Raw genomic sequence first — 285,932 nt, forward strand, 5'->3', positions numbered from 1 at the left:
GAGGGTGAGATGCCTTATAGCTTTCAGGTTGCTCTTTGGGCATCAGCTGCCTGGGAACTCTGGTCCTGCAGCAACGCCAAGCATCTGAAAGCCAGGCTGGGGGAGACACACTGGTGGCTTTCAGGGGTGCTGTTGCTCATTGTCCAGGAATAATCTCTAATGAGGAGGGTGTTGGGGTGCTGTTACCTTCCCCCTTGCAGAGGAGGAGTCATCTGGGCCTGTAGAGGTTGCTCCTGTTGTCAGTGAGGCAATTTCATTACAACTGAGGCTAGCAGAGGATTTAGTCATAGCCAAATTCATAAAGCCATGAGTAATCATTTAAGGGCTTTTTGAGCTCCCATGGATCCAAAGCTGTATTTTAGCTTGATGATCGGTTCATTTGGAGTGGCAGGTTTTGACTGGGACTCCAGCACATCATTTTCTGACAGCAAATCAGGAATTTATACCCAGGTGAGAAGTGGCAGCACAGATAATACAAAGAGGGTTGTGACTAAAAATCCCAGTGGTGCAACGGTATTAGGCAAATTCCTACTTTCTCTTGTAGGAAGGCAGGAAACATGCATGTTGTTTCACATCAATGTCATCTTTCCCATGGATGCCATACCAGTGTAATTGCAAGAGCTAAGTTGCATTTACTGCCTGGACCAAGCAAGGTCGGCAAGTTGCTGTCAGGAAAGGACCTAGGAAGTGGCAGTGCTTTTTAGTGGTGATCATGTTGACAATGCAGAATGGAAAAATTGTCCTTTGTTCTCTAGGCCTCAAAGTCTGCTTTTTGTTTACGTATTTTTGTATTGCAGCATAATCTAGTTTTCTCCCACCTGAGCTGAAAACACTGAGGGAGGAATGACTGGATGGAAGATAGGTATGTGTGAGCAGTGTATGTGAAGATGTCCGCATGGAAAACCTGGGATGTTGGGGAAATGGTTGTTTACACTTGGTCTTTCCTCTCTTCCTTACCTGTGTTTTGGATTTGGGTTTTGGGTTTTTTTCTGGTGATATCTTTACTGCTTATATAGACTGTGAGTGTATCCACAGGCTCTGAAGATTTCTGTCAGCTGACATAGGGCTTTTTCCAGATGACCATAGCAGCCTCTGTGCATTTATTTTTAAGATCCTGTAACATCTATGACATGTCTTATAGGCATAGTTTAAACCTCTTTTCAGTTTGGCCATTTGACCTTATTTCTGTAGTATAGATATATCACCAAAGTGGAGCATGGCAGAGAAGAGGGTTACAATCAAGCAAAATCTTCTTTTATTAAAGAAAACCAAGAAAAACAATTCAAGAAGAGCCAACTTGACATTTTAAGGTTCTCTTGGTTCTGAAGCAGAAATAGCCTGTAGATGCTTTAGATTTTCTTTGAAGAAAGTCTTTGAGACTCAAGACTAGCAGTTGGTTTCTAGTACTTGTTTCTGTACTGCCTAAGAGCATGTAGCATGAACAAAACCCCACTGTGTGAGGTAATGTACAAATATAGAAAAGAAAAAAAGATAGTTACCCATGCTACAGAAATTACAGATCTATGTCACACAAGGTCTCTTCACAGCTCCTCTGCCTCTCAACTGGAGTTCACCTTGCCAGGTGGTGCATTGATACCATGTGCTAAAGCAAAAGGCAGTGACAGGCATGTTTAACTTTCAGAGGAAAAATGTCCCAAAAATATTTCAGTGGAGGCAAAAAGTGTGCATTTTAGATTTAAATTGAAAGCTGGTTATAGTGTAAAGACAGAATTAGGTGGTTTCATATCTCTGTGTGTTCAGGTGGTTAGCATCCTGTGGCCTCAGTTCTGCTATGAGGGTGCATTTTTTTTATCACTGTTGGGTTTCGGATGACAGAGAGGCTAAACCGAAATGTGCAGACTGACCACTCATTACAAGTAACAGACTGCACCAACCCAATCCACCCAAGCACAGACTGCTGCAGGGTGTGCTTAGAAGCATTTTGCCTTATCTAATAGCAGTATCATTTCATCTCCCATGGATTCAGCTTAAGCAGACACTGTTCCTGATACCTCTGTCCCTGTCATTTGTCAGATCCTCCTGTAGCTCTACAAGCAATCTCCATTCATCAGCATAACTGCAGGTGCCTCATACAGGATGAAGAGTCTTTGCTCAGTAAGAAGGAGGAGGTCTGAATGTGGTCCTGGCTGCCACGTTTCATGGAGGCTTTGGCTGGAGGCATACAAAGATTTTGGGGTGTATACAGTCATGTGCACCCCTGAAGGGTTGTCCCTTCTGCTTTGCCAGGCCCTCTGTCTGGATGCATCGCAGACAACATCCAGCTGAGCACTGGCCTGTTCCCTCTGCAGTGGATTTTAACTCCTCTGAAGTCTGTTACCATACAAACAGGGAGATGAGCCAGGCACCTGATCCTGCCTCACTGTAGACCTACTAAGATTATAATTTAATTCCTGAGGCACAATTCACCTGCAAGTTCCACCAGCTCTAAGCCACTGTAACAGTTGGTTTTAGTGAGCTATGGGTGTATATATATATGGTAATGTATAATGGCAGCAAAGCCTAAGCATCTGTGCAACTCCATTATCCGTTACATTTCAACTGGTATTGTATATATGTAGACCTCTGAAAGGATTTTTGCTGCTATAAGTGAAGCTAGATAGATGATGTCCCTTTAGGTTCTGGCTTTTCAGATTTGATTGGTGTTTTTCTCCAGATCCATCCCCTTAGTGCCTTCTAAATGAAAGAGATGAGTTTGTTCATGAAACGGGCTGTAGGATTTTCATTCCATGAAAACTAATTGGCATCCAAAAATGACGATAATCCCATCTAATTAGAGGAGAGCAATCCTCATATTCCCCAAGCAGTCTCCTCTCAATTTAGGAGCTCAGACACAGAAACTTGCTTGTCATCCTTTGAAGTTCTAGCTTCTAGGATGAGCCAAACGTGTATTTTTTAGTGTTTGTATTTGAGAGAATCCAGCAGGATAAATACTGTTTATTCATAGAGCGATAGATTGTCACAACATTATGAGGCATGTATATCACTGCAATCAAAGTTCTGACGCATCTGAGAAGGGAGGTTGTGGTCTGCCACTCAAATCCGATTGAGTGAAATATGCCACTGCCTGCTGTAATCCTGACTTAATGCAGTCACATCTCTTTCCTAATCTGAGGGCAAGGTCATGCCAGCTGATGCCTGCCTGTAAAAGTCCATATGAAGTGACATTGTTTTGAAAATACAGGCTGACTTTAATTAACCGTAGGCAAGGTGCTTGGATTCTCTCAGTTGGGTTTTCCAGCACTGGCAGAAAAGTCTGTAGGATCATGTTTTGAAACCCTACCATTGGGTACTGAAGATGGAATTAGATATATTCCATCCAGTTTGGTCCCTACTCCTGTCATGGACTTCTTGCAGGTGACTTCCTGCAAAACTTGAAATCTTTGTAATCTCGATTCAGATCAAGTCTGAAGGCATTAACATGTGCTCCCACGTAAACCCTATGGAACCGATGGCAAAACATGCCCTGGCAGTGCTCTTAACATCTCTTATCAACAGCAAATACAGGACTTCTTGATTCTTCAGGATCAGCCCACACAATGCTGAGGTGAGGGAGCATTTCAGAGAAATCCTACAAGACAAATATAAATAAACCAACTGGCATGGAGAAAAAGTCATGAAGCCCCAGTGATTGCTGCTACGGTGCAAGGGATGGATTAGAAGCCACGTGAGGCAGTGGTGAAGGTCTGCTTAATCTCAGCTGTCTGTTCTTGCAGCAAGAAGGCTTCTGTAGTGGTGGTTGTGCTGACTATCAACAGGACTTGTGCAATACAGGTACTTAGTACAAATACCTCATAGATACTAAAATAACTGGCTATTTTTATTCAGCATCTTTGTATCACTTGCCCCTTTTGACTGTCATGTCCAAGATAAGTATAGCCAAGCAAATGCTGGAGTAGAGCAGTTACACAAGGATAACCAGAGGGTGCTGTTTATACACCCAGGGATGCAGAGAATGTTTAAATGGCAATGTTTCACCTGAAATTCTTTCTCGTGAGCAGCTGAGGGAGTTGATGCCAGGCTGAATCCTCACACAGACCGAGGAGGACATGGGGGTCTTGGAGCCAGTGAAATTCTTTATAGTCTTTTGAGTCAGGCTCTTGACTTCCCACAGTCAAGGCTAGTGATGTCCAAAGAAGCATCTGCCTGTGGAGATGGGGCTTGTATAGGCAGTACAGGAACATCATGCAGGAGGGGTAGGTTGAGGAAGCAGAGAAGATGTTGCAGTGTTGATTTGCTTTTTGTGGTGGCCAGTTAACTGGGTTCTGTTATTTTGCAGAAACTGTAATCTGAATGCGAGGTGAACCAGGTATCTGGCCTTGCCTCCTGGAGTTAAAGGCTGTCTTCTGAAACAAGCTTCCAACAGAGCTGAAGTTCCTGACTTCCTTTACGCACAGAGGAAGCTGCATGTGAGTTTTACTGGAGTGTCATGTCCATATGTCCTGTTTTATATGTTTAAAGGCTATATGGTTATAGCAGCCTGGCATTGTTGATATACCAATATAATAGTACACAGAATAATAGAGATAACTGCCATTTTGATGTATAGATCCATCGTTCTCCATGAACACTAGCAATTAGAGGACCACCTGCTTAGCACTGAGAACAAACAGAAAAGAACAACTGAAAAATACACATAATTTGGAGATGACCCTGTAAGAGTTAATGAAAGGAAAAGCAAAACAAGTCCTAGTCTTATAATGTCTTTGTCTCTGAAGAGAACTGGGGGGAGTGTTCAGACTTGCTCAGTGGAGAGCTCATCATGGCTTGTCATTTCTGCTTTCCTGTCCATCAAGGACTAATCAGGACAGTGGGGGCTGTTTAAGAGAAATATGTAAAGCTTGATCTCTGTAGGTTTGCTCTGGCTTCCCAGAACATCATCATAGTAAATAAGAGGTTTGCCTGTGGAGATGGATGCTGAGCCATGATTTCCCCAGTAAAACTCTTGAGGAACAGCGTGTGTCATTCACTCACCACATGATGTAAGTACAGCAATCACTTTCCAGTCATTCTCTGGTTCTGGGTTTGCTGTGCACAGGGGAGGGCAATGATTTGAGTGGAAGGGACAGAAACCTTGCATTAAAAAAAGGCTGCTGCAGCACCTGAAAAGACTTTGATCAGAAATGGATGTGGAAGCACAGTGGTGATTTCTTGTGAAAGCTGTTCCAGAGGGATGGATTACTGCACCTCCTCCCTGTAGGTAGAGGCTCAGCATCCTCTGACGGTGGGAAAGACCCAAGGATGATACCGCATCCTCTGAGCTGGAGGAATGGGCAGGCAAACCCTGCTTTTCTCCGTTTCTGAGGGGATGGCAGGGCGGTATGTGTGTGTGTGTAAAAGGGCATTAGGAGTACTGGGCGAGGGGCAGGAGGAAGAGATGTGGTAGTTGCAAAGGAAGTGAAAATGAGCTCGGTTTTCCCAACCTGGGAGAAACTTCCCCCGCGCTGGCGAGCCGCGGGGGCGAGGATGGAGGGGGGCGGACAGGGTCGCGCCAGGGCGAGGGCGGCGGGATGGGGAGGGGACGGCCTGCGGCGGGGAAGCGCGGGGTGGCGCGGATCGAGGGGGTCCCGCGGCTGCGGGTGGCGCCACTGTGGGGTAGAAGACAAGGCGGGGGGGGGGGGGACGGACGACGGGCGGCGGCGGCGCCGCCCCCGGGGGCTCGGAGTGACGCAGGCTCCCGGCGGGGTCCCCCGCCCGTCTCCTCCGCCCCCGCTCCCCCACTTAAATAGCGGCGAGCCGCCGAGCTGACCTGAGCGGAGCCGAGCCGAGCTGAGTGGAGCATGGGGCTGCTGGCGCTGCTCGGCCTCCTGGGGGCCGCCGCCCTGGCAGGTGAGCGGGAGCGAGGGCGCGGCCCTGCCTGAGAGGAGGGCGGCCGTTAGGCTCCCTCAGCGGTGGGTCCGGCGAAGCCCGCCCTCGCCGTGAGGGAGAGGCGAGTGAAAAGCCCCACCGGGCGTGAGGTGGTTTGAGGGAGGGTGGAAGGATTTGTCTCTGAAGAGCGGTGGAGGGCCCCCCTTGCCGGAGGGGTGACGCCATCGGTGGGTGTATGACGTCATGCCCTGCTCGCCCTGCGTCACCCCGAGGTCGACCTTCCGGCCGGCCCGGTGCGAGGGAGGGTGAGGTAGGGCCGGGTCATGAAGAAATCGCCAGCGCCACAGCGGGGGGGCCCGCTGGGCTGCCCGGAGCTGTGCCCTGGTTGTCGCCACCCCTCTGCTCGCTGCCGCTGGTCAGATGGCAGCTGGCCTTTTCCCTCACCCTGTGCGAAGGCTAGTCGGCTACTTGTAATTTATTTTTCTCCCCCAGTACAGCTCATTTCCACAAAGACTTCTCGGTATAATTTTATTCAAGCAGTGCTGCTAGATTTTTGCCAGTTCGTTCTTAATATACTGGGACATGGTTGTAAAGTAGCAGGTCTGCAGCTCTAACTAACAGTAATTTTTTTGGTAAGTGACATTAAATATTAAAACCAAAATGTGAAATGAAGATTAAACACAATAGGATGAGGTGATTGCTTGGTTTTATAGCTTTTTATGCATGCTACATCGTTTCGTGAAAGAATTGGTGTCATTCTGGGTTGAGTAGTTCAGCGTTTGGTATATTAGACGTGTCTGCTTCAAAATGCTGGGATTTGTACAGAAACATTATAATGAAGTCAACTACCTTCAAGTGCCATTATTGCAGTCAAAGGGGACGGTGGAAGATGAGGGGAGAGGTCCCGTCCCAAAGCAGCTCACCAGATTTGTTCCACAGACACCATGGGGATATCTTACCAAATATTTTTTCCCGTTTATGCCATCTAACGGGTCAGGTACATCTTTACGTCCTTTTTGGTTATCTTGCTTTCAAATGTCAGCCAGAATCAATGAACTAAGGAGTTTGTTTGGGGCAGGGAATCAGTGAAACATTAACTTCAAGAACTTTTCTAGTGGTCCTTCCACAAATCAATATGCCAAAGTTTCTGTGAGCTTTCCTAGGAAAGGTTTTTGCTGACATTTTGATGAGCAAAGGCACTGCACTAAGCCATTGGCATTAATGAAACAAAGCCATCTGGGGGTTTCATCAGGGATGCACCAAAAAATCTGTTGCAATTTTGGAGATGCAAGCAAAAGCTGCAGAATTTGCTGTGCATTTTTCATACTATTTTTGTGATCTTCATCATCTCTCAGCGCTTCTGCAAAATCAAATAATCTAATCATAACTGCCTGGGCAGATCTGATTCAGGAGGGGGAAGCAGGCCCAGGACTTTGCTTTACTTTATGGGTCTGTGGTCTCATTTCCTGCATGGGCAGGGGAAGGATTTCCATCCTGGTGTGTGCTCTGACTTTGTTTCTGTGGTGAAACCCTGCAGTTGTACTGTCTGCTGTGTCCCTGCAAGCCTGATGGGTGTGGGTGCCCTCCCACCTGATGCTGTCGGTGGTGCCAGGGCGATGGCTTCACCCCTCCTGAGCACGTGTGGAGAGGAAGGCAGAGATGTTGGCCAGCCATCTCCAGCTGTCAGGTGACCCCGAGGGAGCTCTTGCCAGCTGGTGCGAGCTGGCACTGCCAGCATCAGTGTAAAGTGGGGCATGCTGGCTCCCCATGGGCTTCCCATCTCAGCTCTGGCAGAGCAGCTGCCTCAATAGATTATTTCAGGCTCTGGGATGGATTGGATACTTGCTTTGTTTCTCCAGGCAGGTTAATATGACACGTCCAATACCATTTGCTTTGTCTGACATTGTTGTGATAGCCTAATGCTTACTCTTTGTGCATGTCAGCTTTCATCATTTACCAAGCATTTGCTTAATGGTCATTAATCTATCTGTAAATCTCCTTGGAGAGATGGGAGCTTTGAAATGACAGGGCAAAGGTAGTGAGTACAACCAGACTTTATATTCGTAGTGCTTGAGAGGCAGTCTGCAGTTGGCATCTCTAATAGCAAAAGATGTTCAGAAGTTTGTCTGTTCTGTGCTTTATCCCATCAAATGGGTGTAACTCACAGGAGATGTGCTGTGGCAGCATCATTAAAGGACAAAATCAGATGTTTGCCCTTGTGTGTGTCATGATTTCTCATGGGCTGGAGGACCAGAGGAGCCTCATCAGGAAGAGGCAATGAAGTGGGTCATCCCCTCTGTTTACATGTAGGTGGTGACTGTGAGCAGCTGTAACCATAAGAGCAGTGTCTCCAACCCCTGTGGGATCAGGAGAATGTCCTTTTAGTGGATAACACTTTTTTTAGTAGAAGGGACTTTGCTGCCAGTCTCCTGCCCCTGCGGGTACATACATCCTTATCCTCCATGCTCTGATGGAGGATGCAGGCAGGTTAGACTGCAGTGGCGTCAGCACTGTGCACTGTGGTAGTTATTTGCATACTAGGTTAGTAAATAAAGTAACTTAAAATTTGTCTTAGCACTGAACGCAAAAGATGGGGGAGAGGGTTGGCTCTGTATAGCACCATCTCCCCCGTACACCACCTGGCGTTCTGGGGAAATGATGGGGTAGGGATGTAGTGCTATTTTAGGGGAATCCCTTCTGTGCTACCCTTATGTGGGTTTCCTTCTCTGATCGCAGTTGTATACGCAGAGAAGAGACAGGGGCTGGAGAAGCACATTCCTATGTATGTGTTTGGGGGAGCAAAAATAGAGGACAGTAGAAACATTAAGAGAGTTATTACTGTATTGTGTTCAGTTATTAGAGAAGCAGTGCACAAGGGGATGTCTACTTCCTCTGCAGACACAGAAAAGAAGAAAGGTTTTGCTGCTTTGAATAGTGCAAGGCTACACATTCCTGTCTGCTTTGCAGGAAACTTCCTTGGGGCAGTGCTCGTTTTCCTGATGCTGTAAGGTAAACTGCTTTGTGTTCATCTGTTACAGAAGATCTCTCACTGTCCCAACCAAGCAATATTGCAAAGAGGGTGATAGATGTATTTAAGACTATCCTGAGTTGTGTAAGAACTTCAGAACTGCACCCAAGCTGTATGTTTGTGTACTGTGATTATATACCATGCAGTAAGTCTGTGAAACCCTGACACACTAATCCTTACTTCAATGTACTTGTGTGTGGCTGGCAGACTTGCTTAACTTCTGCAAATCTCAAGGTGGATGAGAATTGACACAGCTTATTAATAATGCACAGCAGGCAAGCTCGTTAACCAGCTGGAGACATATTGCAGCAGTGATGGCAAAATAAAGCAGGATGGAGGTTTCATTTGTGACAGCTCCTTTCCAAAAGCAAACACCTTGGACCAAGTACAGTAGAACTGGTGCAAGTAGATGTTAATTACCCTATGTGTCCTCAGGACAGAGAGAGAGAGAGGGGTTGTGCTGCTTCCTTCTGGAGTAGTGTTTTCCATTGGGATTTGATTTTTTTTTTGCTCATTTCTTGGGGTGATAATGGACCACTCAGTGAATGGAAATTTTCCTGTCTCTTCTGGCTCTGTCCTTCCCTCCAGGAGCTGCCTCCTATCCAAGCGAGACAGGATTTCTCCAGTAGGATTGAGACAGTAGTTGCTTTAAAGCCTTAAAGAATGGTGTCCTGCTGAGGAGGTGGTGGTAGGGCATCCAGAGCCCCTTGCAGAATCCAGAAGGTTCTTGGGGTGCAAACAGGCCTTACTTGTTCCCCCTTTTTTTTTTTTTAACTACCAAAGATGTACAACTGCATAAAGACCTGACTTGCAGTAAAGTCTTTGGTCTGGGAATTTAAGTGTTACTTTCTATTTTTTGAAGTATTTTCTTTTTGTGCTAGAAATGTCAATGTGCCTCTTGTCTCATGCTAGGCTGCACCTTTACGTTGCTTTTCCATCCTGAGTAAGAAAAGATGTCAGGAAAATGTGTCAGGTTTACTGGCCTGCCAAAACTCAAGTCATCTCATCAGACAAATTTGACTTGAGGACTCCTGTCAGTGATGCTTATTGCTAGGATTAATGAGTCTGTAATAATTTGTTTTTCTTCTAGGTGTCAGCACAGTTCCAGTGGAAAAAGACCATATTGAAGAAATGGTGAGTAGCTGTATGTCAAAGCAAATTTCACAAAATATCAGTCACATGCTCTCCATGTTTTGTCTTTAAACTCTCAGGGTAATGCTTTTTTTTCCTAAGGGTAAATTCTGAAGAGAGTCATGTGGAACTCAGAGTCCCTTTAGCTGTCAGAAGATACCTGCATACACTCTGGTGCATTTGATGAAAATGGAAGCTGGCTTCTTGTGTCAGTGTGGTACTTTTGACACTCTGTGTTTTACAGCTGTCTGAAAAATGATCTGAAATAATATTTGATAGTACATGTTATTGGAGTGTAAAAAGTGAGATGGCAAATTTGAAGAAAGATGAAATATTTGCAGTTACTAACTATGTAATAGACTTTCTAATGCAACCCTTGCATCTCCTGCTTTGGAAAGAAATTCTTAACCTGTTTGATTAAATGGATGCCATTTAGATGGCATCTAAATGGCAAATAGATGTCAGCACCTGTAACCTGACATCAGACCCTCTCCACTGGTTGATAGTGTGATCATTTAGATTAGTAAACACCCGGTAATAACTAAAAACAGTTAAAAGACAAATGGCCATATAAATGTTTGTCTCCTCCCATCCAGCCACCCAGATTGTCAGCCTGAGACTCTCATACTCCTGATGATCTGAGTGCTCGCCCACAACCAACACCTTGAACACTCAAAAATCATTTTGTGTGAATTTGTACAGAAAAGCTACTTTGGGCAGTTAGAGGAGATTGTGCGAATTTCCTAAATCAATCAATTTCCTATGCTTCCAGAAGACTATCCAGCTGAATGTTAAGTGCTAAAAGAGACAGGGCTTTCAGCACACACATACCAAAAAGTGTGGAGCATGTCACTTATAGAGGCTATAAAGGCGTTTTCGGTTTATTTGCAATCCAAGCAATACTTCTGCTAGCACCTTTGCAGCATCCTCATTTGGACAGATCCTACAGGATGATCCTTATCTTTTGAACATGTGTTATGTTGGTTATTTTTTTGTAGGGTGCTGTTATCACATCATGTTTGACCCTCCTTTGTACTGGATAGGGTATTTAATATTTAAAAATGTACAAAAGGAGCCTGTTACCTGTGCAAACAAAAGGAGAAATAAAAAGAGCTAATGACTATTGTCTTCTTACTGGTATGGGAGTGAGGAGCAAAGCACTTGTTGCCCAAATGCACAGGAAGTTGTGGTAGAGCTGGGGATTACTCAAAACTCATAAATATTAGCCTGAACTCTAATCCTAAGCTAGCTTTCCTCACTAACTGGGTCAGAAGTATGATTTTCATTTTTGCCATGTGAATTTTTTCTATTTTGTTTCTTCTAGGTAACACAATGCATAGTGGAAGTTCTGTCCAATGCTCTGTCTAAGCCAAATGCACCACTGATTAATCCTGAATGCAAAGAAATCCTGAAGAAGAGTAAGTACAACATTATCTGAACTTGTGAAAGGAATTTGGTAGATGGATTCTCTCTTGTGTTGGAGCTGGTGAAGTGTTATTTCAGCCCATGTGAATCTGGTACAGTGTCAAAATTCAGATTTCCTTCTGTTTAGTCCATCTTGCTCCAAGAGCAAACAGCCTGACCTGGTAACTGTCAGGGATTCTTGGCTGACATGCATGGCTCTCTACTTAAGCCACCTGGAGAGTCTGAGAGAACGTAGACAAGCTCTTTAGATAGCCTGAGAGGTCAACAAATGTGACTAAATGGTTTGGACCACATGCTGAATGCACCCCAGAGGGTAGGAACTGGCTTCAGGTAACCGCCACTTAAATCAACAAACCTCTCATCTGCCTGTTGGCAACTGAATCCACACCCGGCTCAGGAGAGGGGAATCTTTTGCTCAGCCCAGAAACAATTAAATTTGTGGTACTGATTCTGGAGGTCTGGAGACATGTGCTGAAAGCTCCCTTTGGGAGTGCTCATTTCAGATGAGCTCGTTCCTACAACATGGTGCTTAGCTGCCTCGATGTCAAAGTGTAAGCCTGTTTGCATGCTTGATTACTGTCTGTAGTGAAGTGTGGTTAATTTTCACACCGTGCCAAACTGCAGAATGCACATCTTTTCTGCTCAGTTATATTTATTTGATTACAGAACAATAAAAAGGCTCTTGAACTTACCTGCCAGCAAGAAGCAATAATGAAACCCATCTGTCTCCTCCTCATTTATAGAGGGAATGATGCATGGCCCTAATACAGTCATCAGAAGAGAGTGGATTTTGGGCTTTGGGAATATATGTATTTGTATCTAACTCGGCCCTAAATTTCTAGGAGATGCTGAATGCCACCAGGCATCAAGCTTTGTTTCTGACACTGTTAGTTTCAGAAAAAAAACCCTGTATATTTTCCATGGTTTTGAAAATTAAAAGCCACTTGTTGGAAAGAGAGGGTAAGGACTATATTTCTGCCATTAGATGGATCTCCTCCAAGAATAACAGATAATGAGCAGCTTTTCAGATATAATGAGCTATTTTTAAATCTGTGCAGCTATTGTCTGAAAACTTTTAGGATTTGCAATCTGATGTTACTCAGACACAAATGAAGCAGACATACCTTCATAGAAGTATACTGTTACCATTGCAGTCAGACTTTCATTTAGTGTTTTAGAAATAGTGGAAGGAACATGATTTGATTAAATGTGACTATTGCAAAGTAACAGATTTCTTTTTTTTTTTTTTGTTTTCCCATTCAGTTTAGAACTTTTAAAATTTGCTAAAAGCTGCAGATATTTTTGAGAAGCTTGAAATAGATGGTTGTCCTTTTTGTGAATAAGCATGGCTGATGGATAAGGCCTAACATTCAAAGAACTGAACACAACTCCAGATCTTATTGATTTTTAATGGGAATGAGAGTTAATTTAATTCAATACTAAAAATGCGATCACAAAGAAAAAAAGCAGAGGCAAACTTATTCTAGAAATTTCAATGGAACTTTTAAAGTGCCTAATTAAAAAAAAAATAGTTAATGCTTTTCCAGGAAAACATGCAAAACATTAGAAAATGACAAATTTTAAAAGCAGGATTAAAAAATTAATTCTGTCCAAATCTTATTGCTACTTTGGGAAGCCAGTTATCTATTTAAACTGAAATAACACTTCAGTGGAGAGTTGGATTGCTTCATTACACTGCTTTTGTTATTGTAGGTGGTAGAAAAGGCAGAGAGAGAACTGAAAACAAACAACTTGAAGTGAGGCATTTGAAAGACCCAGCAGAGATTGAAAAACATCATACTGGGAGTGTGGAGAAACAACAGAGTCAGGCAGAAGAGGAATCTAAAAAGTACATGAAAGGAAGTGATAAGAATAAACTTGCTCAAGAGGAAGGTAAAAGCAAGGAAGAGGAGAATGGACACCACACACCTATTCAAGAAGAGAGACTTCATACAGAAGAAAAGAAACACTATCAGGAAATCAGAAAAGACGAGGAGAAAAGCTTCCACAGTGAAGAAGAAAGCAAAGAGAGCAAGCATCATGATGAAGACGGAGAGCATGCTATCCTCAACAAGAAGTCTCACTCTGGAGGCATGAGCACAGAGGAGTTCCCTGATGGGAATGATCAGCGCCCCATGGACCACTGGCATTTGGCGGAGGGAATGCAGAGCCCTTACAAAAGAACTCATGAAGGTGAAGAGGGAGAGGCAGAGCAAAAAGGAAGTGAAAAATACCACGAGTCTAAGGAACGTGATTTCTCCCATCAGCAAGAGCATGAAGAATCTGATGAGAGTGAAGAAACAGAGGATGAAAAGCAACCCTACAAACCCAAACGTTATCATGGGAAGCATAGAATAGGTGACTCCTCTGAAGAGAAGAGGGGCCATGGTGGCAAGAAAATGGAACTAGCTGTGGAATCAAACACAGAGGAGGCCCATCTCTGGGACAAAAGGAACCACCATCAGAAACATCATGAAGAGTCTGAGCAGCAGCGTGAGGAGAAGAGTGGTAATCATGGGAGACATGGGTCTGAAGAGGTAGAGGAGAAGAGGCGTGCAGACCAGGGAAGTGAGGAGTACAGAGAAAGGTGGCAGCAGAGTGAAGAGAGCAGCGAAGAAGAAAACAAGAGGCATCGTCACAGTGAAGAAAGTAACAAAAAATGGCGTGAGGAGAGGAGACACCATTCTGAGGGAAGTACATACCGCGGAGATGGAAGTGAGGAAGAGCTGGGCAGGTATCTCAGTGGCGGCAGCAAGGAGAAGCAGCATCGTGCTAGAGGGAGATACCGCTTGTGGGATAATGAAGGGTCAGAGAAAGCATATGCTCAAGAACGCAAAGAGCAGGCCAGAAGACACTTCAGCACTGAGGACAGTGTAGAGCAGCAGCGCTACCCTGGCAACAGTGAAGAGGAGAAAGTAGAAAAGAAGCATCACAGCAGTGATCAGATGGAAAATGAAGAGGAGAATATGGAGGAGGGAAGATATGCTGAGAGGGAAGAGTACAGAAGCCATCTCCCTGCAGACAATGAGAAGAGAACCACGGCATCCTACAGCCCTTTCTACCCACTGCTGCAGTGGAAAAGCCAGCACTTTGAGAAGAGGGACAGTGCAGGAGAGCAGCTTCTGGAGAGCAAAGAGGAAAGCAGGCCCACTCTGAATGAGAAGAGTCTTTTCCCTGAATATAGTGACTATGACTGGTGGGAGAAAAAGCAAATCCTAAGTACTCTGAACCACGGACACACCGAGAAGAGGAATCTTGACAAAATGAACAGATATGATATGAAAAGGCAATACAAGATGGATCAACTCGCACAACTCCTGAATTACAGGAAGAAATCAGCTGAATTCCCCGAGTTGTACAATTCTGGAGAAGAGGTGAAAAAACGTCACATAATCAGGAATGACAGAGGACGTCTGAGACAGAGGCCTCTGACGGAAGAGGAGGTATGTGTACAGGTGTTTCTCTGAAAAGCTAGGGGAAGCTGACTTTACACGTACATTTCTAAATCCATTCCCAAGGCAGCTAGTAAACTGTGCATGGAAAAACACAAGATTAAGTCACATTGAGAGCCAGATCTTCAGTGATTTAAAAATCTGCTTTCTTTGAATGAATTCAGTGGAACTACCCCAGGGCAGTTTGTAAAATAAAGACAATGTGCATCCTCATTAGTTTCTGTCTGCTGCAAGACAGGAAGAGAAGGGAGATTTTGTTCCTCTTTGGGCCTTATCTCTCCCTCTAGGGTCTTACTGACTAAAACCAAAGGTGCCCGTTGCAGTAGGAGCAGAGAGGTAATTAGTAAGCACCACTGGGTCTGTCGGGTTGTTTAAACTGTACAGCTGAAAAGTAAGTTGGATGTTTAGAGTGAAAATCAGCTGCCCGTTGACTTCCCGGCTGTAATTGCAGAGCAGAACCTGACTTGCGGTTGTAAGCATGATTCATGCAGGTGGTTCTCATATATGTGAATCTTTTTTTTGTGTTGGACTTCTTCCTGTTCTGCTTTGGTGTCCAGGAAGACTGAGTCTATGCGCATCAGCTAGGTGCTCCTCATGTATGTCACTGTATCTATTGCACACAGCTGGGCTGGGAGCAGTGGAGTAAATATAAATTTATAAAGAGGTTAAATGGTGTTAGCACATCATCATAATAAACAAGAATTGGCTGCATAAATCTTCTTCCCCTAGCATCTGGTAATGTGGAGGTGTTGCACGCTGTGCTTGTGGTGTGTCATACGCCTGAACCACTGTAATTAAAAGGTTGTAGCCTCCTGAGGGACCTTCATCTGGGCAGAAGTGGCTGCTTGCAGCTAGGGGCAGTAGGTGTGAAATAGCAGGAGTTCACTACTAGATAATGGTGCTTTAACACTAAAAAGATCAATCTGTAATTAAGGCCAACTCTCAGAATAAGTATTTTGATACTTTCCCCAGCCCTAATTCAGGTAAAAGCAGGAAACTGTGCAAATCTCCAAAGTATGTGCTGCACTGCTGTTCACGCCCCAGGGACCAGTAAGTAGCAGAATAAGTCTGCCTCAGGAACAGTCTTTGTCTCATTTTCATGGAAGAAAACATTTGCCAATGTTATTTGATGTGTAAAACATTCTTTATGTTTTCACAGGAAAAAGAACTGGAAAACCTGGCCACTATGGATTTGGAGCTGCAGAAAATAGCTGAGAAGTTTAATGATAACAGGAGGGGCTAAAGATAATCTGCTTTGTGTTTCAAAGCTCGGTGTAGCTGTGCTCACAATACCTGTATTTTGTGGTAAATTCATTGCCACTGAATTGTTTGCCCTAAACCCAAGAAATACTATTTACTGTCCACTATAGTGTAGTGATTTGTACAGCTGAAAATGTCTTTAATGTGCTGTATGCTATTGAGATCTGAATAGCATGAATTTTAGTATTGCAACCTTTCATGCAAGGCAGATATTTTTTAATATGCTTGTGAAAATAATTGTGTTTGTTAGTATTCTTCAGAAATATATTTGTCTGAGTTTGAAATAATAAAAACCATTGATCTTGGACCAAACTTTCCCCCTGCTTATTTGGCTGATTGGGTAAGTGGTATCAGATGGATAGATCATGTACAAAATGTTGATTTGTGGTTCACCTTTTTTTTTTTTTTTTTAAATTTAGAAGGAGTCTATCTGTGCCTTTTATTTGTCAGTTAGCAAGAGCCTGAGAGGTAAGAAGGAACACGGATTCATTTGCTCTCGTAAGTCAGAAATGTCCTGTGAATAATTTATTTCTGGAAATTAGTCATTAAAGAAGCAAAGAGGTTACAACAAGAAATGGATGCTTGTTAACTTGGAAGGCATGCAGTTCTTAAGAATCGAGGCATTAAGTAGTGGATTAGATTTGCCACTTTCAAAGTGGTCCCGTTAATCACCTACTGAACACACTTTGCTAATGTGTCCTTTCTGCCAACTGCAGGCACACAAGTCCTGGTGAGAAGTGCTACAGAGGCCACACACTGCATTGGAGCAGGGCTGATCTTTCACAAGGCGAACTTCTCAGTAGTCAGCGAGCTGGGGGCAGGGATGGGCTCTGCATAATAAACTGTACAATGTTTTACAGTGAATGAGTGGCATGTGGAAGGAGCCATTTGGTAATCTTAATGACACGATAAAGCAGTAAAAGAAATGATCCAATCATTAGTTTCAATTACTCCAAATATCTGGAGTTCAATTTAACTTATCCAAATGTGTTTTTTACAGACTTTCTGCTGTGACAATGTCTTCAGTTGCCTGTATAACACCATACAGAGGAGAGAGGTGCTATACAGAGAATTCAGCTGAGGCATATTATCAGTAAATGTGCAGTATATCATCCCAGCTGAACCTATTTAATCCACCTGCTCATTAAAACACAAACATACTCTCCAATTAATTGTAAGGCAACATGAAGTGAAAATACTCAGTGAGATGCTGATCCTCAAACTGTGTGAGCATGTCTATGCCTAGGAGTTCTGGTAAGACCACTCAAATGTTTCATCTTGTTTGGTTAAGGTACATGAAGATAGAATCCTGGCACAGAGAGGTTGACAGAATTTTGACTTGAGTAGGACCATGGTTTCACCAGACTTTCCCAGCAACAGTAAGGAAAGTTAGAAAGTGTCCCAGCTGCAGAAATACTTTGTTTGCTATCTTCAAATTCTGAGACTCTCCCTTTTAAAATTTACAATACCGTACAATAACTATTGCAGCATGGTACTTTTTTTTCCACACACCCCCCCCCCGTGCTGACACAAGAAAGTGTCCGAGTACGTGAACACCTAGAAGCAAATAGCTTATTGTAGCACAGAAAAATTTCTAAATTGTTCAAGTATGTAATGTTAGCAATTCCCCCCAGCACACTTATGCAAATATACATTCATGTATCATCAGCAATGTTTTGCTAAAACATATCCCTTGAAAAACTTTAAAACCAAGTATCATTCAGTGCCTTCCAAAAGCTTTGTGACAGTCCTTTTATTCATCATCTTTCTTGGTTCTGCTTGCGTTGCTTTGTGGGGCTGAGGCCATGAGCACTGAGAGCCGAGTAGCTGTTTTGCCTGCTCCTGCCTGGTCCAGTTTTATCTACACATCTGCACTGCCTGTTCAAGATATTTTTTTTTTTCTGTGTAACACTAGAGCTTTTTTTTTAACCAGCTCATACAATTTACATTAATTTGCATTATTTAAAGGCAAAATGCCTGCTTTTGGCATTGAAGCTATGTGGTACAAGGAAAGCAAATGAAGCAGAAATGGTGGGTTTTGGCTTCTGGGAAAAAAACAAAAACAAAGTTTGGCTTCTGGCTCATGCATCCTTGGTTAATGGTAAATTTGATGAGTAGTTTTAGTAAAATACAGGAATGGAAAGCTTGGTAACTACTTATTTCTTCTAATATGATATATTCAGCAAATTTGCATAGTGAAGGTAGTTGTATGCACTGCTCTGTGATTAAAGATAGGAATAAAACTGGGTACCAAGTCACTTTAAGTGCAGGGATACCTTTGCCAGGCCAGGCCCCGACCCTGCCAAACATCACAGAAGTAGAGGCTTGAGCATTTCACTTGGCTGTTGAGACTGGATGCTGCCAACTGCTGGAGGAAGTCCCTCTGAGGTGGGAATGAGCACTTGCACTGTAGTGTCATGTGCTATCCCAGTGACAGCTCTTTGTAAAGCAAATAGCCTGCATGGTGGATGCTGGCTTTTCAGACTGCCCATCCGAACCACATTCTCTGCTTCTTCGAAAAGGCGGCTTCCCTCCCCCCCTTTTGTTTTCTCTTAGAAATGCTTTTCATTACATCATTTATTCTCAACTTGTCAAGATCTTACACAAGATGCTTCTTCTTTGCTCTGTGTTTTCCCTCATTTGTTACTTGTAAAAAAAAAAAAATAAAAGCTCCCTGGAGCATCAATCATAACATGCATTTCAACAATACTTCTCGCATTCTAGTCTTTAGAGTTTCATTTATTCATGTGTTTCACTTAAAATAGGAACATTATATTGAGATGTGCTCTTCCACTATTACATATAGAATACGTTCCATCAATTTGAAACATCAGTAATTTTAAATATTTTACATGAATTATTTCTTGGTTTCTTACTATGCCATTGGTACAAGTGTTGCGGCACATTTTAAAATGGGGGACAGGATTCAGGTGTTAGTGTTAATCCTGGTGAAATGAAGCCACTTTGGCTTTGCTCTAAAGCCGTTTTTCAGGTATTCCAATATTGTTTATTTCTTAAAACTGATCTTTTTATTACACAAATAAACCAGACTTTTTCCTCAGGTTATTAACTTTTAGTGCATTATGTACAATAAGAAGTAGGATTTAAAGTGTGTTGGTTGCTTAACCTAACTCTTCCTGTGTAAGTTTTTACACCTTTGTAGTGCTATAAATATGACAGGGCAATGGAAGTGGCAGAGAAGTACCTATGCCTGCTTTACAGGTGAGAAAACTGAGACAAAAGATAATTTTTCAGTATTAATCTCCTGGCTTACAATGATTTAATCATGTTCTTGCCTTTCCCTAACTTCCAGGCTCCTATCCATTGCTTTAACCTAGGTTGTCTCAGAATTTCATCAAATACTGGGTGTCGACTGCTTTGAAAGTTCCAGTTTACCTTAAGTATGCACGCACAGACATACAGTAAAGGAAAACCTATCTTCCCTTGCTCCTGTTTCCCCACTAATTTTTGAAAAAAAGTTGAGAAATCCAGAGTTTTAAAAAAACTTAGTAAAAGGCACACATCATATTTCTATTCCCTACATTTGATTTGCAACACTTACACTGCATGAAAAGGTGAGGGGGGCAAAGCACATTTTTCACATCCACATGGTTGGTGGAATGCAGAGGAGATGGTGAAACCTACAATCTCTCCATTTATGGGTTCTTCACATAAGTAAGAGAAGAAAAGCTTTCTATAAAAATAGGGAAAAAAAGGAAGTTTACCAAAAAACAGAACAGAGGTAGACAAAAGCCTGAAGATAAGCTGTACCTGTTCATCTAAGAGAAATCTTTACCTGCTTCTTTACACAAAATATATAACCCCTGTTTTGCTTTGTTTTGAGCTAATGGTGTCCTAAAAGAGCACTACTCCTATCAATACACAGAATTTTACAGTTTTATGATTACTTGATCCCAAAGCTCCAGGTTCCAACTGACGAGTAAGTTCAAGAACAGAAGCCAAGTCCTGCTGGGTCTATGAGCTCCCATATGGGCCTAAATCTCCCCACTGGGGGTTCAGTGGGGTGCAGCTAGCAAGGGTATTCTCCTCCTAAAGCCTCTGCTAGATCTTTTTCTTTCCAAAAAGAGGGAAAGGTAAGAAAAAGAAAATAAATCTCATTAGGAAAAATATCCTGCAGTTTAATTGAAGTGGCAAATGCAAAGTTAAAAAAAAAAAAAGCTACACATCATGAAAAATAAAACAGCAGAATAAATATATATACATGTAGAGGTTTTCAAAATAGCCGTATCTTAAAACAAAACCATATAACAACTCTTGGGAAAATGACAGGCAATACTAATAGAGACATTCTGTTTAAATATTTGGTATTTCAATTTATGAACACGCACTTTCTCTTCTGTATTTATTTCAGGAAAATATGGGGTCATGCTGTAAAGTTCTAGTATTAATATTCTCTTTTTACTGTTCCTTTGGAAAGAAAAGTGTATGCTTTTTGCTGTTCATTCTACTCCCTTAAATTACTGAACACAGCCGGGTTCGGTGTCCAAAGAGGGAGCAGATCACTATGTAGAATGTTTTACTCTGCTGCTGTTCTGTGAAAATGGGAAGCTGTTAGATGTGTTGAATCAGATTCAACCTTTTAAAAAACTTCATCATATCCACTTCTGGCAACAAACAAACAGAACACCTTCATCACTGATGCTTTATCTTCTCTTGATCTTTTTGAAGTTACCGTGTTTTCAGTGTGATGTTTGCTTCCAAGGGTTATTCTTCTCATTCTGATCATGTAAACTGGCAAAGAGCAAGACAACACTCCCTACCACACAGTTCTGCTGCTTTTTGCTGATAGGTGTGTGACAGGTACAATTTCTGTGCTGTCAAGAGCACAGAAAGTATACTTGTTATTTTACTAACAGTAAGACTCCTGAGATCTAAAAATCAAATCAGTTTTTCAAATGTTAACAATGAAGGTCTTGAACTTTGCATCTTTTACATGATGGCTCTTCCATCTTCAGTGCTTGCGAGTGACTGGAATCAGATTTGCCCTTATCCAAGACAACAGTTATACCAGATAGAAGGTACCCTCCACCTCCACTCATTGTCAGTTTTGGATGGCTTCGATCTGGTAAGACCTTTAAAAAAAACAGACCCCAAAACAAACAAAAAGCCAAGCATCTCTAAAAACTCACTCTATACGTGCACTTCAAATTGTGTAATTTAAGTTTACAATAGAAGATGTAATTTTTTTTTCCAGCCACCACAACAAACAGCTAATACAAACCTTTAAAGGGAAAGTATCTGCATACCGAAAACCAGTTACAGAAATACATAAGAATACAGGCTGCTGCCTTACTGATGACTTCTTCAGGGAATTTCCAGCAAAATTATAAATATGTCAAGGTTTGGGATACATGAAAGTCTTATTAATGTGTTCAGGACTGGTGTACTTTGGAAGAAACCACAGCTGGTCTAACAAAATAGCATTAAGTAATACAGTTCTGTCACTATAATCTTTAGGTAGCTACTCTTAAGGTAAGATAGAGCAACGAACCATCGCTTTCAGCTACATTATACTTTTCTGTAAACACTTTCTCTTCAGTTATGCTTCCTCCTTGCTTTTGACTGCCACACAGGTCTAAGCTGATTTACCCGTGTCCAGGAGATGGTGCAGTATTGTTCCTAACTGCACCTGGTTACTGTGGTAACCCTTGCCAAGCCTAACTTGTGTAACGCCTTCATCTATGAATCTCCTAACTGTTCCCAATCTGGTTACCTGATCGGTAGTCAGTAATCTTGGCCACCCTTGAATTAAGTCATCCCCTAAATAATAATTCCTTATGGACTCCAGAAGCCTATGGGCAAGGAGAAAATCAGTAAAATCCAAGAACCTCTTCAGAGGTGGTGAGCTGCTTACAAATCAGACACTTCTTCCTCCTCACACTTCATAGGGTACTCCACATCTGCAAACAAAGTTCCTTGAACTAACATTTTTCACCGTGGAGATGTTTTCGCCTCTCATCTTGTTTTCATTGTTCAGTTCCTAGACTGGAAACTTGTTACTTTAGTTCCAAGAAACGTGTTATTTGAAAACACTGACTTTCTAAGTCACCACCATTCTTAAAATTACAATTTTTTCCAGCTATCAAACCAACTGGAAATTAATAAACGCTTGTAATATTTTGCTACGTCTCTCTTACATGACATTAGATTGTCCCTTGCTTTAGGCTACACACTAAAGCAGCACAACTATTAAATCTGTCAGTGTGCTGCAAATATTTCAGCAAATGTTTAAATGAAATGCTTTGTAAGAAGAAAATAAAGTATGTCCATTTGAAATTGTTGCAATGAAGCATTAAAACTCTTCAGAACATTTTCTCACTGTTCTCAGGTAAAACAAATGCATGAGCTTATACATAGTTTCAGTCAGTCCAAAATCTACACATTTTCAGAGAGTCTTTTGCCCCCCAGCGTTCATGCAGTTTTGACAGGCACTTACTGTAATCCTTACCTGGTAGTTTCGTAGCCAGGTTTCAGACAGCTTTAGGTTAATAACACCACCTCTTTCCCTCAGCTTTGTGTAACATTCTAATAATGGCTTAAAAAAAACGAATAGGTTATACAGCATAATAGTCTCAAACTGGAACTATAACAGCTAAAGTAACATACTTGATTTACCTCTTTATACTGGCAGTAGACAACAAAAGGCCTTGAAGGAGCAACAAATTCCAGTAAAGTAAGTAATAAAGGACTGGGATGAAACTTGCTGGCTACAATTAAGCTGCAAAATAAATTTCACGCACATTAGTTTTCTGCTTCTAAAACCCATTCACCAAGTGACATTTTCTCCTACTTAGCACAGTGATCAATTATAGCTTGAATGTTGCTAATCAGCATGTTTTTGTGGCTCTAACAACTCCCCAAATAGAAAAACAAATCATAATTTCCTACTTGCATAATTAAGAGAATAAAACACTTGTTCCCTAAAGCGCAGTATATTAAACGCATTGCAGAAGCGCTCATTTTAGCTGTATTGAGCTCCACAGTAATTCTTACAACCAAAGAACCTGCATGCCACTTTCTCTACCCTAAAACCATTGTCCAAATATAATTTAAATTTTGTGACTGCTAATTGTTGCTTAGAATGCAACCTCAGTTGTGATTCTTTAGACTGGGTAATCTTCACTGAATACAATTTTATATAAAAAAGTTATTAATTAAAAGAGAAAACAATCCCTTAATGGGCATGACTAAAAATATTTTTAAAAGAAATTATGTCCTTGCCAACTTAAAGGCTTCATATTTTATTCTTCATCCTCATTTTAATATCACATTATAACTCATTTACAGATGCTTAGAATTCTCTATTTTTATATTAAAAAATTCTCTATTTTTATATTAAAAAAATCACTGCTAAACTATACTGCAAGAAATGGTTAAAATTCAATGAGTTAATAAGTGTTACTTGGGCAGAAAGAATGGGCTAATTAAACTACTTCTCTAGTATACAGTTACTGTATGAAAATACCCATCAATTAATTAACAGTTGTTCTCCAAGGGAATGTACAGCACTGGAGATACCATCAAACTTATCTAACAAAAGGGAGATAAAAATTGATGTTCAATTTTCTAAACACAATGGAGATAAAGAGAGACAATTCTTTTACAGCTGTTTCCATGTTGATTTTCTGCTAGCCATGGCCTTGCAGACTACAGATTTAGCCCCAATTCCAAACTTCAAAAAATTAGTACTCAGTAATTAACCAAGTGAACCGTAAAGAAAAGACTCCAGACTGTGCCTCAGAAGGCTTGGAGTGCTGCCCTGACACTGCCAGGCAACAGGAAGGTAAGCGAGAGGTAAGAGAGACTGTGAAAAATTGAATTCTGTTCTCTCATATGGCAGCACATATTGTGTCAGCAGGTACTCAGGCCAGTCCCAAACGGGCGAGAGGGGACAGGAGGAGGTAGAGGAAGGGCAGGGAAGGGTAGAAAGAGGGGGTGTGGTCTAATTCTGAGCACATGGAGTGTCTATAAACTAATTTCTGCTTTCATCGTATCTGAAAAATTTAATAGTCCATATTAAAAAAGTCGTCTTTAGAAGAATACCAAATCCCTAACGAGTGTCTTCCTTTTTTCCCCTCAAAGACCTATGACAGACTTCAACTCTCATAAATGGAATGGAACAAAGTGGTCCAGTAGAAGGGCTGTTTTACCACGTAACAGCACAGAAGACATAAATGTTATTAAAATTGTACCTAATGACCAGTTTTTCTTTACCCTGACAGTAAGTCCTTATCTTTACCCCCACCTCCAATGTTAACCAGCTTTTTCCTATCGTTTCCGTTTCTCTCTTGCAAAACAAAACAAAATCCTAACTTCCCTGCCTGCTTCTACTCCCGTGCCAAGTCATGAGTTCAAAGCATTTCTTTATGCCATGCCAATTTTTCCTGGCTTAGCAGTATATGTACCCTGTGGTTCTTGATCTAAACAAATGGTGGGCTATAAAAGGCAGTTGACAAAAGAAAGGTGATCCGGACTGAGCCATCTGGGACACTGCCTTCAGGCAACCATAAACTGCTCTTCCCTGCCATTATGCTGAAGACTTTCTAGAGCAGAAATCACTCCTCCCTTCAAGTACATAATTTGTTATAGCTTTCATGCTTTACAAAGGACAAAAGTATACAAGAGACTGAAAACAAATGAAAAAGAGACAAATACTAAATAGGCTTCCTTGAACTCAATCAACAACCAAATATACTGGTTTATAGTACAGGAAGAATCAAGTAAAAATCAAATATTAATTTTTGCTTTACCAGATGATGCACAGACATTAATTATAATGATGGGTGCAGGAAACAGTGGTAAAACCATAACAAAACACTACCACTGTTTAGGCAGCTTAATGGTCATCCACAGGCATCACCAGTGGTGCTGCTGCTGCCAAACAGATGTGCAGTACTTTTTACAAACCTGCTTTACCGTTTTATTGCTTCAGAGAACGCGGAATGACCTATCTCTGCATCTCTATAGAAAAGAATTCTACTACTTAAACATGCTAGATGAGATATACTAAAATATGAGTAAGCACGAGTTAAAACATTTCATAATAATAAAACCGAAAATTATACACAAGGATTTAAACATAACCAATAAATGTCTATTAAATTTTATCCAAGCAGAACAGCTTTACTCCCAGTGAGCCAATATTATTAGGAGGAAAAAATTTAATATGAATGTTATTAAATTAACTGAATTAATGTTACCTGATTAACTCAGGTCACTTCAGTATTTGCTAAAAACATCATGAGAAAATCACAACCACCAAATGCTCTTACACTGTTGTGGGGCTGAATTTCTAGGAACATATTTATCATATTTGTTTTAAACTTCTGATATTAAATCTTCATGTTAAATTGTTCCTTGGGAACAACTGATCCTGACTAAAGCAGGTAAAATGATGTGTTTTTCCTGTTTCTAAAAACAAACCAACCAACCAACCCAACCCAAAACAACAAACTTAATTCCAATTTAATAAACTTAAAACCTTGGGTTCTACTTTCCCAGTTAAAATTCTGTGATTTTTATTGGCAGTCATTTTGTATTCAATTCTACCTGGATTCTATTTCTTTTTGGATAGATTTTTTTTTTAACGTTTACTCATAGCTAGTCATGAAACTATGACTTTAAGATCATGAACTTTCAAATCATTTAAATAACAGAAAAAAAATCTCAACCAGGTAAGAATAAAACAAGACCCAAGACACACCTGGGTAGACTGCTTGCTTGTAAATATTAAGAAAAAAAGAGGGTGTGTTTAAAACAAAGCTTTTATTTATTTCAAATTAAATTATTTTCTGTAGCTGTGTTTTCAAACAGAAGACCTTCCTGACTACGAAAAACTCACCCATCAGCATTCTTCTCTCTCAACAAAGCAGCAGTTTCTATTAGCTTCTTCCTTCTCTCCCATTGTTTTCTTTGCTTTTCCCGAACCTTCGAACAACAAAACAGTTTGCACTTTAACTGATAATTATATATTGGATCACTATGGCAGGGACTGAATTTTCATTTTTTGCATCTTAGATGGCTTAATGTAAGACAAAAGACAACTTCCAAAGTTCTATTTTAACACCGGAATAAGCTGTATTTCAGCATGTCTGATTCAGACGGCAGAATTTTAAGTATCCAAATGCTGTAAAACTTGAATAGCCACAATAAATATTCTTACATTTTCTTTTTCTTTGTTCTCTTTAAATTCTACATCTTCCGCATTAATGTCCGTTGTTTCTTGTTCTTCTATTTGGTTGATCTCCATAGCTGCTTCAGTAGTAGATTCCTCTTCTCCTTCCTGTAGGGCAGTCTGCTTCTCATCAGTCAATCCATTGCTCTCTTCTTCCACTAGCACGTTATCCTCAGGTTCTGAAGGCAGAGTCTCTGTAGAGAATGTCCCAGAGAGGAGACTATCCACTTTGCTGAGAGGAAATTCATGAAGATTATCAAAAAAAAGCTTTGGAAATCCAAAACAACTGGTAGCAGCTCTAACAGGTCCCCCTCCTGGATACATCTGAATAATGGATCCATAGCCTATGAGAGCAAAAGAATCAAAAACACATTGGAAAGCCAGAATTTCTTAAATTGCTTAAGTTTTCTGAATTTCTAAAATACTTAAATTAAGCATTCATTTAAGAACAGGTAAATAAGATGCCTGCTCTTAATCTAACCTTCATCAAATGTAACATTCTGTTGAAGTATGCCTCAAGGTGGAAAAATCTCTATTGGAAAGAAAACAGTTACTGCAACTTGGGAGGGCAAAGTAACTCAAAGACTATGTGTGCATTAAAAATGTATTTAGGAGTAGCACAGAACATATAAGCAGTGATAAATCGTTAGAAAAGCTAACTTAATTAAAAATTAAGACAAATTTTCTACAATATTTGTTACTTATGATTATGGACTGGTTTTGATAAAAAATAAAAGCTAATTTAAATAGCATTAATAGACAAAGAATTTCTTCAACATCCAGACTGCCTCTCTAAAGGAAGAGATGTCAGATGTTTAACATACTAAAAAACCTTTTCAATAGTTATATTGAAATTCCATTTTATTTAATTTACTTCTGAAAGTATCCCTATGGCCAAAAGTTGCTGAAAGAAAACCAATTTATAGTATAACTGCCTGTGTGCTTCGCAGCCAACAGACAGCACATCTGGGTGCACAACATTACATCACACTTCCTACCTTTCTGGAATATAACTGTCACCTCTGTCTAGTGTCTTTGAATGACTTACCATGAAACTAATTCACAGAGCTTGAGAAATAAAAAACCAAGTCAAACTACTTCTATAATATGCTCAAGAAAATGTCATATGTTACTTTTAAAATACATGTTTTGCTGATGTTAAATCTCTGACACAGCAAACAAGATGAATGACATTTTCAGTGCTGCAGGCTGTCTGAATTCCAGTGTTAATATTCCTGCTTTCTGCTATTCTCCAACAGAAATACAAGTATCTCTGAATACTGGAGACAGTAAAAGTAGATTTTAAAAACTGAGAAAGTATTTCAAAGTACTGCCTTTTCAAAGTATTGCAGAGATGTGTATTTCTTAAGTTTCAAGTCAGCCCTCAAGCCTGTACATCACTAAAGCTACCGTGTTACTTACCTCCCATCCGTTCCATCACTGCACCCAGCACAAGGCCTGCGCATGTTTCCATTACAATCATCTTGTTGCCAGCACGGATGTTTCCTAAAGTCAACATCTGAGCTAGGGTGTCGTATCGCAAGTGGCTAGAAGACAGAGGGTTTTAAAGAAATACCAAATTAGTTTTCTTAGTTAGTAATACTGCATATTAGCTCAGGAGACTGTCAAAGAAAGTTGGATTACAGGTAGATTTTCAGGAACAGCATCAGTGGCCTTCAGAGTGACCATGCAGAAACTTATAACCAACCATCTGGTAATAAAGAAGCACTAGAAACAGAGCCAACAAGAAAATTAGCAAGAAATGGGTGTTTAGGTTTATAAAATAAATAGGAAAAGTAGAGCGCACATAATAAAGTGCTGTGCCAGTCAGACAAAATATTTTTTAAACTTCTTTTCAATGTTTTGTTGTTCTCTAACATTTCAGTTTTGTAAATAGTAAGTGGTATTTAAATGCATTTCGTAATCCAGTAGTGAATCCTTAGTGATTTTCATCTGTTTCGCAGTAGCATGCACCACCTGCAATTCAGAATCAAAACCTAACTCTATTGACTGCAGTGCCTGCATTGTCAAGACTCAGTGATGGCCAAGGAATTACAACTAATCTTAACAGATAAATAAAGCCAAGTGAAGGAGATGGGGGAAGGAGAAGGAAAAAGGTTTGAGAAGCCTTAAATAACATAAATTTGAGGTTTTTAAGTCTCAGCATCTTAGATCTATTTTTTTCTACTTTAAAAACAATAAATCAGTCCATCTTAAACAATGTCTGTACCTAAACTGAATGATACATTGTAAGTAAAAAATCAAACATGGCTAGATCTGTCGTCGTCGCTCCCCCACTCCCGCCCCACAATGTTAGCCACATCTTTTTAAATTCTGGAGACTTCTGATTGAAGAAGATTTTGAATCCCTAGCACATTAAAGACAAAAATTCCTGTTTCTGGTAGGTGGCTTATTTTGATTACTGAGCCAGAAAACAGAGACAATATGCCACTGACCAAAACCAAGTAAGAGATACCTCTGAAAATGCAAAGAGCCTCTGTCTACATAGGTAATTAGCATGATGGCGGTGGTAAAAGCTAATGTCCCATGCAAAAGTTTTCCTCTTTGCAGCAATAGCTTACTGATTAATTTTCTATATCACATTATTTTTAATTAATTTACAAGCTTTCCATTAACAGGAAAAAAAAAGAAGAAATGTGATGAGTATTCTGGTATTTTGTAGAGGTATTTTGAAAGATATTAAAATACCTGTTACAATGTGAAAAAAGCAACAAAATGAAAACTTACTTAATTTTTCCAGGTTCCCTTGCATAATACATTGTTGAAAGAATGCGAGTGGAAGGTTTCACAATTGTAATAACTGCCTCGTATCTGTATGAAATACATAATAATAGTCTTATTTTAAGCTCAACAAATTAGAGAACTACTAAGTATTTTTCAGATTTAAAAGTTCACTTACTTTTTTTTCTTCTTCTTTATGTATTTATCTTGAGCAAATTCTGTTTTGTCTCTGAATGTTGTACTGTTCTCTATTAACTGCTGAACTATTTCCTTGGAAAAGACAATTTATTTTTATTATAGCTAGTATTTATTTCCCATTAATTTCATATATAGTATTTTTTTTAAACAAACACTGAAAATACTTTCTTCCAGCAGAGGTATGTATACCATTAACTTCTACTGACATTAATGGCAAAGTAACTTTCTACTAATCAACATGAAAAACGAGGCACTACCCTGACTATATGCAGGAATTTAATCAGGAATTTAATCATATACTTCTGTCTCTAAGTGTACTTCAACTAAATAATGCCAGTGAAAAACGATAAAACTGAAAATGCTTACCCTGAAAACAGGGTATTTTGTGGGGAAGGAGTCTGGTAGGTGCCAGAACTAACTCATAAGAGAGGGCAGACTCATATGGCCAGAAACAAAGAAAAGGCAGGATCGTTCCTTTCAGCATCAGCAAGTCATTACTTCAGCCCTTACTACGAAGCCTCAGTACCTACGTATTCTTCTCCTATGCTGAATGTGAAGATTATCCTGCTTTCTCTAAGCGATTAGCTATTTTTAATTTAATTTCATTTATTTAGAATGAGGCAGAGTTATATTTATTGGCAGTTATTATGGAACAACTGACATATATTCTGTCAGTCTAACATTCCCCATAGTAACTGGATTGCATGACAGTACCCTAAGTCCCGTGTGAAGCTATACAGGCAAAAATATTTTACAAAACCAAAACAAAACAAGGAATCTGATGTCGTATGTAATATTTACTTTAATCCAATTCCCTCTTTGGGTCTCTTGCCTCACTTTAGCATGTCTGTCTCTGAGGGTATCTTTTTTTTCCATCTTGTGCTGGTTTTTCCCCTATACTCTGGATATTTACCAGACATGTCCCTTACCCTACTTAGTTTTTTCTGCCTCACAAATTGTGCTAGACTCCTGTACCAGCTCCCTGCACAATGTCAAACTCATTTACTATTTCCTACAATACTCCCTCTGACTTGTTCCTTCTCTAGCTCCCAGGTTTTCCCAGAATTCCAGGTTTTGTTTCCTGGTCTCCGTGTTCTAATCTCCTCCCTTTGCCAATCCAACCCTTCTTCCTTATATTTTCAGGTTCCAGCTTAAGGGATCATTAAGACCCCCAACAGAAAAAAGGTTTTATTGCTCAGGGTTTGTCTCCATGCCTGTTACGCAAGAACAAATGCTGCAGAGTGCTATTTTGGTTGTTGTAGTTGGTAGTTTGGCTGGTAGTTTAATGGCTAAAATTGTTAAGTTTCTATTAAACATGTAGGAAGAGCAGCAGTATAACCTGGCCTCACAGGAATCTGGAGAGGGTGATGGTGAGGAATGACAAAAGGAGTACTTTCAATGTGGACACTGCATCTCTCATTGTGCTATAAGAACCTGCTCCAAAATTCAGTGGTGCAAGTACTTCTCACTTACAATTGCTACTTTTCAAGCCATTACTTCTTAAAGTCCTTCAAACACTTAAGACATTATTAATGGTGTGAAGCAGCATATCTTTCTTTTTTTGCCTTATTCTTGGAAAAAGTTAAATGCAGTGTCTGCGTTGTTTTGTTGAGTTTTTTGTTCCAGTAAAATTTACAGCAAGGAAACTTGGGAATATTTCTCTAGGGTAAGCAAAAGCCAAAGGGAAGCTGCAGCACTATGCAACGCTCTGGGAGTACATGCCACTCCATGTCTTCATCCCAACACCTATCCCTCAGGCCCTGGGAAGGATCTGGATAGGTGATGGGAAATCAAAACCCATTAACACCAATGTTGCTTTATTTCAAAGAACAATCACTTCTAAACTGAGCCTGCATCACAAAGACATGCCATTCACAAACATGAGTTCAAATTTTACCAGATATTTATGGAAGAATACCATCTGTTGCTGCTAATATCACACAGTCTAAAATGAATATTCAGCTACAGTTCAGAAGCCAGAATGAACAAAGTAGGATATTTTAATAACCTAAAATAACAGTATGGTAGACATATTGGCACAGACATGCTGAGGACATACAGAAAAGCCAGAGTGATCTGCCACGGATAATGAGAACAAATAGAAAACATCAAAGCTATCAGACTGATTAGCACATTCTTCTCAAAGAGGTAACACCAGGAGCAGCACAACCATGTAAACAAACGAAATACCATTCTAAATTACTTAGACCTATCCGTTATTAAGCAGGCAAAAGCAGAACAGTCGCTCCTAAGAGCAGCAGCAAACAGCAATATGCAAAGAGATGAACTTGATGTAAGCATGAGCAATTTCTTGTTTTTATTAGAAAGGGTTAACCAAAGATGAGAGAATTTTGACTGGTAACGTGCAGAACAGAACTGGCTGCAATGGTTTATTAACATTTAAGATGGCCTCGCTTCTTTTTGACAAAGTGCAGGGTAAAATCCAATCACTTTTCTAACAGAAAAGAACTGATCTCTTGAGAATATTCTTAGCTTTTGAGGTGCAGATAAAATACAGGCATCACGTGTTTCCTAGATACAGCCTAGAAGCCCACTGACAGTACATTTGTTACATAGCATTATTTGTTAATACTTTTGTGTTTATCCATAATCCTTTCCTACTCCTTTGATAGTTTAATTATTGCATGATTTTAATACATCTGTAATACAGAAATAATATTTTGAATCTTATAAACAAACAAAACTAAAAGGTGATTATGCAAGCTGTATTTCTTTAATGATTTTAATATTTTTTTTTTGTCTGACTTCTGATGCTGTAAAAATTCGTCACTTTACTCTCTATTGACAAAGTTGCCAACCTTACATGAAGTTTTCTCTGAAAACAGCCTTTGCATTTTTGTAAAAACAAATCTTTAGGTAAAACATTACTTGGGCAGAAGAACAAAGAAAAAGCACTGAAGTCTATACACCGATAAAAAGATTAGCCTATTTCATAAACTAAAATATAACCATCAAGGTAGCACAGAAATGACACCAAAACCTTATTTTTACCTGTCCTTTAATACCCTTGTCCTTCAAAGCCTTTATGTCATCATGAGTCAGTTTTTGAGACTTTCCATCGTCAACTATGTTACGATTATCTGTACCTGCTTCTTTTGTTTCTAAAGGAAAAGGATATAGATTTGTAAAATCTAGCTCTAAATATCTTTAAGTTGGAGAAACATACGATTTTAGTTTCACAGAAAGCAGACTTCTTAGGATTAAACCCACATGCTTCATGGCCTTGCAAAGTATTGCCTAAGCAATCAATGAAATATAGTACGTAAAATACACCTTACTTTATATATTTACCCAAACTAAGGTTCAAATTTTCTCCCATATTAAAAAGCTTATTTGTTACAGGACTAGTGAAACAGCAGATCAAGACAAAACCATGCACTTTTATGACAGAAAGAATATAAGTAACGTTAACAGATAATTAATAGAAAGCTTTTCCATCATCTTTGGTATTATCAAAGAAACAAATTAATTTGAACTAATTTTTTTAAACACCAGTCAATCCTCTGTAATACCTGTGGCAGTCTCTTCCACTTCTTGCTTTGGCTGGAGGTTCCCACCACTGGTTACTTCAAATGTAGTTCCATAAATATGCCCAATGGCATTATCCAGATAGAACCACTGCTTCTCAAAAATAATTTTTCTGAAATAATAAAAAAGTTAATGATATTAAAAGCATTATTGTTACTATGTCTGAAACCCACAATAGTTGAAAGTAAACTGTAGTTTCATATATGCCATTTTATATATGCCATTTTTATCTACATCCTTGAAGAAAACCAGGACAAGCATAAAAAGTGAAATGCTAACTACTATTAACCACAAAAGGACATTAAACTGAAACTGGTTAAGAAAAAAAGAGAACTTAAATCGAGCACACAGCAAGAAATTTTTTCTTTTCAGTTCAAAAGAATTCTAAAATGGCAGATAAAACAAGGATATAACACTTGAATTTATATAGTACTATTTTTGTCAGAGAAAGTCAGAACAAGACAAGGAATGAAATTAATCTAAAGTATAAGCAAGGTTGGATGGGGCTTTGAGTAACCTGGTCTAGTGGAGAGTGTCCCTGCCTGTGGCAGGGGAGTTGGAACTAGATGATCTTTAAGGTCCCTTCCAGCCCAAACCATTCAGTGATTCTATATTAAATCTCAGCTAGGTCATGCAGATCAGTGCAAAAAAGGATGAGCATGAACGTGTATTTTGCAGAGCTCCGTTGAAATAACACTTGCCAAAATAAAAGACTATGAAGAAAATGGACATCAGAGAGTGTCACGTAATCCCAGAAATGTTTAATACAAAAAAAAAAAAATTATAATCCCTTTCATTTTGATTGCACTAAGGGCAGTTTGCTTTTTTCCTTCTTCACATAAAAAAGGACCCTCAAAGCCTTTAACTTTCAGGCTGACCTACAAAGGTTTCCTGACCAGAGAAATACTGATCTTGTCAAATGAAACTGGTACCAGTGTACATGCCACACTCATATTTAAATCAAAACTTACCCATTGGAGCTCTTATTATTCTGTTTATACTCATCTCTAATTCTGAAGTTAAGCAAAAAGGTTGAGTTCTTTGTTATTTCCAGTTTTCTACTGACTGAACTATGCAATTCATGCATATATTTCACATATATTATTTGTATCCCCAAATATAATCTAGATTTAAATAAAGCACAAGAAGTTTTGTCAGAGACATTACCAAACCCTCTTAATAAAAAGATAACGACATTATACTTGCTCACATAAAGTTTATTAATCCCTGCCAACCCAGATTTTAAAAGACTAATAAATGATTATAAAAGACTTGGAATGACTGAAAAGAATTTAAATAGATAAAAAAAATGTGTGCATGTGCTCAAATTTCATTTTGATGATCACTCTAAACAGAATATCCAACCACAGCTATTGTCATGTGTTCTTGAAGTTTCCCTACCCTCATCAGGTTATAGAAAAGGAAAAATTAATGCTGAAATTACTTAATTACCTGTGGCAATATTTACTCTTTGACTTTTTTATTCCTTCTTTTATGAAAGGGGCTTTAAACAAAAACCTGAAACAGGGCCTAACAAACAGATCTTGGCAGTACTCTGCAAGCTAACAGAGTAACTACCTGATTTTGGTGCCAGATTCTACTGGTGAACATCAAGCCTGTCAATAACCAGTACTCCCAAACTGGAGCTGAGCCATGCCATTTTTAAATCAGTCTCATTCAAGCATAGTACCTTTAAATCTCCATGCTACTGAATCAGATGTCTGGCCACATTACCCAATACTGACTTCTACACACTAGTCTATAAAGTTGTCTGCTGTAAGGGGAAGAGCCCAGGCTGTGTCCACTGATTATAGTATTTCCTGCTGGGGTGCAGGTGCTTCTTGCTATGACAGCTGGCCTAGGAAAAACAAATAGGAGACCCTTCACAGCATCCTCTCCAAAACAGAACTGTCCAGAACTGACAGCTAGCATCTTCCTATAGTCTAACACCGATGTGAACCTGAAGCCAATCCCTACTATTAACAAGGCAATATAAATAACATAAATAAATAAAATAACATAAAACCATATTAAATATCTTTCAAATTCTTGCAAGAAATTTGAGAACCAACCAGGAGGACGGGATTTCTTTGGTCACAGAAACTGAGGCAACATTAAAATGTTTCATGCTGTCTGTCACATCAGCCTAACGAGGCCGTTTCTGACTGGCGCGGCAGGAAAGCTGTGGGTCACATCGGCCACACCGAGAACGCCCCTTCTTGCCTCAGGCGTGACGACCGTTGGAGCCGCCTCACAGGCGGGACAGGGGATGGCGCAAACCTCAGCTGAGGGAGAGATGATAAGCAGGATCGAAAGCCGCAAACCAGCTCCTCACCTCCGCCGTAGCACGGGTACCGCTTTGAAGACATCGTCCCGCTTCAGGACGGCGCAATCGCCCTCACAAATGCGCGGGCCCAGCCTCGAGCCGTCCTCCATCCCCACCACCGCTCGTGCGCCTTCCGTCGCGGGGGTGGCGAGCACGCAGGCGCCGCCGGCCCACCGCCGGCCCTGCCATTGGCGGGAGGGCGGCGCCTGCGCCAATGGCAGGGCCAATGGCAGGACCAGCGGCCGGCCGGCAGCGCCTGCGCACTGAAGCAGGACAACCTGAGGCGGAGGACGAGTGGGAGTGAGACCCCCTCGGAAGCGAAAGAGCCGGCCAATGACGGCTGATGAGCCACGCCTCTTGCTCCATGGCGACGCCGCATGCTCCCTCGGGATTGGTTGCAGAGCCGGAAGTAAAGAATCGGCGCCAAAATAGAATGCTGAGTGGGGGTGAAGGTTTCCTTGTCTCCTCAAGTGATCTGCGGTGGTACGGTGCTTTCTGTGGGACAAAAGCCCTCGCTTGTTGAGGGAGGTCGGCGTCGTTGTTGTTGTGTTCCCTCATCGCCAGGGTTGTGTGGTGAGGCCCTTTAGCGGGGCTCCTCTTTGCCTCCGCGGGCGCTGTGGTGGGGAGAAGGAGGCCGAGTCTTCCGCGAGGTCTTCAAGGTACCTCAGGGTCTTTGCTCCCAGCCCTGCAGGTGTAATCCTCCTGGCAAATAACTCTAATATAAATTAAATCTTTTCCTGGTAAAAATTTCTCTCTTTAGCTCAGTTTGTTATCGTGTTCCCAAACTGACGCCTGCGGAGCGAGATGAGTAGGGACCCCAGAGGCAGGGGGTGCCCTCGGGCAAGAGGCTTTCAGGGATGGCGAGGAGGGTGGCGAGGTGGATGGCGAGACAGAGGACAGAAGGGAGGTAGGAGAAGAATGTCTGAACCTGGTGAGTTACCTCCTGTGCTTCTCCCTGTTTTCTGAAGCCATAATGTTTTATCGCTGAGGCAATTATAACTGCCTCCCAGTGGTCAAAAGAATCACTGAGAATAAAACTTTAAAGGTATTAGTACCCACATTGTTTTAATACTTGTTTTAATTTTTTTTTTTTTTTTTTAGTAAGATCTCAACTAGTTCAATTAACATTGGACCAGTTTATTCCCTATAAGGGCTGGAAACTTTATTTCTCTGAAGGTATTTTTATACCAAAATTATATGTAGTGAGTGTTTTATTCCATTTTTTTAGAGCTGGTTATAAGTAGAGGGAAGAAGTTCAATGGAAAGTAACTGATATTCATATTTATTATATAAAAATGTGAATACAGTAGAGATTTTGGACTTGTAGCATACTATAATCTCTGTGGGGTCCAAACCTTGGAAAATATGATCTTTCTTAAACCTGTTTAATTAGCTACATAAAACTTGCAAGCTATCAAAAACTGGAATATACATACCTCAGCTGTACTTTTCTTGATCCTACATGCTTGTCCTATGTCATCTTAGACAAAGTTCTGTTTTTTAATAGGTCTTATAACAGAACGTTACTGTGATACTATAGAGATTATAATTTTCCTTAGTTTTGGAATGCAGAAAAATGTTGGGAGAGAAATTGCCACTTTATGTTATTTTGTGAAATGAAATTAATTACTTATGTCAATTACTAATGCAACATGTTTCTAATTAGCTTATGCTGACAAGTCTCCTTTTGTCCAGAAGACTCAAGCCTTTGAGAAGTTTTTCATGCGACGCATTGAACTTTATGATAAGGTAAAAGCAAAACAAAACACTTCCCCCCACGATAACCTATTGTTAATGCAATAACATTACAAATATAGTGTATTGTCTCCATCAAAAATAATCTCCATCACAGATATGAAATGTTTATGACGTGATTTGGATGTGTTGTGTTTATAACTTGAAGTGTATTTTGTAACCTAAAATATTTCACAGGATGAAATAGAAAGAAAAGGAAGTATTCTAGTGGACTATAAGGAACTAATACAGGACAGAGAATTGACTAAATCAATACCAAATATATCTACTGAATTAAGGGATATGCCTCAGAAAATACTGCACTGTATGGGTCTCGCAATTCATCAGGTAAATGTGATATTCTAGTACATAGAAGCATAATCCTTACAACGAAAAAGAATCAGTGGGATTTAGAAGCAATCATGTTGTAAACCCCAAATTTCTGTTTTTCTGCCTTATAGTAAATTACTGCTTATTTAAAACTCAAATTCTTCCATTTCTCCACCATTTCTGTATGGCCCACAAAATCACATTTTGAAAATGCTTTGGACTTGGCGCATTTTGCTTATTCATCATCAAAGCAGTTAATTAAAAACTAAGTGTAGTTCTAACACTTATGTTACTCCTTACTGGGACTTTTAATTCCTGGTTGTGTTGGGGTTTTGTTGTTGGGGTTTTTTTTTTTAATACACTGTGAGTTACCTGTGCTGTGTGTCCTGCCTCACCCAGCAGAACTGTGGCTGGTGGATCAATGGTGAGCACATTCAGGAATTCTTGGCTCTGTTCAATGTCTCTTAAGGTAGCATTTCATAGCTGGTTGACAGGCAAGTTCTCAGATGTTTGTGCTTTAGTCAAACAAAACAGCAGCATTAAAGATTACAGTCTACATTTTTAATTAAAGAAACAAACACAGCAAATATGTTGATTTTAAAATTCCATTTAAAATAAATCTTAAAACTGCTTAGAAGCAGAAAACCACTGTTTAGTGAGAGACAGCAGAGAGGTCTTTAGGCTTCAGTAGAAGGATCTGATTTTAAGGGATAGTAATCAAACTTAATAGCCAATTGAATCCATGTTGCATGGCACACTGGTGTGTCTTTGTGTCTGCCTCTCTGTTCTGTCTAGGTGCTAACAAAGGACCTTGAAAGACATGCTGCAGAGCTGCAGGTGCAGGAAGGGTTACCGCTTGATGGAGAACCTATAATAAATGTGCCTCTCATTCATGCCAGGTAATGGATGTTGAGTATTTGGGTTTTTTCCCAGGAAGATCTATTTGCTTGTTGTTTAATAGTTGTCAGTGTCCATGCATGGTACTGAAGGCTTACGTATTTTATTGAGAGACTTGACTCTCTGAAGCTGTTTCCCAAAGAACAGTCTGTATTTTGCTTTTTCACCATGACAAAGTCTAAGCTGTCCTTGTGAAGAAAAAAGTGAAATGAAACCTGCTTATAAGCTGCACAAACAGCTTGTAACTAGAAAAGCTTATAAGTAGAGATGTAACTTGTAAGTAGGACAACTATTCTATGAAACATGTATTGATTAAAACCAGAACTATTTAAATTTCTGCTATTTACGGGAGAGGTTAGGAAATTACTATGATTTAACTTTTTGTAAGTCTGTCTTTGTAAGGAGGCTGATTTGGAGGGTGTGGACATAAACTACAGCTTGTAATATTTATTATTCCTTGTATGGATGTTTTGACAGTGGTGTATGAGGGTGTGTTATTTCATATTAGCTTAAATCTATTAAATTATTACTGGTAGACAGTCTCAAGAATATTAATTCTAATTAATCAAACTTTAATCTGAAATTAAGAAGAGATAGTGGTGTTCAAGGCTCCAAGCAGAGGGAGCATGGAAAACCCTGGATTTCAGGGGCTAGACTCTTCTCAGTGGTGCCCAGAGACAGGAGAAAGGAAAGCGGGTACAAAGTAAAACACGTAATATCCCATGTGAACACAAGAAAATGCTGGTTTACTGTGAGGATGGTCAAACAGTGGCACAGGTTGCCCAGGGAGGCTGTGGAGTCTCCATCCTTGGAAATACTCAAAACCCACCTGGACACAGACCTGGGCAACTGGCTCTAAAGTGGCCCTACTTGAGCAGGGGAGTGAGACTAGACTATCTCATGAGGTCCATCCCAACATTAACAATTCTGTTTGAAGTTTGTTATTCTAAATGATTTGGCTGGGTATTCTTTGTCATCCTTAACAAGGTGCAATGTGTTGTACCTGATGACACGTTCTTATATCCTTGAAACATGAAAATCCACCCTTCCTTTTGGAGCACAGGCATAATAAATCTTACATCCGTTTGTGTTGCAAGTCTAAGCTCTGGTCTTAATCCAAAATAATACAAAGAAAAGGCTATAGATGACTATAAAGTAATTTCTGTTGTATCTCTAGTCTCTGTTGCTTACGGGAGAGAGGTTTCACTATATAAACAAACTGTACAGCTGTTGTATATAAACTTAGGAATGTTAAATGTTATGCTGCTTTCTAGACCAGGATTAAAGACTATGCCATGGGTCCACAGACAAAATATTTCTAATCATTGCTCTGGATTACTGTTGTTAATTGGTGTGTAAACATTTTTTTTTCCCTCTTCTTTTTTGGTTGGGTGTGGGTTTTTTATTGTTTCTTTGTTTTGAGGTTTTTTTTGTTCTGCATTTAAGTACGGTAAGCTTTCAAAATGTTAATGCTTAACTTTTGTGTAGGGTATACAATTATGATCCACTAACTCAGCTGAAAAATGTTCGGGCCAACTGCTATGGAAAATATATTGCCTTGCGTGGTACTGTTGTGCGTGTCAGTAACATTAAGCCTCTGTGCACTAAGCTAGCTTTTGTATGTGGCACATGTGGAGATGTTCAGAGTGTTCCTCTACCTGATGGAAAGTATACTCTTCCCACTAAGGTAAGTTAAAACCATTTAACTTCATACTTTTCCCTTATCTGTAGTGATTTGAAAAAAAAAAAAAGCAACATCACTGGTATTTAAAAGAAAAAAATAAAATCTGATATTTAAAGTTAGACTAAACAACAGACACATTAGAAAAAGAATTAAACTTACCATGCAACACTGTATTACTGCATAACCTTGTTATTTGAAAAAAAAAAAAATGTATCCTGCTGAAACAAAAGTAGTATATAGAAACTCCCTCTAATCTGGAAAAAATTTCTTTGGTTCCATTTCACCAGTTAAGTTTAAAAAGCATCCTCCACCTCACTGTGGTGATTTTCTATGGTTAGATTTGGGGGGTTTTGGTGGCTTTTGTTTAGAACTTTCTGGTTTAATTTCACTGCTTTTTATCTGCATTTTTAAAAGTTGTTAGACATAAGACAGTGCCCAGTCATTTGATGTTACCTGATGTGCTCAAGTGAAAAAATTATCTCCTCTGGAACATCTACAAGTAATTAAAAAAAAAAAAAAATGGTTCACCACAGGGATCATACAAATTGGCTGTATTTGCTCTAACAACTATAAGTCAGGGTTCAGGTGTCTGCTTAATAGATCTTCATTAATTTTGCATGTGCTAATTTGTAGTCCTAATTTAACTAGCTTTTTTCCTGACATAGGTCCTAATGAATCACATTGCTTTACTTTCTTTTTAAAAAAAACAAATACAGCAATTTCAAATTGTGATTTAAAAGAAAAAATGTTGAGAATGAATGAGAATTACTATTGTTCCAGTGCCTTGTTCCTGAGTGCCGTGGTCGGTCCTTCACAGCTGACAGAAGCTCTCCTTTAACCACTACAGTGGACTGGCAGTCCGTTAAGTAAGCATCTCTTCCCTTCTGTACAAAAATGTAATGCAACAAGGTAGTCAAAAAGTGACAGGATGGTTCATTCCATATTACACTGTGTAATTTTAATAATCTTATTCTTTTTTGGTAAGTACTTTTCAAAATTTATGTTACAAAGCAGTTGTTTTATCATAGCACCAGTATACTTTGTATATTAACTCTACTCAATATAATAGTTTCTTGGAAATTGCTCCTACTGTGACTGAGCTCTTTGAGAAATGTTCAGTTTGTGCTCTTTGCAGCTTTTCTCGATTTCTAGTTGCATCTATTACTTACAGCTGATTAAAAGGAATCATTAAGTCAGCTAGAAAAGTCCTATTAAATTACATTGGTCAGCTGTGACAGTTGACTTGAATGAACTGAAAGTAAATTTGAGGGTTAAAAATCTTAGTTTGAAGTGATGTTGATTGTGTCCTCCAGTACTTAAGGTACACTTAGTAAAAGGAAATAGTGCTGTGCCTGCCTATTCGCCTACTTTCTATCCCTAATCAGCAAGCAGGTATGTCTAAAATCTGTGAGACCTTTGCTATGGGGGAACAAGTTATGGTTTCTACAGAAATTAACAATGTTAAAGTGTAAGAAGGTGGACAGTGGATCTGGTTTTCATCTCTTCCATCCTACTATGTGCTATTAGCGCTATAACCATCGTACTATTGCCCCGTAATATTCATTCAGAAGAGTTCGATGTGTTGTTTCTTGTCCATCCTGTTAGCTTACTGCAGTAAGGGGGCCAGCTTGGAAAAAACAGAAATTTCCTTACTTTTTCCCACTTTTTACATTCAGATTTTGTAAGTTCACATATTCTGTATCAAAATTCTTATTGTGCCAAATGACATATAAATATGTTTTTCTTTATTAATGTTCTGTAATAAGTAATTTAAAAAAAAATAAAAATAATGCTGACATTCTTGTCAGCAGCTCTAGAGGGTGCTGTTTATCGCAGCTTCTTAAGAAAAACTTAACTCTGAGCTTCAAGGAAAACTATCAGAGCTCTAAGTGCCGAGCCAGCACTGGAACCTTTTAAAGAACTTGTTAGTTGCTAGCCTTTTACAACTATACAGAGTGAGCTGTTGTTGTTGTTATGCTCTGAGGAATTTCTTGGGCTTTGCTAAGGTTAAATTGCCAATTAAGCATTCACAAGAGCTATAATGTCTGACCTCTTAATTTTTATATACAAGGTCCATCTTATTTCATGTACTAAGTCTGAACCAAAATAGTCTGTTTCTCCAAATTCAGCACTACTGTTTCTAGCATTTGTCAGGGCGTTTCTGCTGTCTCCCTTTTCAGTTTGGAAAGGATTGGTTGGAAGCACACAGCTGCAGATCTTGTATGCTGTAAATGAATTGGAAGTGTTACGCATGGAGCGTGCGCTCACCTCCTGTTTTGCAGGGTGCAAGAACTCATGTCAGATGATCAGCGAGAAGCAGGCAGAATCCCTCGCACAATTGAATGTGAACTGGTTCAAGATCTTGTGGACAGCTGCGTACCAGGAGATATGGTCACAATTACAGGGATAGTAAAGGTGTCGAGCACTGAGGAAGGTAAAATATATCATCTAAGACCAACTTTTTCCTAGGGTGGGGATTTTTCTAGCAATTACACATGAACAACAGCAGCCATGCCCTTTAATTTGAGCTCTCAAAGTTATAAATGCATTAAGTGTATATTTCTTCAGAAGCTCCAGAAGTTTTATAACAAGGAGTTATTTCGAAAAAGCCAGAAGCATTGCTGTCCAAGAGGAGCACTGTCTCTAATGCCCACTGATACAGACAGGGGTTTGCAACCCACTGGTCTATACACAATGATGGTCCTGAATCTGAAGTGCCCGTCTGGCATCTGATGTTTTGGTGTGTCAGCTGAGGAAAGCCTTCTCTGGACCACTAATGTAGGGGAGGCATCCTTACTTCCTGAAGAGTCACTGAGACTCATTATTTGCTTAACTCTTTAATATCTCCTTCAAAACAATAGGAAAACTGTCACACTGGTGTGAAGGAGTGTTATCTTTCTTAGTTTAGTCCTCCCTGGAAAAAAATTACAACTTTTTTTCCTTTTTTTCTTTTTTCCCCAAAGTGAAGAAACATGTTGCACGCAGCTGTAATAGAATACATTGCAGAGAACTGCAGTACTGATTTACTGTGAGACCACGTTCTCTGCTCAGTCAGTAATCACTGGGGGACACAGAAAATGATGAATTATTAAGCTACATGTTTAATTCTTCTGCACTGTGGATTTTTTTCTCTCTAAATATTGAGTGGAAACATCTTATATTTGACTTTTGTTTGACTAGAATAATATAATAATTGAAAATTTCTGGAAAACTTCATTTATTCTGGGAGAAAATTCTCCCTATATACATATGCCCTCTTAATCCAGCAAAATATTTTATTGCGTACCTAAATGGAGGGAACTTAAAGAACAAATGTAACTAGAAACTTACTTTGCATCAAAATACAGATGTTCAGTTATTTAAATATGAACATTTTGCACATGGCTGTACTTAATATTTCTGAATTACTCTACGCCATTTGTAAATAACATCAGTACTTCATGATAGAAAAAATATTCCTTCATCCTTTCTCAATTTTTTTCTACCAGGAGCTTCTAAAACTAAGAATGATAAGTGTATGTTCTTGTTATACATTGAGGCAAATTCTGTCAGCAACAGTAAAGGACAAAAAACAAAGAACTTTGATGAGACTTTTCAAAGATCATTCATGGAGTTTTCACTTAAAGACCTCTATGCTGTTCAGGAAATTCAAGCAGAGGAAAACCTGTTCAGGCTCATCGTGAAGTAAGTTGTGTCAGACCTAGACTAGGTCTAGGATTAGACTTCTGAATCAGCATGACCACCTTCAGACAAACGTGACAGCTAATCTTAAAGCTATGAAATGTCTAGGGCTTGTGCAACAGATACCACAGAGATTTAACAAACTTTAGTGGGCAAGGGGCTTGGGAGGAAGTGAAAGTATTGCAGTGGGGATCTTAGGACTTTGAGGAATTTAAGGATACAGGGAAGTTAGGAGGGTTTTAAGTCAGCCCTGAGACAGAAAGCTATGGGTAAAAAGCCCAGTTAATTAATTTTGCTCCTCACTGAGTAAGTTCAACTCAAGAGTACTGTTTTGTTCTCTGCTCTGCTTTTCTACAGCAGAGGAAAGAGGTGCAAGAACTGAGCAGAGGGTGTGAAAGACCCTCAGTTCAGACCGAGAAGTAGTCTTCTAGCTGGGGCGTCCCTCAGGCCCTCCTAGTGGAGTCAAAAACCATGAAACTAGCACCTTTAAAGGAGGGTTAGAGGTAGTTACTTGATTAAGATAAGAATTGGTGCAGAAACCACTGGGAAACTGGTTCTCCTCCGTGTTTGTGTGAATTCAGATGAAAGGCTTTTTTTATCTCAAGCATATCTGGTTATCTGAAAATTTTAAGAAATTTGATGTTGCTGATTTAAACTGATTCTGTTGGAAATTCAGCAACAGCTAACCAAAAGTTTTATATGTTTATAGAGGTATTCTGTGACAAGAGAGACAGAACAAGTGATTATTTAATAGTAATACAAGATTTATATTCCACTTATGTTACAGTGTTCTTTGTTTTACAGCTCTCTTTGTCCTGCAATCTATGGCCATGAGGTAATTTAACAGTTCTGCTTGCAACTTCAGTTTGAAATGTTTATGCCACGGTAAACTCCTAAAGGATTTATAAAGCTTCTCTGGGGTGGGAGGAAAGGGCAGGGACTGTATTTACAGGTGACTGTGACTCAGTCGCTTTCAGTGACAAAGAGGTGGCAGCTTTATACCCTTAAGTTCAGCCATCCAGAAGGAAATGGTTATTACAGCCAGTTCTAAGGAGCTGTCACCATCAGTCACCATAATCAAATACTTATTAGTATTGGTATGTACCACTACAGATTGTAAAGGCAGGTTTGGCCCTGGCATTATTTGGAGGATGTCAGAAGTTTGCAGATGACAAGAACAGAATCCCAGTGCGAGGAGATCCACATGTTCTGGTCGTTGGAGATCCAGGATTAGGAAAAAGTCAAATGTTGCAAGTATGGGTTGATTTATTTCTATTGTCTGATTGTACTTGTCTCTAATTCCTTGCTATCTTGACTTCTTGTAAGCATTGTAGGATAGGTGAGCTAAGACCAAAGGGTTGCTTGAGCCTGGCTGGAGCTATTTTTTCATGTAGGATGCCTCAAATATAGGATAGTATGTACAGAGGTCCCCTGCTGTCCTCTCCTTCCAGAGAACCTTGCAGAAGGGATCAGACCTGTTAAAACACTTACCAAAGCAGGTATACTTGGTCAAGACTATGGGCTTTCAAGTATAAGCTTGCTGTTCTGCCCTTACATAGGTTTTTTTCACCAACCCTTTTCCCTGGTGAGGAGTTTCACTCCTTCCTATCTTCATTTAGCTGATCCATTGTCAATCAAGTACACTCCTGGAACTAATGCAACTTTAAATACCATGTCACTCGCCTTCTGTGAGGCTTACTTCCATTCTCTTACCCTATTTCTATGTTGCTAGCATAAATCTTGGCTTTTTGGGAAAGGGACCCACTGCTGTGTTTGAGTTTTATTCTTGGTGGGCATTTCTGCACGACTGTGACAGTAATAGAATTTTTTCATCTTAAACTGAATGGTTTTAAAGTTCCATGTCTTTTCCCATGGTTACTGTGAAGTGAAAGAGGGACAGAGTTCACCTAGACCTGCAGCATTGCATACCTCACTTAAAAAGTCCAAGTCTTTCTAATGTGGACATGTTATGTTAGGATATGACTTGCAATAACTTAACCAAAGTGATGAATTTGTATGCAAGCATCTTGGCAAACAAATTTTTAATTTATTTTTTCGTTGAATGGAGACTCTCTAGCATATAGTAGATTATTTGTTTTTTCACATTGTTACTAAATAATAGACTGCCATTCAAGAAAAACTAGTAATCTTCAGCCCTGAGACAAGGCTCTTAGTCATCACTGTCGCAGAAAAAAAAATCCCAAGGAGAAAACAAAAGCGGAGTAGGAGCCATTTTGGGGTTTTGTGGTGTTTGTGGGTTGTTTATTTTTGTTTTGTTGTGGTTTGGTGGTGGTTTGTTTTGTGTTTTGTTTTGGTTTTTTTTTTTATTCAATACTCAGTGCCTGTCACATTTGGTACTGAACAAATATGCTTTGGGTGTTGTTTTTTTAAATAAAATAGGCAACAGTAACTATAGAGATTTACTGGGAACATCCAGTTATAACTCTATTCTAGGCAAATTTAACTGCAACTTGTCTGTGTTCAAGCTTACTATGCTTTGCTTTTCTAGTTCATATTTCAAATTGTAGGCTGCTTTCTGGATACTACAGACATGGAGAAGACTAGGACTGTCCTTTATCCCCTAGTTGTGGGGAGAACTATGCATGCTTTCTCTGAAGCAACTTGTGTTGGGCACTGGGACAAGATGTTAGTCTAAATAGATCATGGGGTCTGAAGATACAGATGTTATATATCTGCAATTCCATGGTGGATAGCATGTCCCCAAGTATTTCAACATACTTTGAAATGTAAGTGCTGTGCCCAAAGTCCTATTAGTTTTTATAACACAAGTAGACATGGCTGTGCTGCAAGTACTGTGACCGAAGTTATTCCTACTCTTTTGCAGAAGTATGTCTCTTGGGGTTGCAAGGACTTATACCTTTACTGTTGGGCCACATTAAGCAGAAAGAAACGAATTTGGTTTTGTTTCAAATTGCTTCTCTAGAATAAGGCTTATGAAATTCTTCACCTTGGAGAGGGGAAAAAGTATGTCTTTCTCTTCTAGGCAGTGTGTAATGTTGCTCCTCGAGGTGTGTATGTTTGTGGTAACACTTCCACCAGCTCTGGCCTGACTGTTACACTGTCTAGAGATGGTGCTTCTGGAGATTTTGCCTTGGAAGCTGGTGCTTTAGTGCTTGGAGACCAAGGTAATATGTGTAATGCTACAGGTTTTGTATGAACAAACATCGGGGGGGGACGGGACACCTACCGCTGAGTCTAAGGTTAACTATAGTGCTTGCATAATTGTGGACTAAAAATGTAAATTTGAAGAATGATATTGGCTTTCCATGTCTTGGGAAGTTCTTAGCTTCTCCAGTGACTTTTCTGGAGGTGGTTCCTGCTTTCCTAGGGCCTGCGATGTGTAGGAAACTGGAGTTCTGCAATTCACATACCAGCCTTACTTAATGTGTTAAAGAACTAGGCTTTCCTTTTTGAGAAATCTCTGATTTAATGGCAGCTACTGGATTCTTACTGTTTCTGAAAAATAGCTGGCTTATGAGATTTGTTGTCTATTTCTGTTTTTAAAAAGCTTGTTTTGCCATCTTAACGAGTAACGAAGACACTGCTTTCATGAACCAGGTCAACTTCATAATGGTTCAGCTGTGGCAGCATGAAGTGAAAACAAACCTTGCTGAAATGGACACTAATGTCTCCGGCAGTCCCTAAGAAGTTAGGTTGGACTTCTGATAGATTGTAACATACAATCTACCAGATTGTACAATCAGGACTGGATTGTAGCATATGCTTGTCCATCAGTTAATGTGTTTTCTAATGAGTCTTTGTCTTGTGTTAATTGATTCCAGGTATTTGTGGAATAGATGAATTTGATAAGATGGGAAACCAGCATCAGGCTTTGTTGGAAGCCATGGAACAGCAAAGTATTAGCCTTGCCAAGGCTGGCATTGTTTGCAGTTTACCAGCTCGGACATCCATCGTTGCTGCAGCAAACCCAGTTGGAGGACATTATAACAAAGCCAAAACAGTGTCTGAGAACTTAAAGTAAGCACTTCCTGAAAAGCTGCTTATAGTTCACATTCAGAAGCAGATGCTTCTGGCGGTCTTGTTGCTTGTACATAACTGCTTTCTAGTTTCCTGGAGTGTGAACACAAACTTACTGTAATAATTTTTTGTGGCTTTTGAGAGAGAAATTGCTGTTCTACTTTATTCTGAATGAATGGGACAGGTTTTTTTAAGTGTCTTTGAAGCGGAGCAGAGTTGCTGTAGTTTTTCCACTTCTTTGAGCACTGTGTGGCTTTCTTGTCTGTACTCTAGAATGGGGAGTGCTTTACTGTCAAGATTTGATCTAGTTTTCATTTTGCTGGACACCCCAAATGAAGATCATGATCACTTGCTGTCTGAGCACGTGATGGCAATCCGAGCTGGAAAGCAGGCAGCATGCAGCAGTGCTGTTGTGACTCGTACCAACGCACAGGATCGCTCTGTTCTCGAAGTTGTTTCAGATCGACCGCTACTTGAAAGACTGAAGGTAGGACTTCTGTGACTGTTGCTATGCCTCTTCCTGTGGTGTTCCTTGCACTGGGACCTGGCAACCCTGACCTGCTGGATGTCCTTAGTCTCCCACTCCCATTCTTCTCAGGATAATTGGCTCTGAATTAGAGAGGAAGCATTTAAGGCACCAGACACCAGTTTCTACCAATTGTCTGTTGTAGCTAACGTTACCCACCTTGCTGGAGCTGCTAAAGATGTGTCTTGAGCCATCTTCATCTCCACGCAGAAGAAAAGTTATTAGCTGAGATGTTTGGGGTTTTTGTGTTGTTGTTGCAGTAGTGAGAAGACACTTAGCATGAGATGCTCTAAAGCAAATTTGCTGTGTTAGATTTTGATAAAGAGCTACAGAACTAGACTGGATATAACAATTTGATATAACACAATGTACTGTGAAGTACTGAATCCAAAGAAAGCAGTGTGTAAACAAATCCTTGGGCATCTGCAACTCATGACAGATTTGGGGATTTTAGGAGAGGAAGCATATTTCTTATTAAACTTAAGTGATCAGTTTGAGGGCTGATATTGTCAAATGCCAGGTCTTGGGAGAAATATCCCCTGCTGGAGCTAAACCCATGCACATTTGGAAATGGGATGTCAGCAGTGATGTGGTGGTTTAATCTTCTGTGGAGATATATCTTATAACAATTGGGAAATTGGATTTTCTCTTTTTGAAAAAGAATTCTTGAAATATTTAAATCATATTTGGCACTTATCAATGCAAATCAGATGCTTTGGCTGCTTTTTCTGAAATGGCCAAGTATGTTTAGTTACATGTCTAACCACAGTGTATGAATTTTTTTAAGTACATAGTTCATATATGAAGCACTAAAGCCCTTACAGTGAAGATTTCACCAGATAAAGCATAAAAGATTAAGATTTTATGTTGAAATTTGTATTGTATAGGGTTCCGACACAGAAATCTAAGCTTTTTGTTAATTGGGTTAGATCTTACCAGGACAAAACTTTGATGCCATTCCACATCAGCTGCTGAGGAAGTACGTCGGATATGCTCGGCAGTACGTTCACCCAAATTTATCTCCAGAAGCTGCTCAGGTCCTCCAGGAATTCTACCTTGAGCTCCGGAAACAGAACCAAGGAGTAGACAGTACACCAATCACCACGAGGCAACTAGAGTCACTGATTCGACTTACAGAGGTAAATGCAAGTTGTAATACTTCAGGGATTGAAAACAAAGAGATTATTCCTAAACTACAACTGATATCCTATAATTTTTGACAGTTTATTCACTGCTATACTTTTTTGTTGTGTTTTTATAAAAAAAAATAGTGATAATGCAAGAGACTTACAAATACTTAAGAGCTACTGATGCTTAAAGTCTCTTATAAAGCAAAACACCCTTGAGGGGGTGGAAAGAGAATTTATCACATTCTCCCAAAAGAAGAATAAATAGGTGCAGGTAGAGACAAGCTGCTGCCCATCTTGAACTTAAACTGCTGCTGTTTTCCCTAACATGATGCCTTAATAATGTTATTTGTGATCTGCTACTTCCCAAGGATACAGTTAAAGTCCAAGCCATAGCCTAATAATGTGCAGAAGATGACACTGAAATGCTATCAAAAAAATAGAGGAATCTTCTTCTAAATCCTTAGGCTCAGGTTCCATCTCTGCTCCTAAAATTTGTGCTTGTGGGGCAATAGTAGCCTTGTTTCACGTCGGTGTAATATATCTTAAATATACCTTTGTGGATTTTTTTTGTTTTTTAAAGGCACGATCAAGGCTGGAATTAAGGGAGAAATCTACCAAGGAAGATGCTGAGGATGTAATAGAAATAATGAAATACAGGTAATACACACTGCTTTTAAAATAAATAAAGCATTATAGTGCTATTCATTCCAAGACTGGTTTGTTGGGGGGTTTTTTAACTACAGATATGCAAACACAATGAAGAAATGAGTTCATCAAGTTTAGGGCCATGATACCAATATTCAGATTTGTTACCTCTTCTTTAAAAGCTGACAGCAGCCCTAAGTTGATCACTCAGACCTTTGTGTTGTATCATCATAGCGGCTATGAACATCAGTGCACAGTAATTTAGACATGAAGCGCTGTGAAATGTGTTTTGTCTTATGTGATTACCCTCTGTTGCAGTTGAACAATTTAAGTCCAAAAGTGACTTGGGCAAGTGCTTAGTCTGAATTCCCTAGATAGTGACATTCTTACTAGGGGATGGTTTCCTATGTGGCTTCTGAGAACTTAGTTTCTCAAGCAGTTATGTTTCAGGAAGCAAATTAATGCACTCCTGCTTTTACCTCCTGCTGATCTTTTTTAATATATTTTTTAGCATGCTGGGAACCTACTCAGATGAGTTTGGAAAACTGGACTTTGAACGTTCACAGCATGGGTCTGGGATGAGCAATCGCTCACAAGCAAAAAGATTTGTTTCTGCCCTTAACAGTATTGCAGAGAGAACTTACAACAATCTATTTGACTTGCAACAGCTTCAACAGATTGCTAAGGAGCTACAAATACAAGTAAGTTTGGAAATCAAGCATCTCTTCAATAACAAACTGCAAAACTAGTCAAAATTATTTATTGTAAAATGGAAAGTAGAAAAGGCACATCTGTTGTGCCTCTCTGCAATCAACGGAAATAAGCAGCATTCACTGCTTTTAGGCTGAACACTCTTCCTGAGCTGCCCTTGTTTGTAAGCTTTACTAATCATACTAGCTGTTTGACAGCAACACCTCCTTGCACTAGTAAGGGTTGGTTCTGCTTCTGAAGCTAGTCTTTAAGAAGATTCTGCTTTGTTTCTGAAAGGCAGATTTTGATCTGTGTACTTACTTCCTCTGATTCCTCAGGGCACACACCTATTTTAATTTCCAAATTTAGACTCTTGCTGTGTTCATGTTCTATTTCAGCAGTGCAGCAAGGTTTCTGCTTGGCCTTCTCTGGCCCAAGTATGCCTTTTGGGTTTTTAGGATTTCTGAAGCAGGAATAATGCTGTAACTTGATAAGAACATCGTGTAGGATGGATGGCCACAAATGTGTTTTAGCCTGTAATCAGTTTGCATTCTGTACTCATGGGGGACTTCAGCCAAACAAAAATATTGATAGCTGATTCTACTTCTTGCTTCATAATAAAAAGCCTTAAATGCCAATTAAAAACTTAAAACTGGATTTCAGTGTAATGAGTGAAAAGTAGTGGTAATGAATTTCGCTTCATGGAACTTATTATGGGCAATAATGCTGTTCTTTGTTACCTGGTTAACCTACTTCAGCCTGCTGGGGCAAGAGGGCTTCAGTTTCCAAACTTGTTCAAATGTTAACTGTACGTAAGTCTGCATTTTGGTGTTGAATCCTGTCTAACAGAACTTGTTACTGCCAGCTCTTATGACATGATCGTTCATTCATTCAGTGACTAGTTACTTAAAGCTAATTCAATTAATTCTAATTTTCCCTTCATATATAGAATATTATTTTGTCCGTTCAGAGTTCAGTAAAATGTCACTCTTCCAATTATATATTTATTTTTTTTCCTCTCTTCTTTTCCCAGGTATCTGACTTTGAAAGCTTTATTGGATCCCTAAATGATCAGGGTTACCTTTTGAAAAAAGGTGCAAGAGTGTATCAGCTTCAGACTATGTGAAAAGAGCCACTGTATTAAACTTTCTTGAGACCTAATCGTTGGATCTGCAGCAATAACACACGCCAAACTGCAGCCTAGCACAGCAGTCAATGCACAGCTGGCACTGTTGCTTACTGAGGTGTGAGTTTCCCTTTCAGAAACTCCTAGTGCCAACAGGCTCGCTTTAAGCTGCCATAGGACAAACTGACATGTGGTATCACTGATTTGGCTCATCCTATAGCTCTGCTAGCCCAAATGAGACTGTAAGACTAGCATGTACTTCATCATCCTTGAGGAGTGGAAAGTGTATTTTGTACTAACGTTATCACAGTGCAGTAACAGATTTTACTTCTAAATTTAGTGACATTGGATCCACAAACTTAAACCCAGAAATCTTTCATGAGACGATGTGAGTTGTGTTTTTAGCACTTTGGCTCATTAGAGGAATTTAAAGTATAGAAATGTTTCCAAAAAGTTGGGAACCTTCATGTTGAGACAACACAGTTTTATAGCTGTTAAATGATATCTTGATTTTTTTTTCTGCTTCGCAGCTCTCTATTGGTCTTTGTAGCTGAGATTTTATTTGAAATGCAAGTCTGATTTAAGAAAATATCCTTATTACAATATTTAATTGTAAAACAGGAATTGGATTTTATTTATGTCTTTCATTAAACATTATATACGAGAAATCTGTAACTTGTTCAAAAGCATTATAGAGTAACAGTGAATGCTCGTTGTGGGTGTTAATGGCCATTACAAGACACACAACATGAATGTGTTATGTATGTTTCTGTGTAACTCTGTTCCTGCCACAGAAGAATGTGTGTTCTGCAAGAGTAAAGTGCTGAATGTTTCCTGGCTTTTTATGAAATCAGAATCATGGTCTAGTGCAATCAAATGGCAGATGAGAAACTTCAGTGTAAATATTAAAAAACAAACAACTCCCTCAAATTCAAGAATGCATTACTGATACTTCTCTTTTTCTTCTTTTATTTCTAAGGTAAGATATGTATCATAAATTGTCAAGACAATAAAATAATTTTTTCTGCTTTTCTACTAAGTGACATAAGGATCTGACCTACAACATGCTTCCACAGAGATTTTGTATGAAAATACAAGCTTTACAGATTTGAAAGAACATGTTAAACTACTCAATACTGCCTCAGTGTGAATCTACTTCAATATACCGGAAACTGAAAACTAGTTTTGTCACTAAAATTCAGGAATAAAAGAAAACTTAACACCAATTTACCATTAAGAAGGAGGCATTTCCTTTTATTGCAGCGCTGGGTGTCAGGAGGATAGTTCCTCTAATCAAGCACACCTTATGCTGGTTCTCTTGTCATATTTATACACAAATGTTACAAAGATTACTAAGTGGTACGCTCCCCATTACAATAATTGGTTCATATTTCTTTGCCTAGTATGCAAACTAGAATACATGCTCAGTTCCTTTCTCCACCTCTATCTTTTGAGTAGGTGGTATAATTTGGGTAGGGGGCTTATGGGTCGGTGGTCTTGGGGACCCTGGCCTAAATTACCTTTCCCCTAGTTTCTCAATACTTCGGTGTTGGTAATTGTTCACTATATGCCTTGGGAAGATAAGGATGCTCCTGGAGGCAATTAGTGTCCTCCCTTTCTGAAAAGTACATATATAAGGACCTTGAAGTGTCTTGTAGCTCCTCCTTTTTATCATGATGTGTAACAGGTGCTCATTCTAAGAATCGTTAGCCTTCTACCTAAACTAACAATGAATAGTTTCTTATCACATATAAGTAGGCCTCCGTTACAGACTTCTTTTTTTGTTACAGTTTGATAGATGAGATGCTAAGAAATAATAGCTCTACATATGAACTCTTAAGTGGCAAGCAGTCTGCTTTTCCAGGTTTTGTTTGCTCATTATGGTAACTGTGGTTAATGGCTTTTTTTAAATATATGAACTGTCAGCCTGCGTGGGCATACACTCGTCAACTACTGTGACTGCTGCCCACAGGGACAGAAGAGACCCACCTTCTTGCAAAGTAGGAGTTACTCCTACATGAAAAGGCAACCTACTGCATCAGCTCTCACAACACTGATTTTAACCTTTGCCAACAGATTTATGCAGACTTCATGATGTTCCTACCAAACCAACTCTCCTGCCTGTTGGGGTCTCTGGATTGCAGCAGGATGCTCGCGTTTATCAGCCACTCCTGCTTTTCTATTATCTGTGAACCTGTCGATGGTGCACCCTATCCCAGCATCCAGGTCACCACCTTCTGCTCCTTCCTTCACCCTCCTGGTCTTTAGAAAACAAAAAAGCAACTATATCTAGTTGATGTGGTAGAGGAATGAATGAATTAACAAGGTCATATACATTTTAGCTACTGTTTCAGCTGTGGAAGAGGTAAATATTCCACATGCGATTGGTCATTTTTTCATTTGGTTGGTTTTTTTTAAGAGCCTCCCTTTCTTTGCTAGTTATTGATTGCTGTAACTACAGTTGATTGAACACCTCGGGGTTAAACCTCAGCTGCCTGATGAACTGATGCCAGAAATGAGAAATAACAATGTCCTTTAGTGTTAGGGAAGGTGGGTAGGAGCAAGTCCCAGAAGCAAATAAATGGTTGCCCATGGAAAAGTAAAGTCTTTCTCCTTGAGCTAAAGTGAAGGTGGGTGAGGGAGGGTGAAGAGCAAGAACAAGACACTACTTAGGTCCTCTGAAAAGTTTCTTAAGGTGAAGCAAACATTCACCTTCCTCCGTTAAGGGCTTGTAAAGAGAACAGCTGGAGCAAAAAGCGTGGCCCCACAAAGCCGCCCCGCCTGAAGGGAAGCGAGGTGACCCCGAGCAGCCGCTCGCCATGCCGCCATGGACGCCACCGCCCGCGCCTAGGGACCCCGGGGAAGATCCTCAGCCGGCAGGTAGGCCGGAAAACGGCAGAAAAGCGGGTTTCCCCTTATTTCTCCTCACAGCTGCGACTTATTTTTTAATTCAGCCATCGCGCCCGCCGTGGCAGCCTGCCGTAAAGCACGCGGGCCGGCGGGGAGGGGGCTGCCGTAAAGCGCCGCAAAAAGTCGCACGTCCCCCCCACCCCTCGCCGTACACGCACGCCCCTGGCTCGTACCCTGTCCCCTAGCCCCCGCCAGGCTGTCGGGGTGGCGGATGTCGCCGGCGGCGGGAGGTCGTTCGCTCCCGCGGGCAGGGTCGCAGCGTGCATAGGGGCCGCGGGCAGGCGCTACCCCACACCATGCTGGCCGCCGCTTGGCTGGGCAGGGATTTCTGGGGGCTCCTCCGTGGCGCGGGGCGGAGGCGGCCGGGCGGCGGCGCCAGGCCTCTGGCTAGCCGACCCGGGGCGGTGGCTGAGGCAGTGGAGGGGCGCGGCGGGGGGGCGGGCGGCGACCGCCATGGCAACAGCGGCGTCTTCTGCCTGGCGGTGAGTGCGGGGGCTCTGGCGCGGCCAGGCGCCGCGCCCGCCTTGCGGCAGCACCAACGACTGCTGCGCGAGCACCAACAGCTGCTGCGCGCGCCCGCTGCTGCCTGGCGCCTCCTCAGTGGCGGGGCCGGGTCGCGACGAGCGGGTCGCGGCGAAGTCGTGCCGCCGGAGCGCCCCCGGGAGAAGCGTGTGGTGGGGCGCTATGCCGAGCTGGTACGTGACCTGGGAGGTGGTGGGGTTGTGTGGCGCGACGGTCGCTTTCTCGCCTTCGTCGGTGCGCCGAGCTGCCGGGAGCGCTCCTCCGCTGAGGGGCGGGGGGTGAGGTGGTGCAGCCCCGAGTGGGAGAGCACTTTTTACACGGTAGCACAGCGAAAGTCGCGCTGCTTGTTGGAAGCGGGTATCACGTCCAAACTTGGAGACACGTAAGGGCTTTTTAAGTCTCTCGGTAGTGGCGTATTTTCCTTTTGAAGGCTAAGTTAATGTTTAGTAGTTAGAGGCCGTGTCCGTGTGTCTTGTGCAAACGCAGGTTGCTTCCAAGAACTTACAAGGCTTTCTGGCTAGTTCAACTTCAAGTTTGTGTTTGTCTTGATTAATTCTGTTATATGCCAAGTTAGGGTTTGCCTTCCTGGCCTGAAGTTCTTGCTTTCTTGCTTTTCAGTATGAAAACCCTTGGACGATCCCAAATATACTGTCAATGGCAAGAATGGGTTTGGCACCAGTTTTAGGCTATTTGATTGTCGAAGAAAATTTCAGTGTTGCCCTAGGTGTCTTTGTTTTGGCTGGCATAACGGATTTGGTATGTTTACATCAGTTTGGAAATACTTTGGCGATAGTGTGGGTTACGGTGATCCCATTGATGTACATTGAAACTTAGACTCCAATGTAGAATGGAAATGAATAAACAGATTAGTTTTTATATTCATTCTTTTCTAGAAATGGTATATACATCCTTTGTGACATTGTGAAGGTAGCTCACAGATAACCGAAGGGGACTTAAGTGCTGCTGGAGCGAAGGGGATATTAGGTTTCCCTGACCAGCCCCAGGTGGGCATTGTCCAGTCAGTGCTTATGCACTGTCTAGTGGTCCGTTACAGTATGCAGGTGTACCCAGTGCACCCGGCATGACAATTGTGACAATTTTAGAACAGCAGTTACCTTTTTTCCTTTTTTTTTTTTCTTTTAATAATGAGAACTGAATATGTTCAGAGGCTTCCAATATCTGGAATGTAATGTGAAAAAAGTATGATACAAATATCAGCTAACAGGTATCATATTTCATCTTGGTTAATCTAGCTGTATTATATGATGTCATTCATGAAATATCTCTGTAACAGTAGCATATGTAAGCTATTTTTATTCTTAGTTTTCTAACAGAGAAACTGAACTTTGTTCTTCCTAGTTGGATGGATTTATTGCACGAAACTGGGCTAATCAGAAATCAGCTTTGGGAAGTGCTCTTGATCCTCTGGCTGATAAAATTCTCATCAGTGTGCTCTATGTAAGCCTAACTTGTGCAAATCTTATCCCAGGTGAGAAAATGTCATTATTTGCATGTACTATATAAGGTAAAGAAGCTGATGATATGTATAGTGACCTTTATGGTGTGTCTAGAATGAAAACTGTATAGCTCGAAACTTTTGCTTTCTCAGTTGCACTTCGCTATTTGCTCCTATTAAATTCTTAAAAACCATCCCTCCCCCAACACAATAGACCTGCAAAACAAAAAGTGTTACTGCTGGTTTCAAATGTACTTTCTTTAAAGCAATAGTAGTTAGTAGTTGTGTAGAAAGTTTTCTCATAGACTGGATTGTTTTAAGACTTTAGATGAAACACTTTCAGAAGTCATCTTAAAAATATTCAGTTGTACATGAAACTTGTTCAGAAGAAGTTGAGAGTGGTAATTTCTTCTTGCTTCATATTTTGCGCTCTTCTGATTTTGTTTTGGTTTTAATCATGGACGTGATTTTTCACTAGATCCTGTTGGCTTGGTTTTTCAGTTTCACTTACTTCCATGATTATTCTGAGGGACGTAGTGCTCATTGCTGCTGTTTTTTATGTGCGATACAAAACTCTTTCTCCACCGGTAAGTGTGTAGTGTAATTGTATGAACGTGTAATCATCTTATTTTGATTAAATCTTCTGTGTTTTTACAAGTATGAAAAAATGAACAAGCCTTTAACAAAGTTGTAACCAGGAGATTTTCATCTTGAGACTTGATGGTTGCTCAAAACTTGGGTGGATAGCCTAACATGTAATGCTGTACTTGTTCTTTTGCCAGATTTGTAAGCAGAACAGTATTTCATAGAATAGGTTTCATAAATATGAGTCAGAAGTACTGATAACTTTTTTTTCCTGTGTATGATGTGCAATAAATCATAGAAGAGCAGAAGCAGTATAATTCTTTAGCACTACAGTTGACTTTTCTTTTGTATCATGCGAAGAGGTATATCAAGTTGAATATACTAGAATTGCCTTTTTTCTTCTCTTTTCTCCCCCAACAGAGAACACTCAGTAGGTATTTTAACCCCTGTTATGCTACTGCCCAATTAAAACCAACATTTATTAGCAAGGTAAGAGTAATAACTCGTTACAAAAGATAACTCCTCAGTACTTGGACTGGTGTGTAGTTTGGAGGGAGGAGGCTGTTTACTACTAGTGCTGAGTGCAGTTTCAAAATAGTGCCAACTTTTTGGAGGCAACTTAAATTCTGAGGGATTTTCAACTCTATATTCTGTCATAGCACATGATAATTTCTAGTGTGTAAGATGCTTCTTTAAAAGAGGTTTCTAATTAAATTTTCTGTATAGAGACTAATACATAAACCAGTAATAAAAGGGTGTATTGGTGTTCCTTGCATAATACATATCTTCATTTCAGTCACATTTCCTATTTTGCTTTTATCAGATGAATACAGCGGTTCAGCTAATTTTGGTGGCAGCTTCTTTAGCAGCTCCTGTTTTCAATTATGTGGACAGCATATATCTGCAGACATTATGGTAACTTACCTCTTTTTTTTTTTTTTTTTTTTTTCATTTAATGTGCTACTAAAGAAACTGGTAATTGAGATTAATCTTATTGCGTGGAACTAAAAACCTGTGCCCATATGATGTAATAGACCCATATGGCTGAATTTTTACACGTTTATTCTTAACTGACACAGGAGCTAGATATTTATTGGTGCTTAATTTACTATACAAGCAAAAAGTAGTCAAATTAAACTAGTTAAGGTCCAGGAATAATGAAGAAACAAGTCTTCAGAATAGACGTGGTATACACAGGCAAAGTGTAAATTCAGATTAATGGAAAAGAAGGAAGTGGGAAGAAAGGCTGTATGGGTTCTTTATTTATTCATGCTCTTGAAAAACAACCTTGATATCACTAAAATTAGACAGGAAGTGTTTTCTCACTTTTGCTTTATATTGTACCTGCTATCTTGAAATCTAGGTTTCTGAAGCCTCTTTGAAAAGCACCTGAAGAAATCCAGTGATTCCTGCTAGACTATAGGAAAGAAGGGGAGGGATGGAATGAAAACACGTGTACAGGAGGATACCTCCTTAAAAAATGGCTGTTCCTTTCACTGTTGTCACTGGAGATCTGAACTGAATCTGAATTGTAGCTGACAGCAGTTGTTACAACTGCAGTTATTTCTCCTGAGCAGTTGGCTAAGAGTTCAGAACGAAGAGGCTGAACGGTAGAGAGCAGAATTAGTTAGTAACATAGTTTACAGTAGTGGAAAATCCAGTGTTACTTGTCTTTTAGTGGCAAAAAACCCACAAACACAAACCCCAAAGCTTTTAAGGACCTAGGAACCTTGATCTTAACAGTCAATGTGGTCTTTCATCCTGTTGGAAAGCCAAATCTGGAACTGCATCTGTGAAAGACACATACCTTGCTGCTTGTCTGGGGCTCTGTGAGAGAGTTTCCATGTTGTGAGTAATGGAGAAATGCTGGGTGTAACTTACCGAGGTCCTCTATAAATGCTCTCAAAAATTACCTGAATGAGCCTGGCAGTGTGTCCAGGGAGGGCAGCAGTAGTGGAAGGGTAGGACTGTAGCGGTGGCTCATGCCTGAATGGTATCAGCCTTTGGCACAGAGGAGCACTGCTAATTTAGAAATATATATATGGTTATTGCCCAGCGCCTGGGAAGGGAACAAAAGAGGCTGAAGCCGAAACTTGTGCTTTAGCTTTGGAACTTGGTAAAATGTAAGTTCAAGTCTTGTACAATTTGAACGCTCACCTTTCATACTACCAAGGGATAGTTTCTCATGTCAGTCAGTTCTCAAGCTGGTAAAAATAATGTAGGGTACAAATACTGAAACAGATCTTTTGTCTTCCCTTCTCTAAAACAAGTCCTAAAATGGTAAAAATTTGGCCTAGTATGCAATTATACTGAAGCATGCTACATAGTGCTGGATGGCAGTTCCTTTGTTTATCTAATCCTCCACTTAGTACTGAATTTCAGCATATAAACTGCATTTCTGTAGGACATAGTCCTTGACCGTGTAGTGAAAAATAGGAAAGACACTTAAAAATACCAATTTTTATTATCGTACTTAGACTCAAATGACTTACAGGAATTATTTTCCCCAAAGGTGCATCACAGCTTTCACAACAGTAACATCTGCGTACAGCTACTACCACTATGGCCGAAAAACGGTTCAGGTGATAAATAACAAATGAATTACTCCTGAAAGGGCTGGGTCTTGGCAGCATGGTGTGCTGTCCTGCCGAAGATGGTTGTAGTGCAACTAACTGAGTTTTGGATCAAGAACTCTTGTTTTTCTGCTTAAACCATGGCATCACAATGAAGTGAAGTTTGAATGTGTACTGTGTATATATAAAGAGAGACTTTGCAATGTATTTTAATTTGTTTAAAAATGAGGTTGTTTACAAAAACAAATAAATAATATTCTTAAAGACACAGGTTACTGTTGCTGCCATGTGCATTCTGAATAATTTTATACTGTTTTAAAGTTAAAATATGCACTTTTCACCAGCTTTTTTGCCATCTTCATGCAAGGCACTAAAGTAGACTGAAATCTGAGAGGATAAAGCAATTCTAAGAACAAATTTGTCTTTGCACCTCAGCCTAAGTCAGTAAACCAGTATTGCTTATTAGGACTTAATGACGTATGTCAGCTTGCAGCAGAAGTAAGCATGTCATTGAGGAACAGTATCTTCAGAAATTTAAACCAGAGTGATAGAAATTTTACTTCATATTCCATGGTGGTATGGATAAGCCATGAAGAGTCACTACCGTGCTCCCTTTTCTTTTTAAATATGAGCACCAGTGAACTGTACTCATCGGAGTGTTGAGTCTCTGAAGGGTCAGCTGTGAAGAGTCTGTACCCACATGGAGTTACATTTCTCATACTATATATTCATTCCTAGTGATCAAAAGAAACTGTCTCCTAGATCTCCAGATTCTTGAAAGTTGTTTAAATAGCCTTGGAGCAAAAGGACATTTTAAATATTGCCCAAATGAATGGGGAGAGTCGAAGAAACTTTTAGATGCAGGTAGTGTTAGTTCTTCCTGTACCTCTAGCTTAAAGAAGTGTACGCTGTGATTCCCCCCTCAGGCAAGGGCAACTTGCAAGTGTTCTTCGCCTGTTCTCTACTTACGAAAAGATACAGACTAAAGCACTAGGCAGAACCGATTATGTTGATCATAAACTTATATTTTTGAGCAATGTGATGTTTCCTGTATGTCAGAAAAAAAGACCGCAACTATGAAGGGCTTAAATAATTGAAATCAGGTGGTAAATGATACCATTGTATTATTAGCAGAAGAAAATTCGTTGTAGACATCTCTTTTGAGAGCACACAGTCTCTTTTGTGACTGCATATGCTTGTATATACAAAACATTTTAATATTTTTTTATATTTAAACTTGTATAGAATGGTGCACTGAGAAAACACTTGATTTTTATTGGTACCTTTTTCTTAACTGTCCCCATGTTTTGTGGTCTACCCTGCCTCTTACAGTGAAGGGATAGAGTGCAAAGCCTATGGAACTTCCCTTAAAGTCTTGGAGTATTTAGTAAAATAGAGTACTTTTTTAACAGTTTAGAAAGGAGAAATTTATTGTACCCAAGTCAGGTCATTCATGTTTGGTTCTGGTTAATGGGATTGGGTTTGGGGTTTTTCTGTGAGTTTGGGGTGGATTTTTTTTCTTTTTTTTTTTTTTAATCACAGATACTTTTGAAACATTGCATGAAATTGTCAGGGAAGGAAAAAATACCGGTCACTGAAGGCTCCATGTTGGTGTGTGTGATTACACTTGTCATTACTTCTGTTGATGATATTGAAATGTACAATTACTTGGTGGTATGTGCCTGAATATTTGTGTTAAATAAAACTCGTCTGAATGGTAGAGCTACTGCTTTTTTCAGTTACGTGTTTGGTACTCGACAGTTACGGTTAGCTTGCTAAGAGCACAACGTATTTCCCCCCCGTGAGAAAACTCGGTACATGCATGGGCACCTGCCATGGCCGCCGCGGCAGCGCGGCCCAATCCGGGGTGGCAGGGTGGAGCGGGCGCGGCATGGCGTGTACCCGCGCGGTCGCCGTACTCCTAGCCGCGGGCGGGGCGGGGTCGGCGGTGGCTCCGCCCTCTTCACGATGGCGGCGTCGGAGCTGCCGCCGCAGCCCCTCGAGGGCTCCAAGCCGCTGAGCGCGCTCCTCAGCGGCATTGCCCAGGCCGCCTACTACGGCAACGCGGACATCACGGAGGAGCTGTTGCGCGGGCAGCTCTACCCCGAGTCGGCGTCGGAGGAGTTCCGCGCCCTGCGCGCCAAGATGGGCGGCCTCCTCCAGGTACTGGCTGGGGCGGGCCTGCAGGACGGGACTGCGGAGGGGCAGGGAGCCTGGGGGGCCTATCCTGGGGGTTAAAACCATTTCATCGGCCTCGCTGCCGCTGGGGGTTTGGTGTGAGTGTCTTCCCCCCACCGAGGAGGGAGAGGTTGGGGTGGCTGTGGGTGCTGCCGCGGGGGGGTGAAACCGGCCGCCCTCAGCGTGGGGCTGAGCTGTAGCGGGCATTTCTGGTACAGGGCTGACGCCGGGACAAGGCCCTGAGCACAGCCTTGCCCTGCCACGTCCGGGAGGCTTTTGGTTTTATCCGTCACCGTGCATCCCGCGGTGAAACACGGTTTGGTGGGAAGCCGAAGCCCGGGCGGAGATCGGGCCCTCCCTTGGCCTCTCCTCAGAAGCAGGAGCTCGGCAGGCCAGTGCGATGTGAAGGGCAAAAGATGAGGCTTGGAAATAAGTATCACTACTTGAGAACTTTCTGAGAAGAGCTTCTATTCAAAATACAGATTTCTTACAAGAAAACTGTATTTTGGGAAAAGCATCACCATTTATAAAGTAAGCTACTTTAAGCAGAAAACAGATTTTGCTTTATGCATGAGACAGAATAAGGTGTTTTTCTCCGGAATGGATTTTTTTTTGCTCTCCCTTCAGAGAGCAAAGCATAGAGTAGTTTCCAGCAGCTCGGTGTGGCACAGGAATCCTCCAGGTGCAAAATATTCGGATGACCACTGCCACCCGGTGGTTAAATCCACGGCTTTTTTGCAGGACTTAAAAACTTGGTCAGTAGTTTTTTGGTATCCTCACGTGAGGAAAAAAACTTAACTGCAGTAGCATAGTTTTGGCTGGATAATTTTTTATACCCAGGCCCTTGTATTTAGCAGTGAGCTTTTTATGCTCGTTTTTCCCTTTCTGAAGTGTCCTTTTTTGCATACGGCTGCAACACGTTTGCTTGCTATGCTTTCCTTAGCACTACACGTTATTTTTACTGCATGCTATTTGTATTGCTGAAGATCATCAATCTGTTTTTCAAAACAGTATCTTTTAAATTGCTGTTCTCTAAAGAATTTTTGGGATTACCTTATGTCAGTCTGTATGATGGGGGAAAAAAAAGTCAGAAATTTTAAAAGGAATTGGCTTTGTGTGGTTTTATCCGTGTTCTTAATTTGTTACAAGATCAAAACTAAGTGTGTATGTGCTTTTTTAAAAGAAAAATTTCTGTGAAATATCCTTTTTGGTTTCTTTTTCTCTGTATTGCTGCTTCTGTATTGGGAGTTAGTAAGTTAGTGCAAACATGCGTGTTAGCCCAGCAGATGAACAGTTAACTGCTGCTTTAAATGATGGAATCATTAAGTGCAATGTTACCAGATTCAACAGAGAACGAAGCTTAGTCTCTCATGATTATGCTGTCCTCACAGTGCTGTTAGCAGCAGCCTCCCTCTGTGCATCTGGAGGGTAAGGAACTGTATGTGTGAAATGTACCACTTTGATATTTTTTTATTGTTGCTCATGCCTGAAGACAGCCGCCTTGGTGGGCAAAGCAGTCAGATCTGCCACCTGTTCTGCGAGATGCAGTATGCCAGTTGGGATGTTATTGCCAAAATGGGAGGGGTTTTGCCCCTTTCACCCCATCCACTGCCACTTCTTACCTTTTGACAACTACATTGCTTTCTGGACTGCTCTGTGAGCTAGCAGTTTTCTGTTGTATTATTGAATAACTCAAAGGGAGGAAGAAAAAGAGAATTCCTGCAAAGTTTCTGAGTTTAAATTGTCTCATGACAAAGATCTGGTGAGCATCTGAGATGATTAAAGGAGACAGTTGGGACTACATAGCCAAGAGTGAAGGGGAGTGAGAGGCAAGATGTGCTCTTTTTTCAGCAGTAAGCTATTTTGCGGGCATACTGAAGTAAACTGAAATCAATGGCCTGTTGATGTACTGAGCAGTGAAGTAGACTTGGTCAGAATTGGACACACTGCCTGTTCTATGCTCTGTCTCATGAGATGATGGTGACCTGCCTTACCAGAGCTCAGGAACTAAAGGCCGGTGAGGATCAGTGTCTGAGTCCATGGCTAAAAGCCAAGGTGTTTTGAGTTCTGCCTGACAGTATTACTGGAAAAAAAGATGGTTGCCCCCTCCTCCCCCTCCCCCAAGTATTCTGGCTGATATTTCAACATTTTGCTGTAGATTCCCGTTTAATTCTTGACTCTCTTCTCAGTTTTATTTTTAAAATTAGTTTCCTCTCTAAATCTGCCTAATCCAAATCTTACTGTGGTACCCATTCTTTTATAATAGTAATTTTTCAGACCTGATGGTTATATTCCTTTCTCTTTTTTTATAACCTGTTTTTCTTGGTGCTTTTTTCTGAGGTGCTTTTTGACTTACCCCTGAGAGATGTGGCAGATAACACAAGTAGTATTTTTCTAGTTATTTCAATGCAGTACTGCAGTACAGTAACTTTAGATAAATTATAACTTCATATGAATAATCTCCAAACTCTATATAGGCTTTGTTTTTCTGTTTGCAGAAACAGATAGCTCTTTAGCCATCACTGGAATGTGACAGCTGCTCATCCAATATGATGTGTTTGAGGCCAGAAGAAAAGACAGTGGCGCATCCAGAGGAAATAGCTAGAGAAACTTAGGCAGGCAAATGTAGTTAACAGATGTGGAATTGGATGAGGACTCATTTTCTGCTTTTATGAAGGGTCCATTGTTTCTTTAATGGTCAGATTCATATGATGCCCTGGAAAGCCTGGAATGAAAGCTGAATTGTAAAGATTGATTCTTGCAAGACTTAACCCACGGACAAAACCAGGGTGTCTTTTTTTTTTTCTTTCTCTCTCAAATACAACTCTTATTCAAGCACTGTTGAGATGTCATATTCTGGACATAATGTCAATTCATGCCCCAGAAAACACAGATGATTAAAATTATTGAATATTTACACATTGTTGTAACATGGGTATATAGCTTAGGAGGATGGCAATATGTTGGGGAGAGGATATCACATTCCCCACGCGCTGCTTTAAGAATGAAAACCGGTAACAACTGTGATCTTTGAGGTCACGCTTTCCAATGTAAATTAGCATCTCACTATTACCAGGTGTATCTCATGGTCTTCATGGCCACTACTCTTCTCATCTCCTTATGGATGAAATTCCTGGGAAATAACCAAGGTTTATGCAGTTCAACACACTTTACAGTTGACATTTTGAGCTGAGCAATACACAAAACTACTTTGTACAGACACAAATTCATGTCAAGTGTGCATGAATTTGGGGTGCTTATTTCTAGTGGGTGACTTAAAGGAAGTAACACTTAAGTCCTGTGCATGCTTTCAGTATCTCTGTTCTAGAGCATCCTAAAAAATCCCTTGGCTTTCTTGTCATTTTGAGGGCCCTTTCTCTTTACACCTCTGGGGGAGGGAGAGGGGGAGGTTGTTATTAGAGTTGTACTTTGGAATTAAACTTATTTGCCTTTCCCTCCATCTGCCTAGTGGAAAAATCCATAGGAAAAGTCCTAGCTATTATTTGTGATACCTTCTCTTCAGTTCTCACAGTTAGCCTACAAATCTCTGCCTCTTGCATAAACTGACTGGTCTGAAGCCATCACACAGAGATATGTTGCGAGCTGTTCCCTTTGTTTGAATGATGTGGCAGGAGGAGGGTGAGGGGAAAGTTGTCTTGGCCCTACAAGTTGCTTAGCTACATCTTTAAGCAGCTGAGAACTGCAAAATACATACATGCATACTAGAATACTTCTAATATTTTGTTTATATTCCAGTTGCCTGGAATACTTTTAATATTTCTGTGAATTTAAATATGGGGCCGAGGGGAGGGAGTGTGTTTGTGTTATATTGTGTTTGCTGGTAACAGCAAGCTTCAAAAGTGTTTCTCTGTGCTCGTAACATCTTAGTCTTTGGACACACATCTTGGGTGCTGGTGTCTCCCCAGCACCTGAAGGAGCAAGCTCCACCTGAAGATAGGTGTTGGCCCTTCCTTGTCAATTGTCACATGAATTTCTGAGCAAATTTATTCCAGTCTTGATATTTAATTAATTGTGAAAAATCCGCATGATTAAAATGCTAACAGCAATGTTTGTGTTATCTTTTTGTGGTTTTATTCTTTCCTTCCTCCTCTGGGTGTTGGAGGAAGGGGAGCAAGCACTAGAATAGCAACAGAAAGTCAGAGTACTTGTTTATGCAGCCATTTCCCTTGTGTGCAGTGATCTGCACCTGAAGTTCAGAAGACAGCAGGTAACTTTTCTGTCTCCATTGATGATAATACCTAATTGTACTAAATATATTCTTTCAGGAGGTGGCCATACTGCTTATTTTCAAATATGTCATTTAGAAGCCCAGGTCCTTTGGTCAATGTGGAAAAGATCAGATGTCTTATACTGTCTTCTGTTGACTTTATAGGAAGCGTGAGCACCTAAATTGGATGGGTTGAATAATGCCTCATTCCTGTCTCTTGAGGATTTTTTTTTTTCTGACACCCATCTTCTTGATGGTTAGAAGCAGAGAGATTCATTGCCCTCGTGACTCAGTTGCTACAGTGCTTCATGTCTTCTACGTAGTAATCGTAGTACCATAAATCACTTGCTTGTATTAGAGCTCAGTATAAATAAGGTGAAGGACTTTCCTGTACCCTCCTGCATTCCACCTGTGCAAAGCATGGCACCTGTGAAAAGTATGGAGCTGAATAAGGGCTACAAAAGTGTATCATATTTACTGCAGCAATAATTATTTAAATGTTTCTTTTCCCCTGGTTTGTGTATAGAGTCGTCTGTCCTAGTTTTGTATTTATTGAAGATGTCGTTACAATGTACTTCTTACAGCTCTTTCTTTTCCTGCCCATAGATCCGTTGAATGTGCGTGAATCATCTGACCTCTTCCTAAAATGCCAAATTTACTTTGTAGAGAAATCATGTTACCTTATTACATTTATGTTTTTAAAAATCTCCTTTATTTTCTTGTGTGGAATATCCTGGAAGGTAGAACAAAGCCCTAGGAAGGCCGGCCCTGGAGAACTGTACCCTTTCAGTGTTCTTCTGTTGATTGTTTTTTACCCTCTGCCTTCGTACTTCCCAGCCTCCTGACCTTGTAAGGTTGCAAAACGTTGAGAAACTGGGGAGATTAGCTGTTGCAAATTCTCACCCCCAGCTTTTTTGGTTTTCAAAGATGACTTCATCTTGATTAAAATACTAAATTTGTCTCCTCCTTACATAAGTTTAATTTACTGTATTAGTTCCACTGGTAATAACAAGTTGCTTTACATCCAGAGTATTTCCACTGTTTTCCTTTTGGTGGCAGTAGCCTACTGGATTTATTGAACGTGATCATTTGCTGCTGTGTTGGAAGTGTACTGGTTCGCTCTGCTGCTGCAGAACAAACTGTACATTGGCTAAATGACAATAAAAATTTCAGTGTGAGGAGTCTAAATATTTTATTACATTTGATTTATAAGTATTTATTTTCACTAATACTGAGGGTGTCACCATCTGTAATAAATATACTGGTATGTTATTGGTAAGATATTAATCAGACTCTACGTAAATAATATGTGAGAACCAGGAGCTTGATATCCAACATACAAGATCCACCCAAACTCTATGTATATGCTTTATAACATTCACTAGCCCTCTCCCATCAGTTGTTTTCATTAGAAATCATGCTGATATATTTATATCAGATTTTCTAATGACAGTCATTTTTCATTTCGCTGTCATTCAGCCAAGAGGCTGATATTTCTGTCGTTATTTGGCTCTGCTGTGCCACTGGCACGCATGGTATATGTGCATCCCATCTTGAAGCTATTTCTATATTGTGAGATGCCCAGCTATTTCTAGTGATTACTTTTATTCATGCCTTCAGAGAAAATTTGTTGAATAAGAAATGTTTTGATCAAAATCTGATCTAAAGGCTTGTGGAGGGGAAAGCTCAGTGCCACTAGCGGATAAAATTGCTTGGTGTGTAAAATCCTCTGGAGGAGCACCAGCAAACTGCTTGTGCTTTGGGAGCTGATCAGTGCCGTTATTGTGTGTTGGCCCTGAAGACTGTCATTCTCCCACTAGGGACTGCAGTCCTTTCCCTATGAAGTTGCTGCTGTTACCTAGAGAGGAGCTCCCAAAGCATTACTGCCCCTGCTTGAGATGGAAGAGACTTGATCTAGGTCTGCCCCTAGATGAAAAGTCAGAGCAGAAAAAGTCGTAGCATCTACTCAGTTGTGGAGGATAAAGGATTTCTGTTGACAGCCATTGTTGGGAAATAAATGACTTTTTGCATTTTCTAATAAGGAAAGAGAGTAGTCAATCTTCCTCTCCCCAGACACCTTGTGATTCAAGTATGTGGACTGAGTCATGAACTCTTGCACAGTTTGCAGTTGTCCAAGCTTCTGCAGGGCTGAGAAGTGGAACAGCCTCAGTCCAAAGACTGAGATAAAATCATTTGGAGACTGAGATGAAATCATTTGGGAAGAGTTAGTAGGAGAGACTGTTTGCTTTCTGTCGGTTAGAATTGTGGTTGTGCCTGCGTGTACTAACTAAAAAGATAACTCGGTAAGCATGTTCATTCTTCTCAATTCATGTAAAAGAAAACAAGTACTTGTAAAGCAGTATCAACATGTGCCGTGTCCATATGAGGTGCTTTCTACCCAAATACACATCCTGTGTGGTGTTATACCTTTCACTCCAGCAAATGACTGTGCTTATTATGAATAATTTTATTTGTTACTGGGCTAGGAGAAAATATACTAACAATAACTTTGCACAGAATTTTGGGAGGGAACATCTACAGTGTTATAATTGGACATACGTGAGAAAATTGTTATTATTTCATTTGATGTTTGCCTGAAACAACTAAGTAACAATCCTAGTCTTTTTTTTAATTTAGAAAAAACCCCACTATTATACAGCTTGCTAATCTGAACACAGCTTGAGTGCCACCTCTGCAGTGTATGGTGTTGCAGCATACATTTTCTTTTTTCAGTGTATAAGCCTATGGTTATTGCTTCTTTTTTTGCCCTATTTCAGCATTGTCTTAGGAGGATAGAAAATTGAAGGTTTACTTGAACTAGCACCTGCTGTATTATGGTGATGAAAATGTTCATGGACACTGCCCCAAAGCGTTCTTATTAGAGCTTGCAATATGAGTTATTTTAGATTTTAGGTATGTATATGTTCAGTCAGTTCAAATAAGGACTGGTGCAGCTGGCAGTTGTAGGAATAACATAAAACACAGGGGGAAAATTCTTTAAAGGAGTGAACTGGAGAGGAAGGTTGACTGCAGGATGTTACATAGTTGAAGAACATTGACAGGAGTGGTAAGATTGGTGCTTTGCTGCCTAGAGCAGCAATTTATTGCTTGTATGTGTCAGCTAGAAGGAACAATGTACCTGCATCATTCCAGATTTTTTTAATACTCATTCTTTTGCGATTTCTCCAGTTGCAAAACTTGGTGTTTGTATTATGTTAAAGCCTTTCATGTTTGCAATACAGTTTTCATTGCTATTTAATTATTGAAGTGATGTGTAGAAGGCAGTATTTTTGCTGGTAGCTGTGGGGTGTGGACGTGATGGTATTCTGCACTGTGAGCAGATCTATATGAATTCGGCTGTTGTTTAAACAACGGGGTGTGAGCAAGGATTCCTCTCTGCACCTCTGCATTACAAACCTCATAGCGTTCCTACTGTGTGTGTGACTACAAGTGCAACTCCTGAAGGCAGGCAGAAACAGGAGGGCTCCCTCTATTATAATGTAGTTCATTTAATCAGTAGTATTTTCTATAACTCAAGCGCGAAACAGAGGTGAAAGGTCATTACCTAACGAGGCCAATCCAAGACATTTCATTTGAGATTGTAAAATACCCACGTCCTATAACTCTGCCACTAAATTGAAAATGGTTTACCTTATATTTAATGGTTCACTTGACCTTTTGTGTCATTATTCTTTTATGTTCTTATCTATGGAAGAGCTGTAAATTAAAAGAAGTCAGCAGACCTGCATCATCGATGCATAATAGGTTTGGTAAACTCTATATTGCCCAAATAAGAAGCCAGTCAGTCTCTCTCTCTCAGTTTTTCCTCAATTACAGTGTTGATTATATCTCTGCAAGTAGAGATCTAGTTGCTTTGTCCCACTTGCGGAGGTGCCCTATCTGTCATGTCTAGAGCAGGCAGGTCAGTACCAGCTCTTTGTGTTTATAATGACTCTGCATTATGTCTTAGTTTTAAAATGCCTTGCTGAAAAATCTGCTAATTGTCTGTTAATGGACTTGCAGAACAGAGTACTGCTGAGAAAGTTTGGTTCCCTGATCTTCGTGATGCTTCATATCCTGTTGATTTCTGATTTCCCTTTTCCCATCCAAGTGTATGGTCCAGTTTATTGCATTTGTAGAACTTTTGCCAGTAGTATTTTCATCTTTAATAACACCAGTCAGTTTTGGATGTGCTCTTTTTTTCTCAAAACAAAAAACAAACCACAAAACCCACACAGGTATGATTAGCATAAGTTACTTATATATATATGTGTGTGTGTGTGTGTATGATTAGCATATGTTGCATATACGCACATGTGTGCACACACAGGCATGCACAGAAAGGCAAGTATTATTGATTATGCTGAAATTCATTAGTTCAGTCTGATCCCTGCAGTGTTTCTCTTTAACAAGAGTCTACTCTGAAAACTAGGGAGTCAGATCTTGCCTTTGAAGTTCATTACTACAAATTAAATGCATCTACTATACTTAATTAGTATTCATCAAACACATGCTGTATGAAGTATATTTGAAAAGGGAAAGAGTCCCTTAGGTTTCACATGTAGTTTCATGCCTTTATTTCAGTAACTCTAATGCTCCATTCCCTATTCCCCAAAGTGTGTGGGGGAATGCTGAAGAGGGTAATGAAGTTCATTGCCATCATCTCAGCACTGGTGATTTTCTGAACTAGTATGAGTTGTCTTTCCTCTTTGATTGTAGCTTATGAAAAAGGGAGAACTTGAATTGTCTCTTCTTCAATTTGATGCATAAAGAAGGACTAAAAGGAAAGGTTGTACACTGAAATTATAGTCTTTATTCTATGATGCTTTTAAAATTGTGTCTGTTACAACTGGTGCGAAGGAAGGTAAGTGCTTGTTTGCTCCAGGAGAGTACTGATGTGGGCAATGGAGTAAAAATTCTTATTCTGACGTTGCTGGTCTCACATGAGGCTGCCAAACAGCTGAGCAGATAATAGACTACATTATTTCTTCAAATATACTTTTTTTTCTTTTCTTTCATTGCAAGTAAAGATTAATCTTATTAGGACAAGAGACTAGTTGATCTTTTCCATTGAGGTGAGCATAATCTCCTCTGCTAACGTATACATCCTCATTTCACGGAAAGTTCAGAACAAGAAGAAAGCAACGGAAAGAGCTGTTAATGCATTGAACAACCAACACCCTGTCAAAGATGCAGAGCTGTGGCATTCACTTGAGCCACTGAAGTTCACAGTTAGCATATGAAAAGGAAATTTGGATGATGCTCACAAGTCAACCTTTTTACAAGTCGAACATCTGAAATTTTCCATTCCCAATAACACTTAGCAGCTACAGTCTTGGTATGAGATACATTAGTTTTTCTACTGTACTGGATGCAGTATATTCAACTACTTCTTTTTTTTAAAAAAAAAAAAAAAGCTGGCGATACGAAAACTTACAGTGGTGAAAATGCTGTGTGGCTAAAATTATGCCATTTTGTGGCTTGTACTCTCTGGGTTTCTTCCAGTCTGGTGACAAAGTACGATGGAGTCTTCAACTCTTTAACGTGTGTGTTTGATGTTGATTTTTGCAATAGTTTATTTAATTAAAAAAGAAAAAGCATTAGTGGCACAAAATGCCAGGCACTGCAATTGTTGCATGAAGTCTTTTTTTGTTTGTTGATGTTTTAGTCATTGAGCCCAATGGGGCAGAAGTTGTCAGGTAAGAATCTCTGGCAACTTGAGCTGCAGTCTGCATGGTTGGTCTGGTTCCCTGTGAGTTTCCCTGGGCCTGAAAGGTTGGCTGCAACTTACTGAGAGGGCTCCAGGTTCACCCCTAGAGCATCACTGGCTTTAGAACAAGGTAACGTGAGTGACTTTCTTCAAAGGCAGAGCCTAAAATAACCCTTTTTAAAATTTTGTATTTTTCATTATAAATACATGCTTTTATACAATAACTTAAAAAAAAAAACCAACCAACCAAACATTTGATATATGGAGTAAGCCAGAACTGACTGGAACATGGATGGCCTCCATTGTGAAGGATTAGGAGTTCATTATTGGTAAAACCAAACTTCTTTTATTTTTTTTTATTTTGGGATATTTTTGTTATGTGTTCTGAACACCTGAAGCTTAAGCGCAGTACGTTTTCCATAATGGTATTCCATTGTATATATACAAGGAAACTAAATCATACAAATCTACAGGGAAACCAAATCATCCTATACTTTTTAGCCACCTGCAATTTAAAATTGGATTGTTTGAACAAAGCAAGTGGGATTTACCTTTCATTTTGTTTACAGTGCATGAGCACCTGTTGATAGCTGATAGGCCAAGATCTAATTCAGGATACTTGATCTCTTATGAAGTTTGTCGTTTTATAGTTGTATAGCAAGCCTGTGCCTCCCTCCTCCTTCTCAGCTCCCTGTGGAGTTTGGGATCTGTTTATCTGCTCACCTTGAGGACTATGTGTTTCGCTTCTAAAGGTGACAGTGGTTTTGGAATATGTTTTTTATCCTTCTAATGCTTTGGCATCTTCTGTATTTACCTCTTAACAATGCTATTTATGTGTGATTCTACATAAGTAAAAGGAGATTACAATAGAATTGCACTGAAAGAAGACACAAAATATGCTGTGCTGAGCAAATGTGAAGTAATAGCCAACTTGTCCAAACAATTTTTAGACTTAAAATAAGTGGTTTTCTAATTATTTTTAAACTATTTCTGTAATTATCTCATTTTGCATATGTTAATATATTTCTGAAAGCATGTTTTTCATCTCTCTCCCCTAACAATAAAAAGTGGCAATACAAATATAGTTTGAGTGAAATTCTGTGTTTTTTCCAAATAAGATTAGATTTTTTTTTTCTGGTTGAGATGTTTTGGGATCTCTGCCAAAAGATTCCTACAGCCAAAATGCACTGTCGTACACATGCAGCTTTCAAGGGCGATACACGTTGTCTGGAGGCACAGGGGTGTGCAATTGTTCCTACAAGCTTGCTGAAAAAATGATTACTTGGCCAGCTCTACTGGTAGGTGTCTTGGTCAGGAGCCTAACCTGATAGAAGTAGAGAACCCTCAATGGAGTCATTACAGTAGTCATTAATATTTAATGTGATTCTATTGGAGAATAATTTCAGGTTGATATTTTGGCTGTTTTGGTTTTAACTGGGTAGTTTTTTCTTTCCCTTCTTTTCAGTCTCTATAAACTGTGATGCCAGGATTATGAAATGTGTTCTGATGATATATGCAGACACTGAAGTAGTGTCTGTGTAAAAGGCAAGGAAGCAACAGACATTTCTGCTCCTTGTCTGACATTTACACATGCCTTTGTTTCTCTTCAGACTGTCACATCACGTGTGCCATTCTTTTATACTCTTTTGCCATTTCTGGTTCAAGTGTAGTTTATATTCTGTTCTAACAAGCTCTTTGTATAAGTATCCTTTACTTTTACACAGTCAAATATGGCACACATAGTTTATAAATTTAAATTAGTTGTGCTTTCTTTTGCATTTTTCATGAAATTTTTACCTTTTCGAAGTGAACAAAACACACATAACTCCCTTTTTCTGCAGAAGAAATGGCACATTTAGGCAGTGTGCTGTTATTTTAGTAGATGGTCAGATATTCATGTGGTGCTCACACATACATGTTTACAAAACATGGATGCACGCATGCAGAGATAAGAAGAGAGGTCAGAAACAAGTGCCCTTCTAACACTATTCAGTGACACAGTTTTTATGCATTGCCTAGGATGAAGATAATAAGCTGTGGTTCTGAGGCAAGTTGGGGTCTTGCAGTATGGCCCCATGGTTGGCTTTCCAGTGTTTCCTGTGAGATGTATGGGTTGCCTGAGCCATGCTTCACTGATGGGTCCTCAAGAGGGAGAAGTTGTTATGCTGCTTCAGACCTCTTGGGACCTTTAAGATGATCCTCTCTTGAGAACTCTAAGGAGCCCAAAGGCATGAGTGGCTGATGCAACTTTGCAGAAGGACTCTTCCCCCATCAGTTACTGGACGTGCCTCCTTGTACGCGACGAGTACTCATGTGTGCCTCTATTTTGCATCCATTGTATGAAGTCTCCCGCATGACTGAGAGGGATCTGGCTCTGGCTTGTTGTGAACCAGGTTAGACGAGTGTCAGTTGTTCCTTGCTTGGCAGGGAGAGTGCTTTTGTTCACAGGATTCATTTTATGACATTTCAGTTTATGACATTTCAGGAAATCTACAAAAAGTCTTGTAATGAAAAGAAAGTGCTAGAGAAATTTTCCAGTTCATGTGGACAACAGTAGGGAATTTGTTGAATATGAGTAGCCCTAAATTTGACTAAAAGCCAGTGAAATGCCACTGGAAAAATGAATTGAATTCTTTTTGATGGTATGGGCTGCACTGTCTTGGAGCATTTGAGTTTTTAGCCGTTTAGGCCTGCGATGATGAAATCTAAAACCAGATTTTCAGTTTTCAGTGCTGGTGTGTGTCTGCAAGCTCTGTAAACTGCTGTCTTGCACGTGCAGCTCCCAAGGGCAATGCACGTTGTCTGGAGGCACAAGGGTGTGCAATTGTTCCTACAAGCTTGCTGAAAAAAATGACTACTTGGCCAGCTCTACTGGTAGGTGTCTTGGTCAGGAGCCTAACCTGATAGAAATAGAGAACCCTCAATGGAGTCATTACAGTAGTCATTAATATTTAATGTGATTCTATTGGAGAATAATTTCAGATTGATACGTTGGCTGTTTCATTAAGTCTTTAGGCTATTTTTTCCCAAAACCATTTATTAGATTTAGTTCTAAGAGCATTTTTGGTACAGCAAATGGTACTTACGTCTTTATGGGAAAGCAAGGGATGGTTTCTTCGCAGCTCCCTGGTTTGGGATTTGCTCCTGATCGAGTGTTGTTTTCCAGCACCAGGGGGAAAGTGGGGACCTTCAACAGAGCAGTTGTAATTCTTACAGTGAAGAGTTTGACCTGCTGTTCCTTTCTCCTCATAAAGGCTCAGCTGTTAACCACCACCATGGCTGCTACTGGTTTGGGGAACGTGTTTTATATTTCACTGAGCTGACAGGAGGGAACGTGCCAGTTGATACCCTGAGACCAAAAGCTTACCTCTTGCCTGTCAAACCTGTCAACATGTAACACAAGTTGTCAAAATAGGTGATGAATGACCAGATGATAAAGCACTCTCACTTGCTTCCCTTGAAACTGTGTAGTCTATAAACTTGTCTCCTTTACTTGCTGATCTCTTTGCTGCTGTAAAATGTGTCTTGCAGGGTTATGGGCTAAGGCAGTGATGCACTGTGGTCTGAGCCTGGTTTAGGAGTGTGGGAACCCTTCTCCCTCCAGGTAGGAAAATGTAACTCCAGCTATTGCCTAGGATAGTATGGATAATATTCAATAGTATGATGAAAGGAAGGAAAGCAGAGCCTGGAGTCAGAATTTGGCTCTGAATCAGAGTGTATGGCAAGACATCGTACAGTTGAGGGGTATGACTCATGTATTTCATGTTCACTGCTGGAGCATCTATTCTTTGCAATAAAGGAAGCTGATGTCCAAATGTAAACAAAGGGGGAAATTAGCTGAGTTAATGATTAACTCTTCAGATGCAAACAATCAAGATACACTGAGTAAAAATGAAAATTAATTCATGATGCTAATTCCATTTTCTGTGCTTGGTTCGTAATAAAACAAGTTTGCACTTTGCCTGATTTCACTGACAGGATCACTACCTGCAGAGAGTTACAGTAAGCTCTGCTAGTGTCTGCACCGTCACTGCACACAGGGTAGGGTTACAACTTCTTTTTTTCCATGTGCCCTCAAAATATGAGCTGCTCCAACTTCTGTTTTTAACTCTAAGTGAAATGAGATTAAACATGCAGCAGTAGTCCGCGGCAGCAAGTAATTTTCCCAGAATGATTGTAGAAACTTGATAAACATAGTTCTCATTTTTTTTATTGTAAGAGAATGGAGGAGCAGAAAAAGCACCGACCACATGGTCTCTTAAGGGAATGACAGGTCATGTCACCAGTTCTGGGACTATCAGTGTGTTTATCTGTCTCTCTTTTCCTGCTTTTACTCCCTCCCTTGAATCTCTTTTTGTATTTACCATCTGGTATTTATTCTACCCTATCTGGATTTCTCTCTGCCTTTTGTTTTCGTCTCCATCTTTAGCAATATTGCATTAAATGGCTTCCATCTGTCAAGAGTTCCTATTGCTGACTCCAGCTCCTTCAGGAGGACTGAAGAAGAAACCATTTTAGACTGAACAACGTAACCTGTGAAGATTTAAACCTTCAAGAAAACAACTTGCTTCTACGGAAGCATAGTTCAGGGAGCACATGTGTATGCATGTTTGTTTTGAAAAAGGTTGAACCTGTCAAACTTGTCTGTAACAGGGCTGTGTGTTTAAGAACTACTGGAAATGTGACATTTCTTTGCCCCCACCCCAAGTGGCAAAATGCTTTCTAAACTGTGGCAAAGAATTCATCTCAAGAATTTTCTCAAACTATGAGAGAAAACTAATAGCAAAGCTTGGGATAGTTTTGCTGTAATTCAGTTGAGTACAGGCCAGGATGGACAACTTAAATTTTTAGTCCCGTTTGACCCTTGTAGTTACAAGTATATCTGCTATTAATAGAACATTTCCTTATTTTTTTGAGTTCCCTGTTTTATCTCCCTCTAGCCAGTCCAGTGCCTATCTGTGCTTTCTGAGAAGTGCTTTCCATTGCCTTTTTTCTTGTACATCTCTTCCTCTTTCTATTTTAAATCAAGTAGTTTGGAAACTATTATTCAGGAATGGGATGGTGCTTCTTTTTTATGTTTATTGCTTAAAATCCATGCTTTTAGTATCTGTTTGTAATCTGAGTATGCAGGCATCATTTGAATGTGTAGCTATGTCTAACGTTATTAGTGGGTGGGCTTGTTCTGGGTTTTTTATTTATTTATTCTTGTTCTGTAAGTGGTATCAAGCCTAAGTAGGTCCAGACAGAGTAATCCTGATGATTCTCAGTTTTCCTTCAGCTAAAGATGTTTCTTAGGATGAGGCTGGGGTGGGGGAGCCACTTTTTGTGAGCTTGGCACAGCAGGTTTGCAGGAAGTATGATCTGACCGTAGGAGCATGGCTTAGGTTGCGGTTTTTCTGATGGCTGCCTATTTTAATCAACCTTTTATCCTCCTTTGTCATCAAATGAGTCTTCATACCACAGAAAAATGACACCTCCTGCAATAAATTTAGGAAGTGGTGTTTTATGGAATTATGAGTTCAAACTGGTCATTTCTTGCAGACACACTGACTAACAGTAGAGACAGACTGGAGGGAAAAAAAATGTTGTCACTTCAAATGCTTTTAAAAACTAATGCTGAGATCTCTTTTGCGGTCAATTGTAAGCTAAGCCAAAAATAGCTGTATATCTACTCCCTCGTTATTGAACTCCATGTTCAAATGAAAAAGTAATTTTAGCAGAGAACATTGGGTTTGGTGAACTTGTATGCAAAAAAATAAGATAGGGGTTTGTGGGGTTTCTGCTTGGTGGGAACCTGGGAAACTTTGGGAGTGAAAAATGAAGGAGTCGGTCAAGAAGCATGGAAGCGACCCATTGAGAAGAGTTTTATCTTCCATATGCACATTTGACAAGTCTGGGTGGAATGAAGCTTAATAAGATTAGAAATGCAGGAAGGATGTAATTTTGCCTAAAACTTCATCATGCACACAGATGTTTTCCCATCTGCAGTAGCAGTTAAGTAATTTGTTGTTGTTGTTGCTGTGTGTTGTGAGTTGTCCTGTCCAAGAAGAAAGCTTGATGAAAGTCAGAATAACTCAAACTTAAAAATATTTATAAGTCTACTGAATGTCTGTTGATCTGGTTAGCGTCTCCTTGGCAATAAATCTACAGGTTGGAATAAGAAATAGGTGTTGCAGAAGATCTATTACACACTAGAAAAAAAATTAAAGTACAAGTTTTAATATATAAAATATCATCCAATTAATGATTCACAGTTAGGTCTTTTCTATTAGGAAACAGTTTCATTTCACTTTTAACTGCATGTTACAGCTCAATAAGAAACTAAAATAATGTTGGGACATAGTATGGAACTTGAATAAAATAAATTTGTGTGATCTCCCATGAATTAGATGAAGACTTAAAGATTAGTTAAAATCTTTCTACTTAGATGCAGAAATACTAAATGTATTGTTAAGGTCACTTGTGATTTCTGACTTACAAATTTGTGGGGAGTGTAGAAGCCTTTACCTTTGGGGGTTTTTTCCAAAAGATGGATCACCGTTTTCAAGTGCAGGCAAGCAGACTGTTGCATCTAATTTTATCTTAATTCCAATTCTCAAGAGAGCTCTTGGACTCTAATAAACAGTGTTTGTGAGGCATAACCTACCAACTAGTTGAAAACCTTCACTCTCTCCAGAAACGTGGGAAAGTCTACTGGACTAATATCCAGGGAACATCTATGGGAACAGCTCACTTATTACAGGACTGGATATCTCAGCAATCCTTGGGAGAGAGAGTCTGGTTAGTACGTACTTAGAAAGGAGGACCCAGAAACCACAGGGTTGAAGAGGTGTTCTCAAATTCCTCCTGTCTACTATTTGCAGAAGAGCATGCTGAGCTAACTTTGACAAATAGCTTAGTGTCACTAGGACCTGCATGTGCCGTTACCCCCAAAGATGATGAGAGCTGCTTCTGTTCCCCCCATGCTCTCCCAGAGTTGCCTTCCTTTTTAGGTAAGGAGAAAGAAGCTACACACCCCAAAGCTGCATGCAGCAGACAGCCCCTGTTTACGCCAAATCCAGTAACGGTTTTCTTCTAAGAGTGGTGAGTGAAAGAAATGCATAGTATCCTGATGTTAACAGGAACTGCTTTGTGTGATCGAAGTCTTTTGGCCAAACGGGGTCCCTTGGCATGTTCCTCCTGTCTGCAGCTGGTCCCTCTCTATGCATGTGCTCCAAGGGTCTGAGAAATGGTTTTCAAGGTTATATTTTGAAGAGCATGTGAACTACAAGGGTTGTGATACAGGAATAGCCTCTCACTCCCGCCTACCAAAAACCTGAAGAGGAGAGTTCATTAGTACAGTACATGGTACTGAATTATTTGTTTCTCTGAGCTTGTGATTTCTTTGTGCTTCAGGCTGGCAGCAGGCTGCAATTTTGAGGGTCAGCTGGAGAAAATGCTTACACATGCTGGCATGGCCAGTGCTTGGAGCTCTTCCATAGTGGTTGACAAGTAATGTTTTATTTCTGGAAATCAAATGTGTTCTTTTTCCCAGTGGGTTTTACCAATCGTTGATTCTCACTAGTATTGCATGCTTGTCAGGCTTTATTTCTCAGAAGACATAATGAATTTAAGTCTGTTTTCTTGTTGTATACCAAGGCACATTTCTAATGGATCTAATTAAGCCAATACAAAACTCTCCAGATTATCAAATACTGTTCCATTAAGGAAATAGTATTTGAAGTCATATTTTTATTGGCTGAATTATATTTGAAGATATAGTGAGTATGTGCTGAAGGTGAAGGAGAAGTCAGTATGGCCAAAACTGCTTCTTGTTGTTTAAAAGCACCTGCCCAGCCTCTGCAAAGAAAGGTGTAGCCAGCTGCTGAGGATGGGATTTGTGTGCTTCTAGTATGACGTGCTGTCCATAAGCTGTGCTTCTTCAGGGGGAAAGCACATTTTAACAAATCTCAAAATACATAATGTGAGGAAACTTTTAATATCTAATGGTGTTCTCTTACTCTAGTTTTGAAAATAGGCTTTTTTTTTACTTAGTCACTTAAGTGAATAGTCATAGTAATGTAAATGAAATTACCCACTGGCATAGAGCAGCTTTGATTTTATACATTCTTGGAAGACTTTTCTGCTTTTTGTTAGCTGAAGATTTTTATGTTGAAATATTAAATCATTTGTGATTACCAATAAAAACTGGAATTAGGTCCTATATAATTTTTTTTTTCTCGTGCCCTACTTTTAACACAGCACTTCTTCACATGCTGTAGAACTGCATAGGGATGGGACAGTCTGTAAATAAAAAGGTGCTGTGATAATACATTGCAAAAGTATGGCTATGGATGACTACTGAAGAGATGAAGTGGGGAAACAACTGAGGCAGGATCTCCATGTACATGCAGCTCAGAATACAAAGTCTATATAATATAATGACATGTGCCACCGACAGTACAGTGACTCAAGTTACTGCAGTAGATCCTGCACTTTAAGGTCTGTCTGGACTAAGTAATTGGCGTTAATAAGATGTATCCCTGTTGGACCAATGCTGACAGTGATTCATCTGTAGGAGCTGATGAATAAAATAGGTTTCAACACCTTTAAGTCCTGAGAATTTTCCAGTAATGATGCTAAAATGTGTGTGTATTGTTTAAAAGCATGAGAGGGAGACCTATAATCAGATATATGTTATGTCTTTAGTTACAAGCACAGAAGATCCATTCATGTTTTAACTTTAAATTAATTCTTAGAAATATCAATAAGGCGTATTCACTGTAATTAGATATTCTGTGCAATAAATGAGCATTGTTAAAAGTAATGGAAAGAATTGTTTGTAATTCTGTACAGAATATGATTGGAAATATAATTTTTTGCCAAGTTAAATTAAAACATTTCCTCAAGCTTAAAAAAGTCCAAAATTTAACTGTGGTCATTCATATAAGCAATGAAGTAGAACTAAGTTTGTTTAAAGAATGAGTTGTATAAGCATTTGTACAGTAAAGGAGATGGAAGATCAGCAAAGACCTTAATTGTTCTCTCATTCTTTGTAACTTATACAGGTTTCCTGACCATAATGAAATGTTTCCTAGTTAAGATGAAAAAGAATATTAAAATGAATTGCTGTTCTTTTGTGACTTGAAAACCTGTATAGCTGGTGGGTTTTGTTGAGGAATTTCAAAGAAAATATCTCTTCATTAGTATCTTCATGCAACTGTACTGAGGTATAACTCATTGATTGCTTGTACCTGCTTCCAATTAAAATTGATATTCTTTTTGTTTTTTTAATTTAAAAAGGCGTTCTTAAGTAGTATCCCTATTTCCAAGCTGAGAGAGATTCTAGACTGAACGATGGACTATATTGGTATGTTATTTAAAGTATGCATTATCTGATAAGAATTCCACCAAAATACAACATGGTTTCTTAGCTGTGTGTCTGTACAGTATAAAGCAATCCGTATTCTGTGTACATGTGCACACGTGTCTGTGAGGAGAGAGATAAATGATTGTTAATTATGATACATGGCTTCCTTCCTCTGATTTACGCGATAGTATTTTGGTAGCAAACGGTATCAGGGTGCTTGTAGTACATGAACATACAGAGGTTTTAAATGTACCTCACGCTGGATCTTAACTAATTGTCAATCTGTTGATGATCTTTGCCAAACAGGCAAGTTTAGCTATCCTGTATAAGACCTAGTAATGCTGTTTTGTCTTCCTTATGCTTAAAACTGCAAGCTTGATCGTAAGCTTCCTCTTTGGGATACACTTCAAAGTCAGATGTATATCACGTGTCAAACACAGTAAGGAACTTTGTGTGCGTGTTTTTTATCAGCTTAGCAAAGCACTGCCAGAAATCTTGCTGCATCTTGCAAAAAGAGTTGTCGTGAAGGGCGTGAGGTTAAAAGAAACCCCTAAGAATTACAAATGTGAAATATTTGAAGGTTATAAAACCAAGCTGAGAAAAGGGTTACCTGGTTATTTGAGTCAGTGAATCTGCATTAGGTTCACGTTTAATGCAGATTAGATGTTTCTCCGTAACACCTTTCCTTCATTCAGTGCAGAGGATGCAGTTTATGTTCTTGGTTCCTGCACAGGAATAAAACAGAAGGCAATTTTCTACACAGCTGAACTGAGAAGAAAGTCTGCATTTCAACTTGATCTTGGTCTTGACAGGACTTATGTAAGGTGCTAGGGTCTGGAGTTGCTTTTTCACCTCTCTTCCTCCCCCCACCTCCCCCTTCACAGAAACCAACACAAAAGGTGTACGTAAGCTGTGGTTGGTGTCACACAATATTCAAATAGATCCCCACACAGATGATGTGATATGAAAAATATTAAAACAGAAAATATTCCACGGTGCTGCTCATAGACAGTTCTGTTCATGTCAGACGTGGATATAGGAAAGGAATGTAAGTCTAAGTAGCTTTTCTTTTGAAAATGAAAAGTGTTTTTTTTCCCTGCTTCTGGCATAATCAGATATTACAGGATAATTACCTTTTAAATATCTTCATGATAAAAGCAAACAATATATACAGTTATGGTGAATGCCCTGTAGAAAAGACAGAGCAGTGCACTAGGCATTTCAGATTTTATAATAAATTGGCAGATGCTCTTATTAAGCTGGAACCCTGATACAGCCACGCGGTTACTTCTAGCATGGATTGCCATTTATTTTCTCAATCACATAACAGATGGCAGCTAATCCACTGCGAAAGCGAGGGAAGGCAGCACGTCCCTCTTAAAAACAAAACAAAAAAGCCCTACAACCAAAAAACAACTATAAAAGCTTCAGGAGAAAGATCTTATATGCTGGATGATAAAAGGCAGTGTAACTGTTGTAGATCACAAGTTGTGTGTTGGGGTTTTTTTTAGGGGGATTTGTTTCTGGTTTGCTTTTCTCTTGAAAAGACTCAGAATAAGGAGGATGTGGTGGTGTATCATCTGCTGAAGGCTGAACATGTCGCAGTGTTGGCTTTACTCCCTTCAAAGTGGCAAACCTGCCGCTGTTCTCTGTTGGTTGCATGATGCATGAGCTCTTTGGTTTGGGCTAGTCCTTGTGTTGGTTTTTTTTAACAGCTGATTTATTTCAGGCCACTCCCAATGTGACTAAGATTGCGTACTTTGACATCTGTCTGGTCTAGGGAAACATGGCAAAGCCTACTGGTAGCTCACCCTGCTGGCTATTTTAGTTCATCGCTGATGAAGTGGGGAGAAGCACCACGTTTCGCGTCCTCAGCAAGATCATGGAGTGCTAACCCATCAGTTTTTAGATAAGCGATACCCAATTTTGCAGACAAGCAATGTGAAGCACGCAGCGTGCATCCAGCCAAAAGCCACATGGTGTCACCCCCTTGGCTAACAAGAGCGAGATTGTAATTTCCCTGAACGTATGGAGTACAGCAGCAGGAATAGCATGTCAAGAAAAATTAAATTGAGGCAAATTCCAAGGATTGCTGGCTGTGCTTTGTATCTTGGAGGTGGCATGTTCATTTAGGATAAGCTGCATCCATTTTGGGTGAGAATGAAGCAAAAGCATCTGCTTGAATCTGCGATGGGGAAACTTAGCCACAGTTTCCTCTCTCCATCTCCTGTCCTCCCCTCCCTTTACTGCCATATTTAGCAACCATTGCCAGTTGAGCAATGCAAACTTGGGACTGTGGGATTATCATCCTTTGGAAAAATAGGTGGAAAAACTATAATAGATGATATATAATAGATATCCATTTATTAAAAAAAGGGTTTGGGAAGAATCTGTTGCTGTGCAGGGAGGAGGAGTAAATGATCCCTTACACCCCTTTGCAAAACACAAACACAGCGTTTAGTGTGACAGAGTCCACTGATGCTTCAGAAGAAGCTGCAGTTGCATTTTTAAGGATTTCTTCACACACAGAGACTCTTCCTTGGAAGACTCATGCTCTTGCTGCTGCCACCAGCACGCTGCTGTGGCCAGTGCTGCAGACCCTGCTTTACTGGTGCAGCATTTACCAGTTTTGCTTCCTTGTCTGCGATGTGGAGGTGGCAGATGAAGCCATGGGTGTTGCAATGAGTTAGGATGTCTCCTCACTTGTTTCAGCCTTGGCTGGGGGCATGCCATGTTTACCCCAGTTTTCCTGTTTAACAGGCCATCAGAACAGCAGTATCATGCAAGACTCCTGACCCAGTGTTCTCAGCAATGACCAGCTGGGTTTGCCTAGGGCATACTGGGAGAAAGGGTCAGGCAGTGAGAAGCCTCCCTAGTTATCCTGTATCAGTCCTGCATTCCCAAAGGCTCTCCTAGTTTCCTCTGTTACACTGGTCAGCAATCCATTACCCTCCAGCTGTCTGGGGACAGGAATGTGGGATAAGTGGTAGGCACTTGCAAATTGAGATATAATGAAAGTTGTCAGGTTATTTCCATAACCCAGCTTTGTTTGCACTATCCCTTTACAATCTGGTATTTGTAAAACCATAAAGATGCAACCTTTTGGTAGACTGTTAAAGAGTACTTTTGAACAAGTTTTTCCCTTTTACTCCTCTTATTTGCCCTACAGTCAATTGCTTCAGCGGACATGGATTTGAATCAACTGGAGGCTTTTCTCACTGCCCAAACCAAAAAACAAGGTGGCATCACGTCAGATCAAGCTGCAGTCATTGCAAAATTTTGGAAGAACCACCGAATAAAGATCCATGAGAGCCTGATCAATCAAAGCTGTTGGGATAATATCTTGAAAAACATGAACTGGCGAGTGGATCTGAAGTCACAGTCAAGACACGTCGATCAGATAAACACTCCTGTTGCAATAGTTGAAATGGAACTGGGAAAAAATGGGCAGGTAGGCTTTCTTTTGGAAAAAAATGTAAACCTGATTTAGCTACGTATGTCTTGAGACATGTTATCTATTGCTGAAATCATTGCATCCAAACCAAGTCAGTGTAGTTTTCACTACCAGGCCTTTAATGTACTTGAACTTGTGGTCTCTGTCTTTGGATACAAAGATACGTTCTGGGTGGTGAATGCAATTTTTGCTTGTTTCATATCTTCATATCACAAATTATGATGATCACGCATTCCTTGCATTTTAGGACATATGAGAGGAAAGAGTCCTCTTAATTTTACATAACACCTATTTTCATGTTACAAGTACATTTTTATTACCAGTCACATTATGCAATCTGGTCTTATCTGCCTGAAAGAGATATGTAGCTCTATCAGAGCTGAACATGGCATGGCTTTTTAATCTTGGTAATTCATATGAATGTACAAATAAAGGCACGGCTTCCCGTCTTCAATTTTTCTGTCTTTTTCTGGCAGGAAATGTGTTTCAATTTGGTATCTTTTTCCTCTCCAATGTGTTAGTGAATCTTAAAACCTCATGTCTTAGCAGCAGCTACTGCAAATCACGCCATGAGCTAATTTGGGGGTTTTGATATTAATAGTTAACATGTAGCAAGCTTCCTAGGGTTTCATAATATTTTAGTAGCTTATAGCAAAATAGAGTACCTGGGTGGCTATACCAAGGCCAGAATGAAAGTGCAAGTAAATTTGGATTCTACTGAAACAGTATATATTTATATTGTTGAAGTTACTCTGTGAGTCCACTTTTCTTCTGTCTTTGAAAGCTTACCCTTCCTAAGTGCTGACCTTCCACTCGTATCTGTGCAGTGACCAATACAATAATGGGGTGTGGTTTTAGGTTTTTTCCTAGCCTTAAAAAAGTGGAGGTTTCTGCTCAGGATCTTGAGATTTGAAATAATTATATTCCATTAGTAACAAATGGAAAAAGTTTAAAAAAAAAAGTTAGCGAGCACATTAGAATTACATTAGTGAGCAAATGGGAAAAATACCTGTGTCCATAAAAAAGAATAAATCCTTAACTTAGAACCGCTGTTGTATTTCATAAGGGAATTATGTAGTTAGTGGCTCTTGTTTTGAAATTGTTTTTTCCCCGGTAATGGATTATTGTGATCACATCAATCAGCAAGTACATTTATATTTCTGTCACCTTGTGCAGCAAGAGAAAGGGGATGTGAATACACATTTCTGAGATACTGTAATTTTTCTTACTGAAGAGCTCCACAACATGACCAGAATGAATTATTTTAGCAATGCAGCTTCATATTTCAAATGTACTAAGGGGAGTGGTTGTGTGAATGTATTTTTTTAACTGCCACCAGGCATAATTTTTGTCTCCTTTGCTGAGGACAGTGCAGTAGTGAGCTGTCGGCAAGCCTGACGCTCAGGCAAATAAGGGTGTTAGACAGACTGGTACTTAAAGAAATAATCGTGGAGTAATTAGAATTGTCACCACTTGAGTCAAAATTAGCCTTTTTTTTTTTTTTTTTTTTTTTTTTTTTAAGGAGCTGTGGTTTCACATAATCTTTAGCTTTGGATTAAATAAGTTTTCTGATGCAAAGCTTTTGGCTGAGGCAGTCTGCAGCATGTGAGGGGCTGAGACACAGGAGCTGGGGGAACCCTGGGACTGAAACAGCAGCAAGTGGGTTGCCAGAACAGTTTATCCAGCTCTCAGCCTCTTTCCTCATGTGTTTGGGGACCTCCTGGAAAGATCGTCACAGTGACTTTACTATTGGAGGTTGAATGAATTGTTCCTGCATGCTGCATTCAGCTCACAAACTTAAAAGCATCATGGTTTATAGCCTTTATATATAGCCTTTATTTTTACTTTGTCATTAGCACATTTATATCTGTTCTAAATATCAAGTTTTGTAGCACATCAAATACGCGTACACTGGTACCTTTCTGAAAATTAACAGAGAACATCTTTTCTAAAAGGTTGTCAGTCATAGATGTGATTTGGCGAATAGTGAACATCTCCTGGATTTGCAGAAGAAAGCTGGCTGATGATTCAGGAGTAAATTATTCAGAACAGACTGTTTTCATTTGGACACTTGATAACAGGGGAGTATACAAATGCATTGATGTGTAATGAATTGACATTAGTATTTCATATGCTTCAACAGAAGCAAAGAAATGCTCTGTAGAAAATGTACCTTTCCAGAGTTTAAAGTTGCTCTGATTCTTCTTGATGTCTCTGGACTGGATTTAGATCTCTGCCCAGCAGAAGGCCAGGCAGTTTGGTAGAGTGTCTGCTCCTTCTGCTTCAATAAGGGACCTTGCTTGCTGCTTGCCATCTTTGAATTTTAATCAGTCCATTCTTTCATGATGGAAAGACTGTATGTGTAAGACCTAATATGGCTAGAAATAGGGAATTTGAAGTGTCTGGTTCATCAGTGTCAGTAGACTGAGTTTGCATCAATTAGATCCAATTTTATGAATGTTTTCTGATGGAAGAGACATGTTTCTGGGTTTGAGAATTGCATGCATTAATTCTTACTATCCTTGGCATTACTGATAATAGAAGAAAATGAACCTTTTCCTTTAAGAGCTCTTAAAAACACTTCTAAGGAGAAACATTCAGAAATACTGGTGCTCCAAACTTTGGGAAGTTTGATTCAGGATCTGTAACTTGCAGTTTGAACTCTTCTTCTTCAGTAAATATTTTTACAGTGACATTTAAAGTTTCCTTATGCTGGTGATGCAGTCTTTATACATGGCTAGCATGTTCATCTGCCTTTAACCAGGATGAAGTACTCTGCTTTGAAAGCCTTTTTTCTTTAACAATATGACTAAAAATAAAATCCTAAAGCAGCCACACTTTAGTCTGCGTTTGCCTTCATCTGTTCATGATATTCAGTGCTCATCACTGCCAGTCTATTCTTTCCTTTTGAACAGCCCATCTTTTCTTTTGCACAATCATTTTATCCTCCTGTATCTCTATACCTTGCTGGCTTTCTCCGAAAACATCTATAGCTCCCTGCCCCCTTCTTTATGTCATTTTTAATCTTGTTCTCCCTCTCTGAGCATCGCTGTAAAGCTCTTTTGGCGTGAAATTTCAACCGGATGCGAATCTGCCAGGAGGGACAGTGGAGTGAGCTGGAGAGTCACCATTCTCGTGCCCTTCCTGCCCCACGGCATCAGTGCTGCTCCATGTGGTGAGCAGTCACTGCTGTGCAATGTTAGGTTACCTGCAGATTTCAGTCACAGATTTCTATCTGACCTTGTCAGTGATAGAAAATAAATGCATTGGTTTTTGCACTGCAGCTTGGCATTAAGATATATAAACATGTTTTATGGACTTTGTCATATTATTTCTCCCTACGAGATATGCCTCTCCCTCTGGGTTGTATTCTTCCCGCTGATATTCTGGGCTGATTTGCCAATAAGTTTTACCTTCTTGCAGCATTACATATTTTGCGGTTTAATATCCGAGACTGATCAAATATTGTGCATTACCCTGAGTATTTGCTCTTGGCTTTTATGCTTGAACTTATTTACAAAATATTTTCACATGCATTTCTTTTCAGTGTTGTAGATACTGGTAATCCATGTAATAGCACTTTTATTGCAGTTTTGTGGGATGTTAAGCATGTTTTATGATCAAAGAATATTTTCTACCCTAATTTAACATGAAGTCTGGGATTCCACTGTGGCATTCTTCCCAGGAAAACCTGAGGAAAACACATCAGGATTATCGATTAGAGGGTTTTCTCACAAAATATTGTATATGTCTTCTCTTTCCTTTTAAAAAAACATCTACCTGACAGAGGTATCATAAAACTTAGTTAATGGTATACACTGGGTAGATAGTACTATATAGCAAATACTAAAGCCACAATATATGTTATGAAATTAGGATCAGTTCTCTCAAATTTAAGAGCAGCCTCTCATTCCATGTAATTTTTCCGAAGTCTGAAATCACCAGAGATGTTTATCTTCATATAAATGAAAAAATTTTCTTTGAAAAACAGACAAGCCTTAGTAACAGACTTTTGATAAATTGACAATCTAATATTTTCTAGTACTGACTATATTTTGATTGTTGCTTTAAGCTCTCATCAGTGAGATAAATACTTTCTGATGAAAGGAATTACTAGATGAAGTGATCCTTTGCCAGTGCAAGAATTTACCTGATACTGAAAAAGTAAGAACTGTCAGCTAAGGATTGAGCTTAGGTATATGACATATGCTCTCTGCTAATGGTCCAGACCCTGATAATTTAGAGAAAATAATAATAATAAAGATGGTAATTCAGATGCGGAAAGAATTAATAATGAACATAGACAATTGTCATGTGCTGTATGTGGGAAGTAAAATGCTACTGAGATTTCGAAATTTCATCAATTTCTAGTTTTTATGACTATCAAGATTTTAATTCTTTCGATGTTCTGGGAAAAAATGAAGTAGGTCTCAAAGCAAACTTTTAGGAGATCAAAATTGTTTCTGACTTGTTAATTTTGTATATTTTACACAAATTTAGGTTGAAATTTATATCAACTGTGCTATAAACAAATAAGCTGAATTCACATGTGTTGACAAATATTAAAATTCAACATGCTTTCACAGTGTAATAAAACATCTTAGGATTTAGCTTCTATAAATCTCATTACCTTGCTGGGATTACAGATTGAATGCCACTGAGGATCTGTTGGTGTTTTGCATGTTTTTGTAAGCACAGGTCTCTTGGTTTCCCTAACCTGTGGTTATCTCCAGCAATAGCTTTCACCACCGAAGAAAGGTCCAGGTCAAGAAAATGTCATGAGTAAACTCATGCTATAGGGAGGAAGGATTATGGTTACGTTTGCTTTTGCCTCTTACTTGACTCCAGGTCAGGCTGCTTCAGGGCTATCGCTGATAATAACTTCAGATAATGGACTTCCAGTCCTTTTTATGTAGGATGTATTCTGAAAAGACAGACTGCTTTTTGCAGAGTATTGGTACAGGCAAAGAGATGCTTAGGGAGTTGAAAAGCAGTTCTAGGTACTCAAACCAAAATAAGGGCAGCCTGGCCTCTAAAGGGGAAGGAAAAACAACCACCAAACTGTTTTCCCTTTCCAGCCTTAATCCGTTTTAACATTATTGAAAATATTGTTCCAGTCAAAAATGGGAAAGCACAGGCATTTAGAAGACAAGTCGATCAACTTAATCACAACAGGCTTAATACCTTTGTGTGATTAAAAATACAAAACCCAGTAAGTAGCAGTGAGTGGAAAAAAATCACCTTTGTGGCCAAGCCGAATGTAATCACTTGAGCTTTTGTTCACCTTGGAAATTTATGAGCTGGAGGGAACAGTTACATAAGGCAGTACAGAGCAAAAGCAAATAAAAACCAGAGAGGGCAATGGGTCACTCAGCACAGAGAAAACTGGAACACAGTTGACTGACTTAACTCAGTTATTTCCTTAATCCTCTGCACGGCACACTCTGTATTCCTTTGCTTCGACAGTTCAATTTTTGTCACTTTCTCCTGAAGCAAAGTGAAATTTGGGATACGAGAACTTTGTGGCCATCGAGATTTTTAAGTGTAATATGTTACGGAGATAAGAGCATTAAATTGAGATATTAGTTAAATAACTGTCTGACTTGAACTGTGACTTTCTCACTGTATATATTTGACTATATTTTGATGTGTACCTCATCTGTTCATCCTAAACGAAGCAAGGATATTCTACAATTAGTGGTGCTAACAGTCTCATCATTGTTTATTTGTGCTGTGTATATACGTATACTAACACATGCATATGCATGCGCACACACATATTCCTTGTCAACTGCTTTTACTCTGGAACTGGATTTGCTGAAGTAGTTAAAAAGAATAATTTAAGTGAGACAAGTATTTGTGACTATAGGTGAGCTCAGAGTATTATGGGGAGAATTCTGGATTAGTTGAAGGTGAGCTGTATGAAGATAGATGTTATTGTGACGATGCATATTTACTGCCTTTCATCTGCCTAAATTCAGATTCAGTCCTGGACCCTTAAAATTTTTTACCTTCTCAGAAAATATATTGAGATCTTAGACATTATGACAGGGAACTTGTCATCTGTTACGTATCTTGTGCGATCAACAAATATTTTGCAATCTAACATCAATCTGGCATTCTCATGCAGCAATGAAATGTTGCATAGCTTTGATAAAACACCTTTGAGAGCCGTCTCTTGCAGCCTTGGGATACAGCCTACAATGAGGCTGAGACCAGGGCATCGGGGTTCAACAGACCTGTCTGTTGAAATTTGTCTATTTGTCTCCAGCAAATGCATTTCATAACTCAGTTACACCTTTTTTTGGCATTGGGACTGCACATTTATGAGTTAGAAGGACCTGTTCTTCCTTCTTCTCATCCCTGTGTTATCCCTGTCTACTCTTGGCTTTTCTGGAAGTCCTTGCCCTGGTTTGCTACCAGCTCCTTTGCCTCCAAAAGCGGTTTGTACGCTTTTGGAACCTACCCTTAGCGAACAGCCCTCAATCCTCATCCTAGCTCCCCTACTGAAAGCATTTCTATAACTTTGCAACTTTTTCTTAGCTATTCCCACAGCGCTGGGGTAGGTTACCCTGAGAGTTTGCAGTGTTGCACACTTTGAGATCTTCAAGACTCAAACTGGATAAAGACACTGTGGTCAGATGATCAGGGTCTCCACCACAACAGACCCAAGCATTTAGCCTGCAGGCTTTCAGGTGAAACAGATGGTTTCATGCTCCCTGTTTAATCCAATTGCTGTATGTGTTTCAGTTCCTTCTCTGTTCACCAAACCTCATGTGGAAGATTGAGCTAAGAGCGTATTTTGGTTGCTTTTGTACCTTCTGCTTTAATACAGTCTGAATGTATGAACTTCTGGGTCAGGAAATCGGGAGTTTGGTTTCAGCAGAGGGAGAGTGGTTGTTTGGGAACTGTGACACTGAATGTTGTGTTGAGGAGGCAAGAAAAAAGCTGACAGTGTTTGAAGAAACACATTGCAGAGGCTGGATGCAAAGATGGCTGATGAGCTTCAACACTTCCACAGCTCTGGCTCTGTTCTCTAATAAGAAAGTTCCTGTGTCACTAATGAGCTTAGAGGATGGTTATGAGTTTCTTGTGCTTCCTCATCACTTTGCATTAATTGAGTTATTCAAAGACCTTAAATTGCATACCCACGCCCCCATCACCAAAGGAATTGCTCGGTTTGAGGCAGGTTGGCAGAGCAGTTTGTGTGAGGCTTGCATTACTGCTATCGTGTAAATGATCACAGATGACTCCACTATGATGGACTTGGAGCTGTGTAGAGATTGATTGCGAATATGCACATTAAAACATTGCATTTGTACAAGAATGCCACACGCAGACTGGTACCATTTGGCTGCAAGACCCTGCTCTTAAATGAGCCCAGTCAGAGCTTCTGCCTACTTCAGAGCATGCCATCTGGCCTGGATCACTGCCAGAGAGTAGAGGAGCAGCTCTGCATTTCCCACATCTGCCAACCAGCTAAAGATTCAACTTTGCTGTAGCAAAACCAGGCTTTAAGTAAGGCAAAACGTAGTGTAAGGCTTGGAAAGATGGAGCTTTTAGGTATGAAGTGGAAGGTCTTTGGAGATTTGCAGAAGGTGAGATAAAACTGGAATGGAAAAGGTAGATTAAATAGTGCTGCTATTTCTCACTGTACTTGTACCAAGCCTGGGGCAGGAGGCAGAGAGGGGACCATGCTTGGCCAATGTGATTGATTCCTGGCTTATTAAAAAGCAACTTTGCAATGCAAAGATGGGGTTTATTGGCTGTCGTGTTGCAAACTGTTGAGAGCCCAGAGAAAGCATTTGCTGGTGTGAGGCCTCTTAGGGGTAAATATATAGGAGTTAGTGATTTCTTTTGATGCTGCCCACCTTTTGTAAAACCAGGAGCATGTAGTTTGGGTGTGAAAGTGAATGTGTTCTGTTTTGTGAAATCATTTATCTCGGGATAAATTCCATAATAAATACATTTTATGAAATATATTTACCCCAAGAGGCCTTCAAGGAAAGGGAAACATGGTCGAAGGACCAAAAATTGTAATCTCCACTAGCGTCTTTTTAACAAAATAAAAAGTTTTGCTTGATTCTCAAAAAAAAATTTTCAAAAGTGGAATTTCTTTCCTGGAGAGTCTGTATACAGCAAATCAAAACAACTGGCCTCTTTGCATCTTTGCTCCGGTGTTGCTGGCCATCTTCAGAGGACTTTCAATGTCAACATTAACAAGTAATTTGTTCTTAGAAAACTCGGGGGGGGGGGAAAGGAGTTGTTATGAACATAAGCGCCCACTGCATTGGCTGACAAAGCATCTTGTTTTTACAGGCCTAGCCTGGCCAAGTACATTTAAAATTGTTGTTTTGCCAGTTGGCCAGCCTTCCCACTCTTGACAATATGCCACATTGCCACTGAAAAGCGCTTTGGAGATCCTTCCAGGTTTATCATGGTCTCTCTTGAGATCCCTGAGTATTAGTGTTCAGGGGTGTAAATAAGAACAGGTTCTTAATTTATTTTAATTAGGAAGAGCTCCTGCAGGAGAAGGTATCAGAAGATACAAAAAGCTGGCATGTAATTGGGGAGAAACGCTTGTAACTTACACCCTTCTTTGCTGCTTAATCATCTGGATTCTCTTTAGTCTGTCTTAAATAAATACATATATATATATATATATACACACACACTCTTTATAAAACCTGGACTCTGGCTTTGGCTGTGGAAAAATTGATCCAACAGAAAAACCAACACAGTCCACAGTAGCAAAGCAAAATCACTGCAAACTGTACCATTACATTTACCATGTTCCTCTGCGTGTCTTAGTTTTTTGAGGGAAGAGTAAACCGGTGTAATTTCTTTTGAGCAGCTTATATATTATCTGCCAGCAGCTTTGTTTTTTCCCCTTTCTTCACAAATTGAATTCCCACGTGGTAAGCAGTTCTATTAATACATGAGGCAGCAGAAGGCATGGGCAACAGGAAAATGTAATTCGTAGGCAGTTTTCAGTATAATCTTTTTATCAAGGAGATATTTCTCTTCTGATTTCTAGCAAGCTGTGGCTTTCCATCCTTCTAGTGCTTCTACTCATCTGTCTCATCCTAGTTAAAAATGGAAAAAAGATAAACATCACCTTTTTCCTTCCTTTTCTTCTTATCATTCCCTTTACAAAAATCTCTAACAGAGGGATTTTGCTAGTAGCTGCTGGAATTTGTTGATGTACAAAACTGTACTTGGCAGTCAGTAACTGACCATTAATGCTGAGGTATTATGAGTTCCCTGTACAGAAATGTAGTTAATCAACATGTGAAATGTTTGGAATACTAGCACTGTTTCTGCATAAAAGTGAACTCTCATTCCTGCTGCAGATGATGTATCTGCTATCAGTTTATACTACTAGCAATGGTACCTAGGGACTTCTAAATGCCAGCAAAAAAAATTCTGGGAGATGCTCATGCTCCTTCCTAAGGGAGTGAATTAAGATTCTCTTTGCAACTTCCACATTCTATAGGTCAGGTTTTCAGCAGATGACTGGTGGGAGTTTGCACTGAAGAAGCTCAAACATTTCATCTGCATTTGCACGTTCGTTTACCTGTATATTAAATGGATTTGTCTTACAGGTGCACCTTAGTACACTGGCCTTTGTTTCATCTTGTTAAAAACATGGACCAAAAGGAAGGCAGTAAATAGAACTGCCATGGAAAAATCACGTTTGGGTCTTAGACAGTAGTTTCAGGTTACAGGTCTTTTTCTTGACATGGACTTAAAAAAGAGTTCCGGACCTTTGCTACTTGTTCTCACCATTGCGCTGTCCTCGTAGTTACGCATTTACAGAGTTGAAAGTCAAAATTGTCTGAGTCCAAATTAATTTTTTTTTCTTTGTTCCCTCCTCACCCTTTTTATTTTTTCCCAAATTATTTTTAGTCTGGATCAATTTGTTGAAGGGACAGAGTGAGGGCAAAACTGAGCAAAAGAAATTGAGAACTTTGACATGCCCTTTTAAACATAGGTGTTCAAAGGATCACCCATTTTTAAATCCTAGCTAGTGGTCTCTTTAATGTGAGAAATAAAGCAGCTTTCCTTGAGCGCTAAGGATAACCTTTCCAAAGTGCCAGTGTTTCCTCAAAGAACGGAGGAGGAATAGAAAATCAGAGACCGCTGTTGGATGAGTTCGGGATTGTAGACTTAATCTGCAGAAGTGTGGAAGGATTTGGAAATGATCTAAATTGGTATCTGGAGGTGGGAACCTGCTAAGATTGCAAGAACAGAGGAATCTTGGTATTTTAGCAGCGTTAGTATTCTTTGTTTCTAGAAAATTTCTCAGCTGCACACATTCATGACAGTCATTAATAAGAAACATGATTGAAATACTTGTCTCATTAGTTGTCCAATTACTTTCTCCACTGTTAGGTGGGAAATATGGCAAGCTGAACCACAGAGTTGGCTGAGTTGCCTGGAGTGATGCTAGAGCCGAACAGCAAGCAAGTCTTAACTTAGTCAGTTTTAACAAATAAACTGGTTTGTTGGGGTTGTTTTTCATTCAATTGTTACAAGAAATTGATTGCTGACAACAATTTCATTGTCAAAAATGGCTTTCCCTGTTTCCTTGCATGCCTCTCTCCCTTTTTTTTTCTTTTTTTTTTCTTTTTGCTTGTTTTGAAAATACTTGCTGAGGCAGTGTGTTGAAGAATAAGCTTCCCTGCTTTTCTCTGAAAGGAGATGGTTGGGAGGAGGTCCCTGGCAGTACTTTTGATTAAGACATCATTGTCCTATTTACTGCTTTAAAAGTTGAGGAAGTGACTACTTTGAACATAATTCCAAGAGCAAGTCCTCTTCATTTAGAAAGAGATTCTCATTGTAGCTTATAAAAGATACAAACCAACACTTTGATTAAGGAACCTCTCTAAACTGTAATTTTGCATAGACCTTGACACAAGGAATTTTTTTTTCTGTCCTCCTTTCAAATTGTCAGTTGCAAAACTCCACAAAGATAATCAGACATGCAAATCTTTGATATATTTTTAGTTCAACTTGCTGATGTATATTCATTAATATGTTAATAAGACAAGGAAAGCATAATTTAAATTGCATCTGCTTAATTTGGTTAATAAATGCTTGAAATATAGTCCTACTTTTAAAAGTAATCACACAAATGATGCCGCTTCTTCAGGATTTTTTTCTCTTAAGTCATAAAGAGCATATAAAGCCTCTTGGTTTATAGTGACAAAATGAAGTTTGTAGTGTTTTTAACCCTGACCCTGCACAACCTAAGGACCTCTGTGCTGAATTTTAGTCTCCCTTGTATACATTGTCACACTCCTAATGATTTAATGGTAATAAATTGTACTAATGGAGACCTAGTGAAGATTATGGCATTATAATTTGAGTTCCCAAACTATATTAGGTGGAGTTAGATAGGCAGATACAAGATGGAAAGAACAATGTTTCCTTTGTTCAAATACAGCTATGCTCCACCAATGCAAATCAGAGACATGCTCGCCCTATATTTAGTTTGCAGTGGCCTAACCAAATGAGATACTCGCAAATTACTACTGGAATTAGAATAAATTCTCTGACAGCTTCTGAACCTTAGTTGAACATGCAAAGCTGCTGTAATACCTATTTCTTTAAACCTCTGAAGTGGTATTTGAATGCTTACAGGCAATAAACTTTCAAGTCAATTGATTCCATTTCTGTTGAATCACTTTCAAAAGTAGAGCTGTGCTTTAAAATCTATTAAAAAAAATTCATTCTATTGAACCTGTAAATATGCCACAGGACTTGAGAAAATGAGTTTGATAATGGATTTTATTATTATTATTATTATTATTATTATTATTATTATTATTATTATTATTATTATTTTAAAAAGACTTCAGCCTGGAAGGCAGCATCTTAAAAGAACTCAGCATTGAGGAGAGTCTCTAGTGTATCCAGTTACACTGGCCCTACTTATTTGGTCTGAAGTAATGAGGCATGACAGATCATGAGTGCAGTGCATCATGTTCAGAACCAATAACCTCTTTCAGAAAATTACATTTCTGCTCTAAGCAGTCATTTTGAGTTATCTGCAGCTAATTTTAAACTGCCTGCTTTTATGGAAATGGAGCACTTGTGTTTCCCAGTAAATATCACCATGATGCTCAGAGATGGCTATAAAGTACAACTGTCTGGGAAAAAGCTCAAGTCTGATCAAACTTAATTAGACTGGAACCTGTTCCTGCCTACAGATATCTTGATTATACAACAGAGGAGAACAAATATGACACTTGACAGAATTGGCTTTTGTGAAACCTACTGATGTGAGGATGTGAAAGAGAGCTGTTGATTGATGTGCTCTTTCTCACTGAAGGTGCAGGCATTGGCAACAGTGTCTTCCTCTATTATTTCTCTTCTTACTGACCCTTTCCACTAGAAGAGAAAAGATATTAACTGAATCCAGTCAACTTCTGTGTGTAGTAAAACGTGCTTTTTTTTCATTGCCATTACTGTCCTGTGGTGTTTAGGTCACCACTGTTGGAGTTTGAGCAGTGAGCCATGTCTGCATCCAGCCAGTCACCCGGAGCTCACTGAGGAGCGTGCGGAGAAACCCAAGCTGTTTGAGGGAGCAGTAAATCTGGTTCAATTCACATGTCTGCATTGGACCATTCTCTCAAAGCATCTATTTCCACAGACTCCTGAAGGAAAGAAAGTGTTACTAGCTCAGCTATAGGGGCCTGAAGTTTGGCGAGATAGATCCCACCCTTTGTCTGAACCACATAGGGGTTAATGATGGTTTAACCACTCTTCTCAGATGAACCATATGGATAAAACTTTGTTACTTAGTTCAGCTCAGGGCAGATAAGGCAAACCGTCTTAGCCTTTGTTTTCTAGGAAGCAAAAACAGAAGAGAAAGGCAGCTCTTCCACTTATACCAGGGAAGAGTAGTCGAGTGAATGTCATTAAACCCTGTCAGCCAAAGAGGTGCCGGCTGCTGGGTGACAGAGACCTGCATTTGCATTAAATTGAAACTCTTGGGGTAAAATTAATGCAAGATATAAATGAAAGGATAAAGAAACCCTCTTTAAGTGTGTTTCTTTTTAAAAAGTCATATTAAACAAGTATTAAGTTTGCAGAGCGGAAGTATTCACAAGTTTAAACATGCCTAATGCAATGCATGACAGTTATGGTGCTGATAAGCAGTGATCCAAGAGCATTGAAATATCATGGGCTGGGTATGATGTGTGACCAAGCCACTTTGGGTCACTTTGCCTTTGCAGACAAAGAGTCAAGCCTAGGGGATGCTAGGGCAGAATAAACAGAAGAAAGACAATACCCCCAGCTGAGGGCAAGGATTTGAAAGACAGTGGACGAATGGATTGATTTCAAGGACCTGAAGCTTCTCTCTTGGAGGGGTAGGAAAAAAGAGAGTGCCTTGTTTTTCCAAGCACAGAGCTTGGAGATCAAAAAGACTCACTCATCTCTGCAGGAGACTGTTCCCCAGAGCTGCTGGAGGAGAGCTTAGCTCAGGAACTTGTGGAATTGGATGGTGCTGTTACGTCCTAGTGGCCTTGGGGTTGTCTGGGGGATGTTGGCTTGTCATGATCCTCATGCAGAAGCCAGCAGAAAACTGCATTTAGTGAATTTTTGTATTTTATTCTAAACCATTAACTTTTGCTCTGCACAGGCAGTACTTTGTTTTGAAGATCTTTGGATGTTGCTTTTCTCAGCTGTTTGCTTTTTGGAAGATGGTTTTTGGAAGGGCTTGTCAGAGGTCTGATGCTGTGCTCCGAGCCTGTGACACAACCTCGTTCCTTCTTGCCCCTTCTTGCGTGTTCCTTGTAACCCCCTATTTGCATGACAACATGCAGAGTTCTTCCACAAGCTCTCCTGGCTCCCAGGAGAGATTTCACCTCGTACCTTAGGGCAGCAAGCAGAGTGCTGGGCCAGAGAGCTGAGTATTGAAAGTACTTTTACATGCGAATGGGGTGTGAGAAATTTGCTGTCAGCCAGGAACTTGCACATGACTTCCAGTGCTTGCTGTGCTCTGGGTCAGCCTGGCTCGTGATCTCCCATCCTAAGAAGTGACAGCAGTGGTCAACAACCCTCTCTCCACTTGGAGGACATGGCTCTCTCCTTCGGGCAGGGACTTGTCACCAGGGCTCTCCCTTTGCCATCTCAATGCCTTCCCCGTTTGGCACCATTCCCTGTCTGAGCGCAGCTCCTCTGCACCCGCCTTTCTTTTATGCCCTTTGCTTTGCTTTGGTTGTGTGTTTATTTTCTCTCCCACATGTTCTCTGTTTCATTCACTGCCCAGAATAATAAAGGGCTTGTTGAAAGGATGCTGCTAAGTAGTTTGTCGTCTTCATTCATTCTCTCATTTACTTAACATTTGTTTTTAGTGTGCACTGAATATGAAATTATTAATTTCTTTGTTGTTTATTTTAATAGTATTTATTATTTTGGAGGCTCCTACGCAAACCATCTTACTGCCATAAAAATCCCATAAATGAATAGTTACAGTCAGTTATGATGGTATTATAATTCCCATTTCAAGGATACAATCTGAGGGCAGAGAACATAAACACAAGGATTTCCACTAATTTTGGTGACCAGCTTGAAAAACCCTCAACCCAAGTTCCCAGGGTGCTGAGCCTTGGTGATATAGCCAGTGTACATTTCTGATTGTGAACCCACAACTGTGATGGACATCAGTCCTTCTGCAGACCAGGCTCCAGGTGCCTCATACTGAGCCCAGAGAAAACAGGGAACGCAGTGAGTGAACACCTGGAAAAATGTTGGTGTGACTTGCCCGCCGTTTCATGGGCTTTCCTGTAAAGGCACAGCCCAGTTCTCCAGGGTATCATTCAGCTGCTTTAACCAGAAGATCCTTCTTTCTCTTCCTGCAGTTCCCCATCTGCTTCACTCCGCACCTTCCAACTTCTGCAACACAAGTGAGCCTGGGTAGCCCACAGACCACAGCCTGCTTTGCTGCACAGCCCTGATTCCATGCCAGGGCACTGCCTGCAACAGAGTTTAGCTGGAAAAAAAATAGTGTTGGATCTTGTCATGGCAGCCTGTGTTACAGCACATATGCAAAAGGACAGAAGGTTATTTAAGGTTGCCTGGCAACTAATTCTGATGTTTTTCTATATTTTGATAATTTTGTGTTATAATGCTTATGTTCTTTAATATAGTTTTTAAGAATGGGGTTAGAAAGAGTTTCTTAAGGTGATGCATGCAGAAAATCCTGGCTTGGACATCCTGTATGCATGCAAGAACATTGACCTGTGGGCAAATAAGTTTACTTAATGGCTGCATGCAAATAAAGGCGGAACACTCCTGATATTCATAAGTCACTGGAGAAAATATTAGTGGGGTTCTTCCAGCCAAAGGAAATCTGAGATGGTGGTATATTGGAGCAGAATATTAATACCTCCCCATCCAAAATCTGGGAAATGGCTTTTAGTGCTTCTCTTTTCTTTCCCCATTGTTAGAACCCAAGTCAAATGCTGCCTTTTATCTGAAGTGTTTTATCCAGAGACTTGTGCTCTATGTGAGTGTATGTACTATCATACCTGATCCTTTTCTTAACATCTTCCTTCTTCCAAATTTGAAAGTGCGAAGCAATAGCATTTTCTACATAGTGAAATGTAATCATACGATTATATTGTAAGCACTCTAGTTAATAAAGTGAATCTCAGGCTTAACTAAGGGAGTAGGCAATCATGCAGAAAAATCTAATTTATACTGGTGTAGTAGGATAAATGTAATGCACCTGTGCTTTTGGAAACCAGAGTCTGCCCAGCTGTGACTGAAGTACACCCTGGGCAGGTGCTGCCTTTTTTTTTTTTTCTTGGCTAAAGTGAGTATTTTGCAAGTCTGGAAAGCTAGGCAGGAAGCATGTTACAGAACAATTAACGCTGGGTCGTGTTTGTCCAAGGAAGTGTCTGTCATTTTTGACAGGGGAGAAAGGTCATTTTCTTCGGAAAATTTGTAGGAGGTCATTCAACCTGTGGCAGGCCAACATGCAGGATCTGCTATTGAGACACTCTGCTGCTTTTCTAAATTATAAACCATTGCTTGAAGATTGCCCGGGCATCAGTTATGATGGGTTTGCTGGTAGACATGGGACTATTTCCAGGTTTAGCTGCTAAATAGGGGACTGCTTGAGAAGGATCAGTTGGGAGTGGGAGGCTGTAGCAGAGTTGCCTCATGAGAGCCCATGCCAGAGTCCCAGAGGAGGCTTAGACTCCAGCAGGTCCTGAATGCAGGTCACCTCTCAGCAGTGGCAACATACTCCTCACTGCATTTGAGTCTTCCTGTTTCTCCCTTGCCTTTCTCTGCCAGTTCTGCTTTCGTTTCTTCTGCTTCTCCTCTTTTCCCTTCTGCCCCTGCATCCCCAGGGTGCTGCTCTGCCTCTTTCCTCCCTCTTTTTATCCCCTTAGCTTCCTCCTCCCTCTCAGAGTTGGTTCTTTGTTTCGTTTCAGCAGAACTACCTAGATTTCTTTCTTTATCAGAGGTATGCAGCACAGCAGAGGGCCACGAACCATCCCAGGTCAAAGCTGCCCATGACCATGTGAAAGTACAGATGCTCTCCTGGGGAAGATTCAGGTTTGCAAGGTGTCTCCACTTGCTGTCTCACATTACTGTACCGAGACCAGTGCTGTGTTATGGAAACCGCATATTCTTCTTGCTCTGGCAAAGTTTATTTTTCTAGGAAGCTGTGAATAGATTATGTTGTGTTCTCCGGGTTATTGTGGTTTGTTTTGTTGGGGTTTGTTGGTTTTTTTGTTTTGTTTTAAAACAGTGTATGAAATCTTCACTTAAAACTGTGTGTGAAACTCCTTGTCTGTAATTCTTCTGTGGATTTGGTGAACTGCAATATTAAAGTAGAGCTTTGAAAACAAGTATGGAGCATATAGGAATTACTTGACACCTGCATGTTCTAATGTATTCTAAATAATGAGCTTTCTGTGGTAAGTTTATGTAGCTGAGATGTTTAATTTTGTTCGTGATGATGATTATACTGAGAATCAGCTTTGCTAGTTGAGATACACATGAACACAACCCAGGCTTATTACCCTGGAGACTTGGTTAGCAATAGTGCTGGGATTGGGCAGAGGGCAGCTGAAAAGTAAGCGTATTTGCATTTTAGGCAAGCTGTACTTGCTGTGAAGGTGTACAAACCGCGCTCAGTTAAAATTGTACATCAGACTACAAATGATGCTGCATGCTCATGTGGCTCTAAGGCGCGCGAGGACACTGATTCTTCTTTCTGATGTTGTTTTCCCCTTTGGGCTAGTGGATCGTGTGGCAATCTCAGCTTTAAACAGGATACTATCAAGGGGTTTAATAGATTTACTGAGAGAATCGATTGTGCATGTGTTGGATGAAGTCTTCAGCTGTCTCATTAAATATCAACTAACCAAAGGGTCATCATCTCTTCCCCCTCTCCTTGCTTCATCTGTCATCTGTTTGTAGCCTGCACAAAAGTCTTCCTCCTTAGACCTTTACTGTTGAGTTGGGCTTACTTGAAAATAAATTCTGCACTGAAGATCAACGTACATGAACAAACGGGTCCATTTATTTAGAGAAGACTAGCTCTGTATGTTGCATAAGGCGATAGATTTTTTTTTTTTTTCCCCAGTGGTAAACATACTTCACACTACAAGCATTGTTAATGCAAAGTCCAGCATCCTATTGACACTCGGTATTTTTGACAGAGGCAAAGGTTGGGTCACCAGAGTGGATGGAACATGACTTTTTGTGCTGGAAACAAACACGTTCAAATCTCTTAGACTTGAAATTATGAATATGCATTTTGTCTATAGTCTCTTCTCTGTACAAAAACATCTTTATCTCTCAGGCTGGTATTTAGACTTTAGACTTGGCTGGCACTAATTAGAGACAAACCAGGTGGAAAGCAATGAGTCAGATGTTGAGGAAAAGATTTAGCCTTTTTGAATTAAAGTGCTTTACTGATACAATCTGTACTTCTGGATAAGCAGGAGGACTTTTTCATGTTTCCAGGGTATTTTTGGGTATTAAAGTGATAGTATAAGAACCTAAACAGAAAAAGTACACCTTACAATTACAGGTGTGTTGCATCACCAGTGGAGTTACCTTCATGCACAGTTAAGTGCTGTGCTGTATAGGTAGGAGATTTGTGTGCTCATGGGCAGAAAATGTCATGCTCTACAACACTAATGGCATATCTCCATGCCCCAGATAAATTCTGGGTATATTTTATTTCATATGCAGTCTTCTATTTGCATAAACATCTGGCCGTAACAGGCTATTCTGGCTTTTCCTGCTTTTCACTTTGTTTCCTCTTCCTTCTTACCTCTGAAATTTGCACTCATGATTTGAGTCATTGCAATGCTTTGGGTACTCTTGTAACTCACCCCCTCACAAACATACACGTCCGTGGACTTTTATCTGTTTTGGAAACTTGTGTTCAAACTCACAAGGCTACACCCCTGTCAACTTGCTGTGTGTAGGTGTGCCAGCAGCAAAGTACCAATTACTGACACCGAGGGAAATTTCCAGTGGAGGAGGCCCTGGAGGTAGCCATGGACTGTTTCTTCTGAGGTTCCCACAAGGCTAGAAATCTAGTTATTTCAATGGAAATGCAGTCACTAGAAATAAATGCAGAGGTCTGCTTTACTCATGTTAGTACCAATGCTATCTATGTTCCACTTGATTTATTTTTTATTTCTATCATATTAAAAATGTCACACATGGGTAATAGTTCTTCTGTATTCCATCACAGGACTGGGATACAGACAGTTGGTCCCATGTTAGGGATGGAGATGGGGGGAATGCAGCACTTATTGTTTGCTAGTTCATTATCGGAATTACTGTTTGCATTAAATATTTGCAATAGCAGCTCTTCCCTGTGCACAGCTCTTTTTGTTTGTCTCCCTCCTCACAGGAGTGCAGGGAAACAGAAATTCTTCACTTCTTTCTGGATGTGGAAAAGAGATGGGTTAGTCCCATATTTCATGCTTATGAACAATAAGTCCTGTCCCAATCCTAACCTTACAAAGATGCTGTTGTGTACTTTATTTGTGTATCTTCAGAGATTTTACTTCTTCTCTAGCATGTAATTTCTAATAATTCCTAGATTAAGGGAATGTTTTAAGGGGAGGGAGTACATGCTGTTTTTAAAGTACTGAATTGTGTATTAGTGTAATCTGCATCACTCTGGAGTTGTTTCATCCCCAGGGACTCTGAACACAGTCATCATCACTATGTTTTCTGAGTTTAAAAGGAAATAACTATCCTCCCCCCCCACCCAGTTGCAAGCTTTCTTCTCTTGCAGTAAGTAATACCAAAAATATCTTTTCTTTGTACACTTGCCTCTCTCTTTTTCCACCCAAGAGAATTAGAATCTAAAAGGGAGCCTTGGAGCTTGTCTCATTTAAAACACCTTCAGATTTCTGGCTTGCTGTCACTGTCATTGTGACAGCGTTGCAGTCAGGTACCATGGTGATCTTAAACAGTCACACTGCCTGCATGTACTTGTCAAATGATTTTTATAAGGTTTTTTTTATTGTTTTGATTCCAAGATGATTAAACAACAGGCATATCTAATTCCCACTGCAATGTCAATGGTATTTACCTTAGAAGAAACTAATTTTTAATGATTTGCTTAGTGCCTATCAGCGCCTTATTACTTTGTACTGCTTTAGCTTCAAGAGAACAGCTTCTGATAATGGTAATCCACCTGTGTAAAAATGCTGCTCACTGAAATACAAATGGATCCCTACTTCTAGGAATGTATTTCAAATGAACACTGGTAAAGAATTCGTTTGTATTTCTACTTTGAAAGTAGAAATACAAAATGACACAATATTGTCCTAACTTCCCTGGCCTTTAACTTATTCAGGAAGCAATTCTTAATGGTCTTGTTCTGAAACCTGAAACAATTTTCTAAAACGTGGGAAAATGCATTGCATACAGACCTTAAGGCCATGACTGCAGGTGTGAGAGCAGAACCAACTCAGAATTGTGTTTAGACATTGCTGGTGACACCAGGAGATGTATAATTTTCCTTCCCTGTGTGGCAAAGCCTCCTGTGATTCCAGAATCATGTTGGAGTTACAGGTACAACAGTATCCTACCTTATGGGGCAGGAGAATAGTTAGTACCATGACTAAGCTAATATTATCCTGGAAAAATTTACCACATGCATTAAGATTAAAGTTATGCATCATGCTTGAGCAAGTCTAACAAACCGCCACAGATGAAATAGAAGTTTTAGTCCCCTCTCCCTTTCTCTGCTCCATTCTTCTCCCAGAAGGCAATTCACTTGCTTTACTAGGTTGGGTTTTGGCCAGGTTAGTGGGCAGAATCGGCTCACAGAAGACTCTGGTCTTTGCCAGCGCTGCCACAGGGGCATCAACTGCTTGTATGAGGATTTAAGGGCTGGAGAGGGGGAGGTGGTTTGGATTTCTTGAGGGTTTTCTTGAAAGGAGGAGAGAACTTCTGTTTGGCTGCCTTCTCTAACTCAAGGAGGCTGTCCTAGAAACTTGCTCCAAGTGATGCTGCTCACAAGCTGTCTATGATGGTCCTGATTCCAAAGGGTTCATCCTCTTTCTGAACCAGCGATGCTGTAATTACTAGTTCTTCCTGACCTGAAGCACACTTTGTTTTCAACGATAAAATTAAGCTAAGAATTTATTTTGAGGGACCATTAAGTTTGGTAAAGTCAACAAACAAGTTAATGAGAACTTAAAATGCATAGGCATACCATAATTCTTTCTTTTTTTCTCCTATTCCATGGGTCATATAAGGACCAAGTGGCCAGAAGCACTAAAAACTAACTAACTGTATATCAGGAAGTTGAGGGGAGAAATAAATCTCTTGAGTGGGATAGCTTTCTCCTGGGACAACGCTAAGAATATAAACATTGAAACACAGAAAATCCGGTTCTGTTCTATCTAAATAACTTTTCATGTTAGCTTGACATAGGCTAATTTTCTGTATCTAAAGTAAAAGAGACCTTTTAATGATTTTTTTGGGAGGGTTATTTGTTTCTAATCTCAGGATCTGACATTCTGAATAGTTTCTTTTTTCCCCCTCCTTCAAAAATAAAGGCACAGGCTTGTTGCCATGGGCTTGAGGAAGATAATTCTATTGAATTTTACAGAAAGGATCCTGTTTCACTGTGGATTTATGAGGAGCTTAGAAGAGTGAAGCTAAGTCATATTAGCAATAATTAGATTTAGAAATTCAGAGTTATATACACATATATATATATTTAAAAAATTCAACTTCCAGGAATATATGGAGCTGACTGAATATAGAAGCATGTGGAAGATACAGTTGACCATCAGCTAAAACACTTTTCCAGCAGAGAAAATCCACTAAGAATTAGTTAAAGTGGATATTTGATCCTGCTGTTTCTCTGTCCCTTGTGCATACCAGTCGCAGATTTGCAGGCTTTTCCCAGGGCTGATGCCATGCCTTAGACAACTCCCATGGGAAGAAGACCTGTACAGTTCGACCTCTCATTTTGTTGGGTCAGGTGAAGTTACAGGGTGCTGAATACAACATGAAGAATTGATCATTTCAGATTTAAAATGATGAGATAGATGTTGAGTTCATAGCGAAACAGCCTCCTGTAAAGGAGTATTTAGATGCTGCCGCAGCCCTGCTGAGTCATTCCTCCTTTGGAGCTCTGCCAGAGCATGCAACACCTACCTGGGGTCAAGCTTCTTGAGGCAAAGCCCTGGGGGTTTTTTGTTCATTCACCTAAAGGTCTATCTCTAAAGCTGTCCTTGGTTTTTGTAAAAGAGACAGAAAGAGAGAAGAGGCTCCAGGTGATGAATTATGGGTCTGTTTTACTAAAGGCTTGTATTTCACTGAGGATGTAGCTGAAATCTGACAGTATCAGTTGCTCAAAGAGATGTTGTTACAGCAGGAATTCTGAAAATATTGCAGAGGTGTATTTACTTTTGTCAGGACTTTAATTCTGACTTTTCTGTGTGATGCTCATCTTCCCTAGCATAGCCTCATTACACTGGATCCCTGTTTTCCTGCTACCGAGGGGCTTGGGTAGTGTCTGAAAATGTAAATTATAGTGAAACGAATGGATTTACTTGGGTTTTAGTTTGTTCCCCCTCCTGCCAGCAGCTGAAGGAGAGGATTTGTTTTCAAAGTACAGTGCCAGAACATCAGTGAAATTTCTGACAGACACTGTTCTCCTGAGACACAGCAGTACTTCGTTCTTCTTCAGCTTGGCTGGACCCGCAGCAGTCTTCATCTGCAAGTAATGTGGGATTTTTTTCTCTATTGTGGATACTGATACACTTACAGACCTTTTGGGTATTACTTAAAGTTTGTTGATAGTGGGAACAGATTCATTGGAGCTTGTATCCAGGGTGCTAGGGTACGTTGGAAAAGATCTTTTTCTAGGGGGATACAAAATTAACACAACCTGATGGGCTGTCTGAATAAAAACAGTGAAGAAACCAACAACTAAACAAAAAATTCAAGCAACTGCCTCCAAGAAGTGCGAGATGACAGCTGGGAAGATGCATTCCCTACCTCATCTTTGGCAACCAAAGTTGTTTCTGAACTGCGTGTGCTGAGTCTCATCTCTGTAGGTTCCTTGTGTAGTCAGTGGAGGGAGAGGCTTCCCCAGGGAGTGACTCAGGGTTGATTCAGAGGGCAATTTTAGCCATACAGAAGACTACCTTAAGCACCGTAGCTACCTGGACCTGATGTGAATACTCCTCAGTGTGGCTTATTGAGCAAATATTTGTGAAAGACTATTGGTTGGTTGGCTAGCATCTCAAACATCTTCCAAGTTCAACTGATGCTGTAAAGAGAAGTTTCTTTGTGATATTAATATGTGTGTTTACTGTCCATCCGTCCTCGGTGAAGGTGACCATTTGTCATCTTTTCCTATCCTGCCCCTGCTTGATCTTGTCTCCCTCCAAAATCACCCGCATTCGTGCTTTGAGTGGCAGCATTTTCCCACATCTTTTTGGTAGATCACACTGTTTAATCTTTTTGTTGCCAGTGGTAAGAAGGGGGTCAAAAGGAGGAAGGGTATACTACGAAAGGAATTTTTAGTGAGGTATTTCTCTGTCTCATGTTATCTCAGTGACATTGTAATAGCTGTGCTTTTAACATCATCCTTAAATAAAAGCTGAGAGTTTGCTGATTGTTACCCTCCAGTGCTAGAGGGGTGTCCTGTTTCGTCCTGTGCGAAGCAGTATTACTTTGGTTTTTATACTTTGACTTCTCAGACAGTTTTTAAAACAAGATGGAAATTCAAGATGAGTACAATTTTGTGAGAAGGGTTGCACATTTATAGAAGTTATAATTGAAATAATGGAAAAATACTTTTGTGTTTCTAAAAAAGGAGGAATGGGCTGAAGAATTTGTTCCTCTAATGCTCTAAATGAAACAAAACCTTAATGCACAAATTGATCAGCTGCACCAACAGAATTATTTCTGTATTGCTCTGAGTAGTTTTCTAAACTTGCAACCAAAGATGTGAACACTTCTGCAAAAACAATTGAGCCTCTTTAATCCTGTTTTCTTTTTTGTTTCTTTTGCTCAAGATTGTTCCGCCTTTATTAATCTTTAGCAAGTATATCTTTCAGTGTTAAAAATATGGAATAATTTAATATCGTATCAATGTTTTCACAGCAAATACCAGTTACAGTAAGAAAGATTTACTATAGGGTTAATAAATGACTGAAACATTCTTTATTGTAAAATTGTAGGAAACTGTGGTGCATCAAATTGCTCACTACATGGTGTTTAGAGCAGGAGGGACTTCATTTGTCAGCATGGCTGTGAAGACAGAATTAAACCCAGTTTGTTTTATCTTTTCATTGAAAGATATCAATGTATCCTGAAAATCAACCATTTATTTAACTTTCAAACATGAACTACAGTGGTGAAATTAATTCCCATCTGAGCAGGAAGTGGCCAGCGCTCTCTATGGAGTTTTCCCATTGGGGATAAATCCATAGGAACGCCTGCTGACCTCTTTGTGTCTTAAACTTCCAGCTTGGCTTAGTCTGGTTTGCCTGTTTATCCCATGCACTCCTTGGGTAAGGGAATTTCACACAGAGAGCGGCCCTGCCTATAGTCAGGATTCAAAAACCTCCTTAAAAAAATATACAAGTAAATGCGTAGGTCACAAAGAGGGAAATTTTAGTCACAGTTTTAGTGGTAGTTGTTTTATTATTATCACTTTACAGAAATATATTTTGTATTAATAGTAAGCCAGACAAAAAGTGTTGTGTACTTCTGCTTCTTAGGAGATTTGTACCTACAAAATATATATCTTTGAAATTACATACCATCAAATTCATTGCTAATGGAAAAGCTCTTGCTGTGTTTCATTGCGGGGCTTTCAGTGGAAGGAGTTGTCTAGACAAACCTTGTAGTTAGTGCAGATGATTCCACCTCAAAAAGGCTTTTCAAATTTTTACACTTCAGTATTATCAACCGTGGTGGAAAAATTTCTGGCACAAGATCTGCAGTGAATGGGAAGCTGCAGGTCAGGCTGAGGAGTTTCTGACCACCGAGCTCTGAGTTTCTCTCCCTTATAGGTTTAGGAGCAGCAGCAACCAGGGGCCTCTTCACGAAGGACTTAATGAACAGAGCTGGCTTGTATATAAAGTCCAGGAGTCCATGGTTTAGGGTTTCTGCTGGCAGAAAAGCTTGTCTTCACCTCTGCTCACACTGCCACAGCTTTGTTGTTCAACTCTCTACCCAGGTGTTGAGGGAGAGGCTGTACCCTTGAATTTAACATTGCCTTCCAAAAGTCCATGCATATGTGTTGTCATACTCTGTGGGTATTCATATGGCCCAAAAAACTCCCAGGAAAAGGTGTTGAGGTGATGTCTGGTACCTGAATGGCACAGCCCAGTGAGGATGAGCAAAGCGTTTGGCTTTGGGACAGGGAGAGCTGCAGTTCACAGCAGCCAGTTTTTAAAGCTTCGCATTTGTTTCTGTTCTTCCCAGCATGCAGAAAGCTTTGCTTTTTGTAGTTTCTGGAGAACAACTAAAACATAAGGTTAAATTCTTTCAGAAGTTCATTGTATCTGACCTCTGTGAGTGTGTGGGGGAAGTCTTTTGTGCTTATCTCTAAAGTGCATTTTAAATGAAAATTAAAAGCAATAGACAATGAAGGAGACGGGGCTATTTCTGTCATTTGATATTCTGCCTTCTGTCACATGTGCACATGCTGTAATATATCATAGCGTTTGTGCTTGCATAAGGTTAGTTCAATGCCCAGCATAAAACATATTTATAAATTAACTCTGAAAAGTGATTTTTTTGCAGAGGTGTGTAATGGTGTGAACGCACGCACAAAGCCTGGGAGATGAACCCTTTTTTCTGGCATTGTGGCGTCATGTTGGCTTGCTCAGTGCCTTGTGAAAGAAGAGTAGCAGGGGAAAGCATCTCACAAAGAGAAACTGGAACAGCGTCTCCTTTATTTGCAATATTTAAATTTAGTACCTTTTGGCTTTGCTACATGAAAAACATGGTCCTGATGGCTAAAACTTAGCTTGCCTTACCGCAACCTGAATAAATAAAGCATTTGACTTGTTCACAGGGGAAGGATTCAGGTCTTCTATGGTTTTCTAGGCATTGAATTGCAGTCCTTGTTATGGCACCTGATTATAAAGTCGCATCTCCCTAGAAAGACGTTATTGTCTGGTAAAGTGCAGAAGGCCGAACCCTTGTGAACAATATGGTCTGGCCAGCTGGGCAGCAGTTGCAGGCACTTGGTTTTCAACGCTTTACATGACAGACTGTGATGGTATCTGATGGGGGCTGTTTCCAGCCACTTCTTGCCAACTTAGCTATCAAGATGCTGATGCCTGTTTACAAATGGGTTGTTGAAAAAAAGTTTTCAGGCAGGATGTTTTCCCAGGGAGATGGCTTGTTTTTTTCCAAGGCGTTGTCTACCAGCCTCTTGCACCAGAGCTTTGTGCAGGTGTCATGTTAGCCACCCATGACATCCCCATGTCAGGATGCCACGTGTTTCCTCAACCATGGTCTATCTAGATCACCCAAAAAACTTTAGGGACATTTTGTGACCTGAAGCTGTGCTCAGAGTGTGAACTAGCCCAGCCCCTCATCCCAGTGTTAGGGCCCTGGGCACATTCCCAGCTTCCACTGCTGAGGGAGGAAGGCTCATATCTCCTGCTGTTCAGATAAACATAATTAATTTGGACTTTGTTTTTTGAACAACACACATTAATTGTGTGGCGAGGCTTTTATTGGCAATTACATGTTTGCTTTTCCCCCATTAAGTTACTCACCAACAGTCCTTTGATTTAAGAGACAAGTTTATTGGGGAGACACAGCGTGTTGCCATCTTCTGAAGTTACTTCAGACTAATCTTGCAGCAGATCTTGCCTCTTTATTTAGAAAATGTCTTTAACAAGATTGCAGCCTGTGCCATTCCACGATGCTTTTTCCTCTTGTGCTGGGCTTAAGTCTCCTACATGCATTTTCTTGTGCTGCTGGTCAGCAACATTGAAAGACTCTTACGTTGCATGTCTTAAAGCTATGTTACATCTGTGCCCTGGGGTTTTGTTGTTGTTCATAAAACAACAACAAAGCTGAGGTGAGCTATGCTTTCTCACACCATATCCAGTCTTGTGTGTGTGTGTGTGCGCGCGTGTGTGTGCATGTGTGCAGGTTTTCAGACGACTGTTGAGAAAGAAAAATGAAAATGTCCAAAATTTAATTTTCCGTCTACTTAAAAAAGAATCTGATAACTGTTTTGGAAAGTTTCCATCACAGATCTGATATGAAGTTAGTGGTGAGCGTTAAAGATTTCAAATTATTTTTAGCTCATGATATTTTTTTCTCAAATACTGACCATTTTGCACAAGGATCGCTCCATTTCAGACCACTGGTTTCGAGCAGCAGCATCAGTATATGCCCTGTTTGAGAAGACACAGATGTCCATCACCCATCCCTGAGGAGATAAGCTTAATTTTCTAGGAGGGGTTTTTAATACATTTGGGGACCTTTCAGTCATGTCTTAAATATGTTTTTTGTTTCCTGTGGCTTGCTTGCCACAATCCTGGATGTCCAATAATCAAACTCTCACAAGTCTTCTTTCCCACTTGTGTTTTTCTGTTTAATAATACACTATTGGTAAGACGGGCTTCATTCTTATTTACTCTCAGTGAACACTTTGAGAAGAGAATTAATCTTGTCTCTTCTTGAAGAAGTCAAAAATGTTCAGGATTGAAGTCAGGGTGTTGAATTACTGGCTGTGGACTTACTCGCTTCATTGCCTACTCCAGCACATGTATTGAATGTGCCCATGTTAACTGTTGGAGCGTGGCTCCTCATGAGCTCAAGAGGTTGTAACGTGAACTGCTAATGCAGTCTAAGTGTATAGATAATACCTTAATAAAAGTATATTAACAGATACTTTTGTGAACAGAGCAGTTGTGGCTAAATGGTTAGGGTCCAGCAAAAGCTGTATTTAATTAAATCATCAGCCTTGTAAAAACAAACAAAATTATAGCTTAGGCATTTACAAATTTGGTTTTTATTATTTCTAAATGAAAGTACCTATTTCTAAAAATTCTCTTCATTACTTTAGTGATAAATCTTATAATGTGCAAAATATTTAATGATTACTGTTATTCAGGAAATTTGGAATTCATTGCAAATTTAGAAAAATATTCTGATATTTTGTGCGTATTACTGAGCTTTGCTGCAAAAATATTTGTTATCCTTTCAAATGATACTTAATTCTTAAAATCAGTTGTGGGTAACCTCTGTCTTTAAGGAGGGAGAAGCTGATGGTGTTCCCTATTTATCCAGCTGTCTTCCCACTCCTCCGGTGAGTATTTAAACCATATGCAAATAACCACTTGCACTCCATTTTATGTTGTTTTAATTAAATGCATCTTCTTCCTCTGTAATTCTCTATCTTCAGACATTGGTCATTCTGCTGGTTTTCGTGGTCTTTCTGGAGAAGGTTGATGACTTGTCCCTCACTTGCAGACATAAATTATAAATACTGCTGTAAATGCCTATTAAGCTGAAGCCTTATGAATCTGCTGTTAATAATTTCTGGTTTTGACAATGTATTAGGTAGAAATGCATTGCATAGCATAAAGCATGTGTGTATTTCAAAGCAAGAAACATGCATAGTATGGAAATTACCAGCAAGTAGCTTTGCAAGGGTACACACCAGGGTTTAATAAGAGTTGTTCTTTAAGTATGGCTACACAAAAAGATTTTTTTCTCATTAGTGTGTCAGTCAATATAAGCAGTAGTATTTGGGCCAAATAAGCAGGTCAGGGAACTTGGAGGTGAACTTTTGTCAACAAATGTGATATTTTAGTATAGTGCAGCAGATGAACATAGTAGACTGGTAATCTGCAAATTTGGGTTGATTTCTGGGATTTGGGGCATGGGATATCTATTTTGGGTGAGATGTCCGAGTCTGACAATGAAACCAGCTCCATAGAAAAATAACCTATAACAAAAGTTTCTGTGACATGTTTGGTGTGAATAAACCATCAGGGTCTATGACTAGTAAATATCCTGGTAGTGGAAGAGGGAATTTTTGAAACATGGAACTTGGCGTGAACATTTAACAACACCTGGGAGAAAAGCAGATTGTTCAAGCATGGATGTTTTAAAGAAAAGCCTCATTGAGAGTTGTGGTCTTGTGTTCATTCTGTATTTTTCACACTCATCTGTTTCTTAAAATATTTTCGATTTTGGGTTTATTCTGGAGCTTATTTGGGATGCTCAAGGACAAACTTCAGGGGGGAACATTTGTAATCCTGTGCTTTGAGGAAAGCATCAACAATCAATAATCCAGTATCAGGAGTTCAGGTTGAACTTGTGGAATTGTTGACTATAATATATCCTACCCTTTCAAATACTTGAAGAGCTAGTTAACCATTGTCTGGCTTTCATTTCTGACACCCTATAAATCAGGCTGCTGCACTCCTCTGAGCTGGAACTCTGTTAGGAGCCTGTAGGTTTGGTAGTTTTGAGGAAGATAAAACTGCTATTTTTGTTTCTAATTCCTTTGGCAGGCATAACATTCAGAGGATAAGGAGGGAATGATGCTTATTAAATTAGATAATTTGTTTTGGTCAAAACTCTCTTAAGGGCAAGCTATTTTTAGAACTTTATCTGCGGCATGAGTTAACCGAGGTGTTTTGAAGCTCACTCCAACAGGAACAGTTTGTTTTACCAGCAAATGTGAACAACTTTGTTTTGTAATTTGAAATCTGTGTTTACTTACTCTGTCAGTGTTTTTGTGGATCACAGTTGTGAGAAGATTTGGGACGTAGATAGCAAGGAAAGCTGCTAAAACAAATGCACCCAGGGACCAAAATTGAAAAGGTTATGGAGACGTATTGTGCCTTTTTTTACATTGATTGCCCAAAATAACTTTGCTTTTCATGTTACAGAATATTGATTGTTTTCCATAATTTGCTAATGATAAAATAGCTCATCTATGTTTAACAGCATGAATGAATAAACCCAACCCAGAAGCAACATCAGCCTCAATTAAACGTAATAAACCTTTCATTAGCAGATTCCATAGACCTCCATTTCCTAAATTTTTTAGAACATCTTGATAGGCATCAATAAACAGTTATAAAAAAGAAATGTTGAAGCTTTCTGGTGATGCTAGGCTAATTTGTTATGTGCAAAAGGATGAACTACTTGGCTGGGCTCAGGAAGGGCCCAAGCCAGTAGGTTGCAGCCCATGTGCTCTCATCAAATGAAACCAGGGGTTTCTTTTCTCTCTTGCCATGCACTTCTTAACCTATACACTGAGATTCCCACATAATATTTCATGGATGAGTTTACTACCAGCCTCTTGAAAGTTAGCACATCAGGTGCTATATTGATTAGGATATTGAATGCCTTGCACTGTCAATCTTTAACCCATTAGATTTTCCAAGATATGCAAGTGATAAGTACTGTTTTTTCCAAGAAAAAAAATCCTGACAGGTACTTTAAGGCTTAAGAAAAACAAGCTTTTGTAGCTTAAAAAAAGTAATTGTTGCTAATGAAACTTTCAAATGAGAGTAAAATATATCGGAGCAAAGCACTTTCATATCAGCATAGGGCATTATGCTGGCACTTCCTTACTCTACTGAGAATATTCAAGCTTCAAATTAATCAAGATTGCCAGATGTAATAGCAGAAGTTTGTAGTTTCAGGTTTGGATTGTATTTTGGTTTTCTGCCTTTTAATGGATGCGGAAAGAGCACTCCAGTTAGAGCTCTAATTTCAAAAGCATGCACTGTAAAAAACTGAAAAATGGGAGAAATCCGTTTGTGAGGCCAGATGTTTTCCTCACGAGTACTTGACAGATGCTCCCCTGCATCCTTAGGCATCCTTTAAAAAAAAAAAAAAGAAAAAGAAAAAGAAAAAGTGAAATATAGGTGAAAAGACTTAAAATTCCTTGAGGCTCCTGGAACAATGTCTGGAGTTGCAGAAGGGAGCCGGTCCCGTTGTTTTCAGTTCTGCCTATTGTTTCTCCTGGTCATTAGTGATCAGCACTCTCCCAGCACAGGGAACTTCAAAGAGCTTCAAAAGCCACTTGCTTTTTGCTTTATTTGGATCGGAGGAGGGACGGGATTGCTTGCTGCCAAGACTTCATTTTCTAAGGCAGCAGGTCTCAAATGCAATTTTTCTTCCATAGATTTGAGGATCTGAAAGATTCCTTGGCCATAATCTTGGGTCTTTCACATCCCTTCACCTTCCTCCAAATTTTAAAATGCAAAGCCTATCTTGCGCCTCTGAAAATTCATCCAAGCTTGAATTTGGCTGTTAGCTGCCATTGCCAGCTTGTATTGATCCCTTGCTAAACCATGACTTAAAAACATGTCCAGCTGTTGTCAGCTGACAGAGGCAATTGATTTGTGAGGTTCTTCCCTGCTTCTTTAAAATTCTTTTTTTTTTTTCTTCCAATGGAAATCAATCTGGATTTTTAGGTACCATCATTAATGGATGGAAAATACATCTAAAATTCATATAAAGCTCACTCTGAAGGATTAGAAACAAGTGTCACACAAACACTTATGCAACTATTAATTCATCACCAATATAAACATTCTTATTTGTAGCAAGCATCATCTCATCAGCTCGGCTCAAAACATTTCCAGGTTCTTTGTCTTACAAAGAGGGAACTACAGTGATACTTTTTGAAACTACACTATAGACCAGACACATTGATCAAGATGAAATCCACATACAATCCATTTTCCTGTAAAGCTTATGCAACAGGTTTGCAGTCTTATACAAACTGTTCTCACACTGAATGTGTTATGGCTTTGTATAATATGAGTCTGAAAAAAACAACCTCTACAGTTTTTAAAGTAGAGCTGGATAATCCATGAGCAAAAGAGTAAGGGCATTAGAGATTAAATGGAAGACTAATGACTACTGATGGATTACTGAATTTCTGATTTTGAAACTAAAGGTAGTCACTTCCCCTGTGAACTGGCATCTCTGTTTCAAATAACCGGACCAGCTCAGGTTAAAGCAAAAGCTTTGTGTGAACTTCCTTGCTGCAGTGAGATTCACATTATTGAATTAGGGATGTTTACTTTCTTGTGCAGTCCATAAAGATAGTGCAGAATATAAAATTCTGGTAATAAACCCAGTCCTTGATTAGATATTTAAAATATACCCACACCTTACTGTTCTCTTCATGTGAGTGGGATGCTTTGTACATGCCTTCCTGTCTGTGCTTTTCCTAAGCACTCAAGGTACATGGCAGGCCAATTTTAAGAACTTGTTGGGTTAAGCAAGAGGAAACTTCTCAGAAGCAGATGAGGAAGTTCTCCAGCAGAGTAATTCAGTGCTGTGGCTCTGTTATCATGCAGTGGGAGGCAGCAGCTTTCTGATAGCCATTTCTCAGAAAGGGCCATCAAGAAGGAGCCCTCCCCTCCCCAGCCAGGAAAGGTGTTTTATTACATGAGTAGCAAAACTCCTGAAAGGTCTGATCATGTTTCAGGCTTTTTCTGATGCGTGCCATTTAATAATGAATACTTGAACACATTAACAAACCTTCAAAATCATGCTAAGGTGTAGAAGATTATTTCTGAGATAGGAAACTTTGTTTAAAGGCTGCTCCAAATTTTGCTTTTCCATACTAAGTTGTATTGTGCTTCATGGAAATTAAGTCTCACATGGCTCATTTAGATGCCCTGTCACATCTGCTTGTTCACTAAAAGAAAGAACAAGAAAATACATGCTAATTTTGATTTCTTCAGCTATAAGTCTTTTGTGCGTGTTGGGCAGTTACATCTGCAGCGCCTGACGTTAGTGATGTAAAAGGTTTTGCAGGGGCTTGCTTCCCTCCCAACAAGAAACATTTTTGTATTTACTTCAAAGAGTGCTGCCTGGTTGTGTCACCTATGAAAACATCAAATGAAAGGCAGCAAAAGCACCTGAAAAAATATTTCTTCTATGTACCAATTTGGTAAGTTGGAAAATTGCTGTAGTGGAGTTTTGTATTGACTGGCAAATTGTCTTCTCCCCCAAATGAAACCATATCATCCTTTATTTACTGTTAGCTGCTATACTTATTAGTTCTAAGGATGGACCAGTTCTCCGTTCTTTGACCTTCACACTTTTTTTCTCTAACAACCTTTTTCCTACTATTGTTTTCTTTTGGCTACACCTGTTCCTTCTCCCCTCTTCATGCAAAAGCACGTTAATCATTAGCATTCATACCTGTGACTGAAAAGGTGCCTTTTCAAAGCTGCTTTTAGCTGAGGTATAAATATTAACCAGGATATCCACCAGCAGCTGTAGGACCACTTTTCAAACACTGCTGCTATTAAATGCCCCAGTTTTGCATTTGGGAGGTACTGGTCTGCCATTATGCACTTGGAAGTGCTCAATCCATGGATAACAGACCCAAAAAAAATGAACAGCAGTATCAGGGACAGAAGTGACATGATCTTAAACTTGGTATAGCATATGCAGCCAGTATTAAGCCCCCTTCCTTTTAATATAGTCTTGGGATGGTGCCTGTGGCATGGGATCATCTTTTTTGAGTTGTGGAGCCCAAAATATTTTGCTGGAGGTACTGGACCCTTCAGAAGTGTTATACATGAGTGGCTCCAAAGCAAACCTATGAAATTAGTGCTCTTTGTTAACACTCCCTCATCCCTTGAAAGTGGTTCAAGGATTCCGGAATAAAACCCAATGCATTAGGCATGTTGAAAACATGTTGTAAGAAATCATCTCTAGTTACCAAACTGCTAATGGAAAGCAACAAGGGAAGATTTAAGAGGAAGAAACAACTTCTTTTTTTTAAATAATAATAAATGCTGTTGTTCTACATTGCTTTTTCTTTCCACTCACTTTGCTGTGATCATATAGTCACCCTGGCAGGAGGAAAGGTTGCATTGCAATTTGAAAGTATGTAAAGTAAAGATGCCTTAAACATACCAAAGGCTGTCCCAAGGAAAGGGTATTGTAATCAAAGTGGCAAGTAGTGGTCCTCTCTATGCAGAGATGGAGAGATGAGATATGAATCAGAAAAGCTAAAATAAAGAAGCTTATCATACTGATGATGTAAGATAGAGACCGGAGAGGGTATTCCACTGGTGTGAAAAAAGGAAGATGCATTAGATTTAGTGTTAATCCTTGGCCAGCTGCTTACTTATGCTCTCATGATGGGGCATTCTGGACTGCAAACTGAAGTATGATGTTTGAGCCAACAGCAAGCGGCTCTTCTCAGGCCTCATTATACCTTTATAACATTTCTGTGTTTTTAACACTGGCATTAGAGCCATTGCTCGCCACTAGAAAATGTCAGCAGTCACAGTTGTGATGCCAAGAAGTTATCGAGGGGGATGTTTCAGATATGAATTGAATGTAACACATTCAAATGATTTAATTTTGGGGGGCACTGATGCCATCTTTTCCAAAGAAGAGATGTGAAACTCGGCTTTGTAGAGGTTTCGTCTTTTCCACTTGAAAATTGTGTTCCCTGCTGTCAGCAGAGAGTCCCAAAATGCCTGCTCTAAAGCACACAGAGACAAGCCATGTAAGAGAGAGCCTATGACAGGAGGAAAAAGTAGATCACAAAATAAGCACAAAAGGTTGCAAACCAAAAGGTATCTTTAGGGGAAAATATCCTCTGGGTTCCATGGTCCAGATTCCCCAACCCTCCTTTGAGGAATAGACCGAATTTTTTTCTTTCCATGAGTAAATTCAGACCCAGGTGAGCAACTGCGCTTGTTGCTTCCCCTGTTTTGGAGCTGTCAGCTGATCGCACATGTCTGCTCCTGCAGTGAGATCTCGCTGTGGCAGCATGTCTCTCGGGTCAGCAAGGGCACGGGGAGGAATGATGTAACTGAAACTCCAAACATATGATGAGTTTGGGGTTGTTTTTTTTCTCCTAAAAAACCAACAATGACAACAAAAAAAATCTCGGTTTTGTCCTTTGTAACTGAAAACTAAGAGGACAGTGATTAGAGCTTTTACCTAAGACAAAAAATGAGTAAAGCTGCTTTTCTGGCCATTTTGTCTAATAGCAATAAATCTCATCGGGCAGAGTGCATCTGTCCTTATGGATGCAGCTATTTTGAGTCTAAAGAACTTCAGATGGTGCTACTGGCATTTTAGATCCAGGTACCAGGGTCTTTTTGCTCCTGCAGTAGTTATATTTTAGTGGGTGAATCTGTAGAGATTAGAATATCAAATGCTGGCTTCTCATTGTAGTCAGATAAATGGGCTATAGCTGGGGAAAAGTATGGTGATTCATTTTTTAATGAAAAGAAATGGCTTCAGTTCTGTTTCTGGTGATATGCTATCTTCTAAATGTGTTGTCTTGAATAAGTCTAATCCTAGTTTTAAACACTACATTTTTTTTATATGAACTTATTGCCTTGGTTTTCCAGTATAAGTATTCCTCTCAGGCTATTCTTTTTAGATGCTTAAGACTCTTGTTTAAAAATAAAAAGTATGTAGCTTGGAGTTTAACATAGCCAGGTCAGTAAATAAGAATCATTTTTCAGTGTTCCATTCCCTCCATTCTCTCTATCTAGAGCTCCTGAAGGGGATCTATATTTTTATTGTCCCTTACTGGTGAAATTGTCTCTAGTTATTATACCCATTACAAAGGGGTGAGGGGATGGTCCAGATGGCCTTTATGGTCTTGATCCTGTTCGTGAATGATTCAAAGAACAGTATCCAGTTCCTGGAAGCTCTAGGGCTTCATTTTTAATTTTGACTAATTGTTTTCTTGAAATAATGAGCAGTGATGACTTCAGAAAGCACAGTCTTCTGGCGCCCAGATCATTAATGACTCACCATATCTTTAGTAACAGTTAAAAATATGCTTCACCACAATTTTAAAAAGTCCTCATTGTTTTGCTCACAAAGAATTTATAATGTACGATAGGAATAAGTGGAGATGTTGTATTTGCTTATTATTTCCTATTCATGGCCATTTTGAGACACAGAATTCGAGGCAACCAAAAACTAGCAAGAAAAAGGGAGTTCCACTGGACGACTGGTCCAGATGGAGAATATCGTCTGGAGTGGTTTCTTAACCTGTCCCATGACAAAGTCATGAGGAGTAACCCTCCGGACTCCTTAACTTTTCTACAGTGATGCAGTACAAGTACTGGTCCATGTTTTTGAGGCTCATCTGTAGTGGGAGCACTGAAATGAGTCACCTGTTCAGGAAGACTTTGGTTTTCTTGGAGATTTCATGGTGGAGATTTCATCGCACGTGTTCTTCAAGAGCAGCACTGGAGGACAGTGGAGGGAGGAGAGCACACTGTCAACCCAAGGTTGGCAGAGGTTTCCAGCAAGGGAAATCCCTCATCACTTCTCTCAAGCACTGACCAGGCAGGTCCATTCTCATCTCAACTTGATTTTTCCCTTGAAGAAGAGACCTGTAGGACCTCGTGCTGTCTGAGCTTCAAATGCATCCATAAAGTTCCTACTCTGGATTCACCATGGAGTCTGTCCAGCCTATCGTGTGACTGTGCTCTCCCAGGCCCAGCTTCCCTAAGCGAACACCTTCAAGCTCTTAGGCCCTCATCCAAAATGTGCTTTCCCAGGTGCCAGTTAAACTTTTGGTCAAGACTTTCCTGCAGTGTTGGCCACTGTGTGTACTTCCCAGTGCCCATGACACCCCGAAGGCCAGCGATAAGAGACTGGCTGTGATCTGTGATCGTCAGCTCCTTTTGGAGAAAGCCACTTGCCACGAACAGCACACAGAAAAGCTAGCCAGAGATCATAGGGACAACAAAGCTTGATGCAGAGAGGTTATCGCGTCAAAAGCAGGACCTTTGGCACAGTTTTCACAAGGCTTTGGGGTGGTTATGTGAAGGGAATGGAGAAGAGCTTTTTATTTCTGCAGTGAGTGTTGACTGGAAGGAAGTTTGGAAGTGGAGGCAAAGAAACACCGTCCTGGTGACTGATTCCCTATCGCATCTTGCTGAACAAAACTTGGTGCCTGTAGGTATAGTTTGTGAGCACATGTATACAAAGTATACATTCACAGACATGCATTTCTTGGTCTACATCAGCTTTCACTCTTAAGAGATCCCAAAATACAGACCAACCATCAAAAAGAGGTGGTGAACCGTGAGAGGGGAGGATGCATTCAAGACATAATACAGGACCACATCAGAATGAACATGAGTGTTTGAGGAATTCAGTGTCTGATGCGCTTTGGCGAAATGAAGTATAGGAGTGGTCACTGTTGGGTATAACTCTGCAGGCATCTCTCGAATTTACCTGGTTTCAACCCCAGTGGTGTCCAAGTCTGTTGTAAGGTGAAAAAGTTGCATAGGATTCCCTGAAGTTACAGTGAAAATTATGAAAGTCAAGGATATGGTATCCCCAGTTCAGTGAAGGACAATTCTTCTTGGCAGAGGGAAGAAATGTTAAACAGTTTTGCCAGCTATTGCAAATGCTTTGCTATTAATCCTCCCAAAGATTTCCTGTATCTCTGAACTTTTTTTTTTTTTGTTTGGTCACATTGTCTTTTTTTAAACAATATCCAAAACTGCTGTATCAGAGTTTCCTCAGATCAGATGAGATAATATACTTTTTATATATCGAGACAGCCAGGTCAGTATACCTACCTTCAAAGACAACCATTGAACGGTTTTTCCAGCCTTTCTTCCCTCCATCATTTGCAATGTGTGGTGATATTACATTGAGAAGAGCAGTGTGATAAGATAGACCCAATGAGGTTAAAAAAAAAAAAAAGCCAAGTCTAATGTTGTCTGTAACTATTTTATTGTTTAAAATTCAGCAGTGTCCTGAAATCTATATCAACCCCTTTGCAATAGCACAGGATTCAACAGCCCATTAGAAGTTTCTTCTGGAAAGCATCTCTGGGATATTTTTTGGTGGGGGGGGTGTGGTTTTGTTTTAATAGCGCACCAAAGATGTGTTTCATTTCTTGGTGTGACTGACTGGCTTTGTTAACAGTTATAGTGGAAGTTACTTTTTTGGAAGTTACTTTTTTCTTGTTACTTTTTTGGTGGAGGGGATGCTCCTGGTGCTCTGCTGCCACAACAAAAACCCAAACAAAAACCTATTGCTGCCACCACATTGGTTTGAAATGAGAAGCTGAGGTCTGTAATGTCAAGATAAGGTATTTTATCAGCATTTAATTACAGCCCTTTGTTAAATGGATGCATACAGAAGTAGCACAAACCCATTAAATAGAAATGCTTAGTTCTCATCAAGAACTTGTTTATTGGAGAATCAGTCGAAGGAGGCCAAAAATGCCATCTTCACTCCCCATTTATTTTAGGAGCTCATTATAGCACAAACACCTTTTTCATAACTGGGGCTGATATTTTAGAAAATATCACTGTAATAAAATTTTCTTTATGTGTCTACAATTTGTTTCCAAAACTGTTAATTGAGCCTGTGGGGAGAAAGGCTGTTCCAAATGTAAAGCTGCTTCCCAGCATACTTTATCTCAGGATAATCCTTTTATAACGTTTAAACGTTATAATCCTTTTATAATGTTTTTTAATGTTATAATCCTTTTATAACATTTTATAACGTCCAGTGGTACATTACCAAGCCTACAGTGGAGCAGAATAAATGCAATAAGCCCAGCATGCCACTGTGTCCATTTTTCTTAGAAGTTCTTAGCTATTTAACAAACTTGGTTTTCAATTTATGAGTTAATTTAGTACTCCTGAAAATGAAACACCGTTTTTGGCTTTGCATCAAGCATAATGCAGGCAAGCTCATGCTGGCATTCACCACACAGCCCTGCCAATGCACCTGTCTCTTCGTCTGCAGTGCTGCCGATGCATTGTCCTTCGCTCTTCCTGCAAATGGTTTGGCAGGCTCCAAGAAATTAATCGCTACGGTTTTGTGGTAGATACAAACAACAGCTAACATGAGTTGAACTGAGCTTTGCTAATTAATATAGCCAAAATTAATTTTTTTTTAAATGTCTGGAGGGGAGGCGGAATGATTCTTCAAAGGAAGAGTTGTTTGGATTTTGTAAACCTCTCTGAGCTGTAGAGGCTTGCGACGGAAGGGAAGCCAGGGGTGCAAGTGTTGGATGGTCAGTGAAAATCCCCGTTTGGCATTCAGCAGCAGTTCAGATAAAAGCAAACTTTAAGAATGGGAGGAAATAAACCTGAAAAATTAATTATTTACTGCTGCTGCAAAATCTGTGCTAGCTCTTGTCTCCTAACCTTGAAGCAAGATATAATAGACATAGAAAGATAGAATAGGCATTAGGAGGGTGAGGAGAGAAGTCAAAATCCTGTGGGCAGGGATTCTCATTGCCGTTTTTTCCTTTACATGCAGGCCCCTTTTTGCCCTACTAGCCCCCAAAGTAGTCCAAATCTTTCCATACAATCTCCACTACCTCTCAGCCCTTTGGTAGGACAGTAAGCAGGGGAATTGAAAAGCAAAATATTTAAACCAGAAACAAGTATTTTTATTGCTATGGTGTACAGTTAGTCCTGGTTTTGTTAGTATCTTTTGGTTAAGAATGCAGCAGAAAGATCAGCCATCAGTACAAACTCCTAGGCTTGCAAGGGTTAATAAAGTGTAGTGCTTTGATGTTTGAAAGGAGAAGAAACACATGTATTTTAAGGACACAGGCCCACTCACAAATTTTATTATGCTTCCACTTCAGGAAAGCTGTCTAAAACCAGGCAACAGCGTTTGGTATTGCACGTCCTCCTCCTGTTCCCTGCTTCCTTAAGGAAGGGATGGCGTTGAGTTTTATAATGCTGCTCTCCATCTCCCTGCCTTAAATCACAGCACAATTCTTTGAGAGCTGCTACATGACTTGGTCGTCGTCGTCTTCGATTCAAGAGCTGCAATGAGAAGAGCCAGGGTGGTGTCACTGCGCCCTCATGGCCGTGATGTGCCAGGCCGGCATGAGGTCCATGAGGCAAGGTCCATGGTGCTTAGGCTGGTCTCCTGGGAGGACGCATTTAGTCTGATCGTAGGAACCGGGAGGAGGTGAAACACGACCTATTCCTCACAGTCCTAAAGCAAGAGCGATGACCTTACATCTGCCAAGGGGAACCAGTCACAAATCTTATGTTTTGTTGATGCAGGAAGACAAGGGCTGTGGCATTACAGATACACTACCAGTGAGAAATGTGTCTGTTCTGCTAAATGCTGGTGTCCAAACTGTGGATGCAGACTGAAAAAGAAAGGTTGCTGTTTTGGAGAGAAAAAAGAGAGATTTCTCCTCTGCTTCAAAGACACAGAAAGATAAATGAGCTGTTCACATCATCTCCATTTTCCTCTGGAGAAGTGGTTAAGTTCTTTTATATTTCATCACCCTCTCCTCCCCTTGTTCATGGAGAGAAAAAGAAAGAATTAACCAATTAAATATCTGATGTGGAGGAGCTGCAGCCTTTCTTTGTGCAGAGGTATCTCCAATTCTCACACTCTTATTTTCATATTCGGTTTTCATATGCCAGGCAGATCACTTATTAATTGTTAAATGACTGCTCTGCAATTCAGTTATGGAAATGATTTCTACTTCAGTACCACTTGCCCTTGAATTGAGAATGAGAGGTCAACCAAAATAGGATAACTTTTCTTCAAATCTTTTATCTTTCTAAAAAAAGATACAGTTCAACTTGATGCCTGTCAAGAAGACTATGAAATGCCATGCATTAAAACAATCTTCATGACAAGACTGGTTTTGGGATCATGTTGGGAACTGGTGTCCTTATCTGTCATGATTAGACTCTTAAACAGATGAATACAGGTATGGTGCATCAACTGTAATGCAGAATTCATATTCTATTGCCTGTATTAATTTCTAGGGTGAATTTTGAAATTGCAGCTCAAATAAAACAAACTTGTAATATTACCTGAGGCAAAGAGAGCTATGTGGGCAGAGCCTACGGCCCCTTGACTTCAGTGGGATTCTGCACAGGCATAAGTGTCTTCCCACACTAATCTCTGTTTCTGATTTCACCTACAGCTTCAGCCTTTGCTTTTCCTCTTACGCAATGAAAGAGGCTGGGGAAAAAAAAAAAGAGTTATGTATCATGCAGCAAATATTAGCAAGGACATACTCCATGTTTTAAAAAAAAAAAAAAGGGCAAAGAAAAAAGCAAATCTGTAGCTTCCCCAGTTTTTTTCAGCAGAGAGCTATATTCTTCCAATGTCTCCCTGCTGGCACATAACACTGATATTTTAGTGCATTTGATCCAAAGGTCACTGTAGTCAGTGCAGAGATTCCCACTATCTTTAGCGGGCTTTGCACCACGCTCAGCAAGAGCTGCTGTTTTGCTGATAAATCCAAGTGCAATGCCTGTCCCAAGGCTTTGGAACAGCAATAGCAGCAGTGTTGGAAGGGATGTAAAACAGGCTGGACTATGAATACATGGCTGCCCTTCTTTCCACGGGACGTTTCTCGTGGCAAATCAAAAGACAGCAGTTTGCATTCTAAAAGAAAGCAGAAAAAAAAAATAAATTTTTTTTTTCCAATTTGGCTTTTTTTCCCCTTGTAAGTTCATACATTTGAATGACTAAGAAGAAACAAGTATAGTTATTTTGGTCCCACTGAGAATATGTGTTTGCAGTAGCAACATAACTATGAGTAGTCCCTTTTGTTCCCATAAATTCTATTTTCAGATCATCGGAAAGGGTATAGATAAATGCCCTAAAAACAGGAAAAAAAAAAAGCCTGTTTGGCCCAACCACTTTGTCTTGTTATATATTTTAAGAAGGAAAACCCAGCTGAGCACATGCTGAACTGCAGGCATATTTTCAAGTCTTTGGTACACTATTTTCATATTTTTAGATGACCCTTTCTGCCCAAATGAGAGTAACTTTTCACTTTCCATTTAGAGGCATATTCGTGTGCAATTCGGGATTTGTGTGCTGCACTAGTGTGCCAGGGACAGAGGGTTAATGTTTTTGTAATGAGATGGGGATGTTGCTGGTGGTGTGTGTGCCTGTGAGGATCTGTTTTGCCAGGCTTTGTGCTCTGCCCCTCTAGGTGGTAAAATAACCCTGGAGCAAATGGATGCCTGACATCGCTCTGATGCTATAAACAGAGCCAGCATGGATGTGCATAAACAGATGCCCTTGAAAAATTACTTTATGAACAATTCCATTTTCTGAGTACAAATGTATTTGCTGTAGCCGGGTTATGCTGATCTAAGAGCTTAGGTGCAAGAATATAGGGACTTTTTGAAGCTGGGATTTTCTGAGGGTATTGCCTGTCACTGTTCAGAGATGCAGCCCAGTGGAGGATTTGCATGGCCTTTACTAACCACTTGCAAAATTTGCAGCAACTGAAATAAACACCGTTGTGCTTCTCGTTCAGTTCTGTGTGTTGAAGCATTTCAGCAACGTGCCCTGTACTCCCCTCCCTCATCTGCTCCTCTGTTTCAGACAATCCAGGTGCCTTTTAGATCACAGGGCAAGCATGCACGGTTCAGAAAGGAGCAGAAAAGGAGGTTTCAAACACGTCCTCTTTCAAAATGCTGATTTAGAGTCACTTTAATCTTTGGTCTCTTCTTTGACCGAAGCCGGTATGGTCTTCACTGAAGACAGATTGGCATCAAAAAGCCAAGATCTCCTAGCCATTGCCGTCAACAGGAGCCAGCATTGCCTGCTGTCATGGAAAATAAGGCCACCCAAACTGTCTTAGGGTTTTATATTTGGTCTAATACTTTTAGGCAGGACATTAATGGGCACTTGACTCCTTTATGTAACAGATAAACTAAAACATTGAAGAGCTGCAAGGGAGCAAGAGAGATCTGTTTTGGGGGATGCTGACCAAGTTATTAAGCCTGTAGGCTGATAGTGCTCTCAGCCAGAATATGCCAGGATCCCAAGTCACGCAGCTTCCTAAAGGTCAGGTGTTCTCTGCTCAGGTTTTGACTGTATTCTTTGAGATTATTTTTAAATGCAGATTACTTAAACTGTGTGTATGTAGTTGGTATAAAAGTAATTCTTAACCCCACATCTCATTCCCATTTTCCTGCCAGTAAATACTGCAGTAACTGAGAGGAACACGGTTGACACTGATTTGATTAAATTAACAGTTAAGTTAAAAGCACAGAGATTACCTTTCGTAATTAAGAATTAACTAAATGCAGTCTTGGTGATACCCTGTAACAAAAACATGCCCCAGTGGCACTGAGGGTTTGATGTTATAATACGGTATTTTTCCGATACATTTAAGAAAATGGTAAATAATATCACAAAGTAGTTGAAACTTGGTTCTGAAAAGGGGTTTTTTAATGATGCTTGATTTTAATTTTTTTTGCAGTGCTGAATGACTCCCATGTTAGATAATAGTGAGGCTAAAATGTAATGAATACAAATCCCCAGTCTGATTAATGTTCTTACTAGAGAAGCTGAATTTAGGGTAAACCAGAAGATCCTTTCAGTACGGGCACTCTTTTTCTTAGACTAATTTCATACTGCAATTAAGTGCTACAAGACCGAAAAACAGACGCTAGCCTAGGTATTTGGAGATTAAACAAGTATAGAGAAAGCTGTAGACTGATATTTCGGCTCTGTGAGCAGGCTTAAAAAAACCCAACCAAACAAAACGTAGCACAAGAAAACAAGTACAGCTGTCAAACAAGATAGAAATAGAAAAACGCAGATCAGCACAGGAAGGCAACGATCATAAGTGAGGAAGGACATTTACCCTTTAAGGTCCCCTGCAGGTGACTTTTGGAGGAAAGTACATCACCTTCCAGTGGTTCCACTGAGAGAATCTTTGTTAGTTAAGAGCTGACACAGCAGACAAAGCACAAATAAATTATGATGGAGCTTTCTCGTCGCTGGTACCCTTGTGAGCACCAGCAGTGGAAGGAGTACCAGCGGTGGGGGAGCTGAGATGAGCTGGAGAAAAATGTGATTAAGAAGTAAGATGAGAACCTGATACCATGTCAGAAATACAGCATATTTCCTTTAGTTTTTAAATACATGTTTTGATTCAAATCTCACAGTGATACAAAGGTAATTTAATTTTATTTTTTTAAATGCTGTCTTTATATGCTTCTCTGTAGTTTAGTGAAGCTTACAGGTATCACTGTATTTTTTTTCCTTTAAAACCTCTTAAAGCCCTTCCAGATATCCATAGGCATGCACTACAGCATTCACATGGAGAAAGATAAATACAAATGTTGAACATAATATTTCAGCCTCTATTTCCCTAAGATTGCATCCTATGACAGACACTGGAATTGCATAGGATCCACCAAAGCTTTCTTCTGAAGGAGGAAAAATAACGTGAAACTTTCAATCTGATTTACACTTTTAGGGTGATTGAGGACTCACAACCTTATTTGTTACAGAATTAACGTGATTCCATAAAAAGCTTTTATGTACTGTCTCCCAGATGGGCGTTAGACCAGTGATGACTGATCTATGAGGGTAGATTCAGACTAGATACAAGGAAGACATTTTTTACAATGAGCGTGGTGAAACACTGGAACAGGTTGCCCAGAGAGGTGGTAGATGCCCCATCCCTGGAAGCATTCAAGGTCAGGTTGGATGGGGCTCTGAGCAACATGATCTAGTTGAAGATGTCCCTGCTTATTGCAAGGGGGTTGGACTAGATGACCTTTAAAGGTCCCTTCCAACCCAACCCATTCTCTGATTTCCAAAAGTTGACCACAAGCCCCTAAATAAATTCTCCCTGAATTCTGCCTTAATAAGCCTTGACCTTGAAGAGTCTCAGCTCTCTAGGCTTTTATTGCCCCTTCCTTCTCGTTGTAAGGAGAAAACAGCTGTGCCTGTAGGACAGGGGAAAAGGAGGGCTTTCTCCCTAATATGCACACAAAGTGATACAAATCTCTGCAACCCATCTGGATGGACATCTTGTAAGCTTGCCTAATGGAAACAAAGTTTGTGCAAAGGATAGTTAGAAAGCAAATGCATTTCTTAGTTGGTGATTTAACACTCTGCTTGTTTACACCTTCTTCTACATAACAGCTGGGCTCGAGACCCAACCAGAGTTGCATACCAGCATCGCCAAGAAAGTGTCAGCAAACTAAGCAGGTGAAGTGATTTATTTTGCATGTCGTTACACCTATTTACTTCAAGCTGGTCAAGCAGCAGGAGAAAAATGCCCCTGTTAAAGAGTAAACATCCCACGCTTGTTATTTTCGGGTTTGAAAGAAGTCTTGAGTTCAGCTATGCTTCCAAAGATGCTGGAATTCAACTGAAAACAGTCTTGATGTGCTTTCTGTGTCAAAATAGTGTCCGTGGGGGCAGAGAGGAGTTGGGGAAGGTTATTTTTCTTTTTTTTTTTTTAAATCAATTTAGATACAGAGATGTCTCATTTTTCATTTCCACACCAGGAGTTAGATTGTAACCCTTTTTGTTCTCTTACCAACTCCATTCCCATCTAAAGAAGGCAATGGTGATGGCAATTATTACCCAACCCTGTATTTGGTGGCCTTCAGCTTTGACCAACTTAAATGGTCAGTCTTTCACTTGCCAGGCTGCATCCTTCCCCAAACTGGTTTGTCCATCTCCAAGATCAAGACTAGGAGGGAAAAATATTCCAGGCATTTCTTCTTAAATATTTTTTCATATAGAAAATGCCGTAATGTTTTTTTGGGGGGAAAAAAGCTTGGAAATAGTAAGCTCAAGGCTTACAGCAAGGTCAGGGATGTGCTGCTTGGTACAAAAAAAAACCTGCCTTAAACAAGTTAGGAGCCTCTGAAAATCTTATTTGTGCATCCTTGATAGAGATTTTGTCCAGCAGCTCATTTCATAGAGGATTTTGCCTGAATCGAGCACATTCCAGAGTGGAAGTGCAGCCTCTGGATGCTCTGGGTGCTGCTGTAGATCCCCAGCTCTGGATTCAGGCTGATGAACAGACGACCCAAGGGTAGGACACAGGGTGTTGCCAGACCATAAGAGACAACCTCATGCTTAAGACAGTGAAACACAACCTCCTGGCTTATTTGAGGCCACAGAGCCCTGGCGTGAGGCTTGGTGAAGCTTGCCACAGCTGAGTGTTTCAGTGTCTTTTACCAACGAGATGTTCCCTGTTTTCTGAGTGCACAAGGCAGGTGCGAGTAAATCTGCAAAGAGCCGTACGCTTACAATCACAGGTGGTCAGACCTGTGTTGAAAAGGTATGGAGGACTATTAAAAACACTGCAGGTTTCTGAAGAATGGGGTAGATATCTCAAACTGTGGCTACACCAAAGGGATTTTGGGTTCTGCATCTCTTTGCCTGTTTACCAAGTGCTGAAATGAAGCTGACACAGCTTCCTGGGGATGACTGACTTTGCAGCCTTAGCATTGGTGCTCAGTGTTGGCACATGGGACTTGGGAGGACAAACCAGGCTATTTTTAAACAATTATTATTAACGCATTTCAATCACTCCACATTTATGAAGCTGGTTGGAGAAATCACTGGGAATTTCCTGTCAAATTCACAGTTTTATAATTAGTGACTTGAACTGTGAACAGACAGGAGGCCAAAATACTAAGTATGTTATATACATTTAAACATACACTGCTCTTCAGTGAGGGAGAGCCATAAAGAGTTTTCCATTCTGTTAACCACCTGTGATGGCCGATGACTGCAGCAGATTTGGAAAGGGATTTTATAGTGTAACTTCAGTCTCAACTACTTGAAGACATTCTAAAAGGGTGTTGGAAGAATGAGGTAAGCAAGCTTAGCCAGTGGCGATCAATCAGATAAGCCCACATAAAAAGTTACAGGTATAGTCTTGCAAAGAGTCATCAGTAAATGAGAATGAAATTTGCATTTTGTCAACATAACCAGGTCTTTTTTTTTCTGAATCATGTTGGCACCAGCACAACTGTGGCTTTTATAACCTTTCCTTTCTGGCCACCGCAAGTTGCCATATGAAGCGGTTCAGCATTTGGGGTATTTGAATGTGTTTTGCCCTCGTCGGAAAGACTTTCATAGTGTTTTCTCCAAAATAATTGAGGGTTTGGGCTCATCGGCATCCATAATGAATGAGCAGTGTCCTAGCAGCATCTGGAACACAGTGGTTATGACTGAGCACTCTTTCGGTAATAAAAAGAAATAGGAGATCACTAATCACAAACGCAGGGTAATTACCTGTTTTAGATGTCCACCATTTGTTCTTTGTCAACCTCTGTATTTACACAGTGTGGTAGAATATTTGTAAGTGGAAGTGTGGAGAAGTAACCCCTGTAATACAGAGTTTGTGCAAGGAAAGCACACAGGGCAGGATGCTGCTTTCTAGGTGGGACATGGGGAATACATAAGGTTACAACAGCTCAAAAAAGGAAACGCGTACATATCAAAGTGATTTTTTTTAAAAAATCAAAAACAGAGGAAGTTGAAAGGCTTAAAGAAACCAATACAGGTTGAAAACAGCATAGCCATATAGAAAGTATATAAAGCTTGCATAAAAGCATTAAGCTGTCTTTTTTCTTATTAATTCTTTATTCTGTGTTAGTCTTGTTAATTCTTTGTTGTGAAATGTATGAGAACTGCAGTGTACACTTCTTCTAATTAGTTATACTGATTAAAACATTGTTTGGCTGTTGTGGGGGTTTTTGGGGTTGTTTTGTAACGCTTTCTGAAAGGAAACCTGTGCTTCCAAAAGACACAAAGACCAGCAGGTTAAAGCATGTGCATCTCTGCATCCATAAATACTCGTCTTTCATGTAAGGTATAAAATACTAGATGGAATATTTTCAGTAGATAAAAGCAATGACATTACATTTGCCATGTAGTATCAGAAACCTAGTCTTATGCGCCTGGAATTATTCCAATTTCTACAATCCTTTATCTATTTAATCTGTGATATTACAGGCTTGATGTTACATTAAAAGTATTAAAAAATCTGCAAGCGGGTTAACTTTTTTTTTCCTGTGGGGAAGTAATAATCATTCGCTTAAGAGATTCTTGGTTCATGTAATACCAAAATAATAGAGAAGAATTAGAAGGCACTTTCAGATACAAATATTTGTGTTTTATTTTATACAGCATTATGGAAATTAATTGCACCTTAGAGTTTTTGAAGGCCATGATTATAGGTTTGTGGCAAAAATAGCTCTGAATTGAATTTAAAAAATAATGAATTCAGTATTGTCAGAAATGTGGTCATATGAAATCAATGGATTGCCATCGATTCCAATTTTTCTGGAATTATCTAGACTTTGCTGTCATTATCTCATGCCCCTGTGTATCTTGCAGAATATTAATGAATCTAAAAATAACTTCTGAATTTTGCAGCGGGATCGTGATTGATGGAATGTGATAGGAGCTTTGAGGCAGCATCTTGTACTTTTATCACCCTGCATTGGTTTGTGGCAGCCCTGGTTGTTTTTCTTTTTACCACTTATCAGGTGTTCGTAATCTGAGAATCTAAGCAGCAAAAATAAATTGCTCCCATAAACATCTGGCATGAAATATTTCCACTTAGCATGAATCACCCAGTTCAGCGTGGTATTACCGTCAGTCTTGAAGAAGAAAAAATAAGCTCAAATGCAATATTTTTTCTCTTTTTGGGTCATCTTTTCCCACTTTTGAGAACATTGTCATGGTAACTTATGCATTATCTTTTATTATTATTTTTTTTAGCATGAATTACGCAGGTCATTTCTGTCTCCCTCTCCCCCCAATCCTGCTAGGAATGGCTTGAGCAACTGTTCCTTGGGGAAGCAAACCTGGAGGACTAAGGATGTGCTCTGTGCTGGGGGGGGATCTTCCACCCTGATGGTCTGCGAGAAGATCAAGTGTAGTTTGCTTTGTATGTTGAGGTGTAGCAGAACAAAACCAAATACCTCTTAACCAGGCAGCCCTTCAGGGCCTCCCAGCGACACTGAGGTGGGTCACATTTGAATTGTGTGCACCAGGTGTCAAGGAGACGTCTTCCAAAGAAAGGATTGGAAGCGAGTAATGGGAATAATAATGTTGAGGTGAGTTTTATCAGGGTTTATTCATCAGAGGTTATTTATTTTCTGCCATCAGGCAGGACAATAGCAAATTCCTACAGTGATGAGTAAGAGTAGTCTACAATGAAGGGAGGCTTCTGCGATAGAGCTTGGCGGCATCATTGCAAAAATGACTTTTAGATGTGCCTTTTCCAAGGAAATGTGTCCTTGGACTGTTTTAAAAAGTAGCTAATTTCCAGTTTGAATTTCAGGTTATGTTGGGATTTTTTTTTTTATTTCTCTCTTTTTGGGATGGGGGAGGGTGTTTGGAATTTTTCTCTTCTTTTTTTTCTTTTTTTTTCTCTTTTTTTTTCTTTTTTCTTTTTTTTTTCTTTTTTCTTTTCTTTTTTTCTCTTTTTTTCTTCTTTTTTTTAAGATTTGCATTTCTTTGTCATGCAAGCCTCTAAGCAGGTCCAGCTAAACCTTCAATGTAATATCTTATTGTTTCCATCATTGCTAGAGAAATAACTCTAACATGGCACATGCTATCAATACCTTCTGGCAGTGGCCGGGGCGCTGGCATGAGTGGGGCTGTTTGCTGGCTTCCTTTTAACTCTGGAGCCAGTGGGCTCTGCAGGTAGCTCACTGTCGCTGCTTTAGAGCCACGTCTGCTCCCCCTGCTCCCAGCAGCACTGGTGTGCCAAGGAATGATCAAAGCCACCTTGCGCTTCAAATCTATTGACTTAAAAACTAGCCAGGTGACCCTGCTGGAGCACTGCCTAAAAAAGGTCTAAAGGACTTTGACTGGTTTGTATTTGTTTTAAGTTGCAAAGTTAAGGTGCAGTTATTATTGTCGGGTCTGCACTATCCCTCTGCCATTTCTCTAGGTTTTCTCACTGGCTATTTCCAGACACTTTCTTTTCAACTACAGTTACGATCTTTTAGTGATTAAGAATTAAAAAAAAGGGGTAACTGAGAATGTGTGGTTCTTGGTTGCGAGAATGGGAAGCTGGACCGTGCTGGCATAGGCAAAACCCGCTCTGGTGGTGAGCCAGCGAGGAGGAAAGTGCAGCAGGAGAGAGCATCCGTACCTCTCTGGCAGGGTAGTAAGATATAAAATGGGAGCTGATAAAGTAGCTGGCTATTATTCATTTTCATATTGAAATACTATTATACTTGTGAATTAGGATATTACTTATAGGGTAGTCCCTGCAGTCATTTTACTAAAAAGCATTTAAGTGGAATTAGCAAATTTTGAAGAAGTGGGAGAGTTGATATTTTCAGTTAAACCAGAAGATTTTTTGGTAATCCTAAATTACCAAATTTTGGTAATTGCTGCTGAAGTAGGTTATATCTAAGCCCGTGCATACGTTTCCTTTTACTCCACATAAGCAATGTCTTAATACTTGTTTGCAAAAATTTAAAAAATAAATAAATGGTAGGCTATAGATTTGCTCTGAAATCAGTATTTTGTCTTTTCTGTTTAATTAATGCCTTGGAAACAAAGTGACATTTGTTTCTGCTTGTGGATGTCGCTGGAGAAGATGGGTGTGCTTTGAATTCCCATGCGTGTTTGCTGTCTTGCTGACTCCTGTGTGATGCAAGCTGACCACAACTTCAGGCTTGCATGATGTCTCAGTGACCGGCTCCTTGTATCGCACCACACTGAGCAGCTTCCTCCATGATTTTTTTTTTTTACCCCCCACGGCTTTTTTGTTTGCAACCCCATTTGCTCGTATTATGAATTGTAAGATACTCATCTGGAGTTAATACATTGCTGATTTAACCCCAACCCTGCTGCTTTGATGTAAGCCTGCAATTTCTTTAGTGCACTTAGAATAAAAGTCACAGGTGTTTTTTAGATACGTGTTTACAGTGATAATTCTGTTTGAAAGAAAATGATTGGTTAGCTTGTAATGTGTAACTTTATATATCCTTGGTTTTCTTCTGAATAGAAGACATATATTATGGTACTTTTTCCTGCTGCAAAGAATAAGGCTGTCCCAGCAAGATGCCCAGCACCTGATTTTGCAGCAGTAGGGTGCCCGCAGCTGGGTGCACTTGCTGAGAAGTCGGCAGCATCCATGAAGGAGCAGTGAAACCCTGCCAGGCTGGCAGGGGCCACCTCATTTCTTCTCAGGCTCCTGCCGAGCTGCCACACATCTTACCATAGATCAGCGTGGGCTGACTCACAGCACATGAGCCAGATGCAGTCTGCAGATGACTCCTGGCCCACCACCTCTTCTGCAGAAGAGGAGATCAGGGCAACTGCTCAGGTGGAAAACTATACGTGGTTGTCTCCCAGCATATTATGGTAGAATATGATATTGTTTTGGAGGTATTCCCTGGTGGTTTTACTATCCAAGCTGACATAAGATGCTGAGAGGTTTGACAGTCATGACTCCAAAGTCTTTATTTACCAGCAATGCACTTAATTATTTATGTAATATACACTTGGTGTTTTTCCTGGTTAAGAGAGGAGATAGGAGATTTGCTTGGCTGCAGAATATTCAGTGATCTGGAAGGAAAAGTGATATGGAGTAGTAAAAAAATTGTTATTTATTGCTTAGCCATGAGGAAATCAGAAGTTGTTAGAAAGCAGCAAAATTTGTTTCTATAGGAAATGTTATGCTAGAAATTTCTTTGATTCACCCTTGCACACATCTAAGAAGTGAGGGAATAAGTTTCTTTTTATTTTAATCACATATCACTGAATGGTTGGGCTTCAGCCCCCAAGAAAAGGCAACATTTCTGAACTCTACTACTTTTGTTAATAACTTTTATTGAAATTCTGGCTTCCACAATTTTTTTAATTAAGAAAAAACCTTCCGTAAGTAAAGCACTTTGCTTACTGCAGTATCAAAAGCTGTTAATAAGGATAACAAGGTTTCCTTGCTAGCAAGCAAATGCATAACTGTGGATGTAAAACTTATCAGCTAGTCCTCCCCAAAACCACTTAACAACTTTGTTGACCAAAAAAATTCGGAAGGCTGGAAATTAATGTGGGTTCTTAATCGCAATGAAAGATACCGGGATGTTTGAAGGCAAGTTGAGTTTCTGGTGACATTATGGATTTGGGGTTTACTTACGCAAGGGGCAGCTAAATCTTTAAAACACCCTAATGTAAGGCAAAACGTAAGCCAGGAGATAAAATATCTTCCAGAGCAATGAAATTACATTGAATCTCATCCTCTGCAGAGCAAATGACTGCATTGCCTGTACCTAAGACCCAGGAAACCATAATACTCCCATTGTTATGGGAAGCAGCTGCCCAAGTACCAAAATACCTGTCTGTCTGTCTGTGTTTGTATGCAGGCATCAGAAGCAGGTGCTTTTTCACTGTCTAAAGAATTTGCTTTCCTGGTAGTTCATCCCCAAATATGTCCCTGGTAAGGGGTAGGGGGACAGACTGGATAATTCCTTTGCAGAGAGCCATTAATGCTCTTAGGAGCACTGCGTCAAGTTGAGAAGGCTTTTATGCATGGGACTGGTATGTTGGCTGGTGGTTGCCCATCATGGGGTGTCATTGAGGTTTCTTTTTCACCCCTGGTCACTCAGCACAAGTTCCATGGGTCCCAGTTTGCGACATCTCTGCTATTCTACTTAACACATGATCTGAAGCAGTTCTCTTGAGTCAGCTCTTCTCGGTAGTGGCACCCATAGCCTGGCGGCCCCTGGGACCCCAGGTCAAGCACTTGCGAGTGGGCTTGTTCCCACTGGCTTGCTCCAGGCAAATCCTTGGAGGTGAGGATGGGCACACAGCATCACCTGTCTTCTCTTTGTGTAGGGTTTTAAAACATGATTGCTTTTTTAATGAAATTGTATCTAACCGGACAAACCTTGCATTTCTCTCTGTCTCAGTTCCTTGAATGCCATAGCACGCTCCCTGTGTGAAGGTTCCCCTTGCACTTCACACCTCTGCCATGCTCTCCTGGTCGCCAGCCAGCTCTCTGCTTGGCAGCACTTATTTAATGGAAGAAAGTCTCTAGTCCTCTGAACCCACCTGGGGCTGTCATCACCACCTTGGCATCTTTTTTCAGTTGCTGAGCAATTTTTGTTTCCTACGTTTTGGCAGGGGGGGTCTCCTTACCTCTCTCAAAGTTTCTAGCTGGGTAGGCAAGTATTTGCATGTAGCAACCTTCACTGTCCTTGAGCCAGTGAGTGTGAGGCAGGGCACCCCACTGATGGCACCTGTACTAGTGTCATCCTTGTGACTACCGTTTGCTGAATTCCTCACTTCTGCGTTGGGAGATGCCCCAAGCCACCACCCCATCCCATGGAACGGGCCTTAGTCAAGACTTTGGGATCCAAAGCAAATTTACTGCCAACTTACATTGCAGTCCTGGCAGTGACCAAGTTCCCTGAATGCAGAACGTTTTAGGAGTTCTCCGAATCAAGTGGAAATGAATATGAATAAAATGATACATGAATTCAGAGGGGTTTATTTTTATTTTTCCAGTATAGTGGCTAGAACTTAAAAATACTGGATATATCAAAGTTGCTGGGAACCATTTCAAGTAGCTGGTGAAACTGATGCAATAGAGAACAATCGTAAAGTATTTTTTTAAGTTTTGAATGTATGAGGCTTGGTTTTCTAAAAATACATATTTTTCAAATGTAGTTACCGAGATACAGAAAGTTGTGCTTCTCTTAGTCTCTCTTAAAAATATTTTTGCAGCTCTCTCTTGTTCCTGAAAAAGAAAAAAACCTAGAAGACCTAATTCATGTCTGGGGGGAGTTTGTGGTTCTTGGATGTTTGTTTTGCAGCTCCTTTTTATAGCCCAGGCTCAGGAGGGAAATGGGAGGAGAGGTGGGAAAGCATGTGAGGAGAAAACCAAGATGGTTGCAGGATATGGACATCCATTCCCACACCTTTCTGAGAGCATCGAACTTGGCTTTCCAACCTGAAGGTGGGCATGCATGTGCTGTTTCCATCACACATGCATGTGCTCTAACAACCCTGCTCGTGCGCATACTTTTTCCAAAGACCGCGTCCATAGCTGTGAAGGGCTCAGCCAAAGTCCAGATTTCAGGCCTTCGAGGCATCACTACTCATGCTTTGAGTATGAAACATTCACCACAGCAGGTTCCTGTCCGGTGAAGGTGCTCCTGGTACCATCATTGCGTGTTTGGTGGCTTCAGATAAACAAGTGTTTGGTAGCCTGGTGATGTTCTAGTTTGCTAGCTTCTGGGTTTATTTTTAATGAAGAACTCATTCCATTTTGGGTTTGCTTAACTACAGCGGATCCAAGTAGGCCGAAAATTTCTATATCAATAGGAAGTATCAAAAGGGATGCCTTGTTTCTTGCTGAGAAGGAGCTGAGATACCAAATTTGTCCAGCTCGTGGAGGACACCTTAGGGGAGCAATGGGGAGTTTTGAATTTCATAGCTCCAGCTTCTTTTTTCTTCCCTTTTTCTCCTTCTTTGGAACTTTGTGGAGGATATAAATTAACAAATCATTAAATAAAACTAAAAGCCAATTCTGAGCAACCTGATTTACAGCCCTCTCGATCGTGTTTTAGGTTGGTCCACGTGAGAGTGTTATAACTATTTAGATACCCTCCAATACAGATAGAAAAGTTTTAGCTGCTTTACAGATAAAAGTGTGCTTTATGGGTACACTCACACTTGAATAAATTGGCATGAAGAGACTTAGTGTTATCCAAGAGTGTCCTTTTGCTCAAGTTACATTCCTTTTAACTGACAAAACCTGAAGAGGATAAAAAAAAAAAGCCTCCTTATGCCTGAGGCTCAGGCAAAAAACATCTCCACCAGAGCTGGGACCTTCTGTCTTCTGTCTGTTCACGCTCACTGTGTGATTAAGCCGTAAAATCAGCTTATGCAGCTTTTAAAGGCTGTATGGGCAGACCCAGGCCTGGGGAAGTCTGTCGATGGGCTCACGTGAATTGAGGTGCACAGTTGTGGCTGGAAAACCTGACGTGTCAACAGGAGTTTGGCCTTGGAGTTTGTCCTGTCGAGGACTATGACCCAGGGCTGCATAGCATGGTGCCACCACTCATGCCCTAAAAAGTCAAGATAGAAATTAGCCGGTGGCCGTGGCACACGTGTTGAGGAAAGAGAGGTCAGGTTACAGACAGAAGCAAGACTTCTAACGTGTTTGATATTTGGATTGTTATAGATTTGCTTCACAAAGCCTCAGGGGTCAACTAACAGATTGCTTGAGATTTAACTTTTCCAGTTCTTCCTAATCAAGGAATGTATAAAGAGTATTTCAGGGTTTCATTCAGGCTTTCTTACACAATCTTCTGCAAACACATCTTCTTCAGGCAGATTAGACCTAGATTTTTTTCAGTGGGCTCCTAATCAGACAGGAAACTACAAGAAAGCCCACTGCCAAATGGAGTGAAGTTGTCAAATTCCTCACCAAACATTTTCTTTCTGCACAGTGACCAGCTATAATTCTGCTTTGCTGTAATTGCACTTTGCAGAGATATTTTATACAAGGTATTTTCTCTAAGACATGTTGATGACTATTGTCAATGGCAAGAAAAATGGTGTGAGAAAGCCCTCGCTTCCAAGTCCTAGACTTCCTATCTGTGTTGTTATTGATCTCAAATGTTTAATGCTATGTTTGTGAGGTTTTGGAATATACTAAGCAATATTATAGAGATGAACAATTAATTTAAAAAAACCCAAACAACCAAACCACAACCTATAGTAATGGTTTCCAATAGGATGCTGTTTATAAGCATAATTGCTTGCTCAGGCAAAGACCTTTCCTAAGAGTCAACTGTATATTCTACATGGTATGTATTTGGTTACATGACTGTTACTGTACTCTACTGATATATCAAAGTTCTCCTTAATTCTATGAAACCTGTTCTGATCAGAAGCACCCGCATACTAAATACATAACTTGATGTCTGCACCTCGGTCTGTTGGCTGATTTGGTTGTTAGCAGATAGGATAATAAACATTTCATGAAGACTGACTCATCCAATGTAGCTACGGTAAGCACCTACCAGCCCGAGTACGAGCATTAGGGGAGAGAGCGCAATATTGGAAGACAAAAAAAAAGTTTAAAGTGCATGCTGCTCTCATCGTATGAGGTCTTCTTTCTTAGAAAGTTTCAAGTTTTAAATGTTAAATCACCACTTTGATTTCTGCCTTGAACTGTGGTAGTTCCCCGTGTGACTGATGTCTGGGCAGAAGCCTTGGCACAACTTTTTCATGCGCTTCCACATGCTCAGCTTCCTGATCACTGACTTCTGGGACCTCATTTCTTTCCCGTTAGCATTCTTCTGGCAGTGCCTTTTGTGATAATTGCACACAAAATGATCCCCTTGCTTCTTCTGTCAACACTTTGGTTCGTATCTCACTTGCTGGTTTGGTTCTTATAAAAAATGAAACAATCAATGAATCCTTGGGAAGGCAAGAGAGGGTAAAAGTTAAAACTATTCTGATGCCTGGAGGAAAATGCTTGTAACAGTCCTAAAATGTGGTTAGTAAAAGTTGATGGCTTTAATTAATTAACTATTAATTCCATAAATGTAAAGGATGAAGTTGTGGTATTTTGGGCAGATGCTAATTGTATGGAAGAAACGTATTTTGAAATAATAATAGAAATTTTAGTTGTAGAAAACAGATGAGACCTGGAGATGCCCTTCTGCTTTTATAAGCAGCACAGGGTCTGTGTTATGTATATAGAAATTCAGTGGATATACGGTGATTCTGATGGCTAAAACTATTCCAATGTCTCGTAAGGAAACCTCCCTCCATACTGGCTGCACTTTAATTTTCTAGTATTTTCCATTTGTTTCGCTATCACTGATGGTGCTTCACCTGGAACGACCTTTAGCACACAGTCCTGCTCCCAGCAATCTCAAACATTTCTTCTGCCAGAATCACTATAGGAAATACTTTGTAACTATAGACATACCAGTAGGTTAACGCTAAGGGATTGGAGGTCTCAGGTGGCCTTTTCACATTGGTGTTTATTAATGAGTTCCATATCATTAAAACTTTTATATATAGATATATTATACATATTTTTTCTTTGTTTTCTAGGCCTTTGACAAGATCCTTTTACTATATCCCAATATCCATCTTGTCAGAGAATAACTACTTTTTAGATGTGACAGGACTTTTCAGAGCAAATCAGTGTGCTGCTTCTTAACATGCTTCTAAGTTTAAATTGACACAAGAGCCCACATGTTAGAGTATATACAACTCTCCTGAACTTCCAAACTGGAATGTCCTGTACAAGACTGTGTTTTGGATTCATGTTTTCCCCTATATAAATTCTGTTTTTCTTATGTGTACGAGCTTTGTGCGGTGGCTCCAACCACTTTGCAGTTCCCAATGTCTGCAGTGGCAGCTTTGGGGATCACCAGATCAGAAAGAAAAGTGGAAGTCTCAGATATAATTAAATTTCTACAAGTTTTGCAAAAATCTGCAGCTAAGGAGATACCCAAACTGATGCCTACATTGAAAGGAAAGGTGGGAAGAGCTCAGCCTTCCTATGTCCTCTTTGACAGCCACTGGCTGGCCTGCCAGCACATACTGCTCTCGCTCGGTAGGTGTGTACCCAACCTCTGGGTCTACTGGGGTACCAGGGAAAAAGGGACACAAATCGTCAGGAAAGCAGAGGCTATCCTGCCTCCATTGTGTGCCTGAAAAACCATTATCTTTCTCAATTATTGCAATTTTGTTTTGTAGGAATCGGAGTTTCTCTGTCTGGAGTTTGATGAGGCCAAGGTGAGCCAGATGCTGAAGAAACTCTCAGAAATAGAGGAGAGTATGACTTTGTTGACTCAGACCACTTAACCAAATAAAGACACTGCAACTCAGAAAAGAAATGACCCTCGCTACTTTTTCATATTTCCTGTTTCTGCACATAAAATAGGTAATGATTGTTAAATCCTGGTTGTAACTGCACAATGCATTCACAACCAAGTATGGGCTAAGTCACACTGTTAAGCTTTCTCTGACCCCTCTTCCAGGCCAGAGGCAGCTCCAAGGCAGCGGTGGCACTGTTCACATAAAGCTTTGCATAATCAAACCTTTGAGTGTAGCGTAGCTTTTCTCTTTTTCCACTCAATCAATTTTTGAGTCTTCCAGATGCTGTAAATACTGGGCTGGATGAGCAGCAAAGGTAAATTGGCCAGGTGTGGTAGGGGAGAAATGAGTAGAAGAAACACACGGACTAGGTGGGGACTCATGTTTAACCTTTCAAACCATGGGCTATGTAGGACAAATCCACTTCTGTGAACTCTGCCTGCTTAGAGCTTAAACCCTGGGAAAGCAGATGAAGTGCAGCAAGTTCAGGGAGCAGAAACACAAATGTACATTTATGTAATTGTGAGGCTCTGTTCCCAAGGGTGCGAGGTGGCCAACTTTGCTGGCCCATTGAGTCACACCTTCCCCATGCCACAGGCAGCCAGGGGACAATTGTGGGAGCATCTCTTGGGTGGTGGGAGGCAACACTGGTGTTCCAAATGGAGCAGCCCTCCTGTATGTGCTGAGCGTCTGATCCAGCAACCTGCTGGTGAGCCTTCAAAGTCACTACTGATCTGCTTCCCTGAAGACCGTCCACCCTCATCAGCCTTCTGGCTCTCGAGCTGTAGTGGTGCAGCCCTGGCACTGAGCTGCACGGTGTGTTTGAGAGGACCGTGCTTTCTCAGGGCACAGTTAACTTGGCTGCTCTTAGTCCTGTTTGTCATGTTTGTCTTGACCTCAAAAAAGTCCCAGATTAAACCCAGGGTTTCTAGTGTGTGTGTGTTCAGCTTAGAATTCGGATAAAAGGTAAACTTGGCAGGTTAAAGCCCTGTTGATAAAATAGTTGTGTGAAGAAAGCTTCCAGAGGCAGATAAGGTATGTACAGGGCACCATGATCTGAACTGCCCAGGCTGCTGTGGCTCTTGGTTGTCACCAGCACCCGCATCTCTCTGCCACATTACCAAACTGCAGAGCAACCGCTACCCTTCTGGCTAAAGCAGACTGAGCAGAAATGCTTTCCGTTTCAGGTATTTCCGTTCAGGGGTGCAACCTTGTCGGCCTTGTCACAGCAGGATTTGTAACCACGCTTACCAGCTTATCAGAGCAGGAGGACATCGAGGGGCTGTTCTGAGCAGCCTAATGCTTGTATGGAGCGTGATAGTCCCTAGCAGAGAACTACCTGACAGTCCATAAAATGGTGATGGACCAGGTGGAGATGACATGGGCTCACTGTTTTGCTTTATTGCTTAATGGGAAGGCGTGCACACGCTTTTGGTTGGAGGCTACACTGATGCTTTCCATTTTAATTTAGCTTCATGAGCAGCCTCCTCCTGAGCTAAAATTGTATTGAGGGCTCGTACCAAGATAGAGATGACAACATAAAATGTTCTTGTGCCATAACTAAAGTACTCCTCATTGCTTCTCCTTGTGAATTTATTGCTTGTGGAGTTGCCAGATTGTACTTGGAAGCAAACTCTCCCTTCAGAGCAAGGGAGGGTCACCTTTTCCCATCTGCCTAGTCAGAAGGAAAAGCATCACTCAAGCCAATTTGTATCACCTCATTGGGAATTAACATTTCCTTTCCTGTGCCTGTCCCACTGCCATCTCATCTCTTACAGCCACCTGGTTCTTCCCTCCATCTCGGGGAGGGACTGCGCAGCCCATAGCTCCTCGCTTTCCCCATCTGCCTCCAGCTGATACTTGTCCAAGTAGAACTGGACTGTGACCACCAACTGATCCTCCTGCCCGTCCCCACATAACCAGCTGCCGGCATGGGTGTGAAATGCTGAGTGGTTGCCGATTCTCTGAGCTTTCCACTTACTTTCTCATCAAAGTTCATTAAAATGTTTTTCTGTGTGTTAGAGCATCTTTAAAAAAAATACAAATCAAGGTCAGGGAAGGATCATGATCTTAAGTAACTTGCACCGTGTCAAACATACTTATTGTTTTATTTTAACATGGTCAGAGGATAGGAAAATGTGCTATAAATGGAAATTAAAGAGAAACAAACTGGGAACAGATGACAGGAAGTATTATTTCATGCAAAGAATAATAAATATGTGAAATGGCTAACCAGGCAAGGAGGCTGAGGCAAAAAATATCGGGGTCATTTAAGAAACAATTGGATACTTTCCTAGCAGAGCTGAGAAGTTAAAAAGGGGCATATTTTAATGGGTGGCCACTTCTCTCTCTTCCTAATCCTCCCTCCTCTGAATATCTAATGATCCTGATTTTCTTCTTGGTGGATGTTTGTAAACTACCATGCAAAACTGGAAAAAATAAAGCTGAGTGCTTTGAGGACCACCCTCTGCCCAGCCCTTGGTAAGGGCACAGGAGTGTCACTGGGCAGCAAAATCGTTTCTGCCTCACAAGGTTTGATGTGGGCAGGAAAAGAGGATGCTGCGCTTCCCCAGACTGCTGTAATGCCCAGCTGCTACTGGGACCCAGAGACCGTCCCCCTTGAGCAGGACCATGCCTTCCTACTGGGATGGTTTTTGTGTGTGGGTCCATTGGTCTGTCCCTCGCTAGGGAGTTTTCAACCTACTAGCCGCTCTTGGCTGAACGTAATGGAGAAGAGGCCTCCGACGCTGCCCTGCTTTGCTTCCTTGAGTGAAGGACACAAGCACCCATGGCTTTTCGTTGGGATTTATGGGTGTTCCTAGCTTTCAATGGTCCCTCTAAATATCTCTGTGGTATTGGGAAATGAAAGCTGCTGTTTATGCACTTCAGGAGAGATTTCAAAATCCTTTCCCAAAGCCCAGATGTAAACCAGACTTGACCTGAATGCGTGGCCAGGGAGTTCCCACTGTGGCTCGGGCCATACATGGATGCTGGCCTCCTGCGTGGGTCCATCCAAGCAGACATCCCAGCACAGCCCTGTTTTGGAAACCACTCCTGTCCACCATGGCACCAGCTCCTGTGCCTGCATGCTGAGCCATGCCAGCAGTGTGACACCAGGTCCAACAACTCCTCCTCCTCTTCCTCCTTCCTTCAGGGGAACAGCCACGTGGCAGCGTGCCCTGAGCTGCCAGTTTAGCCTGCCGGGCAGTTGGTATATTTACAGCAGGGATATGAGCAGCCCAGCACAGCCAGAGGAAGAAAGTGAGGGAGACAGGGAAGCAGCAGGAGGAAGGGCTGAAGGAGGCCCCCTGCATGAGTCCCACCTGGGAGAGGTTTCCCTGCCTGGTCCTCAAAATCAGCCAGGGAAGGAGCTGGGACACAACACATGCCATGCTCCGATATCCTTAACCTCAGAAAACTCCCCTTCATACCTGCCCCCCTGCAGGCGTACCTGCCTGCCGTCTGCCCAGTCTCCATCCTTCTTGGTTTACTAAACTAAAAGCCACTCGTGAGTGGGACTGTTGTGTGCTGCTGGACTGGGGCAGGCTGGGTTTTGATCAAAGCCTGGATATTTAAACTAACCTGCATCATGTTGGTGGAGGCAGGGCAGAAGTGGCTAGGTAGATGCTGCTCGGGCAGGGGACGGCACCCGGCACCACCAGCAATTTCCTCCGCTCCCACTTTTGCTGGCGCTTTCCTGGGTGATGACTCACCAAAGCCATGGTGGATTTGCCTTGCAGTGAGCGAGGGCTGCCACTGCAGCTCTGGCACCATGTACATGACAACTCCAGATGTGTAACTCCAGATATGCAGCCCATCCCAAGTTCTGCCACATCTTACCAAAGACTTGTAAGCAGCAGCCGCATGTTGTTGCAACCTTCAGCTGGTTCTTCCTCAGATGTCACCTTTTGCACCACTAAAATGCCCTGCCATTTATTCATGCAATCATTTCTTGTTTTCTGGGAATTCCTCCAACTTGCCACTCATTTATGATCTGGTGCTCCCTAAAATATCTGCAAGTGCTGTCACCTTCAATCGCACATTACGCAATTGGCAAGCCCTGCATTCGCTCTCTGCTTGGCAAGATTCCTCTTAGCGCCATTTTCTTTTTTCTTGGTCCACATATTCCCAGAACTGCTGAATTTTTAGAGTATTTTTCTAGGCATATCTGTATTTGAAAAAAAGTAATAATTTAAGCACACCATGTTTTTCCGAATCCAAGCCAAGCAAGCGCTGTATTTCATAAAGCTTTGGGCCATGGAAAGGAGCAAATGCAGAGGCATACTTATTTTATATTGGTGTTGATTTACTTTCCCATTGCTCAGATTACTTAGTTTAATTTTATTTTAAATTTTGTTTTTTGCTTCTCTTACAGGTCCTTTTTACAAGTGTAAATGGCAGAATTAACATTTGTGCTTTTATTGTATTTCACAGGATGGTTTTCACTGGTGTCTGTGACCTCCATGTTTTATTGTGCTTTAACTTTTTGATAAACTGGTTGATATTTTGAGAGATTTTCTTCTCTGTACACCAGTTCTTTGCTATCTATCAATGAAATAAATCACTTACCATATTTCTGAGGAGATTTCCTGATTTTCATATTTACCGACCATTTGTAGATGCACAAGTCTCTGAGAAGTTTTACCTGATGACTCACGCTTGCCCCACATTGCTTGCAGAAATGTTTCCTTCCCCTTCTGGGGAATTTCAACAGTTTATTCATTTATTCCAAATATTTATAAAGAGACGCTCAGTTGGTGCCGGGACAGAGGGAGCCTTTCTAAGAAGGCGGTACCGCATGGCGACGGTTGGGCGGGGGGAGTGCAGCAGTCCTTTGCAGCAGCTGCTGACGATTTTTTTAATGCATTACGTTTCACGTGGCTTGCGACCAGCAAAATAGACAATGACTCTTCACCTTGGAGCCAGGCCTGTTAAAATTTGCCTCTTAAATTATTCCCAAATTCTAGGGAAGCGGGACTCAGCGTGCTGTTTAATCCAACAATCCAGAACTGCACCCCTGGGCCTCCATTGCCATGTCAGGAGGTAAAGGTGATGACACAGGGAGACAGACAGCCATCACCATCGATGCTTTCTCCCTTCAGCACAGCAAAATAAAGCTGTTTCTACCCATAAAGTTCATCCTGGTGTAGCCAAGCCTCACCAAAGCTGGAGATGAGTCTCCCTCCCCTCAGAAAGGACACACACCAACAAAAATGCCTTTTCCCAGTAGTGTGAATCCCATGGGTGATCCCCAGGGCCACCAGAGTCCCCAGAGGACACAGTGTGTCACCTCTCATGAAAGAGTGGTGAGGGGGATGCAGCTGCAACCTCACCTGGTGCAAATCCACCTCTGAACTGTCAGTACCACTTGGGTAGGATTATTTTGGGATATCACCTGAGCTGCTTGTCCCAGCACAAAATCAGTGGGTGGTAGAGGCTGGTGCTACGAGGCTTTCCTCCCGGATGTAATGGGGTTGATCATCTGCATGCTCAAATCCCCAAATGCCTTGCCCTTCCTCCTTCCTTTTGGTTGTAGCAAGGCAGATCTTGAAATGCAAGAAATTGCAGGAAAATGGGTTTGAAAGCATGTTGGAGGGAGGGGGCTGGGGCAGCTGGGGACAGAGAGCCTGCCTGGGGCGTTTGGCTCTGGGGCATTTTTGCAGGTGGCCCCTTAGCATTATTGCAGCAAGCAGGACCCAAGGGGAGGTCCCTGAAATGAAGTGCTGTCAGAGGACAGCGGCCAACAGGGAGGTTCAAAGTATTTCTCTGAAGATGTTTTCTTGTTTCTTATCTCCCCTGAGTGCAGGTGAATTGGAGCTTGTGTTTTAATTCACTTAGCAGCCAGTCACGCTGAAACTGCAGCACTCAGCCATTAGCTTTAGTAATGGGATGGTACTGGAGAATATGTAAAACCAGGTAATTGAATAAATGGCATTTTTGGATGCCGGCAAGTGTCTCAGACCCTTGAGGAGTGACATTTTACAGGGGTGGATGGGGGGAAAAACAGCAATCACAGCACAAAACCCAAAGCCCTAATAGTGCTTCTGAGTGGAGCCTGGGAGGAAACATTAATCATTTGGGCTTGATAATACATAATTTCTCTGCCATATTTCCTGAGCTTTCTGGCCAGCTGGCAGCCCTGGCTGAATACAGCATTACCAGGAAATTATACGATATAGTGTATTTTAGTAATAAGTGGCACTCTTCCTGCCTTGCTAATCAAACCATGTAGAGCATTAGCCTTCATGGCATCTCTGTTCTTGGCAGTGCAAGAAGAAAATAAGCAAAGCCATGTCAGGAGGAGATGGCAGGCTCGAGCAGAGGGAGGTGTCAGTTTGATCCCAGCTACTTGCAAGTGGCTCAGGGCTCTGCCCGTGCTCCCAAAACACAGCAGCTGCCCCACCATCCTCCACAAAATATCTGGTGGCTTGGTGAGCCCTGGCCTCCTCCAGGCATCCACTTAAAATAAATTTTCTACTGCAGAACCTGCAGAACCTGCTACTGCAAATCTGCATTTTTCTATGTCCGAGGAACACAGGGCGTAAAGTTAATACCGTGCTCCAAGATCCTGCGAGGCAATGGCATGCAGAAGTAGCAGTTTAAAATCGCCATCAAGAAGCAGTGGCTGGGAACCATAAATACCTTTCAAGCAGTCCTTAGGCACATCACAAGATGAGCAAGCTAAGCAACTGGAATTTATAAACTTACACAATTAATTTTTCTTTGCGGGGAGAACAAACATTCCCATGTTCCAGCTCTCTCAGGGCCTTTGACAATCGGGCTCCTTTCTATAAATAATGTTATGTAAGTTTATACATTTCAATTAGTGCTTGTTCTAGTCTCTTGCAGCCCAAGGATGTTTTTACTCCAGTTTATTATTTAGGCTGTGGATAGATCATTTTTCCTTGGTGCATCTATAATGTGATTTAAATTAAGATGCTTGCAAGCAGCGTAATAGTAATGAAACGGTCTCTGGAAAACATTGGCACATCACCAGTGAGAATGAGAGAAATGAGCTTTACATTGCAGCATCCAACAAAATGTCTGCACTCTCCTCTGCAGGGCAGGAGCGGGATTTCTCTGTCTGAGGACACGGCCTGCAAAGGTAGAATGCTTGCACCTGGGCTATGCCACAAGGCCACTGGCAACATGGTGTAATGGCCACAGATGTTTTTTTTCCAGAGCAGGAACATCTCCAAGTCATCCTACAGCCCTGTAACTACAACGTGCTGCAGTCAGAGCTGGCAGAAATGCTTAACCCCAATGGCTTAATCCCCAGCCATTGCAAATTAGTACAGCTCCATTTGCTTCAGAGGACTATTTACATGGAGGAAGTTAAATACCTACAGGATCAGGCACAAAACCTGCAGCAATTTCATACGTGGGGCAGTGGTTTACTAATTTACAAGGCTAGATCTCATCTGTGCTGCGTGTTGGTTTCTTAAGTTTTATTTATAGTGAGCACATCCATGTCAGAGGGATTTCTCCATCAAGCAGCATGAAGAAAACCTTTCATTTACTCTGATTATGTTGCTGATCTCAGTCCCTAATGCAGGAGGTATCTTCCCTCCAGGTCATTTTTCAGTAACCCGTAGGTATGAGGCTGGATATTAAAACTAGATATGTGGATTATTTAATTTCCCTTTGCCCTGTTTTTTATTTCTGAAGTTTATCTGCAGACCCTACAATAACAAGATAAAAGCCTTCTGATCTCTTTATTTGACAATACTGTAATTTTGATATGTCAGGGGCCACATCCTGCACCCTGGGTGGTACCGCTGGCCTCGGCTCATTGCAATGAGGTCTGGGTGGTAATAGGTATGTGTAACTGAGCAATGCAGCATGGCAAATGGCCTGTGGCCTCTGAGGCGGCTTTTACGAGCATAAATACATGTAAAAAGGTTACAGGGGATCCGTTGGGCCTGAGGGAAATCACATGAGCCCCAAGTGCCTGCCAGAAGCCATCAATCAGCAGCCAAATGGTGCAGGGCAGGAGTTTCCCAGCTGGGAGTGAGGCCCCTGGGTGGTCTATGAACCAGGTGTCCAACATGCTGGACAGGTGCCTGCACCCAGGGACCTGCACAGAGGACGCAGGGAACAGCGGGGCTGAAACCAGTGTTTGTAACTGCTGTCCTGCCACAGTCCCCAGAGAACTGGCACAAAAATAAGGATGCCCTGCATCTCCCTCTGGATAGGGCTTGACAAGTGCCTCAGAGGGAGCTTTCAAACAGCCCAGTAGCCCTAGGAGCCAGCCCTCTGAGACAGGGCCACTCTCCCCACCCTTGTTTTGGAGACCCTTCTGCTTATGTCACAGAAAGGAGGAGCCCCCAGTGAGGAGTACCAGCCCCAAGCCCTGGGGATGAAACACTCACTGTGCCACCACCACTGGTCTGTAACCCCTGTGGGCTGAGCAGGATTTCACTCCAGTGGCAGCTGCAAGCATTTTGCCAAATTGTTGGGAGTGTCTTGAAAAACCTCCCGCACACAGTGTTGGCTTAGTTTTCTTTGCCACCCAGAAACAGCCAGCTTGGATATCAGCACCCTTCAAGACACAGGACTGGTTTTAATTGCAGACTCTTTACCCAAGCTGGCACTGCAAGAGTCCGAGGGAAATCACACAGCAGACCCTCATCCAGGACATGCCTGAAATTGAGATCATTTAAAAAAAAATCTAAGTTACATATGAGGACTGGCGGTTTTCCCATAGCTGCGGTTTTGCTGGCGCTTAAAACTGCATCTACTAAAAAATAAAAACAAAATGGAAGCAGTTCAGCTGAAGTGGGTCCAGTACATTTTTTTCTAAGTGTAAACAGTTTTCTTACCTTCAAAGAGACTTGGCTGCAGCCTCTGTTGCCTGGTGGGTTTCAGTTTTGCAGGTCTTGCTGCAAAATGCTGTGGGATGCCTCTCAACAGACATAAGGAGAGGTGTAAGGAGCTCATGTTTCCGGGACACAAAAAAGATGTACATAGTGGGTGCTTCTTTATTATTTGCAAAATAATTATTGTCCAGTTTCTGCTGATATAGAAGTTGAATTTCAAGTGGATTCTTCTCCATCCTCTTGCCTGTACTCTGCACGGCTGTGCCTTCTGTCTTCAATGAAAAGGAGCCTCACTGGGAGGAAAACACTGTTAGTTACTGCAGCCTTTGTCTGAAAAAGGCAGGTATGTCCTTTTAGAGTAGGGAAACACTGATTTTCATCCAAGCAGCTCAGGGAGTAATTACTCTTGGCAAATGTGAATCAATGCAGTTCTGCCCACAGCTTGTAAATGACAGCACACAACATAGCAGGGGTGAGTTTCTTTCTGGCATCGCCACCCTGCCCCATTTTGCCTGCAAGAGCAAGCTGCAATGCTCCAGAAAAAAAGTGGTGCTCCTGAGGGGACATGGATGGATGTGCCGATCTCTTCAACTTCAGTGGTTTGGCCAAAACTGAACATATTACTCGCATCTCCCCCATCTCACTAAGGCATGAAAGCAAAGTGGAATAGAACAGCTCTGTAGTGGTTGCTCCTGCTGCGTTGGTTTGCATGCGTGTTTCGAGGGGAGAAAGTGGGAAAAATGACTGTGTGAGGAGACTACTGAAATGTGTTCATGTTGCTGGCAAGCCTTGCTGACAAACCTTGACTACCCTGGGAGAGGCTCTTTGCTTGGCTGAATTCCAGGATTTTGGAGTGGGAAAAAAATGGTTAATTCCCAGAGGAACTGAGATGCTCCAGCTCCAACTGCATGTTATCTTTGCATTTTTAGATTTTTCTTATCTGCAATGTTTGAAAATCTGAGCTGCTGCTGAAGCACTTGCATGCCACAGGAGCAATCTTTAGGCTCCTGTTATTATTTAAATTTTAACCTCTTATCTTGTGTTCTTATCCTCCTTGGTCACAGAAGCACACTCAGGAAGCTTTCCAGGTGTTCTCTAGCTGCACCACTCTGTCCACAAAAGTCAGATACACCTATGTCCTGGATAAGCTTTGGTCCATCACAGAAAATTAATTCCAGCTGCACTGGCCTTACAGGAGCATTTGATCCAGGAGAATTAGGTGAGTATTTACAAGAGAGAGGTTGGGAAGCATTTCCGTACATGTGTGCCTGTGGGTGCATGTTTTGGAGCAGGAGCTGTGGTGCTGAGACGTCATTAATATTACGGGATGCAGTGTGAGGGGTCTGAGCCAAGCACTTCCATAACATAAATGACTACTAGCTGTGCTGGACTTACAGGTGCTCCCCATGGAAAGGAGCTAGTCAGGGTTTCTGATGAGACAGGTGCTGGTCCCTCACGGTTAGCTGCTGTCGTGTTCACAAGGGTGGCTGCAAGCAGGTACCTGGGAATCCTGGGCAATCTGCAGTTTCAAGGGAAAATCCTGTGTGTGCTACTTTCCGGTAGCTGGGGGAGGATGTGCCTGCAGCTGCTGTGATAAGCCTGGGAGATGTTGCAGGATGGGATGTGGTGCAATGTGGCTCTCCCCGGGACAGCTGTCCGTGGCCCCCAGGGGCGAGCGCCCCATGGCCAGGCCCCGTCTCACCGCAAGCTTGCTGTGTCTGACTTCTCTTGGTCTTGCTTTGCTGCTGTGAAACAGGAAGATCAAGATAACAAGATAACCTGGGACTCATTCCTACTTCTCCTTTGCTCCTGGCAATGTACCAATTATTAATTAACAGGCAAATTCTAGAGAAAAGGCCAGTGTACCTAGCTCATTTCCATAGCTGTAAAGGCGGTAGCCCCCCATCAGCTTTTATTCCAGTGAACCCAATTGCTATGACAGCAATAAATAAATAGCCCAGAAAAAACAGAATCAATTTTGAACTTGATAAAAAATGAGAGTTGAATCCTTTTAAAAGACTCTCTTTTCTGGCTGTCATGTATACCACGCTACCTATGGAAAAACTCAGGCAACAAGAATTCATGTCACCAAGTGACACGACACCAATGCCCTAAACGCACAACTTCCCTTGTAACCAGCCCCCAAGAAATGTTTAATGCTCTACAACTCACTGGCAAGGGCTGTACACTGGATCTCATAATTTGCATCATGATGCCAAGTGAAGGTGTTGTTTTTGAGTATGTAGGCAAAAAAGTTATTCCAAATTCAGACCAAATTAAAGTGTGTATGTACTGCTGCAATCAAAAGCATTTGCTCTCTTTCTCAGGAGAAAAAAAAAGCAACAATTTACTACTGTGTCCATAACAAAGCTCAGCTTTACACACCTGAAACATGAAAATCCCGCTTCCTTTCTAGTCAAGCGAACTGCAGAACAATTTTAACATCAAATTTTTCAGAGCATCCTTAGTTTCACCCAAGCACAAACAGCCAGCCAGGAGAGGTTGTGCATCTCAGTTTAGATACAGTCCCTCATGTCCTGCTTCATGCTACCTTGCATGCTGGAGGTGGCCCAGAGACCGTACTCCCTGACAATCACATTGGCAGGTGTAATTGGTGTCTACTCCATCATCAGTGCTTTTAAAAGTGTATTTTTATAAGGTTACTCATTACTCTGGCACCCCACTACCTATCTCAACAGCTGGATACAAAATCCTCTTTCCCAGCAGGCCCTGTCAAAGCAACAACAGCAACGAGTGAAAGCCTGGGAACAGTGTGTCTGGATGCTGTTAGGAACCAGTTCCCGTTAATCAATGTAAAAGGTTGTATCAGGTCATGACACAGGATGGTGGGGCATCAGGTAGATTCATGCCCTTGCTTGACAGTGTTATCTTCTCCCATCTCAGGGGCTGTAAGCAACAGGGTGTGCTGAAAAGGGAGAAAGAGATATAAATAAAATAAAATATCTATAAATCTCAGAGTGACCGAGATGCTTCTAAATGGGATTGGGCACTGGCATGGGCTTAGCATGACACTATACCAGCCAGTGCAGACAGAGAGGGCTGTAGAAAGGAAGCTGGTTTAAATAAGGTGGTCTCTCTTCAACACAGGCTTCCCCGCTACCTCGCTTTGCAAAGAGTTGGTTAGCTTGCATTAGCCAGCGTGCTCACCTCTTCCTTTAAACACCAGTGGAGACAGGGACTTATGGAGAGGTGTCCTGGCCCCTAGGAAGAGCGCATGGGGCAGGAAGGAAGGAGGCTGCTTTGGAGTGAAGCCTGAAGAGAGGATGTCAAGGCAGGACAGGAGGAGAGTTGCAGTCATGGGATTGTTTTGTGCTAATGAGACTTTATTAAACCTGATGACTGACAGAGATTTGGGTTTAGAGCTGGAGCAGTTTTCATGCCATTGTAGCAAGCTGAGGCACACTGAAGCCCTGCAGCCCCTGCCCCAGACAGCGCTACGCTCACTGTTACTCGTACCAGGACCTGTTAACTGGAAGCATCGGGTAAGAAACCTCCCCAGGTTTAACACTTTGCTTGGCATGATGCACAGGTCCAGGGAAGGTCGAGCTGCCTGCACTCAGGGGAGCGGGGCTGGAAAGTGAGCTCCTGCCTTACCCTTTGCTGGGGCTTTCAGGGTGTAGCACAGCAGAGGCATCGCAGGTAGGCAATGGTTTGAAAATAAGTTGTGCTCAGTGGCAATGTTAGTTCTGGGTATTTTTACCCCTTTCAGCTAATTTTTGAGGCTCTGCTGTGAACTGGATCAGGGAGTATATCTGGATTAAAACACCTCCCCCCCCCTTTAGGTTTCACAATGCAGCCCCGTGACCAGTTGAGTCGGTGCAATTACAGAGGAGCAGACATGGATGTGGGTGTGGGACCGGGAGGAGGGAGAAATGTCTTTTCCCCAAAGATAGCAGACCATTTCACCCTCAGCCGAACTTTTGAGCTTCAGTGTATTTGTCCAGGCTCCGTAGCACCCAATGTTACGTGACATGCTGTTCTATTTGATTTTTGTTTTCCTTTTTTTAATTGATCTCAAAACATATTGTTACAAAATCTCCCGTGCAGTGGAGCCAAGCTCCTGACTGCCAGACGCTTAATTCTGCTTTTGAGCCTTGTATTACTTAATGGACAAAGATGCTCACCAATTTAGGGTAATTCCTCCCTTTGCTGTAATCTTTCTGCTTTGATGAAAAGGACAGCTTTACGCAAACATGAAGTACATATATAAATATTTGAAGAGGAATGAAATATGCATTGTCCCTCCCAATGCATCATGGATGGAGGACATTCCTTCCAGACTCCTGAGCGAGATTTTGGAGCAGCTCCAGGAGACTCGCCACTGGTTTTCTATGGGCCTCCAATATTTAATGACACAAAGTATGGGGAGCTCAGTACGTGCTGTGGATACTGATGCTGTTTACCCCACCAGTCGTGTTTATGGCCGTGCACATCAGCTACTCAGTGAAAATGAGTGCTGTAAAATGGAAGTGCATAAACAGGTATTTTCATGGATCATGGGGACATGCTTACCTCTCCCTTTGCAGCGAAAACAGTTTTTAAATGCTTGTGCCAGGTGACATTGAGATTATTGCTTTGGCTGGGCCTCTCCTTATATTGGATTGAGAATGCAGGTGCTAAAAATAGAAACAAATAGCATGTGTTCATTTTCTTCCTGTATAGAACAAAAAGCTGTGAGGTTCACAGTCCATAGGAACTGTAAATCTGTCTGCTGCTTGTTATTGGTCTGTTCACGAGGAGACTGAAGACTCTACTCCTTGCTGTAACAGCACACATTTTTATGTATTATTTCAGTAAGCATTCTGGCTATCCAAGATTTCTCTAGTTTGTTTTAACAGGGATATTTGGTCAGGATTTGTAGTCTCATCCACTTAGCAAATAAGAAAACAACAATAAAAAAAAAAAGAGGGTTACTAATGAGTGAGTCATGCATGATTAGTATCAGCTCAGAAGGGCAAATTTCCAAAATCTGAAACCCTCACAAACTTATTTACTGAGGGAAGCACCAACAACCTAAACCAGTCCTTTTCTTCTCCCCCCCGGACTCACTTACAAAAGCTTTGTGGACCACTAAATAAAATTGAGACAGCTGCAATTACCTTGCTTAAAAAGGAAGAAAGTTTTTTGTAGTGGTTTTTTTTTTTTAAAAAAAGTGATGTGGAACAGCATTTTTCATCACAGCTGGAGGTTTTCCTCTTTTGCTTGATGCCATGTGGAAAAAAATGAATGAACATTGCCACAAAGACATTTTGTAGCCACAACCAGCAGCCCCTGTGGCCATAGAGGTCTCCAGTCTCTAGAAGTACTAGGTGTTTACCTCAGAAAATGTTTTTATTATTGCAGGAGGGAGGGAAGGAGGCACCACCTCACCTTCTCCAGCCAAGGAAGCTGGCAGGCATGTGTTGGTGTTTCCCTTTTTGCCAGGTCAAGCATTGCTCCCTCCCTGTGGAAATGGCCCCCAAAGTGGGCACCCTCCTCATGGAGGGGAAGCTGCAGGTGATACCTCCCTCCTGCGCTGACAGCGCTGATGTGTTTTGCAGCGAGTCATGGGTATCAGTTCACACTCGGGGAACACCAATTCCTCCTCCCCCGGGTGTTTTACCTCAGGAAGGGGGTGAGGCGTCGAAAGAGAACATGGTGGACCGGAGGCGGGGCTGCGGGCAGGCGCCATGGCGGCGGGGTCGGGATGGGGCGCTGGGTGGCCCCACGGGGCAGGGTGGCGAGGCGTGGCGCATGAAAGCCGTAGGGTGGCGGGGAGAATGTGCTCTGCTGGGGAAGGGGACGGCGAGGCGGCGGTGCCAGGCCTCCCTCTCTGCCTGCCCCTTTCCTCAGAAACACGACCGCCCGACAACGGGGGGGGACGACGGGGGCGAAAGGAGGCGCAGGGACACCTCCCCCCGCCCACGTCCCACGTGCCCCGCCCGGCCCCACGCCGCGCCGCCAGCCCCGCCAATCCGCTGCGCCGCCGGCCGGACAGAGGCGGGGCTTCAGCGGGAGCGCCGCGCTCGGTGCCTTGCTCCCGCCCTCCACCCCCACCCTGCCTGCAGCGCGTGGTGCGAGCCGCGCCGGCCCCTGGCTGGTAGGCGGTGAGCGGGCAGGCGGTGCGCGCGCTCGGGCGGGGAGTCGCGCGTGACGAGCGGGAAGGCGGGCGCGCGGCTCTGCCACAGGGCAACAAGTGAAGCGCTTCCCGGCCCCACCAACGGCCGGACTGCCTCGGCTCCCCCCCGCCCCGGCTGCCAGAGCCCATAGCGCTTCATCTGGGGTTGTTGCTCTTCCCTCCGCATCCCTTCTCTTCTCGCTCCCAGCCCCGCTTGGGCCGCTGCGGGCTCGCACCTCCGCCGGGGCGCGGCCGGCCCTGAGGAGAGAGAGGCGGCGGCGAGCGCCGTCCCGCGGGGAGGCGGCGGGACAGGACGAGCCCTCCGTGGCCGCCTCGGCATCGCCCTCAGGTGCGGAGCCCCCTCCCCCCCCCCGCTGCGGGGGCTGGCGGAACGCGACAGCGGCGGCATGGAGCCCCGCCGGTCGCTGGGGCCGTGGTAGGGCGGCAGGCCGGCGCCGGGGGGGAAGGGACCCCCACCGCGTACAAGCGGCCCGTGGCCGGACAAGAGCATGGTGGATGTGGAGACGGCGGCAGGAAGAACCCCGGCAGAGACCCGCGGCAGTCTGGCAAGGTACGTGCGTGGGGGAGGCTCGGCTGCCGCCCCCGCCAGCGCTGCCTCCTTGGGGCGGCGGGGATCGGCGCTGCGAAAAGGGCTGAGAAGGGACGGTAAAAAAAAAACAACCTCCAAACAAACCCTTAATTTTTATCTCCTCTTGTTTTCCAGATCATGAGGTTTTTCTTCCTCATAGCCTCTAGCTTATTTGTGTACTGACAGCTACAAGCTGACGGTGGGGGGCTAGCGTTCGGAGACGTTATGTATTTATTTGGGCTTTTATTTTTTTTTCCCGATGGGGGAGGTGACAGGCGGTGGAAAGGGGGGCTGGGGGGGGTGATGTTAAACCACGCGGCCGCGAAACCTACCCTGGCGCACAGGAGCATTGACTGCCGGCACATGTTGCAACGAACTCGGTGAGAGGAAGGCAGAGGCGCGATCTGTTGGCATGGATGAAACTTAGGCCAGCTCAGCCGAGTTAAATGACCGTATGTTTGTCGATCTCTTTCCTCTTTTTAAAATTTTTTTAATTTTATTTTTAAACATGGGGAGGAGAAGTCGATGCTGAAACCGTGAGCTTTTTCCAGAGAAAACCTGAGACGTAGGGTTGCTGCAGTGCTGGGTGCTGCTGCAATCCTCTCCTTGGCTGGAGGAGAGAAATGAGAGGAGGGAGGACGCGGGCACGGTAGCGCCCGTCGGGTTTTTTTCTGGGGTGGTGGCGGAGCTGGAAGACTCTCATAGCTCATGGGGTCAGCTAATTAGCAGGCTGTAATCGGGTAGGTTAATTATTAATATCTGTGCAGTGTTAGGATTTTGGTGTTAAGAGTGTAGTGCTGAGGTGGTGGCTCTAAACTATGGACTTTGGTAAACCTTAAAGGGGGAAAATGCTATTTTTACTAGAGCTGGCCTGAATATATGCGCTCCTTCACGAGATGTTGCTTTTTAGTCCTTTAAACTTCCTGAGACATACTGTACCCCGTCAGGAGGGGACTTCAGGTTACTAGCTGTGATTATGGCCAAACTGCAGCTTACAATTCATTAGTCATCCTGCAAAAATTTATGGTGAAAGTTACTTGAGTAATCCTTTAGTCTGACTTCCTAAAATGCTCAGTGTTGTTGGAGTTGATTATTAAACACCAATGTTTAGTTTTAACTATGCAAATTAAGAGTTTACTTGGTTCAGTTGCTTTTTTCCCTTTTTTTAAAAAATATAATTATTTTGGACACAGGAAGTGAGTTTGGACACAGAAGAGTTTAATCTGGCTGTGGAAGGATGCATGTTTAAAATTACATGCTAAATATATAATCTGAAAGTAGTTGAGGAAGCATGATTATAGCGTTCTCCTTTGAGGAAATTTCTGGTTAATTATTCCTCCTCTCTCTTAAAGAGAGACAGCCTCGAATTTAGTTCTCTTTTTAAAGTTGCTTAAAACGGTTTCATGTTCGCCTTCCAGTTCCGCTTTTGCGTCAGATTTTCATGCTGTCATGGAGGGGTGTGTGCGGGTGGGGGGAGCAGATGACACTCCGGTGAGTGGGACAGTTGGTGCTTTGTTCGGATGACAAGCCGAGGAACTGGCTGCTGGCTATGGCTACCTTGTCACCTTAGTGACCCAGCCTAATGCCTGTTGAAACCACTGGAAGAGCTGAATTACCTCCGAATTGTTACCAAATACATAGAGGAAACAAAACAGAATCAGCTTGTCTTATGCAGCAGGTAATTTCTAATGTCTTGGGTTTTTTTTTTTTTTGGGGGGGGGGGGGGGGTGTTGGGGTTTTGGTTTTGGTTTTTTTTTCCGGGGCTCTGAACAAGAGAATAGGCTCTTTAAAAAAACAACATCGCAGTAGAGATGAATTAAAATACAGAATGTCTGTCATATACTTAAAAATATAACGCTGTTTGTTAGAATTGAAATCTTTTGGCCTGATTTTGCTGCTTGCTTTGAACATGTGTGACTTTCTACCTGAGATGTTGGAATAGTCTTGTACAGCTGTAAGGAAGCTACAGACACTGCATAAAGTGATCAAAAATTAGAATTTAAGTAATGTTGTAATCTGTAAACTGGGTTTGGTTGGATTTTTGCTTGTTTCTTTTCCCTGTGCACTATAGATAGACAAGGAAAATGGAGGAAAACGAGGTACAGCAGCAAGGCAACACTGCTGAAGGGACTTGTTTTGAAGGTCACGCGTTAGATGACCGAGAGTGCTAGCTAGCTGTCCAGAGCCCTGTCTCATAATAGATACAGCTCACTTATCTCCCTAGAGAATGTTGCTAATGAACACCATGTCACTGGTGGTAAAAAAATTTATTATTGCCTTTAAGCTCCTTCTGAATTTTTTTTAATACTTCTGCGTAATGGAGATGCTGCTGAGGAGATAAGTGTAAAAGTAGTACTTGCTTAGAAAGGCTTTGATGAAAAATGAGAAGTGGATAAAGTATTTTTGTATTCTGTCCTGACAAATACATGCAATTTTCTGCATTAATAAGTCACACTGTATATGGGGGGAAGGGGGTGGAGAATGCAGCATTGGAGTCCAGGTCTTCATGCCTACCCGTCAGACTCCTTGGAGAATGAAGTCTTTCAGGGGAGTACTCCTCCATGGTGACTTGTCGATGGCAAGAAACTTAGCAATTGTCATTTTACTGCCACCTGGTGCAGCTATTTTTGTAGTGGGACTAGCTCTGATAGTGATTTTTCCTGTTGGCTGTTAGCACCGCCATTTGTTCTCCTTCAAGTCATTTAAAAGACAGGCTGTGTCAGTGCTGATCATGTTGAAACATAGGACATAGTCATATGTTTCCTACCACAGCCAATATTGTCATTATCACAACAGTCAAGGAGGAGGGATGGCTTGTTATTGATATGTGTACTTGACTGAAATCTGTATAGCTGTATTTCTCCAAATTAGCTAAAGGAGAGGAAGAAGATTGAACGGTATCAATTAAAATCCTTCACCAACTTCTTTAATAACTTGTTCTCTTTCAGCAGATGACTTCATTTTTGACAAATACATGTCAAATTATCTTGTAAAATCTTTACTTCAGACAACTTGTGAAACTTCACAATGTTAGTTACTTGATGGGCTTTTTCTGTGTGCTGTCAGACTTGCGAGTTTTGATGGAAAATGATTGAGCAGCTCTGTCAGAAATGTATCAAGGGCTGACGTTCCAGACCTCTGTATTTTACTGGATTCAGTTATGTTTTCTGCTGTAAAATTCCATTAATTTCTTCTTTTTCAGTTGAAGCATTTGTACTTTAAATAGTAGAGCCTGGTAGGTTTCATGTAGGTTTGTCACACACTTAAAGCCAAGAATAGGCCAAAGGAGCAGGGGGGAAGCTGTTGGCAAGAGCATACTTCTTATGGTAACAAGGTTTTAATAATCTGTTATATTTAGTTTGATCGGTGTGTTTTTGTAGAAAGCACAGAATATAGAAAAAAGATGTATTTCATTAAAATAATGAGCCTTTTAGCATGTCTGGTTTTCATGTTAATGTTTCTGGAAGGCCTTTAGGATTGATCACCTTCCAAAAGCTTGAAATGGTCTTTGTCCCTTTCATAGGTTGTTGGTTTGGGATTTTTTTTTTCCTAGTATGTCTTTTTATTATATTTTCTATTACTATGCAGTCGAAGTACATAAGTGATTTTTGAAGCAAGTAGGCATGTGTTTGCTTTTCAAATTTAAACCTTTAAAATCTTTTTCAGGTATACCCAATTTTAATCCCTAATGGTTGTTTGTAAAATAACATTTTCTAACCAAAGTGTTAACAATTAGTTTAGGAAGAAGGTGCGGTTGTTATGGTTGTGTGCATGAGACATCACTGGATTAGTATTAGATATTTCTAGTGCGTCATAGACTTCACTTCAGACAAGTGCTTCATGTGATTTCGAGAAGAATTTGTGCCTGTAAGTGCAGTTAACAAAAATTACTAATCTCCCTTTTATGCCATGTTCTGACCTCACAAATACAGATTCAGGTGTTTTTATCAGTTTGCTACTACTTCACGGTTGCATTGCACAATGCTTATGTGCTTAAAAAACAGCAAAAAATAGCCAAGAAAAGGTGATGATGATACAATGAAATACAGGCTCTTCCCATCATTTTAGTACAGAATGAGCTAGTCACTAACTGAAAGTTGGAGAATAAATATCTCAGATCTGTTCAGGCACGTTATTGCATTTTACATAGGAAGAACTGACAGGTACCTTGGACTTGATCCTGCACTTCTTTTTTTTTCATTGGGCCTTTTAGGATTTAGAAGATAAGTAAGTAAACCTCCCCAAGTCTCTAGACCATGTAAAACCCAGTGAAAAGGCTGGATCATTAAAATGTCTTGTGATGAACTGTGCAAAAGAATGATTGAATTGATGTCTCATGAGAAGCAATTAGCATTTAAATAAGGAAAAGAATCCCAGTGTGTGATGGGTGTGGTGCTGAGATTTTTAAGGGAGAATTGCTGAAACAATTTCATCAGCAGTTGGTTAAGAAAGCTTTGTTGTTTGAGAGAAATACAATAGTAAGAGCTGAAAAGCATTTATATTGGAACTAGTTTTGTTCATATTTGTAAAATCCTCTCATATTTAGCAGCTGCTTCATCTTAAACTCACAGAGGAGTTACTCTGAGAGGGGATTGACCAATTCACTTAATTTGCAAGTCAGCTCTAAATCAAATGAGCAAGAAATCTTGATTTTTTTTTTTGTGGATGACTAATTTTATTCTTTTTCTATAAAAGATTAATTCTCAGTGATTTATGGACCACCAGAAGATACGCATGTTTGCGTGAAATTTACAGTAGCAGTGTGGTCTTGACAGTTGATGTGCCCCACCAAGGGGTGGGGGGGGGTGGGGGTGAGGATGCTCAGCTTCCTGCCGCAGATGCCTGCGATTCAGCCTGCACCAGGTTTCCTGCTGAGACCATCCTTCTGTAGGCTGGTGCAGTTTCAAGGCATAGCGGCTAAAGCAGTGCTCCTGTCTGTGCCCTCAGTCTGTTGTGCTGGCGTAGCTGTTTGTGCAGCTGTGTTTTGAACTGAATTGAGGAACCAAGGGGGTTGAGAAATAACCTTTCTGTTTGCTTGTCTTTGGGGTTATACATAATGCAATACAGTGAGCTATGCAAATACAGGAATTCATGGACTAGGGAGGGGTGGGATTTTTTAAAATCAGTTTAAGGAGTGGTGTGAATGTCAGATTGTACCCCAAATTCAATGCTTTTTCATATTACCTGAGCAATGGTATTTTTTTAATCTGATATTTGAATGTTAGAAAATGGTAATGGAAGGCCGTCTTTGGGATGGAGAATGTTAGTGCAAACTTGTTGATTTGCTTTTGAATTAAAAGGCATGCAAACCAGCTTAAAGTTGAAATATAGTGGATACTTCTCATTGGCGTGCAGGTAACAGAAGTCCCTGCTTGGGTTTAGAAGTCTCTAATCAGGTTAGGTGCTTATCTGCCATTAACAAAAATGGGAGTTAGCTGCCTAACCTGCTTAAAGATCTTTTACAAAATACTTACATGTATCTTTAGCTGCCTAAAACTGCTGGAGAAATTGTTTCCTTTTCCTTAAACTTCATAGGCTGGAGGGAGATCTGTATCTTACATTTTACAAGTTTGAAGGAGGACAATGAACTTCCCTATTTAAAACTCAATTGGTTTTCTGAACTTTAAATGAATTTTTCAGAAAGATGAAAACCTTTTTTCCTGTACTTGTTAATTACACTTGAAACCAAAACCAATAAAAGGCAAAAATCTTTGAAATGTATTCGCATTTTAAAATGTAGGTTTTGCATTCTTAAACAGCTATTTACTTAAGTACTATAAATTCATAGGCAGATCCTGAATATTCACAGTATGAATTTGGTTTGAATTGACTTTTGGTTGACTAACTGCATAACACTTGCAGGGAAGTGTGACTTGAGATGTCTGGGAAGGTTATTGTCCCAGCTGTGTATGCCATCACCCAGTCACTGTCTGCAAAGGCAGCATCTCCTGGAAGTCAAATTGAAAACCAGTGTCTTTTTACTTTTCACCCAAAAGGGCAATGGTCATCGGGGCAGTAACCTCAGCAGAAATACCAAGTTATAGCATCCTTACTTTTGAAACATAGTTTTTTAGTAGTGTGGCTTATGTTTGACAGTCTAATGTGGGCGAGAAGACAAAGCAGAGGTAAAATTTTGATGACTTGAAGTATAGTGCTTAAAGGATGGTTTTGTTAATTGACTAAATAGTGAATACTCTCTGTATGTATGAAGGTGGCTGGAATATGGTTAAGGCAGTAGTAATTACTGGTTTTAAGATACAGCTGGAAGAGATGCCAGGATGAGATGAATTGTCTTGTTTGTGGAAATTATGGTTATCTGTATCTTCAATAGGTTTACTAAATCACTTTTTTATTTCAAATAGAGCATAAAAGTAAGAAATTAGATAGTGCCTCTCCAGCAGACTTTATCTCTTTAAATGCCCATTGCAAACTTGAATGATGCTTTCAACGTGTTACCCATTCTTCATTCTTTATTACCAGGACTAGCATTGATCCACATGCTAAATATCTGGGAGGAAGGTAGTTAATTATTCACTTCCTTAGCTTACTGGTAATTATGGGAAGATAACATGCCAGCAGATCATACTAGGAGTAGTGGAAATGGATGGATCATGCTAGTTCAGTAGTTAACCTGCTGACTTGATTACAAAAAGTTCAAACCCCAGGGTGTGTCTTGTTATGGTTGAGGTTGCTTAAAGGCTAGCTGCTTCTGGTGGACCAGTGCTGGTGCTTGTCTGGCCCTGTCTCTGGGACCTCTGTGGATGAAGGTGGGAACAGCATCAGTAGTGTCAGCCGCAATGTGCTGGTACATGAAAGCTTAAGCTGATTGCACGTGGGATGTGCTGTAGTCTTGGCTTTGTGAGTCTTCCCTCTTCTGCACTGTTACTGGTGTTCATGCAGCACATTGGCAAGCAAATCTAGTGATGTGAGCCAGCTGAAAACTAATTGCTGCTTTATTGCTAGGTTCTTTATCATCCTCTTCAGCTCCCTGAACTCACTCACCACAGTCAAATCAGTGCAAAGGTGGGATGGGATTGTGCAGTTTATAGGGGAAGGAGTAAAGTGTAGGAATGTGTCAGTCATGACTGAAACTGTTTTAAACTGCCATGGAACTGTAGCCCCTGACTTGTAATCAATGTGATGAATGACAGCTAATTTTCTTCCAAGAAATATTTCTCTGCTGCCACTCAGTTAAACCCCTTCTCTTGATTCTTTATAATTTACTGTTTGTTCAAGCTGAAGCCTTCTCAAAGGTACCTAAAAACTGAAGTTCATAAATCAGAAGCTGGCAGCTCTGGGTTATTCCTAACAAATTGCACAATGTCATAATTCTAAAGACCTTACAATGACACATGATTTTTTTTTTTTTTATACTGTACTGGGAAAAACAGGTCACTTTCACTACCACGGGCCCTCAAATACTGAGGTATTAAACTTTAGTTTTTATAGCAAGTTGAGATCTTACCCTCGGTGGTCAGTGTGAAATCTTAATTACTAAAAAAAGCCAAAACCAACAACCTAGACCGTTTTTACTCTTAAACAAAGAAACCAAGTTTTTTTTTTATCACAAGTTATTTTGCACGTGCAGTTAGGAACAGATTCATAGATGTTTACTGTGGCTGCAGGTATGCCAGTATAGAATGGTAATATTAGCGCAAATAATTAGCACAATATCAGGGACATGGCCATGGTGTAAATTGCCTTATGTAATGGTGTATGTGTGTAGCTCTGTTGCTTTTTTATTCCTCTAGAAAATGATGACCAAACTCAAGTAGTTCATACCAGCAGAAAAACTGGAATATACATTAAACCTGGGATTGAGTTTACAGAAAACTCAAATGACCAGACCAGAGGGCTTTTCTTGCATATACCTTGATCTTCTATAGGAACACTTGAAACAATTCAAATATGAAGTGAACATTCTTTCAGCCAATTCAAGGATTTAATTTTATAGGTTAAAAAAAAATATATATATAAGCCTAACTTGCACTGAATTCAATAGGTACACAATATTTTTATATCTTACGTAATTAAACAGAGACCTTTTGTGAGACACACCTATAATAAATTAAAATATAGACAGGTTGGGAGGAAAGCACCTGAAATTAGTCAAAATGGTGACAGGAAACACAGCAGTAGTGTAAGTTTGAAGATGCTGGGATTCTGATACTCAGAGCTTACCATTCAGCAGTAAATGAAAGGACTATTCAGTCTTAATACCACAGTCAGAAGCTGACGTCAGTAGTCTCAGGACAGCAGTCAAGTTGGCTGTTAGGGGTAGGGAGTTTTGGATTCTCATTATGCTTTTACAAGCTTCAGAGATTTCCCCACCTTTTTCTAGCAGCTTCTGACAAGTTAACTTCTTGAGTTTCATCTTAACATAACTGCTTTCAGCAATGCCTTTAAACATTGTGCATTATCTGATTGCTTGGAGAAGCAAGACTCTGCAGAGGGTAAACCTACTGACATTAGGTAGTAGTAGTCTGAGAAATTTAAATGTTTGTAGTGCTCGCATATCCCTTCAGATAGCTGCAGGGTCTGTCTGCATTGCACCTAGAGGAGTTGACTTCAATGATAATCTGATTGTCTACTGCCAAGCTTGTAGAATGGTGTTCTTACTCTTAATCCATGTGATTTGGAGTCTTGATGAGACCTGGTGATGGACTGTGGTTAAATCTGGCTTATGCTGTGGAACAACCTCGTTGGAACATGCTCTCTCTACTTGGTTGTGGTTGTCACTTGGATGAGGTTTGAGAGGCTGCAAGTGGAGTCTTGTGTTGTTTTTTCACTTCAGAACTGTAGCTCATGTGGGGTGCACATTGACTTTGTCGTCTTTGTGCCTTCCTTCTGTAGAAACTGCACAGGGTTTTTTTGGAAGTGGCTGCCTGGAATATTTGGAAGTTGTCCTGTGGATCATAGGAAACAAATGAGATGGTATAACTAACCTAATAAAGCCATTTTGTATGTATTTACATGATGACAGTCACTATCAGCCTGTGTGGAGAAAAATATTTACCTGTTCTGTAGTTAAAATAGTAACTTCTGTTCTGTAAGCCAGCAGTGATTCACAAAACTGGGCTGTGAGTTACAATTCTAAATTGTATTTAGAGAAAATGTCATGTGTTTTATGTAAAGCTGCATTTAAAATTCTATAAAGCATAAAGATATGTTCTGTTGGTTCTGTTGCATTTCTAAGATCCATATGTTGTGTAATAACTTTAATGAGATGTTTTTATAAAATCTTTTTTATTTATGACGTAGTAAATGCAATGGTGATGTTGATTTCTACCTTACCTGCTGTTTGAGGCTATTCCTTAATTGCTGCATTCAATCCACCAAAGGAAACATAATCGAAACAGGCTTCTTGGAATGTCACCTTCATATGGTAGGTGCAATAAGAACGAATGAGAAGGGAACTGTATAGATATGGACTATTGCTGTAGTGCATGATGAAGTTTAGAAATATATTCTTTCATTTTCACTGTAGTTTTTCCTTGACTGATGGCAAAAGTTCAGGCTGTTGAAAATAGTTTGCATGCCTTATTTTGATGATTAAAATAATGGTCTTGTGAGTACTACATTGTAACATTTTAAAAGTTTTTAAGTCATTTAATTGCCATTGGATTGAATAGTACATATTCATTAGATAAGCTTAAGTATATTAGCCACTAGAGGATTTTTTTTTTTTTAAAAAGTTTCTGAAGGATATTAGATTAAGTGCCACAGGGAGTGAGATGTTTTCTATGTGGGGAAGTTGCAACATTTTATATATTTTCCTTTTTTTAACACAATTTCAGTTGGAAACCAGGGTTTTTCACCCATCTCTGTGCAGATGTTTATTCAGCATATTTTTAGAAGCTGAGTCTAAGCTCTTATCCCTATGACTGCCAATGTGATGTGCCAAATGATTTGAGAATGAAAGGTGCAGTTATTTCCTGAAGTGTGTAAGTAGATCCAGTATTGCTGCTGCTGCAGAAGTTCTCGTTTTAACTGGGGGGGTGAATGTGGGGAGGCAATCTAGAACTATAAAAACTACCAGTGAAGCTGAGAGACATAATTTCAAAGCAAGAACGAGAGTATATTTGAAAATCCTTCTGTAGCAATAGGACTACAAATGGGCTGTCAGAAAAGGAGGCACAGTGGAGAGCTTTGTTACTATGCCTAGCATTACTCAAATGATTGAGGTTTGGAGATAGTTTTGTTTTGTGTAAGAGGCTTCAATCCTTCTGTACTGGTTTCAGACTTGAAAAGATAGTATTGAGTTTGTAACCTGTAAGATAAACCAGTGGTAGAGCTGACAAGGGCCCAAGTTTATTATCAAAGCTATTGTGAAGCAGCTGAGTGCATGGATGAGGGTTAGGTGGAGTGGAAAATAGTGAATAAGAAGGAAGCAGTACCTTTAAGGCAAAGGGTGAATTGAGCAGATGACCACAAAAATGCTTGTTTCATTGAAGACTAGCAATTGTCTAACAATCCTCTGTGACACTGGCAGTTTCAGATTGATTTTAATATTTATGAGGATTTTACTACTTTGTTTTCATCAGTCCATCTCAGAAGAAAGGGGCAGAATCCATCTGAGAAAAGAGTTATGGCTTGGATAAGATAAGCAAAGTAACTTTTAGAGTGTAGTACAGAAGTGATTAAACCATCTATGATTCTGTGTAGCATATGCTTCATTCCCTTATATTGTAGGGCATGGTCTGGGAGTAACTGGATTAGTTAAGTGTAAAATTAGGAACACTGAGGCTTCAGAACCAGTAATCTTTTTACTGGACAGCCAAAATAAGTGTTGATTAATGATAATTTTAGTGGTAAAACTAGTGGGTGCTGGAAACTGAATTGAGAAGATCCAAATTCATATTTGTCACAAGACAATGATGACTTTCCTGAAAAATTAAATGACAAAAGCTCAGCATCATCCACCTGCCATAAGGGTCTTTGACAACCAGTTACATGTATGGATGTTTTAAATGAGAAAGCTTTCTAAGCTAATGGGGATATGCTGAGATGTATGTGGGGAACAGTTCTTTCTCAAATTTTGTACTTATTTTGGAAGTAATTCTCTCTCCTGATGTTTAGTGAGACTGAGTATACTATCTGGCTTGTGCCTTATACCAAGCTCCATTGATATATAGCTCTAAAAAAGTCTCCACAAATTCTTATGGTTCCCCTCTTGTGTGGTAATAGAAAAGCAAGTCATTCCAAGTTCTCACTGTGTGAAAAATCAAGGAATTCATCACCAGTGGAATTCATAAAAGTTGAAAATATAAATGGGTTCAAAGAGGGATTAAAGAAAGTGAGATTAGGTCCTATAACAGTAATTAAACATGGTTCAAATGCAGTTCCTGGCCCTCTAATACCTTATTACAGAAAACCAGGGGAGTATTAGTAGAGAAATGCCTCACCATAATGCTGGCTTTTTGCGTGTGGGGTTTCTTGGTGTTTTTTTGAGCAAAATGTGCTGAAGACAACTAGTGGGAATCAGAATGTGAAGTTAGGTTGGCTTTTATTCAGACTCTTTATAGTTCTTTATGCCTTGGGCTGCGTTTTGGGAACATACAAGCATATCCTTCTCCAGTCTTGCTCTTTACTTGGATCTTGAAATTCCATGCCCAAGATGCACTGGTTTCTTTGGTATTAAAATCCTGGAAGAGTATAATTTCTCCCAAATCTAAATGATATGCTGAAAGATGGCTAAAAGCAGGTATATGCAATTCATTAAAACTAAAGCTAAACATTAACTGCTCTGACTTTCATTGCACTTTTTGATGCTTTGTGTAGTGTGTTATCTTTCCTCCAACTGGAACGTTGTTTCAGGCTGTCTGTGGTGTTTGAAGACTACAGAAAACATTGACTGTTATTCAGTGGTAACCACTGTGATGTGCTTCTGCAGAAGCAGAATACTGATATCTGTTGAATATTTGTGAGTTCTTAAGATGTTCTTAATTACTATTGTGTAAAAGTGGACTTGTGTAAACTTCTGAGGGGAAAAAGAGATACAATTGTGTGTAGTTAGAAAAATAAATAGAGCGTTGAAGTTCTTTAAAGCCAGAAATAGCACAGACTTTTTATAACAGCCTGAGGCTCTTAACATCTTTAGGTTCTAAAACTGTTGTTGCTCAATCCAGGAATCTCTTTTGACTCACTGAATAGAACTGAGGTATTAGGAGAATTGATGGACCTCACAGGAGGTTAGAAGGACTGCATACGGCATGTGATGTGTTTAATAATAATAATTTTAAAAATTATCTTCAGAACAGTAGTGTCACTATTGAATGCAGTATTGCTAGCACTACCCTGCATGTACAACTGCTATAAGGGATATCAGGCTTCAAAATGAAGTTACATGGTGAGATCCAAGTCTGCCACAGCCCCAATTATAGCTAGTCTCTGCAAAGAGAGAAAGGTGGTAGAATCTGTTAAGATACCTGAACTTCAGCTTTGTTTTGCCAGATTCCTTATAGTTTAGTCCTGAACCAGTAGAATGGTAGGTGTAATACCTGCAGGTAATAAGGATTATCTTTTGTCAGCTCCAGTGAGTAAATGGACTTTTAATGTTGGGTTTGGCAGTCAAATAATATAGATGGGTTACTCAGCCCACTTCGAAAATACAGCATTAACTCCTGTCCTCAGTAGAAGGTGTACAAGTATTTGCAGTTAAATGTCATGGCTTCTGTCAGACTTGAAGGAGGTAGAGAAGTTAGATGTTTTACCTTGCGTCTGTGTGATCTGTTCAAAGACTGGCGTTATATGACTTCACCAGGGTGTAAGTATAATGTTGTCATTGCTATGAGGCTAGATAGCCTTTTGTTAGAGTGGGGTTATAGATCCAGAACCAAGGCTCAGTTCCGGTGTGTTGTCATCCTTGCTGAAGAGGGGAGATCTGTCTGCTCCCCTTCTTTCTGCTGTGTGCTTTCACTGTGGCTGCTGTGGTGCTTATCTGGTGTGCATCTCTGGTCATTGTTAGTTTTCTGCTGGGTTAGTGATGTGAAGTGATTTACAGAGGGGCCTGGCAGAGCACTGGAGCCAGTTGGAGGGAGGGATTGGGCCTGAGTTCTTTGAGTCATAAAGGGAGGAGGAGAAAGTCTCCATCAAAAGGAGGGGTCAGGCGCTTAGATCGGTTCAGCTGCTTGTGGATCCACAGACTGGAATCGCTGCAAGAGGCAAGGGTTGAGGCAGGTAGGCTGGTTAAACATATTGTTTTTCTTTCATTACGGGGTTGCATGAGCATGCCTAAGTTTGGTTTAGTGCCTTGAAGTACAGATTTGCTACTATGGCTACATCTGCCATGGAGCGCTTTGCTGGTGCAGGAATGTTCATGCTGTATATGCAGTGTGGGAAGGAACACCACCTGAGGTAGTCTGCATCATATTATCTGATCTGCCTTTCCAAGGGGAATTGCTAATTGTCAATGCTAAATACTCAAGCTGTTCTAAGGGAGTTCTGCTTTAAGTGGCTTGCTTAGCTGCAAATCTGTATGATACACTGCTGTGGAGACTGCTCACTGGTAGTCGCAGTTTACTTTTACTGCTATTGAGCTTTCATGTTGAGACTTGAGATTATTAAATACCATTCATAAGTAAAAGCATAAAGGAAGAATGTTTTAATAACAAAGGACTGGTCTTGGAGTGAAGAAATTGATGTTTGGTACATCTAGAAACACCTAGAAATACCATTTAAACTTATTTTTAGATAGAACTATAACCTTGAAAATGGCTCTTGTCTTACCTGGCTTTTGCTCCCTGAAACTTTCCTTCTTTATGTAATAAACAAGAATGCTGTGTTTTCTTCATCTCGTTGGAAGAGTTGTATGGGTATGTTGTGGATATGGCTGTGCTGTGCAGTGGAATGCAGCACGGCTCACTGTGCTACCACCATGCTGTGCTATGCTCCCTTTTGAAGGCAAGCTAACACCCTTGCACTGTTGAGGGTTGTGCTGTGTGAACCTGCTTGCTGACCTGAAACTGCTTTAAGGATCCTTGCTGAGTAGTGTTGCATTGTATCCTGCCCAGTGGTGGTGTTAATAAAATTTACCCCTTTTATTTTAAAGGGAAATGATGGAGCCCTCCTGCAATAACAAGTAATATAGGTTTAAGCTGAAGGAGGGTCAATTTAGATTAGATGTTAGAAGGAAATTCTTTACTGTTAGAGTGGTGAGGTACTGGAACAGGTTGCCCAAAGACGTTGTGGATGCCCCATCCCTGGAAGTGTTTTAGAGCAGGTTGGATGAGGCTTTGAGCAACGTGATCTAGTTGAGGGTGTCCCTGCCCGCAGCAGGGGGGGTTGGAACTAGATGATCTTTAAGGTCCCTTCCAACCCAAACCATTCTATGATTCTGTGGTTTTATGTGTTAAGTTTTAAATAGGCACCAGCAATCCGTCTGATTGCATAATTTATCATGGTCTTCAGTACTTAAGAGCAAGGAAGATTACATTTATGTCAGTATTATGTCACAGGAGTTAAGGGTTGTTTTCCATTTTGTAGCTCCTTTCTGAAGGCTTGTTCTTCAATTTCATGCTATAGGTATACTCTTAGTGCTTTGCAAAGGGGAGCTTGGGATGGATATTAATCTCTCTGCAGAGACTGAGACAGTCTGTAGAGTGTTGCAGAAGAAGCTTCAATACACGTTTGGGCGTCTTAGAGGCTCCACTGGGGTAGGAACTTAGTTGACTGTTAATGATGTTTAATGGTATCTCAGTTAATGTGTAAGCAAGCAGTTAATCCTCTGGTATTTTAAACACTCTATGTTTTGTTGAATATAAGCAGAATTAACTAAGTTAGGTACAAGCTTGCCCTGACTTTCCTGAAAAGTTTTTTTGTTGCTTCATTGGAAAAATTAGTAGGATTGACTGTCAAAATGTATCCATTTGCCCCTTGCTTTCATGCTCATCAATGCCCTCTTTTGTTTTGATGGTATAGCCAAAAGAGCACCTGCCTATCCTACCTTGAAGGTTTTTACCACCTATGATAACATCTCCAACTCAAATGAAGTATTGCCTTGCTTAAAAACTGTAGGAAAGAAAAACTACTCTATAGTTCAGGGCGATGTACAGCATCTGCCAAAATCTGCATGTTGAAGCAAACTCGAAGTCTTTAGAATTCCTGTTTGGATTGCTTATATGGGGCTGCACTCAGTGACTGCAAATCTAGGTGTGTATGTTTTGACATCTTGCTATAGAGGACTCGTTAGTGCACCAGCTGAATCCACGGTGTTTTGTCATCTCTACCCTACAGAGGATTGCTTTTTCTGAACTTCTAAATATGCTTTGTTTTTTTAGCCACTTCTTGGCAACTTCTGCCTCTTCTCTTGCCTTTTTGTCTCCTACAGCTAAACCTCAGTAGAGGTGTAGGCTTGTTTTGTGTCTAGTAATGTCTTAGTAGAGTCAGCTTAAAAAAAAAAGTCATCGCATTTTTCATGTACTAATTTTGTGAAGTCATTATAGAAAATCAGATGTTGTAACAGGGCTAATCAGAGTTCTTCTGCACGATCTTAACTCCAATGTGAGAAGTTCAGACCGATACATCACATGTGCCCTTAGTTAGAGGCTGGTACACTTAGATGTACTTGTTCTTGGTTTTGACCTTGAGCTTGGCCTCCTCTAGACATAATCCTTGTCTTTTGTCAGGGGCATCATGGCCCCTGTTGGTATAAATTCTTGCCTCCAGAAAAGAGTGTCATACAATTAATTCCTGGAACTGGATGGAGCGTGTATACTTGGTATTCAAGTAGTGTTTGAACAACGCTCTTGGATATGTGGTTTAACTTTTAAGTTGCCCTGTGTAGAGTTAAGAGTTGGACTCAGTTATACTCATGATTCCTTTCCAGCTCAGGAGAGTGATTCTGTGATTCTATCTCTCATTTCATAGCAACTCTTTTAAGCTTGTGAATAGGTTCCTTATAGACTTTTGGAATAAATTCACTCTTGAGATAAAGCATAAAATAATACTGTTTAAAAAGAGCCTATAGTTTTTCACTATTTTGCTTTAATGTTATTTGGACTTAAAGCTTTTGGGGCATTTGGAATCCTTTCTTGTAGCTCATGGCTTCTTGGTAATACCTTTTTTCTTTTTCTGTTGTGGTTCATCTTGTTTTATTGATTGCTGTCTGGTTCCACAGTGAAGCTGTTTTTCTTCTGAGGTTCTTCTGGCTTGTCTTTTCCATCCATCTCTTGATCCCAGTGCTGCTTTTGTTGCTCCATAAATCTGTCCCCTTCTATCAATACCTTAGTTTTGATTGCAGTGAAGTCTTAAGAGTGGAGTGGAGCTGAAGAGGGCAACTCCACCCTCTTTCCCCTTCATTTCTTCAGAATCAATCTTTCCACATACTGTGTCTGAGAAGAACCTTGGTTTGTGTAGAGTATGGTTAATGTTAACCTTTTTTTTTTTCCTAGTCGTATGGGTGTTTTCTAAAGGTTTTGAACAAATGGACTTTATGCAGTGATATTGACACATAACTGTGCAGCTGGAAGTTGCATGAGCAGAAATGTGATGATTTGTACAAACCGTAACTGATTGCTAAAATGGTTTTCATATCAGTGTAGCTGAGAAGTTGAAAACAGGCATTGAAAAACTGTCAGATCACCTTTGAGTGTAGGTAACTCTCTTCGCCTTACACACTGAAGTTGGAATAAATTTCTGCAAGATTTTCTGTTCTTGAGGTTCTGTGTGTATTGTGATTTGCTTTACCAATATAGTCTTTACTCTTGCGTTCTGCTTATTTTGCTGCATGCCTATGTGTTCTAGCCATTTGGTTTTTAACACCTAAAGCAGTAGGAATTTTTCAAATAGAATATTGCTTTGTACTGCCCATCTCAGTTCTTCAAAAAAACCTTGTATAAAAATGCATCAGATAGATTGAAGTATGAACCAGATCACTTTTAGTTTGTTTTTGGCTTCCCTAACAGGTCTTCCATTCTCAGCAATCAAAAGAGACAGCTGGGAATTTTTGTAATATTAATGCTGATAGAAGAAGCTATTACTGGAATAGGAAAAACTTTTTGTGGTCTGTCCAGACTGCTTTTGCTAAGCTGTAAGTGGGAAATGGGCGCTGTCTTGTGCTCGACAATGCTACTTCTTAGCAAGCTGCCCAACGCACAGAATCTCCATTGTGTTGGCACTTTGGTCAATCATTGCAGTGTCAGAAAAGCAGATGAAGAAATGAGATTTGCCTTGAGACATGGGTGTTTACTTAAATAAAAAAAACCACACACCCCCAAAACCTCAACAACCACAAAACAAGAAACCCCCAAACTCCCACTAGCAACATTACAAATGCAACACTCCCCATCCTCTCCCCCCCACCATTGTGATGAGGGTTATAATACTGTTTTGTGATAAATCCGGTTTACTTAATGTGAAATTGCCAAACTACCACACTTTTATTAATTCCTGTCTTGAGGTGTAATGATTAAAGCTAATACATATTAATTGCAAAATTGAGGGTTCTATTTCAATTGATAGAAATAGCCTTTCTGAAGTCTGATTGTTTTCTATTTGCTTTTAGTTCAGGAACCTTGAGCTAATGCTATGAATAAGTGTTTAATACAACCTGTCTTTGTCTAGTTTAGAAAAAAGACACTTTTATAACAAAGCAGTTTTTATCCCTTTTTCACTTGGTAGCCCTTAGTATTATTTTGGTGTTCTTAATGAGATATATTCTTAATGAATTGATTAAAAAAACCCCACATGTAGATAGCTTTTGATAACAGAAGAGAAGAATGCTTTCATGCAAAATTGGGGGGGGGGGGGTGTTATGTCTTATAAAACTCTTATTTGTATTGATATTGAATGTCACTTGTTAGCTATCTCTTCTGAGAAGTATTAATTTTATCACCAGTATTGGATAGCTTTTTAAAAAGGAGACTGAAAATTATTCTGGAAGTATTTACATGTGGGACTGATAGCACTTACCATGCTCTATGTGATGGAACCACTGTCATCTTGCCAGACTCGTACTTTTTCTGATGAAAAGTTCTACCAAGTCTTAACAGTAAATGGTGATTTTTCTGTGTAGGATCCTTGTCTAATTTGCCACAGGGCATTGCAAGGCTATAAGTGAAAAAACATGAAGATTAAGGAAGATCTTGTAGTTAGAGAATTTGAATGCTTACCCAAAAGACTTAGTGATTTGAAGGATTTTGTTAAGTGATTGACATAAAATCTTCACATGTGGTGTCTCGTGTTCAGAACAGTCTCGGGTCAAGCATCCAGATGACTTAGAGATGTTGAATACTCATCCTTTAGTTGCTAGGGGCTGTGACCAGATGAGCTGTGTGGTGCTACCTAACCTGAAAAATCAGGCTGCAGCTGAGCTCTTGACAATCCTGTCTCTGTTAGCTATTAGGAGCAGGATCTTCTCACCCTGTTGTCTCAGGAGTCCTGGGACTATAGGTAAAAATACCACATCATTTCTTGTTCTAGTAAGAGGTGCTATAGAGGACAGGGTAGATAAGCACTGATGTGCGTGCTGAACTGCATGAGATAGTACAAAACACGGGACATCTGCTTCTCCAGTATTTTTGTGTGTACTGAAAGGGAAGTGAGGAAAAATAGTATATAATGATCTGCTTTTAGTGGAAGCTGCTGTGGCAGTTAAGAGGAAGATAAAGTTTCTTTGAACTCTCTGTGGCCAGTCAGTACTTTTTAACAGGTCAGCTGTTTAGCTTAAATGATGGCACTGACCACAAGTATGTTTTTTGTCTTTGAGATGTAGAAGAAAACATACATAAAACAACATACTTCATAGCTAGCTGAGAACAGGACATTAAATAAAGTATGAGGCCTGAGGTATACATGTGCATAAATATATAAATACATATAAACATATATGTTTGTATATAAATATGTATAAATGTGTTTATATCTAAATATATAAACATACACAAAACATGCATAAATATATAAAAATACAAATATGTAAAAAACATAAATATGCAGATGGTACATGAGGTCAAGTCAAGGAAGAGTAGGGATTTTTCTCTGAGTAGTCCATTGTTTCTAGGAGTGGCTTTTTAGTTAAATTTTAAAAATCCCCCCCTTTGGATTTAATGAGAATCCAGGGGTCAAATGAGGAAAAAAATAGAGTACTGGTTATTTACCTGCTGCTTCCTTACTAAATTTTGTGTTTAACTTGCTGAGGAGTAAAAGAAAGCAAGACTGGTCAAACTAGAAGAGACCAAGGGTCAGTCTAGCTCAGGTGTCTGGTGATGGCTGGAAATAAAATGAAAAGAGCAAATACAAGGTGCACTTCTCAAGTGTACCTTCCTAACTGCTGTTGCTCTGTGACTTCAGGATCTCTGAGGCACTGTTTACAACTGGGCTTTTAACAGTGATTACAAATCTTTTATTTCATTAGGTCTTTCTGGTGTTACAATAATCATTTGTATAGCTGGCAAATGAAAGTGTCTTCAACAATAAGTTCTGTATCGGCCTTAAATGCAGTCTTACTAACTTTCTTATTCATTCTGAATTATTTTCTATTCTGACTTCTTGATTTAGAATGGCTTGTTAAATTTTGTGTAGTTTGTACATTGATATCCCCCTAGGCTAGTAAACATTTTGATAAGTACTACGTTAGAGGAACACGCTCTTTTCATGTTGCTTGTTGTACTGTGCACCTTTCATTCTCGCAGCTGTGGAAGAAAGAGGGATTGATCCATTTTCTCTCCCAGTAAAAACTGGAGATGGGTCACAGAATAACCTTTGCTACAACAGAGGGGTACACTCACTATTCCTGGTCTTAGATATATGGGAAACCTGTTCTTTTTTGATTTCTCTTCAGTTTCTTTTTCCTTCATAGGAATAATTACACTTCTGCTGCCATTTCATTTTCTTTTCTAGTTGGATGAAAAAAAAAATCAAAATTCATGTTCTCTTGTGTCTGCAGAGATATGAATACCAGCAATGCAGCTGGCCAGTTTTGTCAGCCTCTCTCCCAAGGAACAGCCAAGTGAAATGGACAGAAACAAATTGTATGCTTTAAAATTCAGCTCTGCCTATTATGTAGTTGGAAGATATAAGAGTGCAAGTATAAAAGCTTGAAACTTAATTTAAAAATAACTGACCTTACCGTATAGCAATTTATTCTATACCCTTAAGCTCACCTTACTAGCAAGAAAAAAGTTTTTCTGCCTGCCTTTGCCAAGCTGAGGGCTCAGATTCTTAACTGTCATACAGTCAAGTGCTTCAAGGAGACTTAAATGAGGAGCAAAAACTGCTGGCTAATTTAGACATGCTGTGAAATGCTATGTAAAATTCCTAAGTAGCAAATGGAAGTTTTACATAATTAACAGCTTCTTGTTTGCCGATGAAACCCCAAACCCCTACTAGCTGTAGGTGCGCATGTATTAGAGGTAGATCCGTTTAGGTGGGGTTTTTTTGTTTTGGGTGTAGGTAAGCCCTGTTTTTAGGCTACTAACTTGCACGTTCTTCGTCTGAAAGTATTTTACATTTTTATGAGATTAAGAACTTGATAGGAAGAAGGCTAAAAATCTGTTTGTTTTTTTTCTCTCTTTCCAGATATGAGAAATGAGTGTTGGACGCAGAAGATTAAAGCTGCTGGGAATTCTGATGATGGTAAACATTTTTATTTATGTGATTGTGGAAGTATCAAAAAGTGGCAGCCAAGAGAAGAATGCAAAAGGTCGTGTTATTATACCACGCAGCAAATTCTGGAGAAAATATACTCCTCACAAAGCTTATTGGAACAAACAGCAACAGAAGCTTGAACTGCTGTACAACCCTATTTTGACCTTGCTTTCCAATATGACTGTGGAAGAGAACTTGGTTTCTAACTCGAGTGTTCTCAGTTCCTGTGACCCTGACCCTTGGGTAGCTTCAGAGGTTAGTGACTTCGCAACCTTGCCAGACAGATTCAAAGACTTTCTGCTTTATTTGAGATGTAGAAATTATTCATTATTAATGGATCAACCAAACAAGTGCAAACATAAACCTTTCCTGCTGCTGGCTATTAAGTCACTTACATCCCATTTTGATAGAAGGCAAGCAATTAGGGAATCTTGGGGCAAGGAAATAAAATTGGGGGATGTGATGGTCAAAAGGGTCTTCTTACTTGGACAGACTCCACCAGAGGATAATTTTCCTGATCTTTCAGACATGATAAAATTTGAAAGTGAAACCCACCAAGACATTCTCCTTTGGAACTACAGAGACACTTTCTTCAATTTAACTCTGAAAGAGGTGCTGTTCCTCAAGTGGGTCAGCAGCAGTTGCGCAGATGTCCAGTTTATTTTTAAGGGTGATGATGATGTTTTTGTGAATACCCATCAGATCCTGGATTACTTGAAGAGCTTATCAAAGGACAAAGCCAAAGACTTATTTATAGGCGATGTGATCAAAGATGCTGGACCTCATAGAGAAAAAAAATTGAAGTACTACATCCCAGAAAGTGTTTATGAAGGTTCGTATCCTCCATATGCAGGAGGCGGTGGGTTCCTGTATTCTGGTGATCTGGCATTAAGACTGAATAATGCATCTGACCAGGTACTCCTTTACCCTATCGATGATGTTTATACTGGAATGTGCCTTCAGAAGCTTGGGCTTGCTCCGGAAAAACACAAAGGCTTCAAAACATTTGATATCGAAGAGAAATACAGAAATAACATATGTTCCTACACAAACTTAATGTTAGTACACAGTAGAAAACCTCAAGAAATGATTAAGATTTGGACACGCTTGCAAGATCCACACTTAAATTGTTAAAGTAATGTGCATAAGTGTCTTAAGTCCAAAGAACTTTCCAAGTTTGGGTATGACTTTCTTGCTGGACCATTGAAGCTCTGTTTAATAGTTTAATTTTCTCTGAAACTTTTTCCTGTGCTTTTGAAAATGAGAATAATACTAAAATTTGAGGGGATGGCTTGAAGACTTGGTCCTGACTTTTCCACTGTCCTGGTGGTCATTATGTTTCAATATTTGTCTTAATTTTTAAAAGGACTTCAAGGATGTAACTAGCTGTCAGTGACTGGTTAGCTGTATTGGAAACAGGGGTTGCCTACTACAATGCATCTTTCATTATTTGTGATGGTGGAAGATAATTTTTCCTTGAGTAGTGTTGTGTGTGGAAACCACTGTAAATTGAAAATTCACCAATTGGAGGAATGTAGTTTTACTTTAAGTATGAAACACTGTTACGAGACTTTAACTACTGGGTTTTTTAATTTATAGTTTTCAGTCTTTTTGCACCCCGGAACAGTATTTTCTCTTACAATCTTTTGTGCAAAGCGTGACTGTGTCTGAAGGATTTACCCTTTTATTAGATGATGCTTTTTTGGTAAAAAAAGCATAATACTGTTTGAAACACCCCATAAAAGAACTGAATGTATAAGGAAAAGGTAGAACAGATTTTGTTTGGAGCTGGGCGGTTGGTACAGTTAGGTCTGCCCCTTGCCCCAAGCTTACGTGAGATAAAGCTGACTTGTTGCTCATGTTATTTATGTGAAAAGCTACTCTGGTCAGTCCTTGTTTTCTGTTCCAGCACTAAATGTGATCAGGTAGCTTGATTTGATGCAAATAACTGAAATTGCACATTGCTTATGAGAGCATGGTTTGGATCTCCTATAAAGTGGTAGCAAATCTAGAATTGTGCAGATCCTAAGTTTTGAATTTTGAAACAAACTTTGAAGTTGCATGATGTCTCATGTAGAGTTAAACATGTTCTCAAAACTTGGATTTTCTTCTGTATTTCCACATCTTGCTTATAAGAATTATTCTAAATAGTGGTTGCTTCCTTTGTATATGTAGAAGTGCCTGTCTATTTATTGTTCAGATTGAAGACCAAAACATTTTCTTAAATATATTTTGTGTAACATTTTATTTGTATAGTGTTGTCACTCAGATATTTAAATAGAGCATGTTATTTTAAATCTGTGAGATGTGTAATGTTAAATAAAGCTAATTGTTATTTTTGAATTTAAAAAATAAAATGTGATTTAAATATTTCTTGTAATGCTTCATTTGAGACGTAATGTTGACTTACAGAGCAGTTGCGCTCTACTGTGTGGCATTCAATAACGTATTTCAGAAGTTCAGAAGGAAAAGGCTTTGACAACTTTAATGCTTCTGTAGTAGACTATCAAGAAAATGTTGTCACAATTGTGCATGGATTTGTTAGATGATGTAATAGATGGACAACTCTGGCAAAAGCAAGGGAACATTAAGTGCTCTAGGAAAAATAGTATGTACAGAAATAATTACTTGTACAATAACACTGCTTGTACTATTGAAAGGACTCAAGGAATATATTGAATGGCTGGCACTTTAGTTTTTGTTTGAAATAACTTGGCAGCTACAACTATTTTGGCTTCTTCGCCTGCTTTCTTGTTACTTCATTTACCTTGAAGAACAGGTGTGGGTTTTTTTGTTTGGGGAGCGGTGAGGTCTTCTGGTCTTCTACTTTTGTGTTCTGTAGATGTTCACAGTTGTGGTGGGTTGACCCTGGCTGGAGGCCAGGTGCCCACCAGAGCCACTCTATCACTCCCCCTCCTTCACTAGACAGGGGAGAAAAAGTATAACAAAAAGCTTATGGGTCGAGATAAGGACAGGGAGAGGATTGCTCACTAATTGTCGTCACGAGCAAAACAGACTGAACTTAGAGAGGAAATCTAATTTATTACTAAGCAAAACAGAGTAGAGGAATGAGAAATAAAATCAAATCTTAAAACACCTCCCCCCACCCCTCCCATCTTCCTGAGCTCAACTTCACTCCTGGCTTCAACCTCCACCCCCCTCAGCAGCACAGGGGGACGGGGAATGGGGGTTACAGTCAGTTCATCACACGTCGTTTCTGCCACTTCTTCATCCTCAGGGGGAGGACTTTTCCCATTGTTCCCTTGTTCCAACATGGAGTCCCTCTCACAGGAGACAGTCCTTCACGAACTTCTCCCATGGGGTGCAGACCTTCAGGAGCAGACTGCTCCAGCTTAGGTCCCCCATGGGGTCACAAGTCCTGCCAGCAAACCTGCTCTGGCATGGGCTCCTCTCTCCACAGGGCCACAGGTCCTGCCAGGAACTTGCTCCAGTGCAGGCTTCCCATGGGGTCACAGCCTCCTTCAGGTGCCTCCACCTGCTCTGGCATGGGGTCTTCCACAGGCTGCAGGTGGAATCTCTACCACCCTCTCATCCTTCCTCCATGGGCTGCAGGGGGACAGCCTGCTTCACCATGGTCTTCACCATGGGCTGCAGGGGGATCTCTGCTCCGATGCCTGGAGCACCTCCTCCCCCTCCTTCTGCACTGACCTTGGTGTCTGCAGAGTTTCTTACATCTTCTCACTCCTCTCTCCGGCTGCAAAAGCTCCCTCTAACTTGTTTTTTTCCTTCTTAAATATGTTATCACAGAGGTGCTGATTGGCTTGGCCTTGGCCAGCGGTGGGTCCATCTTGGAGCCGGCTGGCACTGGCTCTGTCAGACACAGGGGAAGCTTCTAGGAGCTTCTCACAGAAGCCACCCCTGTAGCCCTCCTGCTACCAAAACCTTGCCATGCAAACCCAACACAACTGTCAACCCCCAGGATAGACAGGTAGATTAAAGACAGACTGTGCTCTGGTATTGTGCCATGAGGTTTGGCCCCTGTGCCTTGTCATTCGCCATGAGAAATTACACCTGTCTGAAAGAGCTGCAGGTTTTACTGTACGTGTGTTGCTTCCTACTCTGTTCTTCCTAGCCATGTTAAACACCCTGTTTATTTCTAAATATTAGTGGGATTTTTGTCAAGAGTTTGGGCCAAGTGAAAGAAAAGAAGCTATGCTGATGATGGGGAATGCAAGTAGAGCTGTGATGTTAAGAGTCTTCATGGACTAGAGAGAGAGAGGAAAAGGGGGGCACTGTGAGTGAGCAGAGACATGGGGGAGAGAGACAGGGGAGAGGCCACTGAGCACTAAACCTAGTGATGAGTTCCAGAGAAGGGTCAAACACAACGAAGAGCAGAAATAGAGGAACAGGAAAAGATCCCAAGAATTAAATCCTATGAGTAAGATGGGGTGGAGTGCACATGTGATATTAACCTGTTAGTGAAATGGGTGGGATTGGAGTGCCAGCATTAATTACTTTATACCCTTTCTGTAACCATGAGATTAAAACCACGCCTCTTGTATAGGACACAACCGAGAATAAGGAAAAACAGACTGAGTGGTACTTGCCAAGGGTAAATGCTGAGATGAGAAAGCATCTACCTGCCTTCTGGAGTGACAAGAGAAAGAGGGGAGAGGAAAAGACTGAGCAGGTGGCCCCAGAGGGCTAAGTACTGGAGAAGAAATTGGACAGACTAGTCTTGTTTATTCTGGGTGTGGAGAAGCACCTGTGACTGTACTGTCTGACTGAGTCTCTGGTCCACTCCCATGCAGAAAGAATTTGGAGTGTGTGGAGTAAAGAGTAAGTGAAATAAGAACAGAGATAAGGAAACAGAATGCAACCAAAAGAATGTATGGTGGGAACAGGATTTAGGGGCAGCTGGGAACGGAAGATGAAAAGTCTTTCAAAAGCATATGCGGTATTAGGTGGTTGTATCTGGGTTGGTTTGGTTGTGTTTTGGGGGTTGTTTTTTGGTTGCCAGTTACTGGTTTTTGGAGCATTGCTTGAGCACTAGGTAATTTAAATAAAAAGTGAAAGTAATGTAATTAAATCAGGAATATTTATTTAAATATGGACTGATTACCTATTAAATAAATTCAGAGTTAAGGGAACAATGAGCAAAACTACTATTAAATAAATGAATTACTTTTTTGGAATTACTTAATGAAAAGCGATCTGAGAAACGGAGCTAAAGATGTTTGGTTTTTTTCTTTAAGGGAGAGGAAAGAGTCTACAAAGATGAAAGCATGAGAAGATTTGACAACAATGGGAGTAATGGAATTTGAAAACTGAAATAAGAGGTGTTTAGATGAGATGATTGAATGTGGGTGTAGTCTTTCTTTTTTTTTTCCTTCCCTTGAATACAGCAGGGAAAATGAAGTGCTTCTGTGATTAAGTGACATTGCATCAGGCTAAGTCATTAGAATCCATTAGCTTGTTTGTATAAAGGCTCATGCCTTTGCTTCTAAATCCAGTTGGAAGGAGGAAATACAGGCCTGTGGATAAGGAAAGTAAATGAGCTATAATTAATGCCCAAATTATAATATTTATTTTCTAGACGATGAAGTCCCTTTTTTCTAAATAAAATATTTTCCTGCCAGTCAGTTACTTGGACTATATGCACTTGGATCCCTTCTCCTCCTACCCAGTTTTATCTTGTTAGGTAGGCTTGAGTGAAATGTAGCACTTGACAGGACTGGTGATAACAGAATTCCTGACAACCCTTTCTGCTTTTCAGTGTTGGAAGCACTGAAAGCCAAACTTGGAAGGAGTTTTGGCTGGAGAATACAAGAAAGATGCAGACTAGAATTTAGTAAAACTTCTGTGTTAGGTATGCAGTTCAACAAGGATCCACATGCAGGTAATTCTTAATTTCGGGCTTTGTGATGTGGTAATGAGCAATTGAGCTCTTATCTGGTGCTGCTGTTGTGCTGATCTAGCTTACCTTAAGCAGTTTACTCCCTGCAATCTAGCCTCCTTTCCCTTCCGGTTTATTACACCTCGTATGCATAAGATTTCCACTGTAGTTGTGTCTGCCTGAGGGCACCAATCCAAATGAGTTCATGTCTAGCTCAACTATTTCCTCCTTACATAATAATCATGAAACCAACTTAGCAAGTAAATAGGCCTGGGAGAGCTGCTTGATGGATCCTTTTACAGACAATAATGCATGGAGGTGGTCTGGAAGGAGGAATGTCAATCAGTGTGAGCACAAAACAACACTTCAAATTCTCTCCATCCTCTTCCTCAAACTTTTTAAAGTTGTTGCCCTGTTCCTTGCTGGATGAAGACGAGAACAGCAGTGGGAGTGAGAATTTAGTAAAGCAAGTAGAGTTCTGGAAGCCAAGTCATGGCCAACAAGACCCATGTTATGCAAAGAACGTAAACTACTAGTGGTTTTCCCAAGAAGGAAAGTTGAATAAAGACAGGGTCAGAAAGAGCCAGTCTTGATCTCAACCTCACCACAACATTTTGATGTCTTGTTTTCCTGTAACTCCACATCATATTACAAACTTTATGCTGCGTGATTTAAGCAAATTTTCTAAATGTCAAGGGTGATGAAATACTGAGCAGGTCAGTTTTTCTTTTGTTGTGCTCAAACCAGGACTTTAGTTGCTAATCACAGTTTATAATATTTGTATTGGCCCAGCCTGCTCAAAGTAGTGTTTGAAAAACTCTGGCTAGACTGGCGAGGGATGGCTGAACAACACCTCTTGGAGTTTGCACGCCAGCCTTTTAAAGAGATTTACAGTCTGTTTTCATTTATCAATGCAAGCATTTGTACCCTGTCTAATGTCTGACTGAACAAGGTGAATTGGACCTAAGCTGATATTTGCATCAGCCTTCACTTCAGGGTCTGTTAATGTTTATGTAAGTACAGAACAAACCTGCATGATCTCATATTTTGCTCTGTTTTCCATATCTGTGTGTTGTTGCAGTTATCAGTTATCTTCTTTTTTTAATTGCCCTCCAGCCTAATGACTTCAGACTATGAGTTACGTGCTTATAACACACACTCTTCCCTGCTGCAGGGGCTGGGGCACTTGGCAGCATGCAGCATCTTTGCTCTCTGAAGAACTGTGGAGGGAGGCCTCTAAACTTGCCTGTGTTAAGTTTATAGCCCAAACTTTCTGTGCAGGTCAGCAGTAGCATATCTGGTGTGTGTTACAATCGCAGAGGCCTGACAAGTGTTGGTTAGTTCTGACCTTAAGTGTATCGTGGTATCAGTTTTGTGGTGGCACAAAGGGAATTCATTCAGCCCCAAAGGACAAGGAAGAGATGGGATCTCTGCTTTTGGGATCTCTCCTGTTGGTTGAGTTCTGTAAAGTTACTGATTGTAGGTCAGGCCCTTCTCTCTGTCTTACCCTGCTCTCTTCTGAGAGGAGGGATTCATACGAATACATACTGAATTTCCTGTCAAAGATGTATCAACATAGAAATTTGCACAATCTCAAAATTTATAGAGAGAAAATTCTCAATCAGTCCTCTAATTTCTAGGCTCCTTGACTTACTCTGCTGTTTCAAGCAGTGACCTGTATCACTCTTCCCAGTCTTTGCTGCTGAGCTCCCTATCTAAATGCATCTGCCTTTCTTGCCTTGTTCTTATGTCTTTGTACCCTCTATCCTGTGTTGGTGGAGATGAAGTGCTTTGCTCTCCAGTAAACCTCAAGGTTGAGGTTTACTGAGAAACAGAAACACCTCTTTGGTTGACTGGAATGGATGGATATTCCCCTCTCTAGCAGATGGATTTTGGTTGTCTCGCACTGAGTAGACGTAAGGTATTTGATTTTTGTGGCTTTGTCTTCAGTGACAGACTCTTGGACAATGGAGGAAAGAGACAGTTTGGACAGTGTTCCCTGGGAATTCAGCTTTAAAAAAAAAAACAAACAGTCATTGACTTCTATCAGAGCCTGATTCAAACTGTTTCAAACAGTGGATTAAGTTGGGGGGGGAAGTGCTGAGCTGCAAATCAAGCTGTAAACTTTCTGATTTCAAAGTTAGCTTTTCTACTGTCACTGCCATTGTCATTTCTTTGAACAGAACTGGGCAGATTGGAGAGAGTTTCTACAAGGGTTAGAAATAATCCCTAAATATCCTGTTAGCTTTTAAAGCCACAAGCTGCAGCTTAGTTTTTGTTATGGCTGTATTTTTGTGTCCTTTTCCCCTTTCCCTCCATCCCTCTGCCTAATTTTCGACCAAATTCTGCTTTTTGCTGTTTCTGCTGTGTGAGGGGGTTGTACATGATTCATTCATTTGTGTTTCCTTGTGTGGCTGAAACGTGTCATCTGTTTTTTCACCGCTACTCCTACCACCGCCACTGATACTCCTCCTAAGGAAAAGTCAGTTATCTCATGATGGTCTGAATTTAGTCTTTTTTGGGGACACCACACACGTGTTATACTGGCAGACCAGCAAGAATGCATGTGTGATGGGTATTTGAAAGCCCTCTGTAAAACCTGTGAATTCCTTTTAACAAGACAAGCCTTTCATTTGTACCGTAAATTTGAGTTGTGCATTCAGAAAACAATGTCATCCTTCAAGTCACCTCTCTCCTGTTTTCTTCCCTGTAGGATCACTCAGTTTCTTAATGTTTTCGTTGCATTTCGTGCTCCTGGTATCCTGTTAAGGTTAGATTGTTAGCTGTTGTGATAGAGCTGGAAACGGCTGTGGGATTTATGTTCAGTCTATGTAACTACTCAGCTGAGCAGGGAGGCTAGCATCTGTCAACTCTACAGAAATCAAACCTGAAAGCTTACCTTGTGAGTAGAGGCAAGATTAAAAATATCTAATTTTAGACCAACATTTTACTGAGATTTTGAAATATTCTTCAATAATGTTATCGAAAATAGAAGCACGTTTGTGTACCTAGAGACCTCTTGTGTTTTTCTTTTCCAAAATCTGTATCACAGTTTGCATTTCTTATTGTCCCATATTGAAGCATATATAAATGATTTAAAAAAAAAAAAAGGCAGAGGGGAGGGGAAATCGCCACTACAGACATTGCAAAAACTTTCAGGTATGCAACAGCCAGGGTATGAAATAATAGGGAAGAAATGACCCCTCGCTAAGATGGATCCCTTGTTATGCACAGTGTGAGGGAATATTTTTTGAAGATGTAAAAACAAAGGAATTTGTCTGTTTTCCTTTCCCTTCAATCTTTCTGGTACATAAGGAAACAGACTTCTGCTTTAGATGTAGGTTTGGCAACTACCCAAGAGACCTGAGAGAGAAAATTTCATCATGTTCGTTGTTGATCACTTTGCTTATGCAAAAATAAATGTCACAGAGGACAGTGAATTGTTCTGTTTTTCTTTATCCTACTTGGTTTTGATACAATCCCAGGCGCTCAGCAAAAATATTAACAATGCTTAGATTAAGATAATGATGTATATCATGATCAAATTTGAAATGTAAGCAATGCTTGACGATTCCTAGAAATTGGATGAGCTTCAAGAGAGGTGAGCTGCACAACCTAGCTTTGCTTGTGCCCTTCAGATTTTGGAGACTAGGCTGAGAATTTATTCTTGTTATTAGAGTGGTCATCCATTTTCTGTATAAAAATAACCTCGATTGTTCTAACTTATACTCAAGAAAGAGCTATATTGGGCCAAACCAAGTCTAGATTGGTCCTTCAGGCCTCTCAGAGGAAGCACAAAATGCTTCTGATATTTCAGGAGAGCCTTTAATCATGATTAAAAGTTGCTTCTAGACCATGGTGGTTAGTAACAAGCAACACAAATATCTTCCAGGAGTTTGTCTGTTTTTTTTGTTTTTTTTTTTAAACTTCACTGCATGCTGTGGCAAAGGGCTCTGCAACATAATTATGTGTTGTACAAAAATTTGATATCTGGCACTCCAAGAATGAGATAATTAGTCAGCGTCTCCTCCCTCCCTCGCAATTTGGAGTGGATGCAAGTACTAACCCCCCTTCTTTATCAAAGCCAGAAATCTATGCCTGAATCTTGAAGAGTTGACTTGCGCAGTAGTAACTTGCTTTTCAGCAAAATACCACATTGTTCAAGACCTGCAGCAACAGTGTGAGAACTAGCATGTACATATGGTATACTATCACTGTTTTCCTGCATCTTCTATGTCTACTCAGTAAAAGCCTGCAGTGCTGCTGAAGCACACTCAGCATGGTGGAAAACTTAGATCCAGGGAGGTGTTGCCCCCTGAGAATCCATATGGCACATGGATTTAGCACGAAGGGTATCTTCTATTTTATATCTATCTCTGTCTTTTTGGAATGGACCATTCCACCATCCCCAGTGGGTGTTGGTGATGTAACTTAAACTGGATGTCCTTGTGATCTTTTAGTAATGAAGTTTAACAGGAAAAATTGAAAGCTTTTTAGGTAGTCGGGTATCAGTGTCATGATGCATTGAACAGCTTTTTTTCCTCCATGAAGTATACCTGCATGTGATGTGTGTCAGTTCTTATTTGATGCTGATTATCTATTTATTCTGCTCTAACTCCCTGCTTTTTAATTTCTGACCTTTCTTCTTCACAGGAAAGTAAGATAAACCATTTTAGCTAACTTTGGAACTGATTTCCTGCTACTTGCTATGCCAAAATTTGCCCCATTTTCCAGTTCTCTTGTGTGTCGCCTGTGCCATACTATGTGTTGTAGTTGGAGCTGCCTGCTAGAAAATTGTCCCTGCTTAAGGAGAAGTGAAATATATGCCTGTGTCTTGGGAGGAAGAGTTGGTGTGGACCCAGCGCAGTAGTTCCCAGATGATGCATGGTCCTTTATCCCACTTTCCAGGTGGTTCCAACTAGGAAGGCACATGTGAGGGTCCTCTCACACATGCATGTGCTTTTCCCCTACTCTGAGTGTGTTTTAGGGCGGGGGAGAACATGGACCTCCTGGTTCTGCTCTCAGTTGGGTGGTTAAGAGTGTGATATCCTTTCCCTTGTTTTATTTTTGCTTGTTCTCAGGTGGTGTGTTTTGGATTTTCCCTGTTTTGGAATGTTTGTTGTATGTAGCTGGTGTTTAACACCAGAGAGATCTGAATCATTCACTCAGGGTAATTAATACTGACCTAATTACATGGATGAGTTTTGCACTGAAATTTTTAATGGTACTTAATAATTAGAAGAGTTCTTTGTTCCCCACCTCTATGATTCAGTCCTTTACCTTTCATGCCTCCAAAGAGTAAGGACACTTGACGAAATGAATTCCCTGTTTATTTTGTGTTGGGTAACTGAGTCCCTGTGCCTCCTGCCTGGAGAAGCATGGGACATTCCTGCAGCTTAACCTCTCCACAGAGAAAGCTGTGGTTGAATTCAGCGACACTATATTGTACCTCATCTAAACCAGGGGAGGACTTTGATCTCTGTAGGAGATTGCGGAGGTCAAACAGGGACAGCAAAACTCACAGACTGCAGCTCTGTCTGTGGCTGTTGCACACAGCGCAGCTTTCTGTTCAGGAAATCCTTAAGCCATGTTCATTTAATGGGAAGTGTGCTAGAGAAGATACATCTTTATTTACCATCTTATTTACATCCATCCGCAAAGCATCTGTCTACAGAGGAGGCTCTTATATAATATAGTAGAGTTATCCTTTACCGTCCTAACTATGAGAGTGCAGGGTTGTGTCCTAAAATTGCAGTAAGTAGGAGAAGCCCAAATGATAGAGGCATCACCTTTCCCGGTTTCACCAGGAGAAGAGGGCAGCATGATTTCAGACCTACATCACGCCTGTAATAAAGCAGTTGCACACCTGAAGCAGCAATCCAGCTGGGCAGGAACAACTGCACCCAGTCTCATGTAGATCAGCTGAAGCAGTAAATGATGGACTTCACCCACCACACTCTCTTGCCAGCTGAGGCTTGCTGAAATGACTTCCTGCACTCCTCTGCAGAGGAGGGAGAGAAAGAAGAGTGTATAAACAAAGATGAAAAAGCTTGGCGTGGGAGTGTTTTTGTAAATGGAGGGCCTGCGGTTTGCTGAGGGGCAGCCAGGGTCATCAGAGCTGGAAGGATTTCATGGTCAACGGCAAGCTGGGAGCTGCAGGCAGGAACCTTGGACCACTCCTGCATCCCAGAAAAAAACCAATGAAAAACCTGGTGAAAAACTGATGCACAGAAATATCTGTGTGGCTTTTTTTCTCCCTGGGTCTGTATCTCTTCCATGATTTCAAGTGAAGCATAGTAGTTTCAAAAACACTGTGGATAGCTTATTTCTAGATACAATGTATGTTTACACCTTGCATGTCTCCAAGGGCTAAACAACTACCAGAATACCCAAGCGGCTGTAGTTCTGTGATGGTGAGCAGATAAACACGGTGCTTTGGGGCTGATGTTATTGTTGCTATCCCCACAAGGGAGATGTGTCCAACAAAGAGGCCCAAATTGGGCAAAAGAAAAATGCGACAACTGGCATTTCATTTAGTCGCTCAGCGTTTGCTTAAATACATGAGTGTTGCTTTATATTAAAAATCCCTTCTGCCTATTTCTCTTTAAATTCCCCTTGTGTTTCTTCCTTTTATTTCTGGTCTGTTCTGAATATCCCAGTGTCTGGAATTTGGCTTTTATAATGATATATAGCATGGCATGATGCCAGCCTCTACTCTGGGGAATATTTGTTCATGTTAAGATTTGAAAATCTTTATAAACACACCCTTGGAGGAGATAGTCTGGCATTTAAGAAATGGGATAAAGAGTTAGAAGAGCTCAGTGCTCTTATCAGCTGCATCACATCCTGGGCTGGTGTTTGTGGGGGAAAAAGGATAACCTCTGAAACTCAGCTCCAGGATGCTTCCACACTGACTCATGGAGCTACTGCAGAGGAAAAGAACATCTGAGATGTGCTGTATAAATATATCTTTAAAATTCAGTGAGCAGCTTTTGTCCCTAACCACTTGGGCTCTCAGGAAAGATTTGAGACAGATATTTTTGAGAAAAGCCAAACGCTCTGTAACAGAAATCAGACCTCTGTTTTTTGGACCATCTTGAGTCCCAGGGAGGTGAACACAGAGCAGTTTCTTACAGGAACCAAGATGATCTTCAATGTATTCATGCTGGACTGGAGGTGAACAGTGTGATGGGACAGCTTGCTCCTGAGATGAAGTTTTTGAGGGTAGTGTTGATGAGGACATGGGTGGCCTGGGGGTAGTTCAGAAGGGCTGTAGGAGACCAAGTAAATTGGGAGGTAGATGTGAAGGAAGATAGGTGGAAGTTGACACAGTGGGTGGAGAAGGTAGTGTAACCTGGTACTGCTCTGGAGCAGGATCTTGGGTTGCTGTAGGTAGTGGTGGGAAGTGGGCAAAGCCCATCACACACCAAACATGGCAAGGAAAGTGGTAGAGTACATCTTTATGACATTCTAAATCCATGGTCTATCTGTATATTTGTTAGTGCACATGGTTCGGCTTTTCTTATCTGAAAAGGACAAAGGAGAACTGCAAAAGGTGCAGGAGACAACAAAGATCCACACTGAGCTGCTTTGGTCTTAGGAACAGTTATGTGAGGTACAACTCACAATTTGGAAATAAATGACTGAAGAGTGGCATGATAGAAGTCTACAAAATCATGAATGGCATGGAAAAGCAAGAAGCAAGGGTCTTCAAAGGGAGCCAGTCGAAGCCAGAAGTACAACAAAAACCTGTGGGTTTTTTACACAGCAGGCAGTGGATCTGTGGAACTCCCTGTCTGAGGATTTTTGGATGTTCAAAATTTACATGGTCTCAAGAGGAAACTGGGCAAGTACTTGAAAAAGCGAGTTTGCTTCAGGAGCAGAGTGTGTTTGTGTGGCGGGTGTCACTGAGCAGGAATCTGGCTTGGCAGACCTCTGCACTGAAACTAATTGAAGGCAGGAGAGCACTCTGGGGCAAATACCTTACGTGGTTGTCTTGTTCTTACTCTTCCCTGGTTGTTTGCTTGTGACCACTGTTGGAGGTGAAGCCAGCGGGCCAGATGGACCGTTGGCCTGACCTTGCGCTGGATCCTATGTTCATGTCCACTAGTGTTGTCAGGAGCTGGCCCAAAAATCCTTGTTTTCTTCTTATATGAAATTCCTAGCAATTACCAGCAGTACAACATGCAGGAACACCAACTCAGTAATAACTGCACAGAGAATAATTATTTTCCTCATTTTCACAACAAGCCATTGCATGTAGGCAGTGCTCATTTACTAACTCTTTGTTGTCTTCATTTTGAAGAGACTCCCCAAAAAGACAGTCCTAAAGCCCAGGCTTCTGAAGCAAGAGTAACTCTAGCTCTGTGGACAACTCACCAGCTTCTCGAGCAAGCAGCAGCAAGCGAAGAAAGAGGGGAAGCTGGTGTCGCTTAGTGGTGCCCATGCTCATTACTCATGTGTCTACTATTAACCTAATACTTGAGGTTTCTGCTTTGATTCTTGCTTCTTCCCTCCACAGGAGACTGTCCCCTTAGAGAAAGGAGTAAATGCCATTTCTCAACCATTTTGGCTGGCTGTGAAACCGCCTGGGAAGGAAAGGCCACTTGAAAATGGGTAGGTGTTTTGCCCTGATGCCCGCAGGTGTGGGACAGGACAGGATGGGCTTTGCATCGTGGACAAATTTTCATGGGGACAAGTGCCTGCTCAGTGAGGAGGGTTAAGCTGGATTTCTCCATGGCTGTACAATGCAAACCCAGCTGGAGACAAGCCTGGTAGGCAGTAGTCAGGGCTGAGCCACCAGCCAGATCTCGGGGAGGCCAATGAGGAGGAGGGACCTGGCAGAGAAATGAGCCCACGAGAGCAAGGGAGGGCTGGGAGTGAAACAGGGACAGCCAACGGACCAAAGCCAAAGTGAAGGGGACCCTGTATCCTCCCCTTGCCAGGCAGAAGGCAGCAGCCTCAAAGAGGGGAGTGAGTGGAAACAAGTCCATGCGTGACGCGGCAGGTGGCGAACCTTCTCCTCCTCACCCACCTCGCCATCCCACGTACCCCTGTGCAATAGGCACAAGGCTCTGGCTGTGGAAGGCCACTCAAAGGAGGATATGGATGACAGTCAAGCTACTCCAGAGGTAGCACTTAGGCCCAAAAGTCCCATGCCTCGGGTCGTGACCACCCCAACAAAGAAGAAAAGGAGAGTTATAGTCGTAGGGGACTCCCATCTGAAGGGTACAGAGGGCCCAATATGCAAGGCAGACCCTCCTCTCAGAGAAGTCTGCTGCTTCCCCGGGGCCCGTGTCAAGGGCATCGCTAGGAAACTCCCCAGCCTGGTACAGCCCTCTGACTATTACCCACTGCTGCTCCTCCATGTGGGTGGGGATGAAGCAGAGGCACGCACCACAAAAGCGATCAAAAGGGACTTCACGCTCTTAGGGCAGTCACTGAAGGATTTGGGAGTGCAGGTAATATTCTCCTCCCTCCTTCCAGTTGAGGGCAGCAATGGTGGGTGGAACAGGCGGCCACGCTCCATAAATGCATGGCTCCATGGCTGGTGTCAATGCCACAACTTTGGGTTCTTTGACAATGGGGCGGCCTACACAGCACCAGGCCTGATGAACCCTGATGGGATTCATCTCTCTCAAAGGGGGAAGAGGATCTTTGCCCAAGAACTAGCGGGGCTCATCAATAGAGCTTTAAACTGGGCTCGAAGGGGGAAGGGGATAACATCGGGCTTGCCAGCGACATGTTGTGGGACAATGTGCCCAGGTTGGAGGGACGGGGCGCTGGCGAGGGCCCTCGGCCTACTGCTCAGAGACGTGCTGGATGCACTACAGCACGCTCAAAGCCTAGAGGAGACGAGCCGGGGGCTCCAGATGCAACAGGAACCAATGGGGTAACACTGGGAAGATACATCAAAAGAATCCCAGCCACCCCAGCCAATAAGTCAGCCTCATCAGGGGCACAACTGAAATGCCTCTACGCGAATGCACGGAGCATGGGGAACAAACAAGAGGAGCTGGAGACGTGTGTGTGCCTGCAAGGCTATGACCTTATTGGCATTACAGAGACGTGGTGGGACAGCTCCTATGACTGGAGTGTTGGGATGGAAGGGTACAGGCTCTTTAGGAAGGACAGGCAGGGCAGGCAAGGAGGGGGCATCGCCCTCTATGCTAATGACCAGCTGGAGTGCATGGAGCTCCACCTGGGCATGAAGGAGGAGCCCACTGAGAGCCTATGGGTCAGGATTAAAGGGAGGGCTGGGGCAGGGGACATCATAGTGGCATTCTGCTACAGGCCACCTGACCAGGGAGACCGAGCAGGTGAAGCCCTCTATAGGCAGATAGGAGCAGCCCCACGCTCACAAGCCCTGGTCCTTATGGGGGACTTCAACCACCCTGACATCTGCTGGAGGGACAACGCAGCTGAGCGCAAGCAATCCAGGAAGTTCCTGGAATGTGTCGATGACAACCTTCTCCTCCAGGTGATAGAGGAGCCCACGAGGGGAGGTGCCATGCTGGACCTTGTTCTCACCAATAAGGAGGGCCTGGTAGGGGACGTGAAGCTCAAGGGTAGCCTTGGCTGCAGTGACCACGAAATGGTGGAATTCAGGATCCTCAGGGCAGCAAGGAGGGCGTGCAGCAAGCTCACTGCCTTGGACTTCAGCAGAGCAGACACTTTGGCCTCTTCAGGGATTTGCTTGGTAGAATACCATGGGACAAAGCCCTGGAAGGAAGAGGGGTCCAAGACAGCTGGCTAATATTCAAGGGTCACCTCCTCCAAGCTCAGGAGCGATGCATCCCAACAAAGAGGAAGTCAAGCAAATCCACCAAGAGGCCCCTGTGGATGAACAAGGAGCTCCTGGGCAAAGTCAAACAAAAAAAAGGAAGCCTACAGAGTGTGGAAGCAAGGGCAGGCAGCCTGGGAAGAATACAGAGAAACTGTCCGAGCAGCCAGGGAGCAGGTTAGGAAAGCCAAAGCCCTGATAGAAATTAGTCTGGCCAGGGATGTCAAGGACAAGAAGAAAAGCTTCTATAGGTATGTCAGTGATAAAAGGAGGACGAGGGAAAATGTGGGTCCCCTCCGGAATGAAACGGGTGAACTGGTTACCCAGGATATGGAGAAGGCTGAGGTACTCAATGACTTCTTTGCCTCAGTCTTCACTGGCAAATCCTTGAGCCACACTGCCCAGGTCACAGAAGGCAGGGACTGGAAGAATGCAGAACCGCCCACTGTAGGAGAAGATCAGGTTCAAGAATATCTAAGGAACCTGAAGGTGCACAAGTCCATGGGACCTGATGAGTTGCATCCGCGGGTCTTGAGGGAACTGGCGGATGAAGCGGCCAGGCCACTCGCCATCATATTTGAGAAGTCCTGGTAGTCTGGCGAAGTTCCTGCTGACTGGAAGAAGGGGAACATAACCCCCTTTTTTAAGAAGGGAAAAAAGGAAGACGCAGGGAACTACAGGCCAGTCAGTCTCACATTTGTGCCTGGCAAGATCATGGAGCAGATCCTCCTGGAAACTATGTTCTGGCACATGGAAAATATAGAGGTGACTGATGACAGCCAACACGGCTTCACTAGGGGCAAATGGTGCCTGACAAACTTGGTGGCCTTTTATGATGGGGTTACAGCATCCGTGGATAAGGGAAAGGCAACTGATGTCATCTACCTAGACCTTGTGCAAGGCATTTGACACTGTCCCACATGACATCCTTGTCTCTAAATTGGAGAGACATGGATTCGATGGATGGCCCACTCGGTGGATGAGGAATTGGCTGGATGGTCGCACTCAAAGAGTTGTGGTCAACGGCTCAATGTCCAAGCGGAGAACGGTGACGAGTGGTGTTCCTCAGGGGTCGGTACTGGGACCAGCGCTGTTCAACATCTTTGTCGGTGACACGGACAGCGGGATCGAGTGCACCCTCAGCAAGTTTGCCGATGACACCAAGCTGTGTGGTGTGGTTGACACGCTGGAGGGAAGGGATGCCATCCAGAGCGACCTTGACAGGCTGAAGAGGTGGGCCCGTGCGAACCGCATGTAGTTCAGCAAGGCCAAGTGTAAGGTCCTGCACGTGGGTCGGTGCAATCCCAAGCACAACTATAGGCTGGGCAAGGAATGGATTGAAAGCAGCCCCGAGGAGAAGGACTTGGGGGTATTGATCGATGAGAAGCTCAACATGACCCGGCAGTGTGCACTTGCAGCCCAGAAAGCCAACCGTGTCCTGGGCTGCATCAGAAGAGGTGTGACCAGCAGGTTGAGGGAGGTGATCCTGCCCCTCTACTCCGCTCTTGTGAGACCCCACCTGGAGTACTGCGTCCAGCTCTGGGGTCCCCAGTACAGGAGAGACATTGAGCTGTTGGAGCGAGTCCAGAGGAGGGCCATGAAGCTGATCAGAGGGATGGAGCACCTCTCCTATGAGGACAGGCTGAGAGAGTTGGGGTTGTTCAGCCTGGAGAAAAGGCGGCTCCAGGGAGATCTAATTGCAGCCTTCCAGTACCTGAAGGGGGCCTACAGGAAAGATGGTGAGGGACGGTTTATCAGGGAGTGCAGTGACCGGACAAGGGGTAATGGGTTCAAGCTGAAGGAGGGTTGATTTAGATTAGATATTAGAAAGAAATTCTTTACTGTTAGAGTGGTGAGGCACTGGAACAGGTTGCCCCAGAGGTTGTGGATGCCCCATCCCTGGAAGTGTTTAAGGCCAGGTTGGATGAAGCTTTGGGCAATGTGGTCTAGTGGAGGGTGTCTCTGCCTGCAGCAGGGGGGGTGGAACTAGATGATCTTTGAGGTCCCTTCCAACCCCAACCATTCTATGATTCTATGATTCTACGTTGTCTCCAGATGCTGATGTGATGAAGCGTGCTGGGAGGGGCAGGAACAGGCACTGCATGCTCGAAACTCCCCCCCCTAAAGCCAGGGCAGGTATGGGCAGAGCAAAGCCTTGGGTGGATTTCAACTGTTACTGAGCACATTTAAATGAATTATTTCACTAAATGATTGTCTCTAAATCCTCCCCCTGCAACCAATGATGCCAGCCTGTCAGTAAAGTTTAGATTTGAGACTGCAAGTCTTTATATATATATATAAAAATTCCTATCTCCTGATTTTACTCTATTAGGGCAAAAAGCTGCATAGAGAATCCTATTTACAGACATGAGGCAGCTGCTTTTCATTAGGCTCACTTGCCGTAATCCCGGCTGTCGAAATACTTCCGTGTTAAAGAATGCGGTCGACTCTCACAGCCCCTCTGCTTCAGGGTGAGCATGCTGCTGGTATGAGGGTGGTGGCAAGCAAGCCATTTTCAACCAAACTGGGGCTGGAGACCTCGAAAGCCTTGAAGTTGTACAAGTCCCACAACACTGAACTGAGCACAAATGCCCCAACTAGGGGGGATTTTTCATAAGTGGTGGCTGATAGACACTAGTGAGTCTCACCCAGGGAGATGTATGGTCCTGCCTGGTCTTTTCCACTGCAGACATACCTATTTGTTAAAAATAAGTATATATCCATTATCAGATGAACTAACTCCTGCAGAGCTCTCTATTGCACAAGGTCTTTCACAGCGCAGTGTGGATGGCTGATGGGAGCAGCCTCCTCCATTGCAGTGCAGGCACTCACAGCCCAATTGCTTTGCACAGAGACCTAGAGAACTGGGAGGTCAAGCTACCATTTTACAAATATCCTTTCCAAGCATGTCTCTTATTGACTTTTTAAAACTTAATTTTAATTTTCAAAGCCATGGAGGGCTGGGATGTTTGCTTGGTCTTTTTTTTTTTTTTTTTTTTTTTACCAGCCATCATCCTGGTTTGCTCCAGGTGAGATTTTCTTCTTTTCAGTTGGGGAATTGCTGTGGCTGCTGGCAGTTGTTCAGCAAGCTGTTTCTCAGCTGGGTTTTTTGTTCCTGGGCTCCTTCACAGCCCAGCTGGCCAGTAGAGTGGGGAAGTGTCACACACTGGCTGCCATTTTTAACATCTGGATTTCTTCATTTGAAGTCATTAGCAGAATTAAAAGAGAGTTCAGGGTGAAAGGAGGGGAAATTCCCCTTCGATAGCTTTTCCAGTCTGTTGTTTGAGGACATTCACATTACTGGCATGGCTATTTGAATGTCCTGCTGGAGGAATTGGATGTGATTCTGATTTTCTCTCAAAGAACTAATGTTGAGGGTGGTGGCCACTGCCAGTGTGGACCCGGTTGTCACCACTGTGAGCACACACAAAGCATCTGGGATTTAGACCTTTCAAGTTGAGCTTGTGTCTGCCTTGAAATCAGGTAGAGTTTTGCCACTGGCTTGGTTGAGCACCCTCCACGCACGCAGAATGGGGTGGCTTCTGAGCAGCCCATTACCCAGGAGGTTTCCATCAAAATATTGCTGATTTTCGGCTGAAGCTGGAAGTATGATGGCTCGTACCTGGATGGTTTCCAAAGAGATGCTGCCAGACACGATGTTTGGGAACCGTTTGTTCCCTGTGCAGAGCAGTAAGAAGGATCCATCTCTTTTATTGGCTTTGCTGCTGCAGTCCCTTGGTGGCTCTGTTGCGTGGGTGTATGGTGCAGCATTTCCTGCAGCTTTTCAGAGCTGGGCTTTGTCCTCATTTTTATGTTTTGTTTGTTGGATTTTCAATATTTCTCTTCACTTCTCCTCCATGTCAAAGTCTTCAGCAGGAGCAGGAAGTGGTAGCCCTGTACCAGGAATAATATTGTTCTCCAGAATCATGCACAGTACAGAGACATTAAAGGAAAAAGTGGTGATGTGTTCTCAATTTGAACTTTTGCATTGTTTCTTAAACTGCTTCCTGACTGCAACATCATCCTCAAAGTGCCAGTTTCTTTGCTAGTGTTGTGGGGGCTTTTCATGCCCCAGCAATCCCTGCTGCCTTCCTCCAGCGCCTTCCAGTCCTGGCTTCGCTATGTGCCCAGCGACGCCGGTGGCAGCGGCAGCATGTTGGAAATGCAACCTTCCCCTTTGCAGAGAGTCACCAGGTGTGGCGCTGCCAGACTCCTGGAGTAGCTGCTGACTGTGGTGGGGCCAAAAGAGATGGGAAGAGAGGGCGTTGTCATCCCAGATAAAGCATATTTGAATGCATCTGATGTAGGCAAGCACCATGCATCAGGTTGCTGCCTCTGCCTTCAAAGCCCTTTGGTCTCGCATGTCTGTGCGCGGCATTATGAACATCCCCTGCAGAGCCCACCGCCAGCCTTTGGTCACCACCACCAGCTTGGTGCACGCATCTGCTCAAGGTTTCAGCAATGTGTCCCTCATCCATACCTATGAGCCACATGCATCAGAAGCAAACGCGCATCTAACAGACCTTGCAGAGATGATGGGGTACATATTAACCCAGGAGATATGGGAACTTGTCTGACCAGGGCTGTGTGGATCCATCCAGAGCTTTAGGAAAATAACTCCTCTAGGATCTTGTCCTCATGGGGTGTTTTGCTGTGACACCAGGCAGGCTCGCCAGCCCTGCGTAGCTGCAATGAGTCAGTGTTTGTTCAGTCCAGTGCATTGCCCTGGCCATGCTGGCTTGAAACGGGGACAACCCACTGCAAAGAGCCCCCCTGTTTGCTGCACTGAGCCAGTGTCGGGGTCAGGGTGGGACCTGTGTGGCCCCTTATCACCGAGCAGGCAGGGACTAAACTGCATCAATTTATCCACAGCCTTACTGGCATCTTTTTTTTTTCTTTTTTTTTTTCTTTTTTTTTTCCAGGTGTTTCAGCATTTTCTTTTCTTTTTTTTTTTTTTAAATGGGGAGGTTAGGATTTCCCCCTTCCCCCCCAGCTTTGCAATAACAAAGGAATAACCGAGAGGAATGCCAAAGGGTCATGGCTGCCTCACCCCCAAGTGTGCTGCTGCAAGAAAGCAGTGGGGAAGGAACCGTGGTGGGGGAGGGGGGATCCAGCCGCCGAAATAGTGTGTTTCTCAGCACATGGATGTTCTCACACTGTTCTTCAGTACAGTCATCCTGAAAGTTTGTGATGAGAGCTAATGCATCGGTTCGCTACTTGATGCTGCGTTGGCATCACACCACCACCTTTCTGAGCCCAGGACAGGCTGTTTTGGGACACAAGGGAGGAATATAGTTCTTTTCTTTTTTTGCCAGGCCAGGGAAGTCCCCAGGGTGCTGGGGTTTTCCCAGGTCTGCAGTGCCAATGCAGAGACACGAGGCTGTGTCTTCCCCTCCCCAGCAAAATCCCTGGACATGGTGGGAGCCAGTGTGGCAGCAAGCCGGCTGGGAAATGCTAGTTTTTGTTATTGGCTCTTGAAATGTGGTTGCCACAGAGGAAATAGGCCCTGGTTTGGTTGTTGCCAGCATCTCCTTTGGTGCTGCTGCAGCTTCTCAAGGCAAAACAGCTGCATGCAGATGTGCATGAGAGAGGATGGACCCACCCAAGCAGGGCAGCTGCCCAGGGAGGAGGGTGGCCACTTCTGGATGGATATTCAGATAGAAAACTCCTCCAGCACTGTTGCCAATCCAGGAAACCCTGGACAAGTCCCTTTAGCTGCCTACGGTGGCTGAAAACATCAATTACCAGCAGAATAACAACCACTGCTGCCTCCGTGGGCCTTATTGCTCCCGAACGGTTCAATTAGCACTTGCTTGCATAAAGTGGGAGGGGGAAAAATGCCGCTCTCAACCCAGCTGCATAATTTTTATTTTTATTTCTTCCCAGCAAAGCATCACTGCAGGATCACAACAAAAGGAGGGGATGTGGGAGCTCGTCCTAACAAGGGTGGCCCCTCTGTCCGGATCCCCAGTGGTTCAGAGGTGATTTTTCCACCGCAGCTGCTGGGAAATGCAGCTCTGTGGTTTTTTTGTGCCCAGCCACTGCACCAGTAAAAGTATGAGTCATGATCCTGCAGCCTGTAAAATTGCTTTGGTCTCCCTGTTTCGGACAGTTGTTATTGATTATTTTTAGCTGTAAAAGGGGGCAGGGAGGAACAAGCTAGGATGTGGCTCCCCGCTGCTATTTCAGGGGATTTGTTAGGTTTGCAGCTGACTGCTGAGAGATTAATAGACAAACCCCAACCACTTCGGTATTGTGTGCTCTTTATTTTTAATATAAATCAGTTTTGCAGTGGTTTGCAGAAGGAAACAAAGCTGCCTACAGCCCCGGTTTCCTCCCACCAGAATGAACAGCCTGGCCGGGTGCATGGGTCAGCAGCATCATTGCCGCAGGGTTTTTGTTCCACCTTTTCTTCCTCCTTCTGCTTGGGATGTGCAGAAGGTGGGAACTGCTCTGGGAGTGGGATGAGCCTGCCCGTGCCCAGCTGGATGCGAGCTCTCCCAGGTTCTCCAGAGCTGGTTCTCCGAAGCGAGCCCTGGCTTGGGAACCTCTGGGGGTCAAAGGGATGGCCACCAGCCCTCTTGCCCATCATCATACCCTGCATCTGGGGCAGAAGGGCAGTGTCTGCCCCTGCCAGGAGAGACTTGGGGGGCAAAAAATCCCATGGGGGAGGGCACAGGGGTGTAGGGAAGAGACTCTGGTCCTGCCAGATGTTGCTTCTGGCATATGTTTTGTCCCAGCCCTGGGTCTCCTCTCCATCGCCGCCAAGCAGAAATTACTGTCACTGGGGAGATGCTGAGATTGACTTTCTTTGATACACTCCATTGCAGCTTATGGGAGAAGAAACATCCACGGAGGATCCATTCTGAGCATGGGCTGGGGTTTGGGCTGGAACAAGATGGTTAAAGGAGAGTGCTGCCGGTGGAGGAAAGGCTTGCAGATGGAGTTGTGTCAGGCTCATAACCAGAATAAGGAACCATCAAAGAGGAGGGGAGGTGGCCTCTGTCCACTGAAGTGGGGTAAGGGCTCCATTTTCTCCATCTTTTGGAATTCCCTGCAGAGTCCAATTCACCACGTGGGCACATAGGTTCACTTATAAACCTGCTTTTCTTATGGAAAATTGGCCTTGGGAGCTGTTAGCAGCGAAATACTTCCTTTGGTTTTTGAAAATAGTTCATCAGAGTGATGGTGAATTAACTGAGTGAAATAAGGCTGAGTGCAATGAAGCAGAGGCTCACACATTGTATGGGCAAGATGCACAAGCTTCTCAATTTTAAAAGTATTTTGTTGAAAAACATTTCTGCAGGTATTTATTTCTATGATCTCTTTTAAAATGTGTTTTACTGCATTTTCTGGAGAGCAGCTCGTTTGCCATCATGTTGCCTCCTTTAAGCTGAAAGAGCTGGAAACCTCTTTTTTTTTTTTCTTTTTCATTGGGGCAGAGCGATGGCAGCATTTGACCTCTGCCAGCAGCCCAAGCAAAACTGGCTTGTAGCGAACTTGCTCCATCAGATGCCACCCAGGGCCGATCATCACTTGAACTCAGCCACGGGCACAGAAATTGCTGACCGGGGAGTGTCTGGGGGAAATCCCACCTCTTCTAAATAGAGGGACAAGGACATTTCCCGAAACCGCTCCTCTGGGAAAGCCCCAGCCCTGGGATGGAAGGCAAAACAAGAAGGGCAAGGGGTGCATGCGTTCGGTGAGTAACAAGGGTGGTGAATTTCCAAGATTACTCCTTAACTGGGTGCCGATACCCTGTGTGGAGACGGGTATTTGGTAACCGTGGTGCATTTTTCCCTCTACCACTGCCCCAATTGCCTAGGAGGAAAACCAGGGACGGGAGGTGCTACCTCGCACATGTGCCCCTTGTCCCAGGGTGAATTTTCAGCTAGAAAAAACCAGTATATTCCTACCAGATGCAGACTTAGATGTGTACTGCTTTTTCTCTTTGCCTTTTTCTTTTTTCTTTTCTGTTTCCTTTTTTCTCCCTTTTCTCTTTTGTAATTTCTTTCCTTTTTTCCTCCTCCTTCTCCTTTCCTTTTCCATTTTCCTTTTCCATTTTTTCTTCTTTCCCTTCTTTCTTGCTTCCTTTTTTCTTTTCCTTTTTCTCCTTTCCCTTTTTCACTCTTTCTTTCCTTTCTTTTTTTTTATTTTTCCCCCCTTTTTTTCTTCCACCCCCTCTTCTTTTTTTCTTTTTTTTTAAATTTTTTCCAGTCCATGGGGGAATAAAGGCACCATTTCCTCTGTAGGGAAGATAGTGATTTGAGACCAGCACTCCTCATCTCAATGCTCTGACCTCACCTGCTGGGCAGGTCCCCACCAGCCCACAGTTTTTGTGGAAATCACCTGGTTTGCTCACAGGGTATTTCCACCTTGGGGCCAGCCCTCAACTGGTCCCCAGGGCCCTTCACAGGGCTTTGCTCTTGCCATGGGGTACACGGGAGCTGGAGCCCTCCAGCAGCCAAGCTCCTTGTCCATGGGAAACAAGACTAAAATACACACTTTGCTGATTAATCAGGGCTAATTAATCAGCTGAAGAAATAACCAGCATTGATGCAGGAGACTAATCAATGGCCCTTGAGTTCAGCTCTGTGTCTTCATCACAGATTGTTGCAATTGGAAGCAGGGGCTATTTTGGTCCAAGGAAAATAACAACCAACCAGGTTTTGGGGGGATGTTTGAAAGGCAGCGGCAGCATCACCTTGCTTTTGGGTCCCCTCTGCACTACCCCAGCATCCCACTGATGTTGTGTGTCCCACAAAGGTTGGGCCAGCTAAAAAAGAGTTAAAAAAATTAGTTTAGTTGGAAAATAGTAAAAACCAATTTTTAAAAAAAGAATTTTAAAATAACTCCATAAAGCCCTAACTTGATTTCCAGCCACAGCCTGCAAAAGGCTCCTTGCATGAATTTCTTGAGCTGGAAACCATGCAGCCACTGCAGGCTGTCCAGGGTGATGGCTGCTCTGTCCCTCTCATCACTGGGTGAACCATGTCTAAGGCACCACTAAACCCACCTCAGTGGCTTTCATCTTTTTTGGTTGCAAGCAGCTTTTCTGTCTGGACACAGACCTGTTGGGCAGTGGTGGTGGCTGCCATGAGCTCTTATGTTGAAATAGCAAGAACAGTCACCCTGGAGGAAAAAAAAAAAAAGAAAAAGCAGGGCTTTTTTTTTTCCCTGCCTTGCTAATGAGCTGGAGTGACATACGAAGGTTTCAGGGAGATGCTTGGTCCACCTGATGAAGCCCCCCTCTACCCCATGGGATAATCACATGGGGAAAAAAATAGTGCCAACACCTGAGGCTGCCCTCATGGGCTAAACAAGATGTTGCAACTTGGATGTTAAACTTTGACTTCTTGGTGGTTTTTATTTTATTTGAGCAATACTGTTTTTCAGCTGGATTTGTCCTTTCCAGCTGCAGTGGGAGCCGACTGCAGGCATTGGTGCAACCAGTTGTTCTTCTTTGGGGAGCAGGAGCATCCTTCACGGTGAGGTGGGAGATCAGAAGTGGATCAGGACCAGCAGCTCTTGTTTTGTGGATGCAGTAGTGGGTCTAACCAAGCCTCCCACAGCTCACTTGTGGGGAAGACAGGGACAGTATTTTAGGTTTAAGTGGGTAACTGCCCTGTGCACCTGCCTGGGACAAACCATACCATAAATTACAGCAAGGCAGTTATCAAGGGAGGGGGGCAGAGATGGGGGTGCTGAGTGGGGTTTGACCCCAGGGTTGAAGGCTTTGCTGCCTCCAAGCAAGGCAGGGATGGAGGCTGCAGAAGTCCTGGACCAGCCCAATTTTAGGCCAGTGCTGAGTTGGCCAGTGGGGCTGGAGGCGCATCTCCCATCGCTGGGGCCGTCTGCTGGTAAATGCCTGCTAGCACTTGCTTTCTCAGCATGCAGCAGCATTTGTTTCCATCTCATCTCACAACCAGGAAAAACTCAAAAGCTTGTGGTCTTTCAAGCCAGGATGGGCTTTGAGTGCCCCCCCTCGCCCCCAGGTACTGTCTGCATGTCAAAGCTGAAACTGCTCTGCCAGTGTAGTTCTGTCTGCTTACCAGGTATGTGTGAGAACTAGGGACTGCTCACTTTGTGCAATTTATTGTCATCCTCAGACATTTTATACTGTTTTACAGAGAGAAGGCCTTAGCACATCTGGAGGCTACATCTGGACATAGCTGCACAAACATCTGGAGGCTACATCTGGACATAGACACATAAACATCTGGGCTCTAAGGGCTACGGAGATGGGCTTCATGCAAACATGAGATGCTCTGCAATCAATGTCAGGAATCTTTAAGACAAGATCGATGTTGCATATGGATCCTATAGCTTTCTCCCACAGGTTAATTAATGGTGTCCATGGACTCCCAGGTCAGGATAAAGAAGGAACAGATGCCTTGAGGCATTAGAAAGACCAGAGAAAAATCACTTTAGCCCTCCCATGCTACTCATCTTCTTACACAAATCTTGCAGGTGTGCTATTTATGCCAATAGTCTATAGAAATCCCACAAAAAGTGAAGTCTAAATTATATATTGGTTTTATTAATACTATTACAGTTCACCATTAACATGGGTAAAACACTCACCATGATAAACTGGAGTGTGATGGCATCATTCATTTAAAATATTCCTGAGCACAGTCCAGAGGATTAGCAGCCAAATCAATGAAAAACAGTCGGTGATCAAGGAAAGCCAACTCCATATTTAAGGAGAATATCAGCTCCTGAGAAATCCCATACCTTTAATTGTATCTAAGAGCATAATTGCATCTTTTGCCCCAACAGACCTAAAATCAATCTGGCTAACGAGTGACACAAAGAAATGGGAATTAAACTGATGCTTATGTCTGGTAACTAAATACAGGGATCTCGTTCTACATAATGTATACATAAATAATAGAGCAGCCCCTGCAAGCATAGCACTGTCAGCTCACTCGGAGGGATGGAGCCATTAAGATGGGCATCCAGGACGCATGCCTTGGTATTTAGTTGGACACCTTGCCAAGCTCTAAAGAATAACAATTTTTGAAATCTGTTAAAAAAAAAGAGCTTATCAGTGACATTACCATTTTTTTCCTAAAAATATTCTTGACTTTGATACACTGTTCCTCAAACATTGTTTTTGCAGCAGCATTTAGCTGATATGCATCTTACCCTTTGTTTTGGACCATAGTTATTTTGTTAGCAAGGTGATGAGTGAACTCCTAATTTCTGGTCCTCCTTAAGCTCTTCCCATTCACTTTTGGTATGTAAGAGAATCATGAGTAAGCAACAGAAAAAATTAAAGCAGTCAGTTACTTTGATTTTCTAAGAAATAAAATAAACATAACTATTGCTCAGTGTGATTTTCCCTCTTGCTTTATGCAGTAATTCACTCACTAGAGGGAGGTAGATGGTAAATTTATCTATCTGAAGCTCTCAGCCAGTTTACGTTGCCTTATAAATGACAGCAGAATAGTTCTAAGTAGGAGATCCAGGTATGTCATGCTGCCCGGGGTAGGGGGAGAAATTTGAGCACTTGCTGAAATTAGCTTGGTTTTGGTGACTCTCCCTGTTTTTAGTGATTCTCCCTTTGATGGCCCTGCCCACACTGGTGGTCCCCAAGGTGGCTGTGTCCCCCGCAGCAGCTGTGGCCAGACCAAGGGCCTTGGCAGCTTCAGAGCTGCCCAGCTGCCAAGGGTCATGTTGGGTTCATTGACTCGTCCTGGGAGAGATTCAACCCTGTCCCAAGAAACTGAAGTGCAGGAGCTGGTAGAGAGGATGAGACCTGCAATTTGGGTTTTTTTGGCCCCCATGGTGCAGAGTTTGTGCAACTCAGCGTGGGCCAGTGTGAACGTGCCCACCAGCTCTCCTCTGACTGATAGTCTCAGGCCAGGCAGCCCCAAAATAAATTAGAAAACCAGCAATCGCTGAGCACGAGGATTTAGTCAAAAGGGCCAAACATCCTAATGGACAATTTATGTTTTTATAGAAATACTCATGATAAAACTCAAAAAAATAGCTACCAAGCAAATGAAAAAATGCCCTACGTTAAAATTCCTTACTCAAATACTTATACATCAGCAAATGAAAAATAAACTTGGCCTTACAATTTATTTCACCATCTCCACTCTACCGTTCGCTAAGTTAAAATGAAGCAAATGCTTCTGTTCTCCTGGTGAACCAGATGATACCTTAGTGACCTCCCTGCTTTGCAGCAGGGCGTCCAGCCAGGATGCTTATCTTCCAGGGTTTACATCCTGGTAACAACAACCCCGTTTGATGTTTGTGAGGGCAAATCCCATTTACATGGGGTTTACACCACTTAGACATACACAAGTCTATGGGGCTGGATGGGATCCACCCCAGGGTACTGAGGGAGCTGGCAGAAGTGCTCACCAAGCCACTTTCCATCATTCGTCAGCAGTCATGGCTAAACGGGGAGGTCCCTGTTGACTGGAGGTTAGCCAGTGTGACACCCATCTACAAGAAGGGCCAGAAGAAGGATCTGGGGAACTACAGGCCTGTCAGTCTGACCTCAGTGCCAGGAAGGTTATGGAGCAGATCATCTTGAGTGCCATCACGCGGCACGTACACGACAACCAGGTGATCAGGCACAGTCAGCATGGGTTATGAAGGGTAGGTCCTGCTTGACTAACCTGATCTCCTTCTATGACAAAGTGACCTGCTTGGTGGATGAGGGAAAGGCTGTGGATGTTGTTTACCTGGACTTTAGTAAAGCTTGACACTGTTTCCCACAGCATTCTCCTGGAGAAAGTGGCTGCTCATGGCTTGGATGGGCGTCTGCTTCACTAGGTTAAAAACTGGCTATATGGCTGGGCCCAAAGAGTTATGGTGAATGGAGTTAAGACCAGTTGGTGGCCTGTCACACGTGGTGTTCCCCAGGGCTCAGCACTGGGGCCAGTTCTCTTTAATATTTTTATGAATGATCTGGATGAGGGGATCAAGTGCACCCTCAGTAAGTTTGCAGACAACACCAAGTTGTGCGGGAGTGTTGATCTGCTTGAGAGTAGGAAGGCTCTACAGAGGGATCTGGACAGGCTGGATCGATGGGCTGAGGCCAACTATATGAGATTCAACAAGGCCAAGTGTCGGGTCCTGCACTTGGGTCACAACAACTCCATGCAACACTACAGGCTTGGGGAAGGGTGGCTGTAAAGCTGCCCAATGGAAAAGGACCTGGGGGTGTTGGTCAACAGCCAGCTGAATATGAGCCAGCAGTGTGCCCAGGTGGCCAAGAAAGCCAACAGCATCCTGGCTTGTATCAGGAATAGTGTGCCCAGCAGGACTAGGGAAGTGATCATCCCCCTGTACTCAGCACTGGTGAGGCCACGCCTCGAGTACTGTGTTCAGTTTTGGGCCCCTCACTACAAGAAGGACATTGAGGTGCTGGAGCATATCCAAAGAAGGGCAACGAAGCTGGTGAAGGGTCTAGAGGACAAGTCTTGTGAGGAGTGGCTGAGGGAACTGGGGCTGTTTAGTCTGGAGAAAAGGGGGCTGAGGGGAGACCATATCGCGCTCCATAGCTACCTGAGAGGAGGTTGTAGCCAGGTGAGTGTTGGTCTCTTCTCCCAAGCAACAAGTGATAGGAGAAAAAGGAAATGGCTTCAAATTGAGCGAGGGGAGGTTTAGATTGGATATGAGGAAAAATTTCTTCACCACAAGAGTTGTCAAGCATTGGAACAGGCTGCCCAGGGAAGTGGTTGAGTCACCATCCCCGGAGGTATTTAAAAGACGTGTAGATGTGGTGCTCAGGGACATGGTTTAGTGGTGGACTTGGCAGTGGTAGGTTAACAGTTGGACTCGATGATCTTAAAGGTGTTTTCCAACCTAAAGGATTCTGTGATTCTATGGTAAGCATGGAGTGGGGTTTGCAGGTCTGTCTGCACCTGCTGTAGGACAGTGAGCAGGAGTTTGGGGTCGCTTTGGACATGTGTAGTTACAGACAGGCGGCGATGGGAGGAGGAGGTTTGTGCTGCTGGAAGAATTACAATCTCTCACTGGCCATTTAACCAACAAGACCGCACACAGGATGAGTGGAAAAGCTTAAAAATTGGGAGCTGGTGTGCAATCACTCACTTCAACACTGCTGCGAACCTCGGGTAGCTGGGATGGTTTGATGCACTGCTTGTTTCAACCTATGAAAAAAAATGGGTGTATTTGTCCCTGAACATCCATCAGCCTGTCAAGCTGTGATGACTTAGAAGAAAAAAATTATTTTTTATTTTATTTTGCTAAATGATGATTGACATTTTAAAAAGAATATTGTCAAAGCCACATGTCAAATAGACTAATTGCCTTATCTGTGTCACCCCTAATGACAAGTTAGACTATTACAGCTGAAAGAACTTTAAGCATCTAATAATTTACACATCATTACCTGGGCTATCTGCTTTCCACACTTCACTAAGTGTAGATGAGGAGAGGAGCTGCTTGTGTTTCAAGGTGGTTTCACCTGTTTCACTCAGTCCTGCCTCATGATGGTGCAGCCCCAAGGGAAATCACAACCTTCAGCAGAAGCAATTTAAAATGTGGTAATGAAAACACTCACTTTTGCATGAGGGGTTTTTTTCCCCCTCCAGTAATTGAACCTTTTTTTTTTTTTTCCTAAGAGAACAAGCAACTTGGGCTCTGCTTCTGGGTCAGGTCAGGGTATCAGCATCACTTTAATTCCAGTTTATAGCATTATGCATTATAAACAGATAATGCCTTCTCACCAAAACACCCAGGAAAGGAAGAACACTGGATGGCAAATTGAAAGAGCAGGTCTATCCTTGATGAGTCATAGCTGGCCTCATTTCATTGATTAGCTAATTGCTATCACAGGGGTAGCAGGGTGGTATATGAGTGAGTGGGCTTCCAGGCTCCATTTTTTGTTGCAGGGATGTGTTTTGGAGACGAGCTGGGAAAGGTGGTGATCTTACATTTACTCTGCTTGGGGGGTTATTTTAGGGAGGGAGAGGTTTTCATTTTCTTTTTTGGTCTTATTTTAATGTTGTGTTTCCAGTAAACTTCTGCCATGAAGTATTTGCCTTCCCCAATATTTTTGGCCCTGCTCCTGGTGCCCTGGGCGTGGGGACCAGCTGCTAGCAGGCAGGCTCCTGGGGAAGCGCTGAGGTCCTGCTGTGATGCTGCTGGTGCTGGCCTGGGGGTGAGTGATGGGAAGTGGGGACTTGGTTCCTGGTAGGAAATTCCTTTCCTGGGTGCAGTGTCATCCTGCCTGCTTCCGAATCTTTCTCTCTTCTGCATGGCCTCTATGGATTAAAGCACAGCTGGGTTTTGCTTGCTGTGTTTTGGGGGTGGTTTTGTACTAGCTGTGGTCTAACAGCATAAATCAGGCAATGCTTTTGGAGGTAGGGAGGGGTGAATATTCACTGCACATGGAAAAAATGAGGTGGTCTAGGGGCTTGGTCCAGGCATAGACAAACCCCCAAGTTATCAATACATGGTGGATCTGGTTCTCCTTTCCCATTGGTCTCAGGCTGGGATCTCTCTGAACAGCATTACAAGCATGGGCAGTGGTACTCAAGTCTGTAATAAGACTCCCTTTTCCTTATAGGCATGTGGATCCCCTCAGGAATATCAAAAGGTTAAAGCAGGTAAGAGTTAATTCTCAGACTAGCCTTTTTTCTTCCCCTGAATAAATCTTCCCCAGAATGTGTTGGGCATATCCAACCATGGAAGGCCAGAAGCAACAACCTGGCCCCAGGGTGGTGTGGGGAGAGAAGGGGACATGGCTGATACCAAGTGCTGGGGAAGGGAAAAACCAGTTCTAGAGTGGGAGATAATGTGTGCTGCTATCTTACAGCTGCCAACTCCCTGTTGCAGAGCAGGACCCTGGAGGCAGGAGCAACATGCTGTAGCAAATCACTGTTGGGCAGCAATTAAAACCAGGAGCAAAAGTTCAATCCAAACTTTAATTGTGCTCCTGTAGGGTAAACCTACTGCTGGCTCACAGCTCTTCTAACTCTGAGATAGCATTTTTGGAAAATACCACATTTCTTCCTGCCCAAAGGTGTTTCCCTCTTTGAGGGCTAAGTTAGCTGTAGTGAGATGCTAACGCTGCTCATCCAACTGAGGCTCTGAGGACTTTTTGCTTGGCTGAACCCTTTAAAGCAAAGAGGTTGAAAGTGCCTTCAGGAGAGCCTTATCTTCCAGCTCTTCAGGCATGTAAACAACAAATGTCGCCCACATGCCAAAACCAAACGTAATAGCACGCTTGTTGCTTTTGTAACTTGTTGTGATGTGGCAATTTCCTGAGCCTTTAGCTTTGATCCCTAAATAGCCTGACCCTGCAGATGGGAATCTGCCTCCCTGGGACAAGTGGCACCCACTGCACAGCTGTGCCAGGACCTCAGTGCTCCTGCATGGCCATGTTGGCAGGGTGGGAGAGGGAGGGAGGGACCTTAAAGCATGAGTGTGCCCTGCTCTGGGGTGGTAGCAGTGGGGGTACAGCCTGGCTCTCCATGGGGCAGGAGGTGGTGGCCAGGGCTTCTCCAGCTTTCCCCAGCCCTCTGAGTACTCTGAAGTGGCACATACTGGCGGGGTGAACACTGATGGCAAGCGTGTTTGGGGTAGGTTGCAGGTCTGGGTGGAAACAATCACTTGGGCTGGAAGGGATGGCAGTTTTAGACTCACCCTGGGTGGGTGCATGTCCAGGTAGCCTCCCCCACTTCACCCCAGGACCTGACATAGGATTACTTGCATGTTCTCCTGCTGATGGATTTGCATGTAGCAAATGGGATGTAGCAAAATGGAGACATAAGGGAGCTTGAAAATAATTTCTGGAAGTAAGGACCAGTAACTCTTTCTGGGACGTGGAGATGGAGGAAAACTTGAAGTTGTTGCTTCTTGTCTTCCAGGGTCAGATTTTCCTTGGATATTGGCATATGTGCCTATAAGAAGCTGCCACAGAATCCTGAAGGACAAGTATGGAGAGTTTTCTCCTCCAGTGTACCACAGTGATTCCCCAATAGACTTTTGGTGCAACTGGACAATCTGGGCAGGCTCCAGAAAGCATATAATAATTTATATTCAGGGATTTATCACTAAGGAGTGTTGCAACAAAAATGAGGACAAAATCCTATTTGAAGGAGTTTCTTCACTGGTGGAAAACAGTGTGGCTTATGCTTGCTGGAAAAAGGAGATGCATGTTTTTGCCACCTTTGCTCAGGCTGTCCACATTGTGTTGCTGAAGAGGTACCTGCCAAACTGCAGAGACACACAATTTAAAGGGAAGTACTACATCTTCCAAGACGAGAAAGGTGAATCTTCCTCCAAAGATGATGTTACTTATGAAACTCCTGCTCCAAAACTACCAAGGCAAGATGGTATTTTTCAGTCTGCATGGGCTGAAGACCTTAGAGCTGTGCTGGGCTTTGTGACCACACAGAGCACCATGAGCCTTGGCAAGACCATGGTGTTGAGTGGTGGGCTGCTGCAGGGAAGAAGGACCATGCTGGGTACTATGGCTGTGGGAAGTCCTGTTGAGCTTGTCCCTTATGAAGGTGCAAGGACACTGCTCCTGGAAACAAAAGCTCCCTGTGTGCTGGGGTCTGAGCTGCAAGGAGGTCTGAGACGCTGCAAGGAAGCTCAAGGCAGAGGAACACCTTGGGGCATAATCCACACTGCAGAGCAGGATACCTGGAGCCAAAGTCTCTCTATGAGTGGGGACATCACTGTGGGTTTTGATTATACTCACAGGCTTTCAAGTGTGCTTTTGGAAACTCCTTTGCTCGGTGTCTTGCAGGTAGTGGAGCCTTTTTTGCAGCCAGCAAGTGTGGGTCTGGAGAACAGGCAGTCTGTCCTGCACCCTACCCTGAAGCCAAAAGATCTGGGAGACCTACAGTTTACTATTAAACCAACACACACAAGTTGCCTGGACTTGGCTGCACTCTCACAGGCTTTGTCCCCTGGCAGAAGACAAAGCAAAGAGAGCACAGATACCACCATGTACCAAGGACTCAGCCCAGTCAGCTTAGAGGAGGATGAAAGCCATCCCCAGTTGAGTGTTCTGGCTGATGACACAGTAAGCAGTGATGCTGATGGCCTTGCAAAGGGCCTGATGCCCAGCCTGAGCAGCTTGTATGAAGTGGTAAATGGGGATCACTTACAGCTGCTACATGAGAGAAGCCAAAGATGCCAAAGCAGTTTTAGGGATTTGTCTGTGACTCAACCTGAGTTGGGAACAACTGGCCTCCAACATACAAAGCTTATGGGTATTTCCTCTCCAGAATGTTTTAGGGGAGTTGTTGAGGGGAAAACACTGTTGCATGTCACAGCACCATGGGATGTCCTGCAAGAGCATCCTCAGTTGTGTGGTCAGAGCAGTCATGTCCCGCATTCAGCCCCTACAGACCCTGGAAGCCTTCCCCAAAATGCCCAAGCACATGCCTGTCCATCTGTTGAGAAAGCTCATGCATCTTCCTTGAGTGTAAAAAGCTGCCACCACCAAAGTGACAGAGCTGCACAGCCAGGGCTGGCTGTACCCCCTTTGCCAACAGGACTGGAGCATGCTATCATAGCTATGTCTGCCCTAGGGAAAGGAACAATCCCTGTGCTGGTGGTCTCCTGCACAGAACCTGTCCCTGCAGGCTTTGGCTCTACTGATTTCATCCCTGAAGCACCTCTGCCTCTAGAAGCAGAGCCTGTGTCCAGCATTGTCTTCCCTCCACCAGCACCTTTGGATTTGGACCATGTCAGCCTCAGGCAAAGGGCAGGTGTCTCACTGGCTAGCCCAGGAGAACCGGAGATGGTATCCCCTTCCCCACCTCACCATCCATCAGTAGCCTCTGAGCTGGGCACAGATGAGTCCCCTGGATGCCTTGGCCTTGGGATGCAAAAGCCAGAACTGGAGGAGGTGGGTGGCCAGCAAGGAGAAGCCTCGGCCCCCATGCACTTGCTGGCTGGGGGTCTGTCCTCAGCTTCTGTCACAGGCCCAAAGCCTGGTGTGGGGCTTCCTTGGCCCAAGGACCATGTGAGTAGTGGCTCTGGGGTGGCACCAGCTTCCCTGCCTGGCACCTGGGGTGTGAGGAGAGAGAAGCATGTGCTGTCTGTGCAGCACCAGGGCACAGCTGCTAGTAACAAACTGGCTTCTGCCTCCATCCTTGGGGCATTTAAGATGCAGAAAACCCCAGAAGCTCTCCAAGTGGGTGCAGCAGAGCAGAGAAATGCCTCCTTCAATGCCACTCCTGCACACCCTGGCCCTCCTGTGACCCGGGGAGGAGAAATGGTGTCAAGAGGCCAAAAGTCTCAGGAGCCCTCTGATGATCCTGTATCCAGAAACACCCAGATACAAGGACAGCGGCAGAAACATGCTGGTAGGTCTCCCAGTACTTCATATCTTGCTGTAAGCCATCTTTAGAAGGCAGAAGTAGTTAGTGGGGGTGAGGATGAGGCTGTATCTATCACCTGTAGTCCCAGCCTGGCAAGTGTAACCCAGCAGTCTGGGGAAGGGAAGACTTCTAACAAAGTGGTCTTGTTGGCCAAACCTCTGTTGGAAGCAAAAACATGTAATTCAAGCTTCTGGAGGCTGGATGGGCTGCAAAGGGCCGGACCCTTGCAGAGCAGCTGGGCCCCGGGCTCAATTCCGATTGCAGAGCTGAGATGTGGCTCTAGGGGCTCAAAATATAGAAATCTTGCAGCAGGAGAGGGTTTTAAACAGGGCCTCTTCTGTGGCAATTTGCAGCATGCCTAGAAATGCAACATCCATGTCCTGGTGTGCACAACAACCAATGACTATGTGTTTCCTTTCTGATGTGTCAGAGCTAGGGCTGCCCTGGGCAATGGAGTACTCCCCTGTCAGGAGCTGCCACATCATCTTTCGGGATGGGTCTGGGATGTTTTACCTGCCGCTGCATGCTGACATTAAAACCAACATCTGGTGCAACTGGACCATCTGGGCAGGCCCCCAGAAGCACATTGTCATCTACATCCAGGGGTTCCAGGGAAGCGAAGGCTGTGGCAAGAACCAGGATAAGATAATCTTCCATGGGATCGCGTCAAGTGTCGAAACCAAAGTGGTGTATGCCTGTCACAACCGAGGTACTCTGATCTTTGCTACGCAAGCTACTGCAGTCCATGTATTATTTCTATCAGGGAGTGGCTCCCTAAGCAGTGAATATGGTCACTTTAAAGGACGGTATTATGTATTCAGAGACTCTGAAACTGTGGGCTCTTCAAATGATACCATAGCTCCCCAAGAACCTGTCCAGGAGGTCTCCAAAAAAGAGCGCTGGAGGATGGTGGGAACAAAAGCTTTATTGCCCATGTTGAGAGCCTCTCTGGGCCCATCAGCGGTACCTGCTGGTGGCAGGATCCAGCCTGAGCTTGTAAGCCCAGATGAAGAGGCTCAACGACCTCCCATTCTCATGGAAGATACTCAGTCTGGTGCTAAACTGAACGAGCTTGACCTGAGTAAGCATGATCAGCTCCAGGATGAAACCAAGCTGGAAAGAAGCCTTAAGGATGGAGGTACTGAAGGCAGAGAAACCAAGGATGACATGTTGGTGGAGCCAGCTCCAGCTGAGCATAAAGCTGAGCCATCTGCCTTGGAGATTGCAAAAGGGGGTGTAAATCTGGTATCTGCTCTGGTCACCATAGTCCCATGTTGCTCAGTGGGTGCCTCTTCCTCAGAGGTGCCCAGCAGTAATGTAGGTGTGTCTGTCAAATCATCTAACCTGGATCAGACCAGTGACAGCCTGTCAGAAGTGGTTGCTGCTGCACATCACATGCAGACACCAGTGCTGGAAAAGCCACTGCTAAACACAAATATCAAACCTCCTCTCTACCCCTTTCCTGGTGTGACTGCTGGAGATATGGTGTCTTTGGGAGAAAGGAATGAAGAGCTCTTTGGTAAGATGTTCTTTTGGGTTATTTGTGGCTGAATTGTGCAATATCCATTTCCAGTCATGCAGCACACTTAAGAGGTTTTATTTATAGACATGACTGTGACCTTCAGTTAGTCCATGTAGTTGGTCCTCTTGACTCTTTCTGTATCCAAGGAAGGTGGCATTTGAGAAGACATAGGATTATCTGTTGTAACATGGGCATCTATGGCATGATGCCCCTCTTAACAGGGAGAGCCTGGGAGCCAGCCTCTCAACTATGACTTTATACCCAAAGCAGACTGTGAATGCTCTTCTTGGTTTTAAACAGCTTTGGCTTGCATTGATTCCCATGGCTGCAGCCTGGCAAGGTGCTCCTAGCCATGATAACTGAGCTTGAGCTCCAGAAGTTAGAGGGAGGAGGGGAAAGAAAGTCTTTTGTCTCCTAAGAAAGTTTAGGAGTTGATGGTAGACTTCTTTCACAGAAATATTTAGCCACTGGTATATATTAATTTCTGCCTGAAGGTAGGAGAGATGTTTTCAACTGGTCTTTCCTCTCCTCCAAACTGTTCTTGCCCCTTCATTGTAGATGTGTGTAGATGAGTTTACTTAGGTCTTTTGCTGGCATCTGATACACAAGCTGCTTTGCTCTGTTGGGGTCCAAGGCAGCTCTGTTGTAGGACCTCCAGTGGCTCCATAATTATAACATTTCATCCACTTCCAGGAATGGAAATGAGGTTTATTGGGGTGATTTCTTTCTAAAGAGCACTTCCCACCGTAGAGAAGAGTGTATTTAGAGCTTGATATTCAATTTCAGTATAAGCAATACAGGAAGGAGCTGGCACATGGCACTCTTCTGCAAAGTGACACATACCTAACGTACTCGCCCATCCAGTATGCCGAGGTTAGCAGCCTGATTCTTTCCTTTGCTCTAACAGATCTGGTTGCTGCCCTGGCATCTCAAGAGAACGACACAGTACTGCAATCCCAGCACCATCCTGGAGGTGAGTGATGCAAAGAGTTAAGCATGTCTTAAAACACTGCCCTAAGTTCAGTGTGCTGATTGGTGTTGTGCATGGACATCACCTGCTCATTAAGCTTAGCAAGCAGTGGAGGGTGCTTCTGATTAGTAACCGCTTTGAAGATCTTAAAAATTAAGATATCACTGTGATCTTGTAGTTGTGCTTTGTACTTACCCTGGAGAAACCTGAGTTTACATGCTAAACCTGGCATAAATGCTGGCTTATTTGAGTTCAAGCAGTACTTACTGGCTGTTTTAAGAAGATTTTTCTAAGGTCAATGAGGCTGAATGAGCTTCAGTTCCTCAAATATACTCCAATGGGTGTTTCATGACTATCTGGATCAGAAACCTGTAGGAGTCCTGCTCCTCAGACTGGGGAGAGAAGCAAAACCCCCTTACGGGAGCATTAGCAACTAAGCAGCACAATACCCGGTTTATATGGCAGAGCAAGCCACAGAAACAGCTTGCAAAAAGGAGTCAATACAGAAGGAGCTTGAGCTTTGAACAGGAGAAATATTGCTCAATATATAAGCTTTAAACAGCAGACTCTGGCAAATCTGTGCCAGCCTGGATTCAGCCAGACCACAGCAGTTTATCTAAGCTGATCCCATTAATGGATGAGAGAAATGGGCTTTTAGACTCCATCACAAATTATGATGATACCTTTGGGAAAGATAATAGCTAAAGAAATGTGAATGTGATCAGATACACATTAATGCTTTGTATACTTTTTGCTGAAAGATCAATTCTGGTATTCAGCACCAAGCATTAGCTAAGGTTTGTTTTCACCTGTTGCCTCAACAATTTGTTCTACCTGATGCAAAACCTGTGGAAATACCTGTGTGGCACTGACTTACACAAACATGTCCTCATGGAGCTGTTCTGCTGGTGTTGATGTTTAAGGACTAACTCATTTAAGGACCCTGTTTGTATCACACAGACTTAAACATACTAGGATCTTGTGTTTTCTGGTAGATGTGCTGTTTGAAGTAACTATTGAAATCAAACCCAAGGACTGGATTCCTCATGGTGGAAGTGAGCTCCAGAAGGATCTTCTTGAATCTATGAAGAACCATGTGAGTCCAGGCATAGGGATGGGAAGAAAAACAAATGTGATGTCCCAAATCTTTAACTAGAAGAGACTGTGCTGTGCCCTTCATTCCAGGGATTTTCTGTTAAAGCCACATGACGAATCAGCATCTGAGTTGCTTGTGCTGGTCATCATCTGAGGCCGATACCCTGCCAGAGTGCCTGGCTGCAGTGGCTGGTGTGCAGCCACTGCAGCCCTTCATAGCACCGTGCCATTGCAAGGCAGCGGAAAAGCACTGCAGAGACAGAGATAAAACCAACCGAGGGCTGTAACTCACCTCTGGAAATGGGGCAGCTTGTAACCAAAGCCTAAAAGAGGGCAAGCATGTGAGCATCTGCTTCCAGGGCTGCACCTAAACTTCCTTTCTGGGACGCAAACTGAAGCAGGTACAGGGTTCAGCCTGCTGCCTAGCCTAGGAAGCTGCTATCCATCCACTGCTGCTCTGCAATGGTTTAGCACCCAAGCATTTACCTGGGGCTACTATCGCCCTTCCTTTTTCCAAGTGACCTTGTGTGTTTGCAGGGGTTGAGCTGAAGCTGAGCAGCTGAGAACAATTGGTATTGTCCTAGAGAAAAGGCTCAGAGCAGTGGGCTATGGGACATCTAATGTATCCCAAGTGGTTTGTGAAGGGGAAAGGCAAGGTGGGGAGGTAGACTGAGAAAAGAAACTGTTTGCTGCCATACTCCTGCCCATCAAACGTTGAATCAGCACTCTGTTCCTTTGCAGATCCAGGAAAACCTGAAACTTTCTGCCAACAGAGTCAATGAAATAAAGTTAAAGGAAATCAAAAGGTAGGGTTACTGCTGTGCTGCTGGCTTGGCAGGTGACTCTGCTATAACCTGTAATACTTCTTGGATAGCAGTGGCTTGGCTTCTCGTTCTCCTTCCCCAGGAGGAGACTCAGCCTTGCTCCTCTCCTGTGATCTGTAATGTGTCCTGAAAGTAAGAAAAATAATACCTGTTTTCTAGAGGAAAGATGGTGAAAATTGATTTTTAGTGCCAGCTAGGTCCTTTATAGGTCTAAGATGGATTTAAACTCTGGAGAAAACAAGGATCCTCACACTTGCCATGGTGTCTGCTGAAGAAAGCTGGGAGCTGTCAGCAAGGTCCCTGCCACACTTCATTGAGGCTGACATGAGGCTGCAGACTGCCACTACAATTTGCTTTATCCAGATATCTAGTCCCTTCAGCCTAGCTCCAACTGAGGAGCCATTACCTGGCTTTCCTTTTTCCCTTGGTCTAAGTGCAAAAGCTGCCTCTTGTCACAAGTAATCTTTGCAAGAGCCTGCAGCACCATGATCTAATACAAGTGGGTGGAAGGTCTAAATGGGCTGAGTGGGGCTTGGCGGTGATGCTTTCCTCCTACCTCACCCTGGACTCTCCCCTGCCTGCAGGATGAGCAGTGCCAACCTGCTGCTCACCTTCTGGCTGCACCTGAAGCCAGAGGAGAGAAATGTGTCTCTGCTCCTGCGCTCCCAGCTGGAGGAGCTGCTTGGCACCTCAGTAGGAGTGGAGAAGCTGCAGCTTGTCTCGCTGCTTGTTGAAGGTGGGTGCTTCACTTTTCTCTGGGGTAAGCCTTTTTATGCCAAGCCTGGCTCAACTTATGGCACCTATTTCCCTCCGTTACAGATGTGAACGAGTGCAGTGCTGGGGTCAGCCTCTGTGGGGAGGAGGCAGATTGCTTCAATGGCGTGGGCACGTACCTCTGCCGCTGCAAAAAGGACTACGAAGATCATTCTCCCACCAAGTCTGGCACCCTCTGCATCCGTGCTCCCCGATCAGGTAGAGGACAAAGTAGCAGCTCTTCTTTCTCCTGCAGCTGAATGTTTTTCTTGTGTATGTGAGAGTAACTTGTGCAGCATCACTCTTGACACGTGCAACCTGGTGTGAGTGCTCTCTCCTTGACTGGAGTCCTACCAGCTGTGCCTCTGCTAATGTACATTGCATGTGATGCTTAAAAATGGCATTGCTACTGGAGCTGTGATGCCCAGACCTGGTGTGGGAGGGATATATAATATCTTTCCAAGGCAGTGCCCAGCTAGTTGTCCCTGTAGGCTTCTTCCTTTGGCTTTAGGAGATGCTCTTTGGGAGCTGTTTTCAGATATGAACAGACTTGGAGGCAAATGTGATCCTTTTGGAAACTGAGGGGAGGGAGGAAGAGTGGTGTGGGTATTTAAGTTAGGAGAGTCTTGTACTTGAAGGAGAAATGGTTTTTCCCAGACTCCAAAGGCATCAGCTTTCAGAGATTAGCCTAGATAGGCATCCAAGGGGTGACCCGCATCAGTTGACCATGACAGGTTAACATATCACTGCCTGTTGGGTGTAATTCAGTGTGACATCTGTGCTTCCAAAGGCTCTCCTGAGTGGTGCCTGAAAGTTTTAGGGAGACCTGCTACTTCTGGGCTCCTTAGTTCAAGAGAGACACGGACATACTGGAGAGAGTCCAATGAAGGGCCACAAGGATGGTGAAGGGACTGGAGCATCTCCCTTATGAGGAAAGGCTGAGAGAGCTGGGACTGTTTAGCCTGGGGAAGAGAAGTCTCAGGGGGATCTTATCAATGTATATAAATACCTGGAGGGAGGGTGGAAAGAAGACTGAGCCAGGCTCTTCTCAGTGGTACCCACTGACAGGACCAGAGGCAGTGGGCACAAAGTGAAACACAGGAGTTCCCTCTGAAGTTCAGGAAATGCTATTTTTGCTGTGAAGGTGACTGAGCACTAGCACAGGTTGCTCAGGCAGGTTGTAGAGTCTATGTCCTTGGAGATATTGAAAAACTGTCTAGACACAGTCCTGTGGAACTGGCTCTAGGCAGCTCTGCTTGAGCAGGGGGGCTGGAACAGATGACCTCCAGAGGTCCCTTCCCACCTCAACCCCTCTGTGATCAATTCTGTGATTCCCTCTCCCTGCTTAAGGGAAGTTATTGATGGCAACTCTCAGTAAAGCTCACACTTCTTGGGAGCAGTGAGTCAATGCAGCCACCAGCGCCTGAACCTGGTGGTTTGGTGGTTATTTAACCAGTATTTACTGGTAACAGCCTGTGGTGTTTGCTGCTGTGTTATGCTCACTGGCTGTGTTGGCAGTTCCAAGTATAATCTCTCCATGAGGCTTAGCCTCTTCCCTGCCCGCCCCCGCCTGCCACTTTCTCTGCATCAGGGTTAAAACTTGGCATATGCAAGTCTTTATTCCCCCAGACCTTCTGCATCTCCTGACTGGCTGCTCAGGTTTGTTGCTATAAGCATAGCGTGGCCAAGGGTGACTTAGATGTTATCTCTGCTGAGACTGATCTGATCCACAAACTTGGTCACTCCTTGGAGTGCCCTGTGGTCTCTTGTCACATCATGTAGATCTTGGTGAGATGATGTTCCTGGTGATTACCCCAGTGCTCCCCTGACATATTTGACACAAAGCTAAGCAGATGGCATGTGGTGCTTGACTATAATCCAGAGCTGGCTAATCCAATCTTGCAGAGTAATGGAGCCTCCCAGCCTGAAAAACACCAATATTCTGCAATATGTACTCAAAACACTGCTGCTGCTTCACCAAAACTACTACTTTATCCCTGCAGCATTGGAAGTAGCTTAAACCTGAATGTGAGCTTGCAGCCAAATTGCATTTCTCATTCAACCTCTCAGCTGCAAATTCATTAACCAGTTATGCAGTCTAAGCCTATCCAGACTGGCTGGATATGGTGTTATATTAATATATAAATAATTTTATAAATGCATATTTGTCTTGAGTCAAGGAGAGTGTCACTTCAGGTCTGGATGGAAATGGTAGCAGATCTTCTAGCCTCCATGTAGCTGCACATGGGTTTGGCAATGGCTTTGCTCTATCGGGGCTCTCCTGGGGCAGCACCAGCCCTGTGCTGTTCCTGCAGGCTGGCTCTTGGTCTAAATATTTCTTTAGGATGGAGGCTTGGGAGAGATGCTCTGCCCTGGAAGTGGCCATGAGGGTTTCTGGAGGGCAGTAGGGGGAGATGTTGACTCTCCTGGAGGACCATCCGCAGCTCCAGGTCTCACCCCTGAGCACTGTGGTCATGATGTGGTGGACATGGGAGACTTTGTGAGCACAGTGGGGGCCGCTGGTGCAAGAAGGACAAGGCCATGGCCCTTCTCTTGCAGGGATCGGCTTCTTTCTCCGCCATGCTGACATTCTGGTGGGGGTGGCCATCACAGCCAGCCTGGCGATGCTGGTGGCTGCTGGTGCCCTGTGTAGGGCAGCCAGGTGGGGACAGCACCCCAGGAGGAACCTGAGCCCTGAGGAGCCACCGGTGAGGTCTGTGGAGGAGCCAGCGATGGAACTGTATGACCTGGGGGAGTGCCTGCGCCTTGACCCCTTGCAGCTGAAGCTGCGGGCCAGGCCCCCCGAGTGGCTGTGGAGTGCCCGGGCCCACCCCAGCCAGGCCTACCGGGTCTTCCTGGAGCAGTCCCCCCGGCTCTGAGGACGTCCTGGGGCTCCCCAAAGCCCCTGTGGCCCTGGTGACCTGTGCAGTCACTCCTGCCTTCCCTGGCTGGCAGAAGTTCCTGGCTGTGCAAACCCTTCTGGTGTGTTTAATGGACCAGGAATATCCCACCACAGTCATCTTTGTCTTGTAAATTAATTTTCTTTTAATACTGGCTCAGCTTGGGAAACAAAGTGCTTGTTCCACACTCCTGTACATCTTCTCCTGACTTAACCTGCTTGAAAGCTGTGCAGAACTGTCAGCACATCGAAATTAAAGACCTTTTTTAAGGAAAAAAGGAAATAGGATATTTTGGTGCTTAATTTAAGAAATTAAAAAATATTCTGCATCTCTGCTCAGTGCTGCATGTTTTCCCATGCCCCTAAGGCAGAGCTTTATGGGAAGCCCTGGTATGACCTGAGGATCTGGGGGGAAATTCTTCCAGCCTGGCTAAGAAATACCCCCAGAGCTTGACTTAAAGTTTTGGGGAGACTCCTGGCCAGCTCGTGGCACATGGATCCCCTGTCACTGAATGATGGGGACAGCATTTTAGGTACTTGCATGAAAAAAGCACCACCACCAAAGAAATCCTGCTCATTGGCAGTGAAGCACAGTTGTCTCCCCAGCTTGTCCTGCAGCTGATGACTTGTAACTGCCCTATTTGTCTAGTTTAGGGCTTTTAAAGCAGAAAGGTGTGTGAATGGTGTGGTGGCAAATGTCCCACTGGAGGGCACTGTCTGCCACCAAAAACCCAGCAAGGGCTGCTGCTATGGCGCTGTGCCCCTGCGCTAGCCTGGCCAGAGGCTGCCAGGTATGGGACACAGCTGGAGCTGGAAGGTCCCCGAGTGAATCAGGACCAGTTAGTGCACTTCATGGATGATCTCTTTGCACTTCTTGACCAGCTTTGGCCAAGATGTGCTGTGGAGGTGTGGACTGAATGAAACAGCTTGTACATACGTGTGCTCAGCTTTTGTTCTCCAGGGTGAGCTTAAAAGGGGCTGGAAAAGGCCCTGCTGTGTTTCTTTGCAGGAAGTGGCAAGGAGACTGATGAAGGAGGAAAAAGGGACCTGGGAGATTTCATTAGATTTCATTTCCATCCTTGCCCTCAAAAAGAAATTCATATATCTCAGCCGTTGAAACGTGGGAGAAGCAACACTTGCAGCATGGAAGGAGCTATACCAAGGGAGGGGGCTGCAGTACAAATCCAGGCATTATAAATGCCAAGGTTGTGCAAAACCAGGTGAGAGCATCTTATTTGCACTGAGATGATAAAGAAATGAGCTTCCCCAGTGCCTGAATGGTAGCTGTGGTGCCCCTCCGCTGTGGGGTGACTGTGTTGCTCTCCAATAACAGGCTCATCCAAATTAGTTGATGCTGATGGACCCCTCCTGCCTGCAGAGATATGCAGAGCAGAATGAACACCTCCCTGCACGCACTCCCCAACCAGCAAGTCACTTCAGTGCTGTTTAGTGCCATCCAGGTTTGGGTAGCAATAAGGTTAGACAAAAATAGGTCTCCCAAAGGCATCCAAATCATTGCTTCCTTTGACATATGTAGAGCAATCAGCTTTACCCCAGTGTTTTTCTATGTGTGGATTTCAAAGTATTTTGCAAATAGCAGAGAATTAAATGCAAGCGTCTCTCTAGGAGGCAGATAAGTGTGTGCAATTTTCCATCATAAAATGAAGGAAACCATTAATGGGTTTGTGCAGAGTGTGTTTGTTTCCCCATTGAGGTCAAAGAAAAGCAGCAGGGGCTAAAAATAATACTGTCCTTGTCTTGGCCTTGGATTTGGCTGGTAGCTTCTCCCCTTTTCCCTCCTTGGCTCCAGGAAGGGGGTTTGGTGGATCTTCAGGTTGCAAACTCTGCTCTCTCCCAGTAAGGTAAGGTTTGGATCCCAAAGCCAAGCAACTAATCAACAGGTCAATGCTTCTGCTGACTTCCTAGCTTTTCCAGGAGAAAGGTGAGCCCCAAACTGTGCTCCTTTGTGGGAAGCTATCTCCTGTAATATTCAGCAGGTTAGTGAAAGCTGTTATATCTCCCCAAGCCCACAGTGCCATCCAGGAGCAAGTGAAAGGTACCAACTTAACCTGCCCTGAGCTTTTTGAGCTGCCATCCCCTGACCAGTTACAAAACCAGTGCATCCCACTCCTTCCTATAGCCAAAGCATGTTTTGTCCCATTTTAAGAGGTTTTCTCAAGTTTGATTATCACCACTGCATAGCTACTGGAAAGCATCAGAAGCTTGATGTTTAGCTACTCTCCTTCACAATGCACTGAAGAAAGGGGTGACACACATTGGGAATGAAACCAGTGCTTTCAAGAGCTCATGGCAGCTCCACTGCATTGCTGCTTCTGTAAGTCACAGTGCTTCAAACTCAAAGGACTGCTTATATATTAAAAAAAAAAAAAATTATCCATCTGTGCCGCAAGCACATGCTATGAATGCTACTCACATAGCAAGTGAAAATTCCTTTCCAGGTCATTCCCAGCAGCTTGATCTGAAAATTGCTTTTAGGCTGACCCAGAGCCACTGTGGCACAAAGGGTCTTGCGGGTGACCTCGGCTGTTTCGGCACACTGGAAATTATGTGCCATTCCCTGGCTTGGCTTGTTTCAGATACAGAGATGATTTAGGGCTGAGCCAGGACAGGCAGTACCTTGTTACCCACCAAAGAGCTACATCAGTGCTTGGGGGGTAGGGTGGGCTGCTCCAGCAAATGGTGGGCTGCAAAAGGTGATGTTTTGCTGTCTTGAGGGCTTTTTCTTCCTCTTTCTTCAGCCCTTGGCCATATGAAATGACACGCTCTCTTGATTTATGGACAAACAGGTATGATTTTTTTTTGTGGCAGGAACAATTCTCTCATGCATTATTGCTGAGTGACTGTGGTGTGCGCGGAGGTCTCAGAGGATCCATGATGTACTCGGAGACTGGGAGATGTCCTAGGAGCTGTGGGGGTGGAGCAGTATTTGAATGTCAGCTGATTTTTTTTTTTCTTTCTTAAAAGACATTTACTGAGCCCTGGTTGAACTAATTCTTCCCAAATTCAGCTTATTGGTTTTTTCCCTGGGTTTTGAGGCAGGGAGGGCATGCCTTGTCTAGCCACAGAGCACTGTCCTTAGACATGAATCATCAAGGTAGAGGAGAAGATGTGGAAGCAGTTCCCTGTGCGAGCAATGAAGAACGGGTGACACCTTATTTAACATGTGGTGGCCATGGCTGATGCCTCAGCCTGGATAGTGAAAGCAAAAAATAACATCTGGGGAAAATCGCAGCAATGGGAGATGCTGGAAAGGAATTTGGTTTCCCTTTCCACCCCCAGAAAAGAGATGGGAAAGGGATGCAGATGCTCGCAGCCTGCTGGGGCACCGCTCGTGTGTCTTCTGCTGCCCATGAACATCTGTCCACTGGTAGGAGCTGGGGAATCACTGAGGTTATTGCCATGCCAAGGGAGATCTCCAGAGGCTCAGAAGTCCCCGCATACCCTGGCAGGTTTAGGAGGATACCTCTTGTTCCCTGTTGACCTCCTTCTCTCACCTTCCTTCTCCATTGCATCTGCATGCTGGGGAGGAACTTCAGGCTCATCTAAGGCCTCATTTAAGGTACCAGATGGTAGTAAACAGGCAATTAGTGAGCAAAGAGGGGATTTTCACAGACAGATGATAGAGAGATGTTTATAGGAGTGGGAATGAGATCAGAGGCCAGAAAGACACTTCAGCCTTTGCTGTGATTGCTCCATGTTGTGGTGGCAGTGGAAAGGGTAGGTGGCACCCAGGCACTTAGGGCATCCATGGGCTCCCTTCTCTCCTGGGACAAACCCCATGCCCTGAGGGGACCCAGGCTCTGTGGCCAGGCAGCAGCAGGGCTGGGGCATGCTCCGCTGCTTCTCCCCTGCTGAAACAAGGATCCTCGCAGAGAACAAAGCAAGGAGCTAACAAATCTCGAGACAAATGTCTATGGAAATATTTGTCATCGGAAATCTTAGCTTGCTTCTCCTTGTAGTTACTGAGTAATACAGGTAGCAAATTTTCGATGGCATGTGGATGATCATGCAGCCTGTGCTCCACAGGAGCTACCAGGTAGTCTCCAGGGAGAGTTTTGCTGGGAAAATGTTTTGGAAAAATACCTGACAGTGTAATTGTACGCAGTGCATCTAAAAAGGAGAGGTGGGGAAAGAAGAGCTTCCTACTTCCTATAGATGCTTTTGAGTGCCATTGATGCACTGACTTTGGCAGGATGAAATTAGCTATGTCCAAAGATGGGTCAACTCTTCTCAACTCTCTTTCCTCCATCTCCTCGAAGCAATTTGAATGCATCACTGTGCTTGCTCTAACCAAACAGCAGACAAAAAATACTAGTGGTCTTGTATTGAGTTTTGTGCTTTACTGAATTGGCCAGCCATGTGGCTATGTATTGTAGCACTGCAATTGTATGAGGCACTCAACAGAACCTTTCCAGGCCATCACCTTTACATGCAATGTACACATGGGATGTCCTAAGCAACCCTTTGCAGTAAAGGAGGGCATAAAAGCTCCAGCGAGCCCCGGGACCCCACGGGAGGGCAGGAAATAAGCCCTCCTGCAGGCAGACAAGGCTTATAGCAAGTTGCTGCTGCTTGCATTGCAGAGGACTGAAACAAAACCAAAGCCCGAAAGAAACAGCGGAATGCCTGCAGCTTACTGCTGTTGTTCCAAAATGCAGGCAGTCATGGGACTGGGTGGGTGATGAAAATGATTACAGTTTGGAGGGGCCCCTAGATGAAAACCTTAGGGATTGGTGCAGCTTAGTTTAAAGGGGAAAGAAATAAAAGGCTGTGGTAGTGATATATATCCTAACTGGATTGTCTCATGGTAGAGGAATGAGGGGATGGTCCCTGAAAGCAATCTGCAAAGGCAAACTTTAAACTCATAAAGGAAATATTATTTTTTAATAATGTGGAATAGGGCAGTGGAGTTCACTGACAGCTGAGAGCAAGTTCTGTGGTGCCTAAATGGAAATTAGGTACAGGGGCAAGGACTGAGGACAACCCATGGTTAAGTGAAAATACATGATGAAGGAGTTTAAAGTTTCCTGCTTTGGGCCATAACTGGTGCGAGCAGGGAAGAGGTGTCTCTGCACAGCAGACTAAACCACATGGGGCTGATGTTCTGGCACCTACAGCTGGGACTGACCTGCGTAGGGTCATGCCAGCCAAGGACAAGGACCTTTCTTTGATCCGTGCCCTGGCCAAAATGTGCCCCTTTGTGAGGGCTGGCGTGCTGTTCTGGTGGAAGCGGCTCCTTGTTCCCCACCGAGCAGTGGCATGCGCTTCTGGAGCTTTGCTGCCAGCGGGGAAAAGTGGAAATGTGGCTTTATGCTGTGGTTTGAATGGCACTACGCTGGTGAGGCTGTAATATAACCGCAAACTGAGGACAGTCTCTCCTGGAGAAAGTTTTTTTTTTTTTTCCCCCATATCAGCTCAAATGCAGAAACTTTTAGCAGTATTTTATTGATTTACTGGGTGATAGACACCCAAGTAAGTGATTGTGATGCAGAAAAATGCTGTAAATATGGCTAAGAAATTAGTTGGGGATGCTGGGCAACAATGGGACACCATATTAGTGCTCTTGGAAAGCCTCGTCTCCTGGAAAGCTCAGGCTGCTTCTGAGCAGTGATTTCCCTCTGAACTTCCCTGGGCAGCCCTTCAAGAGCGGGTGATGGTGGTTCAAAATCCCAAATGCTGCCACTTAAACCATCCCAGATGTACGGAGGTTTCAAGTTACCTTAAATCCCTCAACTTCAGTTGGAGCCGGGCTGCTGGAGAAGGTGCAGGCCAGGCCAGGCCATGCAAGCTGGTGTGCAGCAAGGCAGCACATGGGCAATGGAGAGAACGGGTGAGCACAGGGAGGGCTAGGCTTGGAAAACCTGTGGCTTTGCATCGGAGTAGCTTTTGGGTTAAAAGCTTTAAATTAAGCCATCCTGTGATATAGGTTTGAGGACAGACAGTGACAACGTGGAGAGGCTGAAGCAGTTTCCAGTTAGGCACCACCATGCCTTGATGGGAGATGTGGTAGATGTGCAGATATATCTGCGTCAACTTCAAAATAACCAGGCAGAGCAAAGAAATGAAGTCTGCTCCATTGTGAAAGGATGGCATTTTTCTTCTAGCCTGGTCTAAAAACCTGTTCTCCGATTTCCTACATCTTCAGAGGCAGCAGTTGAGGCTCCCCACCCACCCTGTGGATCTCACATGAAAGCCTGATTTCCTCATTTGAGCTGCTGCCACATACATAGTTATTACCTGCAGATGTGTGTGTCCAAGCACAGACTCTGTGTGGATGGAGCAGAGAAGCTGGCTTTGCAGGGGTGAGAAGCACTGTCTAAATAGCGAGATTTCCTGGAAGGAGACGGCACACACTGCAAATTGGGTCTGTTCCCAGAGCATCTTAACTTGCAAGTGATTAGCTGTTAATTATTATGCTATAAATTACTTAATAAATTAGTATTCTTCACAGCACCTATTGTACCACATGACATCTGCTAAGCTGTGTGAAATACACATAATTACTGTGGCAGAAATGTAATTATAGCTCTTCCCCCTGCCCAAATTCTTGTGTGGCCATCTGTTGTGGCATGGACACTTGGTCCAGGGTGATGTGCAGGCAGTGTTACTGTGCACCACCAGCCACCTTGTCCCCACCTCCAAGCTTTCAGCTTTCCAGGGAATGCCAGGATTCAACCTACAGAAGGCGAAAAAGCCATGCCCAGCTGAGTGTTGCCTGTGTTTCAGCCTCAGCGTCAGGCTTAAAAGCACCCTGAGGATAATATTTAGCTCTCTGAAGTTAGCTTTAAAAAAAAAGTAAAAAAAAAATCCTACTAAACATAGTGATTTTATGCCAGTTCTAAGTGTTTTTGCTTTATAAGGCTGTAATAGTTAAAACTCCAAGGAAGAGCGCATTCTCCTGCTGGGGTACTTCAGTTCAAAATGTTTTTCTAGTGACCTAACTTTGTTTATGGCCCTGAAGAGGGAGAGGTGGAGTCTCTTAACTGAGATCATCAAAATATTTGTGCTGGTATGTGCTGTTTAGACCTGCCCCTGAAATTATTCAGCTTAGCTGTGGCTTGACTTGTTTTGGGCATTTGAGCTTTAATTTTTCCCCCTAGTTCTTGTTGGTCTGACTTGTGGTAACTGGCTGTGGGACTGTGTAATTGTGGGCTTGGGTGTTTTCACCCATTTTTTGGGGACGTGCAGTGGTCTGGGCTTGCTCAGAGGTAGAAGGAGAAATAAGGATGGAGAAGGCAGCAGAAAAGCATCTGCATATGGCTGAATAAGTGCAACAGCTTAAACTTATTTAAGAGGTTTTGTAACATAATGAGCCAAAGCGCCTTTTCTTGAGGGTGGGCTGCACATGGAAGAATACATTGGAGTAAAGATGTGCTTGATAACATTAACTGTAGTAGGATTTTGGTCTTAGCTTCTACAATTAAACTATATGGTCACAGTGACGATGGGCAATTTTATTCTAGGATTTCTAAGTTCCTCTGTATGTCCCTCAGACCTCATCGTGCTCTCCTCCTCTCCACTCTGGAGATAGATCATGGAAAAGACCTGACAGGGCTTTAAAATATGGGTCTGTTTGCTCTTGATTTCTCCCAACTGTAGAGGAGGAGGAAAATAATCACTCTTCTATTGTAACTGGCTGGCAGTAAGCTATGCTACATCCACCCACGCTGCCTCTCCCTGTGCCCGTGTGGGTTACACAGCATGTACTGCGTCTCCCCATTGACAGGTTCTGGTGCAGGCTGCTTCCCCCATTTTAAGTAGAATGAAGGTGCCTGAAATAGAGGGTTTAGATGACTTGAGAAGGTTCAGCAGTGAATGAACTCTGTGCTTGCTCTCTGGCCACAGCTTCTTTCATACATTCCAAGGGATCAGGAAGCTATCAACAGGAATAGTAAGCACTAGCTATTACAACGGGGATTTCTTACATTGCTAGCATGAGAAAAAGCTGCCCTGCCCCTCTGCCAGCTGAAAACAGCATAGAAGATATTTCCAATAATTTTTTTCCCCTAAAAGGTTCTGGGCAACAGCATGCATATAAGTGCACACTGCTGCCAGTGAAGCCGATGCTTCCATTTTTATTAGTTTCCAAATCACGCTGATGCAGCAGCAAACAAGACTGTAAGCATTGCTCTGAACAGCCCCGAAAAGCACCGTTCACATGTCTAACGCATCAAAACCATACAGAAGTGAGAGTGGGAACAAACTATGTGTTGGAAAGCCTACAGGGTATTAATGATGTATAGTAAATGAGTGCTAAATAACAGGACTGCCGCTGCACAGCTACTGAAGCACGGAACCAGCTGTATGTGCCTGTTCCCCATACAAACAGCATTAGGATTTCTGCAGAGTTGAATTGCATGTGCCTGGAAAAGTGCCTAATTGCCATAAAAGCACGGGAAGAGCTATGTTCTGAATATCCTTCATACAGGATGATGATCTGATAGTATAAAATGGGCAATGCTGTGTTATGTATGTGACACGCAGGACTGCCTAAAGTCTTTCAGCTTGGAGGGGAGAAGGGTCCATCAGCCTTCAGACCCAGAATATCACTTGCTCACCGGCCGATTTCAGAAGTACTAACAACAAAGCAGTAAAATGGCTCAAAGCACTGTGCAATTTCTCTAAATGTCCTAATCCTCAAAGCATGAAGAAGAATAAGAAAGTATTTGTTTATTTTTACAAGCTCAAACCATTTATTCAGCGAGGCAATAGGCTGAGCTCTTACCTGAAAGAGATGATGTTCAGCGAAGGATGGCCTTTCTGCTCTAGTTAGGAAGTGCAGCCATAAAACTGGCAGTCAGCAGTGTCAACATGACAACCTTGGCTTCCCTCCCCCCAGGAAAATACCTTCTCTCCTCCCCCCCCCGCCATGTGTTCAGCTTTAATTCTTTAATCTTTTCTGCTTGAAATAGGGGAATATGAATTTTTGAGTGTCTGGGTGTCTGAAAATACTAAAGCAGTGCAGACACCTTTTGAGGATGAGAAGGTACCAGGTGACATTGTTTGAAATCACTGTTTTTCTGCAGATGTCATGAGAAACAAATTGTGTTTACCCAAAGTGCTGGGGTGGAGGGAATATGACTGATTTCTCACTTGAGTGGGATGATGTACATCCTCAGTGGCACTTTTAAAGCCCATGTGCTTACTCTGGTTTTGCATTCAGATGGACGTAGTGGTAGCATGAAGTTAGGCTGGGCACAGAGGTCCTGCTCAAGCTGCTGTCACAGCTGGTGACCACACCGGGCTGGAATATTAACACTGGCTGCCAGCCAGCACTAAACATTCAAGCTGCTGGCTGCCTGATTAACTACCAGCAATACATCCTAAAACAATGGCAGCTGGCCATATGGTGAAATTAAAACCACAAACTCTTCCTTGGATCCCCACTGAGGGTTCATCCTTTTCTCAGAGTTAAAATCCTCATTGGCAGGGGCCGGATTTCATGGCAGCGGCGTCACCGTTTGCATTTGTGCGGTGCTGGCGTGTCCCCCACCCAGGAGGGTCCCAAACCTGCCCCTCGCCCAGGGACTGCCTTTGCTGAAGGAGGAAGGGCCCCTTGGCACACTGGGTGGGAATGTGCTGGCAAGGGAGCGTGAGGAGCTGTACTTGCCTTCCTGGACCAGCACTGGTCCTTTAGCAACATATAATTGAAATCTGCACTGAGAAATGTGAACATGGGCAAATGTCCCATCCTTCTCATAGCTGTTGGGCTGCTTTGTTGCAGGTGATGTTTAGGACTGAACCAAATTATTCTTTCAGTGTATCCTAAATAAATCCTTAAAGACTTTTCCTTGGTTTTTTGTTGTGGTTTTTTTTTTTTTTTCCTTTTCCAATCTCCGTTATCACTGTAATATTTCATGCTTCATGCTTCTGGAAAAAAATATTCAATATTCAAGAACAAAGCAATCCACAGCTTGCTTTCATTTCAGTCTTTTGTATCCTAGGGCTGTCCTAACTCAATAACTGGGGTTTTATTGTGTCACATTTCACCGTGGCTGACTGCAACCAGCCTGGCTAATCCTTTTGCTGCTGCCTTATCGGTATTTTTTGTAATTCATTGTCTATTCTACTTTCAGAGCTTTTAGGTTTTTTTCTTGTTTCCCCCACCCCTCAATTCTAGGACATTTGTGGCTGCCCTCTGTGATTGCTCAGCCTTGTAAGTGGTGACATACAATGCCAAGCAGGTAGTTAATATCAGGAGCCTGATTTTGGCAGCTGCCATCACATTTTCTCCAGTTGGGAAAGAGGAAAAATTCAATATTCTCCAAATTTCCAAAGATTTCCATTCCTGACGGGAGTGGTGAAAGAGCAGAGAACCACTATATGATCCAATCTACCTGTGCACAGGGTACGATCAGCATGTGCATTTACACGTATCCAGAATGCTAACCTCCATGATTTAAGTGGTGTTTACCTGCCAATGCCTGTCCAACACGGCACACAAGCCCTGGTGACAAGATCCTATCTTTCCTACGGCACAGATTGCAGCTGCTTCTTTTTCCTAAGTAAAACCACAAAAAAGAATACTTTTAAATTCTCACGTCCTGCCATGCACTCAGGAGTGGAGGTTAAGTCGATCGTAAAAGGACGTTGTCTCTTTGCTTAGAGAAATACAGATTGCACTGTGCTGATGTTCTGCTATGAGGTTGCTATCACATGGGAGCAAGTGCCTTCGTGGCAGGAGAGGCATGTTGTTACTGCTATCTAGCAATCAAAGCAGGTCTATCAAATAACTGGACAGGATAACAGGACTGATTTTTTTTGGCAGAGGAGAACACTTTCAATTTTGAATAAACAAATATTTAATAATCACTCTCACTGTCTAAAAGTTCATGTGTGTATGTGGTGGGCAGTGCTCATGTGCTTGCTCATTACTCTTAGCACACGACTGTAGATATTGTGTAGAGGTGGAGAGGATTGTTTTTCTATTTGGGGTTTATACATATGTATGTTTTCAGGCACTACAGGGCACTAGGATTTTAGTGCCTACCAGCACAAGACTAACCCTTATTAAAAAAAAGGAAAGAAAATCATTGCCAAATGTCAAAACTGAGGGATATTTCTTTGAGGTGGGACACATCAGCTGAGCATACTTGCTCACATCACATGCTCTTCAATGTGGCACACCTGAGCAGTTTACCAGGACAGTCCTGTATCACCTGCTGTTGCTGCTCCTCACCAAGTGCCCTTGTATCTCTTGGGCATGAGGAGACATCTGCTAATCTGCCAAAGTTACAACCAGGGCACCCCAGACAGCTGTCCCCATTCAACCTATTAATTCTGAGTTCTTTCAGTCAGGGCTGTGAGACACTCCTGGAGTTGTTCTCAGCTGGGGTGCAGCCTGAGGTTATTTAATCCTTTTCCCTTCTACAGTAAAGTATCCTCTTTTGGAGACAACTTCTTACAGTGTTGTTGGTCCTTCTGAACATCTGTGGCTTTCAGGTGAAGCCTAAGGTAAGCAATGATCAACCATTTATCCTTTCCTAGGAGCATAGCTTTGTCTTGGCTAAAAGATACTAATAATTTTTGAAGGTGTGTTTCTAACAGCATAACCTTGAAACTTTCTTATCATTAGTCTCTGAAAGCTCAGTTGTACTTCAGGGCACCCTGAGCCACTGTCACTGCATTTGAGGCACTCAGAACATCGTGAATGCCTGCAGAAAGCCTCTGCCATATGCTGAAGATTCTCCGTTCCCAGCAATTCTAGTATATCTTCATAGGCTGCTGGAACTTTTATTTTTTTCCCCTCCGCCCCCTGTGTTTTTATCCATGCTAAGCTAACCATGCTGAATCATTTTGAAGAGGGGAAAAAGGAAAAAAGGAGTGAGCTTTAGACTTCTCCAGGATCTTCAAGGCATTGTTCAAAGACTTGTCCAACTACTCCTAGCTGCTTTACAGAGGGAGGATTTCTAGCATTTCTGTTTGTGATAAGATTTTGCTTCAAACTAAGGTTTTCTAAAAACAAACAAAAAAATCAAACATGGAATCCTTTAGCTATATATTTTAATTGTTGACTTTGACATGAATATTCTGCAGTCACAAGCATACTCAGGTATCTTTTGATGTGCTCTTGCAAGTTTTAATCCTGTGATAAATTCTATATTTCCTGTACAAAAGGCCATGGGGTCAAGGGCAAAACAAAGAGAGAACAGGTGTCCATGCTAAAATTGTTTCTATAATTTAAACAGGAGATCAAACACATTGACTGATAAGAATCATTCTGGATTGATGCAAGCAGTAGGTTCCTCTTCAAGCAACTGGGAACCAGCAGCTGTGTGGGATAAGAAGTTCTGTTCAAAGCTCTAGCCTGCCATAAGTTTTTTTTCTATGTAAAGTAGTAAGAAATAAATCTTTCCTGGCATTAGCAGTATGGGTGATTAGGAATAGGTGTATCTGATGGTCTTCTCACCTTAATGAATTTGGTTTATGGCATGGTTTCAATAAATTGAGAACATGGTAGGTAACTAAAGAGCATTCAAGCATTTTGCTTGAATTTTTGACTTGGGAACAATGTGGGTCTACCAGTGTGAATAAAGAAGGGTCTTTTCTATCCCTTAAAGAACAACAGTAGCTTCCTTCATAGACTGCAGGAACTCCTTCCCTAACAATGGATGTTCAAGGCAGCTCTCAAGGAAGTCACTAATACTTCCTAAATTCACTGGGGAAGTCATAAGTCGTAGCATGGTTGTGCTTGCAGCTGTCTGCCAGATTTGTTCCATTTCTCCCTACGGTTTCTCTGTTGTGCTTGCATCTCTTGGCTAGTATGTACTTCCCAGGGACTATATTTTTATTACTTTCAAGCCCTGGATTGTCTGAAGAAGTGTTTTTTTTTCATAAAAAGCTGCAAAAGTTGCATGTATTTAATGAATGTCCTGTAGGCTGCTGCTTAGCTGGTGGAATAACGTTTCTCTGAATCCATAGATTTCAAGCTAGTAACTTAGCACATTTATTTCCTCTTAATAAATCCCCTGCTTCATGTACCCAGGAGCTCCTTCAGTGGCATCATCAACATACCCATTTTCCCTCAGTGTTACACTTCTTGAACCTATTAATTCTGTTATAGTTTAAATTCTTCTTGGTCTTAGCTGACCCTTACATACCACTTTGCCTGCCTCCTTGTATTTGGTTTTTGTGGCAAGGTTTTGGTAGCGAGGGGGCTACAGGGGTGGCTTCTGTCAGAAGCTCCTAGAAGCTTCCCCCGTGTCTGATAGAGCCAATGCCAGCCGGCTCCAAGACAGACCCACTGCTGGCCAAGCCCATCAGTGACAATGGTAGCGCCTCTGGGATAACATAGGTAAGAAGGGAAAAAACAGTTAAAGAGAGCTTTTGCAGCCGGAGAGAGGAGTGAGATAATGTGAGAAACTCTGCAGACACCAAGGTCAGTGTGGGAGGATGTGCTCCAGGCACTAGAGCAGATCCCCCTGCAGCCCATGGTGAAGACCATGGTGAAGCAGGCTGTCCCCCTGTAGCCCATGGAGGAAGGATGAGGGGGTGTAGAGATTCCACCTGCAGCCTGTGGAAGACCCCATGCCAGAGCAGGTGGAGGCACCTGAAGAAGGCTGTGACCCCATGGGAAGCCCGTGCTGGAGCAGGCTCCTGGCAGGACCTGTGGCCCTGTGGAGAGAGGAGCCCACGCCGGAGCAGGTTTGCTGGCAGGACTTGGGACCTGTGCTGGAGCAGTCCCTTCCGGAAGGTCTGCACCCCATGGGAGGGACCCACGCTGGAGCAGTTCATGAAGAACTGCAGCCCATGGGAGGGACTAGGTAGAAACTGGGAGTGAAGTTAAGCCCAGGAAGAAGGGAGGAGTGGGGAGAGGTGTTTTAAGATTTGATTTTATTTCTCACTGCTTTACTGTTTTGCTTGACAATAAATTACATGAATTTCTCTAACTTCAGTCTGTTTTGCCCGTGATAATTGGTGAGTGATCTCTCCCTGTCCTTGTCTCGACCCACGAGCCTTTCGTTATACCTTTTCTCCCCTGTGTAGTTAAGAAGGAGTGACAGAACAGCTCTGGTGGGCATCTGGCCTCCAGCCAGGGTCAACCCACCACACTTTTATAGACAACCTCTATTATCTTTGCTTTATTTGAAGCACTGAACAAAGTCCTCTTTAATTGGTGCCATCTGATCTTTGTCCTGGAGAAACAAGACTTGTTTTTCAAAATAAATGATCTCTGCAGCCTTACCCAACTAGCAAATATTATTATTGACTATCTTATCAGACTGTGTAATGCTGTCAATTTTACCTGCTTCATTAACTATTTAAAGATTAACACTAAGTCTAGGCTAGCTTATAAGAGACAAAGTCAAGAGTGAATTGTATGATCTCTTTCCTCTGGGTGCAATTCTTTCGGCAATCTGAAAGAGTTAGTTCTTGCTATAGAAAGGTGAATGCTGTACCCCCTTTTTTATCAACTGTCTGTTTTACCAAATCTGTGCCTTATCTCATGTCTGCTTTATCAGATCTTCTTGAGTAACGTACATAATTGAAGCCTCTTCCAAATTTAATTTCCCCTTCTCAGAAGTCCTGCAAGTATTAAAAAAAATTTAAAAAAATCCTTTTACAAAGTCTATTTTAGACAAGGAACACATGCCAAGTTCAGGTATTAACAACTTGACAACTGTGCCCTTGAACACAAAATACTCATCTTCAAATTCATCAGTAACCTAAAAAAGAGCATTTTAAGATAATATGCCCATTCTTCATTTATTTTCTTCAGTTAAAGGAAACATGTTGGTACGAATTTCCTTTAAAATTGGCTGTTGGCCTTTCCTAACAGTAAACTTGGTGAAATAAAGTAACTGAGTTCTGTAGACAGACTTTTGCCATTCGAAGATCTTGCTCGTGAAGGGAGAGCTATTGGTAGCTATCTAGAGCATCAAAAAATATGTTTTGTGGGGTTTTTTTCTGCACAAACCCTAGTGTGGCAAAAAGCTGCTATTGTACTGCTTGTGTTCAAAACTGTCTAGATGCTGCTCACTGAACTTCCACTACTTTCCAATGTTTGTGAGTTCCCCCCTTTCACCTTTGTTTCCATCTATTCTATGGGGGGGAACGACACCAAACTCCCTCACTCCCCAAACACCTGCTTTGCTCAATCTTAAATTCCTTTATTCTACTCATGAATACTTTACACTGCAAGATTCTTTCTGGTATGGGATGACATACCTGCTCATAGCTATCTGAGTAACAGGAGGAAGAGGATTTATGAAGGACTGTTAGCCTTCCTGCTGTGCCCCTTTGAAGTTCTCATGTACCTTTTACTGCTTCCAGTCTGTTCTGGCAAATATTCCCGAAATTCATTAAAAACAAACTAGGCTTTCCTGTTTTTAATATATTGATGCCACTATTGCTGCTTTGCTTTTGATGCTATAAAGTTCTTCCATTTATTTTCTGATTTATACTTACTGTGCAAGTGCCTTCTGTAGTGTTTTTTCCCCTTTTCTTCTCCTCATGAATTTAACTTTTTTTTCCCAACATGCTTATAGAAAGTTTCTGAAGTTTGCTTTTATGTGTCTGAAATTTGACTGTTACAAGTGACTAGTATGTTTTTCTGCTTGTTTGACGTCTCACCAGTTCTTACAAAATTTGGAAACTGAAGGAAAGTTTCAGTGCGATTCTCCATTTGTTGCTCTGTTTTCCTGAGTGCTACTGTAATTTTCTTCTCCTGTCTCTGGGTACATGAGTAGGAAACTCTTGGAAAAACTGCAGCTATAGGCACTGAATGTGAGTTCTAGGTGCTTGCAGACTTTCTTCATAATTAAATGTTTAAGGTGGTAATGATTAAATTAAAAATAGACTAGCAGGTGTGTAAGGAAGCCTGAGCAGAGAGAGTGCAGAGATCTTGTGTTTACCAAATATGTGGCTGAAGCTTTACATCCCAGACTGGTTTCTACCTTAAATGTTTCCAGGCAATTCTATTTCTAACAGGGTTTCTCTGAATTCTATTTCCTGTATCACCTCATGGATGTTCTCTCTCTCGCTCTCTCCAGCAAAGAGCTGTGTGTCCCTAGATCTCTGGCTAGTGATAACTGTCTTGCATGGTAACGTGATCTCCCAAGTGCCCGACTTCCTTATCGCTAAAAGCAAGGATTTTGAATCAAGTCTCATGACCTTAAACCTGGAGACCAGTTTCTTGTTGCTAGCATTTGTGTACAGTTGACTTTTTTCAGCTTTATGTCGTACTTGATGTACTTGGTGTTGACAGTGTAATGAGTGGGAAGGTTTTTAATCTCACAAAAGAGTTTAAGTTTTAAACTTTTTAAGGTGATACAGGAAAGAAACTAAAGGCTATGCCATTTTTTAGTAAAGGCAAGAGATTGGATTACTACAGGTAATCAATCACTCAATCTCCTCAGACTTTGGCTTACTGTACCATTGCAGCGTACTTCCCTACTAATCTCCCATAGTGGGCTTTTAATAAGGGGAACAGGCAGAAGGGATGGCGACTGCCCTAGTGTCTCCTCTAAGCTGTCCCAGTGTCTGCCAATGATATCAAGGGCAGACTCGGAGAGCTGGTGTACCTATGGAAAAGATACTGCTTTCCCTTAACTTCCATGTTCTCTTAGTCAAACTATTGGAAGACACTGAAAACTAGCAGTGATCAACTTCCATGCTGTGTCATCAGCCTGTATTTCCCTAACACTCAGGTTTTCTTAGTGGTGGATGTGAGGTCCTTGGAGGTCTACCCTACATCCTTGACCAGGAAGGGCAGCTTTTGGTGTTGGTCCAGTCGTATTTGGGTAGGGAAGAGGCAGCTCTCTACCTCAGCTGTTTTAGTGCCTTTGTAGCCATAGAGTTTGCAGTCACTGCAGAAAATAAGCTCCAAGGCATCTGATGCTTCTGCTTGGCCTGTCAGGACCCATTATGCTGTCATATGTCATTGTAATGGATCTTACTAAGCTTTCCCTGTAGCTCATCAGCCCTGACCTTGGCACTCTTCAGTAGCGTAACTGTGGCTGACGTGAAAACATGTGCAATGTTCCCATTGCATCGGTTAAGAATGTTTTTTATGAGTTTTTAATGCTGTAAAAGTGTTTTTAAAATGATGTAACTTGTGCTTAAATCTCACTGTCTCTCTTGCAGGCTCTGAATATGGGGCTCTCTATGTTTTATATTAACTGTTAAAAACAGTCTTAGAGATTCTCTTACAGAAATCCTCTTTTTCTGCACAATAGCCAATCTGAGCCAGTAGTTCCGTTAAAAAGAAAGGATATGTGCTCTGATAATCTGATTACAGTAACAAAATGGAAAAAGGAAATTCAGTAGGATTAATTGTACCATTCACTCATGGATTAAAAACCCACAGTTTTGGTATAAAACAAAGTGAATGCCGCCTTTTCACTAGAGGCTCTATGAACTTTATTTAAAGAGCAGCTTTAAGCATACTGTGCCTTTTTCACGTTAGACCCAACTTTACATTCCTTTGAGCAGTTGGGATGTTTGTGCCAGCTCTCAAAACTGATGACTCTTGCCCTGCTTGAAGACTCAAAGGATTCAGATGACAAATTTATGTTACTTTATCTCTGTCCCTCCTTAACAGGAAAAAGTGAACTTTTAGCCATTACTGAAACTGGAGAAGATAGTCTAGACATTAATACAAATAACAGGAATGAGAGAAAGTTGGTATATGCCCTGGCTTGTGAGAAACGGGCTCTACCTTTCAGTGACATAAACCAATTTTTTTAATGGCTATAATTTTGTTACTGCTGACTTATTGAATCCTCTGTCTGAGAAAACTGCACCACCCTGTTTGAATGGCTTGACAGTTAAAACTCTAACCAAGCCCAAGATAAATGGAGGAGTTTGAGGAAGGAATACTTTTAAAATTCCATCCCTAGTTTATTAGTAAGGAATACCTAGTGCTGGAATTATCTGGAAGACCATGTCTGAAACAGTAGCCTTTATTCACTATCTTATCATTGTTCTTTTTGGGCCTCAAGATTTCTTGGGGTTCTTTGTTGGTTTGGGTTTGGTGGGGTGCGTGTTTTCTTTTATTAACTGAGGTACCAGACAATAAATATGTGCAACATATCTGAAAGAATAGAGAGAAAACTGGTATCAACACAAATAAAAATGTGTACAAAAGATTTATTGTAAACAAAACAGTTATGTGCAAATAATGAGGAAAAAAGACTTTTTTTTTTTTTTTTAAATCCCACATGACTTTGGTGGGGTTTACATTTTCCAAACCTTCTGTTGGTACCCTATGCAGTAACAATCCATAAATAGTCTACTCAAGCCAGTTATATAATTGGCTTTGATTTTTCTTGCTGAGTAGAGTTCCAATCTCTGAGGTTTAATTTTGGCTTACTCCCTATTTTTTTTTTTAATATCTCTGATATAGGAAGGTAAAGAATGATCCAACAAAATAGAAACAGAGATGTAGTAATGTGAGGTCCCCAGTGTGTGATTCCCCAGCAGCACTTGCTGGGTGAACCTTGTCAGCATGGGCCCCTACCAGCCATGGAAACTGCTTGCTCTTCTTTACCTAGGCTGTAAAAATCAGGCACAGGATGTTCCTCCAGCTGGTCAAATTCATTAAGGCGGAAGTGACTTGCCAGTTTGTTTACCATTCTTTTCAGGGTGACAAAGGCTGCAATGACTTGGAAGGTGAGGAAGAGGGCAAAGATGATATGGACCGCTCGCTCCAGCGGCTGAATTTTCAGACCTTCATTAAATAGCAAGAAGAGAATTATAGGCAACTGCAGGAGGAGACTCAGGAGCCAAAACCCAGCCAGCTCAGGGACCTATAACAGGGAGACATCACTTATTAACTGGCAGTTGGAGATTAAAAAAATGTGGGGTTGTCCACAAAGTTTTGCATTTTTTCATCTTCCAAAAGCCACCACATAATATAAAATGGCTAAAGTGAGGTTTCCCTACACTGTGTTTTTAACTGTACTTATTTTTTCTGATAAAACAGTTTTGGGGAGCGAGAGGGCCCTCTTCTGAGGGGAAAACTTGGAATGCACAAAAGTGGAAGCCAATGCCAAGAGAATAGAGGAGGCAGACTGTAACTTGGAGAAATATCCATCTCCTCAAATTAAATTGCTTAAGTAAAATAGTTTACCAGTTCATGTATGTTTGACTCCAAAAAGCTCTCCTGCACAAATGAATATGTACATGCAGTAACATACCTTCTCCTGCAGATTGCCCATGTATCCCAGGTAGAGTCGAATGATCTCTATTAGAGAGGCTAGGATCATGATTGTGACCAGGATGAACTTGTAGTAATCTGACAAGACTGGATACTAGAGGGAAGAAGAGAGTAAAAGTTTCTGCTGTGCTGTTTCATAACATGCTGTTTGTGACTAAATGAAAACACTGTATGCTACTGTAAGTTGACAGTGTTGCATTGGCTTTCAAATACTCGACCCCCCAGTTTCAAGGAATTCCCTAATAACCTCTAATTCCAGTGAACTCTAGCTCACTACTAGGAGGTGTTTGATCAGAAACATATGACACTTGCAAACCATCACTTCCTTCAGGACTCACCTTCAGATGGAGCATGACAACTGTGCTGAGCCACCAAAATGGGAAAAAATAAACGTTGAAATAGAGGGACATCTGCAGTGGTAAACTGGAAGCTATTTCATTATCTGTAGATAGAGGGAAGTCTTTATCACTCTTAGTGTGTTCCATATTTCCCTTCCATAAATGCGACAGAAAGATACTGCTCCGTCTTAACTTCAAGCAGTGCATCAACACTCTTCCCAGTCAAATTAAACATTAAGAAAAATACTATTTTTATAAATCTAGAGGTAAACTTTTTACCCTACCTTGAGTTACACCATTTCCTGGAATCTAAGGCAACTTTCAGTTCACAGGACACAGAATTTTATCACTTAGGCATATATTCAAGTTGAGTGTCTGATTGTTGATTACCTGGTGGCTTATGGCTTACTCCACAATCTCTGACTGATAGGCTTAGCTCAAGTAGTGCTGTATACTGACATTGCAGAAAGAGTTAGTGGTTATTTCATTGCTGTTCCTAAAAGAATGGTCACAGTTTAAATGAGTATATACTGGATTATCATTATTTTGTAGATGATTGTCCTAAGTAAGTACTTACTGCCAGAGAGCAGGTTTGCATTACGCACTCTTCATTTTCCATCTTTAAATAGACATTTGGATGGAAGTGATGTTGCAAGAATCCAGTAATTCTTCTAGGTCTTAAGAGCTAACAACTTCAAATATGTGTCAAACTAAAACTTATCCTTTAAAGTCTGTAGAGAACAAAATGCATTCATACAATGTAGAGAAAAGCAAATACTGAACATGCAGGCAGTAAATTCTATATTTTGGATTTAATAATAGACCTACAAGATTAGACTTAAGGAAAAAATTAAAAGGACATGCTAAGGGAATCATTCATTTTCTAATGGGTGAAGTTTCATTGCCATATTCTAGGTAACTGATATTGCATCCATTTTACTTCAATTACCAACAGTCTCCTTTCTTGTGTTTTCCGCAATGAAGTCTTCACTTGGTACCACCTGAGCAAGTTTAGAAAGTATTCATTGTGACCTGCCGGTCTGTATTCGAGTCTTGTGCCCCTGTCTGTCACAATGGTGATATTCAACTGAATATCAGTTCAACTGAATACCAGTTGAAATGACTATAGCCTTTTTGTGTAGACAGACTGTTTATTTTCATGGTACCTCTCACTTTCAAGGTATGAAAAGGGAACCTGTTCAACTGCAAGTTTCACTGGCAATATGATGAAGGAACAGTTATCGGTCATCGTGATAGACTTGGAAAAATTAGAGAAAGCTGGTATATTGCAAGCTTAAGGTTTTTGCTACCTAACTCTAGCTTAGTACACCTCTTTGCTTTAAGCATCTGGTATCCTAACTGTGCAGGACTACTGAGCTTAAAACAATAGCTCAGTTTTTTGTTTGTTCTGTGTTCTCCATCAATCATTTTTACTTTTTATTTGGGCACAGGCACAGTGCCCGGTGTATGAGTAACAATGGACTTTATCTGCAATATTTTAAGCTGCAAAAGGCAGGTGTAGAGTGTTCTCTCTATACCAGCATTTAGGAACAAGGCTGTTCCCTGCTTCCTATTTTAAGGAAGCCTGTGTCAGGCCTGAAACGATGCAGAATGTGAAGCGCAGAGTGGTAAGAGCAGCCACTGTTCTTTTACCCCAGACACCATCCATGAAGCCACACTACGTGACTGACAGTGAAACCAGACCTCATCTAAAAGGCACCTCTGCTTTTCACCGCAGGGCCGGCACCTGTGTCGCCGAGGTTACTCTGAGGGCCCCTTCCTCTGGCGGAGAGCGACGGGGCTTCTGGGACCGGCACTTCAGCCTTCCCGCCCGACGGGGCGGGGGGCGAGGAGGCTACCCCAGCAGATGGCACGGCTCTGCTTGGGTGGAACGGGGAGACATCCGTTGACACCCCGCCGGTGGGAAAAGACAGCCCTCACGGCCCTTCCCCGGGGCGGGCCGGCACAGCCGTCAGCGCGAGGCGCCGCCCCAACGGCTGCCAGGTGACGGCTGACACCGCCATCTTCATTCCTGGGCCCCCGCCCCAGCCGTGTCCGCCGCCATTTTTGTAGCTGGCGCGCCGCCCAGCGAGCTGTTACGCTTTACCTGCGCGGTCTCCCGGGTATTGCGGGCCGGTGCGGTGGCTATCGGTGAAAACAGTGTGGCTGAAGGAGCCCAGCCGCCTCCTCAGGGGCTCGGGCAGCGACATGCTGCGGCGTCGCGGCCTGCCGTTGCTGTGGCGACGAGGCGGGGGCGCGCAGGCGCGGTGGGGAGGTGGGGGCGCCGGCGGGTTCCCGCCAACCGCGGTCTGGGACGGGGCGAGGCCTTTCCTGGCGCTGGGGAGAGGAGAGCGGTGCCTCTGCCCCCGGGACAGTGTTATAATGGAGCTTTCTGGGAGCCCGGAAACTTATGATTGCTGATATGTAAACGCATGTTTATTTGCGCTATGCACGTGAGAGCGGTCACTGCTGCCTCGGTGTGTGCTTACACAACCGTAGAGGTGTGTTCCTGCATACTTCTGTCATGTATATGTATGTGTGCGGAGGAGAACGTTTTTGCTTGTCACTGTGCGAGTGTGGTGCTTTCCTGCCAGATTGGGACTGTCCATCATCCTGGAAAAGGACAAAGCATCGCTTAGCAGGCAGGTCACCCCGAGCCGTTCATGGCACAGTTGCCATGCAGCCTAGCGTGTGAGAGTTGCCCAAAACAGTGTCCTTTTACCTCAGAGCTGCTGGTGTGTGCCAGACCTGAGTGTCTTCCCTCAGCTCCTACACCGTTGTTCCTTTCTAATCAGTTGGAGTGTATTTTCTTTCCTAGTCTGTTAGGGCAGGGTTTGGCTTTTTCTGGAAAGGTAATTATGAAATAGTGGTCCAAGGAAAGCAGTTGCAGGACTGCTCTGCTTCTGTCAGGATAAACCCAGGGCAATGATGCTGCTTGATGATGGCTAGAGAGAGCAGGGAGTAAAATAAAGATGGATATTGATAAAGCTCTATTTTATTACATAAGGTGAATGTGAACGATCCTTGTTTTATGATAAATTCAAATATAGCTAAACTAGAAAATACCTTTTCCTCAGGGAAACCTGTCTGTGTCACTGTTGAGTTAAAAGCAGTGGTGACACCTTTTTATTCTAGTTAGCTTTTGTCCCTTATAGGAGACAAGCCTCATGACATTATGCAAAGTTAATAATGTAAATACAAGTTCTGCTTATTCTTTTTATTTGGAAAATGTAGTCCCCCTAAAAATGAGGTAATCTGTTCACCAGGTTTTTCATCCCCCTTAGGGTCTGATTCCTACTGAGGAGAAAGGATGCCATTCTTAAGTGTACAGGAAATTATTTTTTGTGGACTCAGAATTCAAGAGCAGCTTGTGCCTTTTATTGTGAGAACTGATAACATTTGTGATTTTACTGTACATAATATGACATGTCGACTCCCTTCTCCTGCCCCCTTCCTCTCCCAAAATCACATTTAGCTACTTCCCTGGGTGATCATTCTCTAGTATGACTTGCCAAACTCAATTATCTCTAAATAAATAATTTAAAGCATAGTTTAAATTTAATTTCATTCTGTCCCACTGGGAGAACTACAGAGAAAGATGAGTAACCAAGCAGGAGTTCTGAGAAATCCATTTGGCTTTCAAGCTGATGACTGATGTGGTATTGACAACAGATACTTTTCAAAGAACTTCTCCAAACATGGGTATGCCAGCAGAAATCTGCATTTAAAAAGAACCTGAAGACCTTCTGAAGAAATGAAGAGGAAATGATTTTTAAATAATGGCAGCAGTTTCGAAGGGAGAAGGAATGAAAGATATTTTTAGAATTTCAAAAGCTGCTTTGCATGCCCCCTTAGAGGCAGTGAGGGCATTGGTCTTTGCTGTGTAAGTGCTCCTAGAAAATAAAGTTTTAAACACAAATAGGGTTATCACTATTTTACAGGTAAGACAGAACAAGAAAAGTTGAGTCCTGTGGAATACTGTTTGCAGTTTCTGTTGAAACCTACAGTAAAAGGCACATAATTCAGCATATCCTGGACATAAGCAGACAGGTAAGTTGTCCAGTGAAAAACATAAGGTAAATGAAAAGAGGTGATGTAGCTTTTGTCACACAAGATGTGTCTGTACAGCAGTGACCACAGGTCAGCAATGCTACCTGGTTTACCTTTGAACTAGGTAGCTCAGCTTCGCTGGCAAGACAGCTCTACAAGCAAATAATTTGATAAACATAAAAAGTCAGAGTATTTTTCAGCTTTTTTTGACCTGACTTTGTCTTAAACTGTGAGGCTTCCTCCATAATCAGCATAGTGACAGTGATGCCTGTGCTAGCTGGCATGTTTGCAGGGGGGTAACGCAACACAAGCTGCAGTCGTAGACATACATGTCATGTGATGTCCTAGCCAGATATGGACCTCAAAGCACTGAGCAATGAAGGCACTAGAGGTATACTGCAGTTTCAATTATAAAAATCTGTGAGTGGATGCCTGATAATTGGCTAACTACCTAATAAATAGTGGAAGAGTTTAAAAATCACTTTTATATTTGAAGAAGCATTATGAAAAACAGCATTAATGTTAGATAGGTTTCTGAACTTCAAAAAGTGCAGTCTATATTTGTTTTCTTGCCAATTACCAGTAGGTACTAGAAATGTATTTCCTGTCAGGCTCAACAGCTACAGTGGTGACTTTTGCGCTATCTTGCAGATCTCACCACTAGTGCAGTTCTCCACTATAGACAGTGGCAAGATGACGAATCTGTGCAAGATTTCCATGAGATAACAGTAAAACAAGGTTTCAGGCAGTTGTCTTGGTCCTGATCTGGTTAACCACCCTTTAAGGTCGGGAAACACTAGTCCCATACTCTCAGCTAATTAGAATCAAGGAAGAGGTTAATATAAATTAAAAGTATGGCAGGGTTTTGATTGTCAGATATTCATGGAAGTCTCAAGTTTTTTTCATAGTATAAGTTGGTGGCCTGTAAAAGTTTAGCCTTTAAGGATTTTCCTTTTGATTACTTTTTCAGAATGGAAGAATTTTCCCTGAACTGCACGATGTTATGCCTTTTCCTGATGCCAGTGGCTTTGAGCAGGGGCTCCGATCTCCAAAACACTTTGATTTTCTTATGTTCCCCAGTTCTGAAAACCTGTCAAGCATACAGGCAGGTATCTTGCCAGCATCTCTGTGGCAGTCAGTGGGACTTTGCAAAATTGGGATCTGCTCATTCAAAAGCTATGAAGCCATCCAGCTTAGCAGTCAGTGAAGTGTAAAACTGAAGTAGGTAAAGGAAAGGATAGTGGAATGCAGACACCACAAGAAAAGCATGGATTTGCCATGTGAACTCAATTTCCATACTCAAGGTGTGAATCTGTGATATTTGGCAGCTTTACGTGTTCAGCAGATGGCCAAGCATCCTACGTGTCCCCACGAAATAAAATTGTGCGCACTTTTGTTTAATATTTTTGTCTGTGCAGATGCCTCAAATATTTCCTGAAGATGGAATATATAGTCTTTGTTTTTACTAATTCTGTTTAATTTTCTTTAGCCTGAGGCATAAATTTTTTTCGGTCAATTTAATGAACGGAATTATTCTGATTTTCTGTAGGGAGGGTTGGAGAGCACCTACTCTAGCTTTAAGCAGAAGAGAATCTTAAAACTTCAAGGATCACAATACCAGGGCATCTCCATTGGCAAGTCAAAGCTTCCTGTAACAGAAGGATATAAATCTGTGCCATAAGAAGTGGAAGAAGGAAAAAATTTAACGGTTATGTGACACTAACAGTTATGATGACCATCTGTATAAATAGTGTAAGTGTACGGCTTTTGTGATGAAACTGTATTTGGCCTTTTCCTTTTTTAATGGAAATGCATGCCACTACTGAATTTCTTTGTGTCTATCCGCATATGAATGGTTAAGGTAGAAATAACCAGATTTCCAAATCTCTGTGCTTCAAAATAAGCTACTAAAATATGAAACTGGAAGAAATAGGCCCATAATTGTGCACCATATTAAATTATTATTTTATTTCTCTCCACACGTGCTAGCTATAAATAAAACAAAAGTCTCTGAAAATCTGCCTGAAAGCTTTAAATCAGAGGAATATTGGATCTTTGTGTATCCACAGTAGTCCAACTAAGTTGGTAGACACTGGCGTGGCTCCCAGACCAAAGCTCCCGGGGCTCTCTGGCAACAGCACTAAGCCATAAACACCAGATGCAGTATATCTAACAAAATTAAATATCAGCAGTTTTTTTACAGATGGCATTTCAGAAACACAGAGTTCATTTAAATGATGCCAGTGGTTTATCTTTGCACCTGAATTGCAATTGCTATATTTCTGAATGTGCTGGTGTGAAATCTCACAAATGCTATTTTCCCTGGTGTGCATGTGCTGCTGTCCCTTACCTACCCGTATGTGTGCAAGCAACAGAAATCACTCTCCTCTTTGCTTGCCCCTTAACAGCTGCCCAGTGTTTTAGTAGAAGCGCTGTAAAACATGTAAAAAGTGCTGGTGAGCTGAGGTATGTGCAGGCAAGCAGAGTACAGTTTGCTTTCTCCTCATGTCCTCAGAATGAAGTGACAGAGTGGGAATTTTAACAAATTACAAATGCCATGAAGACTCTAATGAGTGTGTTTGAAAGGATCATGTTATTAGCTGTGACAGTGTCTGCCAGAGCAATTTCACAGCTGTGCTCCTGGCTTGCAATATCCCAGGACAATCTTTTCTCTGTGTCACTTGTACACTAGTCCCTGGTGTTCGTTTAACACCTACAGGATATTTGTGTCTGGTAAACAATTATTGTTGCTAATGAGACTTAGCCCAGGCCCTTGTATCAAGTGTTGCATATTGTTGCAGTCATTACATACATTAAATATATCTAGGCTATTTTAGTCTTGAGCATAAAGACAGCAGGAAAAAAAAAGGCTATTACTTGCTCTTCTGGATTGATTTTCTTTTCTTCTTGCTGTACTTGGCATTTAGTTAGAGCCATTAAAACAAGCCACTCCCTTGCTTGTTTTATTTTGTTGATTTGTAGTTTTGTCAAGCATGTTGGGAAACTCTCAAAGCTGACATGGCTAGTAAGTTTTACTGTTTGTGTTGCGAAAATAATCAAGATTTTTGTGAAACATAAGGTGGTTACTGTGAATGGATGGATTTTGAGCCAGAGCCTCACTTCTGTGAAGATCCTTGACATGCCCTTAAAGGACTCTGCATGACCTGGCCAGTGCAGAGAGGCTCCCTGCTTTTGAAAGGTGGCTTTGGAATAGCCAGTGAATGCCATGTTTTAACACTGTAGACAGGCTGGTTACCCTTTTTTTGGGGGGTTTGTAAGCAAAGTGATGTTCTTCATTTGCTTCTGGAGCCTGTTGGGGATAAACTTTGCCCCAGTCACATGTGCAAATCTGGTCAGGACTTGAGACTTATTTAAGCTTAAGACTTGTTCTTTCAAGAGGTATGCAGACACATGGTGTGGGCTCTCAGTAATTCTGAGCAAATAGTGTTTTGGCCGGTGCGCGGTTGGAATAGCCGCACCGCTCTCTTTGTGAAGAAATGCACATTGAGAATCCTGCTTTGGGTCTAGAGTTGCTTTGCAGACCTCTGTAGCTTGCAGGGAGTATGTGTGGGAAGATCTTTACAGCAGAGGATCTGATGACTTCAACCTTGGTCTCATCTTTGCTTGCATAGATAGGTGAGGTGATCTTTCCTGCAGTAATTTTAGCTGTCTAAATATTACTTGTACAATCCAAACTAGTTAGAGAGGTGTCACTTCTACGGTGGATTTCCTCAGAAGGCTGTTCATGGGAAGGAGTAATGCACTTGCTGCATGTGTCTATCCTTCTCTACTGATGATGGGTAGAGTCTAGTTGTTTTGCTAAATCAAGGTGCCTGGCGGTTTGAAAACTGAACACTTTACAGCAGTCTAAGCTCCCCCAGATGGTAGGGCTGTTTGTGTTCCCTGGGCGTTACACCAGATCCTTTACCTGCACTCTGTATACCTCTTGCAAAATGCTTCTTGGGACGTGGGTCTGACAGTGCCAGTGCTTTCTCTTTTTATTGCAGAATCCAAAGATGGCCCAGCATTTAAAAATTTACCTCCAAGGTCACATGCATCAGCGTGATCAGAAACCCATGCAAAGGCAGGATTTATTTTGTTATTGCATGCTACTGAAAGTTCCCTGTAATACCTGTTTTGTATATCCTTTGCAATTAGCTCAAGCTCAAATCCTGAGTGAGTGATGGAGGATAACATTAGTAATATGATAATTTAGGAAAAAAAAAACCAACCACAAGGCAGAGAGGACTGTTGTTTAGTTAAAAAACTAATCACAGGGTTCGGGTTTTTATTTTTAGTTTCTAAATTCCTATTTGGACAGTTACATAAATGCCTAATTTCAAAAGTGTATGACAGAACTTTAATGCAACTTAAGTGGGAGCAGCAGCAGCACCCTAAATTGAGGTCAGATGTTTGGATTCTCTGATATGCATTTGGGTGCCTAAATTTGAGTTTCTAAACAAGAGGAAACTCTCCCTCTGCTTTGAAGCTTTGCTAAATGTAAAGGTACACGTTGTGTTGTCAGGTCAGCATCGCTGTGTTTCCTTTATCCGTTCTTCATGTTCCGGGCCAATGCTTTCTCCTTGAGAGACTGAAGGATTGTGAGAATGATGGAAATCCCACAAGTCTCACTGCCTAAGATTAAGGCATAGAAGTAGAGTTCTAGTTCAGCGCCTTTAGCTTCAAACATCATAGGTTATGCTTTTGGGGATGTTAGTGCAACACCACTGCAACCTACAATATCTGTCTGTTGGGATGTGGTTTTGGCTCCATGTTGATTTTTGTTCCATAAGAGCTTTAGGCTCTTTTCTGTGTTTACAGACAAAGCAGACTTGGCTCAAGTTCTCATCAAGAAGAAAGAGTGTAGTAACTCTCTGAAGTTTCAAAGAATGCTTAATTCTTTCTTTATTACATTTTCAATTATTTAAGGCAGGGGCTTTTTATTTGTGGGTACACATTGGCTACTTGTGCCATTGTACCTCAGTCTCAGCTGTGATACTAGTTGTTGTTGTAGTGTGAATGATCATTTTGAACCCTCCAGTCTGCTGTCTTTGAAATGTAAAATTTCTATTTGTCAGTTGAAGATAGGGTTTCTCATGTAACCAGAATTTATAAAGTGGTGCTTGAGACTGGAGAAAGTCTAAAGGGATTTTTACTGTAAAGATGTTGCTTAAAGGAATTCCTTTCCTGCATGCTGCATTGTTCCCATTCATACTGGAGGAGGCAAGATTGAAGGATCAAATCCAGCTTGTTTGCTTGTCCTCTCTCTCTATTAAATGCTTTATTACAGGACTGAATTAAGAGCAAATTTTCCCCCCAGACTCTGTCTACAAGGTCTTGCCTGCCTTTATGAAATATTGAATTTACAGCTGCAGGATTTATTACAACTGTATTTTAAAACATTAGATGCTCCTGCAGCAGCTCTAATTAGAAATGCACTGAGTGCTGGACTGTGCAGGTGAAGTGTTGGTTTTAAACTGCAGCATCTGCGTCAAGAGGCAAATACAGACTGTGTTTATACAAGTTTACAAGGACAACCAGAGGTATCAGTGAGAAAAGCTAGAGTCTGCTGTGAGGTGCCACTGTGCTGTAATTTCTTTCTTCTTTAATTTGAATTTAGCACAGCTTGGGCCAGATTTTTTTCCTCTGTAGCATCGAGTTTTAGTTAAACACTGCGGTTTAGTTCAGAGGGAAGACCTGTGCTGAGGTGCTGTAGGCTTTGTGTTAAGTGTGACAAATTATGTACTTTGCCCATGATCAGTAAGAAGTAATTAAAATGGAAGGTGGAAATCAACAAAGTTGACTTTTACTTGACTAGCTGATTTCTATTCAGCTAGTTGCTTCTGCTTTTAAAAAAACATGAATATCCACGAGGTCTTGTCTGATGTAACCTGGCACATCTGTGACTTCCCTAAAATCCTCCATGTAAATCAGCAAGGCCCTGGAGTGGGAACTTCATCCTCCTGTCTCAAAGCCTGGCCAATCATGTCCAAACCACACCTCTCCAGTGACAGAGACTCCTCAGCCTGCCTGGGCAAACCTATCCTGGTGCTCAGCTGTCTGTGTCATTATGAAACACAGTCCTAATATCTAGCTTAAGTCATGCTTTCTTCAGTTAGTCATTTACTGCTCGTCATACCACCATGGAAGTACAGCTACTTAACTGCTGCTTTCTGCAACTGCCTTTTCACTTCTGTATTCTATGTTCCCTCATCTACTCTTCTGTAAGTAAAACAAATCTAACTGAACAGATCCATGTCTGTTTATGCTAGATGTTTATCACAGTAGGTCTCCCCTGATTTCCTTGGGAGGAAATGTAACAGGCAGACAGAGGAAAAGATTTAGGAGATGAATACATTAGAAGAGTTTCAGTGTACATTGCAAATTGCCCACTGTGGTACTAGACAGGCCTCATTTATCGCACCTAAAGACCATGTTCTTTCCTTGAACATTAAATGTAGCGACCCACTGTCCTAGGACTCGGGATTGATATTGCTGTCCTGCAAGGATAATTAGGAATTTACCAGCCCAGATTAACAGACACCTTGAGAGGCACGAGTATGATTATCTTCATAACTACATATTATGAAATTGTGGGCAGTGTTCTAACTGTAATGTATTTTCCCCAAAGGAGAATATGCTTGAGTAAAGAAATCAGAAAGAACTTGATGCCAAATGCATAATAGAAGGAATTCCTATAATGCTGGAGTCTATCCACATTTTTTTCTGAGTGGTCTTTTCTTTTGAAGAATTAGATGAGGACTTATCTTCATTTTATTATCCTCTAATCTCCAAACTCTGTATCACTTTCCTAAAACACAGTAGCATGTGTCCTGTGCATGCATAATATAACATTCCCTAGGAGACTTCTTACTGCTTTATGGTCACTGCAGGTGAATTTATTTATAAAAAGGCAAGCAGCTAGTTGAGATGGAGAAAGTATAAGTCAGTATTTGCTCCTATGCTGAAAGTGGATTTCTGAGTGTGTCATGGTATAGAGGAGATAATTTTTCTACAGAGCTGTAAGACCAAACAACCCTGCAGGTGAATTGAAGCAGTCTGCATAAAGATTGTTTATTATAAAAGTCTCAGTTATCAGATGTGGAAGGCCTTTAACATCAGATCTGAGTTAGCTGCTTGGGTTTGCAAATTAGTCTTAAAGCTGTCGGTACCTCCAACTTGACATTCAGCTTTGCCTCAAGGAGTCTCAGTTTAAGAGCGACTGAAAAAAATTGTTAGACAGTCCCTTCTCGGCAGTCTGTTCTGTCAGAAGGTGACGTGTTGAGATTATTCCTGAATCCGACTGACCCTTGCTTGCAGGAACGCCTGTTGGCAGGAGACGTGGCGTAGAAGGGCTTACAGATTGCCCGAGCTTGCATGGGTGACTGGGCCTAGGATCTGCCAGCTGTAGATTAGAGACACACAAAGCTGCTTTAAAGCTGCTTCATGCCAAGGGTTCATTCTGCACTGCCAGGAGGGAGAATTTCAGCCTCAGAGCCTGGACTGACAGCACTTTATTCCAGCCATTATGTCCCAAAATCTCATCCTGGTGAAGGGTGGAGTCAATCAACTGAATAACTTATCCTTCTGTTATTTCCATTCGGTTCTCAATGTTTCTTTACTCTGCGAGAGTGAACTTCTGCTGGACAAATATTATAGAGCAGCTTTTTTTGCTGTATGCCTTTCAAAGCAGAAAGAAGAAGTGCCAAGTTAAACTAAAGTTCAGTGTCACATTATTTGGGGGAGAAAGCTCATGAACTAGAGTTTCAGTGCAGTGGGTAAAAAGCTGTAATTCCCTGGGACTGGCTTATTTTTGCTAAGAGTAGACAACTAGTGTAGCCATATTTTCAGTCCTGTGTGTGGTCAGGGTCCTGACAGCACTAGGCACTCTGCTGAAGTGGATTAAAGATGTGGTTTATTTTTTCGGGAAAGGAGGAGCTTTAACCTTTTACATGAAACAAGCCATATAAGTTCACTCAGCACTTCTGCAGTGAGTTTTATAACTCCTGATGAGATGGAAGCTTGTTTCTTGTCCAGTCTTGATTTGACTGGTTCAGCATGTGCTTAAGAGCTTTGCTGAGTCTAGGCTGAGAAATGTTTTTCACGTAGGAATGCTGCAGAAAGAACCATGACCACAAGAGTCTGGGTAGCAGCAAATGCTTCATCCTGCTTTCTTTGAGCCCCAACTTGTCTCGCTTTGATATTAGAAGGATGTCAAGATGTAGACTTTAGTTGAAGTAGAATTTTTCATCCAACAGATTTGTTTACTTGGGTTTTGCCCCTTGCCACCCACACCTTTTTGCCTACATGTGAGCACTTTTGTAGTCCAGGGCATTTAAATTGTCGTTGAAAAATCCTTTGCTAACTACACCTGAACTTTCAGTCAGAACTTTCATCAAATTTAAGTGCTATTCAATTTATAAGTGTTGGCTGATATTTAGGCTTTAGGGCTGATTAATTTCACATACTGCTTTCTGGAAACTGCTATACTCCATTGCACAAGCAAATATTGGCCCAGCATATGGAAAATGGCTAGTGATCCAGCTGCTTTGGGGCTCCCAGCTAGGGATGCATTAAAAAGAGCTGGTTTTCAGAGTGCCTTCACCTTCTGAGATGGAAGTTACTCTTTTACCAAGTCACTGAGGCCTTTAAAATCATTGCCAAATTTAGAATACTCATTGATCACAAACACAGTTCCACTTTGTCCTCCCAGTATTATTCATCTTGGCTATGGCAATGGATTATAATCAAGTACTGCTGGACTAAAGGGACTAATATGCCATGCAGATGCAGCTCAATACTTGCTTGCAGAAGATACCTGAGACAGCACAAGTACACGGTGCTCAGCATGGCTCAGGTGATATGCCTCTACATTAACGTATGCTGGAGGGGTTTCTTACCTGGCATCAGACTTTGTGCTTTTGCAGTAATACCTGTCCACCACCAGTGTGCTCAGAGTGGTTTCCTTCCTGGTGGACCAAGGCTGAAGTCACATAGGAGTGCTCCTGATGGTAACCAGCTTGTGTTGTGAGCATAAGGTCCTCCAGCAATTAGTGCACTGCTCGGGCATGCCTGTGACCCGCAACTTATAAAAGCCACATCGTTGCTAAATGTTATGTAGATAAAAAGTCCTGCAGCAGATCATGTCAAATTGACCCCCAAGCTTCCCCTCTTTATGCCATGCCAGGGGGGTGTTGTAGATGCACCCAAAAAGCACAGTCCTGATCCAGCTGTGCTACTTATGAATGCTGATAGTAGAGAACACACAGAGACCAACACATAGAAATAATTTACACCAGATGCCAGCAAAAAAGTCCATGGGTAACTCAAGCTATCCTGCTCACTTCAGTCTGGCTGTTTTTCCCAGTGTGGATTTGCAAAAACCCACCCCATAGCAGTGTGTCCATACCAACATTGGCAACCCACTTTCAAAGGATACTTCTTCTGTTCTTTGTGGAAGTGGTGAGGACTTCCTCAACCTCATGGTGAGAAGCCAAGAATCAAAATCAGTGGGCTTAGTTTTGCTGTTTGGATGGAGTGTGTTCTCACTGGATAATTCTTTGTAGCACCAGGGAAATTCTCTGGTAAATATTGTGTGTTGGTGGCCTGAAATGTGAAGTCTGAGCAGTGTGGGGTTTAAAACACAAGAGACAAACCAATTGCTTAAAATTTTGCTCTGTGAGAAAGTTGGTAAATTTTTCTCTCTGGTCATGTAACTTGTAAGAGGAGAGAGGGAAATAAAGATTGATTGTTAAACAGTTTAACGCAGAAATTCCTGAACACTTGTTTTTCTAAGCTTGAAACCAGAAAAACAATGTTCTGCTCAGTGTTTCCACCGTATCTATAGACAGGGTGAAACATCTACAGTCTTGAGAGAAAGCTAGTAAATTTGGCAGGTTAACAACCTCTACTAAGCCTGATGGGGATCATTGCTTGTGATCCCCAAATGCTTCTGTACATGGTCATTTGGAGCATCGCTCCTTTCAGCAGCTAGACACAATCATATGTGAAGGTCGCATAGGAAATTGACATTGTTTTCCCATTTGATCTTACAGATTGACCTTGACAATCTCTCAAAACAGAGGACAGCAAAATTGTTAGTGCCATAGAAAAATAGTGTTTTCCAGATAGTCTGCTATGCAGATTGGCACAGCGTCCTGGATTGTAAAGGAATGATGCCAGGTTATAGCAGCATGCAGGTGGGTATATCTATAACTGTAACTTCTAATTCAAACGTACTTTATTATCTTTGCTGTAGATTGTAGTGAGGATCCAGTTAGACTCTACTTCTTTGATTTGTACAAATAGGACCAGACTGAAGTATGAACAGTTCTCATCTCTGCAGCTATTAAATTGGTAGAAATATAATTTCTCAAATGGTATGTAGAGTTGAGGGTTTCTGACATATTAGGATGTCTCTAAAACTCAGGACTGCTGTGTATAACATCTGTATCTTGTCTTTTTTTCCAGGTATCTTTCAGGAGGTGCCGCCTTATATATCTGTCATACACCAAGCCAAAGTAGGAGCAACTGTTTGTTCTAAGGTAAAATTCCAATCCTGCTGAGAGCAAGAGAAGTTTGGCTTGTGGGAGCCAGATTTTTTGGCTGCTTTGTTTCAACTAGTATCTACAGCATGCTTCACAGTTTGTTTTTTGAGTGTATCCCTGAGCTTCCTCAGTAAGAGGTTGTAATTTATACAACTAGAGCCTGAATGAGCCTTTGGTCACCAACTACGGTTACTATTTCTGTCTATTCTGCATTACTTCAGACTCTAATACTCAACGTAACCAACAGATTCAAAGGGTATTCACTCTTGTTGTGGCAATGTGGTTTAGTGGTCAGTATGCAGGACAAGAAGGCTACTGTCCGCAAACAGGATTAAATTTAGGTTGTTTTGTGATTCGTGGGGTAATGAGGGGATGAGATTGCATTTATAGTAAGTTGAAAACTTCATCCTGAAATATAAGCACATATGCAGTCCAGGCGGCTTTTCAACTCAGTCCAATAAAACAGAGTTTATCTGCTGTCTGATACTTTTAGCAGAAATTATTAAAAAATATTCTTTTAGACAATCCTGTGCCTCTTCAGTCCTATCACTCTAGGAACTGGGTATAGATGTAGGCTTGTAGATTTGTGCAGCTGAATATTTCATTGCCAGAGTTCAAAGGCTCTTACAGAATGTTCTGGCCAGTATCAAAACTGGATTCTTCCACTAGAAATTCAGAGTAACTTTACTGACTTAAAAAATCTGCTGCTGCATTTGGCCTGAGGGGTTTTCACTTCAAACTACATGATTTTTCTCAGCTGTTTTTCTTAAGTTGGGCATTTAATAATTGTTGGGCTCATCCCACAATGATCTTGGCCCTCTTCTAAAGGGTGGATATAATTTGGGTCCCTCTGTAGTGACAACTGTGTGAAGATGAATTCCATATTCTTGTCAGGATCACAGTTACTTTGTTGGCTAGTACATTTAGAGAGCTGCTGTCAGGCCAGCTGATTCATTTCAATGGGCTATCTTGAGTTTTTCCAGTGCTTCTGTTATGTATTTATTTTATTCCTGCATGCCAGGTAGTGTGTCATCATAGGCAGTGACCTCCAGAATAGCTATTTCTTCTGCCTTTTTCTAACCCCAGTCATCTTCCAGTGTGAATACTTATTGCAAAGAGATTGTTTGGCTTGGTTGCAACCTCCCTATTTGATTGCTTCATCTGCTTGCTGGGTCTGTCAGAGACCTACTGTTTCTCTAGGCAGGTCCCTCCTGATATACTTAAGGCATTTTATATTATTTCTTCTGGCAATTTATTCTCCTGGATTTTTTCTTTAATATCTTTTTCATTTTTCCTGTCAAAGTCTGTTCCATTGTATTAAAGATACATGAACTGGATTTATGGTGCTTGAAATATTGTTTTGGCTCTAAAACTCACCCCCCGCCATACCACTGGAAATTATTTCAACTTTTCTGTATCTTTACTTTAAAGATCCCATTGAACTAAGGCAGGCACGTGTGGCATTTTTCTAGCAGGAAAATATTTATTTAATCTCATATGGAGAAGCAGAGAGTGAAATCCTAGATCCATTCAAATCAGTGGGGATTTTCTTGGGCTCCAGTTGAGCTGTCCCTTAATGGTCAGGTTTGTGGTCTGTAGTTGGCCTTCCAGCAAGGACAGATGGAAAGCACAAAGCAGGATTTTCACTTCTCTATTCTGGGATGAGAGGCTGAGCTACAGTTTAGGACAGCTTGCTACAGCAAGAGGTGGAGGACCTGGAGGACCAAGTTTTCTTTCTGGGTCTTGCATTGTCCTCCTAAAAGATTCTTATTTATGTTTTAGCATTTGCCTGGCTGAAAAATAATAAAGTTCCTCAGCAGCACAGTACAATTTGGATGTGTAGTTTTGCTGATGTATTGCAGTTGTGTTTGAGGTTCTGAGATGCATGTCCATCTGTGACATGCTAAACCCATAAAACAACAGATAAGCTTAAGCTGCAGGTTTATTCAGGTGCTTAAGTGTGTTGCCTGCATGGGGCCTTATTTTATTCCCTGTGAATTGTGGTGATGTGTCCCGGTGGAAGTCATCTGGTTTGGTGACAAGCCCGGCTTATTCTCCCAGCAGAGAAGTTTGCTGAAATAACATGGGTTAAAACAGTTTTCCCCCTATTCCCGTCCCCAGCTGAAGAGCAGTTTAAACAGTGAAAACTGTTGAGAGTGCTTATTCAGGGAAGCAACATTGGAAGCTGAAGATAAGAGCATTTATCTTCATGTCAAAACTACTCAGTGTCTTTGATGGACTCCCAGCAGGCTTTAACAAGGAGCTTAGGCTGGAGTCGCTGGAATGCAAGGAGTCCAGGGGGTGGTGTTTATCCCGCCAAAACATGGCATACATCAAATCAGTTACACAGTGCAAGCATATTTCCCCCTGTCACCAGCCAGCATTGCAAGCTCAAAGAAAATATATTCTCCTAGGCACTAGAGGAACCTCCTCCCTTTAGATGCTGATTTAATGTGAAATGTATATTGAAGGGGGTTGAGGGAGAAAGAGGGGGAGAGGGGGAATCTCGTATGTTCTGCAGCAGATTGCCACATCGATCTTGTCATTTAGGCAAACACAGTTGGACCTGAGGCTATGAGTCTGTGGGATGTGCTGTATTTCTGTCATAAACTGTCAGCCTCAGAGAAGCACAGGAGAAAGAGAGGCACCGTAACAGAGTAGAAAATGTAGTAATAAAGGGACCAGCAAGCCATTTAAGAGCAAATCACAGCAGCTGCCATTTTGAATTGTGCTCGCTTTCAACAGCTAGAAATGTGCTCTGCCCTCGCCCCCTCCCCCATTGAAGTGGTGATGGGAAGAGGCAAGACATAAGGGAAGGACCGGTCTCTCTATTGGGGCTGCTCCCATCCCTGCTGCTTAGCAGGAGTTAAGCTGTTCTGCATGGCTAATGGTACCTGCAGGTCCCAAAGGAGCCCTCAGCCTGCCCTTGTACCACCCGTACTGTGGCTTGCCAAGCCCTCCCTGGTGCCATCTCTGCGGTAGCTCCTCCATGAGGATTTTTCCTCTGAGCTTGCACCCTGAAATTACAGCCTGTGTTAGACATTGCTGATGGCCAATTTGGGAGCCGACAGGAGCATGCTCAGGTTCTCTAGGGAACTAATCCAGGATCAGAAACTTTCCTGAATAGTTGTCTCCATCAGGAATATGGCTTAAAAATCTGTTTTTGTTTAAATGACTGCTCTGGGAGCATTGCGCTGCTGGTGGGGGCCACAGAGAGATAGTTGGAGTGGCTTCCACCGGAAGGTTCAATCAAATATGCTGGCAAGCTCTTCCTAATTAGTAGCAGGCCTTGGGCATCACTCCGCCTGGGTGTTTATACCATGCTGTCTAGAATGATGTCAGCGCCTTGGGATACTTGCGTTTCTCCTCAGCAGAGCAAAGACACTAGAGAGCGCCATGTATTTGCAGATTTTGACTTGTAAGTGGGGTCTGAGGATGTGAGTGCTCCTTGAGGGGAGGACATGGGAGAGGACTGTTCTCAGGACTGTGACTGGGCTTGCTGCTGTGTGCCCCTCAGGAAGACGTGTATGGAGAGGTGTTTTCCCTCTAGATATGTGTAGCCGCAGATGCAATGTAGCTTTGCATTTCCTCCAGTGAGCTCTGTGTCTTTGGGGGAGAAAAGGCAGTTTTGCTGTCAGGAGGAAATCCTCTTAGTCTCATTGCTAGTAGAGGAGAGGCATTTGAACCAGGAGGCCTTCCCAGCCTTCTATGCAAACTTTCTGTCACATTGTCTTGAACATAGCAACCAAGAGAGGATACCAGGAAGGGCCTGTCCAGCAATCTGCCATCTTAAGGAAATTCTCAGAGCAAACTAGGGTGAAATGACTTAGGAGGTGCCCTTGAGGCAGCTTTGCAGGAGGATTGCCATTGCTTTTGAGCTCATACTCTCCAGTCTGTATGAAGAAAACATGTAATTTTCAAGTACTTAAGTACCTAAACAATGCTTTAGTATATTTGAATGGCTGAGTTATTTCTTTAAGAGCAGGCTGGAGTCAGATTGTTTTGCTGTCTCTTATTCCCACTTCCCCAAATGGTACAGGCTCCACTTGGGCTCTACCCTCCTCTTCCTCATGGGAGGGTGGGAAGCTCATGCCCGTTCCAGCAGTGCTGGAGAATAACTGTCCTTGCTGTTATACCACTCACTGTCATGTATCTTCTCCCATCACCCAAGGCCGCCTGAAGCTTCTCTCTACCCTAAATTGGTAGGGAAGCAGTCTACATGGCATCATGCTCCTCTTAATCACCAATCATGCGATGGTGATGACTAAACTTCATTACAATGAACTGGCTTTTTTTTCTCTCCACTGAAATGTTTCCTGCAGAAAAAATGAGGCTTTGCTAAAACCTGACTTGTTTTTCAGAAGGTGGCCACCTCTATGTATTCAGAAGTACTTTTTCAAAGAAAGACTTCGGAGTTTTAAGGGAGGTGATGCATAGATATTTCAGAATTTTAAGTTTGCTGTTTTTCTCCTCATTTTCTTGTGCTACTAAGTCTAAAAGGCTAAATGAGGTCTTGCAGTTATTTTTCCTATCTCATCTTTTTATTGTTTTGTGGATGTTTTATTATCTTGCTATTTCTGAAATAATTTCACATTGGGAAAGCTCAAAAATAGTAAAAGAGAAAGCAAATGGTAGAAAAAGAAAAAAGGTGTTAGTGAAAAGATGTTTAGGAGGAAATGTTTCTGTTGCAGATGCCATCAGGAGGAAAAAGAAGGAATACATTTTTTTCCTCCCAAAATCCTTAATGATGTAGATGCTTAGAAGTTTAATTGAAGAAAAAAAATCGTATTTGGGCATGTCTGAATGGATATAATTTTTCCTGCCCTGCTCTGACCTTCCTCAGTTCTCCCTGGCATTATTGCTCGTCCCCTCTGCCCCTTCATCTGTGTCAGAGGCAGCTGGAAACAGCAGATAAGAAGGAGCCTTGGGGCAGTGCATCTTGGGAGCAGCAGCCATGGGCTGGAGGGCAGGAGGCATCTGTGTGCTCTGGGGAACTATATGGGCATGAGGAGCTGCTGTGTGCTTGAAGGAGCTCCTTTCCAGGGGGAAACCAGCAAAAGGGGAGCCTGCTCCTATGTGCTTTGAGAACTGCCTCTCTCCCCTCCATGTGAGGGGGAAGTCACCCATCCAGCACAGATCTAGGCTGGTATTTACCAGGAAGATGGTGTGCCTGGCAGCGGGCAGAGGATTACTGTCTGCAGAAATAACTTTCCAGGAAGTGCCTGTTGAGGTTTTATCTTTTTGTTTGGAGAATGTTGGGTCCATGCAAATCCCTGAGCACAGGACTCTTGAAGAAAAATGACCCCTAAGTTAGAAAAATAAGGCAAAACACTTGGGGGTAGAAATACGTCGGAGTTTGGTGGAGGTGTTGGAGGTAGCTTCAAAGATTCCTTCCAATTCCTTATTGCAGTGGTTGAGACACTAGTGGGAAGCATGTAGGCTCAGTATCCTCTTAAGTGCCCTGTGTTATCTGTGCAATATCAGCAAATAATTGCTCAATAGAAACACCCTCAGACTTCACACTCAGCACCTGGTGAACAGTTTGCTGGATGCCCCTTTGCACTTACACATAGCAGACAAGAGTGCAGATATGAATTGTGCTTACATGTGGCAGATATGAATTGTGTTAGTCTGATTTCTTATACTGTCCATCCATTCTTTACCCTAAAAAGCTTTGGTAAGTGTTCACCAGTTTCAGTCAAATTTGGCCAAGGGGGAAAGGTCTGAAAAGTATTTTTTCCTGAAAATCAGTGTCAGAGTAGGAGAAGCCCATAGGAGTCTGGTCCCTAAGGAAGGGCAGCCCCGTGTCTGAGAAGGAGGTAGTTTCTGGGACCCTGCAGCTTCTAGCTTCGTTACCCAAGGAGCAGTAGTAGGAATAAATATAACAGGAAGGAGCTGGAAGGTTTTGTGATGGGAATATTGCCAAACCGCAAATATTCTACAAATGTAATGGCTGGGGGAGTAAGGCATATAGGATAGAAACCTCCAGAAAATCAGATTTCATGGCTCTGCTGCTCAGAGAACAATGTGTTTACTGGGAATGTTGGATTAAAACTGGATTTCTCCATCAACGACTGTCATCAGTGTGTGCTGTGTTGTAAGTGGGCAGGGGACTTTGGCCTGCAGTAAATTAAGGAGTGCAGTGTTATGAATAGCTTCCTTACTCAGGATGGCATTACTCCAAGCCTCAAGATAATTTATATCTCAGGTAGGCATGCTGTTGTTTAACAAGGCTAAATCTGGAGAAATGAGAGCCTGATGTGGGACCATATGCTCTGTAAGCAACAGCAGAGTTTATGAAAGGTAGTTCAATATTCTTCGTATTGTAGGAACAAGCATAAGCAGATTTTTTTTAAATTGGATTTTGGGACAAAGCACAGCTGGTACAAAGCTTTAACAGGAATTCAAACGCGGCTACTTATTAATGCAGCGAGTGATCATTTACAAGTCCTAGTTTTTTCTTTGTTGTTTAATACTCTGACAGCCATAGATCTGCATAGCATTTTGCAGACGTAAGGTTTTTAGAGAAAATCAGCTGCTTGTTCTTACAGCCCCTCTAGAATTAAGGTATTTTAGCAAGCCTCTGGAAGGTGCTTGGCAAGGCAGGAGAACTTAGCCACAACTTGCCAGAGGTAATCTTGCATCTTTCTTGGCAAACAACGGGTGGGAAGCAAGAGATGGAAAGTGTGTAAGTATCCTTCTGGTTAGCATAAAAATAGCAAGTTGGAAAAAAGTCACACATATGACTTAACCATTTTTCTTCTCTCCACTTAGAGAACTAGGATAAAGTGTGTTTGACAAATGAGTTATCATTTGTCAGCTCCTCAGCAAAGAAAACCAACACCTTTTTAAGCAAGAAAAGAACCATCCTTTCCCAGTTACTTTGTAGTTCTTATTTTTGTGTTTTGGGAATAATAGTCATTTGGGGATTTTTTTTTTTTTTCCAAGTGGTTTGGGTTTTTTTGTTACTGGTTTTTGGTGGTGTTTTGGTTTTGGTTTGGTTTGGTTTTTTACAGAGAAGAAAGGAAGCAGCAGGTAGGGACTGGCTGCTCCTTCCCTGCTTCAAGATTGCTGGTGGAAAAAGAAAACCTAGTGATCATCCATAGTGCACATGAGCTTCATAGTATTTGGCACAAGGCAGCACGCAAGATGAAAGTGTGTCTCTTGACAGCCAGCTTTGTACTGGCAGCCTTTACTCCAGGCAACAAATTAATTCACTCAACTGTGTTCTGCATAATTGTTGATACTGTCTTAATTGGTACCATACGTTTCTCCGTGTCGACATGTCCATCATGTTAATGTCTAGGGACTATTGTTTCCTGCCAACTCGGGAACAGCACAGCCTGCTCTGTCCTAACTGAACTCCTACCTAAAATGCCTTAGTAAGAAATGTGACTTCATGGCAAAGGGAAAATGTAGAGCCTTGTTGGGGCATGACTCAAAATTCACGGGGAGAAAAATGGGACTCCTGATTTCAGTAGCATTTGGAGATGAGCCAGCTCTTCCAGGGCTCTCTAAAGGCAATCCGGTTCAGCTGAAGTCAAGTCTGAAGGCAAAGGAGCTTAGTTAGTCTCCTGCTCCCAGGAAATCTGTGATAGGGGCTGGCAAACATTTTCCAAGTGTGTCACAGTGGGGCATCCAGGGCAAGGCAGCTGCAGAGCTAATTGACCCTAGTGCACTGGTGACTTTGTGGATTGGGATTAGCATTTTGAATTTCACCATTAATAACCTGGCAGCCAAGGCAGAGCCTGGAGAGCAAGTGCAATCTGCTTTCCCCCCAGCTCCTCCATATGCTGTGATAACAGGGGCAGGAAGATGTTGGGGAGGTAGAGAGCTGGGTGCAGCCCAGGCTGATGTGACCATGTGTGGGCATTGATAGTATCAGCTCCTGAGAAGAAATGGCCACCTCATCACCAGGCAAAGGCATCACTGATCCTTCCCTCCCTGGCAAGGTAGAGTGGAAGCATTAGGAGACATTGTTGCCTCTGAAGAGTCAGTCTCTAAAAATCCCAAATTACGAAATAAAAGAGCACTTCTGACTATCTCTATGGCCACTTCCACATCTCCTTAATAAGAAATACCATTCCTTTGTCACCAAGGATTTGCATGGTTACAGTCATTAAAGCTTACAAACATGCAGGATCTATAGGATAGGCATCTCACTGAGGGCTATATGGAAAATGAATAGTTCTGTTTTCAGAGAAGCACTGGAACCATGCACACTATGTAAGGCACGAGCCAGCAAACTGAGTGATGAGGATCAAATGTTGAATAGCTTTTTATTCAGTTAGTGCCACCTCTGCTAAGCATTGAATCATCTGGCATGGAAAATATGGCATGTGATTATGAAATGTGAGGCTCTAGCTTAAGGTAAATGTGCAGGAGGGCAAATCGTGTTTGCATAGGCGACCTCATTTTGGACACCTCCAGATGCTAGGTTACTAGACTTTGCTTCTGCGATGAAATTTTTTGTTATATTATTGCCTGTGCACATACTCAAACACATGCTCTCTCATTTCCTCTCTCTGCCTCTATGGTTAATTGATATGAGCTACACTTATTTATATCATTTTATGTGCCATCATCACTTGTTCAAGCTGTTGGCCGGTTTTAAGCAAAAATATTTATGTAGAGGTGAGAGAAAGAAGGCTTCTTCCCTATCCTTTTGTAACATCATGACTGAATATTTAGGCTACTAACAGTGTGTGGTTGAAAAGCTCATTTAAGAGAGCAGCAAAACACATGGTAACATGTTTTGTGGAGGTTTTAAATTCTTATGTTAACATTTGGATCTGGAGAAGAGAAAAGCAGGAGAACAAGGAAGAACTTTTGCATGGATTTTTTTGCAAGTATAGCTAGAAAATATAAGTCTGCTGAGCTGTAGTGTTTTATTTAAGAGTCCTGGCATTCTCAGAAACCTGTTTTTGCATGTGGAGTGCAGTGACAGTATTGGCAATCCATATGCCAAGAGAAATGTAATTTTTTTGAAAGCTGTGGGCTGCCTCGCCCTTTGTGGTTCCCAGGAATTGGTAGTAGGAAATAAAATTAAAAAAAAAGAGAAAGAAAAAGCTGCTTCAGCAATTTGACATGAGAGACAGGTGAAATGGTTGAACTAAAGAAGAACTTTTATGCAAAAAAAAAAAAGCAAAATGAGACCTCTAAGCTATTTCTGGCATCTCTCTGTACACCTGTGATGTGCCAAAGCATATCTGCAGTGCTGAGAGTGTCCTGTCTGCTGCAACTTCAAGTTCAGAATCATGCAGTCCCACAGCTTACACCCCAAATGCTTTCTACTTTCAGAGCTCAAAGGATTCAGGTAATAGCTGGATGACCTTTTCTCTTTCCTAAGTGTCTCGAGGAGTCTTCCATCAATTTAGCCACTGCAGATAGGTGCAGCTGAGAAATGCAACATTTCTAGGTAGCAGAGGGAGGTGTAGACTTCATACACGGCGGGATTCTAGTCACTAAACTGTCCTAATAAAAGAAATGGCCCAAGAGGTAATTTGAGACCTCACACAGAAAGCAAGTGGGCTCAATAGCTTGTCTTCTACCTGGGGGCTTCCCACGCCACTGGGAGCAGGGCAGGATTTGGCCCCAGCACTGCTGCTGCTTGTGTAGAGCAACCCCCTCCCTTTGTTAGTGCTGGCAAAGTCAATGCAAATCATTGCTCTGGTGCCAGCGTGGCTGGGAGCAGGAAAGCAGGTGGGAGCCGTGATCCCATGGCCATGATCATGCGTGTCTCCTGGGGGAGAGCCCAGCAGGCACATCCCACCAGGTGCCACAAGACTTGCACTGTCAGGTGCTGCCTAAATGCTGTTTAAGCATCACTTAGTGCTGACTTGCTTTAGCAGCTGATGGAATCATGGCATAAAGCATCCCAAAACACGGATCAAACTGAGGATCCTTGAGCTGCTGCTAGCAGGGACAAGATGTTTCTGAAGGGAAAAAAACATATAGATTTATGATTATTTTAAGACACCTCCTCCCCCCCCAATGACTCTATAAAGCAGTGTCTGGGAGCCTTTCAGATTTCTGCACTTGTCTTGTGTGCTTCAACCTGTGAAGAAATCATCTTAGCTAGGCTTTCTAGAAAGCTCTGAAACATTTCTCTGCATTTATGCTGTAGCAGCAACTCTGTAAAGAATCCTCAAAGATGTGATTAAGTGTGTTTTGTCAACATTTGAAGTGGAGATTACATCATCTTGTAAAATATGTATATAAAATCAAGTCATAGCAGTCTTCCATTTCATAATGTGTATCGCTGTGAGGGAGACTTGAACACTGCATCTGCTGATCAGGTGCTGCCTCATTCCCCTACTGCTTTAATTGCATGTGGTAGCAGTGTTTTAGGACAGGAAGTTTATATTATCTTTTCCAATTGAAACTTTATTGGAGTAAGGAATTGGAATTTGGATAGGATATTGTGTCCAATGTAGTTACTTGAGCATTTGGAAACATCACTTAGGGTCCTTGAATGATAACAAACTGGACTGCCTGATGCTTCTAAATTAAATGTTGCTTTTTATGACAATTCTCTTAAAATATAGTTCTGTTATAAAATCATCAGGTGTTTTTCTATACTATTCAGTTTAACCAAAATGCTATAGCTTTTCCCATTCCTTCTCTGTTTCTAGTAGTATTATTTGCAATTTTCTGGGGAAAGAAAAGATCACAAACAGATTTGGCTCAAACTCTACAGTGGCTTTTGGTTGCTTCTGCTTTTGGCCAAGTCTAAACATTGCTTATCCCCAAAAGATGTCACTTCTGGAAATGGGGATGCTTTTCTGTGGCTGATGCTGGCTGAGGGAGGAATGGTGGTGTTTCCTTATCGCTTCTCACAGGATGCAGTGGTGGATGCTGGATCTGCCAGTGACCTGAGAGCATTCACCTTGCCTGTTGGCTCCCACCTTGCCCTCCATAAACACCTTCAGCCAGTCCACCCTTGCTCAGCTTGTGAGAGGAACAGTTTCAGTCCAAGCCAGAACCCTTGTAAATCACGTATTAAAAATGTTTTACAAGCCTATGCTCTAAATGGGAAACATGCACACAGGCTGCATTGTTCACGTGTGGCTGTAACTGAAGCCAGAAACAGCAGGAAAAGGGGAGTGAAGCCGCGTAAAAAGCCCAAGGGAAACTCTCCCCAGTCATGCAACTACATGACCATGGGCCCCTTCACAGGTCACTGTGTGGTTGTTGCAGCTGCATTCAGCTCTCAGAAGCCTCTTTTAATTCAGATACATGTATAGATGCCCAAAAAGCACCTAGGAGCCACACAAATTCAAATCCTTAGTCAGTGAGCAAAGAGGCCACTGATGGTAACAAAGGGGAAAGGATCAGCTTCCTTCAGTGCCTTGGGGTAGAGAAGGGTCCAGGTGAAGGGGAGCAGGGGCTGCTGAAGGGGAAAAGGCAGCAAGGCACCTCGAGGGCTCTTAGTCAAGGAGCAGCAAATCAGCGCGAGCCCTACAGTCAAGGGGAAAATGTCCTGAGGACTCGTTCCAGCAGCAGAGTTTTGTACTTAAAGCCTGGGCATGGGATTCCCAGCGGCTGCAGGCATTGAGGCAAGCAGCTGGGCGGCTGTCCCCCTGCAGCCGGAGACTTTGCACCCTGCAATTTAAATTAAGCTGGCATGGACCTCAAGATGTTTGTGCTTTCATCCTGGCCCAGCTAAACTCTGTCTACTTGGTTTTTTTCCAAGCACGCAGACAAGACCAGGGACTCATTAAATGGGGTGAAATAATCTTATATTTAACATAATTATAGTATTTATATTTGAAGAAACAATGTTTTAATGTTTAGCTGTAAAAATTACTTTAATATTTTAGATGGGCTTTTATCCATCCACATGAGTCTGTCTTTTTTGCCCCAGGTTAAACTTGAACTTCATAAGCACTTAGGATATGAAAAGATGCAATTAAATAAATGCATTTAAAGAAATTAAGTGCATTAGGATGCTGCCAAGCTTTATGCAGGGCTTACCTCTCTTACCTCTTCTTCAGTGTTGCATCGAGGCTCTCTTCCAAAAGCTTTTACACCTCACATAGCTTTCTTGGCCTCACTAAAGCTGCATCCCAGTGTACAGTGCTCTCAGATGTAGCCATGGGAGTTGAATGGGTGATCCCTGTGCCAGAGGCTGTGCCTAGGTGGGGCGATAACATCTGAAAAGACAAGGAGATGTAACGTAAATGTAAGTTACAACTTTCAGAGCTGATTTGAACATCATGTTGAAAGGAAGATCAAGGGAGATCTAGGCTGCCTTTGATTTTTTTTGTCAGCTGATGGTGGTGCTGGCCACCTGTGGTCTTGCTGCTGAAGCATGTTGTTGGCAAGCAATGATTTTTCTGCTGCCCTGGTAGCTAACAGCTGGGGGCTGTGCTTCTCACCAGGCAGGGTCTTTATTAAGAGTTGTGCTGAGAGAGGTGACTTTGAAAGGTGTAGCCTGCAGTTACTGGAGACTCTCAGTGGTGATAGCTTGGGGACCTCAGCTCAGGATTTTCATTGACTTTGTTTCATGAAGGGTATTTTTTTGGGTTGTTAAATGGGTATTCAAGCCCTTGTGTTCCTCAGGTGAGTGGAGGTCAGCAGGAGCACCCTGCACGACCAGGCTGGGCACATTGGGTTGTAAGGGGTGATTTTTAGGCAGCACTGCTGAGCTATTTTACACCCTGACATCAAACTGCTGCTCTCCCATGTGTGCAGCTGCCTGGGACTGGGAGGGAAAGATGACTTCTTGGAGCTAAACCCACCATACTTCCTTCCACGTCCCCTTTAGGACTCATCTATTAGAAGCTGGAGTGCATGCAGGATGTGGATCTTGTCTGGAAAGGGTGTTCAGGGCAAGCAGAAGTGATTCATCAGAGTTGGTGTGACTTCCATGGCTCAGTGCTAGCAAAGGCAACCCTAATGGTGGCCACAGAGGAGCCTCCTTTTCTGTGGCCCAGCCTTTGCAGCTTCTGTGCCAGGGATCTCACTGTCACTGTCTCCTGGTCTTTGCTTTGTGAGCACCGAATTTCAGTCTATTCTGTGGACTTCTAGATTTGACAAGATGAAGCTGGTCTTTAAAGTAACTCATACTCCAGTCCAAGCCAATTCCTAGGTCCGGTCATGTATTTCCTAGGTGTCATTCAGCTGGAGGCTCAGTCAGCCAGTTCAGTGGATCTGGTATCTGTGACAGCCAGTCAGTGTGGATATGCTGATACAGGAGGCAGGCAAGAAAAGAAATAGTGAGAAACATCTAGTTCAAAAGTGCCCTTTTGGGTTAGCCAATGAATGACATGATAACAGAGGCTAATAGGAGGCTCTGCATGTCCCTGTGCCAACCCCTGCTCAACACAGCTCCAACTGGATCAAGTTGCTCAGGGCTGTGTTTAGTTGATGTTTGAATGTCTTCCAAGAATAGGGGTCTCACCACATCTCTGCACCCCACTCTAGTGTTTGACCACCCTCATGGTGAAAACGCTTTTCCTACTATCTAAGTGGATTTTCCCATCTTCCAGCTTGCACACATTTGCCTCTTGTCTTTCCCCTGCATATCTCTGAGAGGAGCCTAGCTCTGTCTCTACTGTAACCTTCCACCAGTATGGAGTGAACTGGGAACTTGGCCGGTTTCTCAAAAGCAAGACAAGGCAAGTGAATAGCTCTGTAAAGCCAGCCTGTATTCTGTGCATGAGGACGGTGAGGTCATACTGATGGTGACAGTACTTTGTGTTGGAGAGTTCATTATTAATTGTGTTATCTAGACTTTAATGCTCTCTTTGTGGTGTACTAAACAACCGCTGTTTAACAATGCAAAGCACTCCATCTCTGGGTTAAAGGATACCTCTGGGTTCTGTCTTTCATTAAATTTGTTCTGCTGTGTGTGCACAGCATTCCTTTCCACTTAGCCAGCCATCTTCCTAGGCTTTTAAGCAAGCCAGGCCATAAAAATATTTACATTTTTCTGTAGCACTTGGTCTGTACACAGTCAAACAAGCATGGCACTCACTAAGAAGTGGTGGGACTTGGATTCAGCAGGAGCATGCCGTCTTAAGCTGCAGCAGGCTGGCTGCCTGCTCCCATCCCTGCAGTGAGGAGACCTTCTCATGCAGAAGTGTCTCCATTGCAATGAAAATTCTTTGCAAGTTCCCCAGAAGAAGGCAGTGTTGGAACTGCAAATCTAGATTTAATTCCAAGCAGTAGATCGTTAACATTATTTTTCTTGTTAGAAAAGCTCTTCTTTGTTTTAAAGACAGATGTGGTGTTCATTCAAGACATGTTTGACACAGTTAAAGCCGCATACGTAGCAAGGAGATTACAGTAGATGCCCTCACCACTGCTTCAGGCTATTAGGATAGTGCTAGATGTGTCTTCTGTCCTGAGTCAGTCTTGATCCCTCACCCACTGCATGCTGCTTACGTCAGCTCTGTGATTGATTGTGCAGAATCTGGCCTTTGGGGCTTATGTTGCAGAGTAAAGGTTTGTTGCTTCTATGTGCACGTTCATTGTTCCATGTTCTTTGTACCCCAGTTTTGGAGCAATTGTGGCAGCTAGGGGGAAAAGTGAGCTCAATGGGAGCAACCAGGCTGTGGCATAGATACAATCCAGTGCTCCATTCCTGCAGCACTGTGAGTGCCCACTGGTGCAGGGTTTCACTGGAACTTACTGGATCCAAGTGTCGCAGTTCCACTGAAATTCAGTGGGATCCTGGCTCCAGGCACTCTGTCACATGCGCCATGCTTTTACAAGTGAGACTTAAGTAGCTACAGAGATTTTCCAGCATGCCTGGGCACCTCACTCCCGATAACGTCAGTGTAAGGTAGCAGCCTTGGCACGTTTGAAAATCCCACTAGACACTGACTGCAACCCTGCTCAACCAAACCCCTCAGCCAGGCTTCTTTTCCTTTTGGCTGTGCTGGAGTAGCCCTGGAGATAGAGGGAACAGAAATACAGGAATCAGGCCCCAAAACTGCTGAACTGATACCCAGTTGTCCTTAAAGACAGTAAATCCTTTCCAGATGTTAAATAGCTTAGCTGTCTTCCTCTGTTATAAGGCAAAATATTTGACTGAATTTATATCAATTTATGTCTTTTTATATATGTATATATAGATGTAGCTAAGCACAGTACACATTACACTGATGTGTCCACTGAAAGTCAAGAAACAGTTTCTGTAAAAGCCATGATGTATTGACCTGTTCTGTTGAATGGATGTATGAATTTGATTTCATATATTGTTTCACATATGTATGTGTGTATAAATACAACAGTATGGCTCTATAGATTCTTATCTATCATTCCTATAGACTCTCATCTGTCATTTCTGTATGTAATGTATGCATGATCTATATATCTATCTGTACAGTGTAGCTTGTGAGTGGTGATACATACATCTGGTATATATCATGGTAAAGTGTTTGGGTTTTACAGAAATATTTCTTTGGCTTTTGTTTTGACACAGATACATGAAGTGACTTCCTGAGATGACCTTCTGAGGAGTGCATTACAGAGCTCTGGAGAGCTTGAGGGTGGTATGTACAGAGGGGGGCACACCTCTGAACTGCCTTGACTGCCCTGAGACATTCCACTGAAGCTGACGTTTATGTTAAATGACTTCATGCTGATTGCATTATTGCAGTAAATACTAAATGAATCTGATGTTGAATGTTTACATTTCTTTCTCGATAACTCTATGTTAATATTACATTAATTATTCCTTACTTACAATGCTGTTGAATGTTGATAAAGGCTGAATTGCTACTTGAAATGCTGATCCTGACAGTCCTGTGGCAGGTGCTAAAATGTGATTTCCAAGTCTTAGGGGAAAAGAAGGAATACATTACTACTTCTGATTTAGCAGACTTCAGAAGAAGCATATTCTAGTCACATCTCGTGAAGCACTCACCTGAATCCCTCTTGCTTTCAGTAGCCAGTGCCTTTGCAGAAGACAAAAAAGGAATATACACTTCACTTTTTTTATTTAAAATTTTATGGTGAATGCTGATGTGGAATCAGTTCAGCATGTATGAATAGTTCCCTACAAGAAAGATGCTGTGTGTACATGGAGCACTGGGCATTTCTTTTGTCTGTGAGAGCTGACGCATGGAGGTAGAGCTTGCAGAGAAACAGAGAGACACAACTTCTCACTGGTATCACCTTCCCTGCAATTTTGGATCTGAACTTTTTGACTCCTGACTCTCTTATGGCCCATTTGTGCACACCTACCATTTATCTCAGATATCACTTGTATAACACTGCAATTTTAATGATGTAAAGAACACATAAACTGTGTAGTGAAGTTGAAGACTGCCAGGACAGGGAAATCACAGTGCTTAATTTCCCAGTGAACTGAGTGAAATATTGGAAGAAACAGGATTTGTGACAAAATTAACAAAAGCCCCTGAGTAGCTTAGGAAGCCTCAGCCATAAATTATTTAAAAAACCCTCTGTGGTAACCTCAGGTGCTGCCTCTTTCAGCTGGACATATGCTTTGATGAACACCCATCAGAGGCTGTATTAATGCAGGGTCCCGTCAGCTATGTGCGGCTGAGGTCCTCCAAATTCCCCTCTTCTTAGGTGCTGCAGGAAGAAATAAGCAGCTGTGACATTCCTCAGAACTTCCACCCCTCCCCAAAGTCTGGATGACCTGTGTGGCAGGGGAAGGGACAAGGAAGGGAGGAGAAATGTTCATGAAGTGGGGTTTTGGGGAGGAGGGAGTACCTTCTTCTACCGTCCTGCACAGGCAACCACTCTGGCCTTCACTGTAGGAAAAATGTTCCATCTCTGAGAGTGTGTTTGAGGTTTCTGTTTGTTTGTTTATTAAGAAAGAAAGCATCTGGCATATGTATGCAAACATTAATGAGTCATTTAAAATATTCTCAGCGCTGCAAGTAGTGAGGCTGGGATCTTCCAGCTACAAGAAGAAGCGTGATAGAAGGGAGCAGGCAGACCCTGAAGGACTGCTTTCCAAGTATAAGGAGGGGAGACAAATCTTATTTTTTACCTCCCTCCTCTTCCCCCCTCACCACCACCTCCACGAACATTTCCAGCCCTCTAAAACCCTTTGGTGAGGACTTTGAAATCAGAGTTAAAATTACTCTCTTTGAGGCTGCTGTGTCCTCCATAGAGAGCCCAACACTTGCTGGTGGGTCTCTCCAAGAAAAGCAGTTTATTTCCAGCACTGTGCAGGGCCACAAATAGACTTCTCAGTAGGGAGAGAGAAGTGTGAGTTGGTCTAGCTCTGCCCTTTCCGCGGTGTCAGCTGGCAGCTGGAACCAGTCAAATCAATTCAAATTCATAAATGTGTGAGAAATAAAGCTCTAAGAAGACTCAGTCGCTTTCTCGGAGGTTTATGAGCAACACAGCAGGCTGGAAAGCTCTGACTAGAGCAATGTTTGAAGGCCAGCAGATGTGGGGATCCATTGCAATGCTGGGATTATAGGAACTTCTGGAGTTTCTCTACAGGAAAGCGGAAATCAAGAACTGAAGCAACGCCGGCACCTGGGATGTGTTTAAGAAGTGGAGAGAGGACTGTGTGATCCAAGCATCTACTGAAATGTCCCCCATGCACCCAGAGAAGTGCTCTCTTCTGTTTCTTCCCTCTGTCCTAGTGAACTAATTCATCTTCCAAATTGCTTTTTGTAGATGACTGCTGAATCACGCACAGAAACATTTCATGGGAGGGAGAAAAGAGACTTCCTCAGGCAGTGCTTAGCAGTAAAGGGTGGTCGAACTGACTTTCCTGGCTGCTGCTGCACAGAAGGCAGTAGTTTGCATTTGAGTAAAAACTGTAATTTTTTTTTTATTTATTCTTGCTGTAGATGCTTTAGATAGATGCAGCTTATTTCTTTTTGTCTTTGGAAACAGCTGTGCCTATGTTGTGCGGAACAGCTTTACTGTGGCACAAACTGCATCAGCTCCAGAGGCATTTCATGCTGCACCAGTGTGCATAAACACTTACAGCTACCACATGCAGACAAACCTCAGTGTCCCTCCATCTTCTGGCAGTGTCAGTTCCCTGTGGACATCTGGGTCCAGGCTCTAGGATGCAAAGAAAAAGCATATTTCAGTCTGTGAGGGTTCTTTTGAAGGAGCAAGGCAGCTGCTTCCTCTGCCATGGCAGAGCTCAGATGCCTGCCAGAGACTGCTCCTGGGTTTGTTCATCATCCCACAGGCTTTGGATAGAAGATGGCTTAATTTTGTTCAGGATGTTTCAAGCTTCCAAATACTACAAGCTCTAGAGTGCTGTGTGGATGGAAGGTTAAAACTGAACCATATACAAGTGTATATGAAGGAGAGAGGAGGCACCTTCTTAACACGGTTGATGAATTGGGAACCAGGGTGCCTGAGGTGGGCCAATGCTGCAAGGAAAGATTTTGGTGATCCTCTCTTTTAGTGCTGCTTGGGAGGCTGAAAAAGGACTGATGCTTGGGCAAGAGGGAGTAGATATCCATCCCCAGAGTTAGAAATATAAGAGGAGTGAATGAAAGAGTGGACAAACAGGTGAAGCGGTTGCTGAAGGGGCCACAAAGCGTCCCATGAAGAGTGCATCTGCAGAGGGGGTCTGAGTTTCTGCATCCAGGCTGGTGTGATAATTAATCTTTTGTGATTCTGACAGATGCCTGCAGAGGAGCAGAAACAAAAGATCACGGTCTGACAGTGATTAATGCATCGTTAGTTGTCAGACTAAGAATTTTGGAAGTGGGTAAATAAGCCATAGGCCAGGCTGTTGATTGTGTTTGAGAAAACTGCAGAGACTTACAGCGTGGGGGTAGCTGGTCTTCAGCACTTATTTACCACAGGCACTTACTATGTTTTGTTACTTGTCTGAAACCACCCCGTTCACACAACAAGAGGGGAAATGGGCATATGATTTCTGAAACAAAGCTCTGCGTCAAGCCTTGGTTATATTGAAAAAGTGGCAAAAGACACAGCTGACCCCAGCCTACATTGCCCTGGCATCTTTGCAGGGTATGGAGGAGGCTGGACAATGGCTGCAGTTTGCTACCATCATCCAGGACGCTACAACACTGCAAAGCATCTGCAAAGGAGGGAAACATAGCTCTTGCTGTATATACTTACACCTGTGGATGGCTTTAAGGTAACTGAAGGCTGTGCTGGGTGGTCTGCTGGCGAATGCTTCGGCCTCGATCCCAGAAAGGCCTTGTAGCCGCTGTACACCTAGCATCCCCTGCCAGGCACCAAGGGGGCTGTGGCACGAGAGCCAAGCTTGCTGTGTGGGAACTACCTAGGGGCAGCTGATCCCCTGCCTGGCGCCTTCCCCACCACAGTGCAGGCTGGTGCTCCCTCTCCTCTCGCCCTGCCCTTGGGCTCACTATGTCTTGCTCACTGCAAGATGGTCAGGGAGTGTGGGGCGGTGTTGGGGAGCTCCTCATGCCCTAGAGGGCAGGTAGCAGACAGGACGGGAGCTGCATGGGGCAGCACGTGGGGTCAGGTGCTCCCAGGGAGAGCTTGACCTCTTGTGCTGCTGCAGCAAAAGGCATTTCTTGGAGGGGTGGTAGTGCTTATTACTGCATTTCACCTGCAGGCTGTGTCACAGTCTGCTCCTGCTGCAGCTCCCAGGCTGGTCCCTGCAGGGGGTGGGGACAGCACTGCCAGCCCCGGGCAGGTGCTCAGGTGTCAGCTGGAGTGGAGATGTTTGGACTGAAGCAGCTCTGGACATGCTTGGGAGCAGGTTAACAGCCACCTACGGAGGCTGAGAGCCAAACCAAGACACAGCGGGCAAGTTCAGGCATCTCCGGGGCTAGGCAGCAACTGAACAGGAGTACGGAGCTCTGAGATTGCAGTTTTCAACCAAGGTACCCAAATTCTGCCAAAATCTTGCCTAAGGTGCCTATGGTATTTGCAGGTTTTGTTTTTATTTTAATGGTGGCAGCCTTTAATCTCTGTGGCTCGCGTTCTCCTTGTGTAAAATGGGGTTGCTTATGCTCAATCCTGTTTTACAAAGAGCGCTGCTATCTCTGGGTGAATGTTCCTGTACACAACCACAATATTTAACATACAGCATTGCTCTGTGGCTTTCCCTAATTCTCACATCAGTTTCCAAGCTTCTTCATGTACCTTGGGTCTGAGATGTTTGTCTGAGTTTTTGGAAGACGGATTTGCTCAGGAGTAAATCTCCACACAGGGCTGGGGAAAGAAGATGGCTGTAAGCCCTTGTTAACCTTAATTAGTATGACATGAACGGGATGGGGGCTGCACACATCCATTCACCTCGAGCATCCAGCACTACACAGGACCCATGGCTCAGCACTGTGCAGACCTGGCACTGAAGTATTATAGTCGCACATGGCCATCCTGTGTTTGCTGATTTTCTTCTGAGTGACTGAATGGAAGTGCTTTAATCCTTTTAGTTCCTGGTATGAAAAGCTGTTGACAATCTGTGTCTGTCCCATGGAGGTGATGAGTATTACAGTCCAATCCTGCATCAGGACCTCCTGATGCATTGGGGGCTCTCTTGGGCCTGTTGCAGCTTTCCTCCAGCTCCCAGTTTCAGTCCTAAAGTGTTTTATTTTGTTTGCCCAACATTTCCTCTGGTGATCATGTTGTCATTCACTGTGACTAGTACTGTCTCATTTCTTCTCCAGAGTAATACAAAACAAACCAGTCTCCCCAAATCCCACTCCTCCCAGGCAGGGCTCAATGCCCACAGGGACATGCAGTCTGCACTATCAAGAGGCTGCTAAAAACCTTCCAGGACTGAGCTCCACGCCATGAAAATATGGAGCCATGTTCTTGGGCTGATGTACACTGGTGTAGCTCCATTGATGTCGATCCAGCTTATACAAGCTGAAAATATTGCTTAGAGTAAATGAATCATTCTTCTGAAATGTAGCCAGCTCTGAAGCATACCTGTCCCATGGGGATGCTGAGAAGTGAAAGTTGCTTCCACCCCTTTTTGGCAGATAATCCACAAACAAGCCACAAATCTGGCATGGAAGAAAGGCTGCAGTGTAATGCATGAGTCACTTTACCCACTATAAAATGTCACTGGTTCTGGAGAGAGATGTGACAGTTGTTTAGCGGAGTGTAGCCCAGGTGGCAGAGATGGTTCCTGTTATGTATACAGCTCCATAAACGAACTCACTGCTTTGTGAAATAACAGCTCTTCCTTGAGCAGTTTCCCATGCAACTCGCTCCAGAGAAAAGCAGGACTGGGCTGCCGTGAGCCTGATGATGTTGCAAGGAAAGTCCCAGCTGCTCTGAGGGCCTTAGGAGCCAGACCTGCAAGAAAGACAGCATGGTGTCACCAGTGGGGCCACAAATGCATGGCAGTGCATTAGAAAGGAGACAGGTAAGTGCCAGGCAGGGGGAAGAAGTTACCCTCAATGTAGCTCCATCCTCTTAAAGCCTTTCTGTCCTCTGTGCCTTTGCAAAATGTGTCCAGAGGGCAAAGCTCACCTTTCCTTTTGCTTTCTTGCAGGAAAGGTGAGGAAAAGAAAAATTGCTCCATCTTGCAGCTGCAGATGTGAGGCATAGAGGTTAAAGGACCGATCCGAAACAGATTTAGGCCTGTGCAAAATGAAGTGCCCCAAGACAGGTTTCCTTATGTGGGCCAGAGCCAGTGTGGCTGAACAGCACTCCCAGAGGGACCTGCTTCTCTGCGGGAAGATGCTGTCCGGGACAGAAACATTTCTGTTACTAGAGCCTAGGTAACATTTTTCAGATTCCCCTGGATTCAAGGGTTTGTGATATCTGGTCACCTCTGTCTTTTGTCTTTCTTTTTTCTTTTTTGAAATTCCCTCTTTTCTCAGGGGGACCCCAACTTGAAGATGCCAGGAGTCTGCTCACAGTTAGGGGTAGGGATGCAGGACCACCAAAAGGGAGAAGGAGGTGGAGCAAGAGGGAGGCAAACTACTAGCCACTAGGAACCTGGGCTTTCCCTGGGGTTGTTCATGTGTGTTCGCAAGGTTTTTGCGATGCAAAATGCATGAGCAGCCATGCTAGCTTATGGGGCAGGAGCAAGCATTGGCAGTGCTACAAAGCTGTGCCCTGGAAAGAGCTGCTGTGATCTGAAAGTGGAGTTTATTAACCCCAGATTTTTACAGTGTAGCTGGCACACCAACAATATGATTTGAATACAAAGAATCACTTGCAGATACAAATCAGGGGAAGGCATCTTCAAAGGCTCCTGCTAGCCTGAGTCACACACAGCTGCTGTGCCTAGTGCCAGCTGCTGAATGGCAGCGAGCCTGCAGTTGTGTCACAGGCATCAAGCTCAGGGGGCATTGCTGATTGCCTGATTAGCAAAACCATTAAGAATGGCAACTGATTTGCTGATTATGGAGCACAGGTGCCTTAAACAGTGGGCTTGCCCCTTACTTATAGGTAAAGAGAGCTTGGGCTAGTTGGTTAGTTAGTAGGGGAAAAGAAGCAGGTGGGTTGTAGGTCCTGTGGTGGCTCAGTTGAGGGAATACTTAAGGGATTTACCCCGATGAAGGAAGTAGGGCAATAGCTATGACTGTCCCAACCATCGTAACCCTCTATCTGAATTGAGATGTTTAGAAATATCTTTACTATGTCATTTTGTCTACAGGAACAGATGGAAAGGTTACCTCCTACTGCTGCTTGATGCTGTCCCTCAGCTGGAAATAACCATCCCTGGAGCTGAGCCAGTAGGGTGAAAATGTGTGTGCACCCTTTGTCTGCACTGGCACAGCATCAGCCTTCCTTTGGGGAAGGCTTGGAATCTGAGCCTCCCCCTTGTGTTGCTGCAGTGGGCTTGCACTTGCCCTGCTGACTGGGGGTTTAAAGCTCTTCTAGCTATGCTTGGAAGAGAACACTTTGTTTTGTACTATGTTGTGAAGAAAGGTTTAGGAAAGAGTTGGATACAGCAGTAACACCTGACGGGATGGGGAAAACAGCAAACAGATTTGCAAGCAACTCTCTCACTGTGTTCCTCCTGTGTGATAAAATGTCTCTCCCCCTTCAACTCCCTTGTAAATGCTGCTTGAGCTTATTAGCATGTGCAGGGTTTCTAGGAGGTAAATCAATAATTGTGACTTTTTTTTTTAACAGGGAAAAGGCCATATTTGGGGACTCAGGTCAGAATTGGAACTGAAACTTTGAAAACAAAGCCTTTTCCCCACGAAATGGTGCTCTAAGCTAGTCCCTTAGCCTTGTACTTGGGTAAGGGCTCTAAGACTGTTGAGCACTGAACAAATTTTCTTGCTGCTGCTAAATACAGTAGGACTCAGATGAATGTTTTTTTACTGTTCAAGTCTGTCCTGAGCTTAGTACTTTTCATGTCCTTTTTAATAACAGATCATATTGAACCTTCCCATTTTGCTTGGAGTATAAAATTTCATGGGAGTGCTTTCTTGTTTGCCCCCACCCAGTAGATCATGGTGTTAATCTTTGATTGGGACCTTGTTGGTATTTCTGTAAATAGAGTTATCAAATATATTCAGAACTTAAAATTCAGGTGAGAGCAGCTTGTGTGGGTGCAGCGATGTGCATAGCAGAGAAAGAATAGAAGTTCAGTTACTTTTCTTTTTGTGTTGCAGGACAAACCTTCTAAAAAAAATGACGGCTTTGCCACATGTCTTCTATAACCAGCCAAATATTATGTTTTAAAGCATTCAGGGTCCAAGAAATAACTCAGGCTCTGGGCATAGCATTTTTTTTTCATCACAATAGCTTCTGCTGAATGATAATCTTTAAAACTATGCATGTGGGGGGCCAGATCCTGACCCCCATTGCATTTGCTCTTCACTACTGCAAAAAAATGCAGAGCAGGCAGAAAATCAGCTTAGCTGGATTGCTGGAGATTACCCTGACCCAGTTTGTCAGCTGTGGTGCAGGAGACTGGGCGCTGTGGCCAGAGTATGGCAGAAGGAAGAGAATTCATGTATTTGGGTATGTGTTGGGTGGGGTTGTGGATGTCCCCCTGGTAGCACCTCAAGGGTGAGGTGGTCCCTAGCTACTCTTGCAACAGGGCTCTGGTGCTTGGCAGCAGTCAAAGCTATGGCTTTGACCATTTTCTGGCTATACGTGTCATTGCCACATGAGAAATGCATGTGTTACATGAAGTGCAGCTTTTACATCTTTCTCATGTGTATGTTTCTTAATGCAAACTTAAGAGTGTGTTTTGTTGCTAGATAGCGATCTAGAGCAAGCACAGCATCTGGGGTATGCCTGTTGGAGTCTTCCTGCTGACTGAGCCTGGGTATAGCCATGCACATTTCTGTCATGAAGTGATTTCCTGTAAATGTTTCCTGGAGTGTGTTTTACTTTCAGCAGCAAGCATGGGCTTTTGCTGTCTTGGAGGGCTACCCTGATGTCTAACTCAGTGCTGGTTGCTACAAGCAGTGGAAACTTTTTCTGCATTTAAATGGAGAATATCAAACTGGAGTGAGCTAGAGCTATTCATAGAATATACTCCACAGGCTCAGGAACTGCAAAGCAATGAATAAAGAACCAAAATTCATTGATATTTTTTGTTTGCTTGGGTTTTTCTGTTTTTTAAACTAGCAGCAGGATTTCAGAGGCCTCATTGGCATGTTTATCCTTAGCAGTGGGCAATGCTGGGATCCTATTGAATACTGCAGGACAGCTGCTCCAAATTGCTCTGCGTTTTCCCTGATCATTAGTCCCTTAACCTGCCCAAGGTCCTTCTCTTTCGACCCAAATCCAATTTCTCTTTGATTTCATTTAATGAAGCTTGGAAAGCTCATCTGTGTGGGGAAGCTCCCTTTGAGTTTGCTTGTGTGACCCAGAGGAGCCTGCAGCTTGCAGGATGGGTGCCTAATGACTCTGCCTTTCACAGGCATTTCCCACAATATAGGTGTCCATCCTATCCGCTCCTGGAGTGGATTGCTGCAGGATATGTATAGATTTCTTTGATGCACCCTTCCAAAACTAGGTCATAAATGGCCATGTTTGGTAAAATACCAGCCTGGTTTGAGGACTGCTGGTGGCGGTGAACCTCCTTGCACTGCTGGCAGGACTTCCGGGCAGTTGATGCTTGGTGCTGCTGCCTGACTCACTCAAAGGGAGCAAACCTCAGGCTCCCTTTTGGCACTGGAGATCCCAAGGGCTGGAGGCAGCTACAGTCACAGAAGGCTAGTATGATTTCAGAGTGCTGGTGTTCACAGGCTCCCTTTTTGGTAAGTGTCCCATTTTAACTTTATGACCTGGCAGTGCTGGTGCTCCTCAGCTTTCTGAGCAACCAGCCCTGCATGCTCCCATTGTTTCCTGGTAGGCTTTCCAAGGTGGCAGATGGAGAGAAGTGCTGTGACTGAAATGACTTTCCTCCCTTGTCAGCCTGCCTGGAGGAGCACCCTCTCACCATGGGCTGAGCCTATGACCTGCCTGCATGTGTGGCAATACCTCTTCCACCGGGGCTACCCTGTGAGCTATAGTGCGGGTGCCAGGCATCTCTACTGATAGGGAAATATCCCAGGGAAGGAGGGTAGAAACACAGGTACTTTAGACCCTTTTGCCAGGAATTTGCTGTTTTGCTGCTAGTAAAGGGAATTGTATTTTTTTTCTCCTGTTCTTCTCCCAGAGTTTTGAAAGGATGCGTGCTATTCTCTACCTATTTCATGCATCCTGCTGTGCACCCCAGTCAAAGCCCCACTTAGAAGGAACAGTGCTAACCCTGGATCTCTTGTTCCCACCAGCAATCATCAACCAGCCAGGCTGCTGCTGATGTGGTGAGGCACGGCTCCACCATCTTTGCTCCTGAGCACTTTCTGCTGCTGGCTCTGCTTCTGTACCTGCTGTTTATAGTAAGGACTCATCACAGATGTAAGCTCATTAATCACTCCCAAGCCACACTTCCCTGATTCCATTTATAGTGTCTTCCTTCTCTATTCGTTTTCGCAGCCCCCACCTTAGTCACTACTCAGTTCTTGGCATCTGGGCTTTATTTTTACTTAAGCTTGGAACTGATAAAGCATGAGAAAAGGCAAAAATTCAGAAAGGGAGACCAACATCACAAGCAAAGTGTATGTAGGTTACATTTAATGTTAGAGTACTTGGCCTAAAGTGTATGGGCAGAAGACTGGCAGTAAAGCTATTGCATTAAATGAAATAGAGACGATTTACCCTAAAAAGTTAAAAGGCACGGGACAGACAAACAGGAGCCCTTTCATCCTCTTGGGATTTCTTGTGTCCTGCCAGCAGCCAAGATTGCTTTCCTGCCCTTAGCACTGGCCAGCCCAGTGCTGACCCTTGGCCACCAGCCTGGCTGGGAGTCCCATGAGCAGCCCACAAGAGGAGGGGAAGTGACATGAAATCTAAAAGGGTGGCATTTCAAAAGTTCCTCAGGAGATTGGAGAGAGAGAGAGAGAGGAGGAAAATTCCCATCTCAGGGACTGAGTCTGAAGAGCCTGGCCCACCTTGAGGCCTTGGAAAACCTCACCAGGCACTTCTCTTCATGTCTAGGCTCCTAAATATCTTTGAAAATTTGCTCCAAAGTAGTTATTTCTGTTGAGCAGTTTCTGCCCACCCAAGGTTGGGAATGGCATCTCAGCAGAGTCCCTTCTTGCTGTGTGAAAGTGCTGCCATACCACTACATTGTGAGAGATGTACAGATCCTAGGGAAGACAAATTACTCCTCCAGCAGCATGTTTCTAGCTGACATTGATTTGCAATAGGGCTGTCAACAGCAGCTGGAGAGCCCCGATCCTGGAAAACAATATGTCAGTTGCCTGGGTTGGTTTTAATTCTTTAATCCTTTGTCTGCAACCTAATGTGTTGCAGCATCGCTTAGAGAGATGCGCTGCTGCCGCTGCTTTACTCTTGCTGTTTTGGAGCATGGGGTCTGTCTGGCCAGGTCCAGGAAGAACTGGGAAGATGGACTGGCTTGCAGTACTGTTTGAAAGCTACACAGTCCTGTAAGTCACTTGTATTTATATAATTTTGTCTGTCTCTTTCTATGTCTGAATTTGCAACATCTGTTATAAGGCCATACTGCTTTTAATGGTGAGCCAAGTTTTTCTTATGAAACACATGTTCCCTAAAGCCTTAGTACTTTATTTCCTTTGTTCAGATTTATTGCTGTTGCCTTACCACATGTGCTATGCACAGAGGAGAAAAACTACCAAAACCAACAAAACAGCCCTCTCTACCCCCTCCCCAGACTACATACATCAGGATTAACACACTGAATCTACTATATCAAGTGATTCAACAATGAACTAACTTACCTCTAATTTCTTAGCTGCCTCCAACTAGACATGCTGATGAAGAGTGAGTGTAGGTTAATAATGTGAAGATTGTGGTAAATCCAATGAAAGCTACTGTGGGGAGCTGGAAATCAGAATAGATGCTAAATCTGGAGAATGATAGTGAGATTAAAAAGTAAAAATTGTTGACTGCATTTTCTAAAGAGGGACTTTGTGGATACTAGTTTTTTATGTGCCTTTTCTCAATATCTAAAAGGACCTTATTTGTGAAAGGATGAACTGTCTTCCACAAAATAAAGGCCACTTTTTGTTATCTCAGGGTAAGCATCAAGCAGCTGAGGCATGCAATTGCTGGTCATTTGGAACAAAAAAAATAAATTGGTTGTTACGGTGAGGTTTGTAGAGTTCTTTGAGATAGAAAAGTTGCATCAAGGTTTGCTTTCTTAGAGGTTGTTCAGCCTTGACAATAGCAGAAGGTTAAATTCTTTTCATTGGTATTTATACTAAAGTTAGCTCCATGTTTTCCTCCTCAAATGCAAAGCAATAGTGCAGAGGTTGAGCTGTGGCCATGAGTCAGGTGGATTTGATACTATGGGGTGTCTGTGGCACTGACCTCCTGTACCCTCAGGCACACCTAGGAAATGAGAGTCCATTCCTATAACTGGTTTTGTTATAATTCTGCAAAAACTTACCTATTCATATTGGAGTTTGTAACTCATTGAACACATATTGCATGTTTGGTGTCTTGGCCATGCCCTTGGCAGAAGGAGGTCTCTCTCTGTCACCTCTGGAACCATGGCGGAAGTTGTGACTGACCTGTTGCATTATCTGTGAGGGTTTCCAAGATGTAGTTTGTGTAGAATCCCCGCTGGCCACTCTCACAGCTGTGCTTAGGTATGTGCATCAAGAGTAGAGCTGCTGGCTGGTTCAGGCAGTGCTCATGTGCCATATCAAAGTGGCTGCTACCAGCATTGCGCAGGGTATGGGGATTTTGTGAGTTGGTGGTTGCTACTGAGTTCAGAGACATTGGGAGGAAACCTCCCTGTGTAGACAGACCATTTGTGTTCCCAGTGGCAGTGCTAGCAGGGTGGTGGGATATGCTTTCCTCTGAGATCACCATAGGCTTTAGAAAAAGCAAAGTGGTGAAACGCATTGTGTCACAATGCTCCTGAACAAAAAGGTCAAATAAAGCTAAGCAATCACAAGGGAAGGGATGCCCTGGCACAAGGGGACACTCTTAGTACTTGCCACCTTAATACTTTCTTCCTTTCTATAAACTAAGTCGACAGCAGCTTGTGCTCTGTTGGGTATACTCACATCATTGTCTGAGCTGATGTATCACTAGCTGCTTTTCTTTACTTGCCTTTTCCCTTTGAGGCAGGCTATTGATGTGAAACTTGTTGTCATATTCAGGCCTGTTAACTGTGTTAGTTAACAAAGGAGAGCATTCAAAAGCTTGCTCAGAGGCATATTTGTCTTTTTTTTTTTTCTTCTTTTCCCCCCTCTTTAAATGGAAACCAGCTTTCCTAGCAGAATGCTTTTGCGGAATCTGCTCCCTTGAAACCAATATGAGGCAACAGCCAACAGCAGTGATTGCAGCTAGTTGCAACGTCTCATCTTGCTAGATGGAGGCACATCGTGTTACAAGTGGTACTGCTAGCGAAATCTCTGCGAAGAAAATCTACTGAGACCTGTCTAGCTAGGGGTTGTTAATTCAGATGAGCTGAAGGCCCAGTTTCCCTTGGTTTCTTTGAAGAATGAGTTAATGGAAGAATGAGCTGTACATACTCAAGCCAAATTCAATGAACTGAAGCTTCAGTAACCTTAGACCTGGATTTGAGAGAATTTGGGCCAAGAGGTTGGTTTTAATGAAAACTAAGTCAAACTTTGACTCCAAACCAGCAAAGCTTTCTGATTTTGAATGTCCCTTGAGGATTCAGTTAAATCAGGAAGTCGGAGACTGTGGTGACACAGAAACTCAGTGTTGGTGCATAAGTCTCACCTAAATCCAAAAAGCAAGATCAAATCCCAATATAAAATAGTCACACCACTGCTTTGATGAAACTCAGAGCACAAATACTGTAAAATATGTATCACTGAGCATCTTTATAATCATAATAATCAAATGATTTTAGAGTGCTTTCAGGTCCAACCAAACAGTGCTTAAAGCAGTGCACTTGGCAGTGCAAAGTCCAGTAAATTATTTGTAGTAGTATGGCTTGTGAGGTCCTTGAAAGCATTCTCAAAGGGTGAACTCTGTTTTGTTTGGGGGAAAAAGGCAAACCATGCTTGCCTAGTGGAAAACTGCTTGTGAGAAGATCTTTCTCAGAAAGACTTAAGAGCATTGGGCCCTTTTTGTTTTCTTAGAAAACAGGAAATGAATTTTCACTCTGCAGTTGACTTGATTTCTTAAGTGACTTGCTTTCTACGATCACTTTTGGGTCCTGGAATGCTACAGAAATTATCTGAGGGCATTTTCAACACTTCAAAATTAAAATAAAATTGTTGAAATTGTGTCAGCATTTAAATTAAAATTATTTTCTTTAAACAAACAGTTGAGGACTTTCAATATTCTTTTAATCACAAGAGCATTCTTAACCCAAACACCTTTTCTTTGTGGTTTTTCAACCATCCAATCTGCACTACTAAGACGTGTCTTAGGATGGAATCAAATTCAAGTTCTTTTTAGCCAAAAACTAGATGAGCAGGGAGCACTAGTTTTTCACACAGTACAAAGACATAAGTGGGTGTAATTGCAAATACCATCTCTGCCTCTGTGCCCACACAAGTGGCTGGGCAGCAATACCAGTGCTGACTTCTGCTGTGTGGAGAGGGGTCAGGCGTAGGGCTGAGCATCTGGGGCCTGTGCAACTCACGGCAGTGTGCAGGAAGT

General features: G+C 42.3%; 7 protein-coding genes across 32 annotated transcripts; 5 read left to right on the top strand and 2 right to left on the bottom strand.

Moving 5' to 3' along the window:
* Positions 1 to 3,615: 3,615 nt before the first annotated feature.
* On the top strand, positions 3,616 to 17,823 carry CHGB (chromogranin B). 4 transcript variants are annotated; one of them, XM_054820638.1, is made up of 6 exons: positions 3,616 to 3,792; positions 4,298 to 4,427; positions 9,945 to 9,988; positions 11,310 to 11,403; positions 13,124 to 14,853; positions 16,022 to 17,823. In XM_054820638.1, the coding sequence occupies exons 3-6, from the start codon at positions 9,986 to 9,988 to the stop codon at positions 16,103 to 16,105; spliced, it is 1,911 nt and encodes a 636-aa protein (XP_054676613.1). In that variant the 5' UTR covers positions 3,616 to 3,792; positions 4,298 to 4,427; positions 9,945 to 9,985; the 3' UTR covers positions 16,106 to 17,823. The 4 variants fall into 4 exon arrangements, with proteins under 4 accessions (XP_054676613.1, XP_054676612.1, XP_054676615.1 ...); XM_054820637.1 differs by lacking the exons at positions 3,616 to 3,792; positions 4,298 to 4,427 and adding an exon at positions 4,900 to 5,000; XM_054820640.1 differs by lacking the exons at positions 3,616 to 3,792; positions 4,298 to 4,427 and adding an exon at positions 5,088 to 5,214.
* Positions 17,824 to 18,843: 1,020 nt separating this feature from the next.
* Positions 18,844 to 35,316, bottom strand: TRMT6 (tRNA methyltransferase 6 non-catalytic subunit). 4 transcript variants are annotated; one of them, XM_054820642.1, is made up of 11 exons: positions 35,142 to 35,315; positions 32,791 to 32,918; positions 32,270 to 32,379; positions 29,238 to 29,329; positions 29,066 to 29,149; positions 27,740 to 27,864; positions 26,306 to 26,661; positions 25,985 to 26,070; positions 22,759 to 22,861; positions 22,592 to 22,678; positions 21,079 to 22,128 (listed from the first exon to the last, which is right to left on the bottom strand). In XM_054820642.1, exons 1-11 carry the CDS (start codon positions 35,240 to 35,242, stop codon positions 22,117 to 22,119), a joined length of 1,284 nt encoding a protein of 427 aa, XP_054676617.1. In that variant the 5' UTR covers positions 35,243 to 35,315; the 3' UTR covers positions 21,079 to 22,116. The 4 variants fall into 4 exon arrangements, with proteins under 4 accessions (XP_054676619.1, XP_054676617.1, XP_054676616.1 ...); XM_054820644.1 differs by lacking the exon at positions 32,270 to 32,379 and having other exon boundaries at positions 18,844 to 21,215; positions 35,142 to 35,152; XM_054820641.1 differs by having other exon boundaries at positions 21,079 to 22,678; positions 35,142 to 35,316.
* A 100-nt stretch (positions 35,317 to 35,416) lies between these two features.
* MCM8 (minichromosome maintenance 8 homologous recombination repair factor) lies at positions 35,417 to 52,798 on the top strand. 2 transcript variants are annotated; one of them, XM_054820626.1, is made up of 19 exons: positions 35,417 to 35,791; positions 35,893 to 36,063; positions 36,234 to 36,308; positions 36,799 to 36,881; positions 37,065 to 37,214; positions 37,992 to 38,095; positions 39,582 to 39,780; positions 40,558 to 40,643; positions 42,060 to 42,211; positions 43,266 to 43,461; positions 44,263 to 44,293; positions 44,572 to 44,712; positions 46,463 to 46,604; positions 47,262 to 47,457; positions 47,731 to 47,944; positions 48,913 to 49,122; positions 49,694 to 49,770; positions 50,270 to 50,459; positions 51,482 to 52,798. In XM_054820626.1, the coding sequence occupies exons 2-19, from the start codon at positions 35,937 to 35,939 to the stop codon at positions 51,572 to 51,574; spliced, it is 2,466 nt and encodes an 821-aa protein (XP_054676601.1). In that variant the 5' UTR covers positions 35,417 to 35,791; positions 35,893 to 35,936; the 3' UTR covers positions 51,575 to 52,798. The 2 variants fall into 2 exon arrangements, with proteins under 2 accessions (XP_054676601.1, XP_054676602.1); XM_054820627.1 differs by lacking the exon at positions 36,234 to 36,308 and having other exon boundaries at positions 35,417 to 36,063.
* A 1,830-nt stretch (positions 52,799 to 54,628) lies between these two features.
* On the top strand, positions 54,629 to 146,224 carry LOC129203933 (COMM domain-containing protein 1-like). Of its 7 annotated transcripts, none has more exons than XM_054818931.1 (7): positions 54,629 to 55,179; positions 55,625 to 55,762; positions 56,366 to 56,495; positions 56,964 to 57,049; positions 57,468 to 57,536; positions 57,871 to 57,962; positions 61,163 to 61,334. In XM_054818931.1, coding segments are annotated over exons 1-7 (915 nt in total). In that variant the 5' UTR covers positions 54,629 to 54,780; the 3' UTR covers positions 61,164 to 61,334. The 7 variants fall into 7 exon arrangements, 6 of the variants coding, with proteins under 6 accessions (XP_054674906.1, XP_054674904.1, XP_054674905.1 ...); XM_054818929.1 differs by lacking the exon at positions 61,163 to 61,334 and adding an exon at positions 59,560 to 61,156; XM_054818930.1 differs by lacking the exon at positions 61,163 to 61,334 and adding an exon at positions 58,411 to 59,553.
* On the top strand, positions 84,397 to 180,133 carry B3GNT2 (UDP-GlcNAc:betaGal beta-1,3-N-acetylglucosaminyltransferase 2). Of its 7 annotated transcripts, none has more exons than XM_054818925.1 (3): positions 157,563 to 157,631; positions 158,598 to 158,857; positions 177,697 to 180,133. In XM_054818925.1, the coding sequence occupies exon 3, from the start codon at positions 177,706 to 177,708 to the stop codon at positions 178,897 to 178,899; it is 1,194 nt and encodes a 397-aa protein (XP_054674900.1). In that variant the 5' UTR covers positions 157,563 to 157,631; positions 158,598 to 158,857; positions 177,697 to 177,705; the 3' UTR covers positions 178,900 to 180,133. The 7 variants fall into 7 exon arrangements, with proteins under 7 accessions (XP_054674897.1, XP_054674896.1, XP_054674901.1 ...); XM_054818923.1 differs by lacking the exon at positions 157,563 to 157,631 and adding an exon at positions 166,441 to 166,564 and having other exon boundaries at positions 157,658 to 158,857; XM_054818922.1 differs by lacking the exons at positions 157,563 to 157,631; positions 158,598 to 158,857 and adding an exon at positions 84,397 to 84,536.
* A 34,992-nt stretch (positions 180,134 to 215,125) lies between these two features.
* LOC129205263 (uncharacterized) lies at positions 215,126 to 271,763 on the top strand. 4 transcript variants are annotated; one of them, XM_054822509.1, is made up of 12 exons: positions 215,126 to 215,255; positions 216,166 to 216,231; positions 217,224 to 217,324; positions 218,065 to 218,129; positions 218,732 to 218,883; positions 218,967 to 219,119; positions 245,259 to 245,367; positions 246,338 to 246,476; positions 246,921 to 247,119; positions 255,423 to 255,566; positions 255,838 to 255,911; positions 271,348 to 271,763. In XM_054822509.1, exons 1-7 carry the CDS (start codon positions 215,132 to 215,134, stop codon positions 245,336 to 245,338), a joined length of 741 nt encoding a protein of 246 aa, XP_054678484.1. In that variant the 5' UTR covers positions 215,126 to 215,131; the 3' UTR covers positions 245,339 to 245,367; positions 246,338 to 246,476; positions 246,921 to 247,119; positions 255,423 to 255,566; positions 255,838 to 255,911; positions 271,348 to 271,763. The 4 variants fall into 4 exon arrangements, with proteins under 4 accessions (XP_054678484.1, XP_054678485.1, XP_054678488.1 ...); XM_054822510.1 differs by lacking the exon at positions 246,338 to 246,476 and having other exon boundaries at positions 246,917 to 247,119; XM_054822513.1 differs by lacking the exons at positions 245,259 to 245,367; positions 246,338 to 246,476; positions 246,921 to 247,119.
* TMEM17 (transmembrane protein 17) lies at positions 239,894 to 243,804 on the bottom strand. Of its 4 annotated transcripts, none has more exons than XM_054822514.1 (4): positions 243,425 to 243,804; positions 241,318 to 241,421; positions 240,960 to 241,073; positions 239,894 to 240,569 (listed from the first exon to the last, which is right to left on the bottom strand). In XM_054822514.1, the coding sequence occupies exons 1-4, from the start codon at positions 243,525 to 243,527 to the stop codon at positions 240,264 to 240,266; spliced, it is 627 nt and encodes a 208-aa protein (XP_054678489.1). In that variant the 5' UTR covers positions 243,528 to 243,804; the 3' UTR covers positions 239,894 to 240,263. The 4 variants fall into 4 exon arrangements, 3 of the variants coding, with proteins under 3 accessions (XP_054678489.1, XP_054678490.1, XP_054678491.1); XM_054822515.1 differs by having other exon boundaries at positions 241,318 to 243,195; positions 243,425 to 243,577; XM_054822516.1 differs by having other exon boundaries at positions 241,318 to 242,048; positions 243,425 to 243,552.
* Positions 271,764 to 285,932: the final 14,169 nt, after the last annotated feature.

The sequence above is a fragment of the Grus americana genome, chromosome 3 (genome assembly GCF_028858705.1).
Source record: "Grus americana isolate bGruAme1 chromosome 3, bGruAme1.mat, whole genome shotgun sequence".
Lineage (NCBI taxonomy): Eukaryota > Metazoa > Chordata > Aves > Gruiformes > Gruidae > Grus > Grus americana.

Excerpts from the sequence above, each read along its gene's own strand:
- MCM8 (XM_054820626.1), top strand. The coding sequence starts at position 35,937 with ATGAGTAGGGACCCCAGAGGCAGGGGGTGCCCTCGGGCAAGAGGCTTT. Across the intron at positions 36,309-36,798 it reads GAAACTTTATTTCTCTGAAG|CTTATGCTGACAAGTCTCCT; the intron begins GTATTTTTATAC and ends GTTTCTAATTAG. Across the intron at positions 40,644-42,059 it reads GTGGACTGGCAGTCCGTTAA|GGTGCAAGAACTCATGTCAG; the intron begins GTAAGCATCTCT and ends CCTGTTTTGCAG.
- TMEM17 (XM_054822514.1), bottom strand. The coding sequence starts at position 243,527 with ATGTCGCTGCCCGAGCCCCTGAGGAGGCGGCTGGGCTCCTTCAGCCAC. Across the intron at positions 241,074-241,317 it reads TTGTCATGCTCCATCTGAAG|TATCCAGTCTTGTCAGATTA; the intron begins GTGAGTCCTGAA and ends TCTTCCCTCTAG. Across the intron at positions 240,570-240,959 it reads TGGGCAATCTGCAGGAGAAG|GTCCCTGAGCTGGCTGGGTT; the intron begins GTATGTTACTGC and ends TCCCTGTTATAG.
- LOC129205263 (XM_054822509.1), top strand. The coding sequence starts at position 215,132 with ATGCAGACACCAGTGCTGGAAAAGCCACTGCTAAACACAAATATCAAA. Across the intron at positions 217,325-218,064 it reads TTGAATCTATGAAGAACCAT|ATCCAGGAAAACCTGAAACT; the intron begins GTGAGTCCAGGC and ends GTTCCTTTGCAG. Across the intron at positions 218,884-218,966 it reads TGTCTCGCTGCTTGTTGAAG|ATGTGAACGAGTGCAGTGCT; the intron begins GTGGGTGCTTCA and ends CCTCCGTTACAG.
- B3GNT2 (XM_054818922.1), top strand. The coding sequence starts at position 177,706 with ATGAGTGTTGGACGCAGAAGATTAAAGCTGCTGGGAATTCTGATGATG.
- TRMT6 (XM_054820641.1), bottom strand. The coding sequence starts at position 35,242 with ATGGAGGACGGCTCGAGGCTGGGCCCGCGCATTTGTGAGGGCGATTGC. Across the intron at positions 29,150-29,237 it reads ATAAAGAAGAAGAAAAAAAA|ATACGAGGCAGTTATTACAA; the intron begins GTAAGTGAACTT and ends TATTTCATACAG. Across the intron at positions 22,679-22,758 it reads TCTACTGCCAGTATAAAGAG|CCATTATTAGAATGTTACAC; the intron begins GTAAATCAAGTA and ends GTTTTTTTTAAG.
- CHGB (XM_054820636.1), top strand. The coding sequence starts at position 5,799 with ATGGGGCTGCTGGCGCTGCTCGGCCTCCTGGGGGCCGCCGCCCTGGCA. Across the intron at positions 9,989-11,309 it reads AAGACCATATTGAAGAAATG|GTAACACAATGCATAGTGGA; the intron begins GTGAGTAGCTGT and ends TGTTTCTTCTAG. Across the intron at positions 11,404-13,123 it reads CAAAGAAATCCTGAAGAAGA|GTGGTAGAAAAGGCAGAGAG; the intron begins GTAAGTACAACA and ends TTGTTATTGTAG.
- LOC129203933 (XM_054818929.1), top strand. The coding sequence starts at position 54,781 with ATGCTGGCCGCCGCTTGGCTGGGCAGGGATTTCTGGGGGCTCCTCCGT. Across the intron at positions 57,537-57,870 it reads AACCAACATTTATTAGCAAG|ATGAATACAGCGGTTCAGCT; the intron begins GTAAGAGTAATA and ends TGCTTTTATCAG. Across the intron at positions 57,963-59,559 it reads ATATATCTGCAGACATTATG|GTGCATCACAGCTTTCACAA; the intron begins GTAACTTACCTC and ends TTTTCCCCAAAG.